A 246,576-nucleotide genomic window follows, 5' to 3' on the forward strand; every position below is an offset into this window, starting at 1 on the left:
AGAGAAAACCTTGAGGACAAGCAGATGCAGTCTGCAAGAGAACTGCGTGTGTGTAAGAAACACAACAGTGCTTTGTACAACTGTTAAGGTTAAAAGAAACAATTTAATTGCAGCTCATTTTCATGTGGCTATATCGGTTTGAAAAATGCCAATGAGCAAAGTAATTACTGAGATATTCAGTGAGCTGATTCACCATCTGTATTGTTTCTACATAGACAATGTTCTTTGATACTTTGTGCAGATAATCACCAGTGTATACATGCATCTGATCTTGCACACAGTGGATAGGATGTGTGAAGTATGTCTCTGCCTTGAGAGAACCCTTAATACCCAGAAACGTTACCAAAGGTAAAATCTTCCAGATGTCTGAGCTTGAGATGTTTAGAATGCCTCATTTGGCCAAGATAAGGCATCGCTATAAGGAAAGTAATACATTTAATTTGTTAAACCCTTACAAAAGCTTGAATGTGAAACAATTTGATGATTGGCTATGTAGGGGAAGTGATCAAGCACCCAGTAGATACTCAAGGAAGTTACTAAACTCTCTGCAGATGGCAAATTGTTTGTACAAATTAAACATAATGGCTACAAAGTCATAATTAGCAAGTTATAGAGGCAATGGAATATAGATTTTGTTGCTTTTGCAGTGTCAGATTGACTGTCACCTGGTTTCCACTCTTTATGGTAAGTTAACCAGCTGCTTAGTAATCTTGTGTTTACAGACATGATAGCAGTGAAAGAATAGAAGACTATTTCCAAATATGTCACACTATTTTGTTAAACAGCATTTCAAAGTAGCGTTTCATATGACACAGAATAAAGAAGCAGTTTATACAAGTTTAAACAACAGAGGTCGCTCTCTTTATTAAAACCAAAGAATATTCATTGTTGACATATAAAAATTATTTACATATAGAAAATGATTTATTTATATTGTTACCTATAAATACAAGACATAATACACAAGCCGTTATTTCTAGCTTTTTAGTAAAACAGTAAAAGACATTTATGGAATGAAATCATCCTTCAAAAAAACTGGCACATGTACATTATAGAGCTGAGCTTTGTTCTACTATTGTCTCAGCTGGGATTGGGATGTGTTGTTCTGTTATCCCAGCATCCTTTGCCATGGCATAGAAATGGCCTTGTTTTTCAAGCAGGTTTCTTGGAGAATCAAATTCCACGATTTTACCAGCATCAAGCACCATTACCCTGTGGAGGAGCACAGGCAGAAATGGTAACCTGACCAGTGTTCATACTGACAGAGATGCTCAAGCAGAGATAATCATTCTACATAAATGTGAATTGGAATTATTTTTTCAATTACAAATATGTGTGACGTATTTAAACATAAAGTCAGCTGAATTTAAAAAAAAACAAGCACAGTTTATTATATCAAGAACTTCCAATGAAATATCATAAAAGCCGTTCACTTTTATGATATGCAGGAGACCATAAAAGTGTATGCTACTGTCTTTGATTTCAGCATTATTTTTCAATTTAAAATTTAATATTTACTCTCTTCAGGCTGCATGCAAGAGAGTGCAAAACCCTAACCACAATGCCATCATATTTGTAGGCGTTGCAGTCTGGAGGCAGTTTTCAGTTATCAGGAATACAATGAATGTATTCATACATTACGGCCTTCACCCCTGCTCCAAAACTGTAGTAGTGCCTGTCGATTCAAGCGAAACCAAAGGAGACTTTGATGTCTCAAAGATCCTTTCATGTGTTCATGATTCCTTTTACAGATGTGCAGGTTGACTTGGACACCTGATCCCTGACACCTGATACTGAATCATACTAGCTCATTGTTTGGGACCCAAAAAAAGACAACTGTTGCAAGAGATCTGCAAATTCAGCATAATGGAAAGCCAAGAACAATAAAACATTTCTTTTAAATCCCAAAAAGCAACTGGATTTTTATTGGAGTCAGTTAAGAGTAGGGTAAATACCCACAATGCTAAAATGCTCAAAGTAATGGACTGACAGCCGTGGAAAAGATGAGCAAGTAGAACCTGAGTTTAGATTGTTTTGTCAAATAACACTTGTGTATATGCTTTGCTCTACAGATCTTTGTCATTTTAATCCTGCAATAAAGCTCAGTGTGCAGTGACAGCTTTAACTTTATGCGTTTTGTTATATTTGTTAGCTGGCAAAACTTAAATGAAATCTAGGAGATGCTACCCAAATCTGAAAAAAAACAAAAATAATTTCATAATTCTCAGTCATGTTAGGCCACTTGTCGGTTTCTACCAAAGCTCAAAACCAAAGGACAGTAAAGGAAGAACGAAATGTGTCATTGACTGGCATAAAATGAGTGCTAAGACACCTCTTTATAACATTTTATGGGACATTAACTCACCTCGAGCTGTCCATGATACTGTGGAGACGGTGGGCGATAGTGAGGACGGTGCAGTGTGAAAATTCCTTGCGGATGGTTTTCTGAATCAGGTCATCTGTCTCCAGGTCAACAGCTGCAGTGGCCTCATCCAGGATTAAGATCCGCGACTTTCTCAGCAGTGCTCGGGCCAGACACAGGAGCTGCCTCTGGCCAACGCTGGGAAGAAAATGAAATGTATTGATAATTCAGAGTGTTCTGGGAGCACACAGAGCTGAAAATTAAACACAAATTGCTGGATGCTTAAAATACACTGGAAGGTTTTGAGCTCCTGTGAAGGACATGCTGGCACAAACACCTGACATATGTGGCCTTTGTATATAAGCACCCCAGGAGGTTTAGACTTCAATCCGAAGGATGCTGGAAATCCACCTTACTGACAGGTAGTAAGTATTCAATTCAATTTTATTCATATAGAGCAGATTCGCAACATTTGTCAAACTTACAGTGATTAGCATAATAAGATACAGACCGAATTCTAAACAGAAAACCCAACAATCCTAGGCTTTTAATCTGTGCGTGTGTGTATGATCAAGTAAGACAGGCAGCTTGCCAACACTTCACTTGATGAACAAATAACTGCTGAGAACAAAACATAATTAGAAATTATCATTTAGGATTGTTTCTGAAAATTGTGGCATATTTACCCATTATTCAATGTTTGTAGGTTACAAATCAGCCTTCATAGCAACTCATTCACAGTATCAAGATTGGTCTACCCATGTGTTGACTGGATGTTTGTGCAATTGCAACTAAACTGGTTCACACTCAGAACTCTGATTCACTTTTCATAATCATTTTTATTGCCCACCTGAGGTTCTCTCCCCCCTCTGCAACTTCATGTTGCAATCCTTCCTGCAGTCCTGCCACGTAGTCCTTCAGATGAGACAGCTCCAGTACTTTCCAAATTTCCTCATCACTGACTCTTTCAAATGGATCCAGGTTCATCCTCAGCGTCCCAGAGAACAAAACAGGATCCTGCACCCCCAGGGTTGGATAAGTAAGTGTGGCAATTAAAAATGAATGCAATGTCTGAGTTATTGTAATGTTTAGTGTTGTGTGTGTACCTGTGGTATGATTGTGAGATGGTTTCTCAGGTCATGTAGTCCTATCTCGGCGATGTCTATACCATCAATGAGGATGCGCCCTTCAGCAGCTTCAATAATTCTGAACAAGCAGTTTGTTAGACTTGATTTACCAGCTCCTGTGCGGCCCACTATACCAATCTGAATGCAGCGAGAGAAAGCAAAAACACAATGATTGACACATCTTTTAAAATGGTTTTATAAACTGTAGTCATTAACCACCTGTAAGTGGATGTTCATTGAGGTTGTACAGTAACAACACTCAAATTAAAGGAATAATATGAGGCTTTTATACTCTGACTGCAGCCTGTACTGATTCGGTGAAAGCTTTAAAATAAATAGTAGCTGCATTAACGTTATTATTCACAAAAACAGCATTGGCGTTGCAGTGGGATGGTCTCTATTTTATTGGGGTTTTAATGATCCATGCTTTTGTTGCAGATTTTTCCATAATTTAACAAGCTATATATTGTACCTTTTGTATGTTGTTATCTTTGCATGCCTGGGGTTGCAGCCTGTATGTGTTCTGCAGATATAATAAACTCGTGGCTGATAATAGATTCAAATTTCCGATTCAAAATTCATCAAAAGAAATTCCAGGAAAAAAACATTTCGGCCAGGCAAAGAAAAGCAAATAAGACCAGGCTAGAGTGAATGAAACATCAACATTGCATTCCAAAGATCAAAAGCCCAAAATGACAAAGACATGAAGAGGAGAATAGATGTAGTGCATTACATGGTTTCACCAGCATTAAGAAGCAGCAATATAGTGCACTATTTTGAGTATGTAGTTTCACTTCAGTGTTTCTGGTGTTATTCCACTGATAAATAAATTATGACTGGTTTGGATTTTTTATTTTTTATCTTAAGTTATTAGTTACATATTTGCAGGTTACAACTTAATGTAATGCACTGTATATATAACGGCTGCACAGCTAAAGAGATATCCATAGTTTATATTATTCATATTATCACAGCGGCAACTACTAGCTATTATCATTACTAACTGATCTGTAGATAGTTTGCTTGATAACTGAATAACAGTTTGGTCTATAAAAGAAGAAATATCTCAAGCACGATTTCTTAGAGTACAAAACAAAATCACTGAATGCAGTTTTTTTCTGACAAACTAATACAACAGACATTTTGTTTACTATAATGCTGCAGTGTTTAACAAGAAAAAGCTGTACATTTTCACTGGACAGAACATGGAACCACAAATGTTCTCCTCAAATCAAAGATTAATTTTGATCACTTGAATGTTGTTTTCCTTAGATATTTGACTTTTGGTCTGTAGAGTGACATACGCTCAGAGTTTGACAATAGTCTCTGAGCTCACCTCATGGAGCATCTGTGAGAAGGATTTGTGACATGACAAGTAGTTTTTAAATCAATTCAGACCCAGTTGAATGCTTTCCTACTCTTCAAATTCACTGTAAATAATCTTTTCATATATCCCATAGTTAAGGATTTGAAATTTAAAATATTATAGGGCACAAATCTTAATAATTTCTAACCAGATAATTGAACCGTCTGTGAAAAAATGCTATCAGACACCAGTATTTTTAATCTATCTTCAAGCATGCCTAGTGGAGATCTTAATTAATTACTTTAAATATCAATTAATTTTCTTTCAGTCAGCTAATCTACGTGATTACCTGACTAATCGTTGAAACTCCAGTCATATATTTTTGTTTGAATTGTACATAAAATATCCTACAGGTCTTTTTCTGCATGCATGCACACACAGACCTTCTCAGTGCTGTTGATGTCACAAGTGATTCCATGCAACACCAGGTCTAATCCAGGTCTGTAGCGGACCTTGTAGTCTTCAAACTGTAGCCTTCCTTCCTCTGGCCATGTGTCTGGTGGCCGAGAGTCAGTTATCCACTTAGCCTGTCAAAACAAAAGCACATAGAAAAGATGTGTAACGGTGCAGAAGTTGTCAAGGTGAGCTATGATTGGTCTTTCTTTTCCTGATCTAAGTGGCTGTATGTATGAGAAAATTATTTTTTTAATATATATATATATATATATATATATATATATATATATGGATGGATGGATGGATGGATGGATGGATGGATGGATGGATGGATGGATGGATGGATGGATGGATGGATGGATGGATGGATGGATGGATGGATGGATGGATGGATAGATAGATAGATAGATAGATAGATAGATAGATAGATAGATAGATAGATAGATAGATAGATAGATAGATAGATAGATAGATAGATAGATAGATAGATAGATAGATAGATAGATAGATAAAGTTGGAAACCCTAAAAAGCCATCGTATTTATTTACAGTTAAAATGAATGGAATCAAAGAAAAAAAAATTCCACTGCCCAGCTCACCAACTCAAGCATACACTTATTTCCACATTTGTTTGGTCTTTCATAACTTCAAATGAGATCCTGTTTCTAACATCTTGTGCTAATGTACAGAACAATTTTCATGCCAACACACCTCGTTCTCAATCTCTGAGTATTCGCTCACTCTCTCCACGGCAACAATGTTGTTCTCCAGCTCTGAGTTCATCCTCACCAGCCAGTTCAGTGTCTGGGTTATCTGCAAAGCCCCAGCAGGGGAGAAGATTGTGTTTAGATTGTTAGTGTGGCTATTCCTTTGTTATTGCAACCAGAATAATAAGCTCCATCACTGTGATTAAAATTGTATAATTATACATCTAATTACTGTATGACTGGCATTAACATGTTCATTATCTGCAGTGTGTGTGATGACAGTGTCGGGGTGACTAACATTTAGAGCGTAGGATATGGACATGCCAACCAGGCCACTTTCCAAAGTGTCTCTGGAAATAACAGCAAACAGAGCAGAAAAAAACACCACCATGTTTCCAATGGTCTCCAAACGAATGGCCAGCCACCTGTAGCATAAACAAACACGCACAGAAAGTGATTCACACACAAATGGCGTCATCTTTTACCATGCTGCCAGTTGCCTGAAAAACACATTAGAAAAGTCACATGCTAGAATAAATTCAATGCATTGTGTTTGCAGGTACAGTGCTCAATATCTGACCTGTTAGATACTATCCACGGGTAGACGCTCTTGAGGTTTTCATCAATAGTTATTTCGTTGTGTTTAAGGAACCTTTCTTGATGACCGTAGGCTCTTATCACTGATAGACCTGACACTGTCTCACCAAAGTGAGAGTATATCGGCGAGCGAGACACTGAATCCAGCCGACGCAGCTGCCTTGAAGTGGCGATGTAGAAGCGCTAGGAGAGATAGGGGAAAAGAAATCAATAAAATAACAGAAGGTTAATTCAGACACTATAATTTAAACACGCCTTTTTTCTCTTTTTCTGTTTAATGTTTTGTGTGAAATAAATATCTCTTCCTCTTTAATCTTTTTCACTTGCCATGTCCACTTACCTGTACAAAGTAGTAGATCAGGCCCAGAGGAATAAGGACAATGGCAAAGATTGGAGTGGCAAGACAGATGCCAACCAGTGTCCCCAGTACGCCCAGCAGACACATGATCCAGGAGCGGAAGGTCTGAGGAATGGTTTCATCTATGGTGAAAATGTCCTTCAGGACCAGTGTTCGGAAAGTTAGTATTTGCCAAACTGTGTAACAACAACCTATTATAGTGCTTTCAAGTGACCGAGAAAAGACCACAAGTGTAACCATAATGGAATCCTCTATTATCGATTAAACTATCAGACTTAAGTTCATCTGAGGCATGGGGAGGAGGGGAAATAAAGTGTTATCACACAAAGAACGAAAATCAAGCTAAAAAGGCTTCAAATGCTTTGCTTGTGCAGGGGGCCTCAATTTCATTCCTGTTCTTTAAAAGCTATTGGCTCTCCAAGATAATAAATGCTGCCGGCAAAATTGATTTTTTTTTGGATTGATTTAGTTAAATGAAGTCCGTACTGCTCCTGCAGTTAACACACATTTCAATGAGCCTTTCGTCAAATGTTACTTTTTATATCAGGAAATTGCATAAAAAAAGATAACATAACTTGCTGTATATGTAGGAGTAACAAAAGCACAAAAAGAAGAAAATGAGAAAAAGTTCTGAAGAAATAAATGCCATATCCTACCTTTGCAAAGCGGTTGACCACTCTTCCAATTGGTGTTGTGTCAAAGAAAACCATTGGAACTCGCAGCATGTTCCTAAGCAGTCGTGAATGCAGAACACGAGATGCAGAGATCGAGGCATTGGCTAGGATCAGTGTGCCAAGGAAGACAAAGACGCCTGGAATAAAAGCAGAGTGTTTTTTTAAATAACAAATTACACTTACACAAAGTCACATCCATTTTGAATAAAAGCCTGATTATGCTTTTGTCACATCTACTTATGTAACCACTGAATGTTACCAAGCATGTCAAAATTAAATTTGTAGATTCACAAATTTGAAAAGACGCGTTCTTGCTTGTCTTATAAAAACTGGACAATTGTGAAGGATGATGGTCAAACGTAATGGGGTGGGACACCTTTAATAAATTTGCTATTCATTAATGTCAGAGGAGCGCTGGCAATATACCAATGCCTTTATTATGTCTGAGAATGATTACCAGTGTTATGTACTGGAAGGAACGCAGGCACCCACATGGAAGCATAAAGTGCTATTTACTCTCCTTCAAATTCCTATTGAGGTAATCACTCACAAATGTTAAATGGCTCAGGTATTCTTCTGAAGGGATGTACACATCACCTTATTTGAGATTCCATTATTGCTTCACTAGTACAGAATCCAAAAGAGGTTGTTTGTAAGAGCAACCTGCTGATTAAACCCGAGCAATTCTCTACAAGTGGAAAAACTGGATACCTGATCATTCTGTTTCTCAGTTAAGAATTATGACACCAGACCACTGAGAACACAGAATGTGCCTATAACTCTCTAGCAGTAAAAAGTAACGTGATCCAAGACGTGCTGTGAACAAACATAGTAAATTTCCTTATCGTTCAGTCACAATGTAGCATTTCTTCATTATTGACTGTCAGCATCGATCAACCAGCAGTGACTTCAAAATCAATGTAGTCTTCAGTTTAGATTTAGATGTAGCAAAGAGAATCATTATAGGCATTAGCATGACAAAAATTTAAAAGGTCTAAATATGTTTTTTTGTCTTTCGAAGTAACCTGCATACAGGAATAGTTCCACATTTTGGTAAGTAAACATAGTGACCTTAATGCAGAGTTAGATAATAAGATAATAAAAAAGTTTCAGGAGCTGTAAAGGTCACTATTTAACACATTATGTTGTGCTTGTACATTTATCAGAAATGTAAAAATGCTGTTTTGTGCCATTGCTTTGACTCAATGCTCTGCTATATCAGACTTACTGCTTATCAGTATAGAACTACATGAAAAGCAAATACATGGATGCCTCATGCCAGCCAAAGCTTAATACTTGAGGTAATTAAATCCAAATTTTATCTAGTGTTATATTGCCAATATAAACACTCACAGTCATAAACATTTTTACCATCTAAACCATCCAGCCCATCAAAGGTTACTTGCGGACATGGGTTACATAACATCGCATGCTTCATCCAACTATAAAAGTGACGGCATTCTGCCATTCAGACAGAGGTCAGTTTTATTGTCATAAATTCAAGGACTCAAGGATTCAAGGTTGTGTAATGTTCCTCATGGTTTCATTCAGGCAAACCCAGCACAATGACAAAATGCATGTGAGACTGGACAGCGCATCAAGAGCTGTATAATGCATAAAAATATAGTAATATACTAAATTTAAACTAATACCAAGCTTATCAAACCATCCAAATAACTACCCGTGGGGTTTATATATGATTTCTTAAAGGCTCAAAGTTCTGTCAATGTGTGATGATAATGAAACTACTGTCTTACCAACAGTAAAGTAAAAATATTCTGACAGCTATGATGTAGCACATGACTCAACTCATGATTTAACTGCAGCTCATAAATTGTGACTCTGGGTAACAGCTCACCCGTCTGACGTGAAGAAAAGTGATTGATTTCTATGTTGTAGGTAATTCAAAATTATAAGTAGTTAACGAAGCCACTTCTGTTGTCCCACATACATGAACGTACGCAACTCTGTCTTTGGAGACGCTCATATGGATCCAGCAAGTTTTTAATAAACTCAGAGGAAAGTCTCTTTCAAACATCTGGCTGCAACAAACTAAACATGAGCTCCTATATATTTATTTTAATCAAAACCAGGATTACATTAAACATCAATGAGCCTCATTAATCTGTCATGCTACTGACTGTCTTTATTTTGTTCTGACATTTCGGTTTGTAAAAGGCGTGAACTTGAAGAGCAAAGAGCAAAAAGAATGAGAATGGCACATAAACTGTGACTTTCACTCTGTAATATTCATGAACCAGTTCTAGTGCTGAAAAAACCCTTCACAGATTATGTCTATCCGTGAATGCAACAACATGCAGTTCAGACATTGTGCCATTTTGAAAGTGATACGTAAATGTTACTAGATCTGACCTGGTAAGGTTGTCGTCACAATTTTTACAGAAAAATGACATGCTGACACATCCAGATGTCATCAGATTAAGGCCAAGGAAGAAAGAAAGGTGGCTAAAAATATTTTCAACTATTCCTCTGATAGAGTGTGTTAGATATATAATAATATAATAATATACATATAATAATATATACTGGATCATATATTTAAAAAAGGTGAAATAGGGAGTTTGTCACTGACAGTAATAAAAAAAAAAATTAGTTCTGAAGTTAACTGACATGAATCTGAAAAACGGTTGCAAATAATAATTTTTTAAAAATGCGTTATTTACCCTGAGCCACTCCAAGAGCTCCAAACACCCCCACTCTCTGGTCCCTCTTCCAGTTAGGGTATGTAATGTTTTTGTAGTCATCTGCATCATTGGTCCAGTCACTCAGCCATAGGTTCTGACCAACGAAAGCAGCATTCTGGATGAAGTAAACCAGGAAGGCCACAGAAGTATATCCCCAGCCCAGCGCTCGCAGATACTGGAGATACACTGAAAACTTCACCTGGATATCAAACACAGAAGATACTCAGGGATCTGGTTTTAATTTTGTGTCATTGGTGCTTTCAAGAAAAATGTATGTATTACCTGCCCTGTTTCCATAGCTTCCTTCTCTATTAGCTTCTGGCCTTTCTTTATTTCTTCACCATCTCTTGGTTTTTTTATAGAACTGTTCAATCTTAATCTGACACTAGAAAACAGGACAAAACAAATGCAATAATCAAGCAGCATTGAAGGTGTAAATCATGGTACTTGTATGCTGTGAGCAAAGAAATACTAGATGAAGCACAATGTTTTTCGGTTGTGTCCTGTACTGGCAAAACACGCTCAAACCTGCTTTTACGCTGGCTGCGACGAATGCTGTTTTCTCTCTTCAGTGTAACAGAAACTGTGTCCTCCAAAGGATGGTCGGGTTGAATGTCTTCTCTGTCAGGGATAAGTTCGAACTCTGTAGTTTCCTGACCATGATCTGAAAAAATAAATAAATTATACATGGTGACACATTCAGAAATGGTAGTTATTTTTGGTGCTTCAAGAAACTGAGGAAACAACATTCACGTAAAGCAGTGATCAAAAACATGAAGAAAGACCAGAAACACCATTCACAAGGCACACACTGTATGTTTCTATGACATGCAGCATCAGTTTTGGTTATGCCGCTACCGTACAGTAATTTGAGGAACTTATATTCCGTGAGAAAAGTGGTATAATTACCTGACTCTGATTGGTTCTGATTACTTTGCTCTTTGGCATATGTGTCCAGGAACTCTGAAAAAGCTCCTCTGCTGGCACGAAGGCTGTCGTAGGATCCGATTTCAGAAATCTGTCCATCCACTAAGACCACTATCTCATCTACATACGGCAGGAAACTTACACCATGAGTCACCAGGATGCGAGTCTGTATAGACAAAAACACGCTGGGAATTAGCTGTGAAATCACAAATACCTTTGGCAGTAAAAAATACATACTGTGTGTTATATATTTACCAGTGAATCTATGGAATCATTGGAAATCCACCACAATAATTTTCTTATTTGATTTCCTACTTGGTTAAGATATATATTCTGTCTGTCGCCACTGCTACAAATGTACATTATACAACACTTTACTTTGAATTATACCGTCTTTAAACAGTATTTCCTTTGACGTGTAATACTGATCAACACATTAATATAAAGCGCACAAACCTTATCTTTGAGAATTCCATTTGGTCCAATAACTTTTTCAAACAGATGCTTTCCGACATGAGAGTCCACAGCAGACAAGGGGTCATCTAATAGATAAATATCAGCCTCGCTGTAGGCTGCTCTGGCCAAGCTCACACGTTGTTTCTGACCCCCTGAGAGGTTGATACCCTGGAAAAAACAGAAGAGAGAGGGGAGGGGATTAACAACACAAGACAATATTGGGGTTTATAGAACAATTCAAAGCCTCTCTTAATACAAGGAGCAACAGCATGCCATGCATTACAATTTGTTTGAGGATTTATTTTCAAAGAACGTGTAATAGTGTCAGTTTGGTTTTAACCCTAGCACTAGGACTAAATATAAATGCAACAGTAGGACAACCCAGACAAAAAATTTTTTTTTTAAATTGACGTGGATCTATTAGCATGTTTGAAATGCAAATTGAATTTTATATTTTTAAAAGAAAAAAAAGTTATAAGAAGCAAAAAGAAGCAACAGCAGGAACTGTAAGCCGATCTGACCAACAATCAGTGTTGATTATCTGATGATTATCATATTAAAACCCTATTATCATACTAAAATCCTTGAAACACTTGAACTCACTTTCTCTCCGATCTCAGTCTGAACTCCTCCAGGCAGAAGCTCCAAGTCCGGGGTGAGGGCACAGGAATCAATTACCTTCTGGAACCTCGTCTCCTCATCCGGGGAGCCAAACAAGATGTTATCCTTCAGAGTGGCATTTTGGATCCAGGCTTGCTGTGGCACAAACGCAAGGGAGCCCTGGACAGAAATACAGTGAGAGTCAGAAATACAGTTCCTTGTAACTACACTGCTGTCCAGGCCCTTATATGAAGGTATGGATATAGGATTTTCATTCCAGCCGAACATTTCTCTGGCAAAGAGAAAAAATAGCATTTTTAACAGAAACGTTACAGAGCCTTATTCAGCTGAGTTTTTCAGAGAATTGTTGAAGACCAGTGAAGGCTGCAGCAACCTTCACTCTTGGTGCTTCTCAAAGAAGAAGAGAGGAAGCGAAGGCTTTCAATTGTGCCTCTATTAAAAACAGGTACAGATAGAAACCATGTAGGCTGTGGCACTCCATTACTACATCTCATTTTTTCCTTGATGTTGTAATTGCATGTTTGTCTAGTGTTTGCTTTCTTTCCTCATTGTTTGTCTGAAGCTTTTTAGTCTTTCTTGTAACCTAATCCTCAATGACTGTAACTATTTATTCTGTATTTTTAGTCACCAAATAAAGTCAGTGAGTCATTCAATGAAAACCCTGGCTGATATTTGCTCTATATAACAACCTACCAGACAAAAAGGAGCTTTAACATCTTGAAAATTTCTGGCTTTACACGATGATAGAACACTCTTGAACCACATTTTGTGCACTGGAGAGAATTATATATTCAATTAATACTACAGTGGAGAAACCATCTCCATACACTGATTATTTGAGTACCTTTGGTACTTAAAGCTTGTTTGTACTGATTGCTTTTAATTAATTTGTAAAGAATGTTTCGCATAATACAAATTCTTTTCTAAAATCACTATTTCTGTTAGATAGATGTGAAGACAGAAATAAGGTTTCACCAGAATGTTGACGAAGCCTTTGGTGTTGTGCATTTCTCCCAGCAGCGCTGACATAAGAGAGGACTTTCCGGAGCCAACAGCTCCCACTACTGCTACCAACCGACCAGGTTTAATGTCCAGAGACACACTAGGAAACACATAGAGAAGAAATATAGTACAGTACTGTAAAGACAGTTCTGACAAATACAGTTTTTGCAGCCATATGTTGTAATATGCAAATGTTGGACTTTGTGTTTAAAACAGTCATACTTCTTCAGCAGAGGCTCTGCTTCTTTCTCCCAAGCAAAAGAACCATCACTTATGGTAACCGCTGAGCCTAAGAGATGAAAACAAATGGTCAGAGAACTAAAAACAGATGCATAGAGAAGGCAAATAGGAGCTGAACATGCACAAATTAGCTGGTGAATAAGCTTTACAGCTCAGGAGAGGAAAAGGTGTAAATACTCAATCGTGAACGTACTGAAACTGGGGTCATGACGCACAGCATCGCTTTGAAGGTCTTCACCTGACAGAAATTTCTCAATCCGTTTCCTAGATACTGCTGTCTGATGTGTCAAAGAAATGGATGAGTGAGATTTTTTTCAAAGGTTTGGTATGTGTGTACATTCCGTTTATTGCTGTTGACTTACTTGCACCATGGCAGCGATGAGCATGGGCAGCATGGCCAGGGGAAATCGGAGGATGTTAAAGAGAGAGATGGAGGTGAAAGCTTTTTCAGCAGTTAGCACGTTGTCTGGGCTCACGCCAACATACACTCCAAATGTGACCAGTGAAACCTGCACAAAAGAGAAGAGAAAAATTTGTGTAGAGACCATCATTCACTTGCCACTTCTAGTCTCTTTGTGAAGCTCCTTCGCAGGACTCACTAGAGCTGGGGCACAGCTGAAGATGAAGGTAGAAACAGACGACAGATATGCAAACTTCCTCATGACCTTCAGTTCTTCCCCCCTAATGTCTTCAACCTGCGTCTGGAAAGATGGCTCCCATGCATACAGCTTCAGAATCTAGTTAGGGATGAAAGAGAAAGAGGGCATTGTGGGGGACACAGGAAAGTAAGGATACGTGGACAAAGCACTCATACTTTATGTAATAACTACCAATGAACCGCAGGTGGTGGACACAGTTTAGTAGAAGGAACTACAAACTAACTAACTAACCATTTCAGCTTTTTCCTGAAGCATAAAAGTCTTTCATGCAAGGAAGACCTTTAAGAATTTCATAAGGAGTTTGAGTGCTCACCTTGATCCCATTGAGTATTTCATTCATGATTTTCAGTCTCTGGTCTTTGTACTTCATGTTCACTATCTGAAAAGAGATCGAAGTATAAATTAGCAGTGAAATGTGCCTTATTGTTCAGAGACAATATGGAAACATGACAAAAGCATCCCAAAGCAGCCCAAAGAAGAGGATACTGTACAGCAAAACACATTTTAATCAGGTGCTCTTGGAAACTCCTCAATTCTGTTTCATATTTGTTTGAAAATTTCTTTATCATAAATAAGAAACAATAAATAAAATCTAAGCTATCAGGCCAGCAAACACTACTGATTTGGTGAAAAAATGTTTCAAGAGAAATATTTGACCTTTTTGGTCCTCATTTATTTGTTCTTATTGAGGTTGTCAAAGAAAGAATCCTTTCTGTTAGGAAAGTGGTCTAAAATCATATTGTACTGGTTATTTGCTTTATGCTCTCAATGTGGCAAAAGGTGCACAACAAAAGAAAGGTGGGATCCAAGAATATATTGACCCAACGGAAGATTCTAAGTGGCTCCTGACAGAACTGCATGAGATAAATGGAAAGCATTATCACTAAGGAACAATGTGCAGTATTTACACTCAGTGAGCTGCCTTGACCAACACTATACTAATATAGGGTGAGGCCTCCTGAAAAACAATAGATCATAGGGCACATTTCATGCTGTTGAACCCAAATTCTGACCCCACCATCTGATCAAAAATCGAGTCATCAGACCTGACTACATTTTTTCTAGTCTTCAACTGCCTTGGTGTGCCTGCAGCCTCTAATTTCTGAAACAGTGCAACCCTGACACGTTTCTCTGCTTTTGTAGCTGATCTACCTCAGGGATCGATGCTTGAGCATTTGCACTCAACACAGTTGGAAAGAGCGTTTGTCTAAATTGTTGTAGCCTTTTCTTTTCACAGTAGTCATTGTCTTCTGACTTCCCTTAGCATCAGTGCTCATTTTTAGCTGCAGAACTGCCACCTGCTGTATGGATTTAGTTTTTTGCACCATTCTGAGTACATTCTACAGACGGTCATGTGTAAAAATCTCAGGAGATGAACAGGTGCAGTAATACTCAAACCGGTCTGTCTGATACCAGCAGTCATGCCATGTTCAAAGTCACTGAAATCACATTTTTTGCATTTGAAGCTTCTGACTTGTGTCAAAATGAACAACTTATGGTTGAAAGTCTAAGCAAAGTACTCTCAAGGCCCCATTGCATAGTAAACATTCATAATATAAACAGAAAATTGTATGGAAATAATTTTCATTTAATATTTTTGCACTCTTTATAGAACACAGATTGATAGAGCCAGAACAGACAGTACGACAGCGGTTGCATTTATAAACCAGCGGAATATACAACATATTTCTAATGTCGCTGCCAAGGGAACAAAAATATTTTTGCCTATAAATGACTTTGACTACTTTTACTTAAAAGCCCAACCAGGGACAGGAGTTGCAAATTAGCTCAATGCTACACACTCTATATGTAATGCATCAGTTCTATGTGTTCTATGATAATTGTATGTCCCTGATCAAATAAATGAATAAAATAAAAAATAAAATAAATAAATACAATTTAAAACTAAAACTGTCTGTAATATTGTAAGTATATGTATAGTATATATATACAAAATGTGCAACAGCTATCCTGTATGTGTTTGCAGTTCCACTCACCTGGATATTTCTGGCCTTGGTGGCTAGAAATCCATTGACTGGTACCATTAGTATCATGACTCCCAGCCCTGCCAACACAGAAGGTCCCAACTCCAGCCACAGGAAAACAATGGATATGATGATTTGCAGAGGGCAGGACCACAGCAGGTGGATGAAGTTGGTGACATCGTTGAATCGCTGGGCATCTGCTGACATCAGGTTCACCGTTTCCCCTACCGTCGCCTCTTTACGAGTGTCGTTAGACACCACTAATGCCTTTGAAAAGAGGTAAAGACGACACCATAGGGAGAGGGTGAGAAGGAAACGAAGTTAGAGGAGGAGAATATGGCAGGAGCAGCAGTTACCTTAAACAAAAAAGACAATACAGTCAAAGGAAAAAAAATGTTGTGGTTTGGTCTTTTTTAATCTTCATGATCTTGTGAATGAACAAAGTAACATGGAGCTCACTGAGACAAAGCAATCCGTCAGAATGTTGGTCATCCAACTAAATAGTCTGCTAAACATTGAACAGCTCATGAAATTACCATTGTAAGATGCTATCTGTGATATCTATGACAGAGCCATACAGATCTACCTTCTTTCAGTGACAATAATATGGTCATTGCATTTGTTGGTGATAGGGATTTTTCTTTCAAACAGCTAATATGGTTATGGAAATGTACTTCTTCATGTGTGAAGAGGTACAGTATTTGTTTTCTTGCTTTATACTGAAAATCTCATGGTCCCCCTGGTTTTTACCTTTTTGTACACAGCAGCCATAAGGGCAGTCCGAACCTTCATCCCCAGGACAAAGCAGCGCTGGAAGTACTGCTGCAGAACCACAGTCTGCAGGAGGGCCGTGACTAGCAGCAGCACTGCATACAAATACCCTCTCCAGGCATAATCACTTTTATCCTCAGTGAATGAGATCATCAATCTAGAAAAGGAAACAAAATGTTAATGTTGCAGAATTGCAGAATTTGAACATGTGCTACTATATTTGCAGCCATTTACCTCTGAGGCACCTAATGTATTTCAAACCTTTTTCCCTCTTCATTTGTCTCACCATTTCCCCTCTCTTTTCATGTATGGGCGTTATCAGTGGATGCTTAAACTAATCAATGGCTAGTGAATAGTTAAGCTAAAGGGACAAGGTCAGATCTTGTGTTTTTGAAGGCTTTGAACGGGACCTCCACTGTTTTGAAAAGTCATAGTTTACAGATTTTGGAAGAATATTCTGCACATGTGAAAAATGATTCCACTAGTTTGAGGGGAAGCTGTACAAAGTCTGATAAACTTAAGTGAGAAATCTTTTGATTTCTTATTGTTAAGTTACCAAACGTTTGGTATGTTCTTCAGTTTGAGCTCAATGATTGCTGAATTAACGATTAAGATGAAGCTGCATTGTGGGTGATATAGGAGCAGTTTTGCCTTGACACACATGGAATAAAAAAGTTAACATTGTGGGTCTTGCCTTTGTAATTTTAAATGTATGTATTTAGTATCCTTGGTGAGTCAGACACTATTGTAGGGATGCAATAATAAAGTGGTGGAGCCTTTTCTACTCTTCCCCCATTTCTATACCACTGTATATAGCCATTAACTTATTGACCTTTCTTTTAATGATTGCAAGGAATGTTGATAGAGTAAAGGGACAAATGGCAGTAAATAGCAGAAACAAGTGTTGACAGTGATGCAGAGACTTAACATGTTTAGGTTGGAATTCTGCCATTTTTTCATATAGAATGAAAAGATAAATTGCTATAAAAAAAAACTGAAACGCGCATTTTTCAGCAGAGCAGTTTAGAAGCTAAAAGAAAACTGAAAAAGATCACTGAGAGATTTTCAATAAAGGTGATTTTATTTAAAATTTGACTTACTTCAGGAGTTGAGGACTGACAAAAGTCAGCAGGTCCTGTATCAGTTTGAAGAAAGCAGATTCAATAAGAAGCCCTTTAAAGGTCTTGTAGATGGTGGAAATCAGCCATGAATTGGGATAGTTCTCTTCCTCCTCCTTTTTGTCCTTTTTCTTCTTCTTCTTTTCATCTTCTTTCTTTCCTTTTTCCTCCTAAAGCAAAATATTGTTGAGCACAGTCTTTAGCCACAGGCATAGGCTCTATTCAATAACCTGATATCTGGGATATCTTCAAGAGAATCAGTAGTGCTACTAAAAATAGAATAACTCAAGAGTGCAAGACATTGTACCCTACATGTAAGTGCAAGTGTTATCTTTTGCGAGCTCTCACCATTATCAGCACATCATGACTCACACCTTTCCCCAAACCATTTGAGAGACCGTTCTGTATGGCTTCATCCTGGGCTTTGTCTCTGCCTTCAACACCTTTCTTTTTCAGCTTATGTTGGAACCGGATCCGAGCTTTACTCAATTCGGACTTCATGAAATGCTGGAAATGCTGGTGGATGTAAGGAGTGCTATCCTCCCTGTTCAGCTCCCACATGTCTTCCTGCACCAGGGGCTTTTTGTAGCCTTTCACTGTCATACTGGACAAAAATAAGGAACGCTTTAAGGCCACCGTGCACGCATCTGAGTGCCAGGATTCATATTGTCGGTAATGAGTTTACCTGTTAAGCCAGTGGAAAGTGATTCTGCTCCAAAATGGTGCACCTGCTTCAGGATTCTGGGGATTAAACAAAAGCAATCAGGTGGATTATGTGCAAAAGGTTGCACTGATGAAGGTTTGGTTTATTGTGTTTGGTCAATGATTATGAATTCCACAATGTCATGTACCTTTTTTACACGCTCCTTAAGTTCTGGAGGGATATCAGCCACAGCAGAGAGAATAAATGCAATGAATTCCAGCCCGAAGGAAATGTAGAAAAGGCAGAAACGAGGGACATCACTGACCTTTCCCTGATGATCAAAGACAAGTTTAAAACAGTTGGAGTGTGAGGGAGATGCAATAAAGAATTGCGTATTATTCCTAAATATGGATATCTCATGCACCATATTAACTGACTGCATCTGAGTAAGTTACCACTTGTCTAATATGTATAACTCCTTATCCCCAACTTGAACAAATGTCTTTTCTCATACCTCTCGGAGTGCCTCTCGTAAGAGAGTCTGGAAAGGGAAAATGTCACACAGAACAAGGAGGAACCAGAAACAGAAAAGAGTGGCAGAGTCAACTGTTTCTTTCCTCCGCCTGACTCCTGCCTGGCACAACAGCACAAGGATCTAACAAAAAAGACATGTCAGAACATAGAGAACATGTGACCTTTCCATCATGAGCACCAGAACAATTATATAAATGTGAAAACCTGCTAAATTTACCCATGTGACCGCATACAAGACAGGATTTGCATAGAATACACCAGCATTTTTCACTGTTGAAGATGAGTCTCGGTTTGGACCAAAATCCTCCCCTAACGTGACTCCAAGGCCTGCTATGGCCGTCAGAAACAACAGGGACACAACAAGCTGAGAAGAGAAAAGACAGACAAGATAAGCAAATAAATTACATTAAGGCCCAACTCCATGCAAAAGTGTGGTATGATCATTTCTCTTGGATGTTTGAGCTTCATGGCACTGAATAATGTATGTACAGTTCGTGAAGAGTTTGACACAAGAGGCTCTTCTTACATTCATCTGCTGAACGGGGAGCTTTTATCTAATCACAGCAAAAATCTCACACGTGTGCATAAAAGAAAACTTTGTGTCATCGGAAGAAGTTTAAGAGGCAATCACGGTATGTTATTTACAAGTGTGACGTGTAAATCTGAAACCTCTTAGGAGGTGTGGGAGGCATTTTGTGTCTAGTAGTTAACATTTAAGACTAAAGTCATTTGCACTCTCATTCAAGATTTTGTTTTTGAGTAAAAAAAAGATCCTACACACCAATAATTAGTCCATTTAAAATATATACAAGCATGTCTAGATAGCCATCTGGTCCAATGCAAAATATATGATTGAGGTATGAATACAGCTGTTTTCAACCAGCCAAAAGCAGCACGTCACCCCGCTGTTCAGATCGCTTCGTTGCCTTCCAGTTGCTGCCTCCATAAAATTCAAAATTCTGACAATTGCATTCAAAAATACAATGAAAACAGTTTCCTCCCAGCTGAACTCGTTCATTCAGGTCTACACTCCCTTAAGGCACCTTATAAAACCACAACAACAGGGCCGGTCGATAGCTAGACTCTTCTCTTCTGTGGTTCCCTGGTTTTGGAACAAGTTACCAAACTCTGTTCGATCTGCAGAGTCTCTCTCAGTCTTTAAGAAAAGACTAAAAACCCTACTCTTCACTGAACACCTTCACATTTGGCAGACAGCAAAAATAAATAAATAATGTTCCTGTTATGTCTACATTGCCTGTAAAGACCATGCACTTATCCAGGTTGTTTTCTCCTGACAAGGTCCTTGCTTGTGTTGTATCTACTCTCAGACGTACGTCACTTTGAATAAAAGCGTCTGATAAATTAAATTGTAGCTGTATTTTAGACCTCACTGGATAAAATTTCTAAACATTACCACATTGTGCCCTTTTTTAGCAATTAATGTACGTTTCAAATGTTCCCACAGTGTATTTTTCATTTTCACTTCAAAAAACAGCAAACATGCTTCATTTCACCATGACTGTATAACCCCAGAGGTCTATACCAGACAGCAAGGTCAACATAGGGGGGAAATCTATTTGTTATCTCGCTTCACTAAACCCAAGTACTGCTGTCTCACTGAGCAAAAGTTGGCTAAGTCAACTGAGAATGTCTCAGTCTAGCTATAAGGGCATAAAGAGACAGAGTTAGCACCAGTGAACAATCGCAAATGTTGACACATTCGGAACAGTACATTTCTTACAATCTGTCATCCTCAACCAGCTTGAGAACATTTTAAAAATGGCTGAAAGCAACACAGCTGTCTGGTCATATTGCTGCAACCAAAACCATATATGAAAGCTGACAAAAAAATGCTGGCTGTGTGATTGGAGGTAATAAGCTTATCTACATTATATTACCTCATATAAGGCACAATCAGAAAGATGTAATTCTGCATAAATTGCTTAGATTTATGTTTCTTATTGAACATTTAAATGATCATTATGCAACACAAGAGTGCATAACAAAATGACAGATGTAATCCCTTTATGCTAATCACAAAAAATATAAAGAATAAATAATCTAGTAATAAAAATGAAACCATATTCATGGTGATAGAAGAAGAAGAAGGATCAAGGCTTCAGTGCTTCATCGGTTTCTGTTTAACAATTATATTGACATGTAAATTCCATAGAACAGTGAAGTGGCCTTGAAACTGCAGCTCTAAAACCTGTTGCTCTCCTCAGAGACCCTCTCACACTATTATCTGCACACTTCTAGGATTAGTGACTTTCCAAGAGAACTGACTGATCAATATGTAATACTGTGGTAAGTCCTGAAAATCCTGAGTTACCTGAAATAACTGCATTAGTTCCATATTCTGTAGTTGTGGGGGGAACCTGAGGCAGACATAAGCCTCTCCAAATCATCACCACTTTTACTTTATACCACCAAGTTTATATCAACCACACAACACAAGAAAAATCAAGTGTGGGACCTTGAAGTGTCAGCTTCCTTTTCTTCCATCTCAGCATCACATTATGATTAGAACATTGTATTTATTTCTGTTTTATTGCTGTGTGTATTACCTGTTTGCAGACATAGAGCTTGCTCAGGTGCTTTCTGTTTACTTTTGTTTTCTGGAACAGAGTCATCAGGTGCCGAGGGGCACAGAGCCACAGGAATCCCAGGGGGATCCAGACCAGAACGGTCTGCTCCACACATACTGGGAGGTCTGGGTCTTCTCTTTCCAGATATGAAGCATTCTGAAGGGCAAATACAAACACACACATACATCAACCACAGAACTACGCTGCCTTCCTAATCTCAAACAGTGGCAAACACATAAACCACATCTCCACTCCGGAAATTACACGATATTACACCGCAGGGACAGCTGACATCTCTCTGCTCACAAATGTAATCAACACTAACCCACCTGCAATTAAATCCAAAGCCCCCCAGCTCAATGCTCTGTGTGAAGTATATTGTGTTGTGCACTTCTAGAGATGAGAGCGAAGAGGAAACAGGTGCTAAAGATGTTTGATGTGTTGTAAAACCAAAAAATAACAATTTAAAAAAAATTTACAATTACATTATGTTTTAGCGCTTCTTGAGTTTGAGGTTTCTGCTGTTTGTTGTGTCACCAATCTGCAGACGTCTACGATCACGTTTGCAAGTTCTAGGAGGAAATGTACGTTCTTGGAGTAAAGCCTGAGCATCTAGATGTGAATCTTAATGTTTTCTGTACCCCACTAGCAGTCATTGATTAGTGTGAGCAAATATGTGGATGCTTTATGAGCTAAATGGATTTCTTTCCCTCCGTATGACAGCAGCTGAAAATAATTTCTATTTTCAATTCACCTATTAATTTCTGTTCGCAGTGTAATCTACAAAGTGTAAAAATAAGGAAAAACAAAAGCTTTGACATCTCTCAAATGTATAAAATAAATATAAAATCTTAGCAAATAGAAAAGTAGCAAATTTTCCTGTTTATAAAGCTGAAACTAAAGCATACGTAGCATTTTTGTCCTATTTTTTGGTCGAAAAAAATGTAAATAATTATTTGATTGTCAAAATTGTTGAAAATAGCAATCTTATTTATGTTTAAAATGTGCCTTGCCTTTTAAGATTTTCTAGCAAACATCAAGCTGAGGAGGAAATAAAATTGGATTAATAGCAAAAACAACTACATTTCTTTTTTCTTTTTTTATTTATTTATATAAGACCACTACAAAGATACAAAGTTTAAGCTCATAAACATGCTGGACATGTTGAGTCATGTCCGATTGTGGTGTTATTATTGTCCAGTCATATGTCCTCTATGTGTGTGCAGGGGTGAAAACTGAGATATTGCCACAGATAAAAAAAAAAAAAAATCTACATAAAACATTTAACTACTTCAGCAACTCCTTCATACATTTATTAGATACAATCTTTACAATAAACCTTTCTGACAACACTTGCAACATTTACTGTCTTGGAGTCACTTTATATTTGACTCTACCTGCCATTATGTCATAACATACAAAAATTGTATTTGACTTTATTTGATTGTATTTTCTTGACATGTGTTCTATTGTTGCTTTCTATTAATTTGCTTTTATTTCTAATTTTACTGTTTAAATTTAACTGGAGAGCACTTTGGTCACCTTGAGTGTTGTGAAGCACTCTATAAATAAATTCTGATTGATTGAAAAAATAACAGAAACAACTTTAAACAAACCATGTAGCACTAACATAAGTATTATGATGTAATATTTTCTTCATCCTTTGCAATACTATGATTACAAAAAAGACAATTTACAGAAAAGGTTACTGATTATATTAGTGTCCATAAACTATTAATTAATGTTTTCAGAGGGAGAATGTAAAAACACTGGAGGCCACAAAGAAGCCAGTTTCCACAATCCTTGTCTTAGCTACAATAACTTTGTGTGTTGAACTCACCCAGAAAATGGACCCACAGTAATCTTCCAGAGCTGCAGCACACATGGTCCACAGGGATGGACTCAGTCGGTCGCAGTTAACTAGACAATCAGACGCCTCTCGCACTCTGCTCCACCACTGCCGAAGTTCACTCAAACACTGCTACTCTCTCCTCCTCTTTACCCGCTACCCAGAGACAATTACAGGATGTGGCTGTGAAGGACTTTGATCCATGAAGCTTCTAAGCAGAAGCAAAAACACGCGACCACCCTGTGCCGAGAAAACACACTGGTGTACCAGAAATGAATTGGATTCATGTAAAAAGCAGAAGAGTTAAGTTGACGTTGGGCAGGAGTTCTTGACGTTTATTCTCTAGCAGTCCTCGGTGAGTCGTCTGCCTGCGACAAACACATGTGCAGCCCTCCTGATGAGCAAGTGTGAACACTGAACAGATGCAGTCAAAGACACTGACAAAATCCAGTTTTGTACCAGCCCACACTCCTCAACACTCATGTGTCTAAAGTTCAGTGCTTTATGTAGATGAGTGCACTAAAGATAAAACAGAGAGAGACAGAAGAGGTTGCATAACTATTACTTTGCAGTTTTCCTTCTGTTAGGGGGACAGCCCACCACAAAAAAGGGGAATGTGTTTAGAGAGAGGGAGGGAGTGGTCTCATTAGACCCCTTTTCCTGTTGTGTTTCTACACCTCCTCCACAGGCCTCCGCTTTCCCTGGACGGAGACTCATTTTTTGGAACTCAAGTCAGATTCAATCAGATTCATATCTAATCTGCTTAGATTTCGGGCAGCCATGCATTGAAGTAACGCTGCTGAAGGTTGAATCTGAAGTGTTATTTGGAAAAAGGTGCAGACTGTGAAAAAAAAAAGCTGTTGGGAATTTGAACGGGGTCTGCTTCTGTTTCTGATCAGGAGGAGGGCCGGACACAGTGCATAACATACACAAGAAATTAAAGTAAAAGAGACACTTTGCTTTGCTTCCCTTGTCTGGTCATGTCCTGGAGCAGCCAGGCTGTTAAGTACATGGCCAGTGCAAAGCTTTTGGACTACTGTTTCAAAACTCTTGTTGTATTTGGTGCAGTCTGTGGATGTTGCCAGGCTTTGAAAAGTCTCTGAAAAATGAGAGGTTTGCTCTCAGACACTGTTTCAAGACAAATTCGCAAAACAAATAGGATTGCTGCTGATTTGTATTCATGACTCTGTGTGGAAACATTGAGGGGAAAAACTTGAGTCAAAAAATAATCCACAGAATTGTTTAGTTAAAATGATCATTCATGGAAATGCAACCTTTTATGATCTTCAATTGACAGAGCAAGGGGAGACAGATTTATACTTCACCTCTGTACTAATTTCTTGTCACCTGCTCCACCATTAGTAGAACTAACAAACAAGTTGCAAAACAAGATTACCTCTGGCTGTGTATTTGTGATAAAGGTGATAGCTTGCTGTAAAGTAAAATGGACACTCAGCATGATCCAGGTAAATCTACTGGACAGGCAGTGATTACACCATAATGCTACAAATACAACATATATTAGCATTAGATAAAGCTGTCAAAGGTCTGTTAGTGACTGTGATGGTCCTAAAACAGATTACTGTCTGTGTGATGGTTACTCATTAAATGAAACAGCACAGGATGGTCATAATCTGGCTGACGCACTGTGTGTAAAGTCTCGAGGACAGCCATGTGACGAGTAGAAACAACTCATACACAGTCAAAACGGAGCATAACTATCTGTTTTATAGTACTATGATTCATGGGAGTGAGCAAGTGACTATTATAATTAAGCACCTATCAGCAATACAGAAGGCAATAACTTTGACAAGGATCTGATGTAATGCTGGGAGAAGCTGTTTTGGAAAAAAAAAAGCTATATTAGTAGGCGATAGCAAAAAAGGAAAAGATAAGGAAATAAAAAAGAAAATTAAAGATATTCAGTTTACTGTCAGACAAAGAGAAAAATCCTTCCCTAAATTACTTCACACATCTCATTAATGTAATGGTTCAGTTCAGACTCATGCCATGGTGAAACTGATGGACAAACTCAAAATTTGTCAAAAATGAACTACAAATTGACCAAAATATAAAAAAAGTAAAACATGATTAAAAATAAGAAACAAAAATGCCGAAATGACTCAAAATGTGTCCATCTGACACAAACTCATCCAGAATGTACCACAGTTGTTCCAAGAGGGAAGGGGAAGGGCAGTGACAGTAAAACAAACAAACAAACAAACAACATTAGCTGACTTCTACAGACTAATAGAATTGAAAGTGGAGATGTTCGTAAAAATTTGACATGCATGTGACTGCAATACAATGCTGTGGATTACTAAATCCACATACAAGACTATGGCTGAAATGATAGCTACAATTACTTAGATCAATCAAATGATCATGATTATTTATAATCATATAAATAATATTTGATTGCACTTTCACAATTAAAAAACAAAGCACTTTCTTCATTTCAGTGTAGTGCAGCATTCCTGCTGATGTACAAATCTTGCATCACAAATACTTAAGGTTCTTCTTCACCTAAATTCAGTGCCTCTTCCAGAAGCAAAATAAAATTATGCCTCACTTCTTGAGCAACTGCCTATCAATAAACTCTACAATTTATCAATTTTCCTTAAACACCTCATATACAAGCTACAGTATATACTAGCTTGGTAGCTGTGCATAGAGAGGCCTCTAGTCTCCCCACTGAGTTACTGTAGTACTTGCAAAAGTGAAATAAGGTATTTAAATGTCATACTTTCCCTAGATTAAATTAAAGGATTTCATTTTCATGGGTTGCTGTTTATGACCAGAGTTTTCTATGAGTAAAGCAAGCTTTTTAAACACCACGGTCACGGTCAATAATGCTAATTTTTAACTGTTAGAAGTCAAAATTGTGATTGTGCTCTTTGACAAATTTTTCAGGACTAGTGAGACGTACAGGACAGGCTGTACTTGAACTTAAAGTACTTGAAAAGAACAACAATGAGAAAACAGGCACGTTTACGATAAGCACTTTATCACAGGCACTGCCTAGAATGCACTTTACTAAAATAATAGCACTTTAGGGTAGGTTTAACCCAGCCAGAATTATTTATTGTCACTGTTTTTGTTTTACTGTATTGTTTTTATGTCTGTAACCCTGTAATAAATAAATGTTCATGCTATTTCAAAACTTTTTCTGATCATTTAATGTACAAAATAAAAAAATGATTTATGTCTCCTATCTTCACCTGATACACCATGGCCTTCAAGTGCCCCCAAAGATAGCGACAAACACATCTTCTAGGGTATCTGAAATATAAAAAACCCTACATTATACATTTTCCTATGTATGGAAACTTATGGCCCACCCTGTACATCTTGCGGCCAGTGAAGGCCCACCTGTGGCTGGCTTGAGAGTTTGCTCTCTGACCCACCTGCCAGTCATGCCAACTGACTAACCTGGAGCTCAAGACCTGCACTCCAGCCCTTATTCTTCCCACCTCCCAACCTGTCTGATTGGGCCACCACCCGTTTTTCTCCCCTGTAATCCAATCCAATTGCAGCAATCATCACACTAATAATAATAATAATAATGGATTAGATTTATATAGCGCTTTTCAAGGCACTCAAAGCGCTTCACAATGAATCCATTATTCAGTCACTCACACATTCTCACTCGGTGGTGGTAAACTACATTTATAGCCACAGCTGCCCTGGGGCAGACTGACGGAAGCGTGGCTGCCAATCTGCGCCTACGGCCCCTCCGACCACCACCAACATTCACACTAGGGGGTATAAATCCACAAACAACCCCACACTCAGGGTAACTGGGATTTAATGTGAACAGTTTGGCGTGTTGCCTCTCGTCTCTGTGTTTTGTGTAATTTGTAACTTCTGTTAGCAGCTTTTTAACTTATGTTTAGATAAGATAAACTCTGTTGGGGAAAGTTCACCGTTATAGCAGCTCAAAAGACAGGGGTGCAAGGGCAGTAAAAGAATATATTAAATATATTTTCATACCTATTCCACTCTGTGTATTTTCAGACAGATATTCTAAAATATTTTTAAGTAATTACTCATGGATTTTAATAATTTTTGACTCAGTGCGAAAGTAAAAACCTTATAAACAATATGATGCACCGTAATAACACAATAACATTTATTTAGACAAGCTTTGTCTGTCATTTCTTTTGAAACATTTTTTTACTTTTGTCTCCTCAATACTAAATCAAAAGTACATAAAAACAAAATCTACACAATCATCTTGTTTGTAGATGTACAATGTAACATGCAGAGAAGTATTTAGATTACTGAAAAATCTGACCAACGGAACGGTCCAAATGAGATGCCAAGTTAGCATAACAGCACTGAAAAGTCATAGTAATAAGATTCAGTGATGTGCTATTAGTGATATCTCAGGCAAAGTCTTCACACACAACTTGTTTGTTTCTATGTTCTGGGCACACTGGCTTGTTGCATGTAGCACATGCACGTGACACTTTACGGTCAATATTGCGCGGGCAGAACATGCAGCATTTGCATTTGCCAGGTACTGCAACAACTACAGGCTGCCCTGCAGGGGGATATTGCTACCATGACTTCTATCGGGCTTGCTCACGTGCTCTTCCTCGAGCTCTAGCTTGACCCCATGCCTGGCCTCTACCTGCTCCCCTTGCAGGCATATCTTGATCACCTCCTTGAGATGCCACAAGTATGGGATGAACCTCATGGTCAGATGCTACATCAGAATGGTCTGACATGTCAGAGATATGATCATCATTGTCTGATGTTGACTCATCTCCATCAATCGAGCTATTTTCATCATCACTTTGGTAATCAAAAATCTGTCTCGGTGCTTCTGCAGCAGTAAATCTTGCTACTCTAGGTCTGCCAGGCATGGTGCACTGCAAAACGTTGAAATATAGTGATTAGAGGTGGAAAGATAAAACCAAAGCCCACAATGGTAAAAATCCTATACATCTTTCTGGGGTCATAAGTAACCCTAGACAAGTCTCCATTATTCTTGTCACACCAGTTGGCCAATCCCTGCAAAAAACTATGAGCAGGTGTTGGACAAGTAGATTGACAAATTTATGGTAGGAATAAAAGATATAAAAAGGTCAAATATAATTATACGTCTGGAGTCATAAATGACCCTACTCAGTCGCTTGAAGGTTAAAGATGAACTTTCTGCCTCTTTTTGTTCTCCACGTGCAAACAGTGAGTATACACTGATCAGGGACAACATTACAACCACTGACAGTTGAAGTGAATAACACTGATTATCTCTTCATCATGGCAGCTGTTAGTGGGTTGGATATATTAGGCAGCAAGTAAACATTTTGTCCTCAAAGTTGACATGTTAGAAGCAGGAAAAAATGGTCACGCATAAGGATTTGAGCCAGTTTGACAAGGGCCAAATTGTGATGCCTAGATGACTGGGTCAGACCTTCTCCAAAACTGCAGCTCTTGTGGGGTGTTCCCAGTCTGCAGGGGCCAGTATCTATCAAAAGTGGTCTAAGGAAGGAACAGTGGTGAACCGGCGACAGGTCATGGGTGGACAAGGCTCACTGATGCATATGGGGAACGATGGCTGGCTCGTGTGGTCTGATCCAACAGACCAGCAACTCTTGCTCAAATTGCTGAAGAAGTGAATGCTGGTTCTGATAGAAAGGTGTCAGAATACACAGCGCATCAAAGTTTGTTGCGTATGGGGCTGCATAGACCAGTCAGGGACCCATATGCACCGCCGAAAGCACCAACAGACAATAGACAATAGACACACATCAGAACTGGACCACAGAGCAATGGAAGAAGCTGATGAATCACGTAGTCTTGTACATAACATGGATAGCCAGGTGTGTGTGCTTTGCTTACCTGCAGAACACTTGGCACCAGGATGCACTACGGGAAGAACTTAAGCTGGCGGAGGCAGTGTGATGCTTTGGGCAATGTTCTGCTGGGAAACGTTGGGTCCATGTGGATGTTACTTTGGCACATACCGCCTGCCGTGGCCTCTTTCAGCAGGATAATGCGCCGTGCCACAAAGCAAAAATGGTTCAGAAATATTTTCAGGAGCACAACAATGAGTTTCAGGTGTTGACTTGGCCTCCAAATTCCCCAGATCTCAATCCACCCGAACGTCTGTAGGATGTGCTAGACAAACAAGATCCACAGAGGCCCCATCTCGCAACTTACAGGATGTAAAGGATCTGTTGATAACATCTTGTTGCCAGCACACCTTCAGGGGTCTAGTGGAGTTCATGCCTCGACGGGTCAGGGCTGTTTTGGTAGCAAGAAGGGGACCAACACAATATTAGGGAGGTGGTCATAATGTTATGCCTGATCGGTGTATATTTCAAGACACAGCACATTTTAAAGGCTAAGTTACATCCAACACATTAATATGAATACTTAAGCATCGGTCACATGAATGTGTAAAGGTTTAAAATCAATTAATGTAACTTGTTTTCAACATCATGTGACCTATCAAATTCTATCAGGGACAGGTAGTCACATCATGCAACAGTACTGAAATGAATCTATAGTAAAGGCTCAAAGGAGAGAAGAACTTTACAACAATATGCTTTGGAAGCTGACCTAAAAAGTAATTTATAGCAGTAACTAAATAACTTGGCTCAGTAAAATCTCAAAGTCAAAGTCGCAGGTTTGAGCGGGAGCTTTGTTTTCTTTAGTTGAGTAGTGATTCATTAAACTTCCTCCTTGGGTCACACTGTTTTTTTTTTAACACAAAACTGTGCTGTAAGGTTCATGGCACATGATTTGAGTGCTCCATAATGACAGTGTTGAACTACTTTCTCCCAAAGACAAGCAGAAAAAGTGGCTGGTATGTAAATGACTGCAATTTGCTAGATGAGTTATTGTACCCAAATGAGCTTTAAAACATGGTGTAAAACTGTTAACAGTGACATCACTAAAAGCCACGTATGTCAGTGATGCACTGACTTTTGACCAGGGTCCTTTACTCAATCACATGTTGAATGACCCACAAACTGAGAATTAAGTGGACCTGGTTAGTAATTGTAAGAAAGCAACATGACGATTCAACCTCCTACACCACAAGATTTTTTTACATGTGCATTGAGTATTTTTTAAAATAAATTATTCAGAGATCGATTTTGATTGTGTTTGGTATTCGAAAACATAAACAATAAAACACAATGCCCTGAATTGTTGAGTTTCCTAAACTTTTATTAAATTATGAGCAAAGTAATCAATGTTGCTGTCTTTGAAAAAAAACATAGTACTTTGCATTATCTTCCACTGCAAATACAAAGTTCTGTCAATAAATAGATAAAGTCCATGGCAAATGGAAAAGTGCTGCTCTGAACCGTCATATATAACTATTTCTAAGGCCATGCATAGAGGCGTAGTATTGCAGCAATATTATTAGAAAATGTGTGTTGAGTCGTGAATTTGTGCATTCCAGGTGTGTAGTCTAATTTGTGGATGTGTAAAGCACACTGCCAACATGTATGTACTGAGATTTAATTATTTATGTGTGAAAGAAACAGTACAAAAGGCATAAATGTGAATACAAATCTGTGTGAAAGAGTCTAGTTCATGTCTTCACAAACCGAATGTAAATGTCCTTTTATCATGACAGAAACAGAAAAGTATTTATCTTCAAGAACTACAACATTTCTCACATCCACCTCAAATATGCTCAAAGTTGGCTGGATTTATTTATTTTTTTAACACACAACTTTTGCTGTGGTCCTGTCTGAGATGTGCAAATAAGTGTCTGCCTGCTGGTGATTGGCCTGACTCAGCATGTAAGCTGGTTCATCAATACATGTAAAAGTCAGTACACATTTACTGTTTCTTTATCATAATTACAAATCTCAGCACACCCACATCACGATTCACAATTCTCCACACACATTTGCAAAGAATATTACTCCAAAAATATTCATACACACAAAGGTGTACAACAATACAATTATTCAGAGCTCTCTGCTCTGTGAGATACTTTGACGGGCTGCACATTCAAGAAGGTTGCAGGACTGTTCCTGAGCTCCGGCTTTGCAAGGACCGCTTGATTACCGATTTTCTAAAAAGGAAATCTGTGGCAATTCAGAAACGTGTATACCAAAATCAGTGGTTACACATCAGTATGATTACTTTTGAGGTATTGCTTTTGTTGTTCGTCATGATTGCTTAGTACCCAATCACAAGGTATTTCTGGCGATTGCATTTAGAGTTCGGACTTTTCCCACATCTGCCACTTTCAGGCCATATTCGGGTGCTGAGAAAGAAGCTCCCATCATCACACAGGTGTTCCTGCACATGAAAATACTATTAGAGCGATTTTAACCGAGTACGAAAGAAAGCATGGAAAAGAGATCCCAAATTGAATGGGACTGGATTCAAACAAACCTGAACTTCATTGCAGAGTCTCTACTGGAGCGGGCTGAACAGTGAAACTCTTGAGCGCCGGAACCCTCTAATATTCTCTGCAGGTTCCTTTCTGTGATACCCCCTCCTGTTATCATAAAAAATAAATTAATAAATAACCAAAAAAACACACACAAATAAATGACTTACAGGAACAGAAGTGAAGGTTCTCACCTGGCATTATGATAATTCTCCCTTTGGCCTGTTGAGTGGAAATTATAATGTAAGAAAGGTAAAAAGGAAGAGACGCACCCAACACAGATAAATAGACATTTTCATATGACATCAAAATTACTGAATTATTCTGAGAGTTTTGCAGATGTAACCAAAACAGCTTTAATCTTCTATCTACACTGCTCAAGGATGTTACGACTGTTACTACGTCCTGCTTTGTTTCGGGGAGTGATAGTTTTGATGAGACAGGCACCCTAACTCTTTTCCGTTGTCCTCCTTTCCTTCTTTAAAGGTTTTGTGCACGTTCTTATTTTTGTCACTTGTCTTCTGCAGACCCGGATGTTCTGTGAAACTGCTTGACCTTTTTTGCAAGTAATAAACCATTAATAGATAAACTCTGTCATTGAAGACAATCTTTATTATTTCAGAAGTTAGCGCTCTACTGGACCAACGCAGATTAAATTTCCAGCACAGTGTTTAAGTGTTTAAAAGCAAATATGTATTATTCCATAAAGTTTACACATACCTGATCAATGAGCCGTTTAATGAGAGGCAGTCCCTCCAAAGAAGTGCTGTCACAGCCACTCGTCAGCACACGCTGGAATCCTAACGATATCAGAGCCTCCAGAGCAACTGCCGGGTCGTGAACCATGTCAAAAGCTGTAGCAGGATCAATATTAGTTCTCTAACATGAGCTCACAGTCAACAGAATATCATAAACTCTGAGAAGCACTAAGGACAGCACTGCAAAGGGCTTTAATTCCATTGAGGATTTCTGATATTTTCTTAATTGTGATTGCAAGCAGCTGTGAACAGTTTTAAAGGATAACGTTGACAGCAGAAAATGTTACCTCGATGGAAGGTGGTAGGCAAGGGACGGGCAGCAGCTAGTGAGCCAAAAGTGAAAGAAATTAATTAATACAGCAAAAGTGCAAAGTTGTGTACATATGCAATATGAGGCAAAGACACCAGTTGGCAAGACTACAGCTAAACCTGCAGAAAAACAGTTCAGTGACACTATTTTGTTACTTGTACCTTGTGTAATATTGAATGCTACACATGTTAAAATATAATAACAGCTTTCAGGGAGCAGGAACAAGATAACTCAGTTAAGATCGAGACCTTTCAAGTAAATCATCATTTCCTGCAATGAAACTATTTGATTTAGAGTGCAAGAATATTGGCAGCAGGAATGGCACTAAACAACTATGATAAGTGAATAAAGAAAAATCTTGTTTTTTCCGCTTTTTTAAAAAACTTTATGATTAAATGGGATGTACAATTCTATTTTTTGCTGCAGTGAAGCCTGGGGTTAAAAACACCGCTAAGGTGGGAGCCATGTCTTAACATGCAGAGATAACAACACCAAAGTTATGGAGCTGTTTTGTTCGATTGTCAGAGAAAAGATGATCAAAAATCTTAAACTTGGACAAAGCATTGAAGTAACTTTGGTCAACGGATTATAAAAGTCAAGCAAAAATTATTAACAAATTACAGTCTTAGAAACATTGGTATGACATTTGGTGTGAATCAAAAAATACTACAACCTAGTAGATTAACATTGTTATTATAAAAAGACGTGTTTGTAAGTGTGAGAATTAGCCCTTTGAACACAGAGTGCCTGAAGTTTACGTGTTCAAAAGTAATGAGACCAAAACAAAACAAAATCATTGTATTTAATACTCTAGAGAGTCTTAGACCTCTAAATCTAGAAGTGATGCTTTGTTTCCTGTTGATGGTCTCCAAGTCGTGCACTGCACAGATCTTAATCTCGTGGCATCTCTGCCTTTAGTCTGCTCTTCTAGCAGAATACAGTCTGGCTGAATTGATATCAGAGGATTGCTTCACTCAGTTCTGTACAGCTTAGAGCATTTATCCTGTTGCTACCATCAGCCATGAAACCATCAATAAATGTCACCTATTAACTCTCCATATTGACAGACAGTTTCACCTCAGTCCAAATGGCCTTACGGCCATTTCCAAAGACATTGTGTAAAATTCAAATAAAAACTGAAAGACATGACTTGCAAATCATTTAAACTCTACACTTAATAGAAAACAGTGCAACAACAAGATGTCAAATTTATGTTAATTTGAGAAATTCTCTAGTTTTTTGTTTTTTTTTTTTTTAAGAAAAAGATATAACACATGTTTACTTCACCACCTCTCATTCAACATCACTCTAAGTGTTTGAGAAGTGAGGAGACTCGCTGCTCTCGATGTGAAAGCAAAGTACTTGCTTGATGTAGGAATCCAGATGCTCAACATTTTGGGGCTTTTTTATGTTGTATTTTTGGTTTCATTATGCAGCACGTTTTCACTGATTGGCAGGGCTTGACTGCAGGCTGCCCAATTTGGCATTATTATGGACCCATGGTGTTATAATACATGCAGAGTGTGGTCTGGCTTTGTTATGCTGAAATAAGCAAGGCTTCCTGTCATCTTAATGGCTCAAAAACCAGTATACTGTTTAGTATTACTGGTGCCATCACAGATATCCAAGTTACCAAAGCCATGTGCAGTAATGGATACCACAATGGATACACAATGGCCTTTGAAGAGCACAGTAACAACAAGCTGGTAGGCTCTTCTGGATCTCCTTTGTGGAACCACAGGGCAGTTTGCCACTTTACCACAGTCCATCTTACATGAGCTTTGGCGAAGAAAGTGAGAGCTTCTTGTTTGGATATGTTTTTTTCCCTTTAAATGTAGAGTTGTAACTTGAATTTGTATATGCAGCGAGCAAGTGTCTCTGCTGACGGTCGTTTTTGGGAATTCTCCTGAGCCTATGCAGTGATTTTCATTACAGCATCATCCCTGTTTATGATACAGTGTCGCCTGAGGGTCGGAAGATCATAGCCATTTTCTACTGGTTTTTGACCTGGACCCTTGCATACAGCACTTTGCCCAGATTCACTGAATCTTTAAATAATTTATTACCATAGAGGATGAAATGCCCAGGATGTCTTTCACAGAGAGGTGAACTGAGAAAGACTCTGCCTCTGTGGGATGCTCTGGTTTTATCCAATCATATTCCGGAGCAGTTGCCAATAAACCTAATTAGTTGTTCTGCCAGGTCTTTTTTGCCAGCATTACACAACTTCTTCAGTCTTTTGTTTCCCCTGTCCCAACAGTTTTGAAACATGTGACTGACATCAAATTAAAAATAATCATATAGTTTTCAAAAAAAACAAGAATATTTCTTAGTTTACACATTTCTTCAATTAAATATAGGGTTTACATGTTATGCACGTTGTTGCTGTCTGTTTTTATTTACATTTTACACAGCGTTGCAGCTGTTTTTGAAAATGGGGTTGTATAATGTCCAAAGAAGTCTATTACTTGACAGAAATTAAATTAAAGAATCCTGCTTAGTTTTGCTTATGTGAAGAAAGGTAATATTTGGTTGAAGGTTGAGGGTGTGAGAACAGAAGAATCTCTGATTATATGGCATTTCTGTTATATACAGGAGATCTTTTGATATGATTCCTTAAGGATTTTGTGGGACTATGCATCCGGGTAGTGTATTGTAAGCAAATACTGCACAGATCAAAAATATAGACAGACAATACCCATTAACTCCATGCAGAGCTCTGCATCCACTCGCCCATCCTCTGTCAAGGCTCCAAGCACTACTCCATCTGCTCCTTGGCTCTTCATCACCTCTATGTCCTTCCTCATCACCTCCACCTCCTGGTCTGAGTACAGGAAGTCACCCCCACGGGGCCGTATCATCACATAGACTGGGATTTTGACATACTGCTTCACTACCTGCAGCAGACCTGTAATGGAACAAGTAATGGCAGGATAAGTGGGATCGTGTGCCCGTCTAGTCTCAAGACATTCTCAAGAGCTTCTGCAGTCTGCACAGATGTGATCTGTTCTCACCTAGACTGGGAGTGAGGCCTCCCTCCAGCAGACTAGAACACAACTCAAGTCGACCTGCACCTATTAAGAGAGGGGAAAAAAAAACTCAGAGGAAGATTGAGCATGACATTTGAGATATTACAGCTTTTCTCAGTCGCTTTGGTACATTTCTCAGATCAGAATTAAAATTCTCAAAACTACTTGTTCAATCTTCACATCACAGTGTCACTTGTGCACAACAGCAAAGCAGTTTCTCATTTCCATGAACAAGCTGCAAATGCTTTGGTACATCCATGCAAATGATTATGTACAATTCTCTCCTGTTTCCTACATTATCAGTCAAAATGTATTATAATGGGTCTCCGTTGAATAGTCTCACCCTTCACAACATTAAGGCATTAGTTCATCGCATAAGTCTTTACATGCAAAACGATTGAACAAGATGTCATAATATGTCAAGGATATTTCTAAACATTTCCATTAGACTTTTTTTCTAAATCTGTCCCTAATTGGTAAATTGCTGTCAGGTGAATCTTGAATTTCTCTACAAAGGGAAATGTGTGAAGGGTTAGGGTTTTCTGAAATCGCTTAAAGATGCAAGAGAAGATATTTGTGATGTGGATGAGAATTTGTGGCCCAACAGACAGGAACGTCAGGAGGTGTAGGAAGACTGCACTGGAATTCCTACAGCGCTGCATGTACAGTTTTCCCTAACGAGATTGTCCTACATTGACATTTCTACTTTTGTTTTTTTGCTTTTTTTCTTTGTGCTATGCAGCGCTGTTTTCCTTTCTGTGTCACAATGATGTGGTCTGTCAACAAATTACAACAGTAAAAGCGTAAACGTAAATCTTGTCCAGTCTCTTGCAATCAACCTCCCACATCCACTAAGGCGTAACTTACTATTTACAATAACTGTCATCAAAACTTTAGCCATGGATTCGATCAAAACATCCCTCCAGAGTACACTGTTACAATGACAACATGACTAAACAATTTGACTGTCTTAGCCATACACAATGACTCAAGGACTTGTCATTCTGATGGTACTGACATGTTCATTGACACAGATATTTACTTTTGAGAGATAAACTAAGGATTTTGAACAAGAGACTGGATTTGCAGGTAATCCATGGTGTTTTGCTATTTGTATGAATTGTTTTGAGAAATGCACTTACTGTTTTGCAAATGTCAAGGATGATTCGAGAAATGTACCAAAGCGACTGAGAAAAATTGTAAATATCTCTGCAGTAGAACAGCAAGGCAGACATGTCAGCTGGGTTTGACTACACACATCTAAAACTCTTCACCAATCAGTTAGAACTGAACAAGCCTCATGGATTAGAGTTGAAATGTCTCCAAGAAACTAAAAGGGAAGTCCAGCTGTTTTGTACTGAAGCTCCTAGGACCAGACTGAAGAACTGCCTGGAACAGTGTGTCACTATTGCACCATTTTTCTCGACTTTTAAGCACAACTGTAAGTGCATTAGACTTCCTCTTTAGCAAGCAGGCCATGCTTATGTAACAGAAAAAAGCACATTGTGTTGGCTACACGTTACCGACCTCCTCGTTCAGCATTGACAGCAGACTCCACGGAGTCCACACACACCTCCATTAAAAAGTCCTCTGCCATAGTGACAGTCTGAACAGGGAGACATGGACAAAGACAGATTCACTGTGAAGTTGTCAGCGAACACATTCACAAGTACTTAGCTAACTACTCTCACTGCTACCACAGCTACCGGTCAAATGCACTTTCTATCGATTCGTGGACCTTGTCATTCGACTAGAGGCGGTTTAAAGTCAATACTTGTTCTGTGAGTTTGACTGACAGAAGCTCCTGTTGCCAGCAGCGACTGTGGAACGCCGTCTTCCGGGTTGTTGGATTTCAAGCATGCGCTGTGGCGATGAGAGGGGAGGTATCCAAGTTACGCGACACTATAGGGCCAACGGGAGGAGTGTGACCGCCCATGCGGGATACGCCGATGTTTAAAATATGCATCAATCACGTGAACCTCTTTTAAACGCAATTAAAAAACAATTTATATATAAAGGCATTTAAGAATTCGGTTGAGTAACGTGTTTCCCATTTTTTAAATAAAAAAAACAAAAAACGTATCTTGATTTGTACTTTAGTTCTTGTTTTTTAATCAAACTTTATTAACAGCACAGAAGTCTTACAACATTAAGAACAATAGTACAAACAGTACTCAGTAAAAAATGAAGGTACCCTTTACTAAAACACACGCAGAAAACAAATAGTAAAGCTCACACTTACAAAGACAGTCCAATATATGTATTTTGTGGTTCTGAAAAAGGTAGGAGAGACATAATTGAGTGTATAACCATGTGAACTGTGAAATTACATGTATTTAATGCAGAAGTATATAATCACATATGCTGAAGTGTAATTATTACACAAAATCAGAACGTTAAAAGAAAGCTTACTGTTGAGAATATTTAATAAAAAGGGTCAGAGCCCTGTGTTGTGAACAGCCAGAGAATATGAAAAGGTTGGTTTATGTAAGCCCCACATGAATCACTCAGCCTGCGTGAAAGCTACATAATTAGGTTTCAAGTTGAATCTAGTTTCTAATCAAATCCAGTTTATTTATATAGTACGCTTAAAATAACCTGAGTTGATCAAAGTGCTGAACTTGTAAAAGCTAATAAAGCAAATTAGAATGTAGACTTCAATCAATTTGTTAAACAAAAAAAAAAAAAAAAAACAGGAGAAAATACCAAGGACAAGGCAAATAGGATGGCGACATGTCAAATTAAATTCTGAAATACAATAAATAGAAAATATTGACATATTAAGACCATTAACAGCGATCAAAAGCAACTGAAAACATATCGGTTGAGGAGAAACATTTGACTGAGAAAGAAAGGCTATTCCAAAGCTTTGGAGCTTCTCCTGAAATAAATAATCACCCTTTCCTACCTGCCTCGAATGTGGAATAATTATTAGCAGCTATATTGAGAATCCAAGACACATACAGGTGAGGTAGGAGCAGAAAAGTTCAGAAATGTTCCTAGATACCAATCCATACATGGCTTAATAAACAAATGAAATAACCTTTAAATCAGTTCTGTATTTAACAGGTCGCTGGTGCAAGAATGCACGTGCACAAGTTTCTTTTCATTCTTTTGGTACCAGTTAGGAGTCCAGCAGCATTCTGCATCAGCTGTGGATGAGGCAATGAGGACAGGCCAATACCCAGGTACAGTTGAACAGGTACAGGAATGATTGCAGAAGATAGGCAGAACAGGGAAATTACAGGGTATTGAAGTAAACATAACATACACTTTCTTTTTTCCTTTTGTGCCCTTTGCATAGTGTATAAGAAGCCTACAAGTACACCGAAGATCACAATCTCTGCTCATTTTCTTCTTCTGAAGTGTGTTACAGTGATTTAGGGTAGTTCAGTGAAGGTGAATCAGAAAACACTCCATGACAGAAAGTGTATGGCACAATGTGAAAAGAAGTAGTAATGATTAGGTTATAATAAATGAGAAAAAGAAGGAGAATGTATAGATGGGTAAAAACGTCTTCTCAAATAGGTTGGTGTCAGTACAAATAAGAGAAGATTATAATAGCAAGCATTTAGTGATAAAAAGGGAAAGTCAACACTACTGTTTGGTCCAATGATAAATGATGCATTTAGTTATGTTGCTAGGTTTACTGATGTTTTATAATTAATTTCCAGATTATGTGATTATGTAGAAAAGTGGAAGGGTGAGTGTGTGTGTGTATGTGTGTGTGTATATATATATATATATATATACACATACACATGTGTGTGTGTGTAATTTTAAAAAATTTAAAAAAAAATACAGAAGGCAATAAGAAAAGTACAGACATGGCCATTGGAATCTGAAACAGAAAACTTAATGAGTAGAATGTGTCAAATACTTAGATAACTGGTTTGACAAGTGTCTTGAGCAACTCATATTTGACAAATTGTTTAAAAAACTGCAAAAATGCATAGTATTAATATTGTAAGAAGAAGACAGAGTGGGGAGCAAGCACACTTTCTTTGAAAACCAAAGTCTAGACTACAGCTGCATAATTTATGTGTCTGCATCCAAAATGTTACTTAAAAAGTTGGAGACAATTCAATATCAGGCCTCAAGACTCTGATGTGATGCCACAAAGACAACCGCAGTATCAGCTATGCAGGTGGAGAAATTCTAAGAACTCAACTTACATTAAAATACTGGGCAAACTGAAAGTGCAATAAGAGGAATCACTGTACCTAGAATGTGTTACAGCCTTTCAGGATGGGAAAAATTACAGTACAAGAGCTTTGGTTGACAATATGAGGCCTTGCTATGTCCTGCTTTGGTTATTAGGACGTAGTGGTAAATCTATCAGAATCATCAGAATCAGAAATATTCACTATTACTACTTAATACTTTATGGATCCCTAAGGGAAAATTGCATATGTTACAGTTGCTCCCATTCAAAGTCAGAAATATAAACTGTACAAAATGTATAATAAACATAAAAAGAAAAATATGTCCTAAAAGTATAAACATAAGCAGAAACAGTATGAGCATTAATCTAGAATGTGCAGAAGCTACACCTTTCAGAAAAGAATTAAGGTAAAAGCATAGACAAGATGAGAGATATGTTAGCCAATACATAGAAATACTGATGATCTCAAATTATATGTTGATGCCTTAAAAACAATCAGTAACAGAGTAGTGGTTAAATCCACCATTCCAGATTCAAGTGGAGTATCAAGCAAAAGAATTAACAACAAACTATCTGCCTGTTCTTTTGAGTACTCAGTTTGATAGAAATTGTCAAATCAAAGTCTGAATAGGTCAAGATTATGGGGTCCAGTAAGACTGGACATTGTGATGGAAATAACAACAGAAAATAAACTAACAGAAATAACTGTTAAATCCATCTGGATTCTGGCACATACAGCGGTGGCACAAAACACAGTGGCAGACAAATATGCAAAACACAAAATAACAAATAATAATTCAAGTAAATATGACAGTTGTGGGGGGAAATGTAATCAAATGTAGAACCATGTAAACCTTTTGAGCTTTGTGTTTACATATATTTAGTAGGTATTTAAAAATACATAATCACTTATGCTAAAATGTAACAACAGCCCATAATCAGAAGACTGAAAAAAATCTTAGCATCGAAAATGCTGAAGAAAATGGTTCGAGTCTTGGGTCTTAACAAGTGAACTGTCAGAGAAAGCTTTGATGTTTTTGGAAGCGCCATGTGCATCACTCAGCCAGCTTGGCAGGTACAATACGAGATAGAACAGAACAGAGATCTAATGAGGCTTTAATGCAAACATGGTATGCAGCTATGGACATGAGAGAAAAGTCCTTTATTAACTGCACAATGTATGATATACGCTATGCTGTGTAAAGTGAAAGCTCTATACTGTCAGATCAGTTGTTCCAATCTCACAAATTGACTCTTGACAAGGCACACCTGCTAATTCAAGACCATTCCAGGAAACTAGGTCATGAAACTGATTGAAAAAAATGTCAAGAGTGTGCAAGGATGTCATCAAAGCAAAAGGAGGCTGCTTTGAAGAATCTAAAACATATTCTGGTTTGTTTCAGACCTTTTTGTATACAACAGAATCCCATATGTATTCTTTCACAGTTTTGATGTCTTCAGCAAGAATCTACAACATAGAAAATAATTAAAATAAATATAAATCATTGACTGAGAAGGTGTGTCCAAAGTTTTGACTGGTACTGTATGTAAGTGGGCAATTTATTGTCCTCCAGCAGGAGAGACAGACTCAGGAACAGACTGACATTAGACTGCATAGTCCAGGGGTGTCAAACATGCGGCCCGCAGGCCAAAACCGGCCCTCCAGAGGGTCCGATCCGGCCCGCAGGACGACTTTGTAAAATGTAAAAATTACAGAGAAGACATTAACTACAAATTGTAAATTTAGAAAACTATAAATTTTAAATAATTTCTAGACCCTGAGAAGTTGTTTTGATCATAGAGTAAAATACTAGATTGTTCATTGTTCTTTTGTCATTTTGTGTCTCATTTTTGTAATATTTTGTCTTGCTTTTGTTGTATTTTTTGTCCTTTTTTTGTCTGATTTTTGTTGTTTGTTTCATGTTTTTGTCCTTTTGTTTCTCGTTTTAGTTGTTTTGTGTTTCCTTTTCGTCTCGCTTGTGTTTGTTGTCTTATTTTTGTCATTTTGTGTTGTGCTTTTTCTATTGTTTTGTGTATGATTTTAGTCTTGTGGTTTTTTTGTCTTGCTTGTGTTGCTTGTCATTTTGTTTCTTGCTTTTGTCATTTTATGTCTCGTTTGTGTCATTTGTCCATGTTTTTGACGCTTTGTAACTTTTTTGTCTCTTTTTTGTTGAGTTTCGTGTTGTTTGCTTCATGTTTTTGTCATTTTGTTTCTTGTTTTTCTTTTCCTTGCTTATGGTTTTTGTCTTATTTTTGTTATTGTGCTTCTCGCTTTTGTCATTTTATGTCTCACTTTTGTCATATTTTGTCTTGTTTTCAATGTTTTTGGGGGGTTTTTTTGGCCTGACTTTTGTCATTTTGATCATAAAGTGAAATACTATATCATTCAGTTCCAGATACCCGTGACTAAATGTTTTGTGCCTTTGTAGAAACACTGTTATCTGTCAGTTGTAACGTGCAAATGATCAACTGAGGCATAATGTTGTTGAAATCGAATTTATTTTTCTTAAGAAATTTCAGGTTGTTCAGAATATTTTGTAAAAAGATAGTTTTTTAAATATGAATATTTTTCAGAATGAATTTTTGCACTAAAACAAAGGAAAAATATGGAGTTGTTGTTATTTATAGGTTATTTTACTCTGATTTTACTGGTCACTTGTGGTCACATTGGGCTGAATGTGGCCCCTGAACTAAAATGAGTTTGACACCCCTGGCATCATACCTGAAATAGATGAGACGCAAGGACATGGATCCACACTCCGGCTCAGAAGGTGGCAGTGACGCAACACAAAGCTGTGAGGCAACCGGCTAAAAACCACAGAAGAAGAATTCAACATCAACGAAGAAGACTTACCAAACCAGCCGGCTGACAGCCTTTGAGTAACCCAGCTCCGTGTTTTACGACAGCACTGCTGGACCCCCTCACCACTGGTAGACATTAGTGCACAAACATGTTACTCTCTTCACTGCGGACGACGGTTTTTTGCGGTTGCAGGAGCAGCGCTAAGGGGTTTCAGCACAGCAGCGTGAGTATACCGGAGCTAGCTTGTGATGCTAATATTAGCTAACCAGTTAGATAAGCAAGAGGGAGGTCACATAGTCAAAGCAACGTGATTTGACACACGAAATGCCAGGTTTTTCGCCATTGAGCACACTTTAGTTTCACTTTGTTGTTGTTGTCAGGGTTTATTTAGGCTTGTAAATGCTACCTGTCTGTACCGAGCTGCAGTCACGTCCGCGTGTATCAGTTAACGATTAAATTACATCACCGACCTCAAGTAAAACCGATGCAGCTTTAATGATCAAATTAGCATTAGAGCTGCAATATAAACTAACTTCAAGAATTAGTGTTACAGATTTCTTAATAATCTAAGTTAGTGGTTCTTAACCTCGTTGGAGGTAGTGAACCCCACCACTTTCATATGCGCATGCACCGAACCCTTCTTTATTGAAAAATAAAATATGATTTTTTTTCAAATTCAAGACATAGTTATATCTTTTACTGGTGTACAAAATGAACCGTGCATTAACATCACTTGTGTTCTTGTATTCCCCATCTCCATGCAGCTTAAGGAAGTGTTCCTTTAGTTTTGCCGGTGCTAGACTAGAATTGCTTAACTTGGCATTGCAAATCATGCAGATAGGACGCTGACTCCCATCACGTTCCGTTATACATGTGAAACCATGTTGTACATATTCGTCCGACCACTTTCTTTTTTTGCTCAACATAGTTAGTATGGACTAAAATATTAAGAAAGAAATCACACGACGTACCATCACGAGAGTCACAAGTCGATTACTGAGCGCACCAAATTCCCTGCAGCACAGATTGGCCAAGCAATGTAGCGTGATCACCTGCAGCCAGTGATGGCCAAGCAGGGCATGTCATCACGAATCATATGAGTCAGGTGTGTGTCTTGACCTCCGTCGAACCCCTGAGACTGACTCACCGAACCCCTAGGGTTCGATCGAACCCAGGTTAAGAACCACTGATCTAAGTGTATTCTGTGTATGTATGTATTAGAATGTCCAGAAGCATCAAACCAACCAACCAATCAGACTGCAATCTTGTCCTGAAGTCCTTGTTCTCTTACTCCATCAGATATGTGAGGAATATGATCGAGTATGTAGCCATTTAGGCCATTTGATCCATGTATTTACATATACTGATTAGGCATGTAGAATTGTGACACTTAAGATTTAGGAGCTATTTTTCAAGCATGAATTTAAGTCCCCTCTCTCTTTTATTTACAACATCAGCGGAGTCCACAGCTACGACAATGGCTTGTGAAGAGAGGTCAGAGCACCGTCACAGTGGAGGCAGGAGCCTCCTCTACTCCAGCAGCAGCCACTGTCCCCAACGCAGCCACAAATCGCATAGTGGGTCGCTGGTTACTCGGTTGCAGTGGGCTGGTGGTTGGAGCCGTTGTGTTGGGTGGTGTCACAAGGTACAAGTCTCAGTAATGCTACTGTGCTTTTAAAACTCCTTTTATTGAAGTGGTTTTGATGAGTACTTAATGGATCTGTGCATTTGTTTCAATCAGGCTAACAGAGTCTGGGCTTTCTATGGTTGACTGGCATCTGGTGAGAGAGATGAAGCCTCCTCAGACACAAGCAGAGTGGGAGGCTGAGTTTTCCAAGTACCAGCAGTTTCCAGAATTTAAAATGTAAGGTCTTGTCTTTACTGTTTACCCTACTGCTTACACAAACCCATCATCAATATTCAAAACACGAGTTTGTGATTCAGTGTCAGTTTGAAATGGGTGGACGTCTTTACTTTAAGATTCAAGTGTTTACAGTTTTGTCACATGGTCTTTTCATATCAGTGATTCTGAACACTCAGTGTATAAAGGCCTATGATTTTATTTCATGAACAACAAAGGGTTTGCAATCATGTAATTGAACTCTGTGTTGTATGTGAGCTGGGTCTTCTGTTTTAAAGATTAGCGATCTAGTGTCATGTTTTCCCAGAATGAACCACGATATGACTCTGCCAGAGTTTAAGTTTATCTTCTACATGGAGTGGGGACATCGTATGTGGGGCAGGCTGGTTGGACTGGCATACATCCTCCCCACTATTTACTTCTGGAGGAAAGGCTACTTTACTCGTTCCATGAAAGGAAAGGTGCTGGGGCTTTGTGGATTTGTCTTCTTCCAGGTAAGGCTAACCACAGCTATGTGTGATTGGTGTCATGAAATTTGTTGCAGTTGTAATGTGGTTATATAATAGTCAAATTATAATTAGACACCTTCATGCACATCTCCTCAGGGCCTTCTGGGGTGGTACATGGTAAAAAGCGGGTTGGAGGAGAAGCCTGAGTCTTACGACATCCCTCGAGTCAGTCAGTATCGCCTAAGTGCTCACCTTGGTTCTGCCTTGTTGCTGTACTGTGCCAGTCTCTGGACAGGGCTCACGCTGATGCTGCCAGCACACAAGGTACAGAGGCAGTTTCTTACCTGCAGGTTAAATATCAGTCATCATCTCTGCCTGCACTTAAATTACCACTGTTCAGCTTGATCAGTGTGAGCAAATGTCATGCAGTTTACTAGCAGTTCATGATGGCACCTCTTTCACAGATGGCAGAAACCAAACGTCTCATGCAGCTGAGGAGGTTTGCCAAGGGTACTGGTGGCCTCGTCTTCCTTACTGCTCTTTCAGGTACTGCTTGATGTGCTAATGCAGAGTCGCAAACACAATCTATTTGGGGATAGTAGTGGTTTCGGTTTGAATTCTCTTTGGAGATACAAATAGATCCTTAGCTACAGTTTTCATATTTAAAGGTAAGATAGCATGGTACGATTTACTGTGCAGTGTTCCAAAGATGTCAGCTTGAAGCTACCAGTAGCTCACCACACTTCCAAAGCAACACAGCAAGTAAATTTCCTCAGTGCACCAGGATGTGAATGCAGAGGAGGTCCAACATAGCAAATGAGGCACTGATTTAAGCAGCACATGTCCTAACAAAGATAGTAGACCCTTCACCAATGGCTTGATGTTAAAGGAAACCATGAAAGCATTAATGTGGCAAAGAAAGTGCAAAAGAGCGGTTGGAATGGGACGTGGCCAGGTGTACGTGGTGATGATTTGGTGAACTTCAACATCTTTTGTCCTGCAGAATCAAAAATTATCCTCCACAAACATAGTCTAGTTAAAATCTCAGCAGGATTTACAATATTTCTGAAACACGTTAGACCCAGAAAACCGTAAGAACCTTCACTAAGCAGGAAAATTGCTTTTTTTGGGTTTACAGACCATTGTGGGGCAGATATTTGTGATGAATGCCATAAAATCTAAATTCAGGACAAGACTGTGTAGTAAACATTTAAATGGCTCCATAAGAGTGGTTACATTCTTTTGTTGACTTAATGCAGTACCAGTTACCTCAATAACTGCAGGACAGACTAAATGCACAGAATACTGTGATATATGGACAGCAAATAAGCACAGTAGAATATGACAGCAAGTAATAACTAAAACCTTGTTTTGTTTTCTTTGACTTGAATGGGAATGGTAATTTAAGAAATATATCTGTGAGCTTGATACGTTGAAACTGGAATGTATAGATAAGGAGAATATGTTTGACATACTGCTGATGTGAATTTCAGATGCTTTTGCCAAGTTCATTTAATAAATATGTACACAAAAGGTGTACATCGTCAGTTTTGAAAATAGAGCCCTGGTGCAAAAAAATAAAGTTATGTTTTACTGCTTCTGTAGCAGCCAGTCAAGATAATTTAGATAAAGATGTCATCCTGATGTATGCAGATACATTTGTAATGATTTTACAAATGCTCTTACACAGGTGCTTTTGTTGCTGGTTTGGATGCTGGGCTGGTGTATAACTCCTTCCCTAAGATGGGAGAACGATGGGTTCCTGACGATCTGCTGGCCTTCTCTCCTACCCTCAAGAACTTCTTTGAAAATCCAACAACTGTACAGTTCGACCACAGAATTTTAGTATGTTATCCTGCCTAAGCAGAAATAATAGTTCTGGCGTCATTTGAGTATTTGTTCTCTTATCTCAGTCAGTAAATTGAAAGATAGTAAAGGTCGTTGATGTTCATCTGTGTGTTCTTTTCTAGGCCATCAGTTCTCTGACTGCGATTACAGGCCTCTATATGTTCTCAAGGAGGATGGTGCTGCCCAGGAGAGCTAAGATTGCCATCAGTCTCCTTGCAGCAATGGCCTATGGACAGGTAAGCCCTCAGATGGACACAGGAATATATGTGTAAATGGCTTCATTGCCTTTCATTGTAACTTAACTGTGTTTTTGTGTTCTTCAGGTTGCCCTTGGTATCAGCACTCTGCTACTGTATGTCCCCACTCCACTGGCAGCAACTCACCAGTCTGGCTCCGTGGCTCTTCTCTCATTGGCCATTTGGGTTCTGGCAGAGCTCCGCAAAATGCCCAAGTAAATGCCTACTCCATTATGGACAAATTTAATCCCAAGCAGCCACACAGCGAGGATGAAACAGTCAGCAGTGACACTTTGAGTGCAGAATTCAGAACACTGGACTTTTATGTACATGCTGAAGCATCTGCGCTGTGACTTTGCAAAGTAATCTTCATCACGCTATTATTGAAGCAGGAGCTTTTTTTGATTGTGGTTGATTTAAGCATTACAGGAATACATTAAGGCTGATGTGTTTGTTTGGTTATTTCAAGAATTAAACAAAGAAATGCAAAGCAAAGAGAAGCTAATTAGGGGGTGACCGATATGATGCAATGAAAATATAACATTTGCAATGAAAATGTAAATGTTGATAGAAAAATTTAGAACTTCAACACAAATAGCTGTTGAAATGCAATTATTTGTTTACCAAAAGAAGAACTTTTCAGCATTTTTTTATTCCTCAGTGTTGATAGGCTGTGATGCATAGCCAATCAGGTAATGCTGTGAGGAGGACTTTGCTCAAGGCCATAGAGTGGTGACTACAGATGGAGCCAAGGCAACCCATTTCAATTAACTTATTTTGTACGAAAATGGTTTTAAAAAGAAAATTGGAAAAATGCTAAATATTGGATTTGATAATTGGAAAAACTGATAATCAGTTGACCCCTGAAGCAAACCTTCATTTTCAGTCCAGCTTTAATGACTTTACAAGATTTTCAGTGAAGAGTTCATTATTCATTTGCTTTGCAGGCAGCTGTATCTTTAGTGGACTATATTAGTGTTTCTGTTGATATGCAGTTTTAACAGGATGTTGGAAGGAAAATTTGGCTATTAAATGGTCACTTGTTGCCTTGTATCAGGACATACACTGCCTAAAGTTGAGGCAAATTAGGCTCCTGGGATTATATGTATAATTATGTATATTTAAATTATGAACCATTTCTTGTTGACATCGTCTTGATGAGTTATAATGTAAAAATATGGAAACTGACTGATACTTTCTATGTTATCTTGCTGAAAGGAGTCTTATTTCATTAAAGGCTATTATGTATAATGTTCTAAATTCAAACTCCAGTGCAGTTTTGCATAGTAACTGTGATTTTTATTGTCTCTGTACAAAATATACACATTTTGAATATGTAATGCAACCAGTTGATGCTAGCTAACTAGACAGTCAGTACAACGGGTTAGTAGGTTTTCATTGTTCTAGACACAGTACATGCGGGTATAGACAGGTTTTACTTGTGGTCGAGAAAATAACAAAAAGAAAAATTGTGGGCAGGAACAATCAGAGCCAAACTGCTTTTTTCCTCTAGAACATAAAAAATGCACAACAGAAACGGAAGAAATTGCAGGGTTGGAAGTGCATATTTTCATCAGGGCTGTCCTGTGCCCTTACACTGTGCTCTGAGAGGAATGAGAGGTCGGATGACAGGAAAGGTTCTGTTGTCGAAAACATTATTGCTATTCATTTGAAAGACACAACAGCCGATGTAATTACGGCATGAAGGTCTCTCGTACGAACATCATCATAGATCTAAGAGTAGTTCGAGTGTGAAAAGAATGAATACGTGGTTGCAAATTGTTCTAAAGTAAGTCATTCATTAGGGCCTTGTATGTTGGTTAACAACCTAAAATGACATTTCTATATGGACAATGTGCAGAAACCACATAGCCAGTCTATATGATTATCTCTGATTGCCCCTTGTCCAACTCACTACACAGTATCTCCCCCTCTCTTCACCCACAGGTGGGCTTTTTCTCTTAGAGTACCTCTTCCATTTGTATCTCCTCTTTGGTGTTGCAGAGAGAGGGAGAGTAAGGAATGGGGGCAGGGACTGTGAGGGCCATAGAAAAAATAAAACCAACGCAAATAAACCATGTCTCTCACTAATGATGCACGCACACATTCTATACCTGTTTGAAATTGAATTAGCCTAATTTAATGCAACAGGGATTTTTTGAGATTTTTCTTTTGAAGTGGCAGAACCTGCTACAACCACATGACATTTCCGATTACAAGAAGTTCACAAATACGATCTGCAATCTAATAAATTCCCATTAAATGAATATTGACAGACTGTGGTATGCCGGTACCGTGTTGAGAGAAGCTCAACAGCTACAGTGCAATCCCCACGCTGTACTGTCTAATATGACACCACTGGGAATGCTAGAAAATGTACAACAGTCAATAGACAACTACTGCTAGGACTGTAATAGTTTGGAAGGCCAGGAATTATTCTACCAGAATCCCATGAATGGAGGTGGGTGTCGCCCCACTAAAGTCTTACGTAGGTAAGATAGATGACATCTTTCTGTTACACATGCACACACACATACACAAAGGGTGAGGCACCTGTGAATGACTAGGAACAGCAGACAGACGAGCAGACTTTGGAGTATCTCTGTAAATACATAATTATATATTAGTGACATCATCATGCGATATTGAAATCAGTTCCTCATGGAAAACAACGCGTTCGAACCTCCGTCTGTAAAACGGGACCACTTGGATCTCCAATTTCCTAGTTGTTCCCTCAGAAAGTGTCTTTTTCTCTCTCGTCCACCAGGTGGCCATAGATTCATTTCTATTTTTATGGCCGGGGCTCCAGCGAGGTGTTACCCACATATACAGAGGCAGGTTTAGATTCGTGAATCCAAATCACAGCCATCACAGAGAAAAGGGGGAAATGTGATCTTAGACCAAGGTTTCGGGGCAACCTCCTCCCTCTGAGTTCAGCCATTTAGAGGCTGCGATAGTTCCTCCGTTGGTAATAGTAATAAATAAGAGTTCAAATAAAACAGGTGGGGTGTGTTGGGAGTGCCAGCGGCTGTTAGCCCACTGCTCGCCTTCTTTCTCTGTGTCTCTGGGAATAAACTAAGGTTCGACATGATGAGGATGGGAGTTGGGAAAACTCCATTGTTGCTTGGACAAATGCCACTGGGCATCCAGGTAGAGGAAGAGGGCCTCATGGTGCCCTCAGGACTCACAGCTCCCAACAGAGACACAAGCTTGCAAGTCAGAAGACGACCACACTCTCTCACACACATACACACTCACTCACAAACTCATTCTCTCTACTTCAACCCTGGTTCCTCTTCACACACACTCCCCTCCCTGGTGCCAGTGTCCTCACTGGTCCAGCTTCTTAGATGACGTTGTCAAACAGCTGCATGGACTGCATGATGTTCTCATCCTAAACAGAAACAAGGTTTGGATGAGGAGACACTGTCATTTCTGTCCATGTATAATACAAATGATTCACAATGGAGAACATGGGGGTGAAACACATGCAGTAGGTTTAATTTTTGCAGCAATTTTCTTTCTTGCTGAGAGTTATTTGCGGAGATTGTTACTAGGGCTGCAACTAACAATTACTATCATTGCCTGTTAGTCTATCAGTTATTTTCTCAATTGACTGATTAGTTATTTGATCTACAAATTGTCAGAAAATGGTGAAAAATGTCAGTAAGTGTTTCCTACATCCCAAGATGGCAACTTCAAACATTTTATGTTGTATGAAGATGTTGAGTTCACTGTCACAGAGGAGTAAAGAAACCAGAAAACATTTAAATTTAAGAAGATGCAATCAGATCATTTGCATTTTTTTTACTAATACAATTACTCAAACTGTCTCACATCTGTCCACTAAATATGCAGCTGGAACCAAGACAGGAGGAAATAATTCACCGAGCATGACCTCTAAAGCTCAGTAATTAACACTGATTGTTTTATCTACACAGAAACACAGATGCAAAATATTAACGGGTGAGGAACGGCATGCTAAATGCTAAATATTACTTGACCACTTGCACTGATTTCCTGGAGTCCCTGGAAATCTTTCCACGATAGAAGCAGACAAGCCATTTCCCCTGACATTCAGTGTTTATGCTACACTAAGCTAACTGTCTCCTAGTTGTAGCTGGATGGTTAATGTGGTGAGTGTGCAAAATAAACTTTTTTTTATGTTTAGCAATTCCTTGAGGAATTTCAAAATCCACTGTTCCTCCCTACCTTTTTGCATGACTCGATGAACTCCTCAATGGTGACCACGCCATCTTTATTCCGGTCCATTTTCTGAAAGCAAAAATACAGCAGCCAGACATTTACTTGACAAGCACAAGTTATCAATTATTTTAATTCATGAAAGAACATTTTGTTTTCTGTGGCTTAAAACAATCATTAAATGAGGGGTTAAAAGAAAGATTGTTGCGTTTGACCTGGAAAAAGCTCTCCACATGTTCTCTTGGAGCATCATCTTGCATTGTGGGGTACGTGTATTTCCCCATCATGTCATAGATGGACTTCATGATGTCCAGCATCTCCTACAAAGTGAAGAGGAAGAAAACAGCACTCAGGATGTGAGAATAATCACAGATGGGTTGGTCTTTCATTCAATATTTTTTGCACGATACATTTTTTTGCTTGGTTTGACAAAGAAACTAACTCAGATGAGACATATTATGCACTTTAAAAAAAACAAAAAAACATTGCCAGATAAATAAGATGTGATCCTTTTATTTCACTCACAGTCAAAAATATATATTTTTTTGGTCACTGCTATATGAGATCATAGAAACCACAGGGTATGTTTGACATACTGACATCGGTCAAAAGGTTGCCAAACCCTCCACATCCTCTCAAAAATCGTGGTGACTCATCATTAAGAGCTGCATCTCTGCTACAAACCCCTGACTGCAAGTAATTCAGAGCAGCCTACGCCCAGTGAAACGTGTGCTAAGTGTGTGTGTTACCTCTTTGGTGATGCAGCCGTCCTTGTTCAGGTCATAGAGGTTGAATGCCCAGTTTAGCCGGTCATTAATGGTCCCTCTCAGGATGATAGACAGGCCAAATACAAAGTCCTAACATAAAAGGGGGATGATATTCTGTTTTGTTTTGCTTAAATCTTGACACAGTAAATGAAGTCAAATCTTTATCACAGCCACTGCAGGCAGATATAAAGAGGCAATACATATTTGTGTGGCTGCAGCTGTGATGGCACAATTCAGAGAAGCACATATTTGCTTTTATCTCTCAAAAGGAGTTGTTATAAGAATAGAGCTCACCTCGAAACTAACCGAGCCGTTCTTGTTAGTGTCGAATGCTTCAAACAGGAAATGTGCATACATACTTGAGTCTGCAAAGGTAGAGGTTTACAGTAACCCACGTGCCCTCAAAACATGAAGCAAAGTCTTTGAACAGCTAGGATTAGCAGCATCTAAATATAGTCCAGCTATAAAAATAATTTCAAATACAGCTGGAGGGAAGCAGTTTACATTTTTATCAACTGAAATATCATGAAATGAAAAATTGCTTTCCACAGTGCACATACAGCCTAAAGGATTTGTAATGAGTTAATTATATTTATTTCACTGTGATGATGAAGTGCTATACAGCCTTGCAATGTCATTCTGTTACTTACACTTGTCTCTAAATTTATTCAGTAAATAAAGAGAGAAAAAATGGTTTCAATTAAAGTATTGGACCTTTCCAGTTTCAGACGTAGGAGAACTCACCTCCCTGAGGAAAAAACTGGGAGTAAATGGTCTTAAAGTTCTCCTCATTCACCACACCGCTTGGACACTCCTGTGATACAACAATTAAATGAGAAAACTAGCAAAGAATACGTAAATAACAATGTGGTAACTTCAACTAACTCCAAACTGATATCGCTTTAAACCCCCAACATGATGAAAGTACAACTAGATTTTAGCTGCACCCTCTTCTTCCTGTCTTCTTTCATCAGACCTACATTCTTGAATCCCCTGTAGAGGACTTGCAGCTCCTTCTTGGTGAACTTAGTCTGCTCCTGCAGCTTGTCCATGCTTTCTGGGCGATGGCACACAGTGGATAACTCAAAGTCATCTTCCACGCTGTCTGTGAGGGACATACAAATGTTAGTAAGCAATTATGATCATTCCACCATCTGAAATCCCAGGGCAGCCATGACCTGGCCCAGATATCTCACTGAAGTTATCAAACTGATATTGAGCTCATCGCATAGTATAAGTCATACATAGAGCAAGATAAGTACAAATTACAACAGTTTTAGTCATCATTTAAGTTAGATGAGAACATAAATTAATGTAATTTTCTGTTCATAGTTTAGATCAAGCAATTCTCACTCATCTTTTAATACACTCTAGTAATACATATCATAAAGCAATTCATAAAACAGCAATACAGGAGGTCCTCGGTTTACGATGTCTTCGACTTATGTTGTTTCGCCGTTAGGTCAGAACTGATTCCAGGCCGGTCCCCGGTTTAACGTCTGGCATTTTGTTGTTGGTTCATTGGAAGTAGTTGGTGAGCGGAGCAGACGAATACGTCGTCACATGGCGAGCGGATGAATACTGTATGTACAGTAGCCACGTGGCACGATAAGACAGCTTTGTTTACATTTGCCGCCACATTGGATTATGCTACATTCACTAACTTCATTCTGCCCGCAAGCGTAAGTCAGACTCTTCTGATACTTCGAAGAAAAGGAAAGCCGTTTCATGGAAGTGAAACTGGATGTAATAAAATGCTCGGAACAGGGCGAAACACAGATGAACATCGGCCGGTTGCTTGGATTAATTGATATGGTGATGCACATAACGGCTTTCTTTACATTTTCACCAGAGTTCCGACTTACGGCGAAAATTGACTTACGCCACACCATAGGAACGGAACTTCAACGTAAGTCGAGGACCCCCTGTATATGTATCGTTGACTGTATAGTCTATGACATGTATACAGTGGCTGAATGTCTTGCGTGAAAGCTCAAGTTCAAACCCACTAGCAAAACTGGGAAGAGGTCTGCACTGAGGAAGTGAGAGAAGAGGTTTGTCATTAATGAAAAAGATAAAGAAGAGACATTTTAAAAGTTGTAAAAACAACCACTGACAGATGTTTATTAATCCATTCATATTTCAGCTGTATGAGTTTGTTAAACCAGTACCTACTAGCTCTGACCTGACTTTAATTTGCATCACCTTGGGATCTCCTGCTAAAATATATACACACACACTCATACACACTCATAAACAGATGCACATGTTTCATTGCCCAGGGGCGCAGCGCACGCTTCAAATCACAAAATACAAAAACAGGTCTGACCCATTAGCCACAATACCAGAGGGTTTTAGCGTTTGTGGAGGGCTGTATCTGGATTTATGTGTAGCCTGAACATTTGGGTGAGTGCGTAACTGTCTCCACACAAGTGTCTGTGTGAATCTCGTCAATTCACTAAAGAGGCTGGAAGAAGAAAGATGTATAGAGTGAAAGAGCACTTGCTTTGACTGATAGAGGGGGTTGTCGAAGGCTTGCAGCATGGCAGCAGCTTGAGGAATCGCTGCTTTATGGTTTTTTTGCTTTGGCTGGTGGAAGGATTACCTGCAATCGCCAACCATATCACAAGGGTTAGATACACACACGAGTGCAAGTCTCTTACTTCTTTTACACACACATGCCCGTGAATCTAAACACACACTACATGCAACAGACAATTGCAACCACAGATGGATTCATGCTGTTTAGTCAAACTTGCTCAACTGCCTGCTGACTTGGCTGAGCGAAGGGAGACCACATGTACCACTTCAAACAGCAGATATTAGCACACAACAGCAGCACAGCTCGACCCCTAGAAACACACAGTTTCCCTAATCAGACTGAATCTCGTACCACAATACCACACCCAGTACACTGTTGGATTATCGGCAGAGAGTATCAATTCAAATCAAACTGTTTAAATCCACAATCACAATAAAAAACAATAACTTTTCACTTCATGTCAATAAAAGAAATTAATTAAACTCAACCAGAGCCCCTATGCATCCACCACCATGGCACAAGTTCATCCCAAAGGAAACAAACTTCATGATGCTTATTTTGATGCGTTACAGAATCATGATGAAAACCAAATATAATAAGAAATGAAGCTCATCTGCTCTCAGACTCCCGTGTACTTACTCTTGCCTCTTAGTTTCCATGGTAACAGTCCTTTCACCCCTTTTCGAAGGACCCCAGCAACCTGAGGGATGAAGGCCATGATGGGGTGAAAAGCAACAGAACCACAGCACTTCCACTGACTGTCTAGCGTCTGTGATGTGTCACCCTGTTTCCTCCACAGAGGGACTCTGGCCCTCGCTGACCTGTGGCTCTGGAATCACTTGCAACCAGAACAGGCAGAGCACATCGTCCTGTGGATACCAGATTCATCCATTAGCTGTCTGGCACTGGTCCAACCCTCTGCCCCAGGGTCTCTGTTTGAGTAAATAAATTATCCTTTTTCCATATGAACGCAGCAGCTTAGCACAATACAAAAGTGAATAATACTCATCTCAGTCAGATGTACAAAAATTAATCAGCATCCTTCTGCAATAAAACACAGGAGACTAATTATGTAGCAAATTGTACTATTGCTCCTGTACACCTGAAATAAATTTCCTGCCATAGTTCACCATTTCTGCTTTTTACCTCCAGAAACTTCCAGAAATGGACCTCAAGATGAGGTTGTTTCATCGTCTGCCTGCAAATTGTTGATATACTGTAACAATGCATTGCATTTTATTGTTCCTCATATGTTTTGCTGATAAATAATCTATATAAACAGCAACTACAGGTGTCAGAGAACTGCAGTTTGCAAGATCCTGTAGGAGAGACTTATGACGTAGCAAAGAAATATGGAACCACAAGTAAAATCAAAATAGATCAATATAGCACCTGCACATAAGACGTAGACACTTGAAATAAGCATATCAACACAACAAACGCTAACTTAGGAGACTCTTGGGTAGCACTACAAATTGTAACAATTTAATAGCAGTTGTTCTACTGATTTTATAAAGGCTTCAACACTGAACCATTAAAAACAAATGAACATCATGACTTCTACTGCCTAAGCTCTGCATGCAACACTGAGCTTGAAATACTTGGAAAAACAATGAAAGCCGAATCTGGCAGAAACTGTCAGTAATTAGACATTTGTTGTTTTAGGACTGAGACATCTTTTCCTCTGTCCCTATCTCACAGCCCTCTCTCCACCTCTTCTGTTTACTGCTCTGTAATTTTGTGCTTTGCTTGTGTTGAAGTTTTTTGCTTGTTGTGATGTCTGAGAAAATGTGCTTCAGCTGTCCAAGTCTCTTTTGGAGTAGAGATATTTGGTCTCTGAGGAATTAACCTGAATATGCTTATCTATCTGTCTATCTGTCTATCTATCTATCTATCTATCTATCTATCTATCTATCTATCTATCTATCTATCTATCTATCTATCTATCTATCTATCTACCTATCTACCTATCTACCTATCTACCTACCTACCTGCTTAGAATTCAGAACGATGCAGTGCTTAATCCTGAAATTGTATCTAATATTAACAGAATGCTGTGGTTGAAAGAGTCCTTTGTCAAAAACAAGTAGGTTACTGCACTCCTACGCTACTGAAGTAACATGTGATCAATTTGTTCTCCAGCCTTTGAAGTTAAAATTGTTTTTTGAGTGGCACTGAGAATGAGACTATAAATTCTTTCTGGCCTAAGGAGGGGAGAAAGTAAAAACTGCATCCTTTCTTTCAGTGTTCTTCAGTGGTTGTGCAGCATTATGGCACTCTTATCCAGCACACCCTGCAGTGACTGTGCAATTAGGGTTCAATAGTTTCCTCCAGGCTACACTGACAGACCATCACAACTCATCAGGAAATAACAAAAAAACAGCTCTATTTTTAGCCTAATGACAACGCATTTCTCGGCAATATCCAGTGACTTTTGAAGAAACTTTGTTTTTCATGAACTCAAGAGATGTGAGGATTTTCTCAAGGAAGCAGAAACCATGTAATCCCTCAACTGGAGTGGAAGCAGCAAACATATTACAGTTTAAAGCCACGGTGAGACACTATTGCTGCTGATGGAGATACAGAGTGTCTGTGCAGGTCTGAAACTTTTATCTACTGTCTCCAGGCCCCTCTGACACCTAGTCATGAGAGTAGGAGAACTAAACTTTAGCATTAAATTATATGCATGCTGCTATTTCAGTGTGGTTTTAAATGAGTCCTTGGACACTTACTTTAAGCCATTCATTGCCTATGTTTCCTCTTAGCTGTATACAGCTAGGTAATATTGCACTAGAAAGTGAGGGAGGCTCACAAGAGGCAAAAAAAAGGAAATGAATACTCAGAATCTGTGCAGCAGAGGAATTTCCCATCGTGCTTCTTTTTCTTAGAGCTTTGCTGTCTGGCAAAAACTTAAATCTTCTAAACGGCATGCCTCCAGTCTGTTAAAAATGTGGGGCCTCAGGGTGTCCTGGTGGCACTGTGGTTGTATTCTCCAGAGCCGACACAGTGATGTGGAGGCAGATCTGGCTATGAGACTATTGTGGGTAAGAAATATTCCACATAATTCTAACATCCTGGCTCAAACGCTTAATTGTGTGTCATAGCCCTGCTCAGACATCCCCCATGAGGCCACCAGGGTTGCTTTTTCCCACCTTGGAGGGTTCCTTCCAGAAACACAGAGGTCACTGTAAAGCTCGTCATGATCAGCAAACTGATCTGAATAAACTATTTTAAGAAGCACACTGTCATCCCATCAAAAAAGACATGTGAAGTCACTGCGTGTTAAAATTCTTCGAGACAAATGTATAAAGTATTGGGTGATGAATCTCAGATTATTCCAAGATGAATGGGTTGCAGTTTAACATTCTGCTCGTGCATGTGAAATCGAGAGGCACTGAAGATACACTCTACATACTATTTCAGTCTCACGCAAAACCATACACACAGCAATGCACACATACACACACACACAGTCTCTACACAGGAAGGTCCATAATAAGGTGAGGCTATCATGACAGCTGTTTAAATTAAGCCGAAACTACTCGAACAACCACAGACACACACACAAATGCACGTCTAGAGACCCTCTTTCCTGCTGAGTGATTTCTTCCTACTGTCCCCTCACCATATTTGTCATTTTGATTCATTCGACACCCCTCTTGCTTTCTTACCATTTCTCTTACCTTGCACGGAGAGGTCGATAAGCCCTAGAAAGTGCATCAGTTTGAGGGAGCTGCAGACCACCAGGAGGATGCCCACAGTCTGCAGCCCCTCCACCTCCCACTTGTCATGAAAGAACAGATGCATCCTTTCCCCCCTTCCTCTCTCTCCGTTCCTTTCAACAAAAATCTTTCTCTTGCCTCGGGGCAACCACGTCCCCCCCCCCCCTCGGCTTCCAACCAGGGATGCACTGCTTTCGTCTCCTCGGTCCCTCCTTTCAGTCTCCCTCTATATGCCGGTGTTCGGCCATCCTAACTCCACACAGCTCCCCACCCGCTTTCTTCACTGAAGGTAGATTGTTATTCTCCTCGTTTCTTCTTTGAGAGCGGTAAGAGTCTGGCAGCAGGAACGTCGACTTGCTCCTCTCCTACACCCCCGCCTCCTCTGACGCTGTCAGAGGTTGTTTAAGTTCCAGGTGAAGTTCGGACAATTCGCCGTGCGTGTCCTGGCAGGTTGATGGCAATTGTTTTGTGACTCTCTCTGGTTTTCCAGCTCCTGAATCTCAAACTGTCTCCACTCCCTGCCTGTCCTCGCTCTCTTTCTCGCCTTACCTCCGTCACTCTCGTACTGCTGTGTCCCTCCCCATGCTTAATTGGGTCAGAGATGGGACTGGGTATAGGGAGAAAGGGGGTGGGGGGTAAGAAATGGAAACAGGGGAGAGGATGGAGGAGTACTACTAGTAGGTTAACAAGGAAGGGGGTGTGACACACAAAAGACTGATGAGAGGAACAAATTGGGAGATGAGATGGGAAGAGTGAAGGGGGGAGACAGAATGGTCAGAGATGGAAATAACAGCAACCAGGAGAATAGCAAGGACAAACATCTGAAAACAAATGGCAAATCAAAAGAAGTAGCAGAGGGGAAATGAAGGACAAATTAAGGAGAAGAAGAAGGCGAGAAAAGACAAACAGAAGAGTGGAGGAAATCTGTGACGACAGCGAGGCAAAGCATCTGACCCAGCAGCTACTGTGGACAAACTCACAGATGTGGCAATCTCCCTTGAGTGAACAGTCAACACACGTGCAGACACAAACACACTGCCTGGAGGTGAAATCTGGCTATAACATGTATAGCATATGCAATCCAGTGCAGTGGGGAGCATTTCAGTTGGGATGGGATATACTGCTGTCACATCTGGCACACTGACATCATAGCACAGACAGACACACTCTCTAAAGAACTAGAGCTAAACAAAAATGAAAAAGTCAAATCAAAATAGGAATGGAATAATGATGATGCATTTTGGTTGGCATGTGGATTATTTTGGACTTGGATTTGGCATTGTCACAGGGGATGTAGATCTGATTTAGCTTTCAACTTCTCATCACAGTGCAGTGTGTGCAACAGAACATAACCCTGCGAGCCTTCTTAAACGTGAAGTTGAGATTTGATGAAGAAAATGATGATTTTAAAGAAGACTAGGGATGATTCAGTGCGATATCATGGACTGTTGCTGGATCAGATCCTGACCTAACTGCCCAAAGCTGCTCATGTATTGGAAAGATGTGTCCAATCCAATCAAATTAAAGTCACTTCTGGTCAGTCTAGATAAAAAAAATGATTCCAAGTGGCATTAAGGTCTTAAATAAAAGACAAAAGAGAGGACCTTAATCAGACAGATACTGAGCCATAAGAATTGCAAAAAGCCTTCCTAAGAAATTTCTATATTTGTCATTTTTACCGTCATTCCACAACAAAGCACATAAGCATTTTCTAGTCTGACAGCCGCATCAGCATGGTAACCAAATGACTGCAAAAATGACTTAGTTCTGGTTAGAGAAAAAGCATGTTTTGGGTTCAAATAGAGTAATTTTATATGTTAAAAGGTGGAAATTAAGGGGAAATAACTTTATAGCAATTTATTTCAATGGCTAGTAACTTATCATAAAGACAAAACTTGACTCCACAGCACCATCTGCTCAGCTGCGATTCATACTCTGCTACATGTGCTGCAGAGAGAGCTGAAAGTATTGTAAACAACAGAGTCGTAGCTCGCTCCGCTGGTGTGATGACACAGTTTCTGAATATCCCAAGTAATTTTTTTGCACTGTGTTGTATTAAAATGTTTCACAAAATTTTTGGATTGTCACATAACAGGCAACACATACTTTGATACTAATATATCTGTTATAGGCCAGTATCGGCCAATAGTATTAGCTGACTGATATAGCGCTAAAAAGAAACCAACATTGTCCTTCTGTAGGAAATGACAACTCAAATCATGACTCACAAAAGAGTCATGGTTTTACCGTCTAACCACCCTGACCTCCTCTTTCTGAGAACTATATAAAACCTCATACATCTTCCTGCTTTTCTCCCAGCAAACAGAAGTCATAATACCTACAGCTGCTTTTTGGGCTTTGTCACTTTATTTTGGGGCACTTGCTAAAACAACGGATGCTGTCCTTCTTCTTGGGCAGATAAAACTTGAAAAAAACTTGGACGTGGACAGTAGAAAGTCCATTTGCCTTCTTCATCCTTGACTCCACATTAGATGACACGCCCTGTTATTAAAGCTGGAAATGCTCTTCAAGTGACTGAGTGGGGAGATGGAGAAATATCGAGCAGTTCATTTTGTCTTTAAAATATTGTTATTATGTACATGAGTCTGTCTCTGTGTCTGTGGCTCAGTCCCAGACAGAAAGGAACCAGGAGATGGAGAGTAAAGTAAAACTGAAGTTGGCGGAGACAGAGAGGTTTACAGAGGGCTTGATCTTTCTGTCATGTGATTAATGGCTCTCACAGTCAAAATGAGACCTAGAGCTACAGTATCACCGCTGAGCCTTGGGGAGAGCACATTTTTTGTGAGACTACACAAAACGACAATAGAAAATGCTGTCGCAAACGGAGTTCTCATTGAAAGTCCCAAAGTGGATTCCCTGTTGCTCAAACTTACTACCATCAATCGCTGTCATTTAATGCAGCCGGTACAGTAAAGTAGAAAGAACATAATTGAGAAAAATTGTCATTAAATGTGAATTACTCCACAGCTGGTATTCTATAGAGAATTTACAAAGGGTATTATACTACCCAGTGTTTTGGATGCATTTATGGGCATGAAAAATTAATGCGCTACATAAATTCCAAAATACAGTGACATATTCAGGCCAGTAAACCCTCAAACACAGTCTGCAGTCAGAGAGTCAAATCAAGGATGAAAGAGTGAGAGATCAAGGCTGGTCACACCTATCTGTCACTATCTATTCCATAAAGCACTGGAATATCTGTCATATAGCAAGACAGAAAAGTAAGATCAATATATTGCAAATAAACAAAAAAAAAAAAAATCTCCCCTTTAACTTAGCTTCTTTCTCAAATCTGTGCTCAGACATGACGGCTCTATGATTCCAGGAATATTGTAAGGCACTGACCTGTGATCTTATTACTGTTGCAGTCGCTTCTAATAATGGTAACATAAATTTTAGCCTACTTCACTGTTGCATTGATTGTAACCCTGTATGAACTCATTTGGCGACTGGAAAGTAAGATGATGTCTTAGAGTCTATTGTACTGTAAAACTGCGGTGGGCTAAATTTGGTGGAGAAGTGAGTTTTCTAAACTTCTTGGTTACATAAAGCCCAAGTTTGACCAGCATTTCACTTTAGATTATATGTCAGCATGAACCTGCTTCAAATGAAATGTAGCGACACTATTAAAATAAGAATTACACAACTCCCATTCTGAAATTTGTAAGTTACTAAGAGCTTTATAGAATTTTTTTTATTTAAAGTGACTTAGTGTCTGTGGTTAAGCCAAAAGTAGTTACAATTACTGTTTTTTGTCAAAAAAATGAACACTTCAACACTGAAATAAGTCCTACAAAACAGGAGAAGGGCACAAGATTTTTATTATCATTTTTATAGTCCAGAGTTAAATAGTATGAGAGAAAAACTGTAGCTTCATTTACCTTAATTAATCAACAGTGCTAACTAACCTCTTTATATGCCTGAATAGAAAACCTTTTCACACTTGTTTATTTTTTGGTTTAATTAAGTAAATAATTTAAGTCTTAGTAAGATATGAAAGATCTTTTAGGATTTGTCTCTTACAATAGATTTCTATTTTTTATTTTTTTATTTTTTTTACTGTAGAACAAATAGACTATACTATATTTTAAAAAAAATGCCCAGTAGTGGTTAGAAGGCCAAGCAGGTCAGCATTAGAAACATTGGAACTTCATTAGATTGTGTTAAAAGCACAGCTGTAAGGACTGATAGCTGGCCATGGCAGAGCCCCCTAGGGTGCTCAGGAAGGGGTGCTAAGTTTACACACCATGTTTGGTGTCAATACTACAAACAGTTGCTGAGATATAATCAACTGTGCCAGTGAATTCAACTGACTGTAATAGGCAAATGGTTCTGAAAATGTAAAATCTATCCAATGACTTTTGCAAGTCTTGGTTTGAGGATCATTTGTGGTTCACCTGTGAAAAATGTTTGAACCTTTCAGTGCTTTGCTGCTTGTCCTGCTACGATTATCATGGCAATGACATGGGACTGTGAAATTATTCCACTTAAATCCAACTGAAGCAACCAAGGACCCATGGCTAAAAATGATAGCAGCCAGGCATCCCCCCAATTTCAATACCTACCAGTACTTTAAATTGCAATGCTGCCAATGGCTGGTAAATGCTGGCAGCAAGAAAATCTCTGACTGCAACTGAATCATAAAAATCACCTTCTTCCTCTTTAGTTTTTTCAATGAGTCATTATGGTCTTGATCACTAAAATCAGCCTTTCAATAGCTGTGCCGGTGGCCATCATTCTTCTATTAATAAGATGTTAAGGTTTATTAAGGAATTAATGTCTCCCTTGTGGGTGCTGATTGACGGCTGTAATTGGCAGTTTCCTCTCCTGCTTTTCTCACTGGCACCTGTACTTGTCCAGTCAGTCATTTTTCATGCAGACACACAATTCGACTGTTTGTGCAGTCGAGGAGCTACACTAACGAGCCCTTCACAGAACGCATGCAACATAACAGCAAATGTGATGTTTAACTTGCTTTTGATGCTTGGCGCCTGGATGATAAAATGGGGGAACAAACTTGGATAAATACACAATTGGCAGGAGGTGTGTGGAAAAAACTGTAATTAGGCTGCTTAAATATGATCACCAGATCATATTTACTTTAGAACGACAGATTTTATTTTTAAAAAGACAGAAAGCAGAGCAGCAAAGCCATAACTTTGCTCTCCCTGATGAATAATGCTCCAACGATTCTAGAGTAAAGTAGCTAATATTAGCATTTGGACTTGTCAGTGTTTTTCGGGACGTGAGTGCTCGCTTCAGTCCGAGGTTGCAAAGGGTGATTTCCGGGGTGTAAAAGGTTTATTTCACACCTTATTTAGATTGTCCTGCCTCCAAAATAAAAAGATGACACTGAGCACAAACTGCATCTCTGGGATTCAAACTGTCTCCAGTGCAAAACAATATCTGACACCACACCTCTCTGTGTGCATCTTTATGTCATTTAGATGTATTTTGACCTGCTCGTTTCCTAACCAGAAACACTGGGACGCTTCTCTGGGTATAAAAGCTGGGAAAACAACAAACTCATCATCGAGCTCTTCATATGACAGCTGCTGTCACTTCATTGTTAATCGCATATGAGCTCAGTACAATCTGCATCCAACAGAGTGAATGAGTCGAGCCTTTTGCTTGGAAACTGAGAGTCTCTGTGATATAATTAGCAGGCCAGTGGTAAGCCTACGAAGCCTCTTCCCGAAAAGTTCCTCTTCTTCTCCCCTCCCTTCATCCACTTATCACCTGAAAAGGTTTTGTAAGGGCAGTGAGGCTCCGTCAGGAAGAGAAATCGCTGATGAACCACAGGAGCTTTTTTTAGCCTAAACTGTTTATGTCTCCTGTACATGAGGAAGTGACGGCTGTAACGCCTCCCACGAGGTCTTAATATGATGATGGACATTCACCTGCCTGAATTCTAATCTACGGTAGATGGAGACACCCTCACACACGTGCGCAGACACATGCACACACCCAGACTGTAATAAAACGTTGGGTTAATCAGTCTTAGTTGATTAGTCTCTGTGAGCCGTAGCTTGCCTGAAGCCAGACACACCAAGTAATTGAAATACCTCCATATTTAGATGTCTACCTGGGCAATTATTCCTCTCAAAACTGATTAAAATGTCTAAGGAGAAGAGGGGGGGAGTGTGTGCGTGTGAATATGTATGTGTGTGTGTGTGTGTGAACATGAGCAACAAAGGAGACACAGAGGAGGTCATTGACAAATGGTGCTCAAAATTGGCTAGTGTGTTTCCAATTAGATAAGTGAAATAAGAGATCCATTTGCATAGATCATTAGCTTTTGAGGATATTTTTAATACTGCGATGTGGGACAAAACCAGATTCATTCTACTGAGGCCGAGTCCTTTCGGTGTAAACTACAGAGACCTGCTAATGAACAGTTTTCTTTAGCAAGTGCACACAATCAGAGGATACAAAGAGATCAAAGAGGTTTTGTCTTTTGAGGAATCACGACGCAATAAATTATTTTTGTACAGACGAACAGCAGCTTTACTGGAATTAAGATAAATGCTTTTATTTCAACACCGGTTTCAGTATTATGGACATATCTCATGTTCATGTGACAGCTGATTGCGAGAGTAAGTGCTAAAGTGAATCGGTGAAAGAGCAATAGATAAATGGTATGATGATGTGATAAATGGTGCCAGTAAATCAAGGATCTGAAATGATTCATAACTCATTTTACAATGTCCTTCCAAAGAAAGCAGAACCTGTTGCCTTTCAAGTCGAAATAAATGATTGATTGTGCAGTTTTTAATTTAACAAATCTTTGAAAAGCTTGATTTTGTCCCAAATGAGAACACATATCTTTCAAAATAAGCTCCTGAATATGAGACTTGTTCTGTTGTCAGATGGTATAAATGCTTACATTTTCTGAAATCTTTCACACAAACTATCATTAGAACAACTGATTTATCTAATAAATGCTTCATTATTGTGTTTAAGTAAAAAATACCAACAATTCTCTGTTTCCAGCTCAGAAACTGTAATTTCTTTCCAGTCTTCTTTAATATTTACAACAAATATTTTTTGTTTGTGTTTGTGGAGCAAGGTGATATCAGCTCTTGAACTCTTGGAAACTGAAATGGGAATTCTGGGTATTTTCTGACATTACAGACCAAATTAAAAATCAGTCACCGTCTCTTCAGATGAACTGATAATGGAAAACCAACCTGCAGCCACTGTAAAACAAAGTGAGCAGGTCTTTCAGGCACACTGAAAGTCTTGCAGGTTGACAAACTCTGACCTTCCCAAACTTCAAATTTGCAGCAATTAAACGTTTACACCTGTAGAGGGCAGTGCAAGGTAAGACATTTGATTAGCAACACACTATTCAACAGTGCTGTTGGACTCTAGCTATGCTCGCTCTCTCTCGCTCTTTATTATTGTCCTTCATTTATATTCAGCTCCAGAAACCAGGCTAACAGTGGGAGGGTAATGAAAGATCGCAGGCCATTAATTTCCCACACCCTCACACATTCACACACCACTTTAACTCATGTTTGTTATTATGACATTACCTAAGATCACAACTGTAGCAGAGCAAACTTTCAACTTTCACTTTGACCCTTGTTTTCTGGCACCCTGCTTTTTCCAGTGCATTATCTGTTTTTGAGTTGGGTCAAAGGGAGTCGATCTAAATTGGGTTTGCATCGCTCACAACAATTCTCTCAACCTATTTCCATCAAATCATAAACACTCTCCTCTGCCGTTTCCTGCCAGGAGCCAAATCAGGAAAACATCCTGGATGGGTCGATAAAAACTTTCTAGCATCTAATAGGGTTGGAATCTCAGCCCTCCAACGGTTCGGTTACAGCTGTTGAAAGATTTATCTCTGAAAAGATCGCTACAACAATCAGAGAGGGAATTCCCTGTCACAGCAACTAGCTTAAAAAGCAAGTTAACTATATTACCAGTCAAACAACACATTGCTAATATTGAAGAAACCTCAACCAGCTTGCAATAGCTGACAGGAAAGTTATTCCAAATGTTTACTGGGATCCCACCATGAATAAAGACCAAACTGGGGGTAAATCAGTGGTAGAATGACAGCAGCCTACAGTCATTTCTTTTGTTGCTGTAAAACAGGGTGAATAATAGCCAGTGTCTGTCCAACACAAACGTTTGATTCTGGTGAATCCTGCTGCAAGGCTTGTATGTCCTTGCCGATACTGTATGTGTGAACGAGCGAGTACAGTACAGAACAGCAAGAGCAAAAAGAGAAGAATAAATAGAGTCAGAGAGTTGTGTTAATAGGCAGCAGCTTCAGTCCAAGAGCAAACGAAATTGCAACTTTTCACCTATTTCATTTGGGATTTTGGGTAAACAATTTGAAACTTTTTAGTAGTAGTACAATTTGTGAGAAGTTTTGTGAGTTTAGTTATTAGCATCTTCATCACATGCAGTATAGTGTACATACAAAGAAATACCTCATTTGTGCCTATTTACCACAGGCCTATTCAGTTCCATTCTTGTTACATTTTGGCCAGTGAGCCTTTAAAATTTGTGGGCGAATTCACTGAAAGATGCATGAACAATTAACAAATAAGGATAACAAGCATCTGCTGAGAAGCATCAGACAAAAGACCAGCAACTATAACCAAAGGAAGAAAGATAACTAAGGGAAGCATAAAATAGGCTAATTTGAAACCATCATGATGACTGGTTGAATCATATGTTATTTGTTGTACACAGTGTTCAATGACTTGCAATGCTTGTTCTTTACAGTGAAATGTGAGTTCATTTTCATTTCACCAGTGAACAGTCGCTTGTGGGTCACTTTTTTAAATCTGATAACATAAAACTCTGCAAAGAGATAATACAAATCTTCTGACTGTACAACTATTCTTAGACAACTTTGCTGTGAAAAAAGATTTCCTCTAAAACAAACATATTGCTGACAGTATGTTCATTTTATTTTATCGTTTGTAATATGTGGATTTTAGTTCCATTGTTTTATGTCAGTAATCAACTTGTAGATCAATTGTGCAACAATATGTGACATTTTATTCACCAACACTTGTTCAGAGTTCTCTAAATCATTTAACTTTACAAAACACAGTCCCATCTGCCCTACATCAGGTTGTTTTACGAGCTACTTACAAAACATATGCGGTATTCATGACCACTTACTCTTATTGGCTACCTCCAATACTGTAACACTACTTAATAAATAAGGTAAATTTCATGACACTCCATCTGTAGCACCCGTAATGGCTGCAGCTTGAATGGGAAGGAGAACGAAACATGATACTTTCAGGTGATTTTTAACAGCTGCCTCAAGCTACAACAGTCTTGAATACTGGGGTTTTCCAAAGCAGTTGATTCCTTCGGGGTACTTGTAACTGGATTTAAACTTTCGTACCTAACAAGGTTTGACCTGTTCTTTGCTTTGCATAGGAATGTTGCTTCTCTGAACCCACTGAAGCTGTAAGAGAAAATTTCATGAAATATTGCCTATGTCTCTTGTGCCTGAAAACTGCTGGAGCGTATTACATAGAAAACCAAATGCGGCACTGAAAAAGAAAAAGCCAGAATATTTACGGGTTAAGCTGCATACAGGAAAAGGTCCTCCAACATGAGGCTAAGCTGTGTTAATGCAAATCTTTCAAATTCTAATAAGTCAGCGAGGGATATTTTCAAGGGCAGGTTTGCATGTGTGTGAATTCATTAGTTTGTTCTCAATGTTATCATCTTTCTGCAGACGTGTGTCAGCGGAAGAGCAACGGAACGTCAACAACTTCTGTTCTTTTATCCACAGAGCACCTGCCATACAAATACAGTCTCTCATTCTCTCTGCCTCGCTCTCACACACACACACACACACACACCGACTACTATAATCAAATAGAGGGAAGGGGAGCCAGAGGAAAGAAGAAAAAAAGACAGACAGCGACAAGAAGGGGGAGAGAGACAAATAGAGAAAAGGAGGGAGAAGGAGTGAGAGAGAGATGGGGGAGAACAGAGAGAGTTGCGTATTAAATATCCCCTGTCTGATCCTCCTGTGTCCCAGGCTCTCATCTTCTAGCTGGCTAGCCATCAGAGGGGCACAGATAGAAAGAGTCTCAGACAAGGACAACAAGGACAGTCTTCTCCACACTCACTGCAGTTTTATTACTGTTTATCAAGCTTGCCACAATCACGATACTTGTTGTCCAAACCGCTGTTCGAGCCTACAGTATCTTTACACCTGCCCTTGTTTCAACTTTCCCCACCAGAGCAGGATCAAGACTCATTAAACTATTCATTCTCGTAAAATCACAACCTTCAGATGACATTTTCGATTTGCTCTCAGGTCGAGGTACTGTAGTGATGGCTGCGGTGTTGTCAGACCCGCACAGAGTGTGTCAGCAAGACTGCTCACTCTAAATGAACTGCAAGCGCACACACTTTGCATTCTCCATTAGCGTACCAATCTACTGAAGGGCAACTACAATGAGGGCAGATGGACGTGCCGTTGAGCGTGGGTGCGTGTGCTTGGACACAAATGGGTCTTCTGCTGACCGCTAAGCAATTTACCTGCACTTATCCCTCTTCCTCATACTCTCATCAAACTCTCATTCCCCCTACACACACACAGACACACACATACACACACAATGCATAGCCAAGCATCATAGCCAAATATCCTTTTAAGCAGGAAAAATGACTTGCTGAGCCTTGTTGTTGTGTACAGCAAAAGGACGCTGTTCCATGATAAAGCTGAGACTGTAATATTCAAGGGATACAAACAAACACGGAAAATTCAAGTCATCCAGATCTACTGCGGATGTGAGAACTATAAATGCACTATGTATCTATGTAGCCAAGATACTTCTAGCCCTTATCACTGTCCTGTGCTAATCCATCAACCTATTGCACTACTCTTGAGGAGGCACTGATTGGGGTGAATTTTTTGATTAGGGGAGCTATTTTTATGTCGCACATACAGTTTCTCATGACCTACTGGTAATAGTGCAGACCTAACCTTGACAGTCTATAGTAAATTGCATATCAGTACATCAAACAGTTGCTTAGGTATTTCAGTTTGCACGAATACTACAACCACTACTACTACTACTACTAAAAAGTCCTATTGTGAGCAAATCAGCTCTCCCTCAAATTATTTCTTCATATAGCAAATGCTAAATATCTATGTTGTCTTGCCTGTGTAGAGACAGTGCAGTTCATGCATTCATTTAACAATAACTGCAATGTTTTATAGTCAAACAGTTGCACAGACGAGGCGAGTCCTGATAAATTATTTTCATTAAAGGTCCAGTGTGTAGGGTTCAGAGGGATCTATTGGCAGAAGTGTAATATAATATTTAGAGTTATGCTTTCATTAGTATATAATCACCTGAAAATAAGAACTGTTGTGTTTTCATTACCTTAGACTGAGCATTGCATATCTACACAGCTCTTTCTTAGCCATGTTGTACCACCATGTTTCTACAGTAGCCTAGAATGAACAAACCAACACTAGAGATAACCTTTCATGTTTTTGATGGTTGCCATAGGCTCTCCTGCATGCTTGGAAAGGGATGTTGAGGTTAGAGATATTCAGCTGGTAACAGCTGGCTACCTCACTGCTAGATGTCTCCTAGATGAATCCTAAACACTATGAATTTAGGTCTATGTAATAAAGAAGCTGTAGGGAGATGCACTGAAAGCGGATCTGAAACTTTGACGCAGCAGATACATAAAAAGGTGCACATAAAATTGGACAATTACAGAGTCTGTATCCTAAAAGTTAGGCATAAATCAAAGCCCTCTGGCAATATCCTCTAGATCAGATCCCTGGATTTCTCTGAACAAAACTATCCATCCATTGTTTCTCAACTGTGTGCCACCTCAGTGACACACTCCACAACTCCACGGACTCGTATTGAATTTTCAGTGAACTGATGTGAAACAGAAAAGCAAAACATTGTGAAAAGGAAAGGATTACATTATCCGGGCTGCTTTGACAAATGGTTCATATCCCGCTGCCAAATCAGGTATGAATTGATATGAGACAGTACAGTATCAGAGACCTTGCAGGAGTGATGAAGCAGCTCTTGAACATGTCCCTGACATCCACTACCTCATCAAGCTCTGTGCCAGTTTAATTTATTCTAAAATCAAAAGGATGAAAGAGGCTGCGGTGCATATGGCAAGATGCCACATCTTTCATTCAAGAAGTAAGTGACCAGAAATACCACAATACATTACAGCGCATACGGTAAACCTATAGCTTGCAGGGAGCTTCTAATTAGTCATTCATGTCCACTGAGAGACAGCAAGAAGTAAATCTCGGTGAAAGGAACAGGCAGGAGAAAATAAACGGATGTATTTACTGCTGGCAAATACTCAGATAGAAATTTCTTTTGTTTTTGATTAAGTTAAAGTCAACAAATTCTATCCAGGGAACGTGACGAAGGTGGAGAAAACTGCTGTGTTGTTAGAAACTCTTGTCTGAGGCACCCTGCCATCCAGCATAGTCCAGAACATCCCTTCAATTTCCACCTCATAAAGTTCTAAAGAACACACTCCAGCCATTAGCTCTAAATCTATCAGAACCTTGTAAACTTCCAGACCAGAGTGCACCTCATCTCACACAAACTGCATACAGCCTCAGTAACACATCCAGCTTTCTCTCTTTTTCACAACAAAAGCATGTGCATTCACTGTGTGTACGTGTGTGTTTAATCATAGTAGGGTCAGCAGCACAGCTCATTAAAGTAATGACAGTCACACAGTCGCTTTATTTTACTTGTCTCACCAGAAGATGACTCAGTATGAATCTGGAAAATGAGTCTAGCAAGAGGGAGAAGAAAGAGCATTTCAAACACAATTAATATTTTATCTTTTTTCCTTCTCCAAAAAGTCAGTTTTGCTAAACAGTGGGACACATTTAACTATCATTTAAAAATGTAACTTTTAGGTAAATGTCCTTATGCCAAGTGGACTGTATTACTGATGAGTATACGTGAAGAGTTGTTAGTTTTGCACAGAAACATATGAAAAAACTGATCAACTGGCCAGTTTCTGGATGATATCAAGAGAGTAAATCATTAGCTTATATATGGAGTGGTTATACATCCTCCAGTGATTCTACAGACAGCCTGAGTAGTACAGTTCTCCTGCCTTCTGGACTAAGTTCCTCCATTAAAAAAATTCATTAGCTTAAGTACTCACAGGGGAGTTGGCACACGCACACATACACTTATTAAGGCTCCTGTTTTCCATAAATTATGGTTAAAATATGCTGAAGAGTGATGCTCAGAGTGTAATGGAAGTACAAATGGGGCCTTCAGGATGTGTGTTTGTTTGTGTCTGCATCCATGTGGGTGGAGAGTTCTGTAGCATAGATGATATGTTTCCAAGAGGAATTTATTTTGAGATGAAAGTGCTGTTGGCACACCTTGACAACTGGGTGCAGTCCAGCAGGTGCATCAGGGATGGAAAGTGTCTCACAGTGTAGCATCTGGAATAATCGACTAGACAAAACTCTTAATCTATACAGTTTTTGTATTTAACTGAGTAAACTACATGCTTGCCCTCAAAATTAAAGCCGGGAAGCACTGACACTAATGCTTATTATGAGAAGAAAATTTAGGATCCTGTCAGCATGCCACTGCTGTCTGGAGTGTACAGGGCACTCTGGGCAATGAGCAGAGGAAATAAAAAAAGAGAATGGGGATAAGAATCCCATCTGTCCTGCTGTCACTAAGAGATAAGAGATAAGCAAGTGTGAACAATGAGAAGAAGATTGGACTTGGGGCAGACAAAACACGGGTCATCCTGATAAGACAGGCCAAACAAGGTGTGGGTGTGTGCTGACAGCTGCTGGAGGTGAGCCAGAGCAGGACAAGGACCTTCTTCAGAAAACTCTTCAATAAAAGGCAAGTATTGTTTGAAATGCTGTAAATGTATTACTCAACTCTACTTAGGCACCACATCTGTGACGTGAACTTCTAATTGAGTAGGTGGTCAACTTCAGCTTCACCACAAATCAATAAGGGCATCTGTAATGTTCTGTTTCTCTTACATAGTTGCTGATGTGACAACATTTATTCAAAGAAAAGCTAAACTGAATTAGGTTTGTTGAAATACATCAAGTCAACCCGACCACAAAGCATGCTGACCTATGATCTGCCTATTTTGTCTCTTTATACATGAACATATCAAGGCTATAAGCTAATGCAACTACTATGAGTAAGCTGACATTCCCTCAGTGAGACAAGTGCCTTTACACAGCACTCAGACCCATTCTGTCCATAGTGTTATCGATTAAAAGGTAAAAGCACACACCCCAGGGGCAGAGAGAGGCCATACACACAGCTAAAGTTACTCTGTATGGGTGTGTGTTTGAGAGAGAGAGAGAGAGGGGGGGGGAAAATGAGTGTGTTTCATGGCCCACACTTGCACTGGTAACCCAAACCTTCAGACAGCCCACTCAGGACCAGAAGGAATGGGCAGTGCAGATGAAAAGTAACCATTCATGCACCAACGCAACCTTTAAAATCTCCAGAAATCCAGTTTTAACTGCACTACAATTGTTACTTAACCAAGAAAACTCCAAGAAAATATCCATTACCTTCCCCGCCGACGGGCTCGAACATCCCAAACTGCTCCAAGACTTTGATGAAGAGACCCATAACCACCAGCACGGCAATCATCTCCAAGCCATCCAGACTCAACATCTTGGGAGAGCAGCGTCGGTCATCGCCCAGCGCTGTGCCACCGAGCCAGGTTGGGCTGACCCGAGTCCGGCCAGCAACACAATACCTGCCCAACTACGCCTGACCTGAGCAGTTCGTCCAACTTTAGATCAGCTGAGTTGTCTCCCACCTTCACTTTTAACTGCTTCGATCCTATCCTTACTCTAAACTGAGAGGGGTGACTTTAGCAATTCTGTCAATTACAATAATAAGAGAATGGCTTAATGAGTGACTCTCCTCTGTCCCCCAAAATCTGTCCTCAGTCAACCTCTCTTATCCCCTGGTGGAGGCCGTAACCGCTGGAGCTACAGGCTGCATCCAAATTGTCACAACAGCTGGGCGAAAGTTTTAAGATTCTTTTTTTTTCTTTTCCTCTCCTCTCACTTTGTTCTTCCAGGCCCCCGTCGAGTGATGGAATCTGGGGATGCGCTGTGCCTGCTAGTCCTTTGGCAGTGGTTGTCAGGAAGCGAGTGTTGTGAGGGGGAAAAGAGGGAGTGAGTGAGAGAGAGGCGGCAGATAAAGAGAGAGGGGGAGAGGATGAGTGGGAGATGGCATAGAAAATGAGAGAGGGAGAGAGACTAACTGCCAGAGAGAAGAGAGAGAGAGAGAGACACAAACACACTCAGTGAAGACAGCTTGTTGTTGAGGATGAGAGAGTTGAGGTAAACCCTCCAGCTCCACTGGCATTACTTTGATTGATTTACCTAATGCGGTTTCCTTGGTAACTGTGAGTGTTTTAAAGAAGGTTCAACTAATAGAAAGAAAACATATTTATGTTCACCTGAATTCAGTCTCAAATGTGTATTTTCCCTGGATGGAGATTGCAGCATCTGTTCTGCAGCCGGTGTGTCTGTCGGTCGATACAACGTCTCATTAACTTTTTAAATGTGTTCCTATCAGGGCTCGATGGGCAAAGGATTTTTTGGCTTCGCTGCAGAAAAATACTAAATTGGAAAGCCAAACATCATAGAGGATAAGAAAAAAAAGCTAAACGTAATAAGTTTAAATGCATATTTGGGGGCTGTTGATGCAAATGCTACTGTCCATATATGGATTCATACAATAGAAGCTGGTGAGAAAGAACTTCAAGACAATCAACTTACCACTGTTGCTTAACTTGGCTTTCTGTTAAAACAAAACTTTTGAACTGTCTCTTAAATTGTTGATTGTTCAACATACAAGTGACAAACTGAAGGAAAAAAGAACACAAATTGCATTGTGTGTGCCAGAACAGCTTCAGTGCGCCTTGGCAGTGACTCTCAAAGTCCTTGCAACTTTACTGGAAGGATGGAAAACCATTCTTCCAAAAGATATTTCCTCATTTGCTGTTTTGATTGAAGTAAAGAGCACTGTTTAACAAGTCTTTACAAAATCTTCCACTGGTGTTCTACTGGGTTGAGATCTGGTGACTGTGAAGGTCATAGCATATGATTCACATCATTTTCATGCTCATCAAATCATTTGTTCCCCTTCCTGCCCCTATCCATAGGTAACAAACCCTGAAAGCTAAATACCACCGCAGAATAACACGGCTACCAGACTACTGCAAAGTACTACTCAATCGCTGGTCATGATACATTGTAAAGACACAAAAAAGGTAATTTTATATCACCTCTGAATGAGATTGAAGTTCAACAACTTCACACAGCAATGGCTTAAAGTTTAAATTTAGCACAAAAAAAAACAACACGCAAATGGCAGATTACTTAGTCCCTCTTGACTTTTTATAAATAGAGTTCATTCAGATCTTGATTGAAAATCAGCTTAAATAAGAGGCTGTGTGAAAATGGCTCATTATTGGTTTACTTTATGTGACACATTTACTTTACTGAAGTTCTGCATTCTGTTGAGAAGCACAGGAAGTTTTTTGCTAGAGATAATGTTCGATCAGGGCTGCACAGTGGCTTGGTGATTAGCACTTACAGTTAGAAGAGCCCCGGTTCACGTACTGGCCTGGGCCTGAGATCTTTCTGCATGGAGTTTGCATGTTCTCCCTGTGTACAGTTAGGTCCATAAATATTTGGACAAAGTTTTTCTAATTTTGGTTCTGTACAGTACCACAATAAATTTTAAATGAAACAATTCAGATGTGGTTGAAGTGCAGACTTTTAGCTTTAATTCAGTGGGTTGAACAAAATGATTGCATAAAAATATGAGGAAATAAAGCATTTTTTTAAACACAATCCCTTCATTTCAGGAGCTCAAAAGTAATTGGACATATTAAATAACTGAAAATAAAATGTTCATTTCTAATACTTGGTTGAAAACCCTTTGCTGGCAATGACTGCCTGAAGTCTTGAACTCATGGACATCATCAGACGCTGGGTTTCCTCCTTTTTAATGCTCTGCCAGGCCTTTACTGCAATGGTTTTCAGTTGCTGTTTGTTTGTTTCTTTCTGAAGTTTAGTCTTTAACAAGTGAAATGCATGCTCAATTGGGTTGAGATCAGGTGACTGACTTGGCCATTCAAGAATATTCCACTTCTTTGCTTTAATAAAGTCCTGGGTTGCTTTGGCTGTATGTTTTGGGTCATTGTCCATCTGTACTATGAAACGCCATCCAATCAGTTTGGCTGCATTTGGCTGGATTTGAGCCAACAGTATGTCTCTGAACACTTCAGAATTCATCCGACTGGTTCTGTCCTGTGTCACATCATCAATAAACACCAGTGACCCAGTGCCACTGGCAGCCATGTATGCCCAAGCCATCACACCGCCTCCGCCATGTTTTACAGATGATATGGTATGCTTTGGGTCATAAGCTGTACCACGCCTTTCCATACTTTTTTCTTGCCATCATTCTGGTAGAGGTTGATCTTGGTTTCATCCATCCAATTGTGCTGGCTTTTTAAGATGTTTTTCAGCAAAGTCCAATGTAACCTTTCTGTTCTGGAGGCTTATGAGTGGCTTGCACCGTGCAGTGAACCCTCTGTATTTACTCTCATGCAGTCTTCTCTTTAGGGTAGACTTGGACAATGACGTGCCTACCTCCTGGAGAGTGTTTTTAATTTGATTGGCTGTTGTGAAAGGGTTTCTCTTCACCATGGAAATAATTCTGCGATCATCCACCACTGTTGTCTCCTGTAAACATCCAGGTCTTTTTGCTTTGCTGAGTTAACAAGTGCTTTCTTTCTTTCTCAGGATGTACCAAACTGTCGATTTTGCAACTCAAAATATTGTAGCAATTTCGCGGATGGGTTTTTTCTGTTATCGCAGCTTAAGGATGGCTTGCTTCACCTGCATGGAGAACTCCTTTGACTGCAAGTTGTCTTCACAGCAAAATCTTCCAAATGCAAGCACCACACCTCAAATCAACTCCAGGCATTTTATATGTTTAACTGGTAATGACATAATGAAGGAATTGCCCACACCTGCCCATGACATGGCCTTTGAGTCAATTGTCCAATTACTCTTGGTCCCTTTTAAAATAGGGTGGCACAGGTTCAAGAGCTGAAACTCCAAAACCCTTCTTCCAATTTGAATGTGGACACCTTGAAATGAAAGCTGAGAGTCTGCACTTTATGTCCATGTCCATTATATAACTATAATTGGAATATGTTTTATTAAACAGGTAAAAACAAAACAAAACTTGTGTCAGTGTCCAAATATATATGGACCTAACTGTATGTGTGGGTTTTCACCACGTTCGCCGGCTTCCTCCCACAGTCTAAAAACATGCTGAGGTTAATTGGTAACTCTAAATTGTCGGCAGGTGTGAATGTGCTTGTATGTCTCTCTGTGTAGCCCTGTGATAGACTGGCCACCTGTCCAGGGTGTCCCCTACCTGCGACCCAAGTCAGCTTTGATAGATTACAGCCTCCCGCAACCCTAATGAGGATTAAGTGGTGTGTAGATAATGCATGGATGGATAATGTTCAGTCGCATGGAACTAATGCACTGGTCTTATTAGCATCCAGTTTCTTTTTATGTCTCAAAGGACAGACAAAAGTCATTGGTTATATACAAGGTTAAATTGTTTTAATATAAGAAATGATTACTGACCAATTGTACATTAGATGAGGTGGGACTCGTCACCCTTGTTACCCAAAAAAAACAGCAGAGAAGTTTCAAAGCATCAACCTTGAACCAAATAACTTTGGTGATTAAACTGAAACAAGTGTGTATCAAGTTTACAGCTAATGCTATGAAAGTGTCAACCAAAGCATGATATTTTTCTAAACCTAACCAAATCAGCAAGTGAAAACCATAAAGTGGAAAATAAATTTTAGGTCTAAAAATAAAGGTCCCACACAGGGTTAAAATACAGCTGATGGCTTATATAAACTTATTGACTCCTTGAAACTGGAAACCTTTCCTACTAAACCACAGTCGTACCTTTCAGGGAGAAAATCCACTTCTTTCAAAACGTCAATGACAATGCTGTTTAGTTTTAGCAGAACCTAATTTTTGGAGACAGGGGCTGAATAAATGTTAAATGAGAAGGCACAAACATACTTACGTTAATTGGTGATTTTAAATTGGCTGTGAATGTAAGCGTGCATAGTTAACTGTTCTTTTGTATTAATCCTGTGACGAACTGGCAACCTGTCCAGGATGTCCTCTATATTAACCCTGAGTCATCTGGAATATGCTCCAGCCCCCCATGACCCTCTTCAGGGTAAAATGATGCATAGATAATAGATGGATAATGGGTAGGAAAGGCAGAACTAAAATGGAAACTGCTCCACTTTCACAAAATGTCAAGCAAACTTCCTGGAAAGTAAAAAATTGTACAGTCCCTAAAAGAGGTGGATTTAAAAGAATGCCAAGCCTTAGAAGCTAACAAAGCTTATCCATCATGTGAATAGAAAGTATACCTTAACTATTTTTTATCCTTGCACAAACATTTCCTCTTTACAGTTTTCAGAAATAACTTCTCAGTTGCTGTAAATCAGTGAACCTGTGGCTTTCAGCTAAACTCTTTGCTTATTTTATGAGGTTTTTTTGTGTGTTTTCTCACTTTTCTTATTGAAAAACATAACTGCTATTACGGGCAGAATCACTTTCCGCTTCTTATCCAAGGAGTCTCTAAGCGATTTGGTTATTTCCTGTGTGAAGTGTCAAACATCCTACTTGTGTATGTCAGTCATCAGGTGAGGCTGAGATACTTAGAATCGGTGCAGGCTGCTACTGTTACCCATCAGCTGATGTTCTGCCCCTCCCAACGTGACTCTCAGCGAGGGTATCGCTTTGCCTTATGCTGCAAAAATAACACAATCGGGTAAAAAAAGGCATGCTCACTCTTTGTCTTATTGTCCTACTGTGTTTCCAAATCTGCTTCTTCCTTTGGAGAGAGGAAAGTCTGAGAAAGGTAAGACGAGGGGGTTTCACAAATATGCTGTGTGTGCATTCACTTCTGCTGTTGTTTCTCTTTCTTGACATTCCTGTTGCTACATTTTCACCCGGGCTACACAACAGCCTGCCTCATTACGGAGACGTCTGCCACATAAACAGCATCACCTCGGACCATGTGGGTCAGCCTGATGTCTATCGACACACAAGCACACATGAGTAAGACGAGGTGATGGGAAATCTTACATGACGTCATTCCCCCTCATATGTGGAGGCAAACAAGCAGCAGTTTTTCTCTTCGCTCTATGATGGTAATGCACACGGCTTGTATTGAAGCAGAGCTCTGATTGCACACAGGGTAAATGTAAACAGAGAAATATTGAACCACACACTCACAATAGAGACAGAGGGAGAGGAAGAAACCTGAGCCTGACTTGTTGGTTAAAAATGATTTCTCTGCCCACTTATTTATTGAAGAGTTGTCATTTGAGGGGAGGAATGGGAAGAAGAAGGGAGGCCGGTTGTTGCATGAGGCATGGTGGCAGGGCAGAGTAATGAGAAGCAAGAAACAGACAGAAAGAGAACAAGAAGGAACAAAGGAAGGACAAACTGAAGAGCCAGAGTGACTAAGGTCAGATTCCTCTGTGTAGCCATCTACAAAGCACAGAGGGAAGAGGCATCTATTCTTTATTACCCTCCAGCATCTCTCCTCTCCTGGAGGATTTTTCACCTCATTCTGGCTGTCACCACAGAAAATTGGACCCGCAGATGTGTCCTCTGCTCCTTCACTATTCCCCTACCTTACCTTCTCCTCTATTTATCATCAAATTTACAAGAAGAAGAATCTATTTACACCTTAAATATGTTTAATTTCAAAAGGAAGGACAACTGACTCAATCCTAAAGTTCAATTAAGTACAAAAAAATGCGTGCAACAGGTCTGTTTACTGCCTCAGAGAGCTCCAACAATTGAGAGCAAAAAGCTTTACAAAAAATTCCTAGACACAGTTATTACTTCACCCTTCATCATTCTGCATCTTCATCTTCACAGAGTGCGTCGCAAAATACAGCTCTAACGTACAGAAATAGCACATCTGATCCTTTGTTTTTGCCTCTAATTTATTTGGATGGAGGTTGGAAACTAAAATACCTCTTTGTGCACCTTAACTGGAAACTGACGGTATTGTTTTTGTGTTGTTTTCTGCAATCTTAGACTCTCCAGTGTTTCTGAAAATACTGTGTCAGTTCTTGTTGTGGTTCGTAGGGTGTATACAGAAGCTATTTGGGAGAGGAAGTTGGAGAGGATTGTGTGGGTTTTTTCTGACTAAAGGTGAGCTAGTTTTTGGGTCTGGTTTCTTTTTTTCTTGCCTGAGATTTATATTTTTGTTTTGGCCTTTCCTTGTAGCATGGTTTCATAGGTGTATTTCATATTAAATGTATTAATAAATGTATTTATTTTGACTTAATTGGTCAAAAAGGGCTGTTTTGCCATTGCCAAGGACAACAATTCTCTTTCGGTGTCTTTATTTTCCTCTCAATAAAACTATCTTGTATCTAATATCCAACCTTGGACTAATATTTCATGCTTGTACAGCACAGTGCATACAAATTACATTAAAGATTAATGAGTGAATTTTCTCTCTCGCAAGTAGTAAGTCATTCTTTTCACAAACTACTACTGAATCACAACAGAAAGCAGAACCAAACTGAAGTTAAATGAAGTAAAAATATCATGCTAAATGATAATATAATGTACCAATACAAATGTATTACATTGGTATGATGTTATGTATGGATGTTGTTGGATCCAGTCCAGAGAAAATGACAGGAGGATATTCCTTAAAAAAAAAAAAAAAAAAGTAAATTTAGCTCCACTACAGTCCCTTAAATATACTGTGCCTGAGGTTGCTCTTTAAGTGCCCTGCTGAGACATCTCAGACTAATGAGTCCTTAAAAGCAAAGCATCCTTTCCTCTCTTTTGTCTGATGTGATCCATAATATGAGGCAATCAGAATCTCTCAGCTCTTAAAAAGAAAACATACAAACTTTCCCCTCAGGCTCCTATTGATTTTTCCTAATTTCTTCGGCTGCTAAATATACTGTAAGAGACGCTGTGAGACACGAAGGGGAAGCCAGTCAACTGATAGGTGCTAAACTGTGGAAAGTTTTGCCCACGTTTGTGCTGATGGGTTCACGAGTTTTGATGATGGACTCAAGTGGATGGCTTTATCGACTCATGCCTCAGTATTTATGCACTGTTTGTATATGTCAAATGTAAGGCCTCAGGGGAATGTTACGAATCAGTGATCTGACATTTGAGCGCTGTGAGATCACCTCAGGTAAATGGATTGTGAACTGAAGCAGTGGAGAAAGATTTAAGACAGATTTCAGGCCAGCAGTGCCCTTATCTAAAAAATTTATTTTCCAAATCGCTGAAGGTCAAAACTAAATGATAGTTAAGCTGCAATGGATGTGTCTTGTATAGATCCATGTTGCATGTACATTTTCCAATCCACAGGATGTCCTAATTGAAGAACACGATTATTGATCTGTGCTCCAACAAGGCTTGACCAACCATGCTTAGGAGAAAGGACTGTCACAAACACACAGAAAAGAACACAAGCACAAAAGAAAAACAGCTTTCTGGAGTAGACAGAGAAGAGCTCAAATTGTTATGATTACGAACATCATGCTCACTCTCCAGCCATCACACACATTGTAGTTTCTCCTGACCTGTTTGCATCATGCGACGGCACGGACGAACATACAGAATGCATTTTAAATCAATAGCTGTCTGGCTGAGCTTTCTCTTCGTGAGCCGAGCCACTTCACAATCAATAAAGATATAATGCAACATGATAAAAGCGACGGTATGAGTGGAAAACTAAAGGATAAGGCAGCTTTGAAATCCTAGGCCTGCTAGACTGGGACATCTAGTGGACACAAAGGGCAAAGATCAGACATTGTAGCGCTAAAAAACACACTGTATGATGATTTACAAGGAAACTGAGCTTCATTCATGCTGCTTTCATTCACACTGTCTCATTAATTTTCATGCTATTATAGTTGCTCTGTTTTCAACCCTTGCAACAACCACACTGACTCTTCAATTCACACATACTAATACACTTGTTGATAGCACAAACAGAACATGTAACTTTACACCAACACAATACCTCTTTCTTATTTTAGTAAATTTTGTCCGTTTTGCTGGATTTAGTCTTATATCTTTTATTTCTATTTACATGGACCCTAAATATACACACTCTTCTTGTTTACTTGCCTTCTCTGCCTTGTTACTCTGGCACTGCAGCAAAATATCTACTACAGATATAATAAAACAAGTATAATGAAAGTATGAGTAGCAGACTGCAAAATGTCCTGATTTTTAATCTTTGTGCTGGTCACACTCAAAAATAAGTGCTGGATTCTGCAGCACCCATAACCTATAAAATCTCTTCTACAGTCGGCTCACGTCTTTCACACTCAACTCTAGCATCTTATAATACAGGATTTCAATTAAAAAGCAGCACTTCTAACAACAACCAGTCCAAAAAAATGCAGTATGGGATCAATATAAACCCTATCTTATGGAAAATGTAACTCACCTTTCCTCATAAACAGCCAGTAAGACAGTGGCAATATGAGTATGAGTGCATAAAGACCTCCAATGCCCTCCTCAGAGCTGCTCATCATGACCAGTGGCTGAAAAGCCTGCATGCTCAACACACAGGTGATCACAAACCCAGTCGGTGTGCAACTTTGTGTTATGAGAGAGCTATATTTAGAGGTAAATAGTAGCATACTCAAGTTTCTCCTCCTTCTCTGGGCATAATCACATACATCAAGGTTTGCCCCATGTGCAGCCACAATAAACAAACATGGTTATGCACCACCTACTATGAAAAGGCATTTCTTTGTTTTTCCCCTCATGATTTACCAAGTATTGAAAAGTTGTACAAAAAAAGGCACCTACTTTCAATTAACTATTCAGCAGGTCTGAATGAGGCTCTCTGTTATGTCTAGTACATGCACTGACAGCGTGTTTTCTAAACTACCCTTGTTGTATTACTTTCCATTATGCACCTTGGCAACACACAATACATGTGAAACTGCAACAAAAATGGCCCAGCGCAGCATACAAACAGCAAGAGTAGGAACAGAACACGTCGGCACATCTGTTTATGAAATACATGTATGAAAAAAACACAGGAAATGTACAATTTTTGACTCCAGCAAATACAAAAATACAAAAGTAGCTTTGTATGCAGGATTCGAAATAAACAATGTATTATTTATGCCATGTATCGAATGCAGAATGAGTGAACTTTGAATTTCATAGTGCCAGCGAGCAGGTGCTGGATGGCTAGAAACCTACTGGGAGAGAAGAAAGGGAATCGGAAAGGAGGTTGTGGGGGAAGAAAACAGACCAACAGTCTGTAAGAGAGGAAAGAGAATTACAAAATAATACAGAAGTGAGTCTGACTAGTAGGGGGAAAAATGGAAGGTGAGGGTGTAGTGACACACAGATGCAGCAGACAGAAATCACAAAACAGAAATGTAAATGAACAGACAAGACAGTCTCTGGATGTTCAATAAAACAAGTGCAACTTCAATCAGCCTCCACTAGAGGTCAGCGTAGATTAAAGTATTTCCATATATTTCAAACCCAAACATGCTCTCTGGCTTCTTCATTTACACAGTTTCTTACACACAGGCTTGAATGTGTTGAATATGTTCTGTTCTATGGTCCCACTGAGCTTTATTTCGTGTGTCTTTCAAATGTTCTTTACATATCCACTACCCTGATGAAAGCATGCAGCAGTTCTGAGCTGGTGCCAAGTCTGTAACAGCATCTCATCAAGCCAAGCCTTTAAGTGAGCAGTGGATATAGCCTGGCAAGCAGCGGGGTGCCCTGGTGTTTGACCAGATAAGGTGAAAACTGAGCCACTGGTTCAATCTATAAATTTGTTCATCGCAGGCAAAAGAACTATAAAAAAACACCTTGAGAAGTTCTCTGACCTGACATGGCTGACCTGTTCCAGCAACAAAATGACTTCAAAACTCGCATGTAGAATACAAAACTCTAATTAAAGCATGTGCTATAGAGTCTCTGTCACCTTCTCTGCTGAACGAGTTCATCATTCATTATTTTGACTGACTCATACCAGCCTAGGTAAGGACAAATACTGTTGCTAGGCTCATAGCCCATGTGATGATCCTACATGGCTGTCTCAGTGGACAACAGGACAATAGAACAATGACAACAAGCACGTGGAGCTGATGCTCCGCTGATTCAGCAGCTAATCAAAAGGCACAAAATGATCCAACCTGTACTAAAGGACAAATCGGCCTGCGCTGCACACACAGAAACCCTGCAAAGTCACAGAGGGTGGATAGCACGTTATTAATGCTGCTGAACAGGCATAGAAAGGAGACGATCACAAGCGAACAAAATGGGTATCAGGAATGAAACCAAATGTCTACATTAAGGAGTGAGATATGATGTAAGTAACCGTGAAGATGAGAGGAGTGCAGCTGTGATTGTCTCTGACATTCAGGCCCAATCAAATGCTCTGTTGCCTTAAACGTGTCAACTGTCACCAAAGAGTGTGAGCAAAAGAGGAACAGACAGACAGAGGCAGAGGGGGTGAGAGGAGGCTGTCGTCATGGACACAACACACACTATCAATTCCCCAGGTTTGGGTGCACACAAAGCCTCACACACTCTCATCCCCCTATTTTCCCCATGTATCGGTAAAAACGACACAGACAGGCATTCCCATTTCGTCTATTATATTGCACCAGTGAATGTATTGATCCAGCATACATGCAACACATAAGATAACACACACCGAAGCACATAGACACAATGTGCAGTGTGTGCTTCACTGCACACAGTTAAGTTTCTGCACTCCTTTCTGTGTCCCTGATATTACATTGTGGACATGACAAACCTCATTATCATGGCCATGCAGGCTACAGGGTCCATTAGTATTCTGCAGAGCAGACACACAAACACACTTAGAAACACACACACGCACACAAAATCACACAAAGTGGGGTTATTTCATACACAAGTTGAAAACGCCTCACAGAAGGTAATTATTTCTAATCCGTTTCCTGCTACACATTCGTCTTTGAAGGAAACATACTGTACTCCACTTATCGGAGGAGATTTCTATTTTGAGGCTGCCTAAATCAGTCCTTGCTCACTGGAATACCATCAGTCATAATCATAATCAGTCACTGTTTTCTAGTTTTGTCATTATGCATACCGCTTATTGTTGACCTCAGTTATTATTAGTCCACTCAGATGATCCACTATCCTTTGCAGTCTAGTTTAAGCTGATCTCTCCAAGATCAAAAGTATGATGCAACCAAAATACCAATATTTTCTCTTCTTCCTCTGGTCGCATCTAGCCAGGCATGCAGAGATGTTTCTGCCACCACCCAAATTCCTGGCAAATTAATTTCTTTGTGGGTCTAAAAGCACTGAAAAAAAGATTTTTAAACATTTTCACAGCAGCATGACTTTCTGTAATCAGTCTTTCTACAATCCCTGTCTGCCCTGAATAATACACTGAGCTACCTGTAAACAGGTTTTGGAAGTAGTTTCTGCTGAAGTTCCAACAAAAATCTGTTGACAGTCTGCTGTGTGGATTACCCAGACTAACAAGCACACTGTGACATGTTGTTGAAAATGTGAGCACAAGAAATAAAATGACATTTGCATCCATTGTGTGAGAAAGATATCCCCAAACTTGAGCAAGTAAAAACAATATCACAACCTTACACACTGCCTACTGCACTATATAGCAGGTACATAGTAATGTGGAATTAATTATTACTGACAGGTGTAGAGTCATCTAAACAGCAGTCAGTCATATCTCATATTTCAGTACCTATCAGGGCATTTGTTATTTTCATACAGACTGCCTTTTATAATGTGTATTTATTTTATATTTGTATTTAGCTTCTCTTTTGCTTTTATTCTTTACTTTTTTTTCTTTTACAAAGCTGAAGAATTCTAATGTAACTGTGCTGTGATGTATGCATGCAAATGGAAATAAAATTCTATTCTATTTGATCTATAAAATATGGGGAACTGCAATGTGAAATTATTATGTTCATGCCATGGCCACTACAGTTGACTTTATTTTAGATAGGAGATCTATTTAATTCCTTATTATTTTTACTCTTATGGTCTATGCATATGTTAATCCAAACAGTTATTTTGTTTTACTTCCAGCAAGGACAGTCTTTTGTATTTTGTCTTGCTTTTGGCCAACTCCCATCTTAGCTTACTGCATAGCTGTAACCCCACAATCAGGGTGAGTTTCTGTAATTTCTTTTTTCTATTCAGCTATCTGGCTCATCAGCTGAGGCATGCACACCCACCTATGTCTGCTTGGTAACGTGTACGTGAGACGTGCCGTCGTACGGCTGGAAAACAACAGTCACCTGCATATGCTCTACAAGGAAAATTAATATTGCAAAACCTCCCTTTGTATGTATTATAGCTGCATGGAGATAACATGAACGAATAAGCAGAACCTCGACTAAAAACCTCCAAACACACGTGAGCCAGTGTTTTCTCTAAAATCTGAAAAACTGCTACAGAGAGGACACGTAATCTCACACCTGATAAAAGCGCTTTCAAGTGTTGTGTGCACCTTTTCCACAAAGGCAGGCAGGAGCACAGGTCATGACGTGTTGCACGGAGTGGTGTTGGCCTCCACGACTATAAATAACCCTGAGAGGAATCAGATTTGGAGAACCGGAGGTGGGAACTGATGAGATCACACATACCCATATGTGTGTGTGCGAGTGCGCCTGTGTGTAAGCGAGCGTGCGCGCACACACACACACACACACACACACACACACACGCACACACACGCACACACACACACGCACACACACGCGCACACACACACACACACACACACACACACACACACACACACACACACACACACACACACACACACACACACACACACACACACACACACACACACACACACACACACACACACACACACACACACACACACACACACACACACACACACAAGGCTTTGGATGTGAGGAAACGGAGATGGAGTCAGACTGACATCAGGCAGACTCGCAGACAGACAAGCAGACAAAACAGCGGGAAAGCGGCACAACAGAGAGCAGGAACAGGCTGATCACACCACTACGATCGAGGGCAGGGTGTGAAGTGACATCAAGGTGAATAAGTGGAGAAAAAAGAACCGGGGAGGAGCTCGCTGTGATGATGAGGAGGAGGATGGCAACAAGATGGAGGAAGTATTAGGGGAATGATGATGAAGTGGGAACAAAAATAAATCAAAGGTGAAACGACGCACTTCAACCTGTTGTACATGACACTTTGGCCATGTGGTGTCTTGACGCGTGTTCATGTGAGCTCAGGCAGCCTTTCAAGGGCACCACAGTATTAATAACACATGAAACTGTGCTTGATAGATCATTCATGGAGTGTGGAGTCGGTTTTCCATATGAATATGATTTGAATACGTTTGACTTTCACCAAGGACTTGTCTGTGTAAAATCAATCAAGTAAATAGAGGATATTCCTGCTTCAATGTGAGCTGAAGAAAAACAAAAAACATTTCAGCTACCCATACAAACTATCTGAAGGTTTAACATAATACTGCTTGATGATTAAGAGTGCACTGAATAGAGGAAAAGCGTATCTTTCATGTAATAAAGAAGCCAATCACAGCTATATTTTCTCCTCTGTGCTCTTTTATTGTTTCAGACCTACAAAGCAAACACTGAACTTCTATCCTCTGGCTCCAAAGTGAAACAGAAGGACATATATAGAAAACATGAATGTTATCAATCACAATTTTCATTTAAAAAGGCAAAATCACAACAAAAAAAACATTTTTTAGTGGGGTGGTTGCTGTTATACTTTGCATACAACACTACACACATGCCTTTCAAATGTTTTATGTAATATTAACAGTCTGTGTGTCTGTCTGGAATCAAGAAAAAAGTTATGCAAAGTTGTCTTGGAATACCTCCTCACCTTATCTGCTTTATATGCTGAACTCTGCTATGTTCCCCAAACCATCATACATATCAGTGACAGCTGTGACACAGTCACCTAGACACGCACACTCACACAGACATACACAAATGTGCTTCTGGTGCACACAACTGACTGACAGACGTCAAACTGATGAAGAGCGAAAAGATGACAGACAAGTGCCACTTGAGAAAATGACAAGCGAGTGACACATTTACAGTAACAGAGAGAAGAGAGACATTGAGCGTCACCAGTCAAAGATGTTGGTGATGAAGTCGCTCGGAGGGGAAAGATACATTTATTTCTCTATTTAGTTATTTTTTAAACAAGTTTATGGTTTCCAATTTTATTTCATGCCTTTATTTATCTAAAACAGTCAAAGATGCTGAGTTTTGTTTTAATGAAATATGGTTTTATAACCCTGTGATCATAATTTTTTGCTAATCTTCTTCGTCTTTGAGGGTTGTCCCTTTATTATCTGAATTTGTTAGTCTGTGAAACACTTTGAGACAATCTTGTATATTGAACATGCTTTTCACTAAATGTAAATGTGTCCTGGCAAGCCGTGGAATCTATTATTATCAGCTGATGATGAAATAAATTAGCCAGAGGACACAGAAGGATAAAGATGAACAAGGGTAGCAGGGAAGAGGTGTAAAAAAACATGGAGAAACATGGTCCTTAAGTTTGAAATGTCAACAAAGGCTCCCCTTCAGCTTTTAACCTCCACTCAATGCCTCCACGTCCTGGATAGTGTGTATCATGGCGCTTTGAGGTTTATTACAAACTGTGGAGCTTTAACACTTCACTGTGTCTTGTATTCTAAAGTAAATTGGCCCTCTTTACATGTCTGCAGGCTCAAACATTGGTATGTCTGATTTATAAGGCTATTCTTGAGATGATCCCATCTTTTTATCATCTCTTTTAATCAAGAATAATAGGGCCTACAGCCTCCGCTCACAGGGCTTTCTGCATTTCACTGTTCCTAAGGTTTGAACAGAAATAGGGAAGAATGCTTTTAGATTTGCTGCTCCAACTACATGGAACATTTTGCAGTCAGAGCTCAAACTCCAAAGTCTGGTATCTCTGAATGCATTTAAGGCTATGATCAACTCAATCATATCCAGGCTTCTGGAGTACAAGTGTTTTATTTTAACAATCTTGTAAAATTAATAATTTATATTTTTTTCTGTCTATATTTAAATGTAATTGTGTATTAAAACTGTTGTTTTTAACCGTATGTACTGCCATTCTTGGCCAGGTCTCTCTTGTAAAAGAGATCTTGGATCTCAATGGGACAAACCTGGTTAAATAAAGGTAATAACGATAATAATAAATTTAACATTTCCCCTGGTTTCCTTTCACCTCCTTAACTTTAGCTGCTTTTCTCTCTTTCACACTCATATTAACTTAGTCTGTCCTTTTCCCTCTGCCCTACCTGCATATTTTCCATTCATCGACTTCCTCCTTCTTGCCCTCTTCTCACTCTCTCCTGCTCCATCTCTCTGTCATGTTGACTAGAGGTCAGCAGCACAGTCCCTCAAGGTCATTCCTGTCCGAGGTCTCGCCTCCTCATGCCCGGATGGCTGAGTGAAAGCGACAGCTCTGTCCCAGTTGGGGTACATCACACTTTTAGTGCCTCTGACCACTGTCCTCCCTGGTGGATAGGCCTGATGTGCACCCATTCTTTGTTCCCATCCACTGCTGTCCATTACAAAGAGTGTGACACAAAGCCAAAGGCAGGTAGACAGAAGAAAATAAAGGAGTGTTTGGTGGAGGAAAGGGATAAATACTATCAAATATTTCTTTCAGTAACTCAAGAAGGCTAATACGGTCCCTTTTCTTTGCATTTACTAACAAGCATGACATAATTAACACTATGGAACAAAGGATGCCTTTACACCAACTCTGCTTTCTTTGATCAGTCCAAACCTTGAATTTCCCTCCTTTATTTTGGTTTAATTGAGTCATTCACATTCTGCATATACGAAAACATCTACACATGGATTTTCTGGTATAGTTTATGGTGGAAAAACAGCATAGACAAACCATAAACCAACCAAAAAATACATTTTGGGAGCTAACATAATCAGTTGATTGTTCAAATACTTTTTTTCTAGCACAAATGAAACAAAATCGCAATATTTCTAACTTTATAATGTCCTATACTATAGTGTCATTGTTTCTCTGGGGGATTTACGGCAAATATCTTGTATGTTAGATGTTGCATCAAGCTCTGCAAAGTTGTGATAGATACTTTTAATTATTTTGTAACATTTTACGCAAACCACTCAAATAATCCACCAACTATTCAGCAGAGCAGTCAATAACACGATTTATCAATTTAACTGCAGCTCTGGAATTTTAACTAAAAGACTGTTTGAATCCAGGTCCACCTAAATACTCACACAAATTACCCCAGTGCTACTTTCAGGACACCATGGGGGTTCTTTACAAGTAAAACCGTTGGAAAGCATGAAAAATAAGCCAGCATTTAAATAGTAATAATATCATACTAATCATATTACTTTATGCATGTGCGCGCACATTCAATAAAGAATGAATGAGACAGATATTCCGATACACAGCCTATTGGGTATAACAGCTCAGCTTACAAGGCTGCAAATCATACATGCAATTTAAAGCCAAGACTTAACTTTGTACTCAAAGTAAAGACTCAGGCGTACACGCTGAGCATACAGCACTAGGGATGTAACAGAGAGATCCCTGAGGTGTTTAATAGCTATAGTTAGCTTCGATTTATTCACTGCTCTGATAGCTATAGTTAGCAGTAAATTTATCCCCCTGCCAAGGAAAGTTGTCAACGACGGGTGGAAAATACACTTTCATTGAGTTAGTTAGCCTTTAATGACTGAGGGGCTGGCTGGAGAGTACTGATTAGAAAATTAATTATTTATCAAAATACTACTAAAAATTTCTCCTGAAAACTGAAAAATTGAGAACAAGTCATTAAGGTGTAAATTGAATGTTCTGAATTACAAATCAGGACTATAAGTCTTTATGTATGAGTGTGTGTGTGCATGGGTGTTTGCGTATGTGTGTGTGGAAAGAGGCATTTCAGTGCATGCATGAACAGTTTGTCAGTATGTCCACGGTGCACAAGGACATCTATGTCAATTTGATCTGTCTCTAGGCAAGATAAGAGCTGTAAAATAATTGTGCTTGTCTGTGCTTAATGACTGATGGACTTGCTGTGTTTAGTATCTCTGTTCGTTTCTCCACTTCTGCTCATATCTGTTGTCTTTGATCCAGAGTCTCCGTTATTTCACTGAATAATGACTTGCTCACTAGTCGCTGGTCGTGTTTCCGTTCAGTTTCTAGCTTAACCCTCCACTGACCTCCTATAAAATGGCCATACAATGGAAACAGGCATAGTTTAATTAAGCTCTAAACAGCTTATTGCTGACTGACAGATTCGATACAGCTGATCTTCTCTGTGGATGGAAGTATCAGGGTCAGTTTTAACTAGGATTTAATCATATCTTTCTAAGGGGACGGTTTCTGTTGTTGCTGGGGATTTAGACTCATTAAAAGGGAACTCTGTATCTTTTGTATTTTGGGACACCAATACACTTAAAAAAGTAAATTAGGGGATCTGCCACTTAGTTAAAAGCAAGATAAAAATCGTAACTTACAGAATTAGATAAAACATTGGAGTTCTAAACATGATTTTAATGGGTTGGGTTGGCATAATGATATTGGCAATTTGGACAACACTTTTTCCTTTCAAATAATGTGGAAATACATTATATATTAGAAACATCAAATAAGGAAAAACACAATAGCTCCCATTTAAAGATGTATTTGATGCTCCTCAGGTTACAAAACACACTGTCACTCTGGTGTGTATAAGCTAATTTTCTTTTTAATGCATGGAAATCCAACAGTTATAACTGCATCCATCCTCTTGATATCCAGTTACCTGACTTCTAATATGGGTGTGAAAATCATATAAACAACTGTATTTTGTTAAGCCTTTAAAAGTGGTTTTTACTGTCTGGACACAAAACAACACACAGAATAACAGCGCAGAAACATGGGGGGTTGATAGCACATTAATAGCCACTATACAATCTTGTGTCAACCACTGTCATCATTTAATAACCCACAATGTGTGATTGTTCATACATATGCAAGCACATATTTCAGTTTTTCGACAGGCAGCGGTTTGGCCATGACGCAACATCTCTAGGAGACGATAATCGGCGGAAATGGGAGAAAGAGATGGATTAGAGATGGGTTAGGAGAGAAAAAATACTACAAGTAAAAAAAGATATGGGGATGAGAGGATATTATAAATGTGAAGGTTGTTGGGAGAAAATATAGGCAGGATCCTGATGATATATACAGATAAGATGTTGGGCTGAGATGCAGTCAAGTCAAGGGAAGGTAATGAAATCCGCTGCTCATGTAGTGCTTGATATCTTTAAGAAAATATTGTAGGTGGGAAAGATGAGGCTGTTCCAATTCACCACTTTTGGAGATGGGAGTGAGCATTAGTATTACTTTGTAGTCCATCCAATATGCCATCTACATGAGCAGAATGTGTGCAGTTAGAGGTATATCCATATTTATGTATTATCTAGATGTATGTGTTTTACTTTTATTGTGCATGGTTAGGTCATTAGGTCATATTATCTACAAAAACTGTACATTCAGCAGGTTTTGAGCATGGAGAAAACTAAAAAGATTGTTCACAGTCAAATAATGCCACTGTGCACAGAATGTTTCCATTAAGACAAAAACTACACGAGAAGTTAGAGGTTAAAAGGAGCAAATGAGTCTGTTGTGAGTGAAGCTGAAGCTGTATTTCAGCACCATGGACAGAGACACACATCTGAACAAGAACACTAAAGTCTAGGGTTCATTTATATTCCTCTACCACACACACAAGAACAAAAGGTAATAAAATAAATAAAAACAAATGCAATCCTCTAGAGTAAAAAGGCATAATGCTGCATTTTCCCAATGCTCTGTAACAGGCAAAATAAACTAAACTAAACTAAGCCATCACCAAACTCTTCCGCTTTAGGACAACTTATGAGATTTTAATCAGACAGGACACTGGGTCCCTACTGGTGGCTACAACAGAGACCAGTAGTGGGGTTTTGTTCCAAGATGAACACAAATGAAGATTCCACATTCACATGCATTAATTAGGGGATGTAATAGTGGGGTTATTGTAAAATACAGATTTAAGAAATAAGATTTAATAGACATTAATGCTTTAAGCCTTAAAGCATTAATGTCTTTTAAATAAAGACATGAATCCCTTAAGGTTTAAGGGATTCATATCTGGAAGCGTACTTAAAAGACAGAATTGTGAGTCTGTCTCACTCAGCCATGATAGCGCTCCACCTTCAATATTTCCAGCTCCAGTCCTGATGACTGAAAATCTACTTAAATTCTGGCTTCAGAAAACATTCTTCACAAGCTCTGAGTGAAGTCATGTTTTCATTCTGGTGTATCAAGCCATGTACGTATTTGCTTTTTAGTACACACCCAAGTCTCATTCAACCCTTTAAACAATGCATTTGTGTCATAGAATAAACTGGAATCACTGAAAACGATTGAAAACATAAAACCCTATCCTTCAGCTTTCTTCTCTGCACAGTGCATCGAATTTCTCTTTCTTCCTCTTTCCACCACTCGCTCCTAGTTTTGCCCCCTCTGCCCCCCCCACCTCCAACACACTCAGACTGCTACTAATAGGGGTTTATTTTTAGCCCGTGTGAGGTGTGTGTGTGTGTATACACATGATGGATGATGGTGATGTTTCACACCTTTCTGGTAAGGGGGAGAAATATGAGGGAAGGATGGATGGGGTGAAGGGGGGAGAGGTTGAAGGCAGGACAGGAAGCAGCCTTGTGAGGGAGGAGGACACATGCTGAGGGAGCTGCTACCATACAGGGAGCAGAAGCAGTGAGAGGGACATGGCTTCCACCTCAAATCCCCACCGGCACCGCAAACTGACCTGCAAGCGGCTGAAGCTCAACAGGCTGTTCTGCGCCGGATGATGGCACTCTTCCTCAGAGACATGAGGGATGACAGGAACAGCCTAATGTACCGTACCATCCAATTAAAATATAGCTCATATCGGCTGTAGCTCTGGGCGAAAAACTGAAATTTAATCACACATCGTTTTTAGCTTCTTGTCTTTACCTCTTGAGAGGAAGTTGGAGAGTCGGTCAGAGGTGAGAAGCCTGTAAACCTGCCATAAATCACGCTGGAAGTGGATATAAGAAGTAGAAAGCGCAGATACTGCATTGATGTAGATGGTGCGGTACCTAAAAGGCAGAGCAAGCGAGAGCACTGACTCAATCAGCCTGGGATGGAGCAAAATGTGAACAGCATGGAGCAGATTAAGGCTAAAACAGTGGGACTGATGCCAAAGAAAACAAAGGATAAAAAAGCAAGCAACAGATACACAGAGGGATTATTCAGCATACACAGGGCGCACAAATAACTACAAACCAACTGTCGCTTTTCCTTTAATAACTTGATCTGGAATGCCACCACTTGTGCATAAAATTGGCAGCACGTGCGAAAAAAACAGAAATGTAATTTTTAAATATAGATCTTCAAAGAGGATCTTTTTTTTTTCCTGCACATGCTTTGACCTTGAACTTCCACAAGGAGTTTATTTTTAGGCCACCTTTTCATCTTCGTTCTGAATGCGTGAGTCAGGAAGTGTCAACAAGAGACAAAAACAGATCAGCTGCACGCAATATAATTAAAGTGAGAATCTTCACATCATGTCTGGCAACAAATTGAGTGTGTTCCTAAAATGGGTGTGAGAGCTCAGACGTGACAGAGGGTGGATAAACATTTTTGCTTTCTCCATCTACCCCTCCTCGTCTCCTCTCTTTGCTGCTGTCTAACTCTCCTTCATTTTCTTACACACGACTTGTCACAACTTGCACTTTAGCCAGCAAAATAATAGCCTTAAATGAAGTGGAACAAAATCTTGCAAATTAATCCAAATACATCTCCCTGTTTCTGCCCTGCAAGTTATGTCTACTCTAAACTGAAGCTTCGGTGCTGCTTCCTGCTGGGTCTTCATATTGCCTATTATGCACCGCTATGAGACAAGAGTCATCTGAGCCTGACAGAGTGTCTCCTCCTCACCCCATGGTAAAGCACACAAGCAGGGACTTTAGCTTGGAAAAAGTCATCCTTATGGTAATGAACAAATCCCTTCCCACTGCGAGTGCGGTTCCCCCACACTGTGATATGGCTTAGTACTCCCCATGCATGCAAATACAGCAGCGCACACGCACTCTCACGAACCTCCCTGCAAGCATTTGTCAGAATTTGCCATCACAGGCAGCTCATGTTTTATTCATTGCACCTAAAATTGACGTTTAGTGTCAAAAAGGGAGAGGAAATTGATGGACAGGTTTCTAATGACCTTTGTCAGAGAGAAGAGGGGAGGTGCAGACGTGGCACAGTTAAACTTAATAAACTCCACAGGTGCTCGAAGGCGATAAATTCTGCACATATACTTACTCCTCATCGCAGGGACATGATACATCACTTTTCTAAGTTTAATCAGGAGACCAACAGCGGAGCAGCTACAATTTTTGAAATATGAAGTGTCGATTATCGATTCTCATCTCACCACACAATGACACTTCTATGCAACTAAACCACATCTCAATTATGTTTTATTACGTTAGTTTGTTTAGGACTCATCACAAATCTGCTTAGAAATAATATATCTTTGCCACTGATTGCATTGATTTCCAATTGTTGCGCCTTTTGAGATAATCAATCATACATTTGATAAGGCAGTTCTTATCAATATGGTAAGCCAAAAAATGGAAGAGAAGCTTCAAACCTGTTGTGAAAGGATGTATTTTAAAGACAAAAGCTTCTCTTTCCTCTCTGTTTTAAGTCCCTCCCATTAGATGAGCACATGCTTCAAACATGCAAAGACAGTCAAGTTAAAAGTCAACATTCATTTGTGGTTTCTCCCGGGAAGTAAACGTCCTCCATCTAACTCTTTGTGTGTGGATGTTGTTGCTATATATACACTATCTTACGTGTTGCTGTCATGGACTAGATTGTCTTAAGCTTGAAAACAAAGCCGGAAGGAGGTGCTGAAGTATAGTTTTCACTCAAAACGTCGACACATTGAAAGGTCAGCATGGAATTGTTGCCCAATGATGTAAAAATTACTGCTTATCCTGCCTTTAATTCAAGCAAACCAACCAAACCAAACAGTGAGTGAAAAGGAAACTTTAGTGTATAAATAAAAGCTTCATGCATCCCCATTTTCCTGGGTGAAAGTCCTTCATTGGACACCATCACTACCGCCTAACCTCATAATGCTTCCTACTATGTCATACTGGGAGAACATACATTTCTTTTCACTGTTATGAAATATATAGGAACAACATTTTTAGGAGACAGAGGTAGTCAGTCAGTGCAACTTCAAGCACAGCAGACTCCTCCCAAAATAACAGCAATAGAGAGTTTTCATAATAACATCCAAAATGTGAGAGCAGAACTATCTCATACATAAAAACACACGTAAATCTCAGCACCTCTACGCCGAGGCCAAAGCTCCGACCGAACATATTTTATTCATGACTGAAAGGTTGATAACAAAATCTCTTTGGTCATGTCCACAAGTGAGCTGCAAAGAGAATTGGCTTCAAGGTACTGGAATTGAAAAACAGCGTTTGTGGAAATGTGTGTGTCTCTGTCAATCTGAGCCGATGTGTGTATTTACTTTCACCGGAGTCGAAGTGCACACGCCCATGCAACAGAAAGGCGGGAGAGCACGTGGGTGAAGCAATCTGACATTATTAATTAGAAAGTGCAAAGTTCTAATGGCCTTTGGAGGAAGATTAACACCCAGTTTCATTTAGAAAAATGTCAGAGCCCCTAACAAATGACTCCTACTCCGAAGAAGGAAATGAACGTGACTCTTTCTTCATGCTAATATGCATACTATGAAGTCCTCTTGTGGTAAGGCAGGGGCAGTGGTGCAGCTTATGAAATAAATAAGTCACAGCAAGCTAGTCTCTGCAAGAATGAACGCATGATCTCGATCGCCTGAAGAGAGTTGTATTGCAGTAATGTGCAGCTGCATAGCTGCTCGCTGCAGAGTGACCGAAAACATTAATCTTCAGACATGAAATATGGCTATTTATTACAAGCTAAAGTAATTTACAAGCCAAATCGCCGTGTTTGTGTACAGTTGCCGTGGAGTAAAGTTGTTAGGGCACAAAATGTCACCTGTTAATTCGATGAGGAAGAATTAACTGTATTTTGTCCGTGTGAAACGACTGTGAAACAGTCATTTGTTATTTGGCAAAAACTGAACCACTATGCAATTAGTTATCAATGAATAAATGCCTGAAAGCAAGTTAAAAATACACCAACAACAAAGACAAGCTGAGTTTGTTGACATTGATTGATTGTTGAATCACTGATACATGACTGTGAACAGATTTTGACCAATCAAGCACAACTACAACTACTTATTTCTACATATATAGATGTGCCAGCAGCAGATATATAGCTTAGGGAAGACATTTTGACATGTCCTCGCATGACAAGTCGGACTTCCATTTAGCTGCTTCAGTTTAAGGTACTTAGTTATGTGCACGTCAGCTCTGTCATCATTTAACGTTATTAGTAATACCAGTGATTTTCCTACTAAGACGAGTCAAAATGTCTCCTTTTTTTTTTATAGCTGGCTCCCTAAAAACGTCTTACCTAAACTGAGCATAGCTTTTCCTCCTGTAAGCACGGCTGTAACTAATTATCCATGCAATTTTGTTAAATGAAAACTCCAAAATATAGATTCACTTTTTTGTTTCTGCACCATATGGGGGTTATGCGGTATTTGCACACAATAAATCATTAGACAATCTTATTTTCATGTCAAACTCCAGCTGTTTGCCGTAGCTATCTCTTCAGTTAATGCAACACATTTGTCTGGTTTTTACTGCAAAGAGAATGCTTTTACATCTGATACTCATTTTACTAAATTGTGCAAGAACGAGCTCCAATTACTTTTGCTTTCTAGCTTCTTACACGCTATATGAAACACTGTAATATTATAGAGCAATGGTGTGCCACTCTAAAGGGGAAAGGAGGCACTGTAGGAGGAGAGGTCAGGGTACAGGATGAAGAAGGAGACCTGTGCCGTCAGCTTGGACTGTTTATGTTAGATAAGAGCTTAGTTAGACAGATCGATAGGGCTCACAGAGATTCTATACAGCCAAAGCCACAACATGTACAGACTAAGACAGTGCCATGCAAAGGAGAAGTGGAAAGTAATGATAGTGCAGGTTTATGTGAAGTGCTTTACTTAATGTACGTTTTTGTGTGTGAGCGGGCAAACGAGCTGAATGGTATTTAAAACATGTTAATTGCACTAAACAGAGCTTGTCCCTCTATTAGGTAAATCGATATAAACAAAGCTCTGGGACAGAGGAGGAGGAGACGACACACACATAGCAGCAAGGCCGCCTTGTTTCCCCTACAGACGGTAATGAAACAAACTAATTAGTGGGCAACGATGGGTAAAAAAAATAAAAGGAGGAGGGTGATTACAAATGACTGTGATCAGTAATGCATACGTACACAACACCAATGGGCCCTAACCAGACACAATCAGGCTCCTGGCCCTTGTGTAGGTCTGTAATGGGATATGGAGGGGATTGTGATTATAGATACAACTGACAGAACTAATTATAGGTACGCAAGTCTAACCAGAAACACACCATGTGACATGAAAAAAATAGAGATTTTTTTTCCAGCTGACTTCATCTGGTAAGGTGGAATAAAAACACCAATTAACCAGAGGTTTTCTTAATGTCTTGTGTCCTTTTTTGCATAGGTTAAATCACCGCTAGCTTCACAAACAGCCTGACAGTCGAGTAAATTCTGTCTCTCCATGCCCGACTTAAATGGCACATCCCTCAGCACCTTGGCACAACCAAAAAAACACCACAATACTCAAATACCAAACTCTGAATGGCCTTGATGAAATCCCTATGTAGCACAGCCATTATACAGTTCAGCCCTCACTGGCTCCCACTGCACTGAAGCAGACATCTCTCTCTTTTTCGCTCTCTCCCATTGGAACAGACACACAGGAGCCAGTAGTCATGGTAACTCCATTCTGGGTAAACTTAAGGATGTGTATGTGCGCACACACACACACACACACACACACACGCTCAATGTTTTTAATAAATACTTCATGGATGGGAGCAAATTGGCTTTGAGACTGTGGAAGCTAGTTACTCCTCTAAACAGCGAGTAGTTTGTTTTGCAAGCGCAGCATCAAACTCCGTGATTTTCGAATATTCCTGTACACTTTATAAATGTATTTGTCAGTTTGCGCATGGCTATGATTCATGTATGTCACAGATATCTGGAAAATCTATTGCTGTAATTAGTTCAGCTCTGTCACAGATCTTAACGGGCATGAACTAACAAATTAACACAATGAAAAGTCAATTATTTAGCCTTTGTATGCATTGTTAAAGTGCATATTTGTAGTTGATTGTTAAAATAAACAGAAAGTCAGATTTTGTGACTGTGCCGTGTTGTTTATGGTTTAATTGTTTTAGTTCTGGCTTTTCCTCTTCTTGTCAACAAATCCCAAGAAAACATGAAAACCATAAATGTGTCAGTCCATCTGTCAGCTTTCCAATTTCCCCACACAATCTGTGCCATTCAGCCCCAAGCCTATTGGCTCCTGGAGACTTAGAAAACAAAACACCGTTTAAAAAAGACTGAAGAACAGCAGGCCACTCTGTGTAGCAAACCCACAGGTGTAAATAGTGCCATTTACAAAATAAAATGCGGTGTTTATAAGTTGTACTGTTTGTAACAAATTTTACAGTTTTATGATGGTGTTTGGTCACACATTAGCTCCTCATTGAATAAAACTCCTATAAATGTATCTCTGTTCATCAAAATTACATATTTAGATTGTTTTTCCATGAAAATAATCCCTTAATGACTTAAAATGACTGAGATGTTACATCTTGTTCAAGACTATTTTTTCTCTCTAATTGTCTGTCTTTCTTTATGTATAGTTTCATCTTTATGTATGGTTTTTATCTGTTCTGTTGTATTTGTTTTTCTTGTAAAGTGAACTTGGGTGTCAAGAAAGGCACCTACAAATAAAATGTATTATTTTTATTATTACTATCTTTGCTTTTACTAGAATGTACAGATTGATGTATCAGTATGGCAATGTATCATGTAGTGTTAGTAATGTAATAGTAATAAATAAAATGAGCTGTTGGCTGGATGACAATATCAAACAGCTAATAATGTGTTTGGCAATGTTAGATGAAAAAAAGAATCCCAACTTCTCCTTTTGCAACTTTACAACCACCAAGTCTCTGGTGATATGGAAAGTCCCACCTTGCAATTTGATGGGATTGGTTCCTTTTGTTTGTTACATATGAAACCCCAGAAGTTTGAATCCACGTTTCTTTGGTGCACTGCAGTTTCAAGATGGAAATGCACAGCCATGGTGCGTATTGTGCTCATGATGTGTCGTCCAGTATTTAAAAAACACCACAAACAAGGTTAAAAACTTGACTGCCATCGGAAGGGTTCTTTAGTTTAATTTTTCCAAAAGTATGCTTTCATATCATTCCCAAAGTGTTGTTTTGATCAAGATATATTCACACACTAACACGTGGCAGTGTGGATGAGTGTGTCTATCCACACATGCCTCACTGCTGCTTTCAGGGCACGAACATGAAGCTCTGCAGATGTCAAAGTCTGAGGAGATAACGAGGAGAAAAACCGGTGTGGAGATGAGCGACACGGATGTCAAATTAGCATTCACACACCGCTCTATTGACAAGGTCATCTAAACACAGCTTTACCTCCAGCCCTCAGGATCAACTGTGGGGATTCAATAGAATCATCCTACTCTGTTGTGTCTTCCCCTAGGCGATGCGAGCTGCTGCTCAATATCACTGACAAGGAAAAAAAAGGAAAATGGGTGTGAAGCTTAGCAGCAGGCTGTCAATAGGCAACATTACAAAGGGTGATTTCTAGTAAAGGACACTTTATTCAGCCAACTCTGAGCTCAGGAGGACAAAGAGGATGTGGGCATTAAAGAAATAAGACCTTCTAAGTATCATGAAAAGAATTTGACCGCGCTTATACAACTTTATTCTAATCTCAGTGCACAGATTAGCATTAGAAAGTTGTGTATATGTGTACAGACAGGGATAGAGAGGAGAGGACGATGGATGAGTTGATGTCATACTGAGAGCTGGATGAAGGGCAGGATAAAAGGCTGTGTGTGTGTCTTTCTCCCACTGAGAGTTTCTCAATGGAAGTGGAATGCCACATGCTTCCAGAGAGCAATCTGCTTGGCTGCTAGAGAGAGAACAGGAGGAGAGAGAGAAGGACGGAGCTGTGAAGGAGGCAGAGAGGACGGATGGAGTCAAAAGGCAGATCGAAAGAAGGAAAACAGTGAGTTCATTCAACCCGAACAGCTTTCTAATTCCCACCGTGCATACTGATCATTGATTCTATTATTATGCATGAGAAAAATATATATGTACCCAAGCATACATACAGTACATACATACATTGTGTGGTTTTGCTGTCTGAAGATGAAACAAAGCACTCAGCTGTACTGTATACACACAGATACCCTCTGTGGACACAATCAAACCCCTGCAAACGCACTCACACTCTCTGAAACAGTGTTGGATCTATGCAAACGAGGAGTGCATCTCCTTTAGAATCATTCAGTTTGAAAACAAACACACGCAGGACAGTGACCCATCAGCAAATTCGTCAAACCACACCTAAACACCTGCAAGACAAAACTTTACTTGAGACCGTCTCCGCTTGGCTTCTGCACTCGGACCCACCAGCAAGCCCTTTGGAAGTTTTTTTCTGGAGGGGGGGGGGTGCCTACCTTGGGTGAGCGTTCCCATGAGGAAGCGGTAGAAATAGCGAGCCACCTTGGTGAGCTGCCTCTTGCACCTTTTCCTGCACTGGCTCATCTTGGTGCAGCTGTGGAGGTTGAGGTGAGGATGGTGATGGTGGTGTTAGTCGGCTGGTCTGCCGGTGGGAAGCGAGCAGCTCTCAAGGTAGGAGGGGAGGAACGGAGCACTATGAGTGTGTCTAGGTGTGAGTGTGTGTGTGTTGAAGTCTGATTGCCGCTGCCTCTCTTCTCCTCCTCACTCACCCCTTCTCCTTCCTCTCTCTGTTGTCTCCCCCCCTCACCACCCCTCTCTCTCTCTCTCTCTCTCTCCCTCTCTCCCTCCCTTCCTCTCCGTTCTTCTCTCCACCTGTAGGGCGCTGCCTGTCAATCAGCCAGCAGCACTCTATCTCCTCCCCCTCACGTTCTGAGCAGCCCTGATCTGGACTCTCATTGGCTGGGAATGAAGTGTGGCGGAAAATTACGGACCGACTCACATGTGAGAGTGTGTGTGTGTGTGTGTGTGTGTGTGTGTGTGTGTGTGTGTGTGTGTGTGTGTGTGTGAGAGATGAGTATACTACGAGGAGGCCGGCTTGAGTGGCAGGTGGTGGTTTTTCTCTAGCTGCACACTCCACACATCTTGTTGATGCTTTTTTTTTCTTTCTATTTATTCCCGCTCCCCCACTCGTGGCTCAGAAAGCAGACAGCTTCTGAGAGGATGTATACATCTGCGTATGGTCGAGCCAGCAGGAGGTTGAGTAAAGTGACACAGGAAACAAAGCAAGCCCATTAATTAGCATCGTCTCTCTGTGGGTCTCATTCATTAATGGTATTCATAACACAGAGGGGGGAAAAGGCGGAAAATAGGTGGGAAAAATATGAAGCAAAAGGGAAAAGTGAAGATACGGGAAGAGACAGGTAGGGAGGTGGAGCTGGGGCAAAAAAAAGGGGGAATGCATAATTAATATCTCCTGCTCCTCTCTCCAGTGTAGTGAAATTTAAAAAGAGCGGAAAAGCTTGACGAATGTGAAAGAGGTTGTTGGACAAATACCAGCCCTCGCCAGCAGTCAATGAAGGATTATTATCAGCCAGAGGAGAAGGAGGAGAAGAAAGAAGAGGGGAAGAGGAAGGAGGAGCTTTTAAATCCTGTGGGACTGAGAAAGAAAGGTATTTATATAAAGCCTTTCTGTCTTATCATTCTGCCTCCGCTCTCCGTCTCACTCGGTTGGAAACACTTGCAGAGTCACTAAACAAGGACACCACACTCACCTTGTTTTCTCCTGGTGTCACATTTTTTTTATTGTTTTCCCCTTTACAACTCCCACATTACCCTACTAAACTGCTGCCACTCCACCTTTATCCTCTCTCTTTGTCCCTAATGCTAAATTAAAAGTGATTACCGTTACCACAGCAACCCAGACTCCATGGATTTTTCTCGTAGTCAGATAGACAAACAAACATACACTCACAAACAGAAGTACACACAACCTGTCCGCTCTTCAGGTCAAAGAGAAAATCAATCAAATGTCAGGGCGATGCTTCCCCTAAATGATCTTGTTCCCTTTTTACAGGCTCTGGGCCCTTGTTCTCATTCAGAAGTCACAGAGAGAGGTCAGAGTATATGACAGTGAAAGGCCAAATAGTTTCAGCAGAGCAGCACTGCCAGACTGAGTAAAGAGCTCCGACTTAACCATGTAACACAGTGGTACTTGATGGTTGGATTCTAAGCAGAGGGACTGAAGAACATGTGGGAAAACAGATGGGAAAGACTTTAGAGATCATACAAGGATTGCTAACTATTAATTTAGACTCCTGACCTCCAGGGTTTCAGAAATCTCTGCTGACAGCATATGGCTCCTACTACATGCTGCTCAGCCACAACATTTAAACTGCCAGCCTAATATTGTGTTGATCCTTCTAATGCTGTCAAAGCAGCTGTTAGCCATCAGATCACACTGGCAGGGCCCTGTGTTGTCTGGCATGGTGGTGTGGTAAGAGGATTGTTTAGGTTTGTTTTGGTTCATTCAGAGTTGAGTGGCTTGGTCAACACCTTGGGCTCTTTGTTATGTTACTTAAGCCCCTTCTGAGCAGTTCTTGCAGCAACGATTTGGTAGGTAGTAAGGGTAGTAATCTTTGGGCACCTCACAATTTGATAACGATTATGATTCAGGGGCTAAGATTCGATTATAAATCGATTATTGATTCATCTTCAATTTCAATCTCATTGTAGAATGTAGGCAGGCCCGTGTCGGTGAAATAGCGTCGGGATGGGATGGTGTATCTGGGCTCCAATGTATGCAGCAATGCATACATTACCTATAATGTGGCCCTTGTCCAGTTTGCTTCTGCTGTCAACGTTGTAGAAGCCGAAGCATTTCCACACGTCTGCTTTTAAATTAGAAGGAGCTGTTCGATCTAACGGCGAGGTGGGTGGCAGTCAGCCAGGTTTGTTATACTCTTTGTGCGTCCGCTCCAGGTGCACATTCCAAAGCATCCTGGAGATGACGTTTACCACGCTTCTTAGCTCCGCATAATTTAGACCCTTCTGTATTACTTTAATTAACAGATTTAAATAATCTGTGGACGTTTGTGACTCGATTCAGATTCGTCCACGTCCAAATCGCGATGCATCGAAGAATCGGAAATTTCCCCCGCCCCTAGTAGGTAGCATCTAAGTACCACTTTTTAAAAATTGTTCCCCCCCCCACAATTCCTACATTATCCTACTAAACTTCACCTTCATCCTCTTCATTTCTCCTTGATGCCGAATCAAAAGTAATTATTACCGCAGCATTAATACCGGGATCCAAGGTCTCCCATCATAAAACTGTATTGGTGGAGAAGACGATCAATGTTATTCACCTGTCACTGGTTTTAATGTTATGGCTGACTGGTTATGTACCACTATGCAGTACAGTATGTGTGTAGGAGAAGTTTTTATTGGCAGCTTATCTTAACTACAACTCAGCTATATTTAAAGTTTTCTAGCGTCCCTCTGCTTTCATTTACTGACTTCATTGGTTTGTTGGCTTAAAGCTCTCACAACAGGAGAACAGCTACTAAAACCGCACTGTAAATGTTTTGATTCTGGCAAACTTTATGGAATTAAATGACCACTTAAGCTCAAAAAATATTTGACTGGTGTTATGATCAGGCTATAATTCCTTTAAAGATCAATAGATAATAGTATTAAATTACTTCCCAGCACTACATCTCTATAACTGCCATCTCAAGTGTGCTGACACTGGTGTTTTAAAGAAAGTTTCAGTAAAGTCCCCCATCGCCACACAGTGGTGAACCACATAAAACGGTCCACAATGAAATTCACTGCAGCACAGAAACTACAGGTACCTTTGTGCTGTGTAGGCAAGTGCAGCATGACAGCAGCCAGCTGAACCTGTCTTCTTCCTGCAGCCTTCGTCTTCATCACCTTGTCAGCACACTGTATGTCTGACTCTGACAACATGTTGTTAAATATTATGTAATCCATACTGTATTGCTCAACTGCAATCACAAATTTAGCTTTGGAAGAAGCGCAGAGTATCAATAATATGCGTGTGAGCACTGAAAACATTTATAGATAGACTTATTCCTGTAATTCCTTAGTTGTGAAACTGCAAAATGTTCTCATAAAAGATTACAGTCTGCAGGACCACAGCATAAAACGCATATGTACAGCCGGAAATACAAAACCACATACATGTGAAATGGTTTCAGATTGTATCACCATCTCAATAACTACAATATTTCTAAGTTGCCAAGTAGAGTATTTCATCTTATGAACAATCAAAAATACCTTAGAAAGACTATATTGAAAATACAAGCAACAAAGTAGAAACAAAAACAAAACTTTTTTTTTTTTTAGAATTAGCCTAATTACATGAATATAGTTATAAAATGGCCTGTGAAAACAAGACCTTTCTCGGTTTTTGACCAACAGACTGTCTTTCAGCATGTCTGCATCATAGCACCATATGGAAAAATGTGAGGAGTGTGTGATTTCACAAACATGGCCACAGTAAGATGGGCAAACAACTAATAAAACTGTCAAAACATCGAGCTGTACTACCACTAATCAGAGACCCAATGGTCATAAATTATGCCAAAGACAGTGCAATATTTTCACAACGTAGCTCTGAAAAACAAACAGACAAGCAGGTAAGACTTAGCACAGTGGTTATCAAGAAAAATTGGAGTTTCTCTGACAGCTCAGACAGTGTGAAGGACACTGCATAATGTGAACCCATGAAGCTGGCATCGAAGGAAAAAAACGCTCTTCGTCACTAAACTACGAGGCGAATCTTTACTAAAGAGCACGAAAAGAAGCCTGATGAGTATATGACCACATTCTTTGTTTCATGAGATCAAGATATATTTGTTGGTTTCAGATGGGGTCCAGCAGGTTTGTTCTGAACCTGGTTATGACAATCACAATAAATGCATAGTCCTGGCAGTGAAGCACGGATATGTGAGTTCTATGACATGGGGATGCATGAGTCCAAAAGGTGTTAAGGAGATGACACACTGAAAACCTGTGGATGTTCCAAAACACTGGCTGACAGCATGTCTCCCAGTCTGCAGAAGCTTGGCGGATAAGTAATATTCCAGCATGATAAGAATCCGAAACACATTGCCAAAACCACACAAGGATTTCCAAAGAGGAAAAACGCAAAAACTAGTGCTGCCTTATGGGAACACCTTTGGGGTATGTTGAAGAAGAGTTCAGTGCAACACAACACCACACAAGTCACTGACGAATGACGGAATATCTCTCAAAATCAGGCATCCCACCCATGCCAAGTTGAACAAGAACTGAAAAAAATAAAAGCTTCAAATGTCAGTAATGGAGGTGTGTTTTGTTGCTTTGAGTTCCTACTGTGGAGCCTGTATTTTTGATTGAGTAAATCTATACTGCTATTTTTTAATTTTACAATTAAATGCAATGCAATTATGTTAAAGGGATAAAATTTGGAATCATCTAATATTTAAATGATCTTCTATATGCAATAAATGAACAATCATTTCTTTGGTTCAGCTGTTACTTGACAAGCAGATTATCATCAACGCTTACACAATGCACACAAAAACTCCTGATTTCATGCACACTGCTAGTCTCCCTAAGCCTATAAATAATAGAGTCTGCTAGATTCTGAAGAAGGCACACAGATACACTCTCCCACATAAGTTCGTACACGTACTGAGAGGTAAAAGCTGAAGTAGACCTGAAGCGATAGATCGAGTGATCAGTGTGCCCTGAAGGATTACAGACCTTCAACGACGGCTGTTACAACACACTATCTCCTGCCACACACACACACACATGCTTGCTCACACAAGTGATAAGTGTGTGATCTGATGGTTGCAAGTTAAAGTTTAATAAAGCCGGCTTTATTCTCAAGAGACAGAGGGAAGAAAAAGAGACTAATCACCATATACGTCTTGAATTTTAAAACCATGCGTAGTGTACAGAACCTACAGGCAATTCTAAAGGCACTGCATTATGCATAAAGACAGCGAGTAATAAAAACGGCACCAAAACACAAAATGAAAAAGCGCATTTAACAGAAAATGAAATTATTTAAGGACAGACACAGGAAGAAAATGAAGCAAATCTGGAATGTATATGCGAGGCGGATTGTGTGGGTGTTTAAAGCTGCCCCATGGAGTCCTTGTAAACAAACAAAATATATATTTACATTGACTATTACTTACTAAAGCACACTGTGTGCATCCTTTGAATCCAAAAGTCTGAATCCTGCATTGCTCGCATACGTGTTTACGAGCTCCTTTATTGCCTTTGCTGGCACATTGCTGTGTTTCTTGGCAGATTCCCACCACCTGTTGATGCCAATGTCCCACTCATATGAAAACTACGCCGTTATACTACTAAAGGTCAGAAACTCCACAGGGTTCCTTTACAATTCAGGCAAACTAGGGAGAATTTAACATTTCTACCCTGGTTTAATCACTGACTCTTTCACTTAAGTGATGGTTGACTGTGAACCCGTCACTCAGCCCTGATGATACTGGATCTTTCTTTTGCCCTTACCACACTTGTTATCATGTCGGTTATTTTTTAACAAAAGAAATGCTGTTTTAAAAACACACTCAAGTATGTCTTTTCATTACTATTCAAAGGAGACTGTCATACTATGACATTGTTTTTGTTGTTGGAGAATAAAAACAACTATTATTCACAGTCGCAGACCTTAAAACAAACAAAATCAGCTCCTAATTTTGGTATAGAGCAGAGCTACATGACAAAGCAGAACAGCTGGTAAGGTTTGATTTGGAAGGTCACGTACATTATGATGCCATTGAGTGTTAGACTATCTCTGTTAGAGAACTGAAAAGAAAAGTTGTTTCCTTTTGAAAAATGATGAATCTTTTGGTGCCACATTTCTACATTATTCTAGGAAAATGGAAAAAAAATGACACAAAAAGGCCCCACTTGAACACATCATGTGCTATTGTGCTCTGTGCTTGGCAATCTTAGAATTTAATACTCATACAGCTGTTAGATCACATCAGCTTCCAAAAAGTTCAAAAACAATTTGGTGTAAAAAAGATTTTCTTTCAGGTTTTGCACCATAAATGTGAGTCAGACTTGAAGTCAGAAGGGAATTTGCTTTCTCTCGCAATGTTAGCTGTCATTCAGGGATCTGCTTTCCTTCTAGAAAAGCTTTACTTAGTCCTACATTGAGCTCTTTTATCTCCAGCTCCGACACTCAGCGAGGTAGAGCATGTCAGACCCTCTGCAGATACCTGTCAGGTTTACGAAGGATGTAGAGAAGCTTGTCTGCAACTATCAGGCGCCGTCAGTTGAGCAGTGGTAAAAAGTACACAATGTCCGGAGAAGCAGACTGTTATCCAACATAAAAAAAGATTTTCAGTGGGGGGTATAAAGGAGGTGATCGGTGGGAGGGAGGGCGTGGCTGCTCCAGAGAGAGTCCTGCATGTGTTGTTGTTTTAAACACCGTGACACATGTCCACGATTTGTGCCAAGGCTGCACCGCCTGTTCTCCGAGCCTGTACATGTGTGTTAGTGCATGCGCTTTTTTCCAAGTGCTTCCGTCCAATAAGTCTGACTCACCGCCACCAAGATGTCCAGGGTGTGAACCTAGCAGAGCCAAATCCAGGCGACAGTCCATTAGCAACTATTACCAAGAAACACAACACAAACAAAGAACACAAGACTTCCCACAGCAGGCCCTTTTAGCACCAATTATCATCTGACAAAACCTTTTGCCTTTAGTCCTGATATGTTAATTGAGGCTTCAATCAAATGCCAGTGTCCCTTCATTGTATTTTTTGCGAGGAACAAAAATAGCATTCGTCTCGAAATGCCAGCGAAGTGACCAAAATAAAACCACACAATTAGGGACAGACAGGGAGGAGGAAGATTGTGGCAGACAGCTAGAGAGGTCAAACAGACAAGAGGGAAGACAAGTGAAGCAGCAGGCAGACTCGCTGCCCCTTTGACCTGTCAGTGAGGCTCAGGATCTGCAAGCTGTCTGGGTGATTAGATCTGTCATTTGGATGGAGACCCAGAAGCCCTAAAACCTGCCCCGACCATCCAGTGACTGTCAGAAACATCGTCAAGTTCCCTGGGAATTGGGCTGTTTTTGCAGGTCAGCAGGAGGATAAATCTAGCTGACTGTCTCATTGACCTCACCTGCTTCCTTCTTTTTTCTGTTTCTACACTCAATTCATACCTTGCCTGGTGTATTAAGGTCTGTACTGAATGACATTCAGATAAAGAAAAAGAAATGTAATGAAAGACAGACTTTGTGTGTGTCAAGAGTGACAACATAATGATTTTCCACAGATATTGGAACTGATGCAGGAGTCGGTGTAAACTTCCACACGAGCACAAAGGCATACAGGAATGTTGGAGGGCAGATGTGACACTGACACTCAATTTGAGTATCTGGCAAGCGCACACACACACACACACACATTTGTTTTTAACACTATTTATGTGGCAGGCAAAGGCACCAGCTGGTGAAGCCCACTCAACACTCTATTCACTGAGAACATGTGACTGTGGAGGGAAGCAGGGGAGAAAAGGGAGGAGAGAGGAGGATGAGAGAGTGGGAAGAGAGGGAGGAGCGAGAAAGAGGCACAGGTGGAAACACTCGTCTTCAGGGATGAGTGGTTAAGCCTTAAATACAAACAAAAAAAGCAGAGAAGTTCTCACAGAGCTCAGATACACAGACATTCTGGCCCTTACAACGTCTACTTATCCACTTGCTCTTCACGTTGCTTGAACTTTAACCTAAGCTTTGCTATAACCAATATGACTACAACCAGAGATCGACAACATTTGCTGCATTTTGTAGCCTGTAAGTTTTTAGATTATGATCTATTATGCAAATCACAAACATGGCCTGAAACTAAAAGTATTTTCAAATTCCTATAAGCCGAAAAGTGAGCTGCCAAGACTTGTTTGGGTGATGTTACACGTTTACAGTTAAACAGTACATACTGTAACACATGTTAAGAGAATAGGTAAACGAACAATCATTCGTATCCATGGAGATGGATGTTTTCTACTTATAGAGAGCAGCGAATGCGGTCCAACAACGTGCTTATTTATACCGTCCCCTTTAATGTGCCATGAGCGCTCTTCACAGCTGCAAGTATGACTTAATACAAAATGACAGTCCATAGTGAAGAATAAGTCGGTGGAAATCATCTGGAAAAAGGGTGAGTATGAACAAATATCTACGCTTTAATCTATAATTGAAAGTTTACCTTAGATAAGTCAGATTGGAAAAAAGAGGGCAAAACAGAAAAGGCCAACGGCAGCATGTCCTCACACAGTAACTACTTTAAACCCCTAAATGTGACACACTTTTGATGTAAGCATCACTAAGATGGAAGTTTTAATAGATTTGGTGATAAAATACTGTAATCTTACAAATTAGCATCTCTTGTTACACTTAGGGATGGAATTTTGCATAAGTCACAGTTTTTTATGTACAAAAGAGTTGTGATGGATGATGAGAAGAAATCATCATTCATAAATATCTGCTTAACTACTCAAAGGTATATTGGCAACTAAAACACAAAAATAGATTAAGAGTATCTTTAATGTCTGTGCAAGATAACACAGTTATGACCATTCTTTATTAAACACTCCAGCAGTAGAGCTGCTGGTTTTCCAGTAGTGCAGAAACACCAGAACATGAGCTCTGTAATGCTGCCATCTGCAGGCAGAAACCCGCACTAACACAACTCTGGTAGCATTTAACTGCCCTGAGGGCAAACAGACGGACTGACAGAAGACACAGGGGAAGATAAACTTGTAAACTTTACAAACACACACATGCACACTTCTAACTTTAATGAAGACCAGAGAGGAAAAGTAGCTATTAATGATGCCGAAACACTGTAAGTAACTAATGATGCATGACTCCTCCAGCTGCGAGAGAAATACCACTATAGAGCACTTCAATTTGAACACTAATGAATATTCATTAAAAGCTGTTATACAGATAAAAGAATATGGATTGCAAAATAATTATTTCGGTATGGTTGTATGAGCAGATATGTGCATGTGTGTCTGGCAGCACCTCGGGTTTGCATTGCTACCAAATACACACTAAACATCCCTTTTAGACAAGTGAGAGGAGGCTTCACAGTGAACATGAAGGTTGGGGACTTAAGGAGAGGCAGTGCATCATTTGAAAGATAAATTATGTAGATAAAGATATATTAAAGTGAAGATAAATTTAAAATATATAGAATTTAATGCCAAATGTCTAGTGTGGGACTGAGGAAAATCCTTCTGCTGACATATACCTGAGCTCAGTAATAAATACATTGTCATTGTATACAAGGAGAAACCTCGCTTTAAATGAAAAATACACATATTTAAACAGCACCGTGTACCAAACAGTGCAGGCCAGTAGAGGGCACATATAGACCAGTAAACCCACACCTGTTGTAAATCTAAAAAACATTGTACACAAACTCATAATTTGAAATTAACAATGAAATAGTGATTTTTTTCTTCTTTCTTTGTATGCTTTGGGTTTTTTTTTTTTTTTTTGGAATGTGAATAAACAAGATTCATAAGAAAGCAGAAGACACCTCAATTTTATACACTTTACATTTAAGCAATGCATCTCAACTCTAAATATGTTTTGCCACCTATTCCAAATTAGTATTTACGTATATAAAGCCTTTTTCTATTTTAATAATGAGTTTAGACAAAGTCTTAATAGATCAATGCACCATTTTACTGCTGTCTGCTACTATTAGCAGTGTGTTATCTGAAATTACAGAAAATATAGAAACTGTTATCGACCATTAGAAGGCCGAGTCACAGGGCAAGTGCAGCAAATACATTTATTTATCTATATCAACCTGAGGCTGAGCTGCTTCAGATTTAAGAGTCAGACTTCTGCTTTGTTCCTTGCTCTGGGCATCGCAGTGATCTGTCAGTCTGGATCAGTTCAATGCTGTGATGGTGAGAAAGCTGAAAGGTCATGAGAGGACCTGCTGTGGTCAGGTATTTCTTCACAGCAGAGGGAAAACGAATAGGAAGCTAGAGGAACTGAATCGATGAGAATAAATACTTGCCACACTTGTCGAAATTAATCTTTGGCTCTGCTGTGGTATGGTTGAAACAAAAACAAAACAATAAATAATGGAGGGACGTCAGACTCTTTTTACTTCCAACATGTGTTTTCTTCTACTAGTCTCAGCTTTTATACTCTTTGGGAGCTCCTCATGTCTTTCTGTAGATAATTCCAGGGATGAAGTTATATTATTTGGACAGTCTAAGAGAGAAAAGGGAGAGACTCAAGGGGAACAAGACTGACAAGTAAAGGGATGAAATAAAGCAAAAGAATGGACTGTTGAGCCATGAAGTCTACAAATACCCCACTGGGGGGATCCTCCAGCTTTCACATCGGTTTTACTGCTTGGCACCAACCAGCCAGCCACATTTGGAAAGAAGAAGTCACATGCTGCTACCTGCGGGAAGGCATTGAACATCCTTTGTTGCTAACAGATCTGTGATATTCCTTAAGTTCGCCTCACTCGTTCCACTCTTGTTTTACATGTTATTATTTAACACATACGCTCCATATCTCCTCTGAAGTCTGGGTCTACCCTCCTCTCGCTGTCACACCCAACCTCTTGGCTGTTTGACTGCTGTTCTCCCCCCCACCTCCTGTTTCTCTCTCCACGCCTGTCTGAAGGCAGGCAGCAGGTGTTTTGTGACTTGAAGATCAGAGAGCCTCAGAAAGATGGAGCCCCACTGAGCTCAGCTGTGTAGGAGGAGGAGAGAAGAGTCTGTCTTCGCTCCACAACAGCAGCGAGGCTCTTATCCCACCTCCAGACCACAATCACACCAGTCCAATACCAGTGCATGTCTCTCATCCATATTACATACTCATGTATGGCTCTTACAGGGCCCGAGCCTGAAGCCCTTTTTTTTTTTTTTTTTTTTTTTTAAATTAAGGATATGAGCTGCTTGCTGCTGAGTTGAGGTGTCACTAGGGAGAAAAGCAGCGTGGGTGCACACATGCATGGACTACTATGGCAAATGAAGAGGAGACGATGGAGGGAGGAAGGGAGAGATAAAGCCAGAGAAGTAGATTTTCATGAGGTCCATTCTGAGCAGGAACTATGCAGCTGTGACACTAAAATGCAGTACAGCTTTACACTCATTAAATCTAACATTTTTGAGGTAACCCAATTTCACGGCACCCCACTCTGTGACCTAGAACTGGTTTCAGTGATGCTGACTCAAACACTCCTTTATTGCTCTCCTCACTCTCTCTATCTCTTATTCTGGGAGTAGTTTTGTGAATTATACTTCATTAGTCTTCGTGTAGCTGCAGTTCTCCTGTGTTAGTAGCAGGAACAGTCCTAATCCCACAAGCATGTGTACAACTCTTCCTTTTCCAGCCTGCAAGACTTGTGAAAATGGTCGATTTGAAGAACCTCCTCTGCCTTTCCGACCTTTTTTATGTGTTCTAAATTTGAAATGGGCATGGAAACAACACAGCTTGTGGGTGGATGACTGTATAGAGTGAAACGTTTATTTCTGTGTGACATAATTCAGACTCTGAAATCATCCTGACTGGCTCTATGTTTGATGCTTCTTGTTTTAGGAATGTATTTGACACACAACCGATAGGAAAACATATGCACCAGATGGTGTGCAAGCGGAAAATGAAAAATAGTAAACTGTCAGCTTGCTTTGCTGTGTTTTATTTAATTTTTTTTTCTATGTACCTTTGGACTGTTTGTCAGATAAAATTATAAACAGAACTAAACAATAGAAAAAAGTCTCTAAATTACTGTTTCATATTCATATTCTGCTGTAATCTGGGCTCTGCGTGTTTTTATTTAACATGTATGTTGGATAAATGCACATTTTATTTTTTCTACAAGTCTGTGCAGCCAAAATATATAACTTTTTCCCCTTCAATGATCAGCTGATCTGAGGCGCAGAATACAAGGCAAGGAGTCCGTCTTGATTTAAGGCGGCTGAACAAAATCTAAACCTCAGTCAGAGATAATTAGTATAACAACGGTGGTTATCGACTTTCTTTGCTAACCAGGTTTTCTTAACCAGACTGTGTGCCATGTGACTCTTCTTCTGCACAAAATAGCCCAACAGCATGCCACCTACTTCAGTCAAGAGGAACAGGTTGGTATCACAGTGAGCTATAAAGAACATGAAAAATGTATACAGTAGAAAGCACCACTACTGCAAATGATGCAGGAGAGGAATGTTGGTAGAAAGACGTTGGTCTAAGTCAATAGTTTTATTTTACCACTCTCAGTCCACCCACTCATTTCTAACATGACAGCTGCACAATAGAGCTGTTTAACATTAAAGTTTATGGATATAAACATGACATTCGGGATGTGGATTCAGGTCTGACAGTGTCCCATAGTGAAGGACACATGGCTGTCACTTTAGTTTTTGGCCAAATCAATATTGAATTAATGCTATTGATTGGATTTTCTTTGTAATAAATACCAACAGCCTAATCAATTTTCTAATCTGTGCTGTATTTGCTGCAGTCTAAAACAGACTTGGCAGCAAATCAGCATCAGGCCTAAAAACATATTGATGTGCTTTTGGCATCACTGACTGAACACGTGTAGGTTCCTGTGACAACACAACGCCTGCAGTGTGCGATACTGTAACTGCACAACTTCCTTCACTGGGATTAATAATGCATCACTCAACAAGTTTGCAGAAAAAAAAACTTATTTCCTCAGCCAATACTGTAATCTGTATCACTCATAAAGAACAGTCAGGCCAATCTAAATGCTAAACTCTGAACAGAACCTCCTCTGGAGCAGGTTAGCTGTGCAGCATTAGTTACCATGGTGATCTAGCAGGTTAAAAGAGAGCCAAAGCTCTGGCTTTAGGACCAGCATACCTCACTAACCCATTCATCTTGCTTCTTAGTACAGCCTTCAAAAGCCTGCACTATGAAGGGGGATTTGGGGTTAGCAAAGTAACTTCAGGTTTAACTGGGCTTTCAGGTGGTTCGATGACAAAGGTTCGCTTCTTACTTCGCCTTGATGAATTATGCTGCACACCTAACCTGCTTCAGAGTAGGTAATGTTTGAGAGAGCACATATAAAAACATTGCCTATGATCCAGTCTGTTGAAGTGAGGTGGCAACCCCATTTCTAGAGGGTCCTGCAGAGCTCAAGGTGTGATCGTGACAGAGTCTCTGAAGAGGCCATCTGAAGTTTTTCCTTTCCTCGATGAGCATAAATAAAAGAAATTTAGATTCTCAGCTGAGAGAACTCTAGCTTTATTTTCCCTGTTAGCATATCAAAGCCATTTTATTGTTTTATAGTACTTTGTATAATGATATAACCCGAAAACAGAGACTGATTAAAGCACCAAAGCCCACAATTGTTTAACATCACTACTGTTGCAGCTCAAAGAACAATGTTGAAATTGTCTTACATACCACAAGAATGGGCTACATCTAAAGCAACACATTAAATGGAAAACACAACTGTAATTATAGTCAGACTCACTTATGCCTTAATGATGGGGGAAGGGATATTGATAAGCCTATTAACCTACACATTCATAAAGTCAGCAGTTTTGTTGCCAGCATTCCTTCCAGGTTTTGGCTGCAGCAGCTGCATTGCTTTTAGTCAGTATATTTTTAAATTCCAAATATTGGTTTGGGATTACAGTATGCTCTTCCTGCTAGAAATATGTAGACATGTCCATTTAATGAGCATATTTTTTGTCATTCTGCAAGTCCTGGGACCGTAAAGGAGTGCTGACTGTATATTAGAGATACAAATCTTTACATTTGTTTGCTATTGTAATATCATAAAACTCCATTTCCAAAATGTGATTAATAAATTACAGACCTTCATTAACAAGTGCATAAGAAAAATCCTCAAGATACACTAGCCAGATAAGATCAGTAACAATGATCTATGGGTGAAAACACAGTAGCAGAAGAAAAAATCAGAAGAAAATGGTGCTAGATTGTGCAAACTTCACCAAAACCAGTGAAAAACACCACAAGATAAGTCCTCACATGCAGCCTCCAAGGAAAGAGAGGAAGAGGTCAGCTTAAGAACATCTGATGAAGGCATCTGCAAATGGACATCAAGAGGTTTGGAAGGAAAAACTCAAGACCAGATTCTTTGGGTTTCCCTAATCAACACCTGGGAGGTGTGTCAGGGCATATTTGTCCATCTTTGTGATTGGTCATGGTGTCAAAACTGCCTCTTCTGAACCTATTAATGTCTACACATTAACAGGTTTAGAAACCCTAGATTGACTTACTTAACTCTGTGGTTGTTTGGCTTTGTGAAGCCAGATAATGTAGAATTTTGGTAGGACAGTGTCCTGGTGACAATGTGAGTACAGACAGAAATAAACAAAACCCCTGATCAATTCTGCAAATAAAGACATGAGGCAACAGCTTCCTCAAAAATGTTGGTGAAGAAGGGAGAAGAGGTACTTTGCACTATTCTATTTTGAATGGAATACAAGAAGAAACAAAGATGGAGCTGTAATTTAATTAGCAGGCGCTGTGACCCTCCTCAAATAAACAAACATCAGATGTCAATCTGGCAGAGATGCAGCTCATTTACAGAATCAGTTCAAGTCAATTCATTCAGACATAAAATTGGAGCTGCTAAGCTGGCGCGGGACAACTTTAAATTTGTTGTAAGAGTTAGTGACTGCCGGGATGGACTCCAAAAGGAGGGCTGATCACACATCTGTGGTTTTGAGGGCCTGAGCCAGAGCCCTTTTGGTAACAGGTGAGCTACTTCATCCACTCTGCCATCCTGGTGCCAGTGTATTTAATTTGTATGTTTCCTCTTCATTGCCAAGCCTCTGTTCACCCTCATGGCTTCTCGACCATTAACCAGGGGGCTCAGTCTGCTGTGTCTGATGAGGACAGCTGCTGGGTTAAACGACCCATCTGTATCTAAATGATATAATCAGTCCTAATAGAACAGGGACAGATCAGTCCCATTGCTGTCAACCATCAGAGGACAAGAGGTCACCTTCAACGTGATTTAGACACCGTCCACCTGATTGGGAATCCACAGAGAGACTCAGCCTGAAGCTGTGCAATTGTCTGTTTGTGCGCCGCGCTGTGTGTGTTTGTTCCAGTGTGCGTGTGGTTCTATCAGCTATGCATAAAGTGTCAAGAGAGTCATTTGTCTTTCAGCAAGCTTACAGCAACTTTTTCTGCTCATGTTCTGTGCTACAGTGCAGAAATCTACAGGCTGCCACAAACTCTGCTCGGAAAATGAAGGACCGAATGAGAGTTATTGATGGGAAGGTATTTGTGCCTTGTGCCCTGAGGGGATAATTTATCAAAAAGTGTCAGTGCAAAGGTTATACAGTCATAAGAGCATGCTGAACCTGCGTCTGAGCAGAATGGTTAGTCACTGCTCCAAGACAGGCAGATTCCACATTAACCCTGACACAGCCATATATCCTGCCAGAGTCTCTTTGAGCAAGACGCAAACCTACACCTTCCCACTCACTGACAAAAAAACACAACCAAACACCTACAAAAAAATGAGCAAAAAATGTCAAATACCTCCCACTCGCTAATTTCCTTCTCTTCTTTTTCTCCTCAGCTTGACAGCTCCTCCATTTGCGCTCATGTTACATGTTTCATGAGCCTGATTTGATCCTCACTAAGAGCACTAATAGCAGCTTTGATCATGACAAGTGCAGCACTTAAACTACACTACTATAATCACAAACTCCCCTAATGTAATCTCTCACTTGACACTTTCTTGAGGAGCTCTCTTCGTCTGTATATCCAGTAGGGCTGCTGCTGAACTTTCCACCTCAGCCTCTTCTCAATTTTCAGAGCTCATTCTTCTGCTCCTGCTGGACTTCTTAAGTGCTTCCACTGTCAAATATTTTCTCCTGAGTGTGCATGCATGTGTGTATAGCTTCAGGAGACATGCTTTGTCAGATAACACTGGTGTGGTGGTGTCTGAGGGGGGTCATAGCATGTAAAACAAAGACCCTGGGGAATGAAGTAATCGAAAATAGTTTATCTCTCTTTTTGTTTATGCCTTTCTTGTTGTGTGAGGAGGGAGCCAGAGGTGAACTAAGGTGAACTACATCCCACTATAACAACACAGTGATGAAAGATCAGACACTCAGCAGACTCCGCAGCATTTAGACAGAGCTGACAATGTAAACACAATCGCACACAATACAGACAAGCATCTTTCAGGAGAAAGAAAAAATGATGTTCGGGCTGTATTGATTCCTTGAGGTGACTAAATCTGTTGTCCATAAGTTTTCTTCTAACAAGCAGCTCATTAAACACAACTGTTTAAAGTGTGCATGTGGGAGTGCATGCCGATGTTAGCCTTTGCATACAGTACGTGCTCACATACGTGCGAGGTGGATCTGTGTTTGTGTAAATGAACTGTAACTCCCTAGTAACTGGGACTTGGCTGAATTCACAGGGCTCATGGGAAATCAGTGGGCGGACAGGTATGGATCGGTGACAGGAGGAGAAGGAGGAGAAGGAGGGCGGACAGATTGGATTGCGTTGCCTCTGTGTTTCTCTAAGGGATTCTCATCAAAGGAAGTGCACCTGTACTGAGAGGTTAACTTTTTTTGAACAGTTTCACGTTCAACAGATAACATGTCTCGAAACATAAACCTATAGATTATTATCCGCATGTACTGAGGGGAAAATACTCTCGACATTGAACACCAGAGTCAGTTTAGGTGCAAGTTGTGAAAGGCTTACGAAGGAAAAACTACTGTATCGACTATTTTATTAAACATAGTGGTGTTACTTACTCCTTAAGGATAGCTTTGGACACTTACTGCAGAGCTCATACAGTAGAAAATATTTAAAAAGAAAATTAAGCTTTTTTTTTTACCTAGTTAACGTGTCCATATGGTGCTTTTTATATGCTGGAATTAGCAGTCAACACGTGAGCGTTTCCACCTTGAAGCTTCAGTCTCAAAAGCACAGATTCAGACTTCTGGGGTTTCAGAAGTAACAAAATTAAGAAACCAATCCTGCCTTATTTGTAGGATGTGGCTTTCATACCTTTTTTTTTTTTCCAGAATCAGTTTCCAGTTTCATCACGTATTGCTGAATTCTTCGAGTTTTACAACAGGACATTGTGCGGACTAGAGTAGTTTCAGTGTTTCAACTCAGTTTTAGGTGAGCTGGTGTGCTGAGCTGCAGCGAGCTGGGAGAGGTGAGTCGAGAGAGCGGCAGGGACTTGGATCTTCAAACTCTGGAAGAAGCAACAGAATTTCATCTAATCCAGTTAAAGGCATGAAGAGATAATCTCCATGGAATAAAATCTTGTAAATATGTAACTCTGATACACAGAAGTTAAAGCAAACAGAAGTTTATAGTACAAGTTTTATTAACCTACTTATTCCCAAACATTTTAATGCAATAAGATGATAGAAGCTTTACTCACTTGACCGACAAATCGCACAAATGGTAGACCTTTCCTCATATTTTTAGTGTAAAAATGTGTTTTAGGTTTGAGAACAAGTTGAGAACTACAACTACATAATCTTTTACACAAACAGAGAAGGCATATTTTTTAAATTAAATCAGTTCAGTTGGCCAAATAAGACAAAAGTAAAGAGCAATAATTCCTTGTATCTACACCTTAGTGAAACAAACAATAAATTTGCAGGCTTCATTTCCTGCCACAGAACAATCAGCCAGGATACCTGCCAAGCAACACTTAATCATAAGCAACCATTTTTTTGCACGCATTATCTCAGCGGTGAGATCTCGAGCTTTACAAAACCATAAAAACAACAGCTCAATTTCGAAAACCCGAAGAAAAGAAGCAGAGCTCTTTCTCCTTTCATCAGTCTCTGTGACAGGTTTGTGCATTGATGTTCCACAGAGACAAAGCAACAAACATAAAACAACTCTATAAAGGTCCCATCAAAACGTGCAGGATGCAATGAAAAAATGTGAGCTTATATGTGTGTGTGTGTCTATATGTTTTATTCAAACATAGAATTGACTCATGCGATTGTCTCTTCTTTCCTTGTGCCTTCTTCTGGCAAAAGGATGGACAAAAAATGTCTGATGAATTAAGGGAATTGTATTCTGACCTCTTGCTTTCCTATATTATCTTGGAAACTCAATTACCCAAAAATGGCTGATTGTATATATTGCTAATTGTTTTTAATTTCATATGACACGTGATTTAGAGTCTCAATTGCAGTACAATAATGGAATGATGCAAGGTGATAAATTACATATTTAAAAGTAGCAATTTACACTGATACTGACTAAAAAACATTCTGAACAATTCAACAGCTACTACGAGTGTTTTTACGGAACAGCCTTATTAATGCAATTATAGAAATTCTGTTTTATTGCTATTGCACTGGGTTACTGATCACAAAGTTGACTGTCAAGTTCAAGTGCAACCAAGCTGCAACTTTTGGGCCCTTGAACAAGGCCCTTAACCCTCTCTGCTCCATGGGCTCTTTATCATAGCTGACACTGCACTATAACCCCAACTGGTATCTGTGAAAAAAGAATTTCACAGTGCTGTAATGCATTTTCACTGCTGTTAGCACTGCCTTATTCCTCCTTTCTGCATTATTCTTCCTCGGCTTTCTTCTGAAATATAAACACTGTGCTTCCTCCTCCTGCTGCTCGCCTTCCTCTTTTATTCTGCATGGGTGACAAACAAAAAGCAGCACGAGGTGAGACATGCAGGGCAGTGGTGAAGAAAAAGAAACTCTCAAGGCTTCACAAGTTTCCTTTATCCATAATACATAGTGTGGCTGATATTAAATGCAGCCATGCTGGCCCTTGTTCCCAATTCACTAAGTCTCTCAGCTTCACTATGAAGCACTCCTCTCCCAAAAAAGGACTTTTCTCTGTGAAAAGGGCTTTAACCCTGCAGCTGTGGAGGGGTGCTTTGGGGGTTTTCCTCTCTTATGTTCATTTATCTGCCCCCTCTTATCGACCCATCTCTGCCAACCAATTTTGTCTATTACACCCACTACCTCTGACTCAGTCTTTTCTCTCTCCCACCCTTTTCTTTCTGCTTTTTAATTGTTGACACACAGTTTGGAGGGATGGACAAGGACAAGGGAAGAGGGGGACAAAAATGCACAGTGGAAGAAAAAAAAATGTAAAAGCAGTTAGAGAGAGAAACAGCAGTGTAGACACAGAATGAAACAAGAGGCGAGCATCGCAAATAGCTGCAAAGATGAATGATGCAGTGAATTACATGCACAATTTGAGCAGTCTGTTGCTCTCCTGCCTCGTCTCCATCTCGCTCTTTTGTTCTTAAATCCTTCAACACATAAAAATTATCGGTGTCTGCTTCCCTCTTCAAGAAAAGGTATTCACAATGGCACATACTTATAGTCAACCAGATCAGGAGAAATGCTCCCTCTGATTCATGCATAAAGGGTGAGGGCCAGGAGGGGGTGAGAAAATGGCTCACCCACTCATGCACACACACTTAAAATATCCTCAGAGGATGTCAGAGAGTTTTGTTATCATGGCTGATTTAACCAGCCTCCAACTTAGCATACAGAGGACAGTTAGTTTCTCCTTTTGCTATATCGGCAGATTGCCTAAGGAGAGACAAAATATTCTGACGGCCTGACAAACAAGAATGGATAAGGAGAGCTGTCGCCACAGGGGCAGCTTCTATTTCTGTAGTGCTGAGGTGACATGTTTACTGTAAGAGATGGCCAAGGACAGATGACCCAAGTCACTTTATCATACCAGACTGCATACTGACGAAACTGAATAACTCGTTATTTACAGTAAAAATAGTGGGGCTCAGAATGTTGATGATTATCACATTTGATAGAGGACATGATGATTTACAGTGAAACAAAGGACACAAACTGCAAACAAGTATTCATCAGCCAACAGCAGTAAAATGGTAACTGGAATATCTCAACAACTATTGAATGGATTTGTGCAAAGAGTCGTTATTTCCATTTATTAGATTTAGGTTCGAGTGCATTACTTTGATGATCCTTTAATCTAGTGTTGTAATCTGGCCATAATTTTAATTTGATCAATGCTCTGGGTTGATATTTGTGGCATTTCTTCCTATCAGTCACAGCTACACCTTGCATTCTGAGCTAAATGGCAAATGATAGCACACTAATAGTGAACTAAGACAGTGAACATTGTAAACATAACACCCATGTAATGCTGATGTTAGCATTTATAGCCTCACGCAACACCACCGGAAAGGGTAGCAAGAGTAATTTTGTTTTGCCTGTCATTCATGCCGGCGCCTAAGTGCATATCTTTGTGCACAATGCAAGGTTTTTAGTCTCAGTGACATAAAGCAAAGAAAAGCTTTAAAATCACTCATCATATGCGTATAAAAATGAACAAATAACCAATTGCCAAACTGAGTGACTCACACTTGTTTTCTCAAAGCATATATTATAGGCTTTTACTTAGTGTATACGTGTTATGTTTGATATACTGAATACTTACACTATGAATCTGCATTAACAAAATGCATGAATAAGGTACAATCAGCCAAACAAAAGAAGGGAAAAAGTACAGATTTTTTTCTTTTTCTCTGTGTGCAACATTCTTTTCACCCAGAAACCTGCTGATGTTGAGTGAAAGCCCTCAAACGCTGAGGCAGACATCCGCTCAGCATGTACGTGATTTGAGTACAACATCTATTTCCGAAGACAGAAATAGACACCTTTATGCAGTCCTCAGTAATGGGAATCAACTCGGACACTGAACAGCAGGATCAGCCTGTGTTTGAACATAAATCACATTCATAAATCTTGAATGAAGTTCCTATTATTTCCTATTTCTCTCAGGGAAGATTAGTTCAATCCAAACAGGCATTCACCCAAGCCAGTGCACTCAGATGCTGAACACACACACACACACACACACACAACTGCATGCAAGGACACAACACTGTGTGCACACAAACTAGACGTAAAAATGAGTGGGCGAAGAAGGAGAAATGACAGCAGTAAAACGCTCAGTGAACAAGGAGAGGATCCAGTACAGAGCAGCAGACTAAATGTTTTACTGGCAGTAAAAAAGAATGTTGTTCTGTAAGGAATGACTCTCTTCCATGTGAGAAACAACCAATCAGTCGATATGCTTTGGGACCATTTTAGCAAAATAATGGGGGCAATTAATAAACAAGCAATATTTATCAGATTCAGTAAATAAATACTAAAAGGCCAATAACTCATCTTTCTTTGAATCTTTTCAAACTACCTGTGTAACAGCCAAAGGACATTATCAAAAAAAAAAATCAGAGTGTGAATCAGGTTATTTTGATTATAATTCAGGAAATGCTTGGCACCCTTCCACAGGCCGGATCTGACCAGCAAGCCACAAGATGTTGCCCTTTGCCTGTGAATTTTCTCTACTCATCACTACTTGAGCTTGAGGATATGAAGTGCAAAAGTTAACATAAGTTTTATGAGCAAGTTTTAATAACAGTGCTAAACCCAAAGATGTCAGTCACATTGTAATAAAGGAAAAACTGTGATACTTGACAAGTAGGGAGCACATATCACAAAAGCCCTTTGTATGCAGTATGTAGGTGTGTGGTTGTCTAGATTAGAATTTAAAAGGCAGGGACGAAAGAGCAAAAGTGTGACATTTGAGCACAAAGGCCATCCGGCCACCTACAGTCACTGCATGGGAGACAGAATTTTTCAGGCTTTTTCCCATCTTGTTACTTTGGAGATCAACTCCCCATAGAGCAGCTTCCAGCAAACTGTAGCAAAGAACACTGTAGTGTTGTGTAGGAGGAAGTAGAAGATGAAAAGGGAACAGAGCTTCTGCATGTCACAAAAGACACTTGCTGTGTCTCTTCATGTGCTTGCATGTACAGTAGTCGTACTTACAGCTGCTTACAAGTAATGTGGGAAATATTTTCGCCAGGCTCAGTGAGCTTGACATCATACTCACTACAAAAGTGGTCATGACTAAGTGTCAAATCAGTCACTCTACAAATATCCATTGAAAGAGCAGCAACTGGACAACGCATGGTTTCAGACAAAGTTGTTAGCTTGTATATTAATGAATAAATGAACAATATTATTTGTCTGTTGTCTTGTAAGAACGAACCATCCATTCAGTGTTTTAATAAATACGCACAATGTACCGTATATGCACATGTACACCAATACAAATACCATGCGCTTTCATTAAGGAACTTTATTCAGGAAGATTTGGTTGGAAAAAAAAAAAAAGGGTTCAAAATATCCAAGCAACAACGAAAATTGTGCTGAAATAACTAAAGCAACCTTCACCAACCCACGCACAAACACTGTTAGATCAACAAATAGAAAATACCACATAAGACAGATTGGCATGAGCCAGTCAGCAGAGAAAAAGTGAAAAGAAAAACAACAATACTAGGTGACCTCTTGCAGTTGTGTGAATCGGTGCATGTAATAACTCTGAACTTTACACAAAGATGCTGGTGTCGTCACTGTTGCTCCTTTTACAGGAGGTGGGACTCGTCACCATGGTAACCAAGAAACATCCAACAATACACCACTCAGCTCTACAACTCTGCATTCAACAATAATGTTCCTACAAGGGAGACACACTCCACTGTATTTGGTTCTGTGACTGATTCAAGCCGTGGACACATGCGGCTCCTGTGGATGTGGAATTCGTCACTCTTACTGCTCCCTCATTTGCAACCATGCATGTATGTTGTTTCTGCAAAGATTCATGATGCTAATTACCAATTTAAACATCTTTTCACACATCTATTATTTTTAAATGAGTGGTATTAGGGCCTTGGATACCACCTGTTTTCTGTAAATTCAACAAATCGCCTCCTCCTCCTTTGGGCTTTCCTTTTATGTTTGGCTTAAAACCAAAATGTGCCCACAGAGTGCTGCGGCGTTTGGGTTTGCAACTGAATCCATGATGTCTGATGTTCATCAGTTAAATATTACAAGTTAAATGCCTCCAGATAAACTGTTGGTGAAATAGAACAACTGTGTTACTTTCATCGAGCTGCTTTTAAACAGATGAATGGAAACAACTGCAGTAAGTATTCAAAAGAATCACAGTCAGCTCAAAGTCTGCAATCAGGCGATTATGTAATAACTGTGGCAAGCCTACATACATATTGCTTTGAGAGTCACTGGCAATCAGCCCATTGTGTTGTTTAGGTATGAGGATATGCATATCATTTTATGTGAATAGAAGTGCCATAACGTTTTTCAATAGCCACAAAAATATACACATAATATATAATTATACTGAGTAAAGCTGTATTCAGTTGGGCTTTTCCAGTAAAAACAATGTTTTTTTGTTTGTTTAGATATGAAGAACTAAAAGTTTAGGCAGTTTTGGTCACTCATCATTAAATGGATGTGATAATGACAAATTAGCTAATGTAAAAATATTTCTATGCTTACTACAAACAACTGATTAACTTACAGCCATATCTTTCTATTTCCATCAAACTTTATTAATTTCCATTAAACTGCCTCCAGATGTTTTCGTCTTCACCTCATATTTTCCCGTAACTAGTCCCAGACAGATTTCAGCTCCCAGATCCCCCAGAGAACAGGAGGCCAGATCCCTCCAACAGCCCAGCAGGTGTTCAATAACAAAGCTGACTTGCCTTCAAGCTGTGGCTGCACCTGTATTGTTCTTTCGAGGGCTGGAAGTGCGACAGTTGTTCTGTTCTGCTGCTTTTCTGCCGGATTGAATTGACTATTCAGACGCACATTAAGACTATGAGGAACTGGGTCATATGCCTGAACCCTGAAAGCTATCGGCCAGCTGAAATCAAAGCCCAGGTGACTGTGCTCCAAGCTTATAGGTATATATGTCTGCGTTTGTTTAGGCACAGATCGTGTGCCTGCTACTGAGGAACCTCCGTCCTGTTGTTTATATTGCTCCCTCACTCATCACACAAGGTTAATTGACAGGATGACCTTTATCTTAGCAAACACCTCAGAGACATTACAAGCCAGACAACACTCTCAGCATAGAGACAACATTAATACCCACAGCATGTGTGTGTTTGTTTAGGTAACTGACACCATCCTAATCTCAAAGTTTGCTATGAAGCCATGAAATAGTCCAAGAGACAGAATTAGATTGTGTGACATGTCGGACAGTCAAAGCATTAAATATTTCTGGATTTTTGCCAGCTATTGGGCTTCAGTGTGCTGTTTAGCTCTCTGAATTCATAAGCAATTATTGAAGAAAGCATTGACAGCGTGTGCTCATATAAATAACCTGAATAATAAAACAAAAGATACCCGCTTGATATCCAAACATAGCAAGAACAAAAATCAAACAGTCTAGCACAACACAGTCTCCACCTGTGGTAACACTGGGAGACAGAAGGAATGAATTCTGTTTATTAAACACAAGTTCAAGTGGACTGGAACCGGCTCCTCTGGTGTTTGGTAATTTGAAAGTGACGTGAAGAACAGCATAAACAAACGCATTATTGTCAGCTGCATCACCACCACTAGTTGTTAAGACAGTGGGTTTCTTAGAAAAGGCCGGACTACAGCGAAAGTGATGAGAAACTGTCAGAGGTATGTGTAGGTTTAATTAGGCAGGTCCGGGCAAGCGTGTCTGAAAAGAATCTCGAAAGACAGCCCAATTACTAACTTTAGTTAGCAAAAAGTTACTCTTTAAGGCAATCTGTTCCATTCTAATGAACACACTGAGTCTGACAATTAAAGCTGCCTTAAAATAAATTGTGGTCACTGGGGGGCAGTATAATCAATAAAGAAGAATGAAGGGGACAATTTACATTCACCAAATAAACTCCTAAAGAATGATACTTGCCATGTCAACTTTATAAAGGGACAATGCATTAGTGTTGTGTTTTCATGCAGGTTTAAATATCTGTAAATTTCATGGTGTTTGAAACTGCAGATTGCCACAAAAATTTTCTTTCACTACACGGATCGTATCTGTTGGTCTTTTAGGGCATCATTATTGAAACCAACTGTCTGCTAAAGCTACAAAATTCTACTGAGCTGCAGCCTCATTACACGCAACCACTTTTAATTTACACCCAGTTGAATGACTGAATATGTGATTCAGTATCAATATATTCAAATGGAGTAACGCACCATTATGTTATCAGAGGTTGCACAAGTCATGCACAACATCACCTAATCGGCATCATCTGACTCCTGTATTTACACACATTTAAATATGTCACCAGTCAGGTCCATGTTAAGGTGGTCATTATAATGTGACAAGCTCTGAGTCACTCGTTATGTAACCGCTGCTGTGCAAAAGTCTCAATAAAGACAGAGATGATCCACCAGAGACTGTCAACGCTACGATGCTGAGGTTCAAAGATGGATAGGTATGTTTCATGTGCTTTGTCTTTGAGGTAGAGTTTTAATAACTGAGGCAGTCTGTGAAAATTAAGTTTTCTGATAATCAATTTTATAAATTGTGTGATTAAAGATGTAATTTGTCCATCAGAGTGGCTTGAACTCACCGTCTGCAGCACATGTAGCAGAGTGTGGATCACAGCTGAGCAAACGGTGATGCAGAGTAAAGTACAGTTTTTGGAGTAAGCTGCTAAGTAGAAATATAATATTAATATAGTGAAATTATATATACAGTATAATGTAGTTACAGTATTAGTCAATGTATCAATAAGAAATGTTTTTACTTGCTAAAAATCGATATCCCCATTGGTCAGGCTCTAATCCTTTCTAAGCAAAAACTGGGATTTTTCAGAAAGTAATTGGGATGTTACAGGAAGCCATGAGAGAAAGTGTCCCTATGAAGAAAATGAGCAATAAACATGTTGAAATAATGGAATCATAAACCCATAATGAGGCAAATTGTCTGCTGCAGGAGCTGTAATCCAGACAATTAAACTATCCAAATTCCAGCTCATTTCTTTGCCAGACTCATCTCTTTGATTGGCTCGAACTTCTGGCCTCCCTCACAAACACACCGGCACATGTGCTCCTTGCGGTTGCCAAAGTTATCTCTATTCCACCTCCTCCGTCTTCATTTTAAAGCAGCCGTTAGGAGAGAAGTAAGCACAGATAATTGGCTCATACATACAGAGAGCAATCCTGTGGCAGTTATAGGACCTCACACATGCATATGCACACACACATTTTTACAGGTGGTTCATTAAGGTGTTTAAGTGAGTGAGGAGAATGGGAGAATAGAGAGCGACTGTAGTCATTAACAGTCACAGGCAGGTGGCATTACAGAGTCTCGCAAAGAGAGCCTCTAATGATGGTGTGAAGGGGGGAAAACCTCGCTGAAAGGAGTTGGACAATATTTCCTAGTCGATATTATTTTGCCTCCGAGGTCCAGACAACTTGAAGCCATGAAATCTGGATGAGCTCCAAGAGTGTGTGTGCATCTGCGTCGGTGTTTGTGTGCCTTTGTGTGGCTGTAATTGTTTATGAGTGTGTGTGTGAAGCATGCCAAATCATTGTCCCCCTGTCTTTTTAGTGCTGGGAGAGCTGAGGGAAGGAGAGACCCCTAGATCCCCAATCCAAACCACAGCTGGCCAAGGGCGATAAGACAAACAGGCTCCCCCATCAGGACGCAGCTGAATAGGAGCAGAGGAGGAGAACGATGAGAGGAGGGGAGGAGAGGAGGAAGGCGCACGGCAGAGAAATGTCACAGTTTTATAAGTCCTACATAGGGACGACGGTGTGTGTTCGTGTCTGCGTACATGTCTGTGTCGGTGCGTGCATGTGGGCGTGTGTTTCAATTCATACTTTCACACCGGGCCATTAGCCAGTGTCATTACCCAGCCGCATTTCCCATCTGTCTATAACTTTTCAAAGCGCTATGCTCAAAATGCCGAACTTCGGCAAGGTCAAAAAGACACGACGGCAGAAAAAAAGAGAAAGCATGGCAAGAAAAAAAATCCCCCCAATTTGTAAGTCTAACAATTCGAGCATGACTCACACCTAGAAGGAGTCGATAACGAGAACTGGCCCGATTACAAACTGAACAGCGGATTCTAGGGGGAAAAAAAATAGACGTGGAGAAAGTACAATGCTTAAAGTTCATTTGAAGTTCAGCTAGGCAAAGTGGCAGATATTTCCACCGATGTAAAACCTCCATTTACTTCACTGGTCTCACACAGTTTCCTCAAGTGGGAATATGAAACCTACACTGCAAAAACTCAAAATCTTACCAAGTGTATTTGTCTTATTTTTAGTCAAAATGTCTCATCCCACTTGATTTAAGATAAATTCACTTAACAAGTGACATTTCAGCAAGATAGAGGGACTTGTTTTAAGACAATGCATCTTAAATATCTTGTTAAGTCAATCTTAAAATTATCTTGGTTTGAGTTGTATTTTACAAGAAAACTCAAAATACGTTTAATTCTTCTCAAATTAGGAGGTTACATGAAAGCAAAAATCTATTTTTGAGTGAAAAATTATTATTTTTAGCATGTCTGACTTATTTTAAGGCACCTAAGCTTGACAATCCTGGTAAAATATATCTTAAAATAAGTTTCCCCAGCTAATTTTATGATCTCAATATTCTAAATATCATATCTTATTTCAAGAAATCTTACCAAGCCATTTTTCACTTGTTCTATTGGCAGAATTTTTCACTTATATCAAGGTACAAGTTCCTTGAAAAAAGTTTTTTTTTTCGTGTTTTGCGAGGGGCATTTTTTCCAGTGTAAGATGAATGTGCACGCATTATCATTGTCCAACAAGCGCCTTAAAGGTGACTCAGGTGGTTGTGTGTGTTTTTCCAGGATGTTACAGGTCATCTTGCTCCTGAGCAGCAAGGCAGTGTGAAGCTGAAGATGGATAGTATAAAGAATTCTCTCTGCACTGACCCTGAAAAAATAACCTGGAAAAATAAGCTCCGTTAAAGCATTTGTTTGTGTGCACGTACAACTCGGTATCTCTGACTGCACCGCGGCGTATCACTTCCATCCATTATACAATGTGAAAAGCGCTCCTACTTGAGTGAGTGGAAACCTATACTTTGACGCTCTGACACAGCGGCTGTCTTTGCGTGAGAGAAAACAGTCTTTGTGGTGCCGGCTGAGGGCGAGGGGGCTGATAAAGGAGGTGAAGACGAGAACGGAGGCGAGGGGATTATTGTCATAGCTTTCCTATCATCACTGCCACAATGCAGATCGCAAATTTCAGCAGAGAGGAGAGGGATGCTGGAGGAAGCAGAGGGGAGGAGGATTTCCTAGTGAGCCGCGGCGGCCTGCACTTTGACTAACAAATGAGAGACAAATGGTATCATCAGCATTACAGAGGCTCCTCAAATCCTTAAGACGCATCATTTTTATTTTTGTGCCTTGAGACAGCAGTGACCAGAATTTTATTCCTCCCCGTCTTTCTTTTGCTCGTACACACTCCATCAGGACAGTAAGAGCTGCTGCCAAAACCTTTCATCACATTCCTACTGTACGCACAAGCACACCCGCACACTTAAAGTGGCAAATTATGGCATCCTGCCTTTCATTTCCGAGGTGTTTTTGCTCTTTCCAATGACTGCTTCAGTCTACTACCCAATTTTTTTTGTCTGGTCAGCCATGGTGAATATCACTGCTCATGCACTACTTCTGTGCACTACACACATTTTCCTGGGAGAAAGTCAAAAAAATATACACTCGAAAAGGTCGCAAATGGCTGTGGTGAATAGTAGGATACTTATTTTCAAGTTGCCAAGTGGTAAGACTATGTATGATTACTAATACAAAAAGTGATCTTGTGCACCGCAGAGAGAGAAAGCATCATGCATAATCAATACATAATCAGGGGAAGCAATGCCTATCATCATCTTATTTCGAAGTTTGAGCCATTAAAAAAAAACACGAAGTAGCAATCACTGCTTATTAGAGCGGAGCAGTAGTGCAGCCCTCATTGTTCCATTCTATCTTTAGACCGCCTGTCTAACTCAAAGCTAAGTGAATCGGGGAGCAGAAGATTGTTCAAGGAGCTGGTAAGAAATTGAAGAATCTCTGCTGCTGTAACGGCTCAGCAAAGTAGGAAAAACAGACGTAGGAGAAAGAAACACACACCTGTCTGTTATTCTCTGTTGAAAGCCATACCACACACACATATTCATCTGTCGTCAGCTTTCCCTGTGTGTGTTTCCCCCTCTAAAACACAAAGGACACGCAGAAGATGGAGAACCGAGTACAGGAAGGTGCACGGTTTCCCTCTGTTACAGTCTGTGGCTCAAGGGCACAGATACACAAAACATATGTAAGACATGCAGTCGTTCACGAGGCTGAAAGTGACTGCACACGTCAGTGAGATTTATGTCTGGTCTAAGAGTTATATAAAGATTTCACATGAAGCATTCTTCCAAGAAGATGGTATGCTGCACTCCTCTCATAACACAGTCGCCCCCAAAACCCAGAGACTTCACTTCAGCTCTCTACTTACTACACATGGCCTATATTTTAGCAACCAAACTAATGTATTAGGTGCATCCCAAACACATTTTGACCCATTTTAACAATGGAGGAGGTTCATGAAGATACACTGACATCAAACAGTTGTTTCCAAATCCAAATGGGTGTTTAGTATACATCATTATCTACTGCTGGGTCAGACAGTCAAGTCCACAAAGCAGAGGTCAGCTCAAACAACAATTTGACAATAATACCTATATTTAGTCAGACAAAGTTAAAATTCTCTATATTCTAGCCTGTTAACTAACAAATCTATTCTTCTGCAGTGTAAAGAGAGGCCACATATATTCCTGTGATGGAGACCAGGTGGGTGCAGATAGAACAGCTCAGTGTGAAGGGGCCGGCATGCTGAAATACTTCACCAGTGTCACATTATGATTATGTGTTGATTACACAATAGTACTGCATCCTCCTTCACTGTGTCATTAAGCTAGTAGACGAACAGACTAGACATGATTACATCATTAGTTTGTTGGCGGCAAACTTGCCAAAGTCAACAAAGGTCTGACGTGGCTACTGGTGTGTTGCAGCTCACTCTAAGAACTTACATCATTCTTTTGCATTCTGTGTATCATTAAAGAAAGATAAGTTTCTTAAACAAAAGAGTTTATTGGGATCACCTTTTTCATTTTATATAATAACCAACCTCACCTCATCCTTCCAGCTGCGTTAACGCTGTGCTGCATTCAAGGACAAACCTACAGAGGAGCTAAAAATATTTCCCATAAGCATTATGCTGACATAAAGCCAGACTAAGAGGCAAAGGAGTGGTGACAGAGGTTCTTTTCTGGCTGCTTGGAGGTGATGACAGAGAGCAGCTGTGGTATTATAGTTATGAATCAACAGATCAGCAGGCTTCAGTCTCACCTCCAATATATGTGTGTGTGTGTGTGTGTGTGTGTGTGTTCCCTGTGTGTGTCTGCTGTGCCTCATTTGACTGACAGCTAGAACTTGTACGAATCACTAAATTGTTGCTGGATCAGTCCATAAAAGTTTGATTTGGTTCACTGCCTGTTACAGGAGATGCAGTGTGATACTGGTGCTTTCTAAGTTCACCGTTATTTCATTTTCTCCAGAGAATTGACCTCCAGGGTGGTATCAGAGCTTATTAAATTGCTGTTGTCCGTAGTCTGAGCATTTGTGTGCTGGCGTGTGTTTTTGTCTGGCTGCTTGCCCTGATCATATTTAACTGCACGCTAGAAGTTTCTTTTCTGAAAATCTCTGATAAAAAAATGGGAGAACTTCAGAGACGAAATGATCTGACGGCAGGCGACTACAGTCCCTGTTTTCAGCTTTTGTACAACGATTACAATCACAGAGAGGGCCTCTAGAGAAGACTTTCATTGACTCTCTCACACACACACACACACACACACGCACGCACGCACACACACACACACACTCATTGAATAACAGGAATCTATGCTCAGCTTCACATGGAGCTCAAACATTTATTTCATCGCATGCATAGGAATTACAATTTAAACTCACAATCAAAGGGAGAAAATTGAAAAAGCCAATTTTTTTTCAGCATACCATAATAACCCTGCACCTAACTGTAATGTTCTGTACAGTCAGCACACACAGACACGACAATTCGTATCAGAGGCTGTGCCATAATATAGACTGCTGAAAGCGGTACTGGGCACAATGTCTGATCATTTTATCTTTATAAAGAGATACTAGTTAAAAAAAAAAACCATGTGATCTGATTTTTTCATGTCATCAATAAACATAAGATTCAAATTTTTTTCTAAGGAATTATGACACAAAATACATAAATTTCACAGGTTAAAACGGAACGTGTCAATGCCGTCTGTTTCACGTTGACCACATATACACTGAGCCACATAAAGTTCGATAAAATCAACTGATATTAAGGTTTGGCAGATTTATCTGTCTAGCTGTAATTTTGTTTGCTGAGAATTTGTCATTGTAAAAGGAATAGTTTTGGATGTTTAATAACAGCTATTCTGATTCAATAAATATAAAATAAAACAGAGAACAACAATTTACATAATCATAAAAATGTGGAAAAGTGAGTGTGTGTGTGCTTGTGCTTGTGGGAGCGTGCGTTAATGATGCAGTTTTCACAGTGGGTGGTCGTTGTAAGCGTAATTTTTCAGGCCTGAGAACACCTGCTGTTTCCTTGTCAACTCAAATTTAGCACCATTTAAAAACTGAAAGCAACAAGGACAGAAAACGATGTTTGTGACTTTTTTTCCTTGTTAACAGAAAACACAACGCGAACAGCAGACGGGTAATTGCTGGTGTGTGCTCTTATGGAGCACCGAAGCAGGTTAGATTCACAAACAACTTGACGATGCAAATGGCTACATCAATTTTCAAAAAGCAGATGTATAAGTGCGACAGGGCCGGCTGCTAACAATAAGAGGACATAAATAATTAAAGAGATCCTTTAAAAAGGAAATATTAACATAAAACATGGCTAAAAGTGAACATATGTACATGTAACATCATATGAACACATAATCTTACTGACACTCCTGTTTTCAGAGATTTTTCACATTGGCCCTCCACTATTAACAGACCCAAATGTTAAAAATTCATAACCTTGGAATATAAATAAAGGGCAGCTTGTGGGAATATTTCATCCACCAGATGCTCTGCTGTATATGTCACTTCACAGCACAATGCATGCATTTTTTTCTTACATTATTCATATTAACTTGTTTTTTTTGCTCCCCTGTACTTTAAGACTGACTCATCTCTTGCAAATAATGTCTGACAGGCAGAAAGATGTCTCTGTTTTGCTTCTCTAACTGTGTGACCTTAAACAGGAGTTCACCCTCCTGATCTCACTCAACTGAAGGGCTAATATGAATAAATCTCCCTCAGTGACAAACAACCCTTACACTCACATACACACACATCATTTTCCATCGCTATACCCACTGCACTCATAACTTGTGCGCATCCAAGCATACAAGCTTGGGCTGAAACTATTAACTTTACATCCACTTAAATCACCTTTTCCACCTCTGAAGAGCAGAGAGGTGAGAAAGGGTGAGGAGGAGAGGAGAAGAAAGGAAAGTAGAAAACTTCATTACAGCTGCTGCCTCTCATTCATAGAAGCATGGTATGTAGATGAGAAAAACTAGGAAGCAGAGATGAAGGACTGTGAAAAGCAAAAGGGAGAACAGAGGCACCAAGTTTCTGCAAGACTTCTATCTTTGTCTTGTCAAACTCTAATGACTCCCTAATGTCAAGATCTGCTCAGGAATATCAATGAGAGAGTAACTGTACACACAGACACTTCCACAAACACTCTTTCGAGACATTCACCAAATCGGCAAAGAAGTCTCCCCATGCAGCTTGTAGACTGACCTCTAAATGTTGGCTTGCATTAAAGTAAACGGTGACTGCAGATATCACAAATGGATTTTGATTTCCCTCACTAAACCACAAAAAAAGGTGGCTGTGGCTTAAGTGGTAGAGCAGGTTGTCCTGTAATTGCAAGATTGGTGGTTCAACCTCCCGCCCCTCGACATGTTGAAGTGTCCTTGGGCAAGACACTGAACCCTAAGTAGCTCTCAATGGAAGGCAAATACCGTGTATAGCTCTGCCACCGTTGATGTGTGAATGGGTGAATGAGAAACACATTGCAAAGTGCTTTGAGCACCACTAAGGTAGAAAAGTGCTAATTATTTGCAGATCATCTACCATTTTTCCATGAAAAAAACTTTCAAATTCCACTTGGGTTCAGCTTTTTACATTTGCAAACAACAAAAGTTTGACAAAGCTACAGATTCCAAATGACACCTATAATAACTTATTGAGCCCTATAGATGAGGAGTACAAGATGGCAATTTTCCATTAAATATGTACACCGATGGAGCCAAAACATTAAGGCCACTGCTGCTGAGAAAAGCGCTCCTTAAATGTTCCCTGTGGTATCAAGCACTTAGACAGGAACAGCAGATCCTTTAAGTTGTGATATGGATCCACTGCAGATTAGTTTCATCCCTCCTCTGGCCGCTGTCAGAAACTGCCCACCCCCACTGACCGACAGCATCCAACAGGATCCGACCCAGTCCACCACAAACTTCCCACTCACACATGTTCACAGAAATATCGTAGATCTGCACAGCCACTCACTACAGCAAATAAGATGACTGGCACGTTCAAACGTTGCAACAACTTTCCAGAAAAACTTTAATCAACCGGCTCAAACTCAAGTCTTTGCTTATCTCTCTCAGTAAGAGCGGCACTTCGTCACTAATGTCTCCTTTGATGCCAAAAACCAGCAGAGCCTCGCTCAGTCGTGAGCACACAGGAAGAAAACAACAGGCCCATATTTCAGCACCTGAACTGTTTACGGGCCTCATTAATAATCGTTACCCCTCTTAATGACTTTCTCTGCGTGTGCAGCAGAACGTGCATGTCGTCTCTCCTAATTCACCCTCATTAGAAGCAAACATCTTGTGGTTGTAAAAAAAAAAAAAAAAAAAAAAAAGAAATGGCAGCCAAACACAAACAACCTTCAGACAGATGCTACTCTCCGACTTTCTTCAAGTACACTTTTCATTACGGCTTTTATAATTACTTGTAATATTATTCAAAGATGCATCACTGCTGCTGCCTGAGTCACAGTTCAATATCACTCTCGGTCGTGCTCGGCAAACTCGATTTTACAAATACATCAAACACAGAGCGGGCATTTTCCATCAGCTTTGATATTTTGTGTTCCGTAAATAAAAAAGTAATTTCCTCTGAGTTCAACCTGTTGCATGATTTCATCTCTGCCTGTCTGCTTGCTTTAAGCTTCTTAGAATCTTTTGAAATGCTTGGAAAGTATAATTACCTGAATCTGGGCTGTTTGCAAATTTGGCCGACTCAAGCTTTCTCCAGGGAAAGACCAAGCTGTCAGATGTGTTCCTTTTTGACAACCAGGTCCCTGGAGGCCACCAAGGACAGGCCTGAGAGGTGGTTTAGTGTGATGTCCACAGCTGTAATTATAGGTTAGATGGTGCCTTGGGACTCAGAAAGACTTATTGCCAACTTGGAAAAGAAACAGCTATGATTTTTTTTTCTACAAAGCTCACATATGAAAAAAATATTTTTTACTTCATTTATTGATTTAAATGTCAGCAAATGCACTGTATGAACACAACTAAACAGAGAGACAATCAGAAAAAGGGTTATTCATGTCAAAGTAGCAGTGAATTAGTTTAAAACTGCATTGTGTGTTAAATGAAACCAATAAATGTCATAATAAACAGAAAGAAGTTCACCGTTTAAATCCTTTACAAAGGCTAGCTTCCTACAGAGCTAATCCTAAACATTACTAAGCAAACACTGCTAAGTCACTTCCCAGTAAATTTATATATACATATGGGATGTTTGTGTACCGTCTTGGAGCGTCTGTGTTACTGTAAAGCAAACTGCATAAAATTCTTCAAGCAAGCAGATGTTTCGCCCTCTAACAAGCTGTCAGCTAATTATTAATCACAGAGTCTGATAACTGGAAGGGAGAAACTTTCACTGAAATAATAGTCCAACAGTGTTGGAACAAATATTCAGATCCTTTATTTAAGTAAAAGTAGCAATACAGCAATGAAAAAAAATACTCTGTTACAAGTAAAGGTCCTGCATGAGCAGTAAAATGTGAATAATTAATGTAAAAGAGCTAGTTTGGTCCTTCTGACTGAATTATTTGGGATTGTCATGACCTGGATGATTGAGGATCTACACAGACATGATTAATAATAATGAATAATTTGATTATTTATACGGAAACATCAGTGTCAAAGCAGCACGTTAATGTTGTAGCTGGTTTGAACTAGTTTCTATAAAGTTTTAAATGCAGGTCCACCAGATACATTTGCAACATTGCGATGATTGTAGCGGAATGGAAATCTAAAATTGTACAAAATTAAAATACTCAGGTAAACTATAAGTACCTGAAAAGTGCACTCGATTATAGAACTTAATTAAATTCACTTCCCAGTACAGAAGTCCAGCATATCAGGCTAGAAAAGTTATCAACAGTAAAATGTAAAGCACACATCATGGGAAATTCAAGTTTAGCTCCTGTCAGTAAAAATATAATCACCGGTGAGTCAAATAGTAATTAACCAAATGTACCATCACAGCAGAAAACAGGCAGCAAATGAATGGTGGCAGGTGTTCAACTACATGTTACACAGACTAAAACCAGTGTTGGCGGGTTTACAGCAATCCATATGTGATGTACAATCAATAATTTAACAAGCAAAAAACACATTAAATGTACAATAATTTAGACATGACGTAGTTGTTTTGCTCATGTTTTTCTTTTACATGATAATGAAATGTTATGAAATGATGTGTAACCTGTGTGACAGTTCATTTTACCTGTCAGGCCATAAATGATCTAATCACATCACTGCTAATGTCAAAGTTAAAAAACACTTTCTATAATATGTACAGAAGTGTGCTAAAATAGAGGCACTTCAATATTTTGATACTTAACTGTCATACTATCAATCAGGAACGTCTGATTAGTGCCAAATTAATTAAGCAGTGTGAATAAAGAACTACATTCAGGGCTGGAAAGAACAAGGAATCCTGGTATGGTATCAGTAGTGTGGCCTCCACAGAGCCCTGATCTCAGATCCAGAGAGTCAGTCTGGGATAAGTCTGACTCACCATATGTAAGCTGTGGATGTAAGTCTGCCATTTTCCGCTCATTGTCCCCTCCTCCAGCTCTCTGTGTTAGTGTTTTCAAAATGCATTTCGCTATGAGAAGCACCAACCTCCAGACTAGCAACCTACCACGCTGTAAAGTTCAAGTTTTGCTGAGGTTCTGGATCGTGCAGTAAGGCAGCCCTGTTAGGTTTTGCTGGCGGATTATCCATTTTAATGACAGTGCTCATCTCCCTCCCTGCAAATGTTCCCCTCAAACAATTGCCCCCTTCACTATTTTGAGGGAACACCGAGGCCGTATCCTTCCGCAAAAGATGCTATGAAGGAAAAACAAACAAACCAGAGCATTTTTTCCCCTGTTGCAGAGTGATGATGAAGAGCGGCCAGACCATTACAGAATGGGCTGGCTAAGCGGGACGAGTCCGGGATTACATGAAGAGACAAAAGACAGCGACACAGCATAAATCCTCAGAAGGATTGTAGCAAGCTGGAACAACAGATCTGCAAAAGTACCTTGAGAAACTGCTCTTCAGGATGGTGACACCAAAGGATGTGTCAGTTAAATGATAGGTAAAAACTCTCCAACACCACTGTATATTGTAGACTTAAGGAACAAACTGCTTCTCATTCTTTAGTATTTCAAATCACCACCCCCCATCTTTTTCAGTTTCCCCTTCCTCCTGTGTGCAGTTTTAGGTTGAGGTCCACCTTTGGTAACGTCAGAGGCTGTTGCGCTGCTCCAGGTCGGTAATGATCCCATTGCTGTCAGGACTGTCACTCCACCAATCAATCAAACCTGCCGGTGTGCGAGTTTGTGTGTCTCCGTCTACGTGTGCGTTGATTAGTAGACTCCATTAACTCTTATGAAATTCTGGTGCCAAGCCACGGTGCCTGGGGAGAAGCACTTATGGAACGTCAGGTTGCTGTGTGAGTAATCGGTTTACCAGTGCCAGAGGGAGATAGCAGAGGGGAAAATAGGATTTTCAAGCCCCACAGCCAACAAGCAAAAACACCCAGAACAAGCAGTGTGCAATGGAGATGATTAAAGCAAATGGATTTTCAAGTACACAAATATGTTGTTAGACTCCTGAAGTCTGCATTTTGAGAATTTGCAAGTGTGTAGTTTGGTTTGGCTGTCTCAGAGGACGAGCTGGTTCAACAGTCAAGTCAGGACAGAGTTGAAAAGCTCTATGAAGCCGAACGCAAAATCACCAGCTCAGCATTTCAGCATTCCTTAATAACCTTCTCTCACACAATTGTAATACCCTGAACCATATCGTAGCCTCCAAAAATGCAATTGGTTTTGTTTCCTTCTACCTTGTCACAGTGTGCATATTTAGCTGCGAGTGAATTTGGCTGACTTCAGCATCTCTCCTGGGAGAGATAAAGACCAAGCTGTCAGGACGTGTCCCCTCTGACAACCTGGCCCCAGGCTGACAGAGGAGCCATGACAAAGGCAGCCATTTTGGGGCCAGAGCAAGGGTGGCTAAGGCCTGCCAGAGAGCTAATGATGCTGGTTTCGCAAATTTCTACACTCTGCTCAGATGACCACACCATACAATGGAACGGGCGTTCAAACTGGATTCTCATCATCTGTAGTGCCTCTTTGGGTCGTATAATCTACTCTCCATTTGTTTGACTTGTCTCCACAGATCGCAGCCGGAATTAGCAACTGTTAGATGGATGTAAACTTCTGCTTTACAGCATGTTCTTGTGGGATTTTGGGAGCGTCTTTTCCTCTGTATTTAATCAGTCATGTGTAATGTGCAGCCTTAAAAGGCCTTAGTAATCTTAAGCTCACGACATTATTATTAAACCTCTTTGCCTCAAATCACAACAGATTAATATTTAAGTTGTGACCCTAAAAAACCTTACAAGTCTTTGCCTCATACAGCCTAGATTAGACTCTCGTGGCAGTTTAGAACAGCGTGGCATGAAAAGAGCATCACTAATCATGACTACTGACCAGAAACAGCACATGGCGTTGTCCATTAAGCTTGGCTTGATTGGCCGATCATTTAAACACTGTGTGCACAGAGAGACACTGAGTGTGTTCTGACTGGTAAGCTAACTGACAGATATTGACGAGGCTTTTCCCACTGAGCGTCCCTCCCCGACTGCTCTGCACGTGCATGTGTGTGTGAATATGTATCCGCCTGTGTTTGTATACGTGTGCATATTATTGACCAGAACCTTGTCCAGGTTTCTATCTGAACTGACCGATTGATTGTAAGACCAGCTGCAGTGCTCTGCAAGGCTGCCATCCCTCAGGCCAAAACCCAGCGTGTATGTTTATGCGTTTGTTTATGTGTGTGTATGAACATTATCTTTTGACAAGAGCAAACCCCAGGCTTCGTCTAATCACCTCCACTTCTCTCCTTATCACTCTCCGCTGTGCTGTCAATCACACCGAAGTTGCTCCTCAACAACCTTCAGTGAACAACATGAATGCCTTTTGTAGGTTATTTATCAGTAGGCTACAACTAAATCACTGCTGCTTATTGTCGTCTTGTTTGTGCCGTTTTACTTATCACACACAAGAGATCGGCCAGATGACGATCTTCTTGAATGAGTCGCAATATCGTACGAGGGAAAGACGGCAGCGCACACACTCCTCCCGACATCCTTCCCCCTCAACACGCTCAGTCAATGGCAGTCACGCATACCCTTCAGACATCCTCTACACAAGTGTGTACAGCTTCTAACACACAGCACACACACACTGATCCCCTATCTTCAGACCGAGACGCCCAAGCTGATAACCTCTGACAACAGAGGATTCTCTTTTGTGTACTCATACATACAGAATGACTCAAAGGGCATAACAAAAGGGAGAAGGTGTTACAACCTACATTGTACTACACTTTATTGTAGTGTTTGGCTATCTGCTGGTCTCTCCTCCTCTCCATGCTGATGAGTTATTCTCTGTCTAATGGAGAATGGCTGAGCTAATGGACAGAAAATCATCCTCTAATGCAGCTCAGATGTTGTGAGTGACAGTACAGCAACGTGAGACAGAGGCACACAATGAATGACACCGACTCTGTCACACTCAGAGACACTTTCCGTCAGTCAATCAATCAGTCGCCGCTTGATAAACATCTCTGACAAGGTAGGTGCATCAGATTGGTGTAGAGAGTAAAAAAAAAAAAACTGTTGGTAACCCACTGAATCCTTCCACTATCGCTCCCCACTGCCCTTTAATTCCTCCACCCTTAATCAGAGATTTACATTGACGTTTCCCAGCCAAATTCTGCTCCTACTTTGCATGTTCCCATCTCCTGTTGCTTTGTACTCTATCTTCTCACTTTTTTTATCTCTCCCTTTTCCCCTGCAGGCATTTAGAAATGAATGTGTTTACAGAGACGGGCCGTAGGAGAGGAGACGGGGTTGAGGCACCAAGGAAGAGGTGAGCAGGGCTTATTTTAATTAATGATCGCCTGGCCCTCTGTAGATTCTTTCAAAGACTGAAACTTGTTAGGATTGATTCTGGCTTCCAGCCCTATTAAGCTACGGCCCCATTGTGGCTTGACAGAGCCAGAGAGGAGGAAGGCAGGATAAGGGTCAGAGGGGGCAGTTTTGTGTGAGGATGGACAATGGAAAAGCTAAGAAGTGACACAGACACAGGCAATGGGAGAGAGCAGTGGAAAGCAAGACACTGAAGACACTATTAGAGACAGAAATATATATGATACTATTACATAATCTGATTGGTGAGAGTGGAGACAGTGTTGAGGGGGTGGACTGTCAGTCAGATTATTTAGGAATATAATGGGGACATTAGGATGACGAGGGGGGAGGACGAGTGGGTAATTATGCTAAGTTTTTTTTACTTCTACATGCAAGCATCCACTTTACCCTAAGTTGCACGAATTTGAACATCAAAAAGAACTCAGGTCTCGTGTGGCCAGCTCCCAATATTATTACAGGACAAATGATGTATAGGAGTTACGCATTAGCAGGTTATGATTAGCAGGAAGAGCTTTTTCCTAATAGGGCAACCGACGCCAACAGACAACCAAAGAGCGCTGCTGGGATTTGCCTGGCGAATGTCTGCAACCATCTCAGTGCACTTTGCTTCTGTCTTTCTTTTACCACTTTTCTTCCTTCGCATCTTTCATTTTCCCAGCCTTCTTTCCTCCCCTCGGTGAAGGACCCAATGTGACAGACAAGCCTAAGTGAACCACTCGAAGCATTCCTCCATGCAGGGATCCAGTCACTTCACATCAGCAATTCTGGCACTTCCGGGAGGAACTCGGGCCCAGGAACCAAGATAGGATCCCCGAAGAGGCAACGTGTGCCACACATGTCCTGGCACATTGGATGACACATTGAATCAAGGCTTTTAATTGGTGCCAGTGGCCATTACGGCTCTAGCTGCAGCAAAAACTGCCATGTCTAGAAGTTGACTTCAGGCTAAACTCTAATTATGAAGCCAGTCTTTGGCCAGGAATCTTTCAAAGACACAAAGACCACTTCAGAGACCTTCATCTCATCACGCCTCCACTATTGCAAAACCCTTTTCACTTGTTTCAACCAGAAATCTGATGACTTTTAAGGCCTCTGTCACTGCTGTATCTGACCTCATTGTCACATATGAGCCTGTACTTATCAAGAGGACTCTTATTTATTCCCAAGAAAACTACGAGCTTGGTTTTAAAGCTCCTTGCTGGTGTGCTATTGTGTTTTTATACTATGTTTGTTTTATTTCCTCATTATATTCGGTCATTGTTTCACTTGATTTTATGATTTTCTTGTTCCATTGCTTGCACTTTGTAAGATGAGCTCATATTCATAGCGTCATGTGGCTTTCAGACGAGCTGATAACCTTCACTTCAACACCTTTAACGTCTCTCACTGCTTAGTTTCCTGATGTAGTGAAGTTCATCCTGACTTTTACGCTTGGCACAGCTCTGACTGCCACTGCTTAACATCACTCATTAAGAGCTGCTTGTGTGTGAGAAATAAACTGTCCACATTAATCAAAGGCTAAATATCTCTCTGAGAGGCAAGCTAAGAGCTGAGCTGCTGCACTTTAACCAACACAACAGGTCACTTTTGTCTATGATTGTATTTACACTTTGCACTTCTATGCCTGAGTGATTGAGCGGCGCATCTGTAGGATTGTGCTGACTACTGGAAAGTAAGCTATCAGCTAATTTAGTCAAAGAACGAGGACCAAGTTAATCTGAGAGATGGACGTTTTTGTTTAACCCGTCCACCACAAACTGCACATCCTCTGAAAACAAACAAACACACACAGACAAGACAGTGTGTGTACACAGTGAATGTATCTGAGACTCTCTTACACATGCACACATTTGCAGACAACTTTTAATTTCCTGCTTTCTTGAATCCTTCATACCGACTTTTGGAGCTGTAATCGTAACAGACAGTGGAAGATTTGATTATACTTTAGATGAAATATGTACACTCTGAGTGGGGAAAAAGACATCAAACACATCAAGTTTATAGTATGTTTACATAATGAAATAATCTGATGATTACTTTTTATTCTTTTGCCCAGAAATGGCGATCACATTTCTCAGAGGCCAAGGTGACCTGAAGAAATTAAATGTATTTTGGCTTTTAATCCACCAAACAGTTCAAAACACAGATGTATGTATTGAAATATATTGAAATCACTTAATATCCATGTTTGAGAAGCAGAAAGCAGTATATTTTTGTCACATATGGTTGATCAAACATGTCGAAAGTGTTGAGAATAAGTAATAACTTCACCTTCAAACAGAGGACAAACTGAAGACAGAACATTTATGGTTAAACTACTGACCAATGATAAAATGACAAAACAAAAGGGTCTGGCAAGATGGATTTGAGAGATATTCTGACAATTTAGACATCCGTGTGGAGTAGTATGATATAGCAAAAAAGCTCAATCAATAGAGGAGCACAATCTAAAATATTTTATAAAATATTTAAAACTGAAATTTAACACCCTTGTCTTCTCCGCCAATGTATCCGATGATGCGCACACTATTAGTATCAGAGAAAACAAAGGCATGATTGGCAGGCTGCCATCCAACCACTACTGATTTAGCCTTTAGACAATATTCTGGACTTGGAGATGGAAAGCGAAGCATGACAAGATTGAGATAAAAGCCGCATATGCATATGTGGAGATAGTGTGTGTGTGTGTGTCTGTGTGTGTGTGTGTAGGTGATATGATTCCTCCTGAGTGTGGCTTGTGAGGTGGAAGAGGAGATTACTGCACCACGCTTCTATAATTACCTCTCATCTCTCAGCCGGTGCTCTTAAACACAACGGGGGAATGCCAGGCTACCGCACACTTCCCGACACATGCACGCACACAGCGGGGCGCACTTCGGCACAATGCAGCAGGCTGAGAGGGAGTTATTTCTAGAGAGTTACATTTCACTCAAATTGTGGGTGGAGACCACCCACACTGCCTTTAAGCAACACCGGTCAGCTTTGCCTCAAGCACACACACACACACACACACACGCACACACACCTCGCTCACTCACAAGTTGCTGGTAAGTAAGAAGAATGACTCACCTGTAGCCAGCCTTCCCACACACACACACACACACACACACACACACACACACAAAACCCACCTAAGAATCCATTCTCGTACGCTCACATCACGCTGTAGGCCTTTTCTGCTTAGTCGAGATAATACAGAAAATAACCTGTCACTTGTTCTCTTTCTGTCACACTCACACAGTAGGCTACACATTGGGGCCACTTTGCGGTCAGCTGTTGCCATAAAATGAAAAAATGCAATAGACAAAAGCCCGGCAATATTTCTCCACAACTTCAGCCACATCAAAACTTCATTACATTGCCTCCTGGCAAGGGCCACCCCTTAATAAGCATGCAAACTATCAGAGCGAAATATGTTTTACAGTTGACAGCGTCTCACAAAGATGAATTAACCATGCAATTCAGAGCTTTGAAAAAGTCATTAATAACTATGCCAGAAGTAAATTGTTCCGGCACAGTGAATGATTTAGTACTTTCTCCCTTTGCTCAACGATTAAAAAAGCAATATGACTTTGTGTGGACAGTCAGACACAAGGGACCGTTTCAACAAGCTGGAGAGAAAAGAGGGGAGGAGATAAAATGGAAGAAAAGGGAAAAATGATGACGCTCCTGAAGAGTTTACATTACAGAAAGATTCCTCTCCTGCACTGTCACATTTACTAATCATCTGTAATACAAGTCATAATCCAGCATACATATTAATCTGCAGCTGATTTGGAGCCAAAAGGTGAAGTTACAAGGCAAAGACACTTCAGAAGATCCACCAGGAGGAGGGAAAGGATAAAGCTGATGGATGTTCCTGACTTCAGCAGAAATATTCTATTATTTTGAACTTTCAACAGTGAAAAGGTGAAGCTGCTGCTTCTTAACTTCCCCACACATACATACCCACACATAGGCTTTAATAAACACCAAAAAAATCACAGATAAACCCAGCAGAGGATCCCCACACACACATGCACTCAAACTGGATGTCTGTGCACTACTAACATCAGGACACCTTGCAATCTTTTCTTAATTTAGTATGCATTAAAACTGTGACAAAGCTCTGCTCAGCTGCTAATGCGTGGACGAGTGCAAACGAGATTACATTGTCCCCGTCGAGCCTGAGGCGCACAGCTGTCTGGACAGCCACAACCAGCCCTTTGCGGGGCCTGAGATGTGTTCAGGCATCACACCAAGCAGTTTATTTAAGCAGCTGGCACTTCACAGGCAAACCGGGTCCACGCATAAGCGGAGGACGCTGTGAAATGCAAAGTGACAATTGAAGGTTATGGTGACGATAAAACACCTCAAGAGAGTGCTCAGCTCTCCGAGGAGCACCTCCATAGGTATGTGCAGGCATGCCCGCTCACACTCAACCAAGTGGTTCACTAAATCGCTATAACTAATGTGTGTCAAGTCTCATCTGTGCCGATGAAGTGGAGGCAGCCCGAGTGCACAGGCATCCAGCGAGAAAGAGACCATATCTGACATTACTGGTCGAACACGAGCGAAATTACGCACGAATTTACTCCGCGTGAGAATCAACATTGCATTAATATCAGATGCCTGCTGAACTTGCGGAACCCCCTTTTTCAACCCATGACCCAGACTTCAGCAGTTGAAGCTCACGGGAATATGAAAGAAAGCAGCGGAATGTGGTCAAACTCCACAATTTTTGGGCATGAGATCCGTCAGACAAGTGTCTACTGCCCGCAGCGCTTTGTACAACCGTGAAGATAATAAAGTGGTCTCCCGTAGCTGAGCCAGGCCAGCGAAAAACACACACTGTTGTCCTGAAATTCTTGACAGCAAAACAAACCATCATTCACCAACATTACGCACCACATTACGCAACCACAGTAGCATGCAACACCGACAAGATTCAATATGTTTGCTTTTTTTCCCCCACCAAATGTTATTTTCAACTCTCTCTTTCAGGAATAAAGAACTATAAACTACTTGAGAGGGAACACGAGAGCTGAATAAAACAGAAAATAGTGTTACCATGGAAGCTTAGTTTTAAAAATATCATATACAAGCGGTGGTGCACTACAACTAAATTGCCAATATCCATAAAAATATTGTCTATTTTGTTTTTTTTTTTTTATCGTTTGGTAAATGGCGAATAGGATGTGACATTTCCAAACCACCTGAAGTTAGGTGCACCACGACTCTCTATAGATGATTGGTTTCATATATTGAATCTTCTCTCAGCAGGCAAACATGCAACATCCACCGGTGTTCCAGACGCCGGTTCACTCACCCGTTAGCTGGTCATAGGATCCGTCCAGCTCTCTGGAGTCCGACAAGCTTTGGTCACGGTTTTTCGCCTTCATATTCCCCGTGTGCGCCGGAATGTGGAACAGTGGGGAAACAGCTGATACGTTAGCGAGTCTTTGTGGAAATGCCACTGGTTGTTGTTGTTTTTCTTTTTTTTTGTCGCCTTCACGGAGGATGGCTACGAGTATTCTGTCGTTAACAAGTCATATTTGATGCGATAAAAAGAGACAGCGAATCGTTTACTTGGTTGTTGCTTTTTTGTTCTCTCCGCGTCTGTTTCTGTGTGCGCTCTCGGCATCCAGGAGCTGAGTGAACCAAGCGCGCTTCTGGACAGCATCCTCACATGGTCTGACGAGCACGCACGCACGCGAGCACACACACACACACACACACACACACACACACACACACACACACACACACACACACACACACACACACACACACACACACACACACACACACACACACAAATTGTAAAGCAGTCAGCTACAGATAGATTGGGTTGATTAAGTTTTCTTTTTGGAGATTCTAAACATGAACAAGTGGACAAAATATGAACATGCCAACACAGAATCGTCTTTCCCCAGTGGTCTGAAGCCATATGTGTGTCTTCATTCATGCATATCCCACTCTGACTTGGTCCTCTGCCTGCCATTAATGTCACTTCCTTTCCTAATGTTCTCCACAGAGTAACAACCATGTCTTGTGTGTACAGAGACATCAGCTGAAGCAACAAGGAGCACACTGCTGCTGCCAGGCAGATGCTCTGACTATATCTGATCTATAAATACTCACAGGCTCTGGGAAGCCTTGTGTCTATCCATTTTTCTCCACTCTTCTCTCCCTTTCAGTGTCGTCGCCTCATTTTGCCTCCCTCCTGTTTTCTTACTACACTATGACATTTGGTCACAATCTGTCAAGCAATCTGTCTTTGAAGTCATAGTTTTCTATATTATCTCAGCGGGGTTCCAATCTGGAAAGCTCCCCTTCCCTCTCCCCAATCCGTTCATTCATTTATCTCGTGCGCGAACAGTTGTAATATCTGTGTGTTCTGTTGCTGTGCGGTGAAGTTACGTAGATGTTCGTGGCCTTTGCCATGCGTAAACTGTGCTGGTGCGCTGGGAGCTATAGATCTCCTTCAGCGCTCTGCTCAGTCATCCATTCTGCTCTCACAGGAATCGGCTGACATCTGAATCTGACATGTGTCACTAAAAGGTTCACAGGAAGAACCTTGGCTTCAACTGGGCTGCCCCGAGTGTCATATCTGTCACTGAAATTACCATTCAAATATGCATTTATCTCACGTAGCGGACTATAAAGCCTACATGAAAATCCTCATGTTATGTAACCTTTGATCTGGCTGGGATGTAATCGTCATACTGTGCTGTGTGACATTTATATGAGCTGGATCAGGCAGGTGTTAATGAAGGTTTGCCTCTGTAAGACAAGAAATACAGATTCTGTTCTACATGCAACTGCAGTTCAAAGTTGGTAGCTGTAGTTTAGCCATTTACTGCTATAAAGGAATTCAAGAAAGGCATTGTATTGTATTTTAGACCAATTAAATCCTGTTTTTTCTTTTTTCTCACTTGAAGATAAATAAGTCATTTGTGAAGTACTGAGATGCACCACAATATTAGGTTTGTTTCAAGGTACACTACCAGTTAAAAGTTTGGACACTTTCTGTATTCACATGAAAGAGAAAGTATGCCCAAACTTTTGAGTGGTAGTGTAGTAGTTTTTCTTAGTTAGATGGTCTATTCTTGTTGTTCTAATTTTCAGCTAGAGCCAATAAACACATCTGACTAGTGAAACTGAGAGATAATCTCGATTTTAGCGTCTTTAACTCAAATTTTTTGACAATTCAGTGCCCGTGTGAAGATACACAGCCTCAAATCCAAGCCCTTCTTTGGCTATTTTTCAGATTAAATGATATTTGGCTAGATATTTCTGCATGTTCATTTCTGAAGCATATCAAATCATTTTTGCTAACCTCACTGGAAGATTTTTGTTTTGCTTCAAATGAGCAAATTTGGTTCACAGAAATTTCCGTGCTGTTTCAAGTAGTCGAGTTGTTGCCGTGCGGCAATGGTAGACTCCAAAGACCTGAGGAGGCTTTGAAGTGCTCATGGGGTTGTCCAACATCCACTCTCCCAGCACACTTTTCTGTGATATTGGGGTTAGTTTTGTAGCCTTACAAATCTGACCATCCAGCAGTGCTCACACTTTGTACAGGCCAGATGTAGAGGTGCACACAAAAGGCTGGATTTGAGCTCTTACCTGACAAGCTGTAACTTCTATCCATGTGAACAAACAAGTGTGACACCATTTATGTCTAGTCTTTCTGAAAGCATGTGTTTTTGCCACTATTTGTTGTAGCCACTGCATTGACACTAGTCATACACTATTTTCAGATGCAGTTGAAGCATCCATTTTCACTGTAAAATAATATAGCATAAGAAAAGATTAAAAACAGAATTTCCATCCACTCACATAACCACTTTTTCTCTACCCATTATGCTTGATATATTCCAAACTGTATTTTTTTTTGCCAGTGATTAGTATTTTGCATTAGTCACTTATAATAGGCACAATTATACTTTTCCCTGCTTTGAAAAAATGCCACCTGTCCACTGTAATGATATTAATTGAAGCTGGCTACAGCCGCTGTTCTCAACAAGGAACAAAGCTGAAGCATCACTTTAAAACCACTTCTCTGACTGAGCCAGTCATTATACACCACGATACGAATTTTCATGTTTTCCTGTGTTTGCATTTCACACCGGCAGTCCAAACAACACGAGTTTGACTCCTTAGTATTCCTGCTGGGTGACAGTTGTTGAATTTGCAAGCATTAATGACACAGTGGAAAAACACACAAATGACTCTGGCATTTGAACATCCGGCCAACTCTTGCTTTGACAGATCTCCATTCTCTGATTATCTCATTGCCATTTTGACCAAACACAAAATAAACAGAAACCTTAAACCTGCACTGCAAAATCTGGTGATGCATGCCTCACAACGATCCCTTTCTTCATTTCGACTGGAACTTTGGAAACTTTTCTTTGATTCCTCCTAGCTTTTTCCACCATACTCCTAGCTGATGTAGCATATTCCATCTCTATTGCTGCAGTAAATCCCCCTTCAGCTTTGGCAAATCAATTATTGCAAGTTTTAAAAAAAGGAAAGCATCGCTACCGATGCATCATTGTGGGAATGTTGGCACAGATCTTTGATTTAAAACTTCATTATACGGAGAACTACAGCATCATTTACCTGATAGACATTATCAGCATTGTGTGGAACCCATTTGGCAAGGGCTTGAATGTAACCAATGTTCTTTTATAGTGTTACACTCCAGCTTTACCATTGGTCCTCTTGGCTTTTGCTTGTTTCATCAAACTTTGGTAGCGGCAAGTGGATGAACACATCCTCATTACCATATAGATGCCTGCATAGGCGGTTTCTCTGTGACCATTTATAATTTCAGTGCAGAGTATGACTGAATGGCACCAAAGTATCTTGGAAAAGAGTTGAGCTAAGGTCATAAAGAGTTGGCTGTTCCCCCGTTAAGCTTCATTAGAACCCTGCACGCTGCCAATAAACAGAGGGAGGCCCACAATAACCACCAGGCCCGCTTTTTCTGTCATCTAATACCAACAAAATATTTCACAGATACAGACAATTGGATAGTGATTGGATTTCTGTGTGTGTTAAATGAAAGGAGACAAGGAGAGGTGGATTCTAAATGAAGGCGAGGAGCAGTGTACGAGAATGAAGGATAGGGGAAGTGGGGAGATCGATTCATGGTGAGTTAGAGGGGATTTAGTGATTCAGAGCCAAAATAAAAAGAATCAGCGTGTCTTCGATGAGGAGGCTGTCTGTGACTGCAGGGTTGGTTTTGGGGTCAGGACTCATAGACAAACCTATGTGCATGTGAACGCATCACAACTGTGCAGTGACCCAGGAATAACCTTGTTGTATCCAAGAACAGAATAGCAGAAACCGGGCACGATGCCAGCTGGGTAGTGAGGTCTGCTGCTGCTTTGTTCGAAATGTATTATTTGCCTTCATATTTTTAACATCAGAGAACATTAAGGACAAGACAAGGATCTTTTTACGCTCCTTATTCATGACTGTTTCATACCGCTAACCTACTCTATCGGACACATGACATGTCTCTGAACTCTCATTAGAACTCTGCATCCTCGTTGATTCGAGTGTTACACTATGATCTACTTCACCAGTAAGTCATCACAAATCAACTCTCTGGATTATGAACACCTATGCTAATATTTACAATAAGCTTCTCTCATTTTCATAGCTCAGTGTCAGTGTGTCTGCAAATGTAGCAGCACACTGTAAGATAGAGAATTCAAATCAAGCCCGAATTAGCCGTTTAATCCAGGTCTCCCCATAAACCTGCAGCACCTTATAACCAGATTATTCACACCTCCTCAAAAGCTCAAACAGGTTATACAGTTGGTGTCTGCAAGTAATTGATAAAAACTGCGAGCTGGGAAAGCAGGAGAGGAGAAGAAAGGGAAGGAAACTATTGAGATGCACCTTCTGGCTCTCACTGCAACCCCAAGGTCACTCTCCTGCACTTGGTAACTCTCTCATGAGCCAAACTGCACCGTGAATATTAATAGCACAAATCTCCAGGATCCCCAATTCCCAAACAAAGGTAGGTGTGCATGTGCACTCACATAGCAGCTACAGCAGTGTCAACCAGAATATCTGTGTAAAGCTTTATGTTTTACCTTAAACACAGAGTTCAATATTTGCAGTTCCTGTAGAATAACGGCAGAGACGGGTAAAGATTCTCAGCCAGAACAATTCTTTACCTCAGCAGAAAAGCCGGAATAAGAAGGATTAACTCAGGATTGCTGTCACTGAGTATATTTTGAAGCCTCCACAAAGTAGAAAGAAAACCCTCCTTGTTAAGCAGCATTAAAAAGCACTTCAAATGTCCAAATGACACTTCCCTTCATTATTCACTGCAGCCAGCGACCTACAGCACAGAGCTGTCAAGTTGCCCTCGATCGCACAGCCAATACTGGCTGAGTGACTGATTGATGATGTCCAATGAGACTCAGACACAGGCACACACGGACCAACACCAAACACAGACCTGCACGCCACTTCACTCTTCATACATTTATACGTCATCACAGCGTGTTGCTAACCTTGAGTCTTCTCTTTCCTGTAGTTTTTGTTTTGTCCTCTCTGCAGGTATCTCTGGCTCATTTCTGATCTGCAGTTACTGGCCTCACTAACCTCCCCGTCTGTATTTATTGCTCTCTGATGCCCCGTTTGTGTGATTTTATCTGTTTTCTTATTCTCTCTCCACTTTACCCTCAACTCACCTGGTCAAAGCGGGTGACTGCATGGGTCTGTTCTAGGCTTCCTCCTGTTAAAATGGGAGTTTTTTCTTTTCACTGTTGACAAAGAGCTGCTCAAGGGAAATCAGTGGACGCGGTGGGTTTCTATTATATATCATAACATGTGGTCTTTGAGATCATTTATGTTGTGAATTGAATTTAAATTGATACACACAGAGAAGGAGAGAGAGAAAGAGAGAGAGACAGTAAACATATAGTATTCCTTGCCACCGGACATCCCCAGAGGTCCTGTATCCATACCTCATTCTGTCAGAGGAGTTTTAGCAGCATAAATTGGACCAACACAATATTAAGCAGGTGGTCATAATGTTATGCCTGATCGGTGTAAATATCCATCAAACTCACTCTTGGATTTGGCTAAAACTGGCAAATTGTTTGTAGTAGATATTATTTTCCTTCCAGTGAAGGGATTTTGTTCAGATGATTTGGAGGTCTTTGTTAGATTTCCAGATCTTTTGGATGTCAGAAGTCTAAATAAGACAAATTCCACCTGTTACTCCCAATCTGGAACCCGATTCTCATTTTGTTGGATTTGAAGGCATCATAAATGTCATGGATTTGTTTTCTTCTATGTAATTGATCTGTTTTGGGATTTCTTTAGATTAGAAAATTGACTACAAATGGTCTGTTTTATTTGTAATTTGTTTGAGTAAGTCACTTCTATTAATAGTTTTTCAAAGAGGATTTAATGTTTGCTTGTCCTAATATATCAACAAAGTCAACAGTTTTCATGAGCTGAACTTATTTTTTTCACGACTGTAAAGGGATTAAAAAAAAAAAAGGCACATGCCATCATTTGACCATAAAGCCTCAAAACTGCAGCGATTTTTCTGTACAATGTCTTGGAGAGCGATAAACTTCACTTTTTTATATACAGTTCTAATAACCACAGCAGCAGCCTGCCTCCAGACCACACACCAACCATCTGAACTTTAAAAGAAATGTATAGTTTCTCTCCGACTCTCCCATCCTCGTTCCTTTTAGCAGTATGTTCCCATCTTAACCTACTACTAATAGTTCATTCTGTTCTCATCAAACCTGCTGTAACTCTAATCCAAACTGACTGTCCGCTCTCTCTATCCGCCTATCCCCATTGTGCTCTGACTCTCTTTTCTCCCTGTATCTCCATCTTTGTGAAACCTCCATCCCCTACTCTGAGGAATACACAATTACACCATTCAGGAAGGGACAAGTGGGTGACCTTCAGACAAGCCGCATGGATTTCCTCTCCACATGTGTCACATTCTTTTCCCTGTAATCACACTCGACTGTAATTTTTTTTATTTTGCTCCTTGATGCTGTCTCAGGAAAAGATGGATAACCCTCGACCCCGGGGTCGTTGTGGTGTCTCAGCGAGCATTTAAAACCTGTGATAGCTTTTGACAGATGTCAGCTGGGCTGCTGCTACCGACGTCACCTTTTGCCTCGGGGATGACACCCTCTGAGACAGAGTGGCACAGACACGCAGTCATGCCATAACTTGCCTGTCATCTGGGTAGTGAATCTGAGACAGTGTGGGTGTCTGAGAATTTATACCTCTTTCTCCTTTCTGTCTTATTTTAATGTCCACAGCTTGTGCTTTAGGTCGAGTGGACTATAGGGAACAGCTGAATAATGTTGCATCTCTTTATGTTTATTGGCCTGGAGGAAAGAAAACCAGGCAGAACAGAAGCCCGTATGAATTACTCATGAGTGTAAAGTGCATGCTTTCTCCCTCTCCAACTCACCCACTTACTTGGTTTTTTGCCCTCTCTTTGCAATCTTCTTTACTTCTGCCATGTGTCCTTGTGGAGCCTGTCCCAGACGTGTCCTCTCTGTCCAGACAGCAGAGTAATTTCTGTGAAAAAGGTAGACAAACAGACTCACACATCCACACACATTCAAACTGAAGCACATTATGCAGAGGTGCCCTCTATTATTGGTTAATCAACAGACAATTTTCGTTTACACAAATCACCCATTTCCTGTGTGCCGCGTTCCTTATTCAAACACACAAAATCATTTTTTGTGCTCTGTCATTTTAAAAGGTTCTTTAAGTCCTGGCACGTAGTTTGTAAAAGGCCCAGTAACATAAAACTGACTGCTGTTATTATATTGCCTCTTCATCATATACTGTAACCCCGTCTCTTGAAAATCTAAACTGTTGAATGTTTTTGCGAAATGTAGTCTATTTTGGAGGTAACCTGATCATGTCCTGGATTACATTTCTTGGTAGGTTTTATTTCCAGTCCATCGAGTGTCACAGGACACTGAAACTGGAGTCCAGGCTTTGTGTGCTAATGTGTGGTTTGATTTGAGTTTGAAAACAGTTTGGAAAAGGTTATGGAAGAACTGTATTTTCTTACAGTGTGTGCGATCTGATGATGTTTTTCAAATATATAACCATGAGGAATTATCTTTTCCTGGTGTGACAAATGACTGTTAATAAAGATGGACAAATCCTCAACCTGAGCTTTCCTGACAGCCGTTTTGAAGCTCAGTATGGCGTCTCTGGCTCCTCGAATCCTGGCTAATCCAAAAATGTGCAAACATAAGTGGAGCTGAGGTGTGTCGTACGTATATCTCTGAGCCATAATGGACTGTTCAGTGAAGGTACTGACCTGTCACTCAGAGTGACCACATCTAATTATGCATGACTTTAAATGATAATACAATTTAAATGGGAGACTTATATTAAAAAAAATCCCCCCTCCTGCAATTGTTACAAATCAGCTATAAGGACCAAAATCCTTCTTCGTACAAAGCTGCAAACATGTTTGTTTCTGCTGGTACGTTAACATGGGTTTCTGTGAGGAGCAACTCACTTTTGGAGGAGACTCAAGTGGCCATTTGAGGACCTACAATTTCTTGCACTTGGCAGTGCCTAAGTGCTTCATGTTGTCTGAACATAAGTTTAAAAAATTTAGTAGTGCTTCATCTGCCATGAGCAAATATTGCAGGAGAATCTAATAAGATGTGTTGTCCCTGAATGTTATGCAGATGTGAACAACGTTGCAGATACTTTCAGGGGCTTCCTTGCAATGCTGATGAAAAACAGGGGAAAAAAGAGAAGTGCATTAGATTTCTTTGAAAGAGGTATGTGTTTAAGGCATTGTGTTAAGTCTATGGTCATCCCTTCACCTCTCTCCTAATTTATTTTCTGTCATCTTTCTACCATGATTTATTTATTTTTTAATAATTGCAAAAGATGCCAAAAAATAAAGAATGCAACATTTTTTGCTGATGCTAATAACTAGTGCACAAAGTACAGAACTCCAGCTTTTTCTCCCTGTTTTTTCTCACATTTCTATTTTCTGATTCAGCCGTCACTTTCCCTGAAAACACATTCATTCAGGTACACATGCACTTCCCGTGCTAGCCCAGAGTAATGAAAAGTGGTGTTAAGTGGACCAGGAGGCTGTTGCTTATGCTACAATCCACGAATCTCAAATTGATTTGCTTATTGGACACCTGATTGTATTGCTCTGAGTTTAGTCATCCCAGCTGAGAACACCACTGGAATAACAGCTAATATGTAACTGGAAATACATAGTCCTCCTTTTATAATCACCTACCTGTGGGATTTAGTTTTGATATGATTTTACACTGATTTTTAAGGGAGCATCAACTGCTCTCACTTGGCGTGTGTGTCATTGAGATGCCCATGAAAGCCAATATGGTCAACAATAGCTTAGTCTGAGGACCTTTTTATCAAGATAACAATTAGAAGATGAATCTAGAAAGGTGTCATTTCATGTTTCAGTGTTTCATCACATTGTGATCAGTTACCTGTTCAATACTCCTTTTTTTTGACAATAATTACATTATCGCTTACCTATTTCCCTGATGTGCCATTGATCTGCTGGCACAATGAATTGTCATAACTTTCCATAAACCATGCTTGTTTTTCATCAGTGGGCCATCACTGCAAACAGTCTAAACGCGTTGGACAAACACTTACAATAACAAATCGTCCCGGGTTGGTTGAGGACAGCTAAATAGCCATCAGTAGGGGGAAAAGCCCATAAAATCACTCTCTGATAGATCACTGGGGTGTGCTTGGCAGAGGCAGGCGAATGGGTTTTATAGGTGCGAGTGGGGAGGGGGGGAAAAAGCCGCTAAGGGAGATGGATGAAGAGCAGAGACTGGTGGGTAGATGCAGAATATGATGGAGAGAGCAAACAGGAAAAGTGCCAAGGTGCCGAGCAGACAAATGGATGGAGTCTGGCGGGCCGGAAACTGCCCCAGCCTCTATCCTGAAATGTGTTGTCTCATTAATGTCGCCATAGGGTTGTTTTCATGCTGGAACAAAAGTTGAATCGTTGATACTATTGTATGGGGGGGAGGACGATCGTAATCCTGATGTCACGGCTCAGTCACTCTCCACTTGTCTCCGCTGAGAGAGAGACGGGAGCAGCAGTCATCTGAATTACCACTATGATGCGATGATTTCCTCTCTCATGATGCTCTTAAGAGGCTCCCTCTTTTTATCAGGATGCTCTTTACAACTCTCTTACTCATTGTCAATCTAATTACTCTGGCCATCTGTAAAGTGGCTGTGTGATCAGGGTGCTATGAAGCCAGTGGGAAATGAATGAAATAAATGGGTGCTCCAGACATATTGCACTGCATACAGCATGAGGGCTTTTATCAGAATATTTTTCCCATAAGAATGAAATCCAGGAATGTGGATAATGTTCTGAGTTGAGTGTTTGAAATGAACTGTATCAAATCAGTCCATTGTTTAGCTCAGTGTGTTTGGAGGGGGTTATCTATGTGTATGCAGGCATTTGTGAATGTGCATGTGTGTCCTAGGGGCGTTGAATAAGTAATGCAGAGGCGCCTAATGAAAGATAATGTCTAGTTAATGATCTGTCAAAATGAAGTGTTTGCTTATTGAGGAAGGGATCATCCCAGGCTTTAATTTCCACCCTGTGACTCATACTGGAGGATATTACTTCTTTGTACACAGAGTATACACAGACGCACACATTCACGTGTACAGATAGTACACACATATAAAACAGGCATACACACAAACAAAATAAAAATACAAAAGCCTTTCGGTGCAGAGTGCATTACGCTCAGGCTGTTTCAGTGAATGTGCTGGTTTGTTTGTGTATACACTGACAAGTGCCGAAGCGTCTCATCAACCACTTCAGCTGCCTGCGGATTAACAGAGGAGATGGAAACAGAACACAACAGCCAAACCACCCATAAATGGCCATCGAGCCAACAGCTATGGAGGGAGGATTAGCCTCTGCTTTATTCACCACACATCCCTGTCAGGAGGAGCCCTCACTGCTAATCTCAGCAACGGCTTTCCCCCTCAGTGGGGCCAAACTGCTACAGAATTATTCTGAATACTTGAAGTAATGAGTGTCGATGTTGCTGTGATTACTGTATAGATTGAACCAAAACAATGGGCAATCAGGCAAGGGAGGAGAATGGGCTCCGTAATGAAAGATGAACTGAGGGACGACACATGCGACTGAATGAGGTGATGAGGCCAAACTCGTGCATACACATACAAAGCTTTAAGCAGGGGAAAGAATTGCCGATAAAGAGGTCTGACATAGGTCAGGGCGCCATTTAATGGTGCAGGGATACAGAACCGGAATCTTTTTCAAAACTGCACTACGTGGAAAGAAAGACTAAAAACAACACACACAGATCTTGATATGTCTTGATCTACTTGAATTTCCCTCGGGATAAATAAAGTATCCATCTATCCATCTATCTCAACTGATGGTGTGTGTGTGTTATGATGTGATTAAGGATGCACTATTTACTATTAATCAATTAGTCAACCGGCAGGAAATTAATATGTAACTATTTTGATTATCAGTTTCTGCTGTTCAATTAAGTAAAAACATTTGCACGCACTGTATTTGCAGGTTCCAACTTAATATGAAGCTTTGCTGCTTCAGCATTTGAAAAAATTTGCATAGCAATCAATGTTTATTTGCAGCCCTGATGTGATATAAGATAAAACTTTATTAATCCTGAAGGAAATTCTTGTGGCAGATATAGCTAAAAAAAAAAACAAAACAAAATAACAGCACAACAAATGCAGTGCCTAAAAAGTAGAAAAGCAATAAGATAGGAGCACCATACAATACTGAAATAAAATTTGTAAAAAAGTCACATTGGCAATGACACTGAGGTAACAATAATCACACATGATAACAAAATATTGCAAATAAAAATGAAAAATATGATGTGATGATGCTAATTTACAATACATGTGCTATGTGAAGGAAACTCAAAACTGCTGCATTAAAAGAAATCACGGGATCAAGATACCAGACCAGTACAAAGAGGCAGAAATCCCAGTCTAAAGTGTTTACTGATGTCCAAGTGACACTTCCAAACTCACAGGTAAACTCTAACACAACTGTGAGGATAACCAATAGACAATGTCATGAGACTAATAGCAGCAGACAGACTAAATCAATAAACACATAGAGGGAATGGGTTGTGTGCCAGACTGAGGATACCAACACAAGCTTGGGGAAAACAACAGGATGCTTGCTGGACAGATAGAACAACACCCAGGGCGACAATCTACAGAATACAGAAAACTAAAGGGAACCAGTACAGGAGGGAAAGTGGAGACTTAATGCAGAATTGGAAAAGATATGAGGGAATGGATTGCCTTTTGTAGTTAAGCAGTTCTAAGAATAAATGCATACAGTAGTTATATCCATAACTATTGGAAAGATTTTTAGAAAAAGGTTTTCTAAAATCTAAAGACCCTCTTTCACTTACTGAAATTGACATTTCTGGATTTAGGTTCTTGACTTCAGGTGTAAAATATGAAATATACAATACATTTATATCTATTGTGAATTAACATGTCATTTATGTATGCATGCTTTTGTGTATTTATACACAGCAGTTGCACAAATCCAAAATAAAAATGTGCCATTGTTCTTGTAAGAAAGATTATTTTATTCTGTTTGGCTGATTTTGATTGGCTTGTCATTGGAACAAAGCTGTCCCAGACTTAACAGTGCTGCGAACACAACAGGCCCTTCAAAATGAGTTGCACAAGACAGAAGGCTGAAACAGGTTTTTGCTTGTAGGCAATCCTGTAAGGGGGGTTGTTCTGAGATGTTAGCAATTCCTTTGATACTTGTGTGCTGTATAAGATACAACTTGAAGACACTTATCATTTCTAACCATGTTAGAGCTGTAACTGCATAGTTTCCATTGTTGGTCTGTCTGTCCATCACTGTGGTTTAGACTGAAAACTCTCTGCACAGGTTGTAGGGGTTTCAATCAGACATTCATGGTACCTGGAGGTTGAATCCTAATAATTAAAGTGAGGCCACAGACTTTTAGGCTTTATCCATGTTAATACAGATACTTTTCTATACAGGTATTTTCCTGCTCCATTTAAAAAAAGAAACCAACCATTGTTTTATCAGTTATCTTTATACACGAGTACAAATGCTGGTGTTGATAAAGTCTATATTAATGAGTGCAGAAGTCATCTTTAAACCTGGTGCGACCTATCATTTAAAAAAAACACAATATATATCTGCCATTATCATTTTGTCTCAGGAAAATGCTTATTAGGCAAAGTTTTTTAAAATCTGAACGTTTGATTTAAGAAATGAGTTTGAGTGACCTAAAAACCTGTTAGCATGTGGATAAGAAGCCTGAACACACACAAAAAAAACAGCCGATTTGGAAATATATCACACTACTACGGACAAGTCCTTAGTCAAACATCTTGACAAATATTAGATTCCATTAATGTGTAATTTAACAAATATATCCACAGTAGGAACAGGACAAATATTTATGACTGGTGATGTCCTGATATTTTTTCTCTATAATGAAATATCTCACCTCTACCTCATGGACCGCCACAAACTTTGTTGTAGATGCTCATATGAATATTAATGACTTAAGTGACCTTTCCTTTGGCTTTGGTGCCAGTTTGAGGTTCACATTTGTGGTTTTCGATATTTTTTTTTTCCAGCACCTTTTGAAAATAGTGCAGTGAAATGTGGTTCAGACACTCGCATTCCCCTCTGGATGAACATCAAGTAACGTTGATAATCCTCTGACTTTTACTGTAGCAAGACTTTATTTTTGGAGCAAATTCCTTGCAAAACCAGTGGCATTCCCATCAGCCTCAGCTGCACTTTGTTTGCGCTACACAATGTACAGCATTAGTGAAATCTGGGAGGTTTGCTGCTTTGTGAGCCGCTGTGACATGGTTACCCGTTACATTTCTCTGTGTAGGTTTGCATCGACATTTGTGTTTTTCTAATTGCTTGGAAGCATAATTCTAGTCCAGTTCCTGTCTTTTTCAAGAAGTTTCTTTTTTTTTTTTTTTTTAAAGTGCCATATGTGCGGTGCAGGAAAAGCAAGAAAAACACTACCAACTTTCAGAAAATGTAATATTGGGCTAAAAAGTAAAATATGAATAGCAGAATAATTGTCAAAGTGTCAAAGCTTGCATGAAATTAGAGGTTTATTGAATTGTTTTTAATATATTGTATGCTTATATATCAATGCCTCTCTGACAAGTCATAATTAAATTTTGATTTGTGAGTAAGGAAGTGTATTCCAACAGCGTGGGTGAATCTGACACAAAACATAATGGATGTAATTTTATTTTCAGTGTAATAGAAGGGTCAGCTGCCCTCAGTCATACTCAATAAGTAAACTTTTTAAGAGGGAACTGGAAGTACAAGAATGATTATTTTTTCCAACAACAGATCTACAGTGATTTATGTCATGCAGTGTTAAGCAAAGCTATACTTGTTTTATTTTTTTCACAGTCTACTGTATGCCTTTATCTAAGCTTTACCTCCACCCACCTGAGACATGAGTAAACTACAAACGAATTTACTCATTATGTCAGTCACTGAAGCACACCACTGGCCTCCTAATGCAGTGCAATGTAGTGGTAACCTTCTGCACTGTATTTATAGAATAAAGAAAGACACAGTCATGCACACCGACACACAGAGAGCCCTTCAGGATATTAAACCAGGTGAGACCAAGCAACTGTACTTAGCAAGTTTGCTGTGATGGATATGACATGTGGAGCAAGTCTGAGGGAACTTGTCTGCTTATTTGAGATTAAAAGACAAAGATTTGTTGTCTCCATCTACACTGCCCCGAGGCTCAGCCGCAAACCTGGTTTAATGAATACAAGATATTTGAGTGAGAAAACCACATTGAATTACAAGCATCCCCACTAGTACTTAGGAGTAAAATTATACTGCATCTTTCCTGTTGCCACAAATGCAGTCTTGTCTCTTTTTTTTCTTTGAAAAATGTATTTATGCAGTTGCTTTGTGATTTCACCTCACATCAAATTGCGTCATTATTCTTTGTAAAGCATTCAGCTCAAAACTTCTCAGTGGTCTATTGATTCAAAGACCAGTATGCATAGTAGCTAATCAATGTGCTATCCCATCCATAAAGCCTCCATCTCTATGTGTCATCCCACTGGCAAGACTGGCATTTACTCTATTTGGTCAATACTATTATGAACTAGTGAAGTGTCACCACTTTAATTTATGCAACTTGTGTCCCTCATCGACCCACACGAATGAAAATGGATACTCCATCTATTGTCTGAACGCAAGCAAACTTCTGCCTGAAGGCTCCCATCTGTCCTTAAATGTCGGCAGTGTGTGTGTGTCTGTCTGTGTGTGTGTGTCTGTCTGTGCTCGCACTCATAACAACCTGGCAATAAAGAATGGACAGATACAATCGGCAAATTGGAGGAGACATTTGTCACAACCCACTGCCACTCGCAAATCTTTCACTGTGAGACGTTCCATTGCATTCTAAAGAGCTGCCAGCAAAAGACTTTTTAAAACAAATATTAAATAAGTCTACATCAATCAATATTTTAATATTCTGACCTTTGTTTGATGGAACGAACGCCACAAGGATTTCATCTGTGCCGGTTATTTGCTTTTGTCATTTCTATCTCATACAGGATCTCATCAGACAATTAGCATTCAGCACAGCACCCCTCTGTACCTGTTGAGAGGCAGCAAAGCTGTCTCTGGCTTCCTGCTGTTTCCGCCCACAGGGCAGAGTTATCAGCAAACAGGGATACTTCACTAGAGCTCACCTCATCCCCGTCACCAAACCACCACCTTAGTGCCACAAGACAGACTGAAGAGCAGGACAGCAAAGTGTAGTCCAGATGCACATGATGGTCCTCACCAGGCCAAAATTATTCATAACCAGGTTCAATTTTGATTTATGGTCATTTTTTTTTTCCTTTGTGCAATGGGTTTCTTCTGACAAAAGACATTGTGTTGATGATAAATTGGCAAAATGGGTCTACATCTCTCTGGGTTTTTATTTTTCACATTTTACTAAAAGAAGGCCATGTCAGAAATGAGTCATAGCCTTTCTCAGTAATCAATGGCAAAGCTTTTAAATGGCTCTTATAATTGCTGACAAGCTTTTTGAAAGTTTCAATGACATTTTAGAACACTTGTTTTTTGCAAGATCTGCAGGCTTTTGAGGTTGGAAGGTTTCCTTGCTATCGCTGTTCTTCACATTTCTTCTACACATTTTTGATGCCACTCAGGTCTAAATTCTGGATGGGCCTCTCCAAAATGCTCAGATTGTTTTCTTTCACCATTTCTTGACCACTTTTGCTGCTCAAGGCAAAGTTTTTCGGCATACTGTCCAATGCTTTCTTTTAAAATATCAATATAGTCCTCTTCTCATGAAGCTGCTTTGACATGGTTGCCACTGAAAGCACCGACAAACCTGAAGGCTGAATCAATGCTTCTTTTTTCACTCGCCAAACTAAAGACACATTCCTAAGTCCAAACAACTGCATTTTTGCCCAATCTTACCCCAGAATTAACAGCAAACTCTTTCTTCGGTCAGATGAGCTTTTGCAAAGACTAGGTAAGATTTTCTGCACCTTGAAGAAGTGGCATCAATGGAGGCCAGCGTTTGTTCAGTCTGCTGGAGTGTCTGCCTTGAGATGTGGTTACTAGAATTACTCTGATTCATCAAGATGACCTTGGATGGGATCCTTGGCTTCTACCATTTTGGCCAGTGCGGAGGTCACTTTGCTTTCCCATCATGTCTTTTGAGATTTTTCAGAGTAAAACTTCTTGTGCTCTTTGATTTTCCTTTATATTGTGGCCACAGGCACTTGACTTGAAAATGGCTTTTTAGCCACAATGTACAACTGGAGGTCCTCGAGAAATTCCATGATCTGCAATTAACTAATAACAGACTAGAGAACAATTGTGTCAGCTGTTCTTATTTTACAGTGTCTTGCACTCTAGTACATATTAGAAATTGCAAGGACTGTTTTAAATGGTATAGACGCTTGTACTTTCTTAAAATGTAAACAAAAAAATTAAGGGATTGACACATTTCTAATTTTTTAAAAAAAAAATGTCATTTTCAGCCAGCCAGTTTTGGTCAATTTAAAAAAGAAAATCACTATAAATCAAATTATGACATGAGTATGAGTATTTTTTTTTTTTTAAATGTAGTGTAAATCACAACAGAAGGACACAATAAAAAAAGTATTATTCCGTTTGTAAACTCTACAGAAACTCTACGAAAAGCTTAATAATTATGGTGTTGCTGATTCTTTGCTGAACTCCTAAAACAGGCAAAGGGAAGACCTGCAGGTAAGTCAGTCCTCCTCATATGGATATTTAATGGCCTGCTGCCATGCATAATTGGACGATGCTCCCAGCAGTGACATAACTTCCATTTCTGATTGCATGGCTGTTCTGCTAATAATCAGTAGCTAACGCAAAAACCAGAATAGCAGATTTAACGATCACAATAAGCCAACTGGGAGACCTATTAGGCTACAACTATGGCAGAAACCACCAGACCATAATAGTGGCCATCAGTCAAATTAAAGTCCCCATTCAAGTAATGAGTATTAGACTAAATTCAACAAAACTAGCAAATAAAACTAGCAGGCAGCAGGTTCTTCAAATTGGAAAAGTGTTCTGTCTTTATTAGTACAGTTTTACATGTAGTTTTGGGACAGTACAGTCGTAAAAACAGACTATTCTGTCAGCTACAAGCAAAGAGTAGTTGGCACAAACTCACACGCCTATCTTCAGCAGAAATGTTTACTTTGCATTTACCAATAGCTTTGTTCCATTAAAGTGCTCTTGTATGCCATTATATCAATTTTATTTATGCCAGTGCTTTTCCTACTGCTGCCTCTCGAAATGTTTACAGAGGAAAGTGACTATTTTCTTACTTTGTGTCACTAGTTGCATGACAAGTGATGATTCTTTAGATCAATTCTTGGCTTCTGTATCCCCATGTCTTGACTGATTTGGATTTTAAAAGCGGACAGCACAAGTGCATACACCTTTATTCCTACCACGAAAGGTTCGCATCTGTCTGCTACACAGATCACAGATCAGTCACTTTGCCCCTCATTCTGAACACAGAAAAACGGTGGATGTTTCTGAAAGGCTGGTTGTGACTTTGCACTTTCTACAGGATGTAGCTGCTTGTTACAGATTTGGCTGTTGCGCCGTGTCAGTGTGATTATTCCTGAGATGTGTCAAACACAATGGCAGTGAGCACAGAATTTGTCAAGAATTTAGAACTTCGCACTGCGATTGGTCACCGGAAAACATGTAGCACCCCCAACATCTGGCAGATACTACCTCAATTACTAATCTTTTAATGATGAGGTGTGGACAACAGAGAATCTCTGCACAGCCTCTCTTCAAAACAAGCATTTTTTTCAGCACCATTTATTTCTGTGGCACATGGACAGTCAATACATTTGCAATTTCAATGCGCACATTGTCACAAATTTTGGGCTGCATGGACATTTGCAGACGAGTGAAGATAACAGAATTTACATGACATCACATGGACCTACCCAGACCCTTGTGGGTACATGAAAAGCATGAATTGGCCTTTAATGAAGCACCAACGTGTTCCTTTGGGCTTTGATTTTACTTCCTTGTCGATTGTGTTCTATACATGTGCACTAAATTAGCATCTACTGCGAATCATCTGCACTACTGCCTGTGTTGCTTAGCGGCACAAATTTCAGCCTTTCTAACCCAGATGACAGTTTTTACCCAGCAGACAATAAGAGGATGTCACACAGCATCAGTAGAGGAGTCAGTCCCAAAGTCAGACACACATAGTCAGTTGATAAAGACAGCTCTCTTCCCACCTGACATGATGTTGACCTGGCAAACAACCTGACAGAAATGACACCATCAACCCTCAAAAGCACTTACAAACACACTGAGACACACACACACACACGCAATTTTACTTTTAGTGTTTAGTTCTCGCCAAAGGTGAATGAGCATTCCAATTTGGCCCAATTTCAGACTAATGATTAAGTACTTCAGAAACTGCATGCAGACAGACACACTCTAAAACACACGGTAATGAGATTCAGAGTTATTATTAGTCAAAACAGCTATTAAGAAAGAATTTGTAGGAACACTATTGTGGCGTGGGGCGGTCCACACAATCAATACACCAATGCCTCCGCACTGCCTCCCATTAGTTCCAGATATTTATGTCTGATTTGAGAAGCAAGGCAGTCATTTGTTCCCATAATGCAGATGCAACACAAACAGCAGCGTCTTAGCCAAAGATATGGGCAGAGAGAGGTGCAGAAGAGGTCAATTAAAAATCCCATTTGAAAAATGTCTGCAAACACGAATCAAATCCTGTGCAGTCTATTATATACATCTACCCCACATCCACATCATCATCATCATCATCATCCTTGGAGCAGACTATAAAGAGAACTGAGAAACAGAATAAATCAAGCAAAAGAGTATATAATGAAAAATAAAACCGAACAATTCAACAAGCATCGAGGCAAAGTGCCATCATCCCGCATTATGCACAGCAGCAAGCTATTTGCCCAGGCAATAATATACACAGCCCACATGGAAAAAGACTGCCAGCAGGACTGTCACCATCAGCAGAACCTCTGGATCTGGCTGTTGCATGTCTTACAAATGGAAGCTGCAGCCAGGCCTGGCAGGACTTTCATGAAGACATACATTGGTTATTCACCTCGAGGAAAAATAAAAATGAAAAAATAACTAAAATAAACAGATCAAATAAAGCGGCAACCCCGAGACCCTGATATCACCTTTCTGGCAGGATACTCAAAAACAGGGAGAAAATGAAAAATAAAGTCAGAAAATAAAGAGAGGAAGGTGGCTGGCAGGGGTGAAGAAGAAAGGCAGAGTTGGAGAGCGTGGAAAAGAAACAGCGCTGGTATGATTGGGGAGTAAGCCGAGCTCAAGGCTTGAGATGACAGGTAATCACTCACACACGATATGCTTTGACAGCACAAGAAACATGTCAGAAAAGATCCCCCACGCAAACAAGGAACAGCTCTCAACGTGACGCATGCACACAGAGAGGCATTCCCACACATACAAAACAATCTTCATTGATTGTAAATTGGAGACAGGAAGACACGGCAACTTTCCCCTCAGAAACAACTTGCTAGTACTCTGAAGATCCTGAGGGTTTAAAGCCTCTGTTTATGTGCAGTATTCGCTGGATTATGGCTCGCTGGTACTATATATAGGAAACACAGATGAGTCAGGTTGAAACTCACCCATGTTTAAAGGTTTCAGGCAAGCCAGGTTGAGCTGCCGTGTATCAATATATGTGCAATTACAGTCAGGCAGGGCTTTCACTTCAGTGAACATACATAATCATTGACTTTGCATAGCGGAGGGCCAACAAACCCGGAGTGTGTACAGTGCCCCAGGCAGAGAAGCAGATGTGCCATCCATAAGATGAATCTACTCCACAAATAAATCAGCCCTTCATAGACTTTTCTCTGGAGGATTAGATTTGCTGGGGCACACCTGCGCACTTACAAACACGTATATACTGTACGCTATTTAACAAACACACACTTAATGTCCAAAGATCTGCGAAGGATAGAAAAACACGCGCACACCCATGCATCTGAATGTACATGCACTCACAAACATGTAGGTGCAGGCATTGCATAATAAGGACTACTCTCCACCTCAGCTGGGGGGAAAAAAGGATAAGAGGAGGGAAGTATGCAGTGGATGAAATTCTCTAATCTAGCGTGAAATCAGTCACGAAGGTGTGTAGATTAATCCTCCCTGTGTGTCTGAGGGCAGGGCACAGATACTTCTCTGCCTGGAGCAATGCCGAAGGTCAAAATACAACAACATGCAGCATGGAACAGAGCCATGACCAGATCTGAAGGATACGCAGCAGCTGTATGTGCAGGGTTGAACAGATACAAGATTAAGTTGGTGACAGAGCTTAACCTGGAGAAGATTACGCTCATGAGCACAACATTAATTTGCTTTTGTTTTAGAGCACTGCTTGGGGATGATCTTAGGAGATTATATTTCTTAACAGCGCTTAAAAGTGACACATTCATTTGAAAATAATAATAAATAGATTAGTTTATGCATTTGGCATGTATTTCTTGCAATGTATTAAATCTATTTCATCCATTTTGTCAAATCTAGCTGAAAAATGTCTTTATTTATAACAGTATTCTTCAAGTTGATGTTTTTGTCCCTAAAAACAGATTCCACATTTCTTTATATAAGATCAAGAAAAACTTGACCATCTCATCTTTCGCTTTTTTGAATTTTTCTTTAGACTTTATGCCAAAAATCAACTCTGTTTTCATCCAAGAATACAAGCTACACTGAGTATCATCCATTTGTATGTTAGTCTTGTGTTGCTATTGCTGATCAAGTAAGATATAAAGCCTTGCAAATATCATTTACCAAACTGAAATTTCAGGCTAAGAGGGGTGTAAATGTGTTCGAATGTAAACAATGAGGGCCAGGAGTAGCGTTTAATCATAGCTGAGCTAATGACGCCACGATGGTGCATTTGGTTCAGTTTATTTTTAGTCCCCTGGCTGCAATGAATCAGCTGCCTCATGCTGCTGTCTGACAATATTTCAGGAAAATGACAGAAATTACTGGAAAATAATGAGCATAGTTTGAGGTGACCACCCACTCCAGAGGATAATGTGCAACTTTCAAATAAACCTGAGTGATTGTTAGCTGCATCCTTTTCTCCTAGACGGCTGGAACTACAAGTCTTAAATTAAACCTCCATGGAAACAAGTTTAACTTAAGTTCTTTGGTTCGTTTTTTGGGTATAACTCCAAACTCCGGTAGGATTAAACTTTCATTTCCACATTAAACTTCTGACTGGTCGCACATTTCCCCTAAGTGTAAAGCTAAACAAACTAAACAAGAACCAGGCAAAATAAGAGCAAATTATAGAATGAGAGTAATAGTATACAACTATGGAAAGGCAAGAAAAGACCTCTTAATTGAGTTAGTTTTATCTAAAGCTGGACAGCATTCCCTTTAGTGCTGACCCAGGGTCTGCTGCTGATAGACAGCAGAACAGACAAGGGGGGAGAGGAGAATAGGAATGAGCAAATGAAAGAGAATGGAGATACAATGCAGTCACCGGGAGAGTGGAGAGAGAAGATGGAAAGTAGGAGCAGAAGGGAAAGGAATGCGTCAGGAGGCACGAAGAGGCAGAATTAGAGGTTACGAATGAATGACAGACAAAAGAAAAGGAGAAACACGAAAGAGGCAGGGGTGACTTGCTGATATGTTTCACACAAGAGCTTAAATAGCAGTGAGGAAGGAGGTGAAATATTTGCCTTGTATTCAATTTAGACACAAGTTTGGTATCAATTTGCGCTCATGTTGGTCCTTCAGTTTTGTGAAAAATGCCCCCTCACAGAAAAAGGTGAAAAAAAATGTTCAAAGCAATGAAAGGACAAAGACGGAAACACCAGAAACTAGACATGTCCACAGAACACTGACAACTTATGCAGCTTCACAAGACTCATCTCTAATAGCTCTACTTGTGGGTTTTATGGATGGTAAATTTACATTTCTGTCTCACTGCTCTAAACAGCGATAAACCCCCTGTACACTTCCTGCTCTGCACTGAGCAGCAAACATACAGCAACTTGAAGAAAGTGAACAATCCAATTACTAATTAAGGGTGAGCTATAAATACAGGGCAACACCAACCAAAAGAGAAGAATGTACACTAATCAATAATGGATACAAAGAAAAACAAACTACAAAACAAAAAAGGAACAGTCCTAATGGATACAATACACCAGCTAAAATTCACCTGGCAGCATAAGAGTATTTGACCTAAGATTTATAACATATAGGCAAACCTGCAAGAGGCCATTCAGCGATATTTGCATTTTCTTTTCAACTTCTACAAATTCTTTAGTAACAAGTTTTGGGAGTTGGATTAACCAGTCAGCTTGGTTGACACCCTCAAAACCTAAACTTTCCCTCTAGACCTGTTTTAGTAGAACCAGAGACATTTGCATGCATCATTGGAGAACCAAAAGATATAAATATTTCAGTATCCCGTTCCACAAAATTCCATGAGCCACTCCATCTGTACTAAGCAATACAAAGATCTCATCAGTCTAAAAACCACCGCCATCCTGAAGTGGAAGTCCACCAACCTTTTTGTCATCAACACATCTCTTCTCCTTTCACTCTCATCTCTCACCTCTCCCCCTTGGTAAGCCTGTTGGGTGGAGGCACCTCCTTCTCGATAAATGAGTGCCAGGAGAGTAAAACTAAGTCTTGTGCAGAGGAGAAGAAAACTATTACACATGGAGAGAATGGGGTTGTGGATGAAGAAGAGTGGAATGAAGAAACGGAGAAGAGATAGCACCTGTTTTTACAGATGAACGTGGTCACTGGCCTGTGAAATATAGAGTGGAATGGCTGTGTTTTATCAAAGCTGAAGCTCCAGCAGCCCAAATCTGTATAATAACGGGAATCCTCTTGTCTCATACTGGCTTTAGTTTAAAAGGTTGTCTGTTATTCCTATTTCTTTTGTAAATTGTTGAATTGTGAGCACAACATGAGGTTTTGGGTCAAGTTACTTAACAAGGACTCTGTGGTTTCTTCCATGTGTCCTGCTGACCATTTTGACCCACCAAAACACTCCTGTTTTGTGCAAGAACTTTCAGCATTTACAGTGCCTATATAAAAGGTTTCACTGCTCTGGAACATTTCCCCTTCATTGCTTTCCAACATTAAGTCATGGTGATAATAATTAGGCTTTTTTGACAAGAATTTACCAGAAAAAAAGACACTTAAATAATCATGTACTGTTATGACAGTCATTTCTGGCTTCAGTAATTGGTCAGTTGTAGTAAATGCTACAACTCACTTAAATGGGAATGTTTCCAAACACCCAAGGCTTCAAGAGTATGGCAGTTTTTCAGAATACAGTTCTCTCTATTTTACATTTTTGATGACAAATCACAAAGGCGTTGGACAATTTTTCAGATTCTTTTGTCAGTCAACAGAATGAGAATAACTGAAACGCAGCTCATTCATCAACAAGCTGCCCCTCTGCCCTGTCAGAATCCTAGTATTTAAACACAATGACATAACAAGGAGTTAAACATGACTGCTGTGCTTTGAATTCAGCTATAGATTTATAGTAATGCAAACTACTACCAAAGTAAGAGAACAAATACCTTCAGCTGGTCTGTGCTTGTAAAACATCCACCATGTCAATGTTCTACTTTATTTAAGACACAGGATACAAGGTTTTCCTGCCTACTATGCTGCTTAGTTAAGTAAAGATGGTGGCAGCAACTGAGACATATGGCCAGCAGAATGGAACAGAGCATCCAGTGTTGGCAGAGCTCTGTCTTACACTGAACAATCACATTTAAAACAGGATTACTTACACAGCACTGAGTGACAGAGGTTCCCCTGACCCACAACCAGTACACAAAAAACATACTAATGTTCATCCAACATATAAATGCACTGTCCTCTACCATTATCTAAACAGGAAGGGGTGTTGTCTACAACAACAGCTACAGATAATATACACATTATCTACAACGATTTAAAGTTACATTTACACAGCAGTCAGAAACAGCATCTAAATACCTGCTCCTCACTCAATCTGTTTAAAATAAACAGACAATAAACCAAAGAGAACAACTCATTCCCAACTCTCCCTCTCTCCTCAGTCCACTTGGTTTGCCCCCAATGAGCCTGATTGGAACCATAAGGCCCTCGTTAACACTGGTGTGTACACACCACCATAACAAGGAAGGAAGGAAACAAATAATCCAGAAAGAGAGAGATCATTAACAAGAGGAAAACATGGCCACTGGTACAGCTAATAGAAGTTACTTTAGCCCATACATCAGTCAACTAAATGGGAGAAATTTTTAGCAGATAAGCACACTAAGCAAACAGATTACTGAACTTAACTCACTTACTGTCTGAGTGCATGTGTGGCTTTAGGAGTGTTTGTGTTGGAGCATGTCTGTCTGTTTAGTGAGGAGACGCCTGCAGTTCCCTCAAAAGAGATCAAACTTTGTACTTGGTTAAAGGGTTTGATTGAAACATGGATTTCATTTGGCATGGCACTCCTGACTTAAATGAAGAAGTCCCCTCTATATTATTGATTTTGTAGAATAGAATAGAATAGAATAGAATAGAATAGAAATACTTTATTGATCCCCAAGAGGAAATTTGGTTGTTTCATTCGCAAGCAGAAAGAGTAAAGTGACCACCACGACAATACAAATAAATAAGAAAATACAAAAATATACTAAGAAAAAAAATGCACAATAAACTGCAAAAAATACTACGATTAAAAAGTGTACTAAAGTGAAAAATGCATCATAAATTGTCAAATTACATTTCATACAATGCTGCAATACCCGTGCAGTTTGCCAAAATACAATGAATTTAAGTGAAATGGTCATTTTGCTTTTTTAGGGGAAAATTTTGATGAGTTGATTAGTCGACAGATGAATCAATAGAGAAATAGTGGCAGCCCCACTCATCACCTCCAAGGATATAACTCAGCTGCCAGCATTTCCTTGAAAAATTTGCACGTGTTTCACTGTTAAAGTAGCAGTTCCATTGGTCGCTTGTGACTTAGAGTCAGTCACATGTTGAGGCACATTATCAGATAGCTCACAGCTCCTCCTGAAGCCACAAAAGACTTGATTTAAAGTCCAATATTGTAAAAGTCTTTCTTCACCCAAGTGTTAAAATTTCATAACATCTGCAAACAGATTTAGATATATGAAAACATCACAAAGAATTGACTAGATTTTCAGGCTTGATCTGCATTTAACAAGCAAATGCTGCTTCTTCTTGTTCTGAAACTACGTCTACTAATTTGACCTTTCTGAGCTTTATGAGAATGTAAACAAGATTAACCACAACCTTCTTCTGTAGATTACTCCAGTACTATTTTGACGTAATTTAAATGTGACACAGTGGCTATTTGCCTGAATAAGACAAGCTCATATACAACTAGGTGCCTCAGGAGTCACTGCATTTAAATATTACATTATGGATTTGAGAGTCTGCATGAAAACACTGTAAAAGACTGGATAAAAATCTAAATTGTCTCTGGCAGTGTTTGCACACAAGCAAATGCAAGTAAATGCCAGCAGCCAACATCTGTTACTGTACGTCCATTTGAGCCGTTAGGACTAATACCTTTCATTCCTCTGGGCAGTGGAGTAAACTACATGAATGCTCAGTTGTCAGTCACGCAGTCACCTGACCAATCTGCCAGCTTACTATGGCCTGAAGGGAAATAAGGACTCATTTCCTCTCTCTCCTCTTGGAGCAAAAATGGCATGGCAGAGGTACAGGAGCGCTTGGTAGAGCCATTTACACATGGCATTTACTCACTGAATGTGCTCACTGGCCTTTGGATAATGCACACTCACAGATTTTTTCTGGCCTTTTTTCCTGGCAAAGAGGAACTAATTTATCGGAACACAACATCAGTGGAATATTTTGCTGTTTGTAGGGATGTATTTATGAGAAGGCCACTCAGATTAACACCGTGGTTTGAATGTTAGATGGCAGATTATAAAAATTTAAGATAATGAGCCCTTATCCAACCGCTGGCTTAAAAAACAACAACCTTTGGAGGATAGTAAACCCATTTTCGCTTGTCCAGTTTGGAAAATTTTCTTGACATCCTTTGAATCCAAGGACAAGAGCATCTCCGTCATCAAAGCTTTTCTCTTTTAAAAGCAAAACATAGAATACAGTAATACATAAAACCCATTTTCTCTGACAGCTAGCATTTTTCAGACAGTCTTTAAAAGCTCATCATCCATGACCGTCTGCTTTTTTTTTCTTTTTTTTTGACAGATTTCTTCTATGGTTTATTTCTGATTACAGTTAGGACATTGAGAAACACTATGAACTCATCTTCAGTTCAATTTATATCCTCTGGGGAAGTGAAAAACACTACACAAGCTTCTCCAGCTAATAAAACCCCTTTTAGTGCTGCTAACACTGAAAAACACACTATAAAAGGTTCTTGAGAATCACTCGCCAAGCAGCATTAACACTAAAAGCACCAGTAATGTAACACAAGTCTTTTTGACTTAAGACAACTTTTAATGAAATCAATGTTCACCCAATAAACTTTGTTGATTTAAGGGAATTACTCTTTCCTGTTTAATCAATCACATTTAAATGACCAATTACCCAATAATTGGCCGCATTAACCTAACAAATTAAGTTATCAAGCTAATTTAAATAATGTACTACTACTTGGATTTTGTTTTAAATAAATTAACACACACATTTAGGTTGAAATTACACACAATTCTAAGTTGGTGTAACTATAAATACGACTGTGTGAACACAACTCATCAAAACAGTGTTTGATACTCAAAAGGTTTATCTAAATCAGGGGTGTCAAACTCATTCTAGTTCAGAATAGTTCACATGCAACCCAATTTGATCTCAAGAGGGCCAGAGCAGTAAAATCAGAGCATAATAACCTGTAAATAACCACAACTTTAAAAAATTCCCTTTGTTTTAGTGCAAAAAAGTACATTCTGAAATGTTCATCTTTAATGAACAGCCTGGAATTTCTTTAGAAAAATAAGTGCTATTTCAACAATATTATGCCTCAGTTTATCATTTACACATTACAACTTGCAGATCACAGTTTAACTGCAAAAGCACAAAACATTCAGTCATAAAGGTTAGGTGCTGCAGTATATTGTCCACATTTGGACAGAAGATGGGGTTGTAAATGCACACAGGGTTTAAGAATCAGGCCAATATACTGGGTAGGTTTTCTGCGGTGCAGACAAGGAAGAATCTGGGTTGCCAATGAAATCACAATGTCAGAGATAACCTCATTTTTGACAATTTGGTTAATATTTGTACAAAACTTCTGTCCCGAAAGAGGAAATGCTTTTTAAAGATGCATGTTTACATTGAATTTTTTGCACAAAGTTACTTTTGTAATGTTGAATAGCCATTTTAAAAAAAAAAACTATTGTTATATTTTTTTGTATGATCAAAACAACTTGTCAAGATCTAGAAATTATTTTAAATTTACATTAATTTCCACGTGTATAGTAATCCTGACCACCTGTACAGGAAAAGAGTTAAATTATCCCCCTGCCTTGTAAATGTATAACATTTATACATAACAAATACATAAAAGTTTGGCAGTTCAGTGGACAATTTAAAATCGTAGTTACATTTATTGAAAAATTGCAGTTAATGTTGTCTCTGTAATTTTCACACTTTTGCAAAGTCGTCCCTCGGGCCTTATGTTTGACACCCGTGATTTTAAAAAATGAATACATTTTAATCTTTACAATGAATCCCTGCATTTAATTAAAGAGAGGTAACAGGTCCTCAATTACTTTGAAGAAAAAAATACAGCTGATACTGTGAACATAGTTGTCTAACTCCAGAACAGACGACCCCGCAAACCTAATTCACAGAAAGTCTTATATTTGGGCCAGTGTGCTTCATTTTCAGTCTGATTCTGCCACTTTATCTCCATGCTTTCTGTCCGCTCTCTTCTGTCCTGAGCAAATGTGTAAAATCTCAACTACAGATTGATGTCGACTGCTCACCGAAGGATGTCTTTGGTTAGAGGTTGTGATTTTTAAAAAGGGATTTTCCTTTTGTGCACTGTCTATATAACCCGGTGTGTTCAGGCTGGCATTAATGTGTGTCAGCAAAGAGTAAGAGTAAAAATTATAAGTTAAAAAAGATATATGTTTAACAGAACAGTTTACATGAAAGACCATTCCAAGCCAAAGCTGGCAGCTCTGGGACACAATCAATAACTAGTATACATCAGCCACAGGATGAAGACCTGAACCTTTAAAATCAATTTCAATTTTTTCACTATTATCAATCAATCAATCAATCAATCAATCAATCAATCAATCAATCAATCAATCAATCAATCAATCAATCAATCAATCAATCAATCAATCAATCAATCAATCAATCAATCAAACTTTATTTATATAGCACTTTTCATACAGTTAAAGCAACACAGTGCTTGACAACATTTAAATTAGCCATGTATATACCCAACCATCCAATATACAGTTCATAAGATCTCTGATTTATGACTCTTTGTACTGTTTGTTTTCTTTGCCTTTAGCAGGAAAAATAATAAAAGCATTAAAGGTGCAGGGAAAAAATTGCATTTTCCTTTAAATTTGAGATGTGAACTGAATGAAAAGAAAGGCCGGAGGGCATTGCTGATTCCTCAAACCTTCATGTGCAAACTAAAAAAAAAGCGCCAAACAACAAAGTCATCTGTGATGAGATAAGAAAATGAACATGAGGAGGAAATAGAAAGAGGCAAGGACGGACCGAGAAAAGTTGTATCAAGAACAAAAAAGGGCACAAGAGGAGGATGGAATAAGAAGTGCTTTGTCCCGTCTTGTCTCAGTGCAAGTATAGCACAAAAACAAAGACACATTTTCAGCCAATGATCTTAAAGCAGAGAAAATTGGACATGAAAGTAATCTCAGTGAAGCTTTATCTTATTGTGTTAGAGAGACGATTCAACAAAGTCTTTCAACTGGAAGTAAAGGATGAGAGAATGTTGTCTGTGTGACTACACAGCAATCATCTCTAATTATTGTTGCCAAAGCTCAAATCCCTGCAGTCACACTGGGGCTTAGCTACACTTATCGCATTCTGCACTAATGGGATCAGCTTGATTGAAAATGGAGGGTTATCATTGGAATTGATCACATGAGGGTGAATATCTATACATAACATGCACGGCAGTTTGGAAACTTTTATGCACATTTGTTGCAGTCAAAATACACATGAATCAAAGAGGAAAATTAACACATTGTCAAACACAAATGATGTGGAAACCCACACTGTCAGGAGGCAAGTGTTTATTAAAGTTCTCCTTCAAAGTGACGGGGAACAGGGGATTTTGGACGGGATGGAAAACCAAAAATCAAACTAAAAGCAAATAAATGAATTGATCCAGAGTTCTTCAAATGTACACACACAGTGTACACAATTTTGTAGTCAATATATACAGTGCACAGCAATATTCCACGAGCCAGTGCTCTATCATACACATTCAGATGAAGAATACTTGCACAACGGGAGAAATCATTTGATTATAGAACGGGTGAAATGACTCCACATGTTGTCTCCCTAGGAAAAGCCTCTTTGCTGTGTCAGTGCAGCTTATGAGTCACAGTGAAATTGAAGCCAAAAGTCTATTGTTAACACAGAGGTCAGCGAATCTTAGTCATGTAGGTCTGTGTGAAGACAAATCATAGTACTTGGAGCTGCGTCACAACATAATCATGTCAACAGTAGGAGCTGTTAAGTGACTGATAAAACTCTCCTCTAAACAGTGACTGCCCAATCATAGCTTCGTAACTAGTTCTGGATTTCTCCACATGCCTTGATGGTGCACATGATGCTGTATTTAGAGAGTTGCTCAGCATGTAATAAGTATGGAGGGTTGGTGCCTGTTTTTAGCTATTCCAAAACCAAAAATACAGGAGCAAAAGTACCAGCACCACCAAGCTGCCACCGTTGGGCACTTGGCCAAGGCTCTTAAGTCTTTCTGCTGCTCTAGGGGCACTAAATCATGGGACTGACCTTGTGCTCTGACCCAAGTTGGGATATGCAAAAAAAAAGAATTTCAGTGTTCTGTAGAACTACCTGTAGGCTGAAAAACTCACATGATGTATTGGATTATAATGTGGATTTCTGTGGTTCAACTTTTTTTCCCCCTGGAAATACAGTTTTTATCCATTTCCTCAGTAAGAGCTACAGAATTTGCTGTTAAACTTCTGGAGGAAATGATAAATTCCACACTTTCAGCACAACAAATGACAAACAAAATTGGATACGGCATCAAAATTATAGAGAAATACCTGTCTTTAATATAAAGCGCTGAAGTAAATTAAAACTAAATATACCATTTCAGAATTTATGCGGCATTTTTTTTCTTCACAATGTACATTCTTTTGTGCGTATCATGATGGCAAAAGCTACTAAAGCCTAATTTCAATCCTTAGCATTCACAGTACAGGGGATAATATGAAATGTTTCTAGTTTAGAACAGCCGTCCTTCAAAAAGTCCTACTCAAGGTGGCTCAGTTTCTTGATTATTTCTGGTACCAGTAAATACATCACAGTAGATTTCATGTCTCTGTCCTGTAAGTTCTACATCAGAAGGGAATCTGACTGGCAGCATGTTGCACCTGCAGACCGTAATGTGTGAAAATAGAAACCTAGCTGCCACAGTAAATGTAGCAACATCAATATTTCAACCTTTTCCATGCAGTTCATGCAAAGTGAATGACTCGGATGCTTTGAGAGACATGTAAGCATACAATGTTTTTTCCAAATAATGCAGTTTTTCAAACATATTTGTAGTTGGAGATGGAGGCAACACGACAAAGGCTGGTGTAAATTAAATGTAGAACAACCTCCTCTGCAGCTTTTTTTAAAAATGTATTTTTTTGTCGATTTAGTATCTGTTTCTACTTCAGAATCCAACTTGTGGTTGTGTGTAAATACCTGAATTTATGCAGAATTTAAATGGATATGCTGAAAGCCTGAAATACATTCTAAAACATGTACAAGAGTTGTGAACCGATGGTGTAAAATATGCTTCTCATCAGCTGAACTGACGGACTGTGTTGCTCACTTTTGTCTTACCGCAGCTCTTTAACGTAGCCTGACAAGACCTCCTCCCACAGCATTTACTCTGCTTTGGACTCACTCTGGAAACACATGAAAGTTTAAAATAGAGTGCTGTTAGTTATGGAGAGACAGCAAGGAGCTGCGGCAGCTTAGTTTTTCCAAAAGCATAAAATTATGACAAGCAGTTTGTTGGGAGGTTTTTTTGCATGTAAAGTGCTTTCAGCCTGGCCAGGGGTCTTACATCGATATTCCTTTTAAGAGGAAAGGGGAAGGAAACATGTCATTTTTAATGTTTGTCCTTTTGCTTTGTGGCACAAATCTGAGCTCAGATATTTTTAATGTGTCAAATAACACAAATCTTTTTGATCCTTCTTGGTCTCGTCCTCTAGCTGGGATTGATCCTTTTCTCAACAAAGCCTAAAGCTTATGTCTCTGGTGACCTATTTGCTTTACATCCTTTCTACATACAGCATGTAAGCCCCGCAGACAAGCTCGTGGTTTGAATACAAATAAACTGTTCAATAACACAGCCTGCCTCAAGTGCATCAAGTAGACATCTATCAAATTTAGTTTTCTCTCTAAATGCAAAGACAGAAGCAATTAGATTTAAGCTGAAATGTGGAAATCGAGTGTGCCGTCATCGCTACAGTATCTCATGAGAATACCAGATACAGCAACGGGCTCCACAGTGGAAGGACGAAAATGAGACAAAGTGTAAAAAAAGAAAAGAAGAAATGAATTGTGAGTGACTATAAGAGACAGAGAGAGAGATGGCAAGGCAAAGTGAAGGATTCCAGGAGGCACCTACACCAATCTCAGAGGTAGATGGCTAATTAATCTCTCAGCAGGAGTGAAATGCCAAATACTGAACCTCAGACCCAAGACAGCATTGAGCAGGAAGAGGAGGAGGTGGATAAAACATCAACAGGAAAGGAGGGAAACTGCAAAATATAATGAGCGGAAGAAAACTCGGAGAAATAACAAGTGCATGCCAAACAATGACAGAGATCACAACATTTAGGATGTATGAGTATCGTTGCTGCTGCCAAGATGATGAGATGCAGGTGAAACCTCTGTTCTTTCAACTGCTTGTTACTCGTCAAGGCAGCAGATTGTTGATGATGAGATGAGGGAACATTGGATGTTAGGATAATGAAAAAAGAAAAGAAGGATGACGGGAGAGATGTGTACTTGAAAGGTACTCAAGTTGTGTTTTGAAGCATCAGTAACATGTATCTAGTACTGTCAAATCAATTGTGTTACTTGCACAAATGTAGCTCTCACCAGATGTTGTGTTGGAGTCAGCAGAAGTCCCAGCTGTCACAAGAAAGGACTATTTCACTGAATTAAAATTAGCTGTAGCATAAATACATTTCCAAGTTTACTTAATCTTGTAATCACATAATAATCATATTGTAATAATAGGCAAATACTGATACTGAATACTCCATCGATTAAATCTGAATCCTTATGACATGGAAGAATAAATGTAGTCATGCCTGGTTTTATTCATTTATTTTTTAATCATCAGTCTGCACTCAGTAACCCAAAATGAGAAAGTTTAGTAAAAACGTGTTTTTAGAAAATATTGCAAATTATCGAGAATCTGGATCTGAAAACCATCATTTGTAAAAAGGTTTCGGACCCTGACCTCAGTACTTTGTAAAAGCCCTTTGGGAAGCAAGTGGCTTTGTGTCTTCTTGGATAAGTCTACAGGATTTGCACACCTGGATTTAGGCAGTTTGTCCCTTTCTTCCTGGCAGATCCTCTCAATCTTCATCAGAGTGTATTAAAGCTGCAAGCAGCGTTGGACGGGTCCTCGCATCCATGCTCGTCGTCGAATCCACGCACGTCCACCAGGTGGCGCTGCGACCGAGAGTGTATATTGGCCTATGGATGTGATCATGTCCGCACTCTGATGACAGATATAACATTTCAGGCAGATCGGACCATGTCCAGGCTAGTTATAGAGCTTTTCCTTCTATCCACCAGGTGGCGTTATGACTGTGGCTGTATTTCAGCATGGGAATGTCATCAGGGCGGGACTCTGATCATACATGTAAAGTCTGAGGCAGATTAGAGTATGTTTAGGGCAGTTACACAGCAGTTGATGTGTCATGTCGAAGCATCAAAGTTTGGGAGCCTGCCATGGCCACGCCCTCAGACTTTTGTGGAGCATTTTGATAACTTTTGATCACCCATGCCTGGAGTACATCCTGGCTGAATTTCATATCTGTCGGTGTTACCCTGTTTGAGTTGATAGCTTTTCAAAATGTCTAAAAATGACCCAGAATTGAAGGTTGGTGTTAAATTCTAGAAAGAAGAAGAAGATTAAAGAAAGAAAATACATAAAAAAGAAGCAATTAAATAAATGGGAAAAAGTTAAGACAATTAAACTTTTATAAAGTATGGGGGGAAAAAAGATGTAAGAAATTAAAGAATTGTATTTAATAAATAAACAGGAAATTTGTAAATAAGTGTTGTAGTCTTTTGCAGTTAATTGATGGATAGGCGTAGTGAGAGACAGCCAGACAATGGGGTAGAAATAAGAATGAGAACAACTAATATAGCACAGGGTTGCGAGCGGGAATCGAACCAGGGCCTCAGCATTGAGGACCAACTACATGCGTCAGTGGCTTAACCCGCAGAGCTATATGATCACACATGTTGGCTGTCAGCAAAGGTGTATCAATCCAATAGAAAGTCTAGGGGTAGGGTTCGGGTTACAGAGGAAGGTCCTGACAGTAGCAATGTACCAAAAACATGGATATAAAATTATACATTTTTTCATAATTTAATATTAAGTCACACTAGCCAAAAAATTCTTAGAATAAAGTTGGGGTTTTTCCTTCAGCCGTTGTGGTTGCACTGTACCTTTAGGTTATCTAGATCTACAACGGCTGAAGGAAAAACCACGGATTAATTTCTCAGAATATTCGGCTGCTTAGTATTAACATTAAAAATATTTATGTGTAATATTAATTACCCTATTTTTTTCATTACAACTGTAAGGACCTTCCTCTCCAACCCTAACCCTACCCCTAGACTTTCTATTGGATTAATACACGTTTTCAAGACCAGAACATGTGTGGTCATGTAGCTCTACGGGTTACGCCTGTGATGTTCAGGACTCATTCTTGTATTTTACACTCTCTGATGTTTTCTTTTCTTCATGTCTAGTGTGTGAATCATTTCTGGTTTGTCTCTTCAGTGTCTCGTGGCCCTGCAGCTTCTCCTCCTCCACCTCCTCCTGAAGCCTTCATCTTCTTCATCATCAGCTGCTCAGTGACTCTGTTGGACGTCTCACCGTGTGGCAGCAGCTCAGGTCAGTGGTGAAGATCCTCTTTATCAGCTCCACACCCACAGACGTAGTGAACGCAGCGTCTGTTGTTGTGCTAATAAGAAGCTGCAGCTGAGCAGCAGCAGCTCTGTTCACTCCAGCCTCAGTCACACATGGAGTCAGAGCAACACTCTGTCAGAGCTGATTCCTCAATGTTAGATCTGATTAATCTCTCTCTAGTAACAGGTTATGTACCACAGGCTTTTAAGGTTGCTGTAATCAAACCTTTACTTAAAAAGCCCACTCTAGATCCAGATGTTTTAGCCAACTATAGACCAGTTTCCAACCTCCCATTTCTCTCCAAAATTCTGGAAAGAACAGTTGCAAATCAATTATGTGAACATTTACAAAGGAATAGCTTGTTTGAAGAGTTTCAGTCAGGCTTCAGAGTGCATCATAGCACAGAAACAGCTCTGGTGAAAGTTACTAATGACCTTCTCATAGCGTCAGATAATGGACTGGTCTCTATACTTATTTTATTGGACCTTAGTGCAGCATTCGATACAATCGACCACAAACTTTTATTACAGCGACTAGAACATTCTATTGGCATTAAAGGGACAGCACTGGACTGGTTTAAATCCTACTTATCAGACAGGTTCCAGTTTGTGCATGTCAACAATGACTCTTCTGAGCATACTAGGGTTAATCATGGAGTTCCTCAGGGTTCTGTCTTAGGACCAATACTGTTCACATTATACATGCTTCCCTTAGGCAACATTATTAGGAAGCACTGTATTAATTTCCATTGTTATGCTGACGACACTCAATTGTATTTATCTATGAAGCCAAATGAAACTAATCAGCTAGCTAGACTGCAAGATTGTCTTAAGGACATAAAGACCTGGATGACCTAGAATTTCTTACTACTAAATTCAGACAAGACTGAAGTCATTGTATTTGGCCCCAAACATCTTAGAGAATTGCTTTCAAAGCATATAGCTACTCTGGATGGCATTACATTGGCCTCCAGTACTACTGTGAGGAACCTCGGTGTTATCTTTGACCAGGACATGTCCTTTAACTCGCACATAAAACAAATCTGTAGGACTTCCTTTTTCCACCTGAGAAATACTGTGAAAATCAGGAACATCCTGTCTCAGAGTGATGCAGAAAAACTAGTCCATGCATTTGTTACTTCTAGGCTTGACTACTGTAATTCCTTATTATCAAGTTGTCCCAATAGCTCTCTGAAACATCTACAGCTGATCCAAAATGCTGCAGCCAGAGTACTGACGGGAGTTAGCAAGAGAGATCATATTTCTCCTATATTGGAGAAATATTGGATTCTATTGGATTCTCTTCATTGGCTTCCTGTTAAATCTAGAATAGAATTCAAAATCCTTCTTCTGACATATAAAGCTCTTAACAACCAATCTCCATCATATCTTAAAGACATGATAGTACCATATTATCCTAGCAGAACTCTTCGCTCTCAGACTGCAGGCTTACTTGTTGTTCCTAGAATCTCTAAAAGTAGAATGGGAGGCAGAGCCTTCAGTTATCAGGCGCCTCTCCTGTGGAACCAGCTCCCAGTTTGGGTTCGGGAGGCGGACACCCTCTCTATTTTTAAGACCAGGCTTAAAACCTTCCTTTTCGACAAAGCTTATAGTTAGGGCTGACTGGGGGACCCTGACGGGGTGAGCTGGTGTTTTCATTTGCACAACTGACTTCCCCTCTTGACGTCCCTTTAGTTTGCCCCTAGTTATGCTGCTATAGGCCTAGGCTGCTGGGTGACCTCTCTTGATGCACTGAGCCCTTCTCTAACTACCTATGTATTTACTACATATACCATTATTGCATTACATTCACTCTGTTTCTTTCTGTGTCCTTTCTCCGAGTGTCCCTGGTCCCAGAGCTGGATGCTGGATGCTTCAGATGTGTGGCTGTATTTTATGGTCCTTGTGTCCCACCCCCCACCTCTCTATCTCTACCCCTCTATCTCTACCTCTACCCCTCTATCTCTACCTTTCTACCTCTTCTGTCCCTCTCAACCCGCCCGGCCAGCAGGCAGATGGTTCCCCCCACATTAGAGCCGGGTTCTGCTCGAGGTTTTTTTCCCTGTTAAAAGGGTGTTTTCCTTGCCACTGTCGCCTTTCGGCTTGCTCTGGGGGTCAGGCATATGGGTTCTGTAAAGCGTCTCGAGACAATTTGACTGTAATTGGCGCTATATAAATAAAATTGAATTGAAAATTGAATTGAACTGAGAGCTCTCAGCAGTTTTCTACCCATTTAAGAACAGGACAAACCGAACAAGCTGTTGTATCGATTTGTCCACGATTTCCTCTCATGTGTCCATTTTAAGGAGTTTGCAGTCAACCAAGGCCGACTCAGAATCACTCCCACCGGGAAGATCTGTGAAGGAAGGTCCACCCGGCTGGTCCAGAAGCTCCGGTCCAGCAGAGCAGCGTCAGGATGGAGACGTAACCGGGTGAGTTAACTAGAGAGGCGACACATTCACATAGAAAATCCAACAATTCCTTCTGTTTTTACAGTTTGTGACTCTGGTAAATGGTGTCATTTTTCAAAGCTGGTGGGTTTTGGGCTTCACAGATTGAACCTAAATGCTTTTCTTAAACAAACTGCTGAGCTGCTGCACAGTGAAATGTTTGAGTGGAGCTCAGGATGAAAGCATCAGAGCTGTTTTACATGTTTTTATGTTCAGCTAATATCATTTCCTCTGGACAATGTTTGTGGTGTTAGAAGTGGACGTTTGTACGGAGTTTTCAGTTGTAATACTTAAATGCATAAATATTTGCAGTGGTGGTTTCACTGCAAGCATCTACTGATGTCACCAGTGAAGTAAATAAAAACAGCATTTGTTGAACTTTACGCCTCTCAGTGTCTGCAGTTAGTTTAGCTGAATCAATGCAAAGATATTTCTATTTTTCTACATGACAGGAATGTCAGTGAAATCCAAATGCTAAGAATAAACAAGTGATCTGCCTGGTCACAGATCCCACTTTAATCCAAAATAAAGACTTTGCAAGGAAATGAACTTGAAATATGAGCCACCAGTAAAAGTTGTGATCAGACAGAAGGGCCTGTATTTTATCTTTGGAGAAGTTTAACATGTAAGTTTGTGCAGCTGATCAGTGGTGAGGCCTGTGGATGACTGGAGATGTGTGTGGACACTTAGATGAAGCAGCAAATGTGTTGAAAATGAGTTGTCTTCTCAGAGTCTTGAAGATGTTTTGTCAGAGCTAAGAAAGAAGTAAGAGATCCTGCAGGTGATTGTTGAGTGGTGTTGAGGAATTTGAATGTAGAGGAATAGCAAAGAGATTTTGAAGATATTTAAGCCATAAGTTGTATTTTATTTGTTTGCTGTTCTCTCCCATTTGTAGTGAAGAGAAGTGATTTGACATGAAGAATGTGATTTGTGTGGCTTTGAAATTGTGTTAAAATGTAAAAATGAGTGATGAGGAGAAGAGTGTGACTTTTTAGTATTGTGTTTTTTAGCGTGTTCTTTAAAAGTTGTAGGTAGATTATCTTCTTTTTTTGATTTTGTGGATTGTTTTTTTTTCTTTCAGTGTTGATGTCACCGCCTTGACGAATAGAAGAAAAGCCTGTATTTGGGTATGTAGGACTGGTAGTCCAGAGGTAGTGGTGGTGGTTTGGAACCTGGAGAGTGCAGGTTTGATCCCCCACCCTGCTCAAGCTTTTTTTTTTACATTTGGGCAAAATCTGCCTTCGTGCCTTCGTGCCTTCGTGCCTTCGTGCCTTCGTGCCTTCGTGCCTTCGTGCCTTCGTGCCTTCGTGCCTTCGTGCCTTCGTGCCTTCGTGCCTTCGTGCCTTCGTGCCTTCGTGCCTTCGTGCCTTCGTGCCTTCGTGCCTTCGTGCCTTCGTGCCTTCGTGCCTTCGTGCCTTCGTGCCTTCGTGCCTTCGTGCCTTCGTGCCTTCGTGCCTTCGTGCCTTCGTGCCTTCGTGCCTTCGTGCCTTCGTGCCTTCGTGCCTTCGTGCCTTCGTGCCTTCGTGCCTTCGTGCCTTCGTGCCTTCGTGCCTTCGTGCCTTCGTGCCTTCGTGCCTTCGTGCCTTCGTGCCTTCGTGCCTTCGTGCCTTCGTGCCTTCGTGCCTTCGTGCCTTGCTTATGGGTAAATCTCCAGGTTTTCCTTTTTGCAGGATCCATCCTTGAAGTCCAGTCCAGTGACACTCCAGACCACAACCTTTCCACTCCACTATCACCCTCCACAAGGTTCCCAGCGGGGATTCGAACCATGACCGTCCACATGACAGACACACACCCTCTGTGTGAGCTATCTGTCACACAAGGTCCTTGGTGGAGTTTGTTGTAATGATGGTTGCAAGAGGTTGTCATGCAGCCAAACTGTAAAAAGAGCCTTGAGCTGGATTCAAACCAAGGACCTCCTGGATGAGAGGCAGATAACCTACCACTGCACTATCCTTCCTACTGGGTGTAGCTGTTAGTTTTCGTAAATGATGGTACACAAAAGTATTAAGAAAGTGAAGATAATAAAGGTACTAAGGTACCGGGGAGGCAAAAAACTTACCTCTACACCACCTGTCCTACAAGATGTTGCTCTAACTTTGCTAAAATGATGCTATCAATTAGTACTGGCGCAACCAAACGACAAATAAAAGGTGTGAGTGGAGATCTGAATCATGTGAGGTTTGTTTCTGAGACTGAATACACCAGATCTCATCTGATCTGCAAAGCTAAGCAGGGTTGGGCCTGGTTAGTATTTGGATGGGAGACTACCTGGGAATACCAGATGCTGTAAGCTTTTTACTTCTCCTCACAACCTGAACAACACACTGCTAGCGACAGCTATCAACTAAAACCTCTTGGTTTCTTTATTATACACTCTATGAGGTGGATAAGCTGCAGCTCATGCTGATTTATTGCTGCTTCTGGTTGGAGCCAAAGAACAAAGGCTTCACCTGTTGGAGCAGCTGATGTCCTGCAGCCTCTTCACCACAGAAAGCCTCTGACAGCTTCAATTCTTTACACTCTGACTGCAAGACACCAATCACATAGGAACATTTACATGTATGGAACAAAGAGCTGAGCTGACACTCAACATATGTTTGAGCATTTATCGATAAAGACATTCAAACATGTCTAGAGATAGAACACCAACGCACAGTGTAAGAAAGGTCAGAACAGACTTCACCTGCTCAGGAAACTGAGGTCCTTCGGGGTGCAGGGAGCAATTCTGAGGACCTTTTATGGTTGTGTGGTGGTATCAGCCATCCTGTATGGACTGGTCTGCTGGAGCAGCAGCATCACGGCTGCAGACAGGAAGAGACTAAAGAAACTGGTTAAGAAAGCAAGCTCTGTCCTGGGCTGGTGGTAGACAGGAGGATGATGACAAAGCTGTTGTCTATCATGGAGGACATCTCCCACCCCCTGCAGGAAACAGGACCATCACCGGCAGCTCCTTCAGGGACAGACTGCTTCACCCACGATGTTTGAAGGAGGTCCTTCCTTCCTGCAGCAGTCAGACTGTGTTCAATCAAGCCTGCTCCCAGTAGTTCAGATCACCCATGAAGTAACTGCAATAAAATGTAAATAAGTCAATATGTGCAATTTCACAGGGTTTTTTTTTTTTTTACAAGCATTTCTATTTCTTCTCTAAGGAGAAAGCATCTATTTATATCTGTGCACTGAGTGCTGCTTTTTTTTTTTTTTAACTTTTTTTCCTATCTGCTACTGCCACACTGAAAATTTCCCCACTGCAGGATCTACCTATCCATCCATCTATCTATGGTCCATCTACCTCCCTACGTATCTATCCATCCATCCATCCATCCATCCATCTATCCATCCATCCATCCATCCATCCATCCATCCATCCATCCATCCATCCATCCATCCATCCATCCATCCATCCATCCATCCATCCATCCATCTCTCTCACAGGTGTGGGGGTTGATTCACCTGTTCTCAATCACCTTAATCCACGAAGGCCCGGTTCTTCATTCTTCCGCTCTCTGCCAGACCACAGACTTTGAAACCAGAACCTTTCTCCTACAATTAGTCTGGTTTCCCCTTTTTGTTTTCACCTTGGTTTAGTTATCCTTTCTGTGTTGGTTTTAGTTTCATTCGTTAAATAAACTCCTTGTAATCTTTGACCTGTGTCTGCAGATGTCCTGTGACACCAATGATCCCATCTGATATTTAGCATGTTTTCAATTATTGGTCCCATTTCTTAAAAAAAAAAAAAAAAAAAAAAAAAAGCCCCCTGAAATCTGATCAGATAAATGAATGTGAAACTACTTTGGGTCTGCTGCAGCTGCCTCCCTGTGATCTTGTTCCTGCCCACAGCACAATCTGATCAGTGAAACACTGAAGGACAACTTCAGCATGTAAAACATAAATAAGCAAAGGCTGCAACTCGTGATTATTTTAATTTTAATTTAACTTTATGTGCTGTTCAAAAACTTTATTTTTTCTGCAAATGTGTAGTGATTCCAAATCTTGGTTATTGATCTCCTTGATTACAAAAAAAATCTGTATCGACCCGGAAAAAAAACAAACATGTCAGGCACCCTATGATGTTAACTGTTTGCCTGAATGTTTTTGTTTAAAATCCTCAGTAATAACCTTTGACTGGTTGCTCTTAACCCTGTAAAACTCACTGCTGCAAAAATACAACATCAGCTTATTTTTTAATTACTATTTTCTATTATATATATCTGAAATAAACCCTAATCTGTGGGTCTGACAGCAGCGTGAGGTCAAAGAAGCTGCCATCAGCTGCTGCACTTCTGGCCGTCCAGCAGATGGAGCCATGGAGCTGCAGTCAAGTGAAGAGCAGCACAAGGCAACCACCACTTCCATCCACTGACGCATTCAGTTTGACTGACGCTAATGTTTTATTGACTTCCAACCACTAAACCAATATGATCACTGATGCACTGAGCTGAAGAAGTAATGTTACATTTCAAACATAACTGGGTAAATAACCGAAACTTCTTCCTTAGGAAAGGAGAAAGTATAAGAGTATAAAGGCAGTGCAAGAATAAATAAGAAAAAAACGGTGCAAAAATTGCCCATAGCATTATATACAGATGACTTCATTCTTAAAAAAAAAAAAAACAACAAACATGTAGAAGACTATATACAGAGGATCAGGTTTCAGGTATAGATAGATCGACAGATGAATCCTTACTGTGAAAATATTTAAAGACATTGAACATTGTGCAATATAAGGTCAGTCAGCAGCCTCAGTTCATGCACCAAGAAAACTTTTATGCATTTTTTAAAAATAAATTTTCTCCATTTACAAGGCAGGGAGATAACCGAAACTTCTTCCTTAATAGTTCCTGTTTAGTTTGTATGCTGTGGTGTCAGGATTACTACACGTGGAAATGAATATCAAATTAAAATCATTTCCATATCTTGACAAGTTGTTGCGATCAAAAAGTAAACTAAAGCTGCAAGCAGCGTTGGACGGGTCCTCGCATCCTTGCTGGTCGGCGAATCCACGCACATCCACCAGGTGGCGCTGCGACCGAGAGTGCATGTCGGCCTATGGATGCGATGAGGGCTGGACTCTGATCACACGTGCAAAATTTCAGGCAGATTGGAGCATATTCAGGCTACTTCTAGAGCTTTTCCTGTCCATCCACCAGGTGGCGCTGCGACCGAGAGTGTATATTGGCCTATGGATGTGATCAGGGTCAGACTCTGATCACACGTAAAATTTCAGGCAGATCGGACCATGTACAGGCTAGTTATAGAGCATTTCCTTCCAACCACCAGGTGGCGCTGCGACCGAGAGTTTATGTCGGCCTATGGATGTGATCAGGACTGGACTCTGATCACACCTGTAAAGTTTGAGGCAGATTGGACCATGTTTAGGGCAGTTACACAGCAGTTGATGTTTCATGGCGAAGCATCAAAATTCACGAGGCCGCCATGGCCACGCCCTCAGACTTAAGGTGAGCATTTTGATAACTTTTGATCACCCATGCCTGGACTACATCCTGGCCGAATTTCAGCTCTCTCGGTGTTACCCTATGTGAGTTTAAAGCTTTTGAAAATGTACAAAAATGACCCAAAATCGTCAAAACGTATGACATATCAAAATGGCCGACTTCCTGTTGGGTTTTGGGCATGGCTGTCAATTACATTTTGGTGTGTCTTGACGAGTTACATATGCCTACCAAGTTTCATAATTCTAGGTGACACGTACTGGCCGTAGTAAATGTTTGAAATTTTCCAGGTGGCGCTATGGAGCCATTTTGCCAAACACATGTGCAGTTTCCCTAAAATCTGAAATGGGTTGCCGGTCCAGATATGTGTGGTAATTTTGGCGAGCATTTGAGCATTTTTAACCTGTCAAAAAGTACTTTGTTTATTCCGGCAACGATACGTTGCCACGGCAACAGCGTTTTATGAATCGTCAAAATCTTCACACTGTGCCATCGTCAATGTGTGGTCACTCACCTGACCAATTTTCAGAATCATATGACAAAGTATCAGGCAATGGCACGTGCAAATGTAATGACAATTTCTTCCTGTTGCCAATAGGTGGCGCTATGAGTATTTCTAAATTTATGAATGTGGATGTGTTCAGAACCGGACTGGTGTCCATCACATCAAGTTTGGTCCGGATTGGATCATTTCCAGCTGAGATATTAATAATTCAATTTTTATGGCGAGAAATCGAAATTCGCCGCAATGCCACAGACACGCCCCTTGACGACGAGTCACCATTTTCTTTGGGAATCATCATCAATGTGTTCAGGCTTATGTTACCACATTTGAGGTGAATCTGATCAACGTGCTAAGAATAGTACATCAAAGTGTGAAAAATGTCAATTTCCTGCTACCACAAGGTGGCGCTATGACTGTGAATGAATATAACCACATGGATATTGTCAGGGCTGGACATTGATCACACATGTCAAATTTCAGGCAGATTGGAGCATGTACAGCTGAGTTAGACACCACTTCCTGTTTCATGGCGAAGGATCCATTTTTTTGGGAGTCGCCATGGCCACGCCCTTTGAAATGAGATGAACATTTGGATAACTTTTCATCAGGTCGCGTGTTTGCATATATTGGCCAAATTTGACGTCTCTCGGACTTATCCCCGATGAGTTATTAATTTTGAAAAATTTACAGCTAATTCAAGATGGCCGACTTCCTGTTGGGTTTAGGGCGTGGCCATGATTGACTTTTTTGGGTTTCCTGATGTGCTGAATGTGCCTACAAAATTTTGTAGCTGTAGATGAAACGTCGTGCAAGTTGGCCTAATGACCAAATTTTCAATTTTCCAGGGGGCGCTATGGAGCCATTTTGCCACACACATGCGCAACTCCCATAAAATATCAAATTTTTCGCGAGGCCTGATGAGCATGCCACGTTTGATGCGTTTTGGGGTATGATAAGGCCGCCAAAAAGGCAATTCAAAAGTCCGGAAAAGAACAATAATAATGATAATAATAATAATAATAATAATAATAATAATAATAATAATAATAAATAATTCCTTGCATTCCAATAGGGTCTTCGCACCAGTCGGTGCTCGGACCCTAATAAGAAGAATAATTCCTTGCATTCCAATAGGGTCTTCGCACCGTTGGTGCTCGGACCCTAATAATAATAATAATAATAATAATAATAATAATAATAATAATAATAATAATAATAAACCCTAGCATTCCATTAGGGTCTTCGCACCGTTGGTGCTCGGACCCTAATAATAAGAAACCCTTGCATTCCAATAGGGTCTTCGCACCGTTGGTGCTCGGACCCTAATAACCAGAGCCGTAGCTTTCCATTAGGCAAGGCAGGCAATTGCTTGGGGCCCCATAGCTAGGAAGGGGCCCAAGTGGGCCAACAGACTTGACACAAACAGCGACAGAATACATTCACTAGACAGCTGCAGTTACAAGGTGCAATGACAACCGCCCGTCGCAGAGCCCCTGAAGGGGCCCCCTCTGCCGTGAGTCAAACTCGCCCCTCCCTCACCTCCTTCTCTCTGTCAGACAGAGGGAGAGGGGGAGAGAGAGGTACCGACAGCGTGTGCAGCTGCTCTTCAGTAAATGAAAACATTTTTTATTTTATTTGATTATGTGGTTTGCTTTTATTGTTGTGGTGTTTATAATTTTTTTATAGTTTTTCTTTTCTAAAAGCATTTTAAAAACTGTGACACTTTACAAACAAACATATATTTATTTATCTTGTTCTTATTCTTGTTGAATTTGCCAGGGTACTAGATTTTCAATGTCATTGTCACTTAATGTTTACACTCAATGTTTACATTTTTTGAGTACATGCTAAAATAAAAACTACATGCATATAACAACTTCTTTGACCTGTGGCAATTCCTTATAATGGCAAAGTATAATTTATTACACCCCATATTTCCATCAGTACTTCAGAGGGCCCCCTGTTACTTTTTGCTTGGGGCCCCAGGGAACCCTTGCTACGGCACTGTAAATAACCACAACTTTAAAAAAATTCCCTTTCTTTTAGTGCAAAAAAGTACATTCTGAAATGTTCATCTTTAATGAACAGCCTGGAATTTCTTTAGAAAAATAAGTGCTATTTCAACAATATTATGCCTCAGTTTATCATTTACACATTACAACTTGCAGATTACAGTTTAACTGCAAAAGCACAAACCATTCAGTCATAAAGGTTAGGTGCTGCAGTATATTGTCCACATTTGGACAGAAGATGGGGTTGTAAATGTATACAGGGTTTAAGAATCAGGCCAATATACTGGGTAGGTTTTCTGCGGTGCAGACAAGTAAGAATCTGGGTTGCCAATGAAATCACAATGTCAGAGATAACCTCATTTTTGACAGTTTGGTTAATATTTGTACAAAACTTCTGTCCCGAAAGAGGAAATGCTTTTTAAAGATGCATGTTTACATTGAATTTTTTGCACAAAGTTACTTTTGTAATGTTGAATTGCCATTTAAAAAAAAAAAAATATTGTTATATTTTTTTGCATGATCAAAACAACTTGTCAAGATCTAGAAATTATTTTAAATTTACATTAATTTCCACGTGTATAGTAATCCTGACCACCTGTACAGGAAAAGAGTTAAATTATCCCCCTGCCTTGTAAATGTATAACATTTATACATAACAAATACATAAAAGTTTGGCAGTTCAGTGGACAATTTAAAATCGCAGTTACATTTATTGAAAAATTGCAGTTAATGTTGTCTCTGTAATTTTCACACTTTTGCAAAGTCGTCCCTCGGGCCTTATGTTTGACACCCGTGATTTTAAAAAATGAATACATTTTAATCTTTACAATGAATCCCTGCATTTAATTAAAGAGAGGTAACAGGTCTTCAATTACTTTGAAGAAAAAAATACAGCTGATACTGTGAACATAGTTGTCTAACCCCAGAACAGACGACCCCGCAAACCTAATTCACAGAAAGTCTTATATTTGGGCCAGTGTGCTTCATTTTCAGTCTGATTCTGCCACTTTATCTCCATGCTTTCTGTCCGCTCTCTTCTGTCCTGAGCAAATGTGTAAAATCTCAACTACAGATTGATGTCGACTGCTCACCGAAGGATGTCTTTGGTTAGAGGTTGTGATTTTTAAAAAGGGATTTTCCTTTTGTGCACTGTCTATATAACCCGGTGTGTTCAGGCTGGCATTAATGTGTGTCAGCAAAGAGTAAGAGTAAAAATTATAAATTAAAAAAGATATATGTTTAACAGAACAGTTTACATGAAAGACCATTCCAAGCCAAAGCTGGCAGCTCTGGGACACAATCAATAACTAGTATACATCAGCCACAGGATGAAGACCTGAACCTTTAAAATCAATTTCAATTTTTTCACTATTATCAATCAATCAATCAATCAATCAATCAATCAATCAATCAATCAATCAATCAATCAATCAATCAATCAAACTTTATTTATATAGCACTTTTCATACAGTTAAAGCAACACAGTGCTTGACAACATTTAAATTAGCCATGTATATACCCAACCATCCAATATACAGTTCATAAGATCTCTGATTTATGACTCTTTGTACTGTTTGTTTTCTTTGCCTTTAGCAGGAAAAATAATAAAAGCATTAAAGGTGCAGGGAAAAAATTGCATTTTCCTTTAAATTTGAGATGTGAACTGAATGAAAAGAAAGGCCGGAGGGCATTGCTGATTCCTCAAACCTTCATGTGCAAACTAAAAAAAAAGCAACAACAAAGTCATCTGTGATGAGATAAGAAAATGCACATGAGGAGGAAATAGAAAGAGGCAAGGACGGACCGAGAAAAGTTGTATCAAGAACAAAAAAGGGCACAAGAGGAGGATGGAATAAGAAGTGCTTTGTCCCGTCTTGTCTCAGTGCAAGTATAGCACAAAAACAAAGACACATTTTCAGCCAATGATCTTAAAGCAGAGAAAATTGGACATGAAAGTAATCTCAGTGAAGCTTTATCTTATTGTGTTAGAGAGACGATTCAACAAAGTCTTTCAACTGGAAGTAAAGGATGAGAGAATGTTGTCTGTGTGACTACACAGCAATCATCTCTAATTATTGTTGCCAAAGCTCAAATCCCTGCAGTCACACTGGGGCTTAGCTACACTTATCGCATTCTGCACTAATGGGAGCTTGATTGAAAATGGAGGGTTATCATTGGAATTGATCACATGAGGGTGAATATCTATACATAACATGCACGGCAGTTTGGAAACTTTTATGCACATTTGTTGCAGTCAAAATACACATGAATCAAAGAGGAAAATTAACACATTGTCAAACACAAATGATGTGGAAACCCACACTGTCAGGAGGCAAGTGTTTATTAAAGTTCTCCTTCAAAGTGACGGGGAACAGGGGATTTTGGACGGGATGGAAAACCAAAAATCAAACTAAAAGCAAATAAATGAATTGATCCAGAGTTCTTCAAATGTACACACACAGTGTACACAATTTTGTAGTCAATATATACAGTGCACAGCAATATTCCACGAGCCAGTGCTCTATCATACACATTCAGATGAAGAATACTTGCACAACGGGAGAAATCATTTGATTATAGAACGGGTGAAATGACTCCACATGTTGTCTCCCTAGGAAAAGCCTCTTTGCTGTGTCAGTGCAGCTTATGAGTCACAGTGAAATTGAAGCCAAAAGTCTGTTGTTAACACAGAGGTCAGCGAATCTTAGTCATGTAGGTCTGTGTGAACACAAATCATAGTACTTGGAGCTGCGTCACAACATAATCATGTCAACAGTAGGAGCTGTTAAGTGACTGATAAAACTCTCCTCTAAACAGTGACTGCCCAATCATAGCTTCGTAACTAGTTCTGGATTTCTCCACATGCCTTGATGGTGCACATGATGCTGTATTTAGAGAGTTGCTCAGCATGTAATAAGTATGGAGGGTTGGTGCCTGTTTTTAGCTATTCCAAAACCAAAAATACAGGAGCAAAAGTACCAGCACCACCAAGCTGCCACCGTTGGGCACTTGGCCAAGGCTCTTAAGTCTTTCTGCTGCTCTAGGGGCACTAAATCATGGGACTGACCTTGTGCTCTGACCCAAGTTGGGATATGCAAAAAAAAAGAATTTCAGTGTTCTGTAGAACTACCTGTAGGCTGAAAAACTCACATGATGTATTGGATTATAATGTGGATTTCTGTGGTTCAACTTTTTTTCCCCCTGGAAATACAGTTTTTATCCATTTCCTCAGTAAGAGCTACAGAATTTGCTGTTAAACTTCTGGAGGAAATGATAAATTCCACACTTTCAGCACAACAAATGACAAACAAAATTGGATACGGCATCAAAATTATAGAGAAATACCTGTCTTTAATATAAAGCGCTGAAGTAAATTAAAACTAAATATACCATTTCAGAATTTATGCGGCATTTTTTTTCTTCACAATGTACATTCTTTTGTGCGTATCATGATGGCAAAAGCTACTAAAGCCTAATTTCAATCCTTAGCATTCACAGTACAGGGGATAATATGAAATGTTTCTAGTTTAGAACAGCCGTCCTTCAAAAAGTCCTACTCAAGGTGGCTCAGTTTCTTGATTATTTCTGGTACCAGTAAATACATCACAGTAGATTTCATGTCTCTGTCCTGTAAGTTCTACATCAGAAGGGAATCTGACTGGCAGCATGTTGCACCTGCAGACTGTAATGTGTGAAAATAGAAACCTAGCCTCCACAGTAAATGTAGCAACATCAATATTTCAACCTTTTCCATGCAGTTCATGCAAAGTGAATGACTCGGATGCTTTGAGAGACATGTAAGCATACAATGTTTTTTCCAAATAATGCAGTTTTTCAAACATATTTGTAGTTGGAGATGGAGGCAACACAACAAAGGCTGGTGTAAATTAAATGTAGAACAACCTCCTCTGCAGCTTTTTTTAAAAATGTATTTTTTTGTCGATTTAGTATCTGTTTCTACTTCAGAATCCAACTTGTGGTTGTGTGTAAATACCTGAATTTATGCAGAATTTAAATGGATATGCTGAAAGCCTGAAATACATTCTAAAACATGTACAAGAGTTGTGAACCGATGGTGTAAAATATGCTTCTCATCAGCTGAACTGACGGACTGTGTTGCTCACTTTTGTCTTACCGCAGCTCTTATTTAACGTAGCCTGACAAGACCTCCTCCCACAGCATTTACTCTGCTTTGGACTCACTCTGGAAACACATGAAAGTTTAAAATAGAGTGCTGTTAGTTATGGAGAGACAGCAAGGAGCTGCGGCAGCTTAGTTTTTCCAAAAGCATAAAATTATGACAAGCAGTTTGTTGGGAGGTTTTTTTGCATGTAAAGTGCTTTCAGCCTGGCCAGGGGTCTTACATCGATATTCCTTTTAAGAGGAAAGGGGAAGGAAACATGTCATTTTTAATGTTTGTCCTTTTGCTTTGTGGCACAAATCTGAGCTCAGATATTTTTAATGTGTCAAATAACACAAATCTTTTTGATCCTTCTTGGTCTCGTCCTCTAGCTGGGATTGATCCTTTTCTCAACAAAGCCTAAAGCTTATGTCTCTGGTGACCTATTTGCTTTACATCCTTTCTACATACAGCATGTAAGCCCCGCAGACAAGCTCGTGGTTTGAATACAAATAAACTGTTCAATAACACAGCCTGCCTCAAGTGCATCAAGTAGACATCTATCAAATTTAGTTTTCTCTCTAAATGCAAAGACAGAAGCAATTAGATTTAAGCTGAAATGTGGAAATCGAGTGTGCCGTCATCGCTACAGTATCTCATGAGAATACCAGATACAGCAACGGGCTCCACAGTGGAAGGACGAAAATGAGACAAAGTGTAAAAAAAGAAAAGAAGAAATGAATTGTGAGTGACTATAAGAGACAGAGAGAGAGAGATGGCAAGGCAAAGTGAAGGATTCCAGGAGGCACCTACACCAATCTCAGAGGTAGATGGCTAATTAATCTCTCAGCAGGAGTGAAATGCCAAATACTGAACCTCAGACCCAAGACAGCATTGAGCAGGATGAGGAGGAGGTGGATAAAACATCAACAGGAAAGGAGGGAAACTGCAAAATATAATGAGCGGAAGAAAACTCGGAGAAATAACAAGTGCATGCCAAACAATGACAGAGATCACAACATTTAGGATGTATGAGTATCGTTGCTGCTGCCAAGATGATGGGATGCAGGTGAAACCTCTGTTCTTTCAACTGCTTGTTACTCGTCAAGGCAGCAGATTGTTGATGATGAGATGAGGGAACATTGGATGTTAGGATAATGAAAAAAGAAAAGAAGGATGACGGGAGAGATGTGTACTTGAAAGGTACTCAAGTTGTGTTTTGAAGCATCAGTAACATGTATCTAGTACTGTCAAATCAATTGTGTTACTTGCACAAATGTAGCTCTCACCAGATGTTGTGTTGTAGTCAGCAGAAGTCCCAGCTGTCACAAGAAAGGACTATTTCACTGAATTAAAATTAGCTGTAGCATAAATACATTTCCAAGTTTACTTAATCTTGTAATCACATAATAATCATATTGTAATAATAGGCAAATACTGATACTGAATACTCCATCGATTAAATCTGAATCCTTATGACATGGAAGAATAAATGTAGTCATGCCTGGTTTTATTCATTTATTTTTTAATCATCAATCTGCACTCAATAACCCAAAATGAGAAAGTTTAGTAAAAACGTGTTTTTAGAAAATATTGCAAATTATCGAGAATCTGGATCTGAAAACCATCATTTGTAAAAAGGTTTCGGACCCTGACCTCAGTACTTTGTAAAAGCCCTTTGGGAAGCAAGTGGCTTTGTGTGTTCTTGGATAAGTCTACAGGATTTGCACACCTGGATTTAGGCAGTTTGTCCCTTTCTTCCTGGCAGATCCTCTCAATCTTCATCAGAGTGTATGGGAAGCATCTGTGTACTGCTATCTGCAGGGCTCTCCACAGATGTTCTGTAAGCTTTATTTCTGAGGCTTTGGCTGAGTCACTTCAGGACAGTCAGTGACTTGTCCTGAAACCACCTCAACATTGTCTGGGCTGTATGCTTTGGGTCATAGTCATGCTGAAAGGTAAGATCTTACCCCAGCTTCAGGTTGATGCTCTCTGGAGCAGGTTGTCTTGCTGCACTCAGTCCCCCTTTGTACTGGCCAGCCTTCCTGCCCCTGCTGCTGAGAAACACTGCTAAGATATGATGCTGCCACCACCGTGCTTCACTATAGGGATGGTATTGTACCTTCCCTTCAATCATGTCTTGCCACAGTTTCACATTGAGCTCTACAAAGAGTTCCTTGTCCTTCATGACTTGATTTTTGTCATGAAGTTCAACCTTATATACACAGGTGTGTGCCTTTGGAACTATGTCCATCTACCTAAATTTGCCACAGGTAGACTCTAAGCTGAAGACACATCTCAAAGAATTAATTAATTAATTAAAGTAAACAAGATGGACCTGACCACAGTTTTTAGTTCTACAACAAACTGTTATAAAACTTTAACAGATTAATGAGTTCCATTTTTGATTCTTGGTAAATTTTCAAAAATATTCCAAAATCATGTTTTCAGTCTGTCATCAGTGGTTACAAGTTAATACAGAAGATGGCAATTTTGTTCATTAAAATCTTATTTTTTCCAAGCAGCCTGCTTCAACATACATGTCTTATACGTTGATAAGCTTAAATTTTTAGCATGATATTTATGTAAGATTTCATAAATTGACGTCATTAACTTTACCTGAGTGCACAGATTTGTTGGTGTACCCTTTTACCTATAATTGACTGCTGCCAATATAATCTGCTGCCAGCAACATCTATGATTTCAGCTGATTAAATAGTTTATCCGTGCTGGCTAAAACTGCATTGCCACATATATTAATATTTTTCATTACTCTCTGCTATAAAACAAGCAAGAAAAAATGCAAAGATTCCATGTGAGTTTCATTAGCGTGAGAGCACAGCGAATGTTGAACTGGATCCAAAATGGAACAAGCTATCAAAACACAACCGCAATCATCAAATATTGAGTAGCAGAAGTTCCACTAAGGTGCAGTTTTTTTGCAGGACTGTTGTGTTGAAAGGCTTCAGATTTTACAGGTGTTCAAGCTGTTGTTTGAAATCACTATAATCCGCACAAATGCAGAACAGGAGCAATAAAAATAGAATCAGATTGAGACAGATTGCAAGAAATATAGAATGAGAAAATGTAAAAATGGTATGAAATATGTGAAAGATTTCAGCTGGTTTTCCACTCTGGGGCTTTCCCATGTACTTCTGCTGTAACCCCACATGCACACACACATATACAGTCCACATGCTGTGCATATAGTCATTCACTCTCACATGAGAAAACACACACACACACACACATCAACAACAGTATGAGAAGCCATCCATCTCCAGGAAGACACTGCAAAGGCAGGCTGGCAACAGAGAATATGAAATCTATTTCTTCTGAGGATGGTAGTCTGAGACACACACAGTGGTGTGCGCACAGCTGTGTCATACAAGTCAAATACATCGAGTCATCATGCTGTGACTGGGAAAAAAACACCCAGGTGCATCTTTCACTGGGCTGCTGACTGGTCCCCAGACGGTCTTTGTTGACGCTGTACTATACTTGATGAATATCACACACTCAAACAGTAACGCACACATGTCTACGCAAATGAACACAGATAAGCCCCTCTGAGACTGTGGAACCAAACATTAAAGAGGGGGCCCTTGGTAGCAGATAATAATAGAACACACACACAGACAGACACAAGTGAAGCACACACAAACATGTATAGAAGAGATGCAACACATTCAGGCCTATTAATGTTAATGCTGTACATTTATATGCAAAGAGATGTGCGCTTTGATCACAGGAGAAGCATTGACAAATTGCATCTTGTAGGCAAATAGTGCGATAGCGTTTTTGTAATTATCAGAGGCTATCACTGCAGATTGTGATCCATGCATAACGCACTCCAACACACACACACACAGACACACACTCATCAAGCACTAGAGCTGTGAGCAGGCTATCACTCTGGCCCATCAGCTGTAATAGGTTTTCACAAACACCATCACCAACCAAGCACACACAAGCGCAGTCACACCTGAGGGGATTCATTCTGCTGTTGCTATTTTTGGCCGTGAATGAATCCTATCTTTCATAACTTGCATTATTCAAACAAAATCCAAAAAACCCTCTGATTGAGAGAGTGTCGGTGAATGCCGCTGGGTTCTGGGATATGCAAATGATTTCTCTTCAGAGTCGTGTCTCCACACACACTCACACACCAAGTATCTGAGCTATAGGCAGAGCTGTCCACATGACAAACGAGGCTCTGAACCCAGGGCTATTCAAAAAGGTCTGCAGCCAGAGAACAGAGAGGGAAACCCCACCACTCCCCTCCTCGTCTGCACCTGTCCCCACCTCCATACTCTCGCTTCCTCTTTTATTTCTGCTCTTTCTTTCAGTGTTCCATTGCCATGACAGTTCAAAATCATTACTTGGCTCCCTTGTAGATAATTGATCATCGTAAGTGTGTGCATGCATTGTGAGTCTGCATATGTGTGGCAAATTTCAAGTTAGGTTTTGAATTCGGAAAGTTCATCAAGCTCTCTAAAGTCGGAGTTCGTTTTCTAATAAGGTCCTCAAGATCCAGAAACAAATTTTCGAACTTCGCATTCAGTTTCTACTTTTACAGTTCCATTATTACTGTAGCAATCATCTTCCTTTTTATCATTATCAATGTAAAACAACCAAAGAACGTCAACTTCTGCAAAACAGGTGAGGTCGACAAGTTGTGTCATATACTGTGTCTTCCATGTCTTTCATTTCCTCCATACACATACTTTTGCAATTTTCTCCACTGTCTACATTTGTGTCAACAAGTAAATATTGCCTAGCTGTGACTCAGCTGCTAATGTGAGATGTCTTACGTCTGACGTATTAATTTCAAGGTGAGCATTAGGATTTGCATCACCGACCCTCAAGTCCACATGTGCAACTGTGTCTCACAAGCTAAACTGCTTTTCTCAATTATGTTTTGAAAGACATTTGTTTTTCTTCCATTGAGGGAACAGACATAGTAGGAAACATTTCCATTTGCAAGAAAGACATAAAGTGTGTGTTCGGAGGATGGAGAAATCATGGTGGTATTCGTGCAACACAAAAAATTCCCAGGTTCATGTCCTGTGTTGGAACATTAGTTCATGACCTAAGTATAATTTTTTGCTCAATTTTTAGTTCATAAATTCAATCCACTTGTTTTTAGGTTTAGGGAACTATCATAGTTTGAGTTAAAATTCATGAAACTTCTCCATTTTTCTGGGTTACCAGGGTGGCAAATCGTGTATATCGCATATTACAGGACTGGTTGGATAAAAAGGAGAGAAAGCTGGAGAGTGGAATTGATTGACAGTGTATTTCTAATACATCACAAACAAAATGATGGAGAAAATATGTTTCCACCCCAAACATATTTCTGAATGCAGTTTAGTTGTATAGGAAGACAAGGCTCGCGCATGTTCTTAAGGAAGATACTGAAAACCTGTTAACTCCTGATTGTTAGGCATTGTGCGTTAGCTTCACCATTATCATGGTGAGTGCGTACAGGCAGGTAAATGAGGAAAGGTGCTGGATATAGACAGTCCACTTACTTGGAATAATTGTTTGATTAGAGCCAAATTATGGTCCAGCCTTTTGACGCATGCAGTAATTATTTGAATGCAGAAAAAGTCTTTTTCAGGTCTTCAGCTCGTGAGAATCTGAAAGTGAATAGACAGAACAGATATGCATAACAGCAACCTGGAACACATTTTAATACTTCTCAAAATGGACACACATCTCCTTGCTGTACACCACGTTATATGTCCACATGCACAGACGTGTTCAGACATATTTGTTGTTATATGCAGGACCTGTTTGATCAAACATTCTGAGTTGTACACCAACATCAATTACATGATGTAATTTCTTTTACGCTGACTCAGCAAAACTAAAATTTGACCTTCAAGTCAATTTTCTTCTGTCTCACATGCATTGATTATGCAAAACATTATACATTGATTATGTATTTGGCTGTGTGCCGAACACACTCCACATCATAGTATGCTGTAGGCATTTTACTCAGTTGAATTAATATATTGCTCTGAGACATGTTTCACTTGTTCAATTTATGTCACATCAGAAATGATAAACAAAGGTTTATCCTGGAAAATGAATAAATGTGGGTCCATGCCTTTTGTCTCTGACTCTATAGACATCCTCATTAGAGTAGTGCAATTAATTATTTCTTTCAGTACATGCAGGACATTCACTTAACTACTTAGTTGTTATAGTTTTAAAGTAACTTCTTCAGCGTGCACATGCTCAAGAGATATGCTTCAATAAAAGTCCTTTCTGAGTCTCCAAATCAAATGTGACATATCACACTAAGCCTCTGACTGACGTGATCTTACATAACACATGTAGCTCTTCTCATTAGTGTAATGAGGAATTAGCTGTTGGCTTTAAACATGCAAAGGATTCGGAAAGGAAGCCTTTACATTGTTAAGAATCAGTGGACCCGACAGGACTCCTCTTCATTGCCTGACAGAAACTTAACATCATCGGACTTCATGTTCCATAGTTTCCTACTTTAGCTCGTTTCGCACGAGGACTGAGCTGCAGGGGCTTGCATTAAATGGAAGGCTTAAATGTCACGTTACTAGATTGACTTCTATAAAATTCATTGCAGGCAAAGGATGTTAATGGCCTGGAAATGTCACTCATACACAGTCTATCCATGCGCAGTGATTTCCAGAGGACCATGGAAATATGGCTGGGTGGAGATGGGGGGCTGCCGCTTTGAATGGAACCCATAAACACAAAGATCGCATCTCAGCCACCGCCACGCTTATCTGCCTGAAGTGTCTTAGGGGGGAAGGAATGGAGAAATGTCTACTTTATATTTATATGCATGACAGTTTGTTTTGCGTACGTGTGTGTGTGTATGTGGTGCTGGCAGCTTGAGGGTAACTTACAGTGATTGCACCCAGTTGTCTCTACGTTTTTTTCTAACATGCATAAGGCTTAAAATAAATTCAGAATATGTTGTTTGTGTCTTACTGTTTCTGCTTTACGCCTACTTTGACTACAGAACTATAGATTTTGATAGTCATTGAATAATCTGCAAATTGTGGTGGGAATAAGGTGCATAACAATGTCCTGAAGCATGAGGTGGCATTTTTAGATTGATTGTTCTGTGTGATCAACAGTCCAAAACCCAAAGGTATTCATTATTATTATTGTTGTTGTCATTATTATTGTATGTGGCTATGGGGAAACCCTTAAATACCAGAATTAGACTTGTTTCCGTTGTGCTTAATGGTAGGCGAGCACTTTGAATGGCAGCTCCACCACCACTGGAGTGTGTATATGTGTGTATATGGGTAAATGGGAAACACTGTAAAGCATAATCGCTTCAGCTCCATACAATAGATCCAGTTATAGGACTCCATCTGTCAGCTGCTGTCAACATTTACACATGGACTGATTAACTTTTGTGCCATGAAAACATAATATTGCTGTTGGAATATGTGACTTTGATGCGGAAATAGTCGGAGCAGAATAAGATGTTTAACAGCATGAGTGAGTTTACATTATACTGTGTCAGTGTTTGTTCATCTGTTAGCTAGATAGCACAGAGCCATATGAAAATGAAATGAAATGGGCAGATGTTATCACTAAAGCTGTCTTCAGAGAACATATTTTTAAAAATGGTATTATTTGTAGGTTAAAATATACATTTTTTCTTAAATGTATAATTTTAATTCCAATTTAAAAGTTGAATAATGCATGCTGGGCAGCATGGTGGTGTACTAACCTGTGTTGCCTCTCAGCTAGAGGGCTCATGGTAATTCAACTGATGATTCTAAGTTGGCTGCAGCTGGGAAAAGTAAGTGGTTCTGGCTGTTTGTGTCTATGTTTAGCCTGGTGATGGACTGGCGACCTGTCCTGGGTGTTTACTGCCTTTCCAAGCTTCAGCCCCTCTGTGACCCTCCACAACAAAAAGCAGGTATAACAAATGAATGAATTGCATCCTTTCTCACTGGCTGCCTTTTTCCAGGCAGTTCAGTATTTGCTTGTTATTCATAACGGCGCAGCAGATCTAAAGCAGGTTGTATACCTATTTCTTTCCTCCCGTGCAACAAATCAACAAATTAAAGCAGAACATACTGGAGGGTTGTACTTTGCAGACAAAGCAATGTCTGAGGAAGCAGATTTTTACTCCATTAAAATCAAATTAAACTGGGGAAAGTGACAAAGTCCTCGTCCCCTGCAAGCACAAACCAAAACTCATCACCTACAAACCGTCACATCACATTGTACTCATGTTTTAATCATTTTTGACAATTTCTAAATATTTCTAGGAAATCCTTTTCAACAAAAGTGTCCATCTAGTTCAGTATCCTCCAAACTGGTTAATAACTCATGCAGGCACTCTGATCTCAGTCCTTCCCACAACACACACACACAGCACCTTTTCCTTTGCTTTATGCAATATCCATGAGGGTTTGCAAAGAAAAAAAATAACTTCAAATCAAGATTCAAAGTAGGTCAAATGCTCTTTTTTATGGTTTTTGATTGGCTGTGACAGCAATTTCACAAACAAGATAAAAGCCTTGTTGTATGGTTTATTGTTTGCATATTAGAGGATGAGGAGGCTCAGGAGACCGAGGCAAAGAGTAGAAAACAACAAACCGTAATGCACAAGGCATCATAGATTTCTTTGGGCATTATTTATCACTCCTCAGCATTTCAGATCGTAAGCTGTGAGCAGATTTGTGGTTCAGTCTCTTCTTTGTTTTTCTGTTTTTTATATTTGCTCCCAAATGCAATGTACATGATCTTGTGAGATTCTATGGCATTGATTGCAGGCACTGTTTCACACAGGCAATAAAAGACTCACACGGCAGTTTTAAAGTGTTATGAACAGACGAGCAAATACAAAAGATGAAAGAGACGAATCAGCGAGCCTGGAGATAGAAAGAGTCGAGCAGAAAGTCTGGATGATAATAGACTTTCAGAGCAGAACATCACCTGTGACTCACTGCCATTGTTTGGCAGAAGATGATGAGAGAGAGAAAGCGAGTTATGCTCATATTTACGGGAGCAAAAAAAAAGGTCAGGAGTTAAGGACGGGAATGATGGAGAATACAAGGCGCAGCACAGCAGGATGTGTCACAAAAAATGGGTGACATTTTGTGAAGATGTATCATTCGACCTCTTAACAATCTGTCTTTCAATGCAGAAGTGAAGAGAGGCTGAGTATGGAGGGGAATTACACTGTAAAAACTTAGTAGAGGAGTAAACAAACTTCTATCCTTTAGGATCTGTGTGCATGTTCTGTCAAAATTGTACTTGTTTATCAAAGTACTAACAGACTGTATCTGAAAAAAAAATCCATGTTTCAAATTTGACATTAATAAAATGTATCACATCTAATTATATTGATTAGTCTTGTAATCAGATGTCATAAATTCAGATGCCATTGATCTTCTGTACCAAAACAAAGAAGTGCACAGCAGCATCGATAATAATCATCAAGTAACTAATAACAGTAATAAATTTAGGAACACTTTGGAACCGTGAAGCCAAATTAAATGTCTAAATTCACCCTTTCAGCAGACAGAAAGGCTGCGTTATTTGTCAGTCTTATGAATAGTTGCCGAGTCAGCGGTGACGTCAGGAGAAAGAATAAAAGGTGCAGCTGCTTGTTGAAGTCGGTTCAGGAAGTGACAGACTGGATTGGCATCTTTGGTGGGTACCAAATGGAAGAAAAGTCGGATCCAGAGGAGAACCCTAAGTTACAAATAAAAAGTGTCCTTGAAGTAAAGAGTAGCAGAAATAGTGCACATGAAAAACCCAAAGTTGCATTCCAGTGACTATCTTTTATACAAAAAGTGTTGGAGTGAAGTTCAGATCTGTATCCAACCAATAGCAGATGAGTCCACCCCCAGGGTTGGCGGCGACAGACAGATACACTGTCAATGAGAGATCAGAGGTCAAATACCTTTAGAGCTGATTTTAATTTTTGAATTATTAAATATTGATATCTATTTTGATGCCCTGGTGATTAACATGAGATCAAACATGACACATTCTCTAACAGTTACTGAATATTAATCAATAATTTTATAGTATTTTAGCTAAAAAGATGTCAAATTTCCTTATTTTTAGTCTTTAGCTTAGTTGTTGGGAGGAGAAGATGAAGTAGATGTTAAGGAATGCAGCTCCTTTGCTCTAGCGTTCTGTGGAGCTTCAGAAATGACACTTTGAGACCATATCGACTCTTTTGTTTGTTCCCTGTTGTCTCCAAGACTGCATTAAATTGTGTTTTGACTGTAAACATCCATCTGGTTTGTTACCTTATGCAGGGAAGAAATGTTTCACAGGTTGGTTGTCTTCTTAGAGTGACCCGAAAGGCTTCTTACCCAAATGTACAGCTGTGAGAAAGAGTTGTGGAGTTTGAGAGAGCTTTTTCTGGAATGCATCTTGCTTTAACCTTTCCTCCCTCTCTTCGGTAGACTACACTGAGCTCTCACTCACTTGTGTCAGCTGCCTCTCAAACAAATCGTGTTGCTGCTATGATTCTAGTTTTCCACTTTCCTGCACCCTCTCCAAACTGCTTTACTGAACCCCTGTGTTGTTATCATTATCATCACATCTTTAGAAAGCAATGCAACGATTCCAGTCAATTCATTCATCTCTTAATTTAAATCGAACACAATGCATCTTCAGTGGAAGCCATTATTTTTCACCACGGTCTTCAATCCATCATGTGAGGTTAACTTAATAAAAGGCTCTGTCTGAATATCTGAATAGTCGCCTTTGTCTGAGACTAATTTTTAAAACACAATCAATAGGCAGGATGACATTAATATTCTCATCATGCTTCTTTCAATTAGCGGGTCTGCATTCATTGAAATTCTGTCCCTACTCTCTGTATGATTTTGATTCAGAAAGATTACTCTGAACAAATGCCACATCAGCATAATGGATTACATATAAACAACTCTGCACTCACATGCATACACTTAGAAATCTGTGAATATGATAGATATGAGGACTGGAAATGTTACTTTTCCCCTGCATATTTAAAGGGAATGCAGACTGAAAATTTACAGCAGCTCGAAGCAAAGTGAAATAAAAAATTATTCACTCATTCACAGCAGAATCACACCAACCAGCGATCTTTGATCGCACGTCTCCTATTAACACTCATTAATCCAGTAAAATGCACCTTGTCTTATTTGCATTAAAACACTCCTCCCACGGACACCCCCTCCAGCTTCATGCACTTTTACAGGCTCACACTGTGAGCATAGACACACACGTCGAATTCCACCTACCCTGTGTGTGTGTGTGCATACGTGTGTGTGTGTGCGTGTGCATATGTGTGTGTGCCATTATGGACACCCGAGGACTTTTTTTCTGCCCATTAAACCAGATTTACACCTCTTTCAGCCCTCTTTCCTCAGGGCGTCCTGCTGTCCATTTTTTCCCCTTTGCATCTCATCAGTGCATTTCCTCCTGCTTTACACCTCCCATCTGCCTTTCTAATCTGCTCTCCTCTTTTCCACTCTGCGGAAACTCTTTACAAGCTATTTTCCTTCAGATTCCTGTGCTTCTGCTACTTTACTGCTCAGTTGTTTTGGACAGGTCACAGCATTGTCATAAAGGAAAGGCGTGGCAGGCTAATCATTACGCAACTGAAGGGGAAAAGATATGTTTAATTCAGTACAGCCTGCACAAAAAAAGAGCCATGAAAACAAACAAAAAAAAAATCACCTTTGTCTAAATGGAGTCAGTTTAATATTCCACATGCTGATTTTCTGGCAACACTTAGCAGCTCTTTAATGCATTTTCTGTCTTTCTGCATTACTCTCTTGATGCATTAAACACAGAATTTAACCTCCGCCTACAGATGTCAGTCTCTTTCTCTACCTGGCAAGCTCTCACCCACATGCAGGCCCACCTGTGCACTCCTTGACACGATTCCAGCTACAGCAACCACTTGAAAGATTCCACGAGATAGCAGCTGGAGAGCTTACTTCACTTTTTTCAAACTTTTAAAAGTGTACATGGCATGAACCCCAAGCGAAGCAGAAGCCATTGTCTAACCTCTCAAGATTACCTCCGGTGGTGTTGGTCTCATTTGCAAATGAATTTACTTTCATAAATAAGAGCTGTAGGTGTGTAGTCATAGCAACATGACACTTTGCCGGGAGAGGATACTTTTTGTTTATCTGGCACTAATATTTCTCTCCCTATTTTTTTCTGAAAGTGTTATTGCATATGAGTCAATTTTGGTATATTTAGATTCAACCGGTCTCCTTTTTTTTGAGTATTAGCTGCAACTCAGCATGTTGTACGTTTAAAGGATGTTTAAACAATATTATGTGTCGAATAACCTCAATCAAACTCAGCTGAATGATGTTGCACAGTTATTCTGTTGTTGTTGTTAAGAGGTCTGATTACTGAAACTTCTTGTTCTGCAGCTACGCACTCCAATGAGAAGGCTTTGAAGTGCAACAGCTCATGTGAGAGTGTAGGTGTGTGTAGGTGTATTCGTTATTAAGTGCCACATTCAGAGCAATAAATAGAGTGGCTGCAATTGATAGCCCATTTAATACCACCTGGAACGGAGAGCTGTGTTGACACTGAAATTGATGAAGGCTTTAATTGAACTAAACCCTCCATCTGCCTGCAATGCTGAAGACTAAATTTGCCCTTTAATTGCAATCAATAAAGCACCATGCATGTCTATGTTCAAGCCAAAGTGTCCATGATCGTTCTCCGGCTCTACAATTAATGGAAGTCTTCACCCGCAAAAGGATATAATCAAAAAGTCAACATAAATTATCAGCATCTTTACTCAATGTGCTGTTAGTGGTGGCATTCTGATTGTGTTCAGAGGCTTTACTGGATGCATAAAAGGACAGTAATCTGGTCTGTTTAAGCACTTTCCATTTTGCACATTCATAATTCATGCACAATATATTCAAAGCCAGACGTTGTGCAAAGGGAGGGGGAGGATGTCTCTCAAAAAGCATATAGCCTCTAAATCATTTACATAAAATCATGAGACTTTGTGCGCTTAGCTGCAGACCGAAGAGATGAAGCCTATAACTACCCTGCAACTGTAATGTTCGTGATCATTGATAGGGACAGCTGTGATGGCAACTGAGCAAATTTAGTGCTGATTGATCACATGATTTTCAGGTTTTTCAAGTTGTAAACACAACACTCACATATTCTCACCTTGCAAAAATTGATACAACTTCCACCGACGCTGCATTAGAATTAATTTGAAATCATATTTCTGGCCACTTGACAACTCTGCTTCCAATATTCACCCTTCTTTCAGCTCTGTTTTGGTCTCCACCAAGCCCACGGGGAAATATCTGTTTTTTAACAGCTAAATGCTCCGCTATGTTCACTAGCTAGTCACTGATAGTCATTAAACTGCTTGGTGCTATGGTTTTATTAGAACTTTTTCTCTAAAACATCTGCCTGCTGCAGCTGGAAACAAGGCAAAACTGCACCGAAACAGTGTTGTTGAGGCAATAAAAACAATGACCAGAAAATTCCCTGTGGAGCAGAGGCTAAATGCAGAGTAGGGTGATATATCTCTGTGGATTTGTGACTATGAGCAACATCTGTCACGGTACATGTAGCAATTTAATCTACTGTTTATTTAGAAATATTTATTAGAGCAGCTTCTAAAATGTCTTAAATTAGCACCTACTGAGTGTATTTCATGTCTCAAAAACACGTTAATATGTGGATGTCTTCAGAATCACAGTGCTGCATGTTCACTCTGCAAAAGCTAAATTATCCTCTCTAAGACTTTTCTTTTTTTTTTTTTTTTTGAATCAGGTAAAATGAATGATTGCTGACCCAGGGGCGACTCACAGGTTAGATGTGAGCATGTAAAATGTTTGTCATCATTAACAGCACCACTAGGACTTCAACAGTCAGAGACACGAGGTGAGCAGATGCTGCATCTCTTTTATTTTTTTCTTCTAGATGCTTTCTTTGGCACAGAAGAAGTCAAAGTCAGTCATTTGTGAATCACATTGTGTGAGTCAGTGGTTTTGCAAACAGAGGCACATAAGGCATTTGTTGTGTTGGCCATCTGCACCCCCATCAAGCTGGATAAACCCCCACTGATACCCTTTGGCACAGAGGAGACAGGCAGCAGGTGCAGCGTGACGTCCAGCTCTGGTGATCACTCCAGGGTGGCCTACAGGGGTAAGAAAGACCCAGGATCAAGACCCGTGTCAGGACACTTGGACTCCTCTGAAGCAGCCTTGAGCAAGACATTGATTCCCTACCAGCTCCACAGATGCCGAAGATGCAACTTTCCCCTCAGATAATGAAGAATGACGTCATTATCAGATCTCTGCATGAGTTTAGGAGTATTATTCATTTAACCCAAGATTACACTCGGACATGTGGATAAAGACATGGATCTCGCTTCCTACAGCATACTTTGATGGTGGTTGAGTTTGAGTGAGAAAGCACGAATTTTGAAAGCTGTGCTAACGTAAAGTATTTTGTTAAAGCAATGAAACATGATCCATAGTTATTTTCAAGGTTATCTTAAAATTTTAGTGGTATTGATTGTAATTCAGTTGGGTTTTAGTCTGATGCTAATCCCAAAAAGAGTGTGCACTTAATGTTAATCTGTCCCTCAGTGTGAGCTAGTGTGCATGCATGCACAGAAATGTATATTAGGGTGTGTGTGTTTCTTTACTTATGTGCTGTTCATGCTTGTTCATGTTCATTTTTTTTTTTTTGCATTACCATGATGTGACTGCAGTGTGCATGTGTGTGCCTGTGTGGAGACGTCATTCCAGCACCATGAACGTAGATATATTGATTTATTTTAAAAGCCAACATCTCACGCAAAACAATGAAATCAGCAAAATAGTTCACGGTTTGGGTGAAAATTAAAACATAGAGGTGTTACATGGAATCAAACAGGGTAATATTGCAGTTGGGCACATATGCTCCACTGGAGATAGAGCTCACTGTGGCTGACAACCATATGCAACAGATGCCAGAGTACCTCACATGTGCAGATCAAAGTGAGACTCTTTCAGTGGTGTGTGTGTGTGTGTGTGTGTGTGTGTGTGTGTGTGTGTGTGTGTGTGTGCGTGCGTGCGTGCGTGTGTGTGTGTGTGTGTGTGTGTGTGTGTGCCTAATTATCAACACGGCATGTCTACACAGGTGCTCTCAGGATCCCCTTTTCAGTAAGGCTAAAGGGAAGAACTCATTTACTCCAGGGTGCGTACACACACGCACGCACGCACGCACGCACGCACGCACGCACGCACGCACGCACACACGCACACACACACACACACACACACACACACACACACACACACACACACCGATGAGCCACAACTTTAAAACTGGTGAAGTATTAGCATTTATTGTCACCTAACAGTGGCACCTGTCGAGGGGTGGGATATATCAGGCTGCAAGTCAACAGTCGGTTCTCAAAGATGATGTTTTGGAAGTGGGAAAAATAGACAGTGTGTGATGGCTAGGAGACTTGGTGAGAACATCTCCACAAGAACAGGTCTTGGGACATGTTTTTGGTATGCACTGGTTCGGAACTACCAAAACAGAAGGAACTACAGTGGACACTTGATTGGGTACCTGTGCATTCTTTACCTTGGGGAAGACATACGTAGCAGAAAGATGCACTGTAGGAAGACAGCAGGTCATCAGAGGCAGAGTGATGCTCCAGGCAATGTTCTGCTGAGAACCCTTGGGTCCTGGCATTCATGTGGATGTTAAATTGACACGTACCACCTACCTAAACATGACTGTACACTGTGTACACCCTTTAATGGCAACAGTATTCCCTGATGGCATTGGCCACTTTAAGCAGGATGATGTTAGCTGTCTCATTGCAGAAACTGTTCATGGATACTTTGAGAAACATTGCAAAAAGCTCAAGGTGTTGCCTCCAAAGTCTCCACATCTCAATCCATTCAAGCTTCTGAAAATATTAGACTTTGAATACATAAAGTTAAAGTTGTCAATTTGTTCAAAATTAGTGCCACATTTTTCTTTATACTATATTTCAGTGCAACTGTAGAGAATAGAGTGATTTCATGTGCACAAAGTAAAACTAAGTAATCCCAGTAATACAATGCAAAACTATACTCTATGCACTTGTTCAGGATAGCTAGAAATGCAACAGTGCTAGTCAATCATGTCTTCCGCATTTAGCCACAAACAATATTTTTGTTCTTTATGTCCAAAGATCCAGAATCCACCATCTCCAAGAGGAACATCTGATCATGTGGCTGGCTGTAAACTTTCCATCTACATGAGGTAAATAATTAATAAGTGGTGCTGAAGAATGGAGAGTGAGGTGAAAGGAAAAGTGGGTTCAGTCTACTGTAAACTGTGTTGTGACTGGAAGAGAACATTAAAATGCCACTTTGTCCCACAAAATTGCCACACATTCTGTATTCTGCTTCACCTGTCCTCTTTCTTCATCAGGCACACTCTTTCATGGAGGTCATCAAGAAATGAAAGTAGGCTCTTGGTGTTGTTTGTTCTAATTTGCAGTTCATGCATTACTTTGTAGACACAGATGCAGCAGAATGTAGCAAACTGTAATCAGATTTGTTGTGTGCTGTGTTTAATGCACCTTAAAAACAGCCAGAGGCCAAACCCTCAAGCAACCTAAACCCTTCCTGGTACTCACATGCCTCACATTTAAAGGATTACAGTATGTTTTTTATGTTTTGTGTCTCTGTGGAAGGCTGTAGCTTTTGCTTTAGCTATGATGAAGTTTGTCATTATCGTCCATCATCCTATTCTTACCATCTTCTCACAAATAAACGGTTTCCTGCCCTGCTGTACTGTGCTGTCAGAGCAGGCCAAAAGTGTGATATATTAATATACACTCCACACTCTTCTTCTACAACTAAATAAGGACTCCATGTGCCTCTTTTGAAAGCCCTGGTATCACATGAAAACATTCTAGGCCTATATTTGTACAGATCACCATTGCTCTCTACACAGCACAGAACGTGTACACCTCAAAGTAGTGAAAATTCAACATTATAGCTTCCTTGAACATCATTTTCACTCTACCGACAGGCTTTTTATCCCTATTCATGCTATGATACAAGTTTTTCAACTTGACTGCCCCTTAACCCTTTAAACTCTGTTGCTTTTTAACCACATTAATTGCTTTTAATTTCACATTTCTTGGAGCATTTTTGTTCCGAGTCATTTCACTCAGTAGGCTCGTCTCATCAGATCTCCACCTATACTAAGTAATTATGCAAATTTGCTTCATCCGCAGCATACACTGTGATTTCTGTGTGGCGAAGTAACATGAAGTGCTCTGCATGTACTGTGCGTTATTCCTCTCACAATATTACCAATATACTGATGAGTAGTTCTTGTTCCCATCCTCCTACGTTCACATTTCTCCTCATGTGTCCTCTAACACCTGCACACTGATTGGCATAACAAGTGATAATCCAGTCATTATGAGGAAAATCACCACTTCATTCATCACTGTTAAGTTGCCTTCCAAATGACCAGAGACATTTAAGTGGGCTATTAACTGTTAATTGGGTGTTAATTGTAATTAAAATCATTGCCAAAATAAATGTCTTGACTGATGAGTCATGACTACTGCTCAATAGATCTTTCTCAACATTCTTTCACGCTGATTCAAGAAAATTGCATTTTCATATGTCTGTAAAAGCAAATATGGTGTTGAAATTGTGCAGTAATAAAGATCTATGCATGAGTGTCATTCACAGGACAGAGGGGCAAGTAAGTGGATGTATAATCGGTCAGTCAGCAGCAAGCACACACCAGGATTTCAGTGGTCATTTGTGGGAGATTTGTGGCTTCTCCACCTGGCCAAGAAACCCCTCACACCTTCCGCCACCCCGCTTTCACCTTCCACAAGGATTGAAGGAGATTAAGTGTCTCTGTGGAACACTGTGCCAAATTAAACATCTTCTCTCTATCTGTATCACTTCCCCCTGCCTTTCTCCCAGACTCCTTGAGGCAACCCTCAGCCCCCCGCCGCCACCTCCCGCCACCTGCTCTTGTCTGACCACTGATTGCTTTTTCTCTCCTCCACAAATCCCCTCCTTAATACAGAACTGTTTGTTGTTTTTTTGGTCTGCTACAGGTAATGTAATGCTGATCAATCGCTAGGTACAAAGCTGTGGAATTGAGCCTTTTTGGATTTAAAATGTAGAAATAGGGATGGGCAGAAAATTTTGCTTATTATTTTGAGTTTCTTTTGGCTTAGTTTTGTTCTTTTTTTCTATCTTGTGATGAAAAAGAATAGAAGAGATGAAATACAAAAAGACTGCTGCGTCGAAGTCCAATTAAACGACCAAATCAATAAAAACCCAACTGTCTCGGCTCTCTGTCAATGTCACCTTGTACACAATTTGACCAACATAATAACCCAGCGTTTCTGAGAGAGAATAATCACTGCTTGGAAGGATAAATTGACAATCTCCTGGTGTGAGATATCATCTGATTTATCCACAGGGAGATCAAATCCAACCCATTAATCAAACTGATCATATATGTGTGTGTGTATGCGTGTACACTGAGTGTGCAAGTGCATTTAATTGTGAAGTTGCCCAATAACATAAACTCTAAATCCCCCATCTGTCCACCCACAGCAGCCCTGTGCTCTTGTAGAAAATGATCAATCACTAGAGGAGTTCCTGGTAGGATATTAATTTCAAGGAAGATCTGAAGGATCAATAAGCATCCGACTGGAGAAAAGGAAGATGAAGATGGTCTTTACAAAGTGCCGTGAAACCATCCCAACCTAGCATGGTAAATGGACTACACTTACAATATATATATCGCTTTTATAGCTTAGCAGGACAAACCGCTTTACAATTTCTACCTCTCATTCATCCATTTTCGCACACACTCACACATCACTGTAGGCTGCCATGCAAGGAGCTGACCTGGCCGGCAGGAGCAAACTGGGGTTCAGGGTCTTGCACTAGGACACTTTGTCATGTAGACAGGAAGAGCTGGGCCAATCCAGAGATTAGCGGACAATCCGCTCTACTGTTTCTACCACCTGAGCCACAGTTTTCCAGGTTGAAACAAGCTCCATTTACTGACATATCACTGAGCAGAAGAGCTAGAAGAGCAAAATGATGTTCACTAACATGTACATGCAAGAAGATGTATTTATGTGACAATCACCTCTTTGCTGAGCCTATAAATAGAACCAAATGTAGATAAAAACTGCTTCCATTTCTAAATGTGATAAAGACCATCCCTGGCGAAAATCAAGTTTTTCACCTTGTTAACATATCCATATGGTGTTTCTTCTATGCCAGAAGATATATTATGAGCAAAATGCTTAGAAAATGCTCAGTCAGCGCTCACCGAGCATTTCCACCTTGAAAATGCAGTTTAACAATGACAGATTCAGGCTCCAGGGGTTTACATTTTGTACTTGCTGAAACAACATTATTTTAAATGGTGATATTACTTTGAAAGTCAAACTACTGTAGGAACATTGGAACAAAAATGAATATTGGATCTGTTATAGTCTGTTCAAAATCTAAATTCTGTTTCCAAGCACAATACATGAGTTGTATTTAAATTGATTTGAATGAGTTACAGTGAAAGCCAGTTTGATTTCACTGATAAGTTATTTTGTTTGCGTGTTTGTTTTTTTTTTGGCAGCAACAAAATGTACTTAGAAGCATTTGCTTAGAAGACAATAATGTAAAAAAAATATGGCTGCTGATTTTGCTTCGCTCATGTCTATAAGTCAACAACCACAAGGAGAACAAAAGCAAACAAAAAACACACTCCCTCTAACAGTCACAAGCAGAGCATCATAATAAAGAAGACTGTAAGGACGGACTAAACACTGGACAAGCTGATGGTTTCGAATTAGATTAAAAATGAAACCAAAAACTTAACAAAGAAAACAAAACAAACTCTTGGGATGGTGGAGTTGATGAACAAAGTCATTTGAGCCACTGTATTAATTCTGGTAGGGTGTTTTTTGCATCTTGTTGGGTAATATGATCACTTCCGCAGATTAATTTTCCCACAGCAGCATTTAATTACTGACATGGATCCCCAGTAGGATCCATGATACTGTCCCAGAAGGAATCCAAACAAGAGAGGCTTGATTTTCTTTCATCAGAAGATGAACAGGAGCCCATTCTTTACAAAGGTCCACTAAGTTTGGTGATATGGACTTAAATATGATCACATCTATATGAAATATTTGACAAAACTAACTACAAAACAGAACTTTTATAATGCAGTTACACAGATCTTATGAATGAAGGCTTCTGGTGATTTAGAGTGATTCATGCACCTTCAGAAAGCTGTGTCATTCTTTGGAAGAGAGAAGACTAAGACGCTTATATTATTCCACTCTTATTCCCTGTCAAAAAAAACGCAGCTTGCAATTTACATAATGTTGCCATCATCACATCCTGAATGGCTTTCAGCATTTAGGAAAAAATGTTGCAATTTGTGACAGAACAGTTTTGCTGTAGTATTATGGAGTTTAAATGGGTTTAGGGGCCCTTGAAAGTTTCTGAACCCACGAAGGAGCATTTAAACCTTCACTGACTGAAATTATCACCACAACATAGTTACCAGAAATTTATACAGCGGCAGCAATAAACGAGACGAGGCGCTCTGCTGCTGTTGTTCTGTGCTATAACAACTTGAACCTGAGTTGCCTAAACAGGGAATACAAGAAATGAATACAGTCATTCACACTGGAGCCTTGGGCCTGCCAAAGAGACCGAATGCAACACATTACAAGCAAATAAACTGCCCTGGCAGAACCCTTAATGTATGTGCCTGCCATAATACGCTGTGCTGCCCTCAGGAAACGCAGGATTGGACTCTGCCTCTCAAACATGTGCACAGACACACTCATACAAGCAGATGTAGATATTACTAAAGAGAGTAAGGGGTCAATAGAAACCTACAGGCTTTTCTAACACAACTTTCTCATTTAAAACTCAGTTTAATTGAGATGTCAACTGACAAATTAGAAACAGACAGACAGCAAGATGTATGGAGGAATGCAGTTCACCTAGATGGGTTTAATCATTAACACATTGCTTTGGCGTACAGCTGGTTAAATGTTTGTGATACCATTACAACAGCTTCTCAGTTACCTACATTGTGCAATAAAAATCTGAAAATAACCTTCAGAGGTATAATTCAAAATCCCACAAACATTTGTAGTCACACAAATGATTCAACATCCAGCCTTCTTCTCTCTCTGTGACAATACATCACAACAGCTTTTAATGAACACCATTTCCCACAAGCCCCCAAGTGCCGTGAAACTTCATCAGCTCAACAAGATTTTAACGTCACCTTGTCCAGAAATGGCTGCAACAAGAGCACATGTTCTTGCTTTGATAAGTGGATTGTGAATACATGAAAGGCCAGAGCCTTGTCACTGTGAGGCTGCCAAAAAAACAGGTAAAACTCCATCATGTCACTGAACCCAGACAAGAAATGTTTCCAGCACGTGACTCCTCCTTGTACAGACCAAAGATCAAAGCCGAAGCCAGGCTGTTTCTTCACACCTGACAAGTGTGTTTCCAAAATTTCAAAGTATTCCTGCAAGAAAGAATAATCTAGAAACATAAGGGGAAGGACGTGTGGCGGGGTAGAAGGAAGAGGAAGAGAACCAGAGTCTAGCAGACCTGACAAGGCCACCTGGGGAGTCTCACTGCAGAATTTTTTATATAAACCTGGACTACCATCTTGGTCATAAACACGTCTTGCAAGCTTGTTTGCTGAAACAAGACAGAGACGTGGTTTAAAATAGAAAAAAAAGAAGTACATTATTTGAATAATTGATTGAATGCTGGAAGCGCCTGCAGAGTGTTGCTTAAAAACTGTAAATGAATAAACTGAACTTTCATGAAAATACACCAAAAGATTGATTATAATAATTTAATTCTGTTAAACAATTCAATTATTTTAAAGGAAACACTTCCAGCACAGTAAAATTACCAAAAGGGAGGGGAAAAGGGGGCAAAAGGCAGTGTTGGGGAGGAAGCTAATTACCTGAGTGTTCCAGGAGAGTCACAACTTATCCAGCACTCGTGAACTCGCGGCAATTAGCGAACGTTGCAAACGGGTGTGTAATATTGTGCCCCAGTGCTCGTACAACTACAACCTGCAACAGGAAACACAAGAGGGAGACTAATCAGAAGTGCCGCTCAAACAAAGAACATAGTTACCAAATTAAAATTGTTAAATTGGCTACACAGACTTGTTGGGAAAAGCAGCATCCACATTACCCAAAGGAAGTCAAACCTTTGTGTTGTAAAACCTCAGACATACAGACACCATCATCAGTGAGGTAGGTTTCATCTATTTTGAATCAGAGGGCTGTACTATAGAGCACGACTAGTGGGTTAGCGAGGTATGTTGAGTTTAAAGTCAGAGTTTTCAGTGTCATAAAAGTGCCTCACCTGCTAGATCACCATGGTAACTGATGCTGTGGAACTAACCTGGTCCAGAACAGGTTATGTTCAGCGTTTTGAATTTAAATCGGCTGTACAAAGGATCTCCCTTTAACCAAAATATTTTCTGACAATTTCACATAAGTGATACTGTTTTCTTTGTGAACCTGTTGATCACTATGTCACTAATGCCACTGAATGAAGTTGTACAGTTACAATATTACACATTGTATGCATCAGGTTGTAATAGGAACCCAACATGTATTCAGCTGGTGATGCAGAAATTGCATGAATATGTTTTTATGTTTAGTCCTGATTTGCTGCTAAATCCATTTACACTGCTGGTACTGCAGCTGATAGACCACAGATTAGAAAATGGATTATTTATTACAGAGAATATTCAATCTGTAATATTAATTTCACTTTGATTTGGCCAAGATTTTTGGACTACCTGTAAACACTGTAACATTTTCCCAACTTTGATATTTCCCAAGGCAGGTACTGAACGTTCACTCAGAGTCAGCTCCAAACTAACTGACACCAAGTCAAAAAATGGCCAAAAATTCTAACTAAAATTTTGTAAAATGTCTGCATATTACAGCTCATTGAGCAGCAGGGCATATCATCTACAACTGGGAGGTTAGCTTGTCTGCACTATATTCCTCTTCAATAACTTGATATACGTCTATATTCAGAAATCTTTCTATATTTGCACAAGTGTGCTGGTTAATAATAGCTTTTTATTTGTAATTTATTCATACTATTAAGATTAGCAGGTGGAGTGTGCCCACTGCGACAGATTTATTTAATCTGGAGATAACGTGTAGATTTTTTTTTTCCCCCTGCGACACAGAGACAGTTTAAAGCGTAATTTCAGTCAACCAAGATCTTCTTTGCTTGACTACAGCCTCGATATAGTGCCACACGCAAACGCTAATGTACAAATGAGTAATACTTGTCAAGATGCATTAGTTTTGCTGGATTTTCAGCTTTTTCCACATCTACAGAATACGTTATTTTATTCTGAAATTAGCGGTTCACTAAGTTACACATAATATCGTGGCACAGCATTAAAAGTTTTACAAGCACCTAATGCCATTGCAGATATTAAATATGCATTCGCAATGTGAGAAAGGTGTGTGTGTGTGTGTGTGTGTGTGTGTGTGTGTGTGTGTGTGTGTGTGTGTGTGTGTGTGTGTGTGTGTGTGTTGTATCCCTTCATGCATACCAGTCTATGTCGTGACTGTGCTCTTTGGAAGTTTGCCTAATCTCTGAAACACAAAAGAGGAAAGAGGGGGGAGCTGTTACATTATTAAACACACACGTCTATTGCCTCTGCTGACACGTGTGTGGCCTTTTGTGCACTTGTTTGTGTCTGCAACTCAAAAACTTACCCACAAGGCTTATAGCTTTGCGGTTTAAACAACCCAGTTGCTTGTTTTACTTTTATACAAATATTGCCTTCACTACTGACTTCTTCAAATCTGTCCTCTCAGTTATCTCAGCGGGTGTGGACATACCGTATAAACCTCCCCAAGCGCTCTCTCACACACACAAAGGTCACCCACAGCACCAAATTCTCAGACTTATGACATCTTTTGCATAATTCATGCGTCCAAATAAGAGTACATGAAATAATCATGAACAGGGGCCATATTCACAAAGCTATCTGAAGCTAAAAGGTGGTCCTAATTGGCCAATTTAGGAACAAATTCTAAAAGTAATGTGCTCTTCAGTCATGATTTTAAAAGCCTCTCTAAAAGCAATTCTCTAAGCACTGAAGCAAAAAGAAGAAAAAAAACTTTTCCCAGAAGAGGCGGAAGGCTGGTTTGCAGAGGATACAACCATTCTTAACTATGACATAAAATGCTGAGCAATAAATGTCTTAATCCATCACAGCGCCTGTAACTCTTGAACAAATATGTGACCACTTAAAAAAAAATTACATCAATCTATTGTTTTAACTGTCAGCATTTTGTATCTCATTTGAAGAGTGGTAATTATTACAGGAATAGCATCTTCACCAGCCACTTAGAAGCATCCATTAGTTTGAGATGTTTCTTCCAACGTTAAAGCTGCGTCTGCTTTCCCTAAAAATACTTCACGATAAAAGCCGCGTTGTGTATAGTTCTTAGAGGAAACTCCTCCTTACCCCGAGGAACTTTTTTGCTGCTGTTTTAAGAAAGGGGGGAAGAAGTATTTTTAGGCAGCGAATGAGGACCTAAAGCATATTAGAAGGATGTTGTTTGGCTGTGGATCCTGCAAAGAGGCTTAATGTCACAGGGAGGTGCTTTACAAGAAGGATTTTTTTATGTTAAAGAAGCACTAAGTCGGTCGTTAGGTGTCCTGTTGAGGTGTTTGGAGGGTGGGTTCTCATTCCCTGTGTGGTGCAGAAGAAATCCACCAAAAAAGGCAATGGGCCTACCTAGTATATCGTTTACAGTGTTTGTTTTTGAATCCTAAAAAATGCAAGTGTATGCATACATACAAAATGTATGCGTGTATGTGCAGGTGCATATATTCTACACCAATTATGCATAAAGCTAATTATTTCAAGCCTATTTTTTGTCTTCATTTTGATGACATATAGTTTATAGTTGAGCTTCTCCTAGGATCGAACAATTAAAGGATTTACAAAACTGAAATGCGGCTGCACAGTGGCTCGCTGGTTGGCACTGTTGCCACACAGTTAGAAGATCCTGGTTCGCATCCCAGCCTGGGGTCTTTCTGCATGGAGTTTGCATGTTCTCCTTGTGCATGCATGGGTTTTCTCTGGGTACTCCTTCTTCCTCCCACAGTCCAAAAACATGCTGAGGTTAATTGATAATTCTAAATTGTCTGTAGGTGTGAATGTGAGTGTGAGGGTTAGGGCTGTGATGTGTAGCCCTGTGATAGACTGGTGACCTGTCCAGAATATCCCCTGCCTTCACCTCATGTCAGATGGGATAAACTCCAACACCCCCACGACCCTTATGAGGTTTAAGTGGTTTACTGACAATGGATGGATGGACAATACTGAAATGCCCAACTTGTGAAAAGTATGTTTGTTTATACACTTGATAATTGGCTGGGGCTCCTTTACCACAAATTACTGCATGAGTTTAATACTGCATTTCATTATCTGTAAGCCATAAATCATCAAAATTAAAAGAAAAAAAAGGCTTAAAATATTCTACTTTACATGAAATGAAGAGGGAATATAGAAAAGCTTAGCTTTTTTAAATTAGATTCCCAAAAGATAACGCTTTCACGATATTCTAATTTAATAAGCTGCACCTATATATAAAAATATAGAAATGTATAATAAATATAATAAAATATGCTACAGTACGTACTGTATGTGTGCAAATATTTTGGCCTTTTTCATTATTTGTTTTCATTTTTTTTAGTATTATTTTTTCCTTTTCTTATTCATTTAAGATTTTTTTAAAATTAATTTTGAAAAAAAACTTAAAAAAAGACAAAACACAAAAATTCCTTGCTCACTGAAATTTCAGCATTTAGGTTGTTTGCAAATTATTTCTTTAGGCTGTTTCTAAACAATAAAAACACTGGGATTCGTGAAATGAATTCTCAAACAGTTTACTTGCATATCATTTTCTAGTAATTGATTTTCAGTGCTTCTTAAAACTCATTAACAATGCTGCCGTCGTGCTGCTTCTCTACACTTCCCGACTATTGACCTCCTTCTTCGTATATTTGATTCCTTCTTTCTGAGTGTCTTATTTGTCTGTGTGCATTCTTCCAAATAGATTGTCCCCGAACCTGTGGCTTTATTCTCTGTAAATAAACCTGCAACATCACAGTTTCCCTCTCAACAGTGTTTATTATGGGACATGAAACATGCAGGGGATTTGATTACAACAAATTACATCCTTAATTACCCCACACATTTCAATAATGAAGCTGATTAACAAATATTAGTGAACACTTGGAAATATTGCTGATCACACACTGAGAATATGATGAATATGATCAGACAATCAGCTACTGATGTCCACTAATATATTCTTCAAAGGAGGCAACACTTACTGATGTATTACATTTCATAGGATTTTTTATTTGTCTTATTTGCTATAAAAATCTTTTTATGTCAAGAAAATACATGAGATTGAAATAAAATATGAATGAAATGGAATTTAAGCAAGTGAAGTTCTTATAAGTGCAAATTCACAGAGACACAGAGGTACCATTTCTTTCAATGTCGGGCTACATTTTTTAAAAAACTGTGAGTAGTGCTATGAGCGTTAATGAAAACTGAGAAAGAAAACGCACAAGTTATACCACCCACTCTCTCTTTAAAAATAATAAAAAACAAAAAATCTTGGCCATTCCAAATCTAGTCAGCATGCATTTATTATACCGACCCTAACCTACGCACACACTCCCAAACGCTCTCACTGTGCCACACTCTACAGCACTTTCACCTGCGGCTGAGAAGCTCTTCATACATTATTCCGTGTCCATTCTCATGCCTGCTTGCTGCAACACTGAACTCTAATACCAGCGAGGAGCTCGGCCAGCTTTTCACGGTGGCAGCTTCACCCCACCCTGTCCACTGCAGCCAATTGAAGGGCACTGGCTGCCCCCCCGAGTAACAAACACAACATGGATTTTAGAGCAGTGAGCAAGCTTGGGGCAGCATATTAAACAACCTCCAGGACATGCCCGAAGCCAAGTGAACAACCAGTTTCATTTTGTGGCCTCACTGGAGCCGAATGGGTGAATTCATTTGAAATCCATTCTGCCATTATGAAGATATAAATTGTTGGAGTCCTTGGGGTGGTTTCTGAAAGCCCATTATTCCTTTTTTTTTGCTAATATTCCTGCTGAAAGATTTTGTCGTTTCCCCTGTGTACATTTTTGTGGGTATGTGTGTCAGTGTGACCGAGTATCTGCGTGTGTGGATGTTATATTTTATTAATCCGTGAAGTGGGTGAAAATAATTGAGAGAAATTGTGAGTTGGAGTAGATTATTACAACTCACTTTCTTTGGCACACACTGAAAAATAACCCAATTATTCTCTAAGGTTACTACTGGTGTTCCCTCTCTTTTTAATCACAGCTCAAGAGTGAAGGCAGCCCAGTTCCCAAGTAGCAATCCATACTTAAAGCAGCACAGAGATAAGCTATCAGGAGGAGAGGGGGGGGGATTAAATAATTCAAAGTCCTCTAATGAAAAGCAAATCTTGATGTACTCTTACCGTCTGGAATTTTCATACTTTTCATAAACTTCCCTGACATTTGGTCATTTCTCATTTGTGCAGTGTCTTTCTCTTGTTTGCTCTTGCAGGCAGATTTTAATAGTCTCAGTCATCCTGTAGAATAATAAAAGATATGTCACCCACAATGGTGTAAAAGATGAAATTTTTCATATGAGTGAACCACATTAAGAAAAACAGAGTCACTGATCCCAAATCTCAGGGAGCCTTGACCTATAAACTCCCTAAAAAATGCTGCAAAGCAAAGAAAATTGGCAGTAATTTGTCAAGTACAACCTTGGTGAACCACGGTGCCACTCCAACAAAACCAAAACTGTTGACATACTATTAACACACTATGATATGACCGCTGCCATTTACATTTTGGGTTTGGGAGGTGGCATTTCCCCTCCAAAAATGTAACTTGTGTGCATAATAAAGCAGCCTAACTAGTTTCACAGAGAAAAATCAACCAAGATCATATGGTACAACTCACTTGTCAAACTATGAATTGCGAAAAGGCACAATCAAAAGGCAAAGTTGGCAAAGTCCACTATAAGCCTTTAATCAGTCACGGTTAAATGAAATCAAGCTTACACTTACACTTTTTCTAATAGGTTTTAACTGTACTTTTTTGAAAAATTAGAATCACAGAAAAGATAAGTATTCATTTACACCTGAAGTGTCAATAAAAAATAGACCAAAATTGTTTGGTCTGAAAATCTGTATTTGTAAAACAAATGGCATTTTCTTCGTCTACAAGGCTTGACTGTAAAATTGCATTTATCACTTCATTAGAATCAGCAAAGAAATCATTATTTTAAAGATATTTGCCTTTATTTGAAAGGAAAATTATAAATATTAAGGACTGAAAAATGGTAAATCACTTTTTAAACTGTTATTTTACAGATTTTTTCCCATTTTTTAAAATTACAGATCATAACTAGTAAAATCACAGAAAAAATATCATGATTTACATGTTAAACATAAAAAAATGGATAAAATTGTAAATACATTTTTAAAAATTGTATTTACTCAGCAAAAAAAATCATGATTTACATATATTTGCTATTATTTTCCCCTTTTATTTAGTATTTCATCGTTGTTTTACTTTTTTTGGTGGCACCCTTGATTTTTTTTGTTGTTTTTTTTTTTAACAGTGTAGGCTTACAGCTACAGGAATGTCAGGTTGAATTGCTGTTGTTGTGCTGTGTTGTAAACATCAGAGGCACCTGCACAAACATCAAAGTAAACATTAACTTACTAGTTTTTATCATGTAAATGGGAATATGGAAAGCAGATTTCTCCCACAGAGAATCCTCATACCCAGGACACTGATTTTTTAGGAGGAAGTTAAAAATCTTTGTAGCAAAGTTTGCTGATGTACATTATGTTAAATCGATTTCGGTGGAGAAAAAAAAGATAGATGTTGCTTAGCAGTAAGAGAAGTGAGTGATTTTTTTTTTTTATATGACTATGCTAGATACAAATAAAACAAAATGTTGGACTGGAAGGAGGCATTTTGATTTGGCATTTCATTAAGTAGGACCGTGGTAAAACGATTTCTAAAAATCTATTAAGTTTGTACAGTCATTTGCACAACACAACAGTTTTTGTGTTTGGTTATGAGCATGTGTGTGTGTGTTTTTGTGCTCTCGTTTTGGGAGACAAGCCAAGCACTGCCTGAGAACCTCCCACGTTAACTCGGAGTGACACTAATTAATGGCTGCTCTAATGGCTCCTTCTGCAAAAACACTTGGACAGTAAACAAGATTTCAAGGTGAAACAATGTCGCTAATGTAATTTTTAGCAAGCGGGGTGCAGGAAGACAGCCCCATGATGTCCGAACATTAAGAAACACTGTACCTGTCATTTCAAATACTGTCCCCATCTGCTTAACTATGTTCTCTATTTGCATCAAAGACCCTTTGCCCCTTGAGCATAATAAAATGAGTCTGAACCACGGCGCAGCTAATGTCATGTGAGAACAGATGTGACAATAAGTCAGGCCCAGGTTCCTCATTATAATGAGACAGTTCCCTGTTGTATTGGGTCTGATCCGTGTCACTGATGTCAAGCACAGAAGAAAAATAAGCCTTAATAAATCCTAAAGGTGGAGTCTGTGATTCTAGAGGATGATTATTGATTATTAGCTCGAAGTTAGCATATTCAGCTAGTTAGCATTTGCCAGACTCATTGGCCTTCTTTCTCCTGCTCCCCCAAAAATGCACAAGCGTGAATGTGAGCAGGTCACGCTGGAATAGTGTGGTATGTAAATTAGAAATGAAAGAAGCCATTCATGCTGGTGCATTTGCAGTCACATGCTTACCGTGGTGCATCGTTGCACAGTGGAATGCATGGGGACATGATCTGTGTACAGCAGGACAGAAGGCTGCGCTATCACTGAAGCAATAATGATCATTACTTCATCTCCCTCATGTGGCTCAAACAGCTCCTCTGATGCCACTGAGAACAGGCCTAAAGGTGAAACTTCATGGGGAAACAGAGAAGTCTGCAGAGGATGTGACCAGCACTCTATGAAACCGCTGCTTCTCAGCAGTGGAGATGTGTGGTGTTGCTAGAACAAGACATAGATGACGCACAAATCTATCGGTCCACTTATCTGCAGCTTTTACGGAGTGATTTTCCACCCACACAGGCACATAAATGCATATTTTACATAAGCCCACGTTGAAACGTTAAAACAAAAGCACATTTTCACACTCACACTTCCAGTACATAGACACACACCTGCCACTTTATCAGTCGCCTTCATTAAAAGGAAAATATTATCCTTTAAATTCTGTTATATCACAGTTGCCCAACTACAGCTAATACAATAGTTCCAGTCTAGGCCAGTGTTAACCCAGGTAGTCAGCCTGTAAACTTTGATGGATTTTACAGACAGTTTTCAACTTGAGCAAGATTTGCTACATTTTGTGTTATTTTGTGTTATTTTTACACATAGGAATGATGGACATTTCTGAAGAAATTCTTAAGATTCTGTGATTGTGGGGGTCAGTGGATAGAAATGATTGCTGCAAGGCAGTAGCAGTCAATCTGGGAGTCAGAACGCTATCGCTGATCGGATCAGTGGTAGTGATGTTTCTGCTACTTTAGCAGAATGTGTCAAGTCAAGTCAAAGTTATTTCTATAGCAAATTTTGAACAACAGTCATTGATTCCAAAGTGTTTTCCAACAGAAAAATAGGACTGGTTTTGCGAATATACTTAACAGTTTTAAATATTAAGGTTAAGACTCTACAGTGTGGTATATGATATGAATTTACCTGAGTATGTCATATATTATGGTTAAATCCTACCAGACTACTGGTTCACTCCCTACTGTATTATTGTGGAAACTGACCTGACTATTCGAAAAATTCATGTTAAGACCTTACAAAATTATAAATATAAAACCTGACTAATCCAAGATTCCCTTTGAGCAAACATTTTTGGTGAGAGTGGAGAGGAACAACTCCCTTTTAACAGGTAGAAACCTCCAGCAGAACTAGGCTCATGGAGGGCAAATATCTGCCTCAACCTGTTGGGGTGAGGGTGAAGGGCAGAGAGAGAAAACAAGAGAACATAAATACTGGACAAATTAGTGAAACCAGTAGCTGCAGATCAGACGTGCAGCTCCAGAGCCAGAAATACCTGGCAGGTAAACAGAGAACAGAGAGGACACAGGACAAACTACAGGAGAGAGAAGATGGTTAATAACATGCAATGGTGTATATAGATGCATGGAAGAAATGACAAATGACAACCACAGCAGCTGATTTCACAATTAGTATTGTAGTAGTAGCAGGACTGGAACACCTGTGATGTGAACCAACATGGACACTACTAGTGAAAGACATAAATAGGATTGAAGATTCATAAATTTGATCGAAAACGCTAGTGTGTTTGTGGTTATAAGTTTGTGAATGTGCCTTGACTGGAGACTAGAGGCTGTTTTCAGGGCTGTTTTAGGGAAACCAAAGTTTTTAGCATGTTCCAACTGCAAGAATTCCCCCACTGGAATCTGTTTCAGGACCCTTTCTGAGGCAAGAAAAAAGTATCCACCCCGGCATAGATATTTTTCTGGTGTAGCAAAAAACTGGTGGGAAAGACTCAGTTCTGATTGATTAAATTCAAAGAGAACAGTAAGTGTCATTTTTCTTTCTAATCTCACCATGAACAGCACAAAATTGTCATATAGACTAACTTAACAAACTCTCCATTGCTCTATTCCCACTCACTGAACTAGAGTTAAGTCCAAAGCTGGCTTATGAGGACAAGACTGGCCGTTTTTTATGGTAGCTATTTTGATGTTAGTGTTATTAGACATAGAGAAGGATGAGAATGAGAGAACATGATACTAAGGTTTCCATGCAAATACACTACCATTCAAAAGTTTGGGGTCACTTAGAAATGCCCTTATTTTTGAAAGAAAAGCATTTTTTTTAAATGAAGACAACATTAAATTAATCAGAAATACAGTCTAGACAATGTTAATGTGGTAAATGACTATTCATGTTGGAAACAGCTGATTTTTAATGGAATATCTCCATAGGGGTACAGAGGAGCATTTCCAGCAGCCATCACTCCTGTGTTCTAATTGTACGCTGTGTTAGCTAATGGTGTTGTAAGGCTAGATTTAGATTAATGATTAGAAAACCATTGTGCAATTATGTTAGCACATGAAAAAATATTGGAGTTTTCATGGAAAACATGACATTGTCTGGGTAACCCCAAACTTTTGAACGGTAGTGTATCGTGCAAACGTAGCTTGGATTTCCAGAAAATGAGCAAAACAACATCCACCATTTCTATGTGAAAAACGGGAGCATTGAGACAAATGGCTACTGGTGCAAATTCACTACCAAACCACAGCAGAAGACAGGGCTGTAACATAATGGCTCGATCAAAACAGCACCACTGAAATCACAAGCAACCGAAAATGATGTGGAAAATTTGATGAAGCATAGTATTTATGGTGATTTCATGCCCTAAAGAGAAAGATCACAGTTGTCCTCAGTCCACACAGATCAGATGTCTTTGCAAGTAGACTGTCTTGGGACAATTTTTCATCTGTACAGTGAAGCAGAAGCTTCAGTAGACATTTAGGTCACAGTATGGGCTTCAGGTAAATCATGGTTTAGGCACTATGTCTGTTTCATTGGTTGTCAAATTTTCTTTTTTAGAAAAACATAAATTTTTCCACCTTACTCACAGGTAAAAAAAAAAAAAATCTAATTTTCAGCACTCAGATTCTTTGATGTGTAAATTGAATATCTGCATAGAACAGGTGGATGGAAACACACTTAAGCCAACATTCACAACTCATATTAAGTGACTGTAAATATTATTAGTAACACCAGAGTTCTGCTGCCTTAAATCTGCTTCCAGACACATGAGCATTTTCACAAATGCCAATCAAGTGTACACAAGTTGCGCAGCAGGCACAAATAAATAATAAACTGCAATCATTGTCCATGATTGTGTACACATTTGCAGATTTGGCCATCAAGATATGTTTGCAGATGTGCTGCTAACAGTCTGATTACTGATGGGACAGAGTTTTATGTACAGTATATGGAGGTTTCATCTACAATCATTTTGCTTTTGGCAGCACCTGCTTCTACCTTGCATACCAACACAACTGAGCTGATCAGAGGTGATATTGATGTAGCATCTCCGCAAGCTTTTCCTCTTATCAGCCTCTTATCACAGCACTGTGACAGGCAGATACACATGTATATGTACTACTCACTGACTGGATTACTCTTCTACTGTGTAGAGGAACGCTGCAGATTGAGAGATACTATGAAACGCCTGGGGTTTTTTTTATTTTTTAAATAACAAAGCTGCACAAACTGTCTATACAGGATGATGGATGGATGCTGGTGTTGATCCCAGGACTAGATAGCACACTGTCACCCCGACAAGCTACAGCTCCTCTGCTAGTTTAGTGTCTTCCAATAAATCCAAGGCAAGTCAGACAAACTTGTTTTCTCACTTTACAGAGGAAAAGCTCATTCCCTCTTTTACCTCTTGTTTCCCTCTCTTCTGCCTCTGCCTCTCTCCACAGGGATCTGTTACAACTGAGTGGCTCTCTAATGATCTCCGAGTGAGAGGCAGAAAGTCATCCATAAGCATGTACATGGTCACAATTTTACACACACATATATATATACACACACACACACACACACACACACACATGCACACACACACACACACACACACACACACACACACACACACACACACACACACACACACACACACACACACACACACACACACACACATGCACACACACATCTTGATATCCTCAGGGATAATTGGGGAAAGTTCTTTTAGCTCACCGAATCCCAGCATCCTGCCACCATTAAAGCGTGGAGCTGTGTTGTGCTCTGGCTGTGTGCGCATGTCCGTGTGTGTGTGTGTGTGTGTGTGTGTGTGTGTGTTGGGTGGGGGACTGGACTGAGGAAGACAGTGAGTTGAGATAGACTTGACAGGTGTTTTTAGGGAAGAAGTGCAGCAGACAGCTTGTCAGTTGGATGGGAAGTCGGTATTTTGGCCGTGCATGTAGGGTTGTGTGTGTGTGTGTGTCAGGGCGTGTGTGTGTGTATCTGGTGTGTGACATGTAAAGTGAAGTGTTAATGCTTGGTTGAGCATGTCCAGGGCCTGTACATGAAACTGTTCAGAGTCAGGAGAGTGAGACAGACAGAGACTGAGAGATACAGCAGAAAGTAGGAAAGAGAGAACACCAAGGTCCATTTCAATTCAAAGAAATAAATGTTAATCAGCTTCCAGCTATGAGGAAAAGAGACTGCTGAAATGACCTACTGAATTATTTAGTATTTAAATAAAAACTGTAACTAGACAACAAATGTAATAAGACAGAATATTCATAAAGTAAACTTTATTATTTGACCAAAACCCTCAAAAGGCTGCTAAAGCTCTCCTGGCTCACACTCTGTCATCAAAAATAACAACACTGCTTGTATAAGTAGAGGCCCTACGTAAGGACCTCTTTGATGATTTTAGTCACATAAAATGACCACAAATGCCAGCCAATGCATGCCACCAAAGAGGAGCCAAGCTACCAGTCTGTTAGCATCCATACTGTTTGTAGACTGTTTCACAGAAATATGTAAAATCACAAGTCACTTATTTTTAAATAGCTTCAATCAGAGTGGCTTATAAGCCATTAAACACAGCTCCACAGCAGCTCTCATTTTCCTTTTTATGTAAGCATCGCTTTGCTTTTAATTAAAGCAGCTCCTGACGTGTTTCATCTGACCATTAAGATGTGGTTTTCTGCCTCTACATCATTAGTTATAATTGTACACATTTATTTTAACATTACAAAAAGTTTCATTACATCAAAGCACACTTTATACACAGCTTATGGTTGACCTTTTAAACTATGACTTTTCAAAGTATTTCCATTCTATAAACTGTTTAAAGTAGTTTTAACGGTTGCTGTTGGAGTCAGACTTCCCACCCAGCCATATGAAGGAACGCATGCACACCCTGGATGTAATGCAGAAGGGAGAAATCGGAGCATCAGTGTGGAAAACATTTGATCTGAAGTTCCATATAACTTGATAATCAGAGTGTAATATTCTCTTATGCTAATGATACACGCTTCAGTGTATTACAAACCATAAAACCCTCACTTTGTTGAACTGTGAATAGTCTCTGTTTTGTGTTTAAAGAACACAAGACTTTGTGCTCCATCAGAAAAAACTTATACCTACAGCATTTTTGAAAACCTTCCAGCCAGTGTCAGAATCTAATTCATGTCTAGTCTCAAAACTCTGCTACTGGCCAGATGTACACATGAAAACACGCATGAACACATAAACAGTGTTCATACACTAATCCACACTTTTATCCTCTTGCCTCACATCTTAAATGGGGATGTCTTAGAGTACTATGAGTGGATCTGCAAAGTTAAAAGTGCTCTATAATTTAGAGAATTCTTCAAACACCCACACATACGCCAACTTATCCTAATGACATCCACCAGATTGTTGATGCATCAAAGCTCCTAGACGGTAACATGACTGAGTCAGATACTCACTACTAGTCTTTTTATTAAGAATCTTTACATCAAGTTCCTAATAACAATGCAATACATTGAGGGATTGTTATTCGATGAAATAAAGGCAATTTAAAACAACAACAAATTACTTTACTATGTGGCTGTCTTATCAGTTTAAAGGATCCATAAATACTCTGGCAGTAAGGGCTTTCTTTTGAAAATATTACTGTTGATAAAAATAATCTGCCTTATTTGCAACATGCTGTTTTCATTATATATGCAAAAAAAAAAAATCCTAACAGTCCATTAGAATAGGCCAGATTGTACACCACTGACCCTTGCGACACATAAGAACTTAAACAGGGGCAGAGGGATGAGGTTTGAGATGCTTTTCAACAATTTGACGAGCAGAATTCTCAGACTCTCAGATTTTCCACGCAACCAAAAACAGAGTTTTTCAACTCTGATAAGAGAAACTCCAACAAAGGACAAATATTCAGTTGCCTGGTGATGACAATGGGACCAACCATGTACTGAGTGAGCTTTGGAAAACCCCTCTTCAATTAGTCACGCAGCTTTTGAAACCAATCTGGCCGACAACGTATCATCTCCCAAGATATTAGCTTCGTGAGCAGTCAGTCCAGTTTCACCAGCTAATGCCGTGGTATTAGACTGCAGCCCGCTTTTACCCTGCTCTGCCAATGTCGTCATTGGCAACTCACAGTCAAAACGTTCTCCCAGAACAGTGAAAACCATGCCACAGCGTCAGGGGAAACAACAACACCTACTTGTGTAAATCCCCTCAAAGCCACCAGTTTATCTTCACAGCTATAGACTGCTGAATCATGAATTGCCTTTTAAAAAATGACACGGAGCCCACCATGATAGAGTGTCTGCTTCTTAGACATATCAGTATACGACACTGTAACATGAGCTATGTATTGCGGTAAGAGGGATTGTCAGTCAGCGTGAAACCTCTCGACTTAATAAGCTCAAGCATGTGAATATTTAGGCATGCGCAAAATATAATCACATTATTGGCTGTGCTGTGACGGCAAGAATGACTTATAATGTTCTTTTACAATTTAGTGGGAAAAAAGGAAAGTTTGTTCAAAAGTTTGATTAGTGTTCCACTTCTACATAATCATGCACACTTCAGTTGTTCGACGGGTTGCTACTTAATCACTTGAATTATTTTTTATTTTTTTTTAAATAAAAGTTTTTGTTTCTCCAGAATAATTTCCCAGCCCAAAATACAGTGGTAACATAATTTAGCTGCATGAATAATATAACATCAGATTTCAACTTTATAGAGTCTAATAGATTTAATCTTTGAGAAATGACTGCAATTAAAAGTTTGCATTAGTTCTATTCATTTAAACGAGCCCATACTCTGACTTCAATTGCTTTTTTGTGATCAATTATTAATTATTTGTAGATGGAAGAGAAAACATTACAGTCACAGAAATGACAGGAGCTAAATATAGCACAACTTAGTCTTTTTTTCCACCACCCGTTTCCCTTCTTTCCTCCAACTAACCCACTCCATCCTAACCCATCTTAGAATTCTGTGACATGATGAGCCTAGGGATTGCACAAACCACTTCCAGCACAACTGGCCCTATCTGCCCGCAGTAGACGGATCACATGACCACTATAAACATGAATAAACAATGTTCAGACACAGAGGAATGAGATAATTATGTTAATCTCTTCTGTCATCCCTGATAATATCCACAGAGGTACCCAACAGTGTAAATAAAATATACAGTATGAAACAGAACACTTAGCTGTCAAGTAACTCAAAACTGTTTCACCTTAAAGTAACTGCACTCTTATATAAATCAAAAACTAACAGTTCAAATTCATTGTACCAAAGCAACACGATCCATAGTATGAATCCAATGCAACAGAAGTCAGTATTGAAATTAAAATCTATTATTTTTGAGTACTTCACATGTTAATGTTTGGTGACAGACCCAACACTCCTTAGCATGGAGGCTACTATTGTTGTAGATGTTGTGCCAGTCTTCGAAGACTACTTTTATCAGCAAGTGTTTGCTGGAGGGATTGTGTTGCTCTACCTTTCTGCTGAAAATATTCTAAATATGTTTATTAGATTTAAATCTGGTAACATACATAGGTATGTAGGACTATGCATTCTCATCTGACCAAAGAGTGTGCTGCTAGTATCCATCAGGCTTCTTTTCATGTGCTTTGGTAAAGTTTCATCTTACAGTTTTGTGCCAAAAAACAAGCAAGATGTTTCTCTTGGGCGCCGTTTAAATAGGTCGACAATGTGTAAGGTCCTTTTCACTGTCTCAGCTGTCACAGAAACTATGATTTCCATTGATAACCACTGTGCCAACTTTAAAACAGCTGCTGTCTGTTTTTCAGACATAGATTGTGCAAGTAGCCACTGTTTGTGGCATCATTTTTGGAGGACAACCACTGTGACTCTAACTAGCAGTACCACTGCTCATTCTATACCTCCTGATTACTGCTGCAATTTTGTTTCAACTGATTTTATACTCAGTCTCTGATCTTCCGGTATTCTTCTTCATCCTTGTGAAGTCTCATACTAAGATTTCACAATTCCTCTGACAATTATTTTTAATGTGGACCAATGATGCAGACATGCAAACAGACACAGCCCATAAATCCAAAACTGAAAAAGTTCTGGTGTTTACAGGTCGCTTTAAACCATGTTCGTAACTTGTGCATCAATGATCACAGGTGTATTCAGTTTTGTTGAAACCAAAAAAAAAAAAAAGCCAAACAATACCAATAATCCTAAAAAAGCGCTAACTTTCTATCTGTCTACATTTGTCTATCTGGATACCCTGGGTATGTTGTTTCCTTTTACAGTGAACAGACATAAGAAATTACCAAAATATAATCAGATAAAGATACAATCAGTGTTTTTATTTTTAGAAGTATGCGAGGATCGTAATAAATGTTTTATCCTTACACATTATGGTATAGACTGAGCATCTGTCATTTACTTGGAAAATAACAGCAGATAATGGTTAAAAGTTTTTGAATCTTTTCATGTGCAAACATGTCTGTATATGTTCAGTCTTGTGTGTGACAGTGTCTGCTTAATCACAGCATCTGTTGCTGTCATCGCTCCTGGATATAAACATCATCAATCACCAAAGGAAGAGAAATTATGCATTAGGGCCCTATTTGTTGGATTATTGAAAAGAATCTATCATTGTAAAACCAAATCAAGACAACGTGTCATGAAATGCAGCCTTCTGGTCGCATTAAAAAAAAGAATAACTAATTTCAATTAAAACCTTCATCAGAACAGGAGCGTATTATTTAGGCCAATATGATGAATGTCTGTTAGATTCAAATCTCAAATGAATATAATAACAGGGCTGCTCATAGAAGCCACACATTGCTGTGTTTTGTTATCCAGTCGGTCTATCAGTTACCTAAGATACTGGCTGAGTCATTGTTGCAGCTCGAGATTAGAAAGTGATGGATATCAAGTGGAGGTAAAAACAGTATTCGCAAATCCGTCCAACAACCACTTTCATCTTCTCTCTCCCACATCCTTTCCTTTGTCACCACACTGTTTTGTGGAGGAGGACTCATTCCTTCATGCTCCCTCTCAGAGAGCAGCATACTGTCTGAAACTACTCCATTATCTGTGTAGGGAAAATATTGGCAGGTATATTAACAGTAATCAATATTGCCTCATTCTAATCACTGTATAATTTAAATGATTTGTCAATAATAATGTTGACGGTGTTAAACATCCTTTTCAAAGGTTCAGTGCTTCTTTGCTGTGGTCAAACAGGATCATCCACACAAATGTCAAACGGATGGGCCGACAAGAGGACTGATAGAATAAGACATTTACATTATACTGTACAGACATTTTGAACTCACTGAGGTTTTTGTGTCAAGACACTTTAACTGCACTCAATTCTGAAGTCAAAAAACAAAAGGAGGTTGGAAGCTTGCCAGCATTTCCACGATTTGAACAGAATGGATAAACTTCCTGTTACTGTGCTTTCGAAGAGTTCTCAATTCCGAGATTTTTTTTAAAGATTTCCTTCCTGGCATTTTTGCCTGTAGCACAGAGCAGGGGAATGTCACAACGTTCTATTCCAAGATGCCCCTCTGGTTCCTTCCTAGTCCTAATAGATTTCCCCTTTTGTGAGAATGAAAAGACTAGTCATTCTGCTATCTTTAAATTAGATTCTATTAAGATATAAACTTTGCAGCCATGTTGCTATTTCATTGTTGGCAATCAAATAGCTGAAATGTTTTCAGAAATCCCTGGTGTCTCAGACTCAGAAAAACAACTCAAACACTGACATTAACCGTTTTTCCCATTCAGTTGCTCATTATAGTCCAAATAAGACAGCACATAATGCAGAAGTGTAGCATGTGAGTGCAGCATTGAGAACATGGTCCTCTAATTACCAACAGCAAGAAGCTGGGCAATGTGTTGAAATATCCTCAAAGCAGTCCCTATAGAGGAGGAACTCATAAAAGGTTGATTTTTATTATTTTTTTTAAATCATATTTTGAGGACATTATCTAATTGGCTCATTGGCAAGCTGCACTTTTCTTGCAAACTTTACTCATTAAAGCTTAGATTATTATCAGATGACATTTTCACCACAATTTTGGTAGTGATTTTATGAGAGCAACTTGGAATCTTTAAAATAAAAGAAATGAGTCTATCTTGGTTGACTTTTTTTTCCCCCCAATGCAGTTAATATCATGTATTTCACGAAGATTGAGATACTAAAGGATATTGATAAGTCTTTTTTTTTTTCAAATAAAGAGCAGAAAATGGATTTGCTGAATCTTTTTTTCTCTTGCAGTGTAATAGTTTTATTTTTTTTCTGTATTGGCAAGAAGCATTAGGAAAAGGTTAATATTCCTCTGCAGAGTCATCTTTTAAAGCTGTATAAGGCTTTAAATGTTTTTTCAAAACAAACAGTAATTTTCCAATGCCCAAACAAAAGTTTTTCATTCCAACTCTGTGCTTTGTATTCACTTCGAGTTAGTCCAGTCTGCAGCTTCTTGGCACAGAACAGATTTTGTGTGCATGCTTTCTGTGTGTGTACGTATGCGCACACCTGTCTGTCTGCCGGCCTTCCATGTGTGCATGCTGGTTTATTTGCCATATGCCAAGGGCTCTTTGGAACAGAGGCACCATTATCCATTCATCAGGCCTGCAGCATCAGTGTCTGCCTGTTTCCCTGATCTATAGTCTAATTTACACCTCTGATGCCAGCTCTCTTCCCTCTTAAAACCCTTGTTGACATAAAATAGGATTCACAACTATAAATCTACAAATGTTCCACTGTTGCCGAGTCCCTCTGGTCAGCATACTGCTGTTTTTAAAGGCAACAGTTTTGAAACAATGCACTAAGCCACAAAAAGACTGAAAGATTAAAAGGTGTTACCACTGATCCTGGAAACCACAAGTTGCAGTTTAAAAGTTAGACAGTTTACATGAACTCTTATTTTCCAGCTTAAATCGATAGCCCGCAGTGACAGTGATAGACAGTTCAGTGGAAAAGTGGGCTTTCATAAACAGCAGCTACAATAAAAAACACCACTACAAGCCTTTTCCTTGTCTTACACTTTCATTTTCTCTTTTCCTCATTTCCTTCGCGGCTTTTATGGTGGCAGAGCTGTAGGGCCCTGGTATTGATTGTGTGCTGAGGACTAATGGGCATGACAAAAGCAGTGTGGGGAGGCATGAGGGAGAAGAAGGAGACATTAAGAGGGAGGGTAGATAAAGAAGGGGTAAATGAGTAAGACGGGCCACTTTGCCACACTAAACAGGAAAATGCACTACCATGAAAAATTAATGTAGTTCTGTAAATGTTTTACTTAACTATTATGACAGGAAATGTGAATATAATGGAAATGTATGTATAATTCATAAATTAAATATGGTTTAATCAGTTTTAAAGATATACTAATTGCTATACTATACACCTGGGAAATCACAAATGTGATTCAAGAAATAGATGCTGTGCATTAGTCCAAGCCTTAGTTTAGCTAATGGTTTTCCTCTATAATTTCTGGCTGTTATGAAACATTGTGAAACATAGAACTTGCATAACTCACAAATTTCACCTACATGCACAACATCAGAAACTATCTCACCTTAACAGACTATCATTTTGACTGTTATCAATTAATCTGCACTTTTTTTTTTTTTTTTTTGCAATGACAAGTTTGCAAATGTTAATGTAAACCTGTCTTAGTACTAAACCAGAAATGAGGCTTGATACCCAAAATCACACTTTCTGGAAGTGCTGAAGACTAAATTCAGGACAGAGGCTGAAACAGTGTCTTCTCACCTGAAGTTCCTCAGGCTGAAAGTTCATAAGCAAGACTAAAGAGCCATACAAACACACTGGTAGAAAGAGACAGAGGCGGGCAGCTTAAGAAGTGGGGCATTGATTGGGGTTCAGGAGTCTTTGGTGACCCTTTCTCTCTGAGCAGAGCTGCTACACAAATGAGTCTCAAGATAGCTGCCTTCCTCATCCCCTGATCCCTCCTACCTCCTCCGTCTCCCCTCCTTCGACCCCTACCTGATCAGGGCTGCTCCCGGCTTCTCTGCTGCCCACAGGAAATCATTACATCTATTGTGAAACTCTCTACCAATCTCCTCGGTCCCCTGAGCTCCACCTTCGTCCAATTAGGATGTGTGCTGCATCCGTGAACTCATTCCTCTTCACTCCAAAGGTCTCTAGATTTTGTAGTGTTTAATGACGAAAGCCAATTAAACCTACAAATGCATCCAACATGTAATGTGAGTATGAACATTGATATTGTTGGGTGTTGTTGACAGGTGAGAAGCTTTTCTCAAATGCTTAAGGGAAGTTTGAGGCTATCAAAGACTCCGATAATGCCCAGCTAACGTGTAGTGATATTGCACTTTCCTTCCCATATGGCCTGTGGTTAACTCATAATGAATGTGCAGTGTAATGTTGGATATCTACCCAGGGACCTAATTTATCAAGCAAAGGCCAACAGTGTCAAACCCATTTCCCACTGAGATGCAGCCACACAGCAAAAGGCTCGATGAGGCTGAAATGTGCACAGTGTGGCCATACGTATTCATATTCCCTTCACCACCCATGCATGGAGGAGCTAGGGTCAAATAAATGAGGCAGGCATGCACAGGTCTATAAGGAGAATAATTGGAGATGGCAGGGCTCCTAATGCTGAGAAATACTGATGTATACTCACTGAAGTGTGCATATCTTATGGTTTTGTACTGGTTGTACTGGCACTTGGTTGTGTCCAAATAAAACTGGATTGTGCTTTTCTGTGGAGCTCCAGTGAAACTGTAATTTCCACTGTCGTGTCGACATTTATAAGAGTAAAGGGTTTTTTGTCAGTAATGGTGCCTATAAATGTGAAGTTCATGCAGTCATGCTTTTAAAATCTACAAACCTTGAATGACAGCTCACAGCCGTTTATTAAAATCACAACATGAATGAGTAATTTGAGAAGGGTCAATTAGGTATCAGGCATTTTATCAGCACAACTAGAATATGTGGTTCAGCGTTCCAGTTTTTTTGAATTTTGAAATTATTCCCCATGATAACAGAAATTGTAATGCCAAGCTTAAATTACTGTTAGATACACATGCACCTCACATACAGAAACCCACAGAAAGATTCACAAAAAGATCATAAAAATGTCATTTCATATTACATTAAAAAGGGGAAAAAATGATGAAAAATGTATTTTTTTCTCTATATCTCTGTCTTTTCTGTTAGATAGTGTAAGGGAGGCCAAGCAAATTCCGGTCTCCAAGCCAAATTCTAAAATAACGCAGACACCAGATGTTGGAGCAGTCAGATGAAATGACCAGAATTACAATAAACAGTCCCCCTTGCAAGATGATAAGCAACTGGACCGGAAGTACCCCCTGCCTCGTCAACAGATTTTCACACCCCTGCTGGTCAAAGGGAAAATTGAGGGGCTGTCACTCAGTCTCATCACTGTGGCTTGAAAGAACTATAGTAGGATGCTGTCATGCATAGTGGGAGCACTGAAGAAGGAGTGTTGTGACATATGCTCAAAGGAGAAATCTGCCTTTTACCCTTCACAGGAAACCACAGGACGGCACACTTAAAGCTGGTGACACTCATGGACACATCAGCATCACCAGCATTTGGCTGTCAGAGGAGCTTTAACCTGGTACTTTTTCCAACATGTTTTGGTAGGTTTGCCAGTCATTTATATCACTTTTGATAACACTGTTCACACAAAAGTAACTGCTGAGACCTGAGAACAAGGCAACATCACTACAATAGTTGAGCCACATTTTCCAAGACATTTTAGTCGCAGGTAAAATCAAAACTGGCAGAGTCCAAAGTGTTGGTAGAAATCTATTTGCACAGGCAAACTTTATGTGCATTATACTGTGTTAAATGAAGTAGGGTAAATCTAAACCAGACCAAGCAGTGTGATGAATGTTAACAATATCTATCTTCATTTGCTAAGACTGGATGTTGCTACATTCCCAGATTTATACAGTTAACCTAGTGAGTACAATGTTTTTGGTACTGATAGCGTGGGTGGGTTAAAACTGTGAAAACAAGACCATGTTGCAAGCACGTGTGTTAAAACAAACACGGACTTGCTTTAAGCGACCCTTAACTGAAGTGAAATTAACAGAAAACTTGGAGGGTTTACCAGGTAAACCCAGGTTCTTAATATGCACGTTCAGTCTGACATGATAGCCATGTCCGTATTGACTTACTGGAGCGGGAAAACCTGTGCCATATGCAGGTGTCAACAAGCAGAGCATACAGTTCAATTAACAGGAGCAGCAGCAATAGAGAGGAAAAACAATGTGTTTGCCTGTGTGTGCAAAAGCCAGGAAAACAGATGTTGTTGGTAATGCATCTCTATCTGAGCCATTATTACCACCTATAAAAGATTACAGGCACATAAAGGCAATTGCTGAAAGCACATACAGACAATTTAAAATGTCACAGAGTACTAATGCCATGGCAAGACATAATTTCACAGCTCATCATCTGAGGCCCTCATCATGCTCAGGATCATCACTGGTTTCACTCCTTTTCGTTTGATGCAAGTGTGCCAAACGTAAGAGGAAACCAACAGCGGTACGCTCAAGACATGCACACCTTTTACACAAATAACCACATGCACACACACCTTTTCTGTTTAGAGGGTCTGATCATGTCGACATGCTGTCAAATTCACCTCAGAATGCAGCCAGGTTGAGGGCCTTTTAAGTTACACCATCAAGGTTTTGCAGATACAGAACCAGTTAAATTAGGCCAACGCTGAGGAGAGGATGCTCCGTGTGATCAAAGGCAAGACTGATACCGGTTTGAGTGTTCCATGTTGCCGAGGCGAGGCGGATGTTTTCAGAAACAAAAAGAAGAAATTGCATTGGAGGCTTTATCTCAGCAGCAATTATACCTGATCCCAGGACAGAGATGGAAGGAGAGACAAGCAGAAGCCAAGGCTGAAAGGGAAATAGAGAGCGTAAATACCAGAGCTAGAGAGAAACCTTGATACAATTCCAGACTGATTAATGAAGAGGCAGTGAGGTGAAATGAACAGGAAATCAAGGAGGACGCTAAAGCTGAATCCTGTTCTTTGATCTTTTGCTCCGGTGAGACTTTGTACAGTCAAAGCTGCAAAAAGCACAGTGACTCACACCTGTTTCCATAGCTATGAAACACAGATGAGATGGAGTTGTGTTATTGGCTAGTGAGCACTCTTGCCACAATCACAGAAGGACGGAGGATTTCAGATAGCGTTAAACAGTGCAGTCCGCATGCTCTGTGTAGGACCAGCGATGGCATGACCTTCCTTCATCCTCTCATGACTGACCTCAGCCACCATCAAAGCCAATGCACATACTGCCAATCAGTGGACACAAACAGTACTGCAGATCAGTAGTCAAGAGTGTGTGTCTTTTTGTGTGCTTTTCAGAGGCAAAATAAGAGATGTGAAGATAGGAAACAAGCAAGAGAGGAAAACGGCTCCCAAAACATGAGCACATCCCACAATGAGCCAAGGGCCATGAATCCGATTAATAGTGTGATGTGAGAGCTAATGCTATTAATGCTCAGAGTCGGGGTGTGGATCATTGAGATAAGAGCTGGAGCTAAATGTGGAGGGACAGCCAATTGTAAATGGTCTGTTATCTAATCAGCCAATGAGGCAGGGGCATCCGTCATGAGCGACAACTCTCCGTGGGGTTCATTTGAGAAACATCAAAAGTTTCATTTCAAGGATTTCACTGAGATCAGATTTCTTCATTATGCCAAAGATCACCCCCGATTGCCTTCCCAAAACGGCCGTTAACATCTCATCCAGCTTGTTACTGTTCGATCTTCTGAGCTGAAGATATAGTCAGTAATAGCTCATTTGTCTAATCATGTCAACCATTAAAAAATATAAATGACAAACATTTTTCATATAAATTTCTCAAGTGGTTATTAAATTTTCAGGTTGTCTAAGTCCATCAACTGCTTAAATATTTTAGTAGGACGGCACAAAAACCCTGTCTTTTGATTTTCTTGCCAACTATTCATGTGCTCTTTATTTATAGTTCAGCACAATCCTATACAGCAAACTGTATTCAGTTTTGTTAGATTTTTTTTCTCAGGCACCATGCACAAAAACATTAATCTCGCAGCAGAATAAATGAATTGATTTATTCTATGTATTGATTCATTGACTAGCTAAATTCCATCTGCAGTCCCTGGGCAAGTAGACCACTCAAAGAAATTAAAACTAAATATATATATATATTTTTTTTTTAAATCTGTTTTTGATGGAATATGATGAAATTTTTAAAATGAAATAAATCTGTCAGTAATGTTGATCGATGTTCTTAATCATCTCCATCTTCCCACAATTCCCGCTCTTCAGTTTTCATCCATTTATTTTGGATTTTCTCTTGCATGAGTATAAAAAGAATATAAAAAATGATGGATGACTTCAGTTCCTACAATGCTACTGTATGTCAGCATAGTGCAGAGTGAATGAAAGACCCTTGAAGCTCAAGACAAAATGCTCCAGTGAAGGGACTTTAAGAAGCTATGGGAGATATGGTAAGAGAGAAGCTGCACACATGACAACTTTTCAACAGCAAGAGTGAACTGACAGTAATATCTGCCTGTTCTCGCAGGAGGCTGACAAGCAGCATTAACTTTCATTTGACACACAGATACAGAAAAGTAGCATCTCACTCAAAACCCCAACACACTGAGAAACATCTTTCTTTTCTCGTGCAGACACACTTTTACACGAACCGACAATCGCTACCTCTAAACCTCAAATTAAAATAATTCTTTCCTGAGGGGATGCAGACATGACAGCCTACCCATCTTTTCTACTCTGAGCAGCAAAAATTTGCAGCCATTGGTTTTTCTTTTGTGCGCCTTATAACTCAAAAAGGAAATCTCCTCTGCATCCAGCCCCCTCTAGTCTGCAGACAAGCACTTTATCTTCCTGTCTACAGGCACAGCAGACTAAACACACTCTCTAATAGAAGGTGTTTTCTTTCCAGGGCAAGCCTGTCTGTAGGCGATGAGGCTTGAATCTACTGTTTGAATAACATAGCGGATCCATATGCTTTATCAGCAGTGACACAGAGACATAATAGGACATAATGCGCACACACACACAGCTCTATGAATAGGTAACCTGCCTTTAAAAGAGGTTTCAAGCACTATAATAGAGAGTGCCTATATTTATATGAGAGCTGGAAGCAAGAAAAGCATCAGCTTTGAAAGGAAAATATTCCAGTTACTGTTCACCTTGTGTGTTAGGTGAGGGAACATTTAAGATACATAGGAAGAAAAAACTGATTTCACACTTTTATTGCTTCTGTGTGACCTCTTACTTTCAGCCAGTAACAGAAAAGTAGATATACAACATGTGAATCTGAAAAAGATGCAGCTTTTGTGATCAAAACATCATTATTTTGGATCCCCAAAACTGGTCGAACGTAGGTGGAAAAGTGAATAAACAATCTCATCCGTCAAAAACCACTCAAGGCACCTCGGCTTTCAGTGGACCCACACAGCCGCCAACGTGGGATGATGTGGATTTCACTGGACAGTCTGAACTGCCCAGATGCACTGAAGTGAAACAGAAACAATAAAAGGCATGAGATGTAATAGACAAGTTAACTGCCTTGTGATGCTGGGTATGCCACGTGATTTCAATTGTAAAACACAGCAAATGTCTGTAGAACTTTCGAGAACGATTTAACGCATTTGTGCACACAGCAGTAAAAAAGAAATGCTGACAGACACATCACCCATATTCAACTCTACTGGCGTGAGCACTTTTGTGATATTTTCATTCAATATTTTCTACATTGTACATTCCAAATCAGCCACAAGGAGTGAGTGAAGATGAATACTGCCTCCTTCTGGATATTAAGTGAACCTACAGACATTTCTGAGAAAATTTAATTCAGTCAAATGAATTCAGCAAATAATAAATTGGCTTTAAGCTTCAAGTACATGATTTTTCTTTTTCTATTTGTAAACAATAGACTTGTGTTGGATAACTGGAGGGAGACGCAGGCAGTGGAAGTTTCACAATGATTCAATTATGGTATTGGTATCACAAGCTTTCCTACTGATTCATTTAATATCATCAAACACAAGCAGATACAACAGTCTTTAACGTCATCGTCGGTGTCCTCAATCAGTTTCAAGCGTGAGATTAGAAGCCTTCATTTATGGGTCTGTGTGTATTAAAAGAGTAAAAAGGAATCTGGAGAACGAGATTTAAAAAAGAACAATGAAGTATTTCGAAGCAGGTGTTGATGAACCACAAGAGAGTCCATGAAGTCAAAGAAAGTCAAACACACAACATTAGTGACGGGTGCGTATTTATAAAGGAAAGAAAAAGCACAGTCACTTTCTCAGACTCAGTCTCCAAATACTGCCGATATGCTGTAAATATCGAGCGAGATATCCCTGACTGGAGTGTGCCACAGCCCCGTCTGTATCTAACAATCTATGTCAGTACAGTGTCATTTACCAGCACAGTTTCACAGTGTGGGCTGAGCTGAAAGTTGCCATCAAAGTTTGTTAAAGTGATAAATCTGGACTTCACTGCAGGCCGACATTCACTTAGACTGTGAGTCACCACTGAGCTTTTCACTCCCATTGTAATAAATGCTATTTTCTGTCAAAATCAAATAAGGTTTTGTCTCTGTGTGCTGTGGTAGTGGGCTCTGGATGTACCTGCCAGGCTGTTTTCTACAGAATGTACTAACCCTGATCAACATCATATCTCAAATCCTCTTGCTACCACATCTGTGGTGTGGTGTGAAGTATGATAGCTCTCTCTTCAGAAGCCTATTTAAGTGAGTCAGTTTCTCAGGTTGGTATTAAGCCTGCCGAGGTTGTTATTGACCAGCTACTTTTCACAGCCTCTTGCCAAAAGGATGTACTGGAACCATTTTTAGGCTTGTTTTCTTGCCAGGTACAATTGGATTTGTGTCTCCAGATCTGTAGAAGCAAAACTGGTTTCCATAGTTACACTGTATGTGTTGGCTACAAAAACAACCTTTTGAGTATTCTGTCAAAGCAGAAGAGGAAATAAGAACAGGTCCTCATTTGCGCTCATCTAGATTTGGTTCCAATCACCTAACATGGCCTCTGGGCTTTTTCAGTCAGACAGCACCAGTATTACTGCACTCTTTGCTCTGTTTCTCAGAGTTTTATCCTTTATGTTTGCTCAAACTTTGAAAGGTCAGAGGTGAGAGTCAGGTACAAAGCTACATCTGAAAGCATTTTAGTTTAGCATCAACCTGAGAAACAATAACAATAAATTGATATATCTGAGTGGGGTGGAAGTGAAGAATGTAGAAATATTGTTACTGTTACATTTGTATTCTGTTTTCTAAAGGGGCTAAAATTAAATCACTTTAATATGACCCATACTCTCCTACTGAAATAAATTGCAAAAGATCACTGTGGACTCAGCTCCTATAGTATTATTTCAGCGGAAATAAAAAAAAAAAAAAAGGTTCAAAGGAAAACCTAACATAATGTGTCTTAGTAAGATGTTGGACCACTACTTGCTGCCAAACCATGCCAGCAAAACGCCCCCCCACAGCATAACAGAGCTACCAGGTTTAGGTTTTTCATGTCACCTGCCACTTGTTCTTGTTTCTTTTCATTTTCAACACAAACGTATTAAGATGTTCAATTATGCTCAATTTTAAAATACATGTGCCAGCTGGACTGTCCACTGACAGAAGACCAGTCGTGACATTACGCCTGGATGTCTGAAGCTACAGCTCTGAATGTTATTTGAACAGCCCTGGATCTAAATTGTTTGACTTGTGTCATTTACAAAAGTTAGAATAATAAAATTGTGAATCTATTAATCTGTCACTCAAATCGTGTATTAAAAG

The 246,576-nt window shown here is 39.8% G+C and overlaps 4 protein-coding genes and 1 long non-coding RNA gene across 9 annotated transcripts; 2 read left to right on the plus strand and 3 right to left on the minus strand.

Moving 5' to 3' along the window:
- Window positions 1–828: 828 nt before the first annotated feature.
- abcc2 (ATP-binding cassette, sub-family C (CFTR/MRP), member 2) lies at window positions 829–24,219 on the minus strand. Its single transcript, XM_023286429.3, has 32 exons — window positions 23,676–24,219; window positions 21,815–21,991; window positions 19,465–19,611; window positions 19,228–19,368; window positions 18,922–19,044; window positions 18,756–18,811; window positions 18,419–18,674; window positions 18,053–18,240; window positions 16,932–17,109; window positions 16,194–16,448; window positions 14,510–14,575; window positions 14,137–14,274; window positions 13,900–14,046; window positions 13,731–13,815; window positions 13,520–13,586; window positions 13,271–13,397; window positions 12,278–12,454; window positions 11,675–11,842; window positions 11,201–11,384; window positions 10,820–10,955; window positions 10,574–10,676; window positions 10,271–10,490; window positions 7,569–7,723; window positions 6,895–7,050; window positions 6,538–6,737; window positions 6,256–6,382; window positions 5,962–6,063; window positions 5,239–5,382; window positions 3,469–3,627; window positions 3,213–3,379; window positions 2,366–2,560; window positions 829–1,212 (listed from the first exon to the last, which is right to left on the minus strand). Exons 1-32 carry the CDS (start codon window positions 23,718–23,720, stop codon window positions 1,050–1,052), a joined length of 4,752 nt encoding a protein of 1,583 aa, XP_023142197.2. The 5' UTR covers window positions 23,721–24,219; the 3' UTR covers window positions 829–1,049.
- A 6,629-nt stretch (window positions 24,220–30,848) lies between these two features.
- cutc (cutC copper transporter homolog (E. coli)) lies at window positions 30,849–38,000 on the minus strand. Its single transcript, XM_023286436.3, has 9 exons — window positions 37,927–38,000; window positions 37,680–37,758; window positions 36,138–36,197; window positions 35,822–36,031; window positions 33,101–33,136; window positions 32,776–32,909; window positions 32,250–32,277; window positions 32,058–32,163; window positions 30,849–31,961 (listed from the first exon to the last, which is right to left on the minus strand). Exons 2-9 carry the CDS (start codon window positions 37,747–37,749, stop codon window positions 31,850–31,852), a joined length of 756 nt encoding a protein of 251 aa, XP_023142204.1. The 5' UTR covers window positions 37,750–37,758; window positions 37,927–38,000; the 3' UTR covers window positions 30,849–31,849.
- Window positions 38,001–43,148: 5,148 nt separating this feature from the next.
- LOC111579232 (cytochrome c oxidase assembly protein COX15 homolog) lies at window positions 43,149–47,955 on the plus strand. The gene is made up of 9 exons (XM_023286435.3): window positions 43,149–43,343; window positions 44,578–44,765; window positions 44,862–44,984; window positions 45,289–45,475; window positions 45,587–45,754; window positions 45,895–45,976; window positions 47,121–47,275; window positions 47,401–47,514; window positions 47,602–47,955. The coding sequence occupies exons 1-9, from the start codon at window positions 43,269–43,271 to the stop codon at window positions 47,731–47,733; spliced, it is 1,224 nt and encodes a 407-aa protein (XP_023142203.1). The 5' UTR covers window positions 43,149–43,268; the 3' UTR covers window positions 47,734–47,955.
- An 836-nt stretch (window positions 47,956–48,791) lies between these two features.
- On the minus strand, window positions 48,792–147,501 carry LOC111579231 (Kv channel-interacting protein 2). Of its 5 annotated transcripts, XM_035955530.2 has the most exons (9): window positions 147,144–147,497; window positions 54,991–55,089; window positions 53,465–53,589; window positions 53,229–53,298; window positions 52,779–52,849; window positions 52,467–52,574; window positions 51,933–52,037; window positions 51,727–51,789; window positions 48,792–50,908 (listed from the first exon to the last, which is right to left on the minus strand). In XM_035955530.2, the coding sequence occupies exons 1-9, from the start codon at window positions 147,214–147,216 to the stop codon at window positions 50,861–50,863; spliced, it is 762 nt and encodes a 253-aa protein (XP_035811423.1). In that variant the 5' UTR covers window positions 147,217–147,497; the 3' UTR covers window positions 48,792–50,860. The 5 variants fall into 5 exon arrangements, with proteins under 5 accessions (XP_035811423.1, XP_035811425.1, XP_035811424.1 ...); XM_035955532.2 differs by lacking the exon at window positions 54,991–55,089 and having other exon boundaries at window positions 147,144–147,501; XM_035955531.2 differs by lacking the exons at window positions 54,991–55,089; window positions 147,144–147,497 and adding an exon at window positions 101,774–102,027.
- Window positions 147,502–181,572: 34,071 nt separating this feature from the next.
- On the plus strand, window positions 181,573–185,693 carry LOC129350801 (uncharacterized). The gene is made up of 3 exons (XR_008604321.1): window positions 181,573–181,914; window positions 184,235–184,360; window positions 185,460–185,693. It is a non-coding gene; the product is annotated as an uncharacterized LOC129350801 (long non-coding RNA).
- Window positions 185,694–246,576: the final 60,883 nt, after the last annotated feature.

This window comes from Amphiprion ocellaris, chromosome 16, assembly GCF_022539595.1.
Source record: "Amphiprion ocellaris isolate individual 3 ecotype Okinawa chromosome 16, ASM2253959v1, whole genome shotgun sequence".
NCBI classification, from domain to species: domain Eukaryota; kingdom Metazoa; phylum Chordata; class Actinopteri; family Pomacentridae; genus Amphiprion; species Amphiprion ocellaris.

Coding starts and splice junctions, on each gene's coding strand:
- abcc2 (XM_023286429.3), bottom strand. CDS start 23,720: ATGTGTGCTGCAGCTCTGGAAGATTACTGTGGGTCCATTTTCTGG. Junction 16,449..16,931: donor TGGCTGCTGTGTACAAAAAG/GTAAAAACCAGG, acceptor CTCTTTTCAAAG/GCATTAGTGGTGTCTAACGA. Junction 10,956..11,200: donor TCAGAACCAATCAGAGTCAG/GTAATTATACCA, acceptor TTATTTTTTCAG/ATCATGGTCAGGAAACTACA.
- cutc (XM_023286436.3), bottom strand. CDS start 37,749: ATGGCAGAGGACTTTTTAATGGAGGTGTGTGTGGACTCCGTGGAGTCT. Junction 32,278..32,775: donor TTAAACGGCTCATTGATCAG/GTATGTGTAAAC, acceptor TCCACTCAACAG/GCCAAAGGGAGAATTATCAT. Junction 32,164..32,249: donor GAGAATTATCATAATGCCAG/GTGAGAACCTTC, acceptor TTATGATAACAG/GAGGGGGTATCACAGAAAGG.
- LOC111579232 (XM_023286435.3), top strand. CDS start 43,269: ATGTTACTCTCTTCACTGCGGACGACGGTTTTTTGCGGTTGCAGGAGC. Junction 44,766..44,861: donor GTGTTGGGTGGTGTCACAAG/GTACAAGTCTCA, acceptor TGTTTCAATCAG/GCTAACAGAGTCTGGGCTTT. Junction 44,985..45,288: donor CAGTTTCCAGAATTTAAAAT/GTAAGGTCTTGT, acceptor ATGTTTTCCCAG/AATGAACCACGATATGACTC.
- LOC111579231 (XM_035955530.2), bottom strand. CDS start 147,216: ATGAAGGCGAAAAACCGTGACCAAAGCTTGTCGGACTCCAGAGAGCTG. Junction 52,038..52,466: donor ACGGCTGCATCACCAAAGAG/GTAACACACACA, acceptor TTCACTTTGTAG/GAGATGCTGGACATCATGAA. Junction 50,909..51,726: donor TCATCGAGTCATGCAAAAAG/GTAGGGAGGAAC, acceptor GTTTCTGTTTAG/GATGAGAACATCATGCAGTC.